General features: G+C 38.0%; 9 protein-coding genes across 13 annotated transcripts; 5 read left to right on the top strand and 4 right to left on the bottom strand.

Moving 5' to 3' along the window:
- The first annotated feature begins 10,624 nt into the window (after window positions 1-10,624).
- LOC134797566 (kelch domain-containing protein 3) lies at window positions 10,625-18,265 on the top strand. Its single transcript, XM_063769857.1, has 5 exons — window positions 10,625-10,997; window positions 12,353-12,818; window positions 13,162-13,357; window positions 17,130-17,306; window positions 17,993-18,265. The coding sequence occupies exons 1-5, from the start codon at window positions 10,755-10,757 to the stop codon at window positions 18,054-18,056; spliced, it is 1,146 nt and encodes a 381-aa protein (XP_063625927.1). The 5' UTR covers window positions 10,625-10,754; the 3' UTR covers window positions 18,057-18,265.
- A 2,438-nt stretch (window positions 18,266-20,703) lies between these two features.
- LOC134792206 (DDB1- and CUL4-associated factor 13) lies at window positions 20,704-23,329 on the bottom strand. Its single transcript, XM_063763454.1, has 5 exons — window positions 23,176-23,329; window positions 22,541-23,085; window positions 22,137-22,303; window positions 21,435-21,735; window positions 20,704-20,979 (listed from the first exon to the last, which is right to left on the bottom strand). The coding sequence occupies exons 1-5, from the start codon at window positions 23,252-23,254 to the stop codon at window positions 20,728-20,730; spliced, it is 1,344 nt and encodes a 447-aa protein (XP_063619524.1). The 5' UTR covers window positions 23,255-23,329; the 3' UTR covers window positions 20,704-20,727.
- Window positions 23,330-23,578: 249 nt separating this feature from the next.
- On the top strand, window positions 23,579-52,261 carry LOC134792197 (prolyl 4-hydroxylase subunit alpha-1). The gene is made up of 12 exons (XM_063763442.1): window positions 23,579-23,735; window positions 34,573-34,778; window positions 35,931-36,076; window positions 36,182-36,338; window positions 36,741-36,922; window positions 38,527-38,666; window positions 48,131-48,255; window positions 48,600-48,753; window positions 50,055-50,279; window positions 50,655-50,714; window positions 51,346-51,511; window positions 52,033-52,261. Exons 2-12 carry the CDS (start codon window positions 34,591-34,593, stop codon window positions 52,149-52,151), a joined length of 1,662 nt encoding a protein of 553 aa, XP_063619512.1. The 5' UTR covers window positions 23,579-23,735; window positions 34,573-34,590; the 3' UTR covers window positions 52,152-52,261.
- Window positions 52,262-77,407: 25,146 nt separating this feature from the next.
- Window positions 77,408-81,054, bottom strand: LOC134792170 (J domain-containing protein). The gene is made up of 3 exons (XM_063763411.1): window positions 80,706-81,054; window positions 79,241-79,342; window positions 77,408-78,768 (listed from the first exon to the last, which is right to left on the bottom strand). The coding sequence occupies exons 1-3, from the start codon at window positions 80,790-80,792 to the stop codon at window positions 78,460-78,462; spliced, it is 498 nt and encodes a 165-aa protein (XP_063619481.1). The 5' UTR covers window positions 80,793-81,054; the 3' UTR covers window positions 77,408-78,459.
- A 2,405-nt stretch (window positions 81,055-83,459) lies between these two features.
- Window positions 83,460-117,243, top strand: LOC134796939 (phosphoinositide 3-kinase adapter protein 1). 3 transcript variants are annotated; one of them, XM_063769142.1, is made up of 15 exons: window positions 83,460-83,880; window positions 99,621-99,921; window positions 100,014-100,258; window positions 110,874-110,991; window positions 111,511-111,737; window positions 111,999-112,165; window positions 112,867-113,011; window positions 113,136-113,287; window positions 113,378-113,510; window positions 113,874-114,064; window positions 114,301-115,132; window positions 115,309-115,377; window positions 115,472-115,569; window positions 116,222-116,364; window positions 116,940-117,243. In XM_063769142.1, the coding sequence occupies exons 1-15, from the start codon at window positions 83,877-83,879 to the stop codon at window positions 117,124-117,126; spliced, it is 3,012 nt and encodes a 1,003-aa protein (XP_063625212.1). In that variant the 5' UTR covers window positions 83,460-83,876; the 3' UTR covers window positions 117,127-117,243. The 3 variants fall into 3 exon arrangements, with proteins under 3 accessions (XP_063625212.1, XP_063625206.1, XP_063625220.1); XM_063769136.1 differs by lacking the exon at window positions 83,460-83,880 and adding an exon at window positions 95,414-95,524; XM_063769150.1 differs by lacking the exons at window positions 83,460-83,880; window positions 99,621-99,921; window positions 100,014-100,258 and adding an exon at window positions 101,012-101,291 and having other exon boundaries at window positions 116,940-117,232.
- A 2,556-nt stretch (window positions 117,244-119,799) lies between these two features.
- Window positions 119,800-141,041, bottom strand: LOC134796981 (non-lysosomal glucosylceramidase). Of its 2 annotated transcripts, XM_063769176.1 has the most exons (17): window positions 140,715-141,041; window positions 140,485-140,573; window positions 140,113-140,293; window positions 138,589-138,751; window positions 129,986-130,115; window positions 128,722-129,021; window positions 128,010-128,133; window positions 127,551-127,676; window positions 126,892-127,002; window positions 126,518-126,632; window positions 125,646-125,775; window positions 124,568-124,709; window positions 123,370-123,537; window positions 122,172-122,387; window positions 121,557-121,772; window positions 121,093-121,319; window positions 119,800-120,135 (listed from the first exon to the last, which is right to left on the bottom strand). In XM_063769176.1, the coding sequence occupies exons 1-17, from the start codon at window positions 140,864-140,866 to the stop codon at window positions 119,900-119,902; spliced, it is 2,826 nt and encodes a 941-aa protein (XP_063625246.1). In that variant the 5' UTR covers window positions 140,867-141,041; the 3' UTR covers window positions 119,800-119,899. The 2 variants fall into 2 exon arrangements, with proteins under 2 accessions (XP_063625246.1, XP_063625252.1); XM_063769182.1 differs by lacking the exon at window positions 123,370-123,537 and having other exon boundaries at window positions 140,715-141,040.
- Window positions 141,042-164,245: 23,204 nt separating this feature from the next.
- LOC134796962 (kinesin-like protein costa) lies at window positions 164,246-174,746 on the top strand. The gene is made up of 6 exons (XM_063769159.1): window positions 164,246-164,670; window positions 165,565-167,654; window positions 168,197-168,415; window positions 171,344-171,480; window positions 172,390-172,531; window positions 174,349-174,746. The coding sequence occupies exons 1-6, from the start codon at window positions 164,394-164,396 to the stop codon at window positions 174,463-174,465; spliced, it is 2,982 nt and encodes a 993-aa protein (XP_063625229.1). The 5' UTR covers window positions 164,246-164,393; the 3' UTR covers window positions 174,466-174,746.
- On the bottom strand, window positions 174,468-184,054 carry LOC134797419 (T-cell activation inhibitor, mitochondrial). The gene is made up of 13 exons (XM_063769647.1): window positions 183,920-184,054; window positions 183,573-183,696; window positions 183,374-183,491; window positions 182,460-182,598; window positions 182,267-182,371; window positions 181,913-182,030; window positions 181,353-181,455; window positions 180,881-180,972; window positions 180,290-180,390; window positions 177,835-177,981; window positions 177,275-177,406; window positions 176,653-176,797; window positions 174,468-176,059 (listed from the first exon to the last, which is right to left on the bottom strand). Exons 1-13 carry the CDS (start codon window positions 183,940-183,942, stop codon window positions 175,973-175,975), a joined length of 1,434 nt encoding a protein of 477 aa, XP_063625717.1. The 5' UTR covers window positions 183,943-184,054; the 3' UTR covers window positions 174,468-175,972.
- Window positions 184,055-217,208: 33,154 nt separating this feature from the next.
- On the top strand, window positions 217,209-244,027 carry LOC134797595 (protein decapentaplegic). Of its 2 annotated transcripts, none has more exons than XM_063769899.1 (2): window positions 217,209-217,495; window positions 242,730-244,027. In XM_063769899.1, exon 2 carries the CDS (start codon window positions 242,747-242,749, stop codon window positions 243,869-243,871), a length of 1,125 nt encoding a protein of 374 aa, XP_063625969.1. In that variant the 5' UTR covers window positions 217,209-217,495; window positions 242,730-242,746; the 3' UTR covers window positions 243,872-244,027. The 2 variants fall into 2 exon arrangements, with proteins under 2 accessions (XP_063625969.1, XP_063625959.1); XM_063769889.1 differs by lacking the exon at window positions 217,209-217,495 and adding an exon at window positions 236,132-236,372.
- The last annotated feature ends 5,548 nt before the right edge of the window (window positions 244,028-249,575 follow it).

Here is a 249,575-nt window from a genome sequence, read left to right as displayed (position 1 = left end):
GTTATAGTTCATTATTTTAGACGCCTGTATAAAATCGATTAGCAATGTTGAGCTACGTATTATTTGGTTGTAACGAAATAAATAAAGTTGCGTAGAGAGTAACGCCGTCTATTGGCGCATTGTTGAAATAAAGTTGCGTAGAGAGTAACGCCGTCTATTGGCGCATTGTTGAAATAAAGTCGCGTAGAGAGTAACGCCATCTATTGGCGTGTTGTTGAACTAAGATGACAGGTAGAAGGCTTTGGAACGTCGAGAGGTTTCTCTCGAGTGAGCGTAGGCACGAGTTGGTATTTTTGTCGGTATGTTGGTAGACTGGTCGAGCAGGTTTACCAACTTGACTGAGGCGGGAGCGGAGAGGCTCCGCCGCTGGTACTTCTTCTTGATCGGACCGCGCTAGAGATCGGACGTACTCGTTAGCGAACCTCGTGCCTAACTCGCTACGTTCCTGAAGGCTTATACCTAAAGGATTATTCTGATAGCTTATAAAATCCCGCGTTCTTTAACCATTTAGCTAAGTGTTTTATTTCAAGTGTTATTTTGATTTCTTATGTTTCATTAGAAGCTTACTTTTGTGAAATAAAGAAATGATGTGTTATGTGTTGTTTTAACTTGTTTTGAAAAGATTTGTCCCTCTGAGTTTGTTGCCGGTCCCATATAGGGCTAAATCTTCTCATGTTAGAGGCGTAGGGTTGGAGCCGGCCTAGTTTGACTTGAATAAAGATTTAAACGGTTTCTTTTTACTTTCATATCGCTCCCTTGAGTTAAACATAGCAATTAGTTCTTTTAAACATTTAGTACTGAAGTATAGTAGGCACTAGTATGGTTAACGAGTCCTAAGGTTTGTTTCATGCACTGGTAGCATGGTAGCATACTGGTTTAGCTGTGAAGTAATACATTATCGTACTACCCCACGCGCCCACCGCCTTTGAGACCATCCGTATTCGACATATACATATTATCTATGGTATGTATTTAGACATTTAGAGTGACACATAATTGGACGCGTACGAGGTTAGTGTTAATTTGAACAAGTAAGAAGGAGAACTTTGACTATTTCAACGTGTACTATCGATATTGGAGCAACCACGGCCCATGCAGTCCCTATCAACCGAGAGGCGTCAAAACGCACCGACCGCAACTATCAAAGTGAAATCTTTTCCGTGTATCAATAACGTCGCCTCGACAAGACACACTCTTTATGTGGTCGCCACAATATAGGTAGGTACCTCTGTTATGGATGCTGTATGAGAATATAGACGGCTGAGTTCAGAATGTGAGAAGGATTACGGTGGCATTTTTATCATATCAGATAGTAGCAGTATTTAACTATCTTCAGTACTCAGTACCTAATCAGGTTTTTTTCTATATTTTTAGGGAGGAATAGATCACAATCTCTAATTTATAACATATTTAGATTAGATACATATCTGTGCCTACATATCACATAGATTTTATTAATGAGAGTGAATTTATTAGTTCCTAGATAAGAATTCTGCACTCCAGTTAGTAGGTAGGTAGGAGAGTATACTTTTTACTGACTGCGATACGAGTAGTTTTGTGGAAAAATGTAAGTACAGTAGCAATCTTCAACATTGTATATATTTTGTTATTAGATATAAGTTTTCGTTTGGTTTTCAAATGCACCGCCTACAATCTTTTCTGCTTTGCCTTAAGGTTGACTGGTAGAGAACGCCTCATGGCATTAAGTTCGCCTTTTGTACATTAAGTTGTTCTTTTGTGTAATAAAGTTTAAATAAATAAATAAATCTAGTCGGTCAGACTCACGTAAATCATATAATAAAATTAAGATACAGGCCGCGTAGCCAAGATGCGAATCGCTTACGCTCCGTAGCGATCGAAACGCAACTGTCACTGTCACACTAATATGGAAGAGTGATAGAGAGACATAATGCTTTTCGTTGTCGAAGCGATAGCTATTGTAACCTTGGCTAGGCCGGCAGTACAGACCCATCTTCTTAGCGTTATGCAGCATGAAAGCCACTTGACATAAAAAAAAACCGGTCAAGTGCGAGTCGAACTCGCGTCCCAAGGGTTACGTACTGCACACATTTTCGAACGAGCGAGCAAAGCGAAGTTCATAATACATTCAACTGTTCATTCAATTTTTCCACACACGGCTGGCTATCTTTAATTTTGTTCGAAGTTCGCAAATTGCTGGCATCTCACTCTGGCACTCTAATTACGGTTCATTGGAGTAAAAGAGAAATCCCCGCAATTTGCGAACTTTGGTGTTCGTGGTAGACACTCTGATATACGGCAGTTCAGCCTTCTCATTTAGCTACTCGTACTTACCTAAACCAATTATTTGTTCTGTTTGAGCACTAACCTCCTAAAGCTCATCCTTCGACCTTGCGTGGAGGCGCACCTCTCTTGGATGCTTCCGGCCTTCGGCCCAACGCAAAGCTCGGCCTTTGACCTTCGCACTAGCTGTCCACACCACGTTTCACGTAAATCAATTGCGGTTGTGGCCCTGATAGAGCTTATCCGCAATTCTTATTCTTAAGTCCGGCTCACGCTTAATTGCAGACTTCTTATACGTTTTTCCAGTAATCTATAGGTATCGGGCCCAATCGCTTAACAAAAGATAGAACAAGATCGATGATCTCCTTTGCAGGAAGCATGCACATGTCGGAGGCTCCGGGCCTTCGACCTTCGCATTCAGACACCTGTACTATAATTGTTCTGTGTTTGAACACTAATCTCCCGCAACTCGGCCTTCGGCCGTGCGTTTCAAAAAGCTACTGGAGGATGCTTCGGGCCTTCGGCCCTACGCGTAGCTCGGACTTCGGCCTTCGCAAAAGCTGTCCACACCGAGTTTCACATAAACCATTACGGCTGTGTCCCTAAAACAGCCCAACCGCGTTTTTTTTCTCAAGTCCGACTCACGCTTGACTCTAGATTTCTAATAGGTTTTCCTGTCATCTAGAGGTAAAGAACTATTATGTGTATTTTTTTCAAAATTTTAGACCCAGTAAAAGCGGTGGTGGCCGAGTGGATATGACGTCCGACTTTCAATCCGGAGGTCGCGGGTTCAAATCCTGGCTCATACCAATGAGTTTTTCGGAACTTATGTACGCAATATCATTTGATATTTACCACTTGCTTTTCGGTGAAGGAAAACATCGTGAGGAAACCTGCATACATCCGCGAAGAAATTCAAAGGTGTATGTGAAGTCCCCAATCCGCATTGGGCCAGCGTGAGGACTATAGCCCAAGCCCTCTTGCGAGTGAGAGGAGGCCTGTGCCCAGCAGTGGGACGTATATAGGCTGAATTATTATTATTATTTGTATCTCCGTTACAAACTCTCGGGTTTTTAAGCCCGGTCATTTATAAGGCGTGCGTGGGGATATAGATCCAACACGTAGAGGCCGTTTGGAGAGCTTTGATGTCATGTAGAACGCCTGATGGAACCCATTCACGGGTACATAAATAGATACCCGTAAACCGGTTTCAGCAGGCATTGGGAGCTATTATAGAAAAATGGAAAGAGTCCTGGTCTATGGTTTAAATTTGGGTGGAAAATAAGTCTGGGCTATTGCTAAGAGTTCCGGACACCTGCCATAACATTGTGTTATACAGTGTTATCGAGGCAGGCGGTGACTTGCCACTCGTTAGATGGGCACCTGATGCGCCATCGTAAAGACGGCCAGGCGCAACACCGGCGTGAGCGGCTCAGGGGTGTCGAGAGGTGGTGCTGCGCTTTCTCCGAAGTTACTCGCGGCGTTATGCCCTTTAACACTTCCACTCCTGGAGCATATAGCTCTAGCGACTCCTCTCTGGACGGCCAATGAAGGCAAGCCAGAGCTGTGAGTCCTGCGGGTCCCCTTGGGGTCCACTCCGACCGACGAAGACACGCCGGAGACGGAGACCCTGACCGACTCTCGGGAGCACTCGGGTCCGTGGGGTCGTTACTCCCCAACAGCTCGCCACAAGCTGCCCTGCGGGCTTATTATTTTTATTATTATTCTCCTTATTTATTTCTCCTCTTAAGTTAGGTTATTTATAATATGAATATAAAAGTAAAATATAAAAACACTTACAAAACAATAAAAAATACATATAAACACATTATAAAAAACCTAACCCAGATTGCCGCCGGCAGCGGGGCTTGGCCCAAGCTGCCGGTGGTCAGGGCCGCAGAGTGAGGAACCGACGTACTATACGCGCCGTGTCCAAAATTACCGCCTTCTGCATCTGACCCTTGATCCAACCACCCAGCGAGAGTCTCTCTAGGTGTTGGTCGAGACTCTTCGCTATGAGACCGTTCGCTGACACAACTATCGGAACAATGATCGTCGAGTCAACATCCCACATGGCGGTAATCTCGTGAGCTAAGTGTAGGTACTTGCTGGACTTGTCCTTCTCGGCCTTCACGAGATTCTCATCATGGGGGATGGTGACGTCGGCGAGCACGGCCCGGCGCTGCGATCGGTCTATCAGCACGATGTCAGGCTTATAGGCGACAATAGTCCTGTCAGTGATGACAGATCGATCCCAATAGAGCGTGGCACGACCATTTTCGAGAACTGGTGCAGGTGAGTACTTGTAGTGCGGCACTTCACGGTCCACAAGGCCGTATAGAAGAGCAAGCTGCTGGTGAATAATTCTGGCTACGAGATTATGCCTGTGCAAGTACTCGCCGTTAGCAAGATGAGAACAACCGGAGATAATATGCCTGAGTGACTCTCCGGGACGGCGGCATGCCCGACAAATGTCGACCGTACCGTCCTTCAGGATATATCTCCGGTAGTTATTCGTCATGATAACTTCGTTTGCACAGGCAAAACCCTCGGTTTCTCCGGCGATGACTCGCCACTCGTTAGATGGGCACCTGATGCGCCATCGTAAAGACGGCCAGGCGCAACACCGGCGTGAGCGGCTCAGGGGTGTCGAGAGGTGGTGCTGCGCTTTCTCCGAAGTTACTCGCGGCGTTATGCCCTTTAACACTTCAACCCCTGGAGCATATAGCTCTAGCGACTCCTCTCTGGACGGCCAATGAAGGCAAGCCAGAGCTGAGAGTCCTGAGGGTCCCCTTGGGGTCCACTCCGACCGACGAAGACGCGCCGGAGACGGAGACCCTGACCGACTCTAGGGAGCACTCGGGTCCGTGGGGTCGTTACTCCCCAACAGCTCGCCACAAGCTGCCCTGCGGGCTTATTGTTATTATTATTATATATATTATTATTATATATTATATATATATATATATATATATATATATATATATATATATATATATATATATATATATATATATATTATATTATTATATATTAGACCCAGATATTGCACTAAATAGAGACGAGTGGAGGAAGAGGGGGGAGGCCTTTGCCCAGCAGTGGGACACAGTGGGCTCTGAATAATAATAATAATATTAGACCCAGTAGTAGGTATCGGAGTTAAGGGGGGGAATGGTCATTTTTTCCCTATTTTCTTAAATAACTTCTAAACTATTTCATATAAAATAATAATAAAAAAATATTTGAGATCCTCACAATAAGCCCTTTCATTTAATATGTAACACGATATGGTTTGCAAAACTTTGTTTTTTAATTTTCTCATATTCCCCCTAAAAGAGCCCCGTAAGCTTAAAATTCATTTGTTTTTAGGGTTCCGTACCCAAAGGGTAAAACGGGACCCTATTACTAAGACTCCGCTGTCCGTCCGTCCGTCCGTCCGTCCGTCTGTCTGTCACCAGGCTGTATCTCGTGATCTGTGATAGCTAGACAGCTGAAATATTCACAGATGATGTATTTCTGTTGCCGCTATAACAACAAATACTAAAAACAGAATAAAATAAAGATTTAAGTGGGGCTCCCATACAACAAACGTGATTTTTGACCGAAGTTAAGCAACGTCGGGCGGGGTCAATACTTGGATGGGTGACCGTTTTTATAGCTAATGGTACGGAACCCAACCCTTCGTGTGCGAGTTCGACTCGCACTTGGCCGGTTTTTCTATTAAGCCCCCTCCACACTCGTGCGCGAATCGCGGCGCGAAGCCGCGAACGCAAATGTGGCGTCGATTTTCGCAGACAGCGAAATCGACTCCATACTCGCGTTCGCGGCTTCGGCCGCGATTCACGCGCATAGTCTGGAGGGGGCTTTACATGTCCGTCTTTGGGTCACAGACTTCCATATGTGTACCAACTTTCAACTTAATTGGTCCAGTAGTTTTGGAGAAAATAGGCTGTGACAGACGGACAGACAGACGCACGAGTGATCCTATAAGATAAGGGTTCCGTTTTTTCCTTTTGAGTTACAGAACCCTAAAAATAGGGACTAAAGTCATTTTGTACAGGGAGCGTTATCAATTTTTGGCGAATTTGTTAGTTAATTACTATGAAACAGTTTTTAAGACCTATAATAAATAGGCCTATTTATGACAGAACTTTGGAACGGACTAAGTGGGTACATACTTTACAACCTTACTTGGATGAGCCGTCTTATTTTGTTTCAAAAGGTTCGATGACTTTGGATTTCTGGAAATGTCATTGTACCTATTACTTACCTAATTTTCACAATCAAATATATTATATAAATATTTTATATTACCACTACATCTTACAAAGTCCCCCGCCGCGTTTGTCTGTTTGTGTGTTTGTATGTTCGCGATAAACTCAAAAACTACTGAACGGATTTTCATGCGGTTTTCACCTATCACTTATCACTACACTACACTACACTATCACCTATCACCTTCTTGAGGAAGGTTTAGTTAGGTATAGGCATAACGTGCGAAGCCGGGGCGGGTCGCTAGTTCTTCCTGATAATGATGAAATATCCTGCAAGCGATACGTCACGAAAAGTTGGCACTTTTTTTAACAAATACCTAAGTAGACTGGTATAATGCCCATTTTAACGCTATTTGATCTCTAATTTTGCGCTCTGTACACAGAAGGTCATATGTATACGAGTATTTTAAAAACAGTTAAGTACTTTATTCATCAAATAATACGTATACATATATCTATTTTAATTAGTTACGCGAATGAGGGCGAGATCTTGGGCCACTCTTCGGTTGGGCACGCCATTGTAACATGGCCTCGGTGTGACTATAGGCGGCCAATTGGAAACAATAAATAAATGCCTGTATCAACTTCATTTGTTACTGATTAACTATAATACGAACATGACCGACTGACAGCATCTCGTGCGTACCTACCAATAACTACTCGCTAGAAAATTACATAGGTAAATAATGATGTTACTGGTGAAGTTAGTACATAGTTAATGGTGAAATTATTTTATGTTCATGAATACCAGGTTTGATACGAGTTTGCCTGAGCCTTCGACTCGCCTAATATGCTCTGTAAATAATTGGAATGACACCCCTGGTATGATGCCTTCTCAATGCGGTAAGGGCGTGAAATTATTTTCTTGGCGTATGCAGATTGGGGGAGGGTTTGGGGTCGGGGATTAGTTCCGGTTTACTTTTTATAGGATTGCGATGATAAATGTTGGCATTGGAGCTAACGGGTGGTGCGTGTAACGTATCCAAATAAGCTTTTTCATATCTATTGCTTATTCAAATAATCGAGCGGGTGAATCCCATTTTTGTAGCGGTAATAATATTTATCGATAATGCGCAAGAAAATGTAAATAGGTAAACCAACTAGGCAACAAAAGTTTTTACACTGTAAATTAATATACCTACATTCTAAAATAATATACTGGTAACTACATGCGTGCGTACCTACCATACTTGCACTAAAAAAACCTCGAAATCTTAAAAAGCGCACTAGTCTAGGTCTTATCTACATAAAATGTATACAGCTACATAAAAAAAAGTCTATTTCTTATCTTTTAAGGAAATGTGGAAGTACTTAGATATAAAATAGCTTAAGTAGCCCGTAGCCGACGACGGAAATGTTACATGGAACTTAGTAACAAATTCTTAAAAAATGTGTAGATAAAACCGTATCATTTATCAAGATGTAATGTATGAAAGCCTAACACATGTTGCCACCCTTCTATCACACACGTTAACGGTTTAGAAGTCAGACAAAAAACGAGGAAAGTCGCGGGGCAGACGGGTCGGACGATTGCTATGATTTATAGACGAGGACGTCATCGCCAATACGCTTTCTATACGTCAGGATGTGTCACTGGGGCGCGAATATTACGCACGAAATGTTATTAAGAATATGTACTTATGGAACCTCCAAACGGCATATTGGTATAAATATAAAACAAGTAAGTTTAAAAGTGAACAACTACTAGGTCTTGGCTAGTGATACTATTAGCAGTATTAGCCAAGACATATGTGGTTCTGATTATAATTAATAAATAGCTAGGTGCAGTGAGCTGCGAAATTGCATTGCTCTTTTGCGGCTGATGGTACATCAATTTACTTTTTTCAATAATTACTTAAATCTTTTTTTAATTTCTTATTAAGAAGAAGCTAGGGGGTGTATCTGGCTGGAGTGACCGAGCAAGCGTCAAAAGAAATCTCCGTGTCGTATATTATGAGAATATACAAGTGAGTAGGTACATATATACTTATAAAAAAATATGTAAGTACCTATACCTATTACACTTTTTTACATGTGACAATTCAAATAATCGTGTAGCTACACCTACAGTATGTATTGTAGGTACACTATGCTGCTACAGTACCTACCTACATTATGCAGAATCGAAACTCAGTTTCGTTTCCTTCTTGATTCGGGTTTGCATTTTATTCATGTTGCTATAAAAACATCGCGAAACAAGAGTCTAATAGATAAGTGATTGAAACACCAAAAAATGTTTCAGATATTGCCTTTTAGTAGTGCGTTTACCTACCTACCTAACGTATCTATAGATCCGAAAATGTTCAGTCTCCAACGCGGAACATTTGTATTGAATCGAACAACAATCAGTCATATTGTCAGTTACAATACAATTTGTTGGAAAACTCGGATGCGTGAGAGAAATAATAACAAATGATTGGAACCCTACGCCCGACGCCGCCTGGCGTTGAAAGATCACGCCTATTTACAACGTAGCTGATGAAAAAAATACATTAGGCAATGGCCTACGTACGTAGTACAGGCCCGAGGAAAACACGGATAGATAGGATGTGCTTACACTGTACGAAAATGGGCTGACATTTTACCGAAATCCGAAGTTTTTAAGTAACCTTACACATTACCTATATAAATTAAATGTAAGTAGGTGGTTATCGAAATATAGTAACGGGGGTCGAAAAAATGACTCGGACGGGTTTTAGGGATATTATACTACTCTTTGTTTTAGGGGTTCGTGTAAATATACACACTGCAGTATCGTACGGCTTTTTCTTGGAACTTGGCCGGACACACTGCCGTGCGTGTCTCGATACTCTCGATAGGCAAGTACCTATTACTACTATAACTTGATTACCCACATATACCTAAGGTGTATTTTCATGTGCCGACAAATTAAATTAGGTGCCCAAGTTAGTCTTAGACCAGCAGACTAATTTAACCGAAAATATGGCACAGTATTAAAATTGTACTTACCCCCATAATAAAGTAGTTCTCCCACCGTTTGCTACTAAAACCGCGGGTTATATTAATGTATTCTGTAACTAAAACTTACTTTATTCATAGCAGGCGTGCACACTAAAACCATATCAATTATGTAATTAAATATGTTTTATTTTTATTAATGCATTTGTCTCAGATCAGAAGGTACAGAAACTACAGAAATTCAAAATCACTCGCACTGACTGTCACTGTCAATACTCAATCAAATACAAGACAAGCCAGTCCACAATCCACACTGTCCACAGTCATAAAGCACTAACAGACGAGCGTATCGAACCACGTCTTTGAGATTTAAATAAAGCTAGAATTAAATGGTTTTCCCGCAAGGTAAATGCATTTAATACACCGACCGAGTAGCTCGCACCGATCGTCAAAATCGAAACGAACTGGGGATCTATATTTTAAAGTTTATTTATGTTATTTCTGTGTCAAATTTGTTCTCTGTTAAGGCCCCAGTATACAATGGGCCATCGCCGGCCACTCCAAGGGACGCAGCCATGCGGTAGAATGAGATAGCAACATCACTTGCTCCCTCTAACGCATAAATGCGTCCCTTGGAGTGGCCGGCGATGGCCCATTGTGTACTGGGGCCTTTAGGTGACGATAAATATATCCATATTTACAGTTAATTATCAACCTTTTCCTTATTTTTATTAAATGAAAAATGAAAAATTCATATCGATTTACTTCGACGACTAGAGTCGCACCAAACAAAGTCTACAGCGGATTTGATAGCCCACGCAATTTCATAGAACTTTGACGTTTAAAATGACACTTGCACTGCGTGGGCTATCAAAATCGCTGCAGACTTTTTACGGTCTGACTCTACCAATTCATAACGGTGGTGTTCGGCCAACCCCAAATTTAAAAAAAAAGACGTAGAACGTAAACGTTCGCAGTGCATTTGTCTTCCTTTGTAATTTCCATGTGCTAGACATTTTACGTTGTATTGCTGTTGTGAGTGACATGTGTCAAATAACGCAAATAAGAATGCACGGAGTATAGCAAAACTTGGCTTGCATAAGTTGCATAGGTATGCAAAGCATATGAACGCATCTTAAAGAAAATATCTCCCTTTCAATGTCATGTCATTGTCACTGTCAAGTGTCAGGTCAGCAGCAGTTTTGGCCGTAGGTATTAATTTACATAAAATTCTTAACTAAATCAATAGTACAATAGTAAACGAAGTGATTAAATCGGCAGTCGCTATTGGTAGCTAACATGAAATGGACGGCTCACATTGAAGGCGGGCCGCGGCGCGTTAACCATGCGGCGGTCTGCATAGGAGAAAAAATACTTTCCTTTGGTGGCTACTGTTCTACCGAGGAATATAAGGATTGGGACCCCATCCCTGTTCACGTCTTGAACACACAAACTCTACGGTGGTCAGCAGTTAACTATAAGAAAACAGATGTTGTACCTTTTCAGAGGTACGGACACACAACAGTTGCTTATGGAGAAAAGGTATGTGAGCTTTTTTTTTTCAATGTATACACACATTTTAGTTTTGCACATGCACTGTAAAGTTCCTGGTACTTTTATGGAAGCAATTGTTGTCACTCAACATGTTAATATTCCAATGATTATGTGAACTAGTAGTTTTTTTTTGTGTAATAGCTATCAATTGTTAACATAATCTAAAACGAAGCCCTGGGGCCATGGGGGCCTAGTGCGCGTCGCCTCTATAAGAAGTTAGCAAAGCGCCTTATAGAGGCCCCTTTGAAAAAGGGTCCCTTTATGTTTGCAAACTTATAAAACAGAACATCATTTGAGCTCTGTGTTTATACCCAATTTGCATATGTTGGTTACTAGGTGTTGTCTATGCAAATAACATTTTAGCATAACATTTACAATGCATATGTGGGTTTTATAAGATATTTTTTTATTTGTACGCACTTACATGAGTACTTAACTTTATTTGTCAGTTTTGAGTATTTATTCTTAAAGATGCTGCATTTATTATTGAGTGAATTCATACATGAATATGTTAAAAACATATACACAATGATTTTTAATTGGTGATCAGGAGTAGAAAAATATTAATATCTAGGCCAAATTAAACTTATTAGGCTAGGTCTCACGCAATTATATCATTGTTTAATTAATTAAAAGTTAAAATATCATTAAAACTAATAACCACTAAATACATGGTTATCCTACATGAAGTAACTATGATTCAAGTGCCATCGATATGGCGGGAAATTTGACGGATCTATGACTTTGTTTATGCATATGACAATGACAATGACAAGTTAGGTATTACTCATAAATTATCAATTGCCATTAAGTTTGTAAAGAGGCTATAACTCATAGATACCGATTAGTAGAGTGACAAGGATTTTATGATAAAATTGAGCTCAAAATTAAAATTATGATAAAAAAACAAGTTTGTTTCCATGTAATTATGACTTCAACGTGATCTACATCAAATACTGAGTTAGAAAAAAATGTTCCTGATCACCGATTAAAAATCATCATGTATAATATTAACAACTGAATATTAAACTTGGACTAAAGTTCTGTTTTTGTATCCCAGAGATACTAAAATGACAGTTCAGTCGGACAAATCATAGCTATCTATGAAACAAGTTCATTTTTAAAACTTATTTAATATGTATGTCTTTAAAAAGCCTTATTACGTTATTCTACACTACAGAAGTGCTTTATTATTCCTAGAGAAAATATATTACTTAAAATTTTAGTAATATTTTTAGTTATTATTTTTTCCAGTTGATTGAAATTAATTGTGTGAGATTGAAATTGTGTGCCACTTTTAATAGATTGCAGGAAGTTGTTATGTAACAATTGTTTTCTTGCAGGTGTTCATGTGGGGAGGCAGAAACAATGCAGTGGCTTGCGACATACTCACCGTTTTTGACACGAGAACACTGGAATGGAGCACGCCCACCGTCTCCGGGAGGATTCCATATGCTAAAGACGGGCACTCGGCTTGCATTATTAACAATAAGATGTACATATTTGGAGGTTTTGAATATCTTACTGATCAGTATTCACAAGAAGTGCACTGTTTAAACTTGGACACATTTGAATGGCAGTTTGTACAAGCAATAGGAACCCCACCATCCCATAGAGATTTTCATACAGCCGTGGCACATGGAGATAGAATGTATGTCTTTGGTGGGAGAGGTGACTTGAATAGCCCATACAATTCACAACAAGAAATATATTGTTCACAAATGTACTATTTAGACACGAAAACGGACACATGGGTGGCATTGAATCCTAATAAAATATGGCCGTGCGGCAGGCGCAGTCATTCTGCATGTAAGTATGTTTGGTATCTATGGAATAAACCCTCTTGCATAGTGAGGGGAGACCTATGCCCAGCAGTGGGATACATATTGCTATGTGCGAAGTTTGTGGTGGGGGAAATAAAAGCAACGCTAACACACTGTAAATTGTAAAGTGGCGAAAATATGAACTTTCATGGGACAACATCTTCATACTTCATATTTGGCAACACCCACTAGGGCGGGCCCACAGTCATGCACGGAGTGAATAGGCTGGTTATGATGAATACTAGTAAAGGATTCTTTATAAAAATCGTCCATTTTATCATAATAGCACATTATACAATCTTGTACTTAACCATTTTATTTTATTTTAGGGATACATGATGATTACATGTACATCTTTGGAGGATACAATGGCAACACAAAAATGCATTTCAATGATCTCTTCAGATATTCAATCAAGAAAAATCACTGGGAACTGGTCCATGTGAACGGGCAGGTCCCATGCAAGAGAAGGCGGCAGGCCTGCCTAATTCTTAAAGATAAAATGTACTTGTTTGGAGGCACCAGGTAACCTTTTTTGTATATGTATATGTAGGTATCTTATAAAAAAACAACGGGTTGCACTCCGGGAGTGCCGGCAGAAGTGAAAACTCAATGACATTGTAACAGTTTTTCGATCAGGTCACGTGTCCGTCTTACGCTGTCGCGAGTTTAACATTTTTCCCCGTCACAAAAAGTGCACAGCGCCGCTAAAGAAGTTTTCACTTCAAAAATATTATTTCTCGACGGAAAATAAAAAAGTCTCAAAATATAGCTGAGAACTATCTCGTAAGATAAGACTTTCGATTTAAAAAAACCCACTAATTGTCTCATCCGTTTGGAAGCTACGCTGCTGCCACAGATGAACACAGGTACAAACATTCAACTTAAACACCTTTTTTGCGTCAGGGGTAAAAATAAAAGAGGGCCATTGGCAATGGCTATAAGCACAGAGGGCCTACCGTCAACGTTGAAAAATCGAAAAACTTTATCTAGGGTCTGTGCGGAAAGAGAAGAGTTGTAGAATGTATGGGCTCCCCTACATTTCACGACTCTTCTCTTTCCGGACAGATTCTATCGAAAAATCTAAAAACGTTGTCTCCTTTTCGCTCGATAAGAGCAATAGAATAGCAGAAAACGTTTTCGATGTTGGCGGTAAGTCCTTAGGTTATACATATACTCGTACTAGATACTTGTAGGTAATAATTCCTAAACTGAACATCATAACTCAAGACCAAAAAAAGTAAGACAATGTTGCCACTTTTTACTAGCGCGTCTTGTATTTATGTAAAAGTAAGTAAATAAAAGTACTTTTTTAAATCGTAGGAGTAAAATTACCAATAAATAAATTATCTTAGCGTGTTTATTTATAAAGAGGAAATTACTATTTTACAAACAAATTATTGCAGTGGCAACATTGTCTTACTTTTTTTGGTCCTGAATTACTATTTTCAGTTTTTTTTATAGTTTTAATGCAACCGGGAAATACGATGTTTATATTAGGTACGATAGGTATTGACGTGTGTGATTGATCTTGAGGGTACCGACTAGGAAGTTAATGTGACGATAGACATTCGAGTACTTACGTAAAAAACTACGCTTGCGTGTAATGTTTACTATTAGTTAACGGTTGTATTTAAATGATTAAGCTAATCATTATGTAATTATGTGGATTGTGTACTGGCCTTGACTTAATTTATAGGAATATACTTATTATGTCGTTTATTGTGTTTAGTACGAGCAGAGATACATATAACTCCGTATAAGAGAAATAAAGTCTAAGAAAAAAACGTGCCTCGGACGGCCAAGAAAAAGTCATTCTCGAATAGATGGCGCCATTACTTTTGGCCTATTCTCAGCTAGATGGCGTTAACGACACCGCTTGGTATTTAACAGTTTTAACACATATCAGTGAAGGAACATGGGTCAGTATAGAACAATAAAAATTAAGAATCATTTATCCGTAAACATATTTTGATTATTTTATACATTTTCAATTTTATTTTAAGTTTTAATCGTGTGTCGATAGATGGCAGTAAATGTACCGTGACTACAAAATTGACAATGACAGGACCCCTCTATACTATCCATTCTTTTTGGTACGAGTATAGGTACTTACATGTATTTATGGGTTCTCATTTAACATTTGTAATCAAAATTAATTTTCTTATCTGATGAAAAAATAAACAAAGAGTACAGATAAACTTTGGTGACGTATTGAATACAGTAGTTATCGGTATCAACATGCAGATCTCAAAGTAAACATTTAGGTGCCTACTTCTTCAAAGAATAATACGCTGACATTAAATAAGTAACTATATAGGGACTAATTTTGTAATTGTTATGGGATGCACTGTGGCTGTAAATAATTTAAATGGCATTTTTTCTGTGTAGTCGGTTTTTTATTTATAAAATAGTACTAGAAATTATGAAAATCGTCCATGATAACAATTAGACAATAGAAAGTAAAGTGTAATTCTATGGAACTTGCTAAATAATTGCTAATATGTAACCGCCATATTGAAATCATAATTCAGTGACAATTTCAATATGGCGGTTTGTTTACATAGTTAGCAATAGGGATTGCAATCCGGTCCGGCGGATCCGGTAATCCGGCCGGATCCGGCACATTTTAGGTGCTACCGGATCCGGTTGAAATCACCGGATCCGGACCGGATCCGGGAAAATAGAAAAAAAGACCGCACACAGCACCCACTGCGCGTTTTAAGTGAGATAAAGGCGACGGATAGAAGAAAGAAGTTAAACAGAATAAAGAACGAATGAAAAAATTCAAATTTGGTAAAATAAGAAGATATTTAATATGACGATGATTGAGAACAGAAGAGGATTTCCTCTTCTTTCATGTTAGTGGCACGAATCGGCACGATACGACGATTACTTAAATAATTAGAAGTAAACATTAAAGGATGGAGATGCCTGGAAGGTATTTGTAACGACCGGTCTGGCCTAGTGAGTAGTGACCATTCAGTGACCCTGCCTATGAACTATGAAGCCGATGGTCCTGGGTTTGAATACCGGTAAGGGCATTTATTTGTGTGATGAACACAGATATTTGTTCCTGAGTTATGAGTGTTTTCTACTTATATAAGCATGTATTTATCAATATACTATACGTATATATATCGTCGCCAAGTAGTACTACCTAGAGCTAGCTAGTACCCATATTACAAGCTTTGCTTGGTTTGGGGCTACGAGTAGGTCGATCTGTATAAAATTGTCCCCAAACATTTATTCATGTATTATTTATTTATTTAGGCTATAAAACTATTTTCACGGATATAAAATGAAAGCAAGATAATATTAGAATGCATTTCATACAATTTTGGTTAAAAGTAAAATATCTTGTTACTAGAATGGATGTCAGCGTTACAAATAATTCCATCAAAGAACAGTTACGAAAACTTGTCCTTTCAAGGAGTTCCATTTCCCATCCCATAATTATCCCATTAACAGGCTTTGGAATCTAATCAAATTTATATTTTTATTGTAAACGTATAAATTTGAGCAGAATGTGAGTGATTAAATATAATAAAAATAATAAATCATATTTTATTTTTAAATTGAGATTGACTACGTGACACTTTTTAATACTTAGATTTATTTTATTGTTAAAAAGTTATTTCTTATTAACTTCAAATTGTTGTTTTATGAATACATTTGTAAAAATACCCTTTGTTTCTCATATAACGCATAAAACTTGAAAAATATGCCATTTAATTAACTTTAATATCCTTATACCTAACCGGATCCGGTCCGGCCGGATCCGGCCGGATTGAGGCCAAAATCCGGCCGGATCCGGCCGGATTGAAAATCAATCCGGTTTGCAATCCCTAGTTAGCAAGTTCCATAGAATGACACGGAATGTGGACCAGGCCTACCGTAAGTGCCAGTGGTGAAGAAATTATAGGTAGAGGCACAGTGTTAATAACCTTTGCCTTTATGAGACCTTTTAGAGTTGGCGAGGAAAGATTAGACGAGAAAAAATAATGTTGTACCTAATTATGTGACATAATATAACAATGGCTAGTCATTTGCATAGAAGCACGAACTTAACTCGCGTGACGCCTTCTCACGCGATCTTTTCGGCCTTAATAAATTAATGAACCGCACGTTTGAGTACAATTTTTTCCAATATAGACAATTTTTACCAATACCTTTCAATACAGTTCAGGGGTCGTGACCTGCACAAGAAGATTTGTGGGATTAATTGGAAATTATCCATAGTCGCATGACTCGATGTCTATGTTACCAATTTCAATCGAAGTTTATTTGTTTTCAGTCCGCAACCGGCGAAAAACGTTCCCCTCCGGCCTGTCTCCGAAGACGACAGCCTCGAGCTGCTACTGGACAACAACGACCTGCATATCCTAGACTACTCACCGACGCTCAAGACACTCTGTATACTCAAAGTTCTGGAACACAACCTGGACCAGAGCGTGTTACCACGCCACATTATGTAAGTATGACGCTAGTTTCAGACAAGGTCAGGCGTGGCTCACTCCGCGATTTCGTCGCTTTGCTACAGGTAGCTAAAAGTACATCCGTTCCACACCAATTTTGGTGGCTAGCCATAAGCCGCGCGTGGCGCTGTCGCCACCTAGCGGCCATATCTGTCCTGATCGTAACAGACGCGTTTTGTTAGAGAGTGAGTTTTCTGTACCTAGTACTATTATTTATTCTGTGACAAGGTCCATAATACTAATTCAAGTCAATTTTTTCTGTGGGCCTTAGAAGGCTTCTCCAATAAGCCAACTCATAAAGAAAGCTTTCAGCGATTTAATTCCTTAATACAGCCCTACATAATTAACATAAACACATGTAATAACAGGCTACTTATGTAACTCAGGGTGATCGGATGACGTTTTTCGCTTTTTTGTTTAACTTAGTGTTTTTTGGATTTTTTATATGAACTCTTATTATTAGGCGGACGAAGTTCTTGGAGTCGTAGAGGAGTCCCGCTTGACCCTCGCGTCCACACGCCCGGCAAGGCTTACACGACTCGCTTCCTCAACTTAAAATTCTTAAAAATTTGTGCGTCAATTGTATGGAACTCCATAAATAAATAATGGCAACTGCCATGTCAAAGAAATTTATACAGTTTGCGCCCACCAAATGATTGAAAATGATACAATTTCCTTTCAGTATGGACATCCGAAGCATGTCGCAGCCGAACCGCATCAGCAGATCCATCAACCAAGCGGGCTGAACTCGAAGCAGTGCATGTGCTTGCTGTTCAGCCAGTACATGCGCTGTGATAGCTGACGTTGCCGAATACTTCATAATAGGCGCATGTAGTGCAAGTGCAACTCTATCGTACTTATTTGTGTGTCTTTAATTAGTACTTTTGTCAAAGCTTTACCTGAACACACATGTAATATAAGTAGACTACGCAAACACCTAGAGTTGGATCAAGAAAAGTCTGCAACGATTTTGATAGCATACGCAGTGTAAGTGTTAATTACACGTCATAATTTCATAGAAGTTTGACGTTTTAAATAACACTTGCACTGCGTGTGCTATTAAAATCGTTGCAGTCTAACTCTACCTTGCATATAAAGTCTATTCACGTTATTCATATACCTGCTAAGACCTCAATAAGCTATTGTTTGTCTTAATCTGTCATTTTGACTTATGTATTTGTAAGAAAGGAATAAAACTTAAATTAACAAATTGAGTGTCTGTCTGCAGAGATTCAGATTCATTTTAAATGATGTTGCGGTTGATAAGATAATTTATACATTTGCGATGGTCCTATTAATTTTTTTATTGACGTTGATTGAAAAAATCGTTTTATAAAAAAATAGAATCAGGTAATATTGGCGCATTACTACAAAACTTTACAGTAGTTACAATCGCCGTCAGATATATCGAAGCGGCCAAGGTGCTCACAAATATCTGAACACGCCTCTATTGTCAAGGCGTTAGAGTGCGTGTTCAGATATTTTTTAGTACCTTGGCCGCTCCGATATATCTGATGGCGACATGTATCTACCTACGTCAATAGGGTATGAACGTGATAAAGTCGCAATGGGTATTTGCAGTGTCCATTTAGATTTATGTATGTTCTGTGTGTCTGAATTGTAATGTATTTATTAATCCAGAGCCTTGACATTACTATTATGCGAGCTTCATACTCAAGTCAGAGCCTAATGTTCGTAAACTTAAGTGTTTTACTTGTCATTCACGTCGTATTTGTTGAAAATAAAAAATAGGTATATTTACAATCTAGATAAATTAACAAAAAAAGCGATTATATTATGTACCTACACCGGAACTTAAGACATTTTTGTGGATCTTGAAGTTTGGTCTAATCTAGTCTTATCAGATGAATGCAAGTCACGCATTTACGTCAGGGCGTCCTCGGTCTAGTATAAAGTTTCCTGGCGTTATTTTATACTCACTCGTGCAATAGTAACTTTTTTCTAGTATGAGGCTACATAGTGTAGAACTGTTTAGTAATACTACATTTTGTAACTACAACTTCACTGCCTTAACAAATCGCAAAATAACCGTAACAGAACGACATTTCCTTCCTGTATTATATTAAAGATTATGAATATCTTTATCTAAATTATTATTTTATTTTTATTATTGATTTAAAGGATGATTGAATGACATGCGAGAGTTAGAATAGATGTTACTGCCTAAATTACGTCATAACGATCTATGTGTAGTAGATATTAGGTTTACTGATCCTAAATAAATAGCACCTATAACGAGAAATCGCGATTAGGGTGATCAAATTCACGAAAACCTGAGGAACATAAAATGAAGCCTTTTGTTTAATACAGACATATACGTGCTAAAGACTGTGCGGAATGACGAGAAGAATCGTAGAATGTATGGGTTCCCTTACATTTCAAGACTCTTCTCTTTCCGCACCGACTCTAATACAAATAGTAGGAAAACTGGGGTCAATAGAAACGTGGGTCATCACAAGCTCCCTAAGAGGAAAAAGGCGGTACAAGCTTACACGTGTTACATTTCCCTACATTTGGTTTTTACGAGCTTACGCGCGCGCTACTTTTCCCTTACATTTGGTCTTCTATATGAGCTTACACGCGCGTACGCCGCTCTTCAATAGGGACCGTGCGCGTTGGAGGGTCTACCATCTTGTGGCCTGAATTGGAAACATGTGTATATGTACATTGCCAAAGCAAGTGCATCTACCGTTCTCGTCGGTACGTTTCCTTGTGCGTCGTAGGTTCTGCCATCTTGTGGGCTATATCGGAAGCATAAACGACACATTTACGCCTCGCGCCAAAAATCTGATGGTGATGGCTCCTATGCTGCGCTATATTTGCCTATAGTTCATGCACGGGGCCTATACGCTCGTATAAAACGCTAGTCTGTAATCGCCCTAAATTGCGTACCTTCGAATTTACAAATCTGTCGCGGAAAGTAAAATCTTGTGATTTCAACCTTGCCAGCATTGGAATTAAGTCGAAAATTGACAAATCATTGCTTTCTTCAACTGCACACTAAATATGATTTGTTTTAGGTAGTATATACCTTATTATTTCAAAAGCAATAGATTGTATGAAAGATCTTTTATACCTACTCATTTGTCAATAAAATCGTATGTGACATTTTTAAGTTTTTTTTTTCTACTGTTTAACATGAACCATTGATGTTTTCCTGAGGTGTTTTGCTAGAGAGTGTATATTCTGTATACTGGTATGTACTATTAAATTTGCTATAGTGCAGTCAAGTAATTTAATTTCCGTACCATTTAGTACCTTGTCACAGTGACAATCAATATGAAATGGGTCTCATAAAATGACAGAAATTAAATTCCTTTCCCGTACTGTACCTACCTATTCTGTGCTCTAACTATAAATCAAACAAGAGAATCTGGAATTCATAAATACAGTATTTTATTCATCCTCCTTAACAATGTGTTTCTTGCGTTCTGGTACGTGCGGCACAGTCCCTGGCTTGCTGTGCGCGCGGCGGTTAGCCTCCTTCCTCTTGCCCTTCTCTCTAATAGTCTTGATCTCCTTCTGTGCGTTGAGGATGTGCTTCGGAACGTGCCTGTGGCGCGCTATACGCCGGATTTGGGGGTGGTTGGCGAATTTCTCTTTCAGAGCTTCCGAGTAGTTCAGGGCTGTACGCTCGCGGGGTTTCAACTGTAATTAAAATATTACAAATTATTAATTTTAAAAATACGATAGTCATAAATGTAAGCATGTGTGTAATTGATTTTACTCCAGATGAATAATTTTTGAAGTTACTTTTGGTGTGCAAAGATGCAGACAAAAACAGCCAAGAATTTTTAATTTTTTTTCATCACTTACATTAACTTCACTTTTGACTCAAGGCCTTGTTACTTAGTTCAAGATAGATACTTGTTTAAAAGAATATATTATTATGATAAACTAGCTTTAGCCCACAACTTTGTCTGTGTAGACTGTAGAATGATGATTTCCGTGATATAAACTAACTAAATCCTCTTCTGGGACTCCAACTACATACTATCTCCATATCAAATAGTATTCATATAAATTGGATCAGCCTTTGAAGCCCTATTTAACAAATTGACAGTGCTACTTTTGTATTTAAAATATTTGTAGAGATTACTTACAACACCAAGCTTTTCCGAAGCTCTAGCTTTCCACATCCTAATATTCATTTCGTCTGATCCAGTGAGCACATATTTGTCATCCAGGGACCACTTTACACAAGTCAGTCTCTGCATTCTCTTAGTGTGGTATACATCTCTAGAGTGACCCTTCAGACTTTCAAATATCCTCACAGTTTTGTCGTAACTGCCCGCAACAAATTCCCTGCCTGTCGGAGAATAGTCGACATCTACTACTGCTGAGGTGTGATCCATGTGGACATTTATGGGTTGTTTTAGTTTTCTGATGTCAAATGTGTACAAACTGAAAGATAATTATTAATTGTGGTAATCCTAACCCTGTCTAAACCTAGTTAACCGGTCTGTGATAACATAAGCAAAAGGGTGAGTTTGCAAAAAGGACCTTCAGAACCATGCAAAATTTATGAAAAGTAACAATTAGTCCGAGTTGTGGTGTCAAGTACATCAACAAGTTATAGTAAGTCAGTAGAAATAAGTTGTATGGTTACCATACTAATGGTATGGATTTATTATTTAAGTAATTACTTTTTACATAATATGATGGATTAGTTAAAAAATATTCTAAAATTATAATTAATGAACAGTAGTTTATGGATTGATATATCATGTATGGACACATTTCCAAATCCCTTGCTTGTATATAGACAGAAAAAGTTATATGAAAAATTAAGGGCATTGGCTTACTTATAATCTTCATTGGCGACAGTGAATATGAAGGCTTCCATGGGGTTCCAGGAGAGTGCATTAGGCCGCAGCTCCATCACCACCCTCCTCAGGGGCCCGGTTTCACGGCAGTCATACAAAATCACACTCCGGTCACTAGCACATGATGCTAAAATGTTTGTTTCTACCTGAAATAAATATCAATATAGATTGCTGTTTGTTGTGCAAAACGTAAATAAAAGGCCAGCAGGCTAATTATGGAATCACTACAACATGACCTACAAAATCAATATGTATGCATTAAAATTTTATTATATTTTAATTTTTTTTCGTGCATATATGATATTTAGTGCAATTAACCTGATATTAACAAAGTTACCAATAAATTATTATTTGTTTTTACTGTTGTACATGTAATTTCTTACCTGGTTGAATGCAACATGATGAAGACTGTCAACTCCCCATTTAAAGATTTTAATAGGCTCATTTCTAGTATTCTCCCATAGTTGACAATGCTCTCCACATGTTGCAAATATGGGTTTATGTCTGTGATGGGTTATTCCCGAAACAACTGAGGCACTCAAAAGTGTGTTGATAGGATCTTCATCATCCTCACCCAGGACTTCAGTTTTCCATGTCTTTATAGTTTTATCATCACCAACACTAGTAAAAGTTGTACCCTTTGGAGTGTAGCAAATACTTCTAACCCAACCTTCATGAGCAATAAAATTTCTTGTACATTTTCTAGTAGCTAAGTCCCAAACTCGTATTTCTCCGTCAAACGCGCCGCTGGCCAATACCGCGAGCCTACTGGGATGTTTGGCCATGCAAGATACTCCATCTCTATGACCGTCAAGACTCCCTATAAAGGGTTTGGCAAATACTCTATCTAGCTTTACTGCGTTCAAAGCTCGAACGTACTCGCGTGGTGCTTCTAGCGGATGTAATGCAGGATCATAGTTTCTTGGTACTGAAAATTATTACACAAAACGTATTTATTTACATCAAAGATTATCTTGCTGTGCACATAACATAACCTCCAAAAATAATAAATCCTTACATTTGTGGATATCTCTTTTAGTAGCTCGAAGGTAATCCTCGGGGTTTCGGCTAATAACTTTTATTTTAACTTTTGACATGTTAAGAATCCCTGCAGTTTAACTAAAAATAAAACAAATATAATCGTTTTTTTTACATCACCGACCAATGAGGACCAATGCGACACGCTTTTGCAATGAACTGTCAGTGTCATTAGTACATTAGTGTCATTCGATTTTTTTTTAATGGCATCGCGCTTCCGGCGATTTAGCCAAACGGGGAAACTTGTAAGGTCTGTAGAAGCCTTAACGATTATCTAGTGATGTATTGTTTGGCTGCACATTAAGGACTCTACTACTGTCAATGTCATATTCCCATAGGAAAAAAACGAAATGAAGACGTGAAAAAAAAAACATCAGTGAATGAATTATCGTCACCCGTAGTGTACGTACGTCGTCACTGTGTTTTTATATTATCGTGATCTACTACTTTAACTAGACTTTATGACGTTCCTCTGTTAATACTTAACTAAAGTTAACTGAGAAAACGAACGGGTTGTTATGGCATTTTAGTTTTATTCAGGTAAGTTATTACTTATGAGATAGATGGTAATAGTGAGTATAGTGACCCCCTTCCGTCTATATTCCGGTCAAGATAAACGTAGACGCAGAAGTTAAGCTCGTACCTACATTATTTTAACCAAAGTTCTCTAGATTACTAGGTATTCAAAATAATAGATTAGTCCTATTTTTATCTTGTATTTGTAAATCATTAAACCGGAATTGTTCATCTGTGTGGTAATGGGTAAATACACAAATTACTTATGTTATTACATATTGTAAAACATATTATATACTTAAGGTACTTAAAGCTTCCTAAGATATGGCATGGGCATGTGGGATGTGGGTGGATGTCAATGTACCTACTTAACACACTAACACAACTTTAGTTGTTAGTTGTGATATGTTTTATTTATTTATTTATGCTTTAGTGGAAGAAAGCATATCTTGTTATTAGCTTTGCCTAGAGATGTATGTTTTCTTGACAAATAATTTATATATAAAGGGCTCCTTTATTTGATGGGCTTAACATTGTTTAACTTAAAACATTTAAAAGCCCTAACCGGGGAACAATAAAAAATATTTTGCTCATAAAGAAATTTGTATGTAGGATTAATATGTCTGCATTCTCAGGATAATGTAAATAAATTTTGACGTAAATTCCGCATTTTTCTGTATATTATTGCATATAAAAAATGCACTTCTCAATGCCCCTCCTGACCTGGCAGTATGGAATTTCTGTGATAGTACCTACTGCTAGTTGAATCATCCAGATGCAGAAATAAATGTTACATACTCTAGACTGGTCTTATTTTTGTACAATTCGATTTCAACTGGCAAATCATATTACTTTTTGGCAACCGGGTTTTTTAACCTAATTAGACCCCGCTGAATCCGATTTTGCCGGTTGCTCAATCGAATTCTTGACTGGAAGTGAGATATTTGATATTAAAGGTCCCTTTTTTAAGTTTTTCGTAAATAACTCTTAAACGGTGGCTCATAGCCAAAAATGTTCTACTAGATTGAGACTGTCCGGACTGTCAGTGCTCTCTAAAAAAAGGTGGCGATAACACGGCCACTCCTGTACGAGGCCAGCAGACCGGCACCGGTACGTACCCCGACAGGACAATCACAGGCGTTTCGGATGAGGACTTAGCGTCGGAACCGGAAACCGGCTCACCTTTAACAAAGCTGGCTGAAGAGATATCCCTGCTTAGGCAAGACATCCATAGCATGCGTTCGGACCTGGATGTAGCGATTACAACCGTGCGTAAGTGTGAGCATAGACTCGAAAGCATTGGTGCGACCGTGTCCACACTTGAATCCCGCTTATTAAACGTCGAGGAAAAGGCGGAGGTAGTTGGAGAGCTAAAAATGATTACCGACAACCTGCAAGTACAGTTTTCTACTCACGTAAATACCCTCGCCACATACGACTCCCGGATAAAAGCGGTTGAAGATCAAGCTGCTATTGTATCGGAACTCAAAGCGGAAAATGAATTACTGCAGGAGCAGCTTAAATCACATTCCCAAGCTATGCTGAGAAACGACATTGAGATCCAAGGGCTAAGCGAAGTAACGGGAGAAAACCCGCACCATTCATTCCTAACATTGGCTGCGATGGCAGGCATGAAACTTTCGGACTCGGACATTGACTTCTTGTCCCGCGTAGGGCAACAACATAATGGCCCCAACAACCAACCTCGCCCGCTGGTGGTCAGATTTAGCCGACGCAACACTCGCGATCAATTCCTAAAGTTAGCGAAATCCAAGCGCTTAACTACTAAGGACATCAACCTTGAGGGACCTTTAAGAACCATCTACTTCAACGAACGGCTAACCCGTGAACAGAGAACTTTATTTCGTGAATGTCGGATACAATTTAAAGAAAAGGCTGGGTATAAGTTTTGCTGGACGACTGGGGGGAAAATTTTTGTCAAGAAGTGCGAAGGAAGAGGAAAAGGAGCAGCGGCCATTAATGTTAGAACTCATGCCGACATTACTCGCATCCTCAATGGACCAGGACCAACACCCACCATCCCCAGCAAGGAACCGAGCGAAGATCCTCAAAACACCCAGTTGGCTGATGGAATGGACATATAGAACACTAAATGTACAAACATTACTAGATATAAGTTTCATACACACATACATCTCTCTACACACACACATAACTAGTCCAGCATTCAACCTCTACTCGCATAGCATATCCAACTGCTCCTCGAAACGTCGAAGGCAAGTTAACGTTAACGTCGGAATAAAATCGCATATTAAAGTTTGTTTATTATATTTATAACGAGTAAGTCAGAAATTTTGCGTGACCTTGATTCGCAGGAACCAACTTGCCTTTCTGTAGAACTCCCAGAGCTCTGTAATACCGTTATAGATAGCCGTTTTAATGTCAAAATTATTACCTTAAACATTAGGAGTTTGCAGAAAAACTTTGATCAGTTTTTAGTTCTTTTACTAAGACTTAATATGACTATTGACGTAATAGTCCTAACGGAATGCTGGATTCACGATTGTTCAATCATACCACAAATAGATGGCTATCAATCTTTTAGGACTCAAAAAGTCACTAATAAAGCGGGAGGTGTTGTAGTCTATGTGCACAATAAATGGCCTGCGCAAGCAACAGAGCCAAAGGTTGATGAAGCTGATTGTCTGTTGGTGACAGTGAAGAATAATTTTAGTGTTGTTGCTATATACCGCTCTCCGTCCTTTCCTGACACTTCAGTCTTCATTAATTCGATTGCATCAGTAATCACATCCATCAAAACATCGCATTGTAAGATAGTAGCCGGGGACATAAATATCGATACTCTATCAGTAGACTCAAATCAACTTACTACTCGCACAAATTATCTGTGCTCACTCGCGGAACTCAATCTTATCCCGACTGTAAATGAACCTACTAGAGGTGCCGCTTGCTTAGACCACATCCACGTTTCATCTCGTTATCATGCTTCGTCGGTAGTATGTAAGTCAAACGTCACTGATCACGATATGGTGATTGCAGGAATAAAAACTAGAATAGCGCATCCGGTCCAAAAACGACGTCAGTCCAACAAAATAGATTTTGCCTCCGTTGAGGACGAACTAAAACGATTGGACTGGAGTCGCGTGACAAGTTCGATCTCTGTAATTGATTCGGTTCAAGCTTTTAATGAGTTGTTCTGCAGTGTCATTCACAAACACACTAAAGAGGTTACTGTTAGTCGTTCCAAATTCGCTATCAAACCATGGATGACTCCGGGTCTAATTAGATGTTCCAAGCACCGAGATCGTCTGCATGCAAAATGCCGTAACAACCCTAACGATGAAAGCCTAAAGATGATATATACTCGATACAAAAACTTTTATAATAATTTAATAAAGAAGTTAAAATACAAATACGAATCGCTAGAGCTGGAAAAAAGCAAAAATGACCCAAAAAAGCTTTGGAATACTATTAAAACTATTACGTATACCAGGAAAACTGCTAAAATACCTCTGGAACTCACACTCATTAAGAACTCAGTAACTGAATCTCTAGACCACTGCAATGAATACTTCTCGAGTGTGGGCCGATGTCTTGCTGGTAATATATTAACGTCACTCAATAGCACGCAGGAAAATTTAGCTAGTAAGACTTCGGTCCAGGTATCTTCTGCTCAATCTATATTCCTGTATCCTACCGACGTAGATGAAGTAAAATCCCTCATCAACGGTTTAAAAACAGACAGTGCACCGGGCATTGATGGGGTAACAAACCGCTTACTTAAGGTTCTCAAGAGTATAATAGCGGTACCTCTCACTCATATTTTTAATCTCAGCCTATCTGAAGGAGTTTTTCCTGAAGAGTGGAAGGTATCTGCTGTTGTTCCTATCCACAAATCAGGTGCTAAATCTAATCCTAGCAACTACAGACCGATCTCTTTGCTGGGAGCCTTTTCTAAAATCTTAGAGAAAGTGGTGAACAGGCGCTTAGTAAGTTACTTAGAAAAAAATAACATCCTTTCTGAACACCAATATGGATTCCGAGCAAAGAGGTCGACTGCTGACGCTGTAGAGCTCATGACCAAGCTCATCTCAGGATACTTAGATAACGGTAAGGCCTGCTTGGGAGTATTCTTGGACCTCGCGAAGGCGTTTGACGCGGTTTCGGTCCCTATACTTTTAAAAAAGCTGGAGCTATGTGGGGTAAGGGGAAACGCCCTAAGCTGGTTTCAGAGTTATTTGACCTGTCGGACCCAGAGACTAAAGATAGGCAAAGATGTGAGCGGCGCGGTAGAGTTAGATTTTGGTGTCCCGCAAGGCAGTATTTTGGGCCCCACACTCTTCATTTTATACGTGAATGACATAGCTAATGCAAACATTGAACAGGCAGACGTCATATGTTACGCAGATGACACTGCCATTCTATTTCATGAAGACACGTGGAGTAAAGTTGTCAAATCCGCCGAGAAAGGAATGGCAGTGGTGGCCAAAAGGCTTCAACACAACCTACTTACTTTAAATGTTGACAAGTCTAAGTTTGTATGCTTTCATAAATCTAAAGCTTCCGCGCCTGCTAGCTTGCCGGATATCGTGATACATAGATGCAGCCCATTCGGGTCGCAAATTCCAAACTGTAGTTGTGAGCATATCAGTCGGGCCAAAACGGTAAAATATCTTGGCGTTACATTTGACGAAAAGCTTGACTTTCAACAACACATACTACTCACTGCCAATCGTATACGTAAATTAATATATATATTTAAGAACCTGCGCAATTCCGCTGATAAAAAGCTTCTTAGCACTGTTTATGTTAGTATCTGCCAACCGATTTTGTCTTATTGCATAACTGCTTGGGGTGGGGCTGCTAAAACAGCTATGATTATGTTAGAAAGAGCTCAACGTGCGGTACTAAAAGTTATTCTTAAGAAGTCAGTCTTGTACCCAACCAAACAAGTGTATGGGGATATGGATGTACTAAACGTTCGTAGTTTGTTTATTATGCGGGTAGTGCTGAACGAACACGCTCGAGTTCTTGGATCATCAGATCTCTCAGCTATAATGCAAAAACGAAAGTATAAAATTCCCATCCCAACAGTTAAAACAGCATTCGCTAAGAGATTTATAGTATTTCTCCAACCTTACATCTACAACAAAGTTAGTGCAACAGTTAGTTTTAAAGATTGCTCAATCGCAGAACTAAAACGCAAACTCAAAACATGGCTCAATACGCTATCTTACGAGGAAATAGAAGAAATACCGAGGATAAACACATGGACTAGTTTATTTACTTATACACAAACATAACATACATACAAACAAACTCCCCCTTCACTTGCACACTCACGTATACATACACACCTGCATTTCGCTACAAATTACTAAGCTCAAACTGTAAATATAATATTTAACCTCGCAGCATGATAGGATAAATTGATTTATGTGTAAATTATTTAAATAAGCTTAGTTTTATAGTAATTATGACCTACAATAATCTATGTCTGATTGTGTTAACTATCGCGCTACTTGTCGTTTGAATACTCGTAACTGTGTCGGCTACCTACAGGACAGGCACTGCCTAGTGTAGGAACCATGTATAATCTACTCTTGGTTTATGTTATTCGAGTACCTGCTTACGCCTTATGTCTAATACTTATGCTCAATCTCATATATGTACTGAAATAAAGATTTACTTTACTTTACTTTACTTTAGATAAGTAATCTGCATAAAATTGCCTACAAGAAAAATTCCATACAATTTTTCGCTAGGAACAATATTTAAAGAGAAATTAACGCGGGAAAGTTAATTATAATCACTTCTAAGGTCCCTTTCTTTAGTTTTTCGTAAATAACTCGTAAACGGTAGCCAATATCAAAAAATGTTGTTAAAAGTTAATAATCTACACAACATTTTGTACAAAAAGGATTCAGTACACTTTTTCGCAGGGACCAATGTTTAAAAAGATAATAAAGAGGGAAAGTTAATTATAATAAATTTCTAAGGTTCCTTATTTTTATGTTTTCGTTACTAATTTGTAAAGTATGACTCATAGCAAAAATATCTTATACATAAATAATAAACATAAAATTTCCTATAAGAAACATGTAGAACACTTTTCGCTAGGATCAATATTTAAAAAGACAAAGCAGCGGGTAAGTTAATTATAATGAATTTTAAAGTCCCTTTTTAGTTTTTTGTAAATAACTCGTAAACGGTGTCCCAAAGCAAAATAGGTTTTTAAGAATAAATTATCTACATAAATTTTCCTCCATAAAACATCATAATATTGTTTTGCAACGGGCCACCGTTTACGAGTTATTTACGAAAAACTAAAAAAAAGTGACCTGTGAACTGATTGTAATTAACTTTCTTCCTTTAATATCGTTTTAAATATTGATCCTAGAGAAAAGTGTTCAGGATGTTATTTGGAGAAAATTTTATGTAGATAATTTACGTACACGGCGGGAAGAAGTTGATAACTCGAGATATTCTACTGAAGGAATTTGAGCTTAAAATAAAACTACATAAAGTTCAAATTTCTTCAATTTTCTCCCACCAGATATCAACTTCTTCCCGCCGTGTACGGATTTATTCTTAAAAACCTATTTTGCTATGGGTCACCGTTTACGAGTTATTTACAAAAAACTAAAAAGGGACTTTAAAATTGATTATAATGAACTTTCCCGCTGCTTTGTCTTTTTAAATATTGATCCTAGCGAAAAGTGTTCTACGTGTTTCTTGTAGGAAATTATATGTTTATAATTTATGTGCAAGATTTATTTTTGCTTTGAGTCATACTTTTCAAATTATTAACGTAAAAGTAAAAACAAGGAATCTTAGAATTTATTATAATTAACTTTCCATCTTTATTATCTTTTTAAATATTGATCCCTGCGAAAAGTGAACATAAAATTTTTTTTTGAAAATTTTGTGTAGATTATTAACGTTTGACAAGATTTTTTGATATTAGCCATCGTTTACGAGTTATTTACGAGTAACTAAAAAAGGGGCCTTAGAAGTGATTATAATTTAATTTCCTGCGTTAATATCTCTTTGAATATTGATCCTAGCGAAAAATTGTACGGAATCTTTCTTGTAGACAATTTTGTGCAGATTACTTATGTGTAAGAACATTTTTGGCTATGAGCCACCGTTTAAGAGTTATTTACGAAAAACTAAAAAAAGGGACCTTTAATATCAAATATATCTCACTTCTGGTCAAGAATTCGATCAAGCAACCGGCAAATTCAGATTCAGCGGGGTCTAATTAGGTTAAAAAACTCGGTTGCCAAAAAGTAATATGATTTGCCAGTCGCATCAAGAAGGAGAGCGATTTTGAATTTTTATGTCTAGTCTACTCTGTCAATACTGTACCTACCGTCAACAAAATCGCAATACTTAAACAAGGCCAATATTATGGATTATTGATGTTAATTTTAGTTCAAATTACCATCTACTTTACCGTCTCTCTACCTCCCCTCTTGCATGGTGGGGGTTAATCTGGATTATGTCAATTTATTTATTTACAATTAAGTATGTAATTAAATATTCAACAAACTATTGGCGCGCGCGACAACCTATGGGCGTTTAAATCAGCTGATTTATTCAAGTTTAACTTTTCGTACAGTCGCGCACATATCACAGTCGCAGGAAGCCCATTCCAGAAAAATCCCGATCGTAAACATAATTACGGCGCACGCCGGGCCGCGTCAGCACCGCCGCGACCAATCCGTTGCAGCCACTTGCCTACGAACCCATTCCATAGTGTTCCGCGCTCTTCTATATAGATAGAGTAATTATTAATATTTAAACGAGTCGCGACATTCATAAACATTTGTGATAAGGTCATCGGCTTGCCGCTAGTCGCCGGTAGTCATTTGTTCGTTGACCCGCAATCCCGCCGCCGCCGGTCAAATGCGGAAACAGAAATATTTACGTTACACGTGTGTTTAGAACTTGAACGGAGCTTTCAAGCTGTGTCGTAGACAGTAATGAAAAACTTAGTTAGTACATATTGGTTGCAGTTTCGTAGTGTAGGAGAGTGGTAAAATACTGATTGTTTGACCTGATTTAGTGCCGGCTATTACGAAAAACAAGGAAACCAACGAAACGAAAGGTAAAACATATACGCATATTATGCTTAGGTACAGTACAAACTTTTTAATTGTATTTTCTATTAGCCAGGGTAGCACAATCTCCTTTTTGTCTTAAGTAAGTGACACGAAGAATTATCAACAATCAGACATTTACTCATCTAACTCATCTGTCGTATAGGCACCTATATCTACCGTCTCTATTTTTGAGATCATAAGGATCCTCGTATGGTCTTAAAAAAATGAAAATGGCGTTCGCGTAAGCAGATCGTTAACTATATATGTTGTTTTACTACCTAACATCGTTTAGCTCTTCATTTTATTCATGACATCATACAAAAGTAACTGTTTCGCCTTGGACTAAGATCCCATCAGTACACCCACACTTATGCAAATCTTATACCTACCTTTAAACGAGTAATTCTTATATATATAAGTACATTTATATATTTCGCAGATCTCGGAAACGGCTCTAACGATTTTGATTTTGCTATGTGGGGGTTTTCGGGGGCGAAAAATCGATCTAGCTAGGTCTTATCTCTGGGAAAACGCACATTTTTGAGTTTTGAATGTTTTCCGAGCAAAGCTCGGTCTCCCAGATAATCCTCTTATTCCTCTTTCAAGAAAAACAAGAATGCCGCATTTAGCATTATGTAGTAACGATTCTACATATCATAAAGCTCTACACTACAGCAGAGTCTGAAAGTGAACACATCTGCTATAATCATTCCAGTGGGGACGCCGACAACAATTCTCTTCATTGAATGATTGATAACGAGAGTATGCCTACTCTACACGAGGAGGGCGTATGCTTAACGTGTCACGTATATTACATGTTATATCATCTAAAATAATCAACGATGTTACGCGATTTAGTTAGTGTTTTCGCGAGTCCTGGTTAAATTACGGACGGGCGTAAATTTCGTCAGGAACCGTGCTTCGGCAATTTCAGAAGCTACAGAACACCGAAAGTATAAAGCTTACACAAAGAGCAGATAGAGACTTGAATCAAAAGCAGCAGTTGTTTACTTTATGCGTATGCTTTTTAAATGTGGTATAGTTAGCTAGGTACCTACGTAATTAATTGATTAATAAGTAAGTCAGACTGTATTCCGTGGGTCAGACCGTGTACATATCGCATACGCATTTCAAAGGAAAGCACGTATTCTACTGCAAACCTCAAGTTATATTTGTGTATTGACCAATTGACCCAATTGATAATTAAATACCTAGCCTACCTACACAAAACTATTAACCTCGTCTTGCATAACTCGTCATCACTCACTCTTTATTATATGTTTCTACCTAATTTCTTAACACCCAAATTTATTAAGCACACGGCCTGTGAAATTATTAAACTACCAAAGTTCCATTTTCCCAAAGTCACCCCTTTTTACGGTACACGACAGGCTTTTTACTGAGCTGTTATCTTCACAAATAGTTACCAAAGTATAGTGGAAGTGGATGTGACTTCGACGTTCGTAAAAACTTGAACCATAACCGAAGATCTTATTTGAATAAGTTCGCCCGGCGATGCGCTTGTTAAGCTATCGAAGTAGGTGGGGATCGGGCAATTTTCAAGCCCATTGCTGTTTGTTTATACAGTGTGTAAATCCAATTATTCAATAGGCATATGTACCTACCTAATTCCAGTTGAACCTTACAAATGACCGGTGCATTATGCCGCATGCGTATTGATGCGGATATGTGGCGGTACAAAAGGCATGAACAACGTACCGTGACATACCTACAGTCAACGCCCTGTCCGTTCACATTGCAAAGAATTCAGAAATTTACCTTATCCTTGATTTGACCGGTTTGCCCAAAAAACGGTACTTTTCCGAATTATTCAAATGACCCCAGTCCAGTCCGATTAAATAAAATCGCATGTTTTCAACCACGAGCGATTTTGTTTTAGCGTTCTAAAGATATGAATATATCTATCCGAATTCGGTATCTATCCGAATGAGATTAGGTAGGTATGCAAACGTATTATATGGAAGAAATATAACTCAAACATTTGGAAAACACGTCGAAGTACGGTCAAGGAATTCAGGAAGAATGATATGAATATACGACGAAAACATGTGACTGGTGTACCACTTTAAAGACTGAAACCTTGGTTTGATGCAATGTTTTAAAATGAGTGATGACCACGTTTTTCCACAATGGAGGTTTTTGTTAGTTTACAGATATGTTCCATTGTTTCATTCATAATTAGGCGATAAAATCGACGCTTAAGGGTCTTAAGACGCTTCCTTGAAACAAAATGATGAATCATATAATATTTAAATTCATTCTACTGTATTTAATTTAAGTACCATTATCCTTATCTGTAAGCTACTTTTTAAAGTAAATATAAGAACTTGTAGGCACCAGCAGTATTATAAGCGATGCATTATGCTAATCAATGCAAATATGTATTCAAGACATCTTCTACAAAGGCATTTTGAACTTAGTTTCACCGGGCGACCCCAAACACATTTGTTCTTCAGTTTAACATGGGATATTCGTCAAATAAGTTGAAGGATTTGTGCAATTTAATTTAGCTCTTATAATATTAGCATTTTTGAAATACTGGCTTCTATCTTTTGTGGTTAAATGTCGGAAAAGTTCGGCTCCGAAGCAGGAGTTGTGACCGAGGGAAAGAAATTTAGAAATTGTTAATTAATTATAACTCCCATGATTTGGCGTTCAACCTCCACAGTACTCCGTACTGATGGGTAGTTACTACGTATCCGATTTGAAACTCGACCTGTACGTAACTTATGCACACCCGTTTCTTCCAGGTTAACAGTACGTCAAAAATGGTTCCTAAAATTTCGCACATAGCATGGCTAAGCTTCTTCCTTCTGCACCTGGAGTCATGGACTCACGCGGAACTGTTCACTGCCATAGCCGAGATGGAGCCACTGCTACAGACGCACAAGAGGATCATTGATGACTTAGACCATTATATTATTAAGGAAGAGGAAAGAATCGCTATATTGAAAAGGTAAGTTCAACGTTGTACTACAAAACCACGCCTGCGCATAGAAATGGATCTTTTCTTAAACATTAACCGTATTTGTTAATAAATGAAAACGGATTTTTTTTTACGAAATGGCCTGAATTGGATTCAATTAACCAATTACAAATTTAGTTTGTTGTGAAAGTTCTGACTATAATCGTAATTATGTGTTTTAAACTAATATACCAATACCTAATTAGCTAAAACTAACCTTTGCTTGACCGTCAAACAAAACCTAAGCAGCTTTCTTTGTATGTATAGAAGAGAATGAATTTATTCTTCCGACTCTAGTTTTGACTTCACTGTCGAATTACAAGGTTTAACAGAAAGTTTCATTTTAAACCTAAACTAAACTCTAATATAGGTAGGTACCATCGCACAATGTTTCAAATAGGCCGGCGTCGTCACCCACCGTTTGTTAGTTATTGTATTTAATGTACTCGCGGAGCAACGCTCTATAATTTGAACACCAATCTAAATTATTTAGTCACTGTCTGCCTGTTCTCAACTATACAGTACTTTTTTATTGCCTAAAGTCCTAAACAACCTTACTATGGAAATTAAAAAAAAAACGTAAACTATAACGATAACGATAGTGATTTGTGATGCCAATAAAATGTTTTTATAAAATCTGTATAAGAAGACTAATTTTATATACATTTCTTAATTTGAATAAAAAGTAATTTGCACTGGACGATGAAAGCAGACTAAATCGTAATGTACTTTTGCGTGCATCCGCGATTCGCAAACCATACGCGTAAGAGCGTTTTCACATTGTCCGATCACTTGTTGAAAACGTCCTGCGCCCGCTCAATGTATATCATACTACAGATGTCGTGCATATAATTGTTTTCCATCGTATTTTCTCAGAAACCTTCGTATTTGTCATACTACTTCAGTCAACCTCGGTACTTTTTGTACCGAAACTGACTGAAATAGCAAGACAGCACGTTCGTACGTTTCCGTGAAAATACAATGAAAAATAATTATGCACTAGATCCGTACGCGACGCGAGAGTTAGCGATCCTTTCGAAACGTGCAATTGCGGCGCATTTGCCAGATTTGAACACACCTACATCGACCGATTGAGATGAGATGGTACAACGATGAAATAAACTCATAACTCCCTTTTTCTAGGCACTTGGACCTGTACAAGCTCGAGCATGAAAAAGCTATGGAAGACATTCCCAACTATTTGGGAAATCCTATCAACGCATTTACCTTGATTAAAAGACTGACTACTGAATTAGATGATATAGAAGATAGTATAAAAATTGGCACAGGTTGGTACTCATATATTTTTTTGCTTTTTTTAATCTTACTAAACTTACGTGAAGACCATGGATTTGCCTTTAAAGGAGTTAAACACAGTCTTGTATCGATTGCAGATTACATAAAGAACATTACGATGAACCACGCGGACGTGAAGTACCCAACACTAGAAGACTTGGCGGGAGCGGCGCAAGCTCTTACGAGATTACAGACCACCTACCACTTAAATGTTCACGAGCTCGCCCAGGGCGTACTCAACGGAGTGAAGTACAGGTAAGTTTTCATTATTGAATACACATAGAATATGTTCAGTACTGGACGCGGAAGGACTTGAGAGGCAGATGATTCTCTGGGTATATTCTAAATACACTGGGAACGTGACAACACCCCGACGTAGTATCGACTACTGGAAAATTGATGTAAATTTTATCATAACCCTAAAATACAGCGCCTTAAAACTTCAATGCCATTTACAGAGATTTTTTCCCGTGACTGGGATAAAATCTCTGTAAATGCCCTATCTGAGGGTTGATTATCCTGCTTAAATTAGCCTCTTTTTTACCGCTTATGATCCCCCGAGAACGGCAATAGATCTTATAGACAGTAGATACAATATCGTTGGCCTTACTCGTACTTGCAAGTTGAGTACCACCAAGTAATTACCATGTTTCACAGCTTCCCCATGTCGGCGGCGGACTGCTACGAGCTCATGCGAGCGCTGTACAACATGAAAGACTACGAGAACGCACTGGCGTGGGCCATGGAGGCCCTCAGCAAGCTGCGTGAGGAGAGCGTCTCGCACGCCTTCACGGAGATAGACCTGCTCGAGTACATCAGCTTCTCGCATTACCTGAAGGGTGAGTCACCTGTCAATATTATACGTACAACATGACTAAGAGATCACTGGCGTGGGCCATGGAGGCGCTCAGCAAGCTGCGGGAGGAGAACGTCTCGCACGCCTTCACGGAGATAGACCTGCTCGAGTACATCAGCTTCTCGCATTACCTGAAGGGTGAGTCACCTGTCAATATTATACGTACAACATGACTAAGAGATCACTGGCGTGGGCCATGGTGGCGCTCAGCAAGCTGCGTGAGGAGAGCGTCTCGCACGCCTTCACGGAGATAGACCTGCTCGAGTACATCAGCTTCTCGCATTACCTGAAGGGTGAGTCACCTGTCAATATTATACGTACAACATGACTAAGAGATCACTGGCGTGGGCCATGGAGGCGCTCAGCAAGCTGCGGGAGGAGAACGTCTCGCACGCCTTCACGGAGATAGACCTGCTCGAGTACATCAGCTTCTCGCTTTACCTGACGGGTGAGTCACCTGTCAATATTATACGTACAACATGACTAAGAGATCACTGGCGTGGGCCATGGAGGCGCTCAGCAAGCTGCGGGAGGAGAGCGTCTCGCACGCCTTCACGGAGATAGACCTGCTCGAGTACATCAGCTTCTCGCATTACCTGAAGGGTGAGTCACCAGTCAATATTATACGTACAACACGACTAAGAGATCACTGGCGTGGGCCATGGAGGCGCTCAGCAGGCTGCGGGCGGAGAGCGTCTCGCACTCCTTCACGGAGATAGACCTGCTCGAGTACATCAGCTTCTCGCATTACCTGAAGGGTGAGTCACCTGTCAATATTATACGTACAACACGACTAAGAGATCACTGGCGTGGGCCATGGAGGCGCTCAGCAAGCTGCGGGAGGAGAGCGTCTCGCACGCCTTCACGGAGATAGACCTGCTCGAGTACCTACATCAGCTTCTCGCATTACCTGAAGGGTGGTCGCCTGTCAATATTATACGTACAACACGACTAAGAGATCACTGGCGTGGGCCATGGAGGCGCTCAGCAAGCTGCGGGAGGAGAGCGTCTCGCACGCCTTCACGGAGATAGACCTGCTCGAGTACCTACATCAGCTTCTCGCATTACCTGAAGGGTGGTCGCCTGTCAATATTATACGTACAACATGAACTACAAGAACGCTCTAGCGTGGGCCATGGAGGCGCTCAACAAGCTGCGGGAGGAGACCATCTCTCACTCCTTAACGGATATAAAGTTGCTCGATTATATCAGCTTCTCGCATTGTTTGAAGGACTCGCCTGTAAGTGAAGGTTGTAAGTTATAACCAAATTATTCGCTAAAAATAATTATAAATCTCTCTCTCCCTCTAAATAAAAGTAAAGATGAACATACTAGTCTGCTTTCTCTAGCTTACCTTAGCATTTAGAAATAATAAATATTGCACAAATCATTTATAACTACAGCTTATAATGACCCTATAAGCTGCAGTTATAAATTAGGCTACTACAAACCAGTATGCTTTATGCAGAATGCAGTATGCTTAGCTTAGGCTCTGTCGTCAGTGTCGTGTTTCTACCAACGTTTTTAAAACTTACAATGCGGATACGGTACAAACAGTCCCTTAAATGTGTATTTTTCATATTACAGGAGACGTGAAGAGTGCCCTAGAATGGACGGAAAAGCTGCTTGCCTTAGACCCTGAACATCCGCGGGCGCGGGGCAATGTGCCGCACTTCAAGAAAAATATCGCCGAGCAGGAAAAGGCCACACGGAGAAGGCAGCGAGGGGTTAGTAGATCGCAACCAATACACTAACACAACAATAAATAACACAACAAAGACATTGAGGTAAGTACATCATTCGAAGGCAAAAACATAATATTGATCGAAAATATGTACCTAAATACAATTTGCAATGATTTGACTGCTAGAATAGGTATTAGTCAGCAGCAGAAGTGAGATACTCAAAATTTACTGAGCAAAACTTTATTCTTATGAAAATCAGGATACCATCCGGTCAATTTGAGCACCTCCCTTTAGGTACTTCTGCCTGTACGAAAATTACACGTTCTAAAATAACATGCCTGATTACTAATTTATCAAAATAGGCCTGATGACAGTAACAAAGAATCATGGAAATAATGGTTTCAAAGAAACATATATGTTAATACGATTCTTAAAAATGGCCGAAGCTCAGTATAAACATTAGGATTATTAATATATTCAATAAAATAAAAGTGCAAAATTCTCCAATCGGCCATTATTACTGAAACGCCAAGCAGAAGCGATCTAAGAAGTGACGTCATCAATCCATTACATATTTCTTAGATCAACATAGACAACCTCATTGACCGTAATCCATACGTCCTCACCAAAGAGTTTGCAGGTTCAAAAAAATTATTATTTCGTCACTAAACATTTCTTACGTCCAAAAAATATTATTACTTACACGATATTAAGTAAATATATATTTATATTTGTTATTATCTAAATAAAATGCTAAATGATACGATATTTCACCAACAAACTTTTTTAATTATGTGGCTGAATGGAACTATCATTGCCATGTTGCCTGTCGTAACTAGAAAAAATAAAAAAGTAAAACCGGCGCTCAGTGATTTTCACTCAAAATCTACATCATCATCATCTCAGCCATAAGACGTCCACTGCTGAACATAGGCCTCCCCCTTGGACCTCCATACGTGCCGGTTGGAAGCGACCCGCATCCAGCGTCTTCCGGCGACCTTAACAAGATCGTCTGTCCATCTTGTGGGTGGACGTCCTACGCTGCGCTTGCTAGTCCGTGGCCTCCACTCGAGCACTTTTCGACCCCATCGGCCATCTTCTCTGCGTGCAATGTGGCCTGCCCATTGCCACTTCAGCTTGCTAATCCGGTGGGCTATGTCGGTGACTTTAGTTCGTCTACGGATCTCCTCATTTCTGATTCGATCACGTAGAGAAACTCCGAGCATAGCCCTCTCCATAGCTCGTTGAGCGACTTTGAGTTTTGAGATGAGGCCGATAGTGAAAGACCACGTTTCGGAGCCGTAAGTCATCACTGGTAACACACACTGATTAAAGACTTTCGTCTTGAGGCACTGAGGTATGTCGGACGAAAAGACATTACGTAGTTTCCCGAACGCTGCCCAACCGAGTTGGATTCGGCGGTTGACCTCTTTCTCGAAGTTGGACCTACCTAATTGGACTACTTGTCCTTGTAGATGTCATCATCATCATCATCATCTCAGCCATAAGACGTCCACTGCTGAACATAGGCCTCCCCCTTGGACCTCCATACGTGCCGGTTGGAAGCGACCCGCATCCAGCGTCTTCCGGCGACCTTAACAAGATCGTCTGTCCATCTTGTGGGTGGACGTCCTACGCTGCGCTTGCTAGTCCGTGGTCTCCACTCGAGCACTTTTCGACCCCATCGGCCATCTTCTCTGCGTGCAATGTGGCCTGCCCATTGCCACTTCAGCTTGCTAATCCGGTGGGCTATGTCGGTGACTTTAGTTCGTCTACGGATCTCCTCATTTCTGATTCGATCACGTAGAGAAACTCCGAGCATAGCCCTCTCCATAGCTCGTTGAGCGACTTTGAGTTTTGAGATGAGGCCGATAGTGAAAGACCACGTTTCGGAGCCGTAAGTCATCACTGGTAACACACATTGATTAAAGACTTTCGTCTTGAGGCACTGAGGTATGTCGGACGAAAAGACATTACGTAGTTTCCCGAACGCTGCCCAACCGAGTTGGATTCGGCGGTTGACCTCTTTCCCGAAGTTGGACCTACCTAATTGGACTACTTGTCCTAGGTAGATGTACGAGTCAACAACTTCGAGTACCGAGTTCCCAACAGAGACTGGGATGGGCACAACATTGGCATTTGACATAAGTTTCGTCTTGTCCATGTTCATTTTCAAGCCCACCCGTTGTGAAACTCGGTTGAGGTCATCGAGCATCATGCTGAGTTCCTCCATCGACTTTGCCATGACTACGATATCGTCGGCAAACCGAAGGTGAGTGATGTATTCGCCGTTGATGTTGATGCCAAGTCCTTCCCATTCCAGGAGCTTGAAGGCGTCTTCCATTACGGCAGTAAACAGTTTCGGAGAGATAACGTCTCCCTGCCTTACGCCTCTTCGCAATGGAATCGCCCTCGTGCTCTGCTCCTGTACTCGGACCGACATGGTGGCGTTACTATACAAACACTTCAACACTTCGATGTACCGATAGTCAATATGGCATCGCTGAAGAGACTCAAGCACCGCCCATGTTGCCACCGAATCGAAGGCTTTCTCATAGTCCACAAACGCTAAGCATAATGGCAAGTTATACTCTTCGGTCTTCTGTATAACTTGCCGCAGCGTATGGATGTGGTCTATGGTACTATAGCCTTTTCGGAAACCGGCTTGTTCGGGAGGCTGGAAGTCATCAAGTCTGTGTTCGAGACGGTTCGTGATGACCCTTGAAAACAGCTTATAGACATGGCTCAGAAGCGTGATGGGTCTGTAGTTCTTCAATAGGTTGTTATCACCTTTTTTGAAGAACAGCACCACCTCGCCTCTACTCCATGTTTCAGGCGTTATGCCCTCGGACAAGACGGAATTAAAGAGCTTCTGGAGGACTTTAAGTACCGGTGTTCCACCCGCTCTCAGAAGCTCTGAAGTGATTCCGTCTTTGCCCGGCGCCTTGTTGTTCTTAAGCTGCTTCAGGGCCATCCTAATCTCGTACAGACTGATGTCCGGGATATCTTCGGTATAATGTCGGGACAGCTTGGCTCTTGGATCTCCTACCAAGCTGTCAACGGGCTTTGCGATCGAAGTGTATAACTGTCCATAGAACCTCTCGATCTCACCTAAAACCTCCGCTTTGCTCGACGCTATGCTGCCATCTTCCCGTTTCAGCTTTGTCAGCTGGCTTTGCCCAATAGACTTGTCCTTTGCGAACACTTTGGAGCCTTGGTTTCGCTCAATAGTCTCTTTAATACGGTTAGTATTAAAGAGACGCAGATCATGTCGCAGGGACTTAGATATACGTCTATTGAGCTGCCTATATGACTCCGCGTCATCGGGAGACTGCAACTGTAGCGAGCGTCGTTCAGCCATGAGGTTCAAGGTTTGCTCGGTCAATTTCTGAGGTCTATCTTTACGGCGGGATCTAAAAAACTTAGACCCTACTGTGTGGACAGTTTCCACTAGCCCGTCGTTGATTTCGTCCACTGAAGCCAAGTTCTCTAGGCAAGCAAAACGGTTAGAGAGCTCGAGTTGAAAGCTTTCGGGGTTTTGAACATAGGCTCGAGTAGGTCGGAGCGTAGACTTCATCAGGCTGGACCTTTCAAGTTTAATATTGATATTCAGTGTGCCTCTTACGATTCGGTGATCACTACCGGTCTTTACCCTGTTGATCACAGAGACATCACTGAATATCCGTTTCTTGTCGGTCATGATGAAGTCTATCTCGTTTCTCGTGGAACCGTCAGGACTCATCCAGGTCCATTTCCTGTGAGGCGGCTTCTGGAAGAAAGAGTTCATCATGAAGAGTTCCTCTCTCTCCAGAAAGTCGGCCAGCCTCTGACCCCTAGGGTTCCGTTGCCCATACCCAAATTGCCCCACTCTCAACTCATCCCCGCTTCTCTTGCCCAACTTTGCGTTGAAGTCCCCCATAACAACAGTAAAGTAGGTTTTAGAAGTATGTATGGCCCTACTTACGTCCTCATACATAGCTTCTACTTCATCATCGGAGTGTGACGAGGTCGGTGCGTATACCTGAATGACCTTCAGCGAATATCTTTTGGATATTCTGAGTATTAGGTATACCACCCTGCTCGACACACTGTCGATGGTTATTATGTTGTTTACGAGGGACTTGTGAACGAGAAACCCGACACCACCTTGGGACTGTTGGTCGCCCTCCCGGTGGTAGAGCAAGTTACCAGACTTCAGGGTTGTCGTGTCCTCCCCCTCTCTACGGACTTCGCATAACCCTACAATGTCCCAGTGTAACCTGCTCAGTTCCTCTTCCAGCTCGCAGATCTTTTCGTCAGTCCTCATAGTGCGTATGTTGTGTGTTACCAGGGCCAGTCGTCGTCGGGGCGGGTAGCCGGATCTTTGCCGGAGATTCTTAGCACCCCTGACCCCGCTAATGCCCTGACCGCTACCATAGCCAGAGCACCGGGGGTCGCCGGAACCTCGGGGCCGTGGTTCTATTGTGCTCATCATGATGGGGGGTGAATGCCATAATCGCCACGCTTGGCAGGCGGGTTGGCGATCGCAGTCGAGTACACCGAATTTGAGGGACGCTGCTGCCCGTCCACCGGTGGTCTTGGACGTAGTTTAAGGACATACCCGGGTCCTTGTAGATGTACGAGTCAACAACTTCGAGTACCGAGTTCCCAACAGAGACTGGGATGGGCACAACATTGGCATTTGACATAAGTTTCGTCTTGTCCATGTTCATTTTCAAGCCCACCCGTTGTGAAACTCGGTTGAGGTCATCGAGCATCATGCTGAGTTCCTCCATCGACTTTGCCATGACTACGATATCGTCGGCAAACCGAAGGTGAGTGATGTATTCGCCGTTGATGTTGATGCCAAGTCCTTCCCATTCCAGGAGCTTGAAGGCGTCTTCCATTACGGCAGTAAACAGTTTCGGAGAGATAACGTCTCCCTGCCTTACGCCTCTTCGCAATGGAATCGCCCTCGTGCTCTGCTCCTGTACTCGGACCGACATGGTGGCGTTACTATACAAACACTTCAACACTTCGATGTACCGATAGTCAATATGGCATCGCTGAAGAGACTCAAGCACCGCCCATGTTTCCACCGAATCGAAGGCTTTCTCATAGTCCACAAACGCTAAGTGGATACCGCCTTTAGGAACATTACCGTTCAAATTCTCGGGCCAAATTAGCACACATACACAATTACGCCTACATTCAAATAAGACGACGCGTTTACGGAGCCTGTAATCAAAGCTCGTAAACAAAATAAGAGTCATCTTTATTACACTAATGGTACATAGCTAAGTCTAGATGAAATGCATATAATGTCAATAACTACCAATCAGCGACATTAATCAGCTAATAACCTTCTTGCTGTACGTACTGGCCGCTGAGAGTTCGCGGTTCATATTTGATTAGAATATGACTTGGACAGGGATAGGTTTATGCCATACAGTGAAGAACCAGTCAAATAATTCACGCATAATAATTTAATGCAGATTAAAAGATAACTAGTTAAAATGTTGTTATGACATGACAGACTAACTCAACATAAGTAAATATATCATTGTTGTATAAATGTATTCCGTTATAATAAGTATTTTGTATATTTTATTATCAATCTGCATGGCAGTGCGAAGTCACTTTCAGGTATAGTCTGTCCGTTTTTCTAAGATCAAGTACGCCATAGTAAATGTATGGCGAACTTGATCTTAGAAATCGGACTGGCTATACAGTCTGCAAAATTTACATAGGTACACGAATCGGGTCAAAAATATTTGAACAGGCGGAGTCACAATAAATCCCCACTTTCAGTTCGGAATATTTTATATGTATATAGCCGGTCAAGCAAGTTTGTCAGTAGAAAAAGGTGCAAAATTAAAATTTTGTATAGGACCACAGCCGTTCGCGCGCTTACATTTTCTAAATTTGCCGCTCTTATAATATTTTAAACTTTCGCGTTTTGAACACATATTAACTCACATTATACGAATCGAAACTGATTTACGTCGGTAAATCAAGGTAATTGAATATAATTCGCGTTAGACCCGTCTATAATGTGAGTTAATATGTTTGCCGCTCTTTTCTACTGACGGAAATGGCTTGAGAGAGAACCTACATATATGTGACAGTAGAGGGTGGATTCAAATGATCAACATTTTCAGATAAAAATTGTGTGTATTTGTTAAATTAATTCAGTGAAAGCATGATAGGAAAAATGTATCTACATATAGGAGACCGGGTATGATTATCTCACGGGTTATATCTCATGAATAGAACATATTCTAGATATCTTGCCAGGCATCCACTCAATTTCATGTCTCTCTAATTGGACAGCTTTTTTCCAGTTCTCTGCGAATAGCATCTTGTGGGAATCTGAATGGAAAGTAATGTAAAATGACAATACCAAATTTGATTATTAATTTGAAATAACTAGGTAGTTTTTTTATAGCTCCATCTCATGAAATAAAAAAGGAAAATACAAATCTGTAAGAAGGAATTTATTACTACATTTATAATTATATAGAAAGTACCTAAACCAAACACAAGTTAATAAAATAGTCTACTTCATTTAGCATAACACCATCCCTATTATCCTCGCAATTTAAAAAGTCGTATGTTGTTATGAAAGTCGTATGCAGTTGTTACGTTTTAGCTTAGCACGGTAGTATTGAAAACAAATCGTCATGTTTTTTCCAAATTCTACTGAAGTTATCTGTTTACTACAAGTGAAAAGTGATTCCACTGTCCTTGGTATGAACTAAAATAACTTCTGCACCACTTCACGACACATGAATATATTTTTAATTACAAAAAAACGTTGTTTTTATAAATCAATTTAGCCATTTGTCACTGACTGTCATCTCGGTGGTACTGAGATTGGCAATCGAGCAGTTTGTAAGTACCGCCTATCGCGGGGTAGTTTGCGTTGGGTCATAATTGAGCGGACAGAATACTTCCATGTATAGCATTTCGCTGCGCTAAGCATAATGGCAAGTTATACTCTTCGGTCTTCTGTATAACTTGCCGCAGCGTATGGATGTGGTCTATGGTACTATAGCCTTTTCGGAAACCGGCTTGTTCGGGAGGCTGGAAGTCATCAAGTCTGTGTTCGAGACGGTTCGTGATGACCCTTGAAAACAGCTTATAGACATGGCTCAGAAGCGTGATGGGTCTGTAGTTCTTCAATAGGTTGTTATCACCTTTTTTGAAGAACAGCACCACCTCGCCTCTATTCCATGTTTCAGGCGTTATGCCCTCGGACAAGACGGAATTAAAGAGCTTCTGGAGGACTTTAAGTACCGGTGTTCCACCCGCTCTCAGAAGCTCTGAAGTGATTCCGTCTTTGCCCGGCGCCTTGTTGTTCTTAAGCTGCTTCAGGGCCATCCTAATCTCGTACAGACTGATGTCCGGGATATCTTCGGTATAATGTCGGGACAGCTTGGCTCTTGGATCTCCTACCAAGCTGTCAACGGGCTTTGCGATCGAAGTGTATAACTGTCCATAGAACCTCTCGATCTCACCTAAAACCTCCGCTTTGCTCGACGCTATGCTGCCATCTTCCCGTTTCAGCTTTGTCAGCTGGCTTTGCCCAATAGACTTGTCCTTTGCGAACACTTTGGAGCCTTGGTTTCGCTCAATAGTCTCTTTAATACGGTTAGTATTAAAGAGACGCAGATCATGTCGCAAGGACTTAGATATACGTCTATTGAGCTGCCTATATGACTCCGCGTCATCGGGAGACTGCAACTGTAGCGAGCGTCGTTCAGCCATGAGGTTTAAGGTTTGCTCGGTCAATTTCTGAGGTCTATCTTTACGGCGGGGTCTAAAAAACTTAGACCCTACTGTGTGGACAGTTTCCACTAGCCCGTCGTTGATTTCGTCCACTGAAGCCAAGTTCTCTAGGCAAGCAAAGCGGTTAGAGAGCTCGAGTTGAAAGCTTTCGGGGTTTTGAACATGGGCTCGAGTAGGTCGGAGCGTAGACTTCATCAGGCTGGACCTTTCAAGTTTAATATTGATATTCAGTGTGCCTCTTACGATTCGGTGATCACTACCGGTCTTTACCCTGTTGATCACAGAGACATCACTGAATATCCGTTTCTTGTCGGTCATGATGAAGTCTATCTCGTTTCTCGTGGAACCGTCAGGACTCATCCAGGTCCATTTCCTGTGAGGCGGCTTCTGGAAGAAAGAGTTCATCATGAAGAGTTCCTCTCTCTCCAGAAAGTCGGCCAGCCTCTGACCCCTAGGGTTCCGTTGCCCATACCCAAATTGCCCCACTCTCAACTCATCCCCGCTTCTCTTGCCCAACTTTGCGTTGAAGTCCCCCATAACAACAGTAAAGTAGGTTTTAGAAGTATGTATGGCCCTACTTACGTCCTCATACATAGCTTCTACTTCATCATCGGAGTGTGACGAGGTCGGTGCGTACACCTGAATGACCTTCAGCGAATATCTTTTGGATATTCTGAGTATTAGGTATACCACCCTGCTCGACACACTATCGATGGTTATTATGTTGTTTACGAGGGACTTGTGAACGAGAAACCCGACACCACCTTGGGACTGTTGGTCGCCCTCCCGGTGGTAGAGCAAGTTACCAGACTTCAGGGTTGTCGTGTCCTCCCCCTCTCTACGGACTTCGCATAACCCTACAATGTCCCAGTGTAACCTGCTCAGTTCCTCTTCCAGCTCGCAGATCTTTTCGTCAGTCCTCATAGTGCGTATGTTGTGTGTTACCAGGGCCAGTCGTCGTCGGGGCGGGTAGCCGGATCTTTGCCGGAGATTCTTAGCACCCCTGACCCCGCTAATGCCCTGACCGCTACCATAGCCAGAGCACCGGGGGTCGCCGGAACCTCGGGGCCATGGTTTTATTGTGCTCATCATGATGGGGGGTGAATGCCATAATCGCCACGCTTGGCAGGCGGGTTGGCGATCGCAGTCGAGTACACCGAATTTGAGGGACGCTGCTGCCCGTCCACCGGTGGTCTTGGACGTAGTTTAAGGACATACCCGGGTCCCCAAAATCTACATGTATCTAAATAATTCATCTTAAATTGCAACCGTGTGAGAGTTTTTGTATAAAATGAGTTATTGTGATAAATTTTTGTAATGTATTTATCATCCCTAACCTAATATATGGTGCTGTATTTACAATATCATTCGGATTCGAGGGAAATTCGTAACTGTAAGTATGTAAACAATGTCTACCACCCTACCACCAACTAATTTATGACGTCACAAATGGCGCGAGGCGTTTTCGCGCGAGGTTTAAACTAGCTATAATAAAATGCAATTATTTATGCTAAATCTTATGAGTATAGCTGAAATATTGTGTTTTTCGGAACCAATACAAGTGTACCGACAATATTAAAAGGGATTTCAAAATTTGTCATCAGGCCTATTATCCGATTTTCCTTTCATTACTTTAAAATTATACGCCTCATGCTTTAACTCTAAATAAAGTCATGTACTGTCAAAACATATCCGTCAATATCTTCTGTTATCATGTATTGTATCCGTTGCGGCAGGAAACCGGCGAAGAGTCGTCGAAACCCGAGGTGTCCGACGAGATGAGAGATTACGCCATCGAGAGAAAAAAATATGAGGCGTTGTGCCGCGGCGAGATGGAAATATCTAGTGAAATTGCTAAAAGGTACTAATGATCAGATTTAGACTATTTTCCCTGGCCCCAATTCTGCTACATGCATTCATTCTGCCCCGCAAAATCTACATTATAAATTTTAAATTGATCATTTCGTTGATTCGGTGTAGCCTACACCGAATCAACGAAATGATCAAGGCAGGGCAAATGTGTAGGGTGTAGGTATAAATATTATCAGAAATAATCGCTACGGGAGTCGCAAAATATGTAACTTCTCTAATTTATGTATTTATGATGAACATGACACTTGGCACAAGTCAAAGCTTTTTTATACCTATTATATTCAAATTTCAAATGTGAAATGTTGTTGACAGACATAACCATTGTATTTTCAGACTGAAGTGCCGTTACTTGACGGAGAACCATCCTTTCCTGCGGCTCGCGCCGTTTAAGGTGGAGCAGGTGTACATCAGCCCGGACGTGTTCGTGTTCCATGATGTCATCAGCGACGCCGAGATCCAGCAAATCCAGGACATGGCCATGCCGAGGGTAAGTCAACATCATGACTATCATGAGAGGTATCTGTGGGCAAGTTGGAGTTAGTTTAGATTACTTTATTTTGAAACACAAGCATAATATATCTATCTTTTGTTTAGAAGGAGGTCCCAACCTATCACATAGTGGAGACAAAACTAACAGAAATAGAGTTTTATGAACGTCTCGCCATCGCTGGTTAGAATGGTTACATATTTGGTTGGCTAGTCGTCCTGAAGATAATTTAATGAATAGCAGTAGTTGGAAGATATTATATAATACAAACATTGTCAGCAAATTGACACATATGATCCCGTTTCTGTGACTGTTGAATCCAAAGCAAAAACTATAAAACGCACAATAAGTGTCGACCAGACATATTCATTTGTTTTACCTTGTCAGCTTTAGAACCGTTCTTGGAACAAATCCAGAATCGCATTCTCATAATCATTTTGGCAATGGAATAACGGTGTCGACCTGACTAATAATACCTTTTCACGCTGGCCACTGTTCGGAAATGTGGCAATAGATGGTCTAAAACCAAGCTGGACTACTACAATGTTTCATTGTTATCATCATCTGTCATTGGTGACGGTTCGCTACAGCAATGAGTATCATTTAAAACATAAAAATCAATAAAAGGTCTTTTTAGGCGCAACTTTTTCCTTCAAAAATAAAATAAGATTATTTATAGGACCAATTTCTTGTTTAAAAAAAAAGGAATGTCAAAACCATTCAGTTAATTTTTTTTTAACAATTAAATTATCCATTCAGTTCACGCTTAAGGCGTTTTTTTCTTTTGTAGCTGTTTGTGGTTTTTTTAGCAAAAACGCTTCTAAGTTTAGAGTCGGTTTGAAGCAAATAACAGAAAAACGCCTCTTGATAAACGCCTCTTGAAAAAGTGATAAAAAAAGTAAAAAGGCGGGATTTGAAAATACTTACTGAAATGGATAGTGTAAATTGTGTTTGACTAAAAAATACAAGAAACGCGTATATCTACGCTCGCTATAAAAATGAGTTCTTCTAGTGAAGAAAATGATATTCTTACACTGACGCCTACCGAAATTCAAGAGACAGCACAGGCAGTGGCTAGTAATTTGCTACCAGAGAAATCGCGGGCAAGTACTTATAGTTATGCAAATGTTTTCTTATTTCCTCGCAGTAGTCGTGAAAAGCACTATGTAATGCCTCGGCCGGAAACGCTAAAGATGGACTCGTATTATTTGAGGGCCTCCACTAACGTGTCGGCCCTCAAACGACACGTCCATCTTTTAGCGGTTTTCCATCCTCTCCTACAATGTACTATACCTTCCCAGTTCAAACGCGCCGTGGTTCACGACCCGAAGACGGGCGAGCTGGTGCCGGCGCACTACCGCATCAGCAAGTCGGCGTGGCTGCGCGACGCCGAGGCGGCCGTGGTGGCGCGCCTGACTCGCCGCGTGCAGCACATGACCGGCCTCGACGTGGGCTCGGCCGAGGAGCTGCAGGTCGTCAACTACGGCATCGGCGGACACTACGAGCCGCACTACGACTTCGCGAGGGTACTCCACCATTACTTGTAACCCGCTATCGTACAAAACACAACTGCTGGTGGCTGGGAGTAAAAGATGATTAACTTAGGGTCGGTTGCACTGACCACGATTGATGGACTGATCGACGTCAGACAGCAATGAATTATGAAACTTCCCATACAATAGAATTTAGCTAAGGTTCTAGCGGTTACAGACAGTTTGATGCAACAGACCCTTAATTGACAGTCTAAAGCGAAATAATCATAAGTTCATAACACATTATCTGAATATTTTCAATCGTATTCTAACGCGAACTCGATAAACAACTAAGTGTAACATAAAATATTTTCATTTTAATGGCTGCACTTGCAAGTACACTAACTTTAAGATGATGTTTATTTACAGAAATATGAAAACGCCTTCAACCATTTCGATGGCAACAGAATTGCCACCGTGCTGTTTTATGTAAGTAAATAAACTGTAATCCTACATTTCAAAATGTTGTACCTACTCATGTTTTGTATACCAAACTTCATGCTTGAAAAGTTACATATTTTGTTTCAAAATGAGCAAATACAATTGACGTGAATGCGAGCAAATATGAAATTTGCACGGAATATCCTACTTCGTTAAAACAGAACTTTTACGTAATAAAAATTAACAGTTCTGCTCTCATACTACATCAGCAACTTAGGAGCACCAATGTGTGGTGCCCTTAAATCGTATTAAATGCATCATCTAATAAGTAATTTATAATGCTTTGAAAGTGCCTCACTGTTTATCAAAGAAGCGGATTGAAAGTGATACGTTTTGGCCCTAGGGTATTACTTTCAAAGTACGTTTTTTTTACGATAAGTAATGAAAATTTGATTACATAATGGGGTTGACCGGTCGAAGTATTTAGCAGCTGGCGCCAGCATAGCTTCATTGCCCTGTCAATCCCTAGAAATGTGTCAAATTTATGTTTTTTATACTGGAATTTTATGCCCTGGATGCCAGCCCTTTATGCCAAATCTCATAGAAAAAAGGGGCAAGCTATTATGGCGCCATCTATGCAAACCTTTGATAGTTGCCAACCCCATTGTTACGTTAACAGATGTCGGAGGTGGCGCAGGGCGGCGCGACGGTGTTCACGGAGCTGGGGCTGAGCGTGTTCCCAGAGAAGAACGCGGCGCTGTTCTGGCTCAACCTGCACCCCTCCGGCGAGGGCGACATGGCCACGCGCCACGCCGCCTGCCCCGTGCTGCGCGGCTCCAAGTGGGGTCAGTACTCTCACCTACACACGTGCAAATTGCGGAAACTTTACGACAACCTGGAAAAGGACTAGGGAATTTTCACAGGAAACAAAGGCAACTTCATTATGAAAAAGGAAAATTTCGATTCCCATACAAAAATGTGAGAAGTTTCAAAATGTTTCCACGTTGAAATTATGTAATTTTGTCTGTCAGATCACATCGGTACTCACACCAACACTGACTGACTATGGGTGCACCTTATGTCTTTGAAATAACGCTTACAAATCGTCAGTCGACAGTGAGGACGATGGTAACTCACCCTTGGAAAATAATATCCTATAACTTACTCTTGATAGGTACGTGTAAATACCTAGTATGTCGCGCACCGTCCTTATTACCTAGGCAATAAAGATTAAAGAATTTTTTTTTTTTTCAAACTGTTTTCACATGCGCGAATCCGCGTTCTGGCCCATCAATGTTTAAGCTTTAATGCTAAGTTTAAGTAAAATTTGGTACAATTGTATTAATCTATTTGTATTTGTCCATAGTGTGCAACAAGTGGCTTCACCAGGGCGGGCAGGAGCTGCTGAAGCCGTGCAGCCTGGACTACCAGCAGGAAGGCATCCACAGGAAGATCCCGCGCGCGGTGCCCAAGTCATCCAGGTAGGCTGCTCCCACACGTCTGCTAGATATAGAACAAGGATCCATTGATCGTATTACATGTTTATGTGTATCTAAAGTTTAAGAGAAATTCGTGCGTCGATGTAAATAAAGCTCCGTATATTATGCGATAACCCTGATTGTCAAAAGTTTGACAGTTCAGTTGCCCCAAGACATGGCGCCGTACAACGCCATCTTCTGATATCCGGTTGAACTTCAAAATGGCGAAGTCGTCTCCAATTTTTATTTTGTTTATTTCCTAACTTAATGTCGTTTAAAGTGTAATATCGATAGCTTATTATACAGTGAACTAACGTGGAATTAATTAGGCTTGAAAGTTTAACCCTTCTTTAGTCAACACCCGGCAATCCATCGTGGCTATTATTTGTAAAGTCCTGCTACCGAACCACGTCATGCTCTACAATTACAGCACACTTTTGACATTAGCGATACTTATCATCATAAATTTGATGGAAGCTTTTTTTTTAAAGAAAAAGAACGCCATCTTCTTTACCCGACAAAATCTTGGACACGATTTTTTCTTACACTTTATACATCTTATGCAATCAATGAATCTTTGATTTGATATAAAACAAACTGAACTGAATACAAATTCTAGCAAAACTTAGGTTATTTTAATAGTAAATAAATTTATAAAACAGACATGTCTAATTAGTAAGCGGTTAGTTTTATATTGAGTTGACGCAACCGATGATGATTAAAATCAGCAGAACAAACATGTAGAATTGTAGAAGTATTTCAGATAGTATAATATTAATTGTGATTGTATTATTAATACTCAAAGAATAAACAATGAAACAACTAAGTGCCAATAGAATCACTCACGCACTTTGATAAAACTCTGTATAATATGACGAAGGTGAATTGATTCTTATTAGGCTATTATTAATTTACAATAAAGTCTTATTTTCATTTATTTTTACATCTTCGTTTATTTAACATGGGTCTTTACTCTTTAGGGTTTTACAGTGTGAGTATAAAAGTACAATATAAAACATCTTCCTTATTATTACTATTGGCAAGTCGCAAAGAAGCCCATATAAACTTTATTAGTATTTTTCAACTAAGAATCTCGAAATATATGAATAAGCCTAATATTATGTCTAATGCTAAAACCATAATTATTAATGATCAGTTACATTTTCTTGCCCCATATTTTATTTAACCATGACACTAATACAATATGATAGATCTAAGTACTTATAGGTAGAATAATTAATGTATAACAGTGGCAGGGCGTCCGTAGAACTCGCTCCACCGGCTTGCCTAATCTGGCCAAATACTTCGCTTTCCAAATGGGTATATTTGACGCGCCGCCACTGATTTGTACGATCACCCACACTTAACTTTCCATCGGTGGACCCCAACGAAGTGGTCATTAACAGGCGTTCCCCTCTGTCGAAAATTGGCGGCCAATGGTCAACGACATGTCAACCACATGTATGGACTGACGTTTATCTGACATGGCTATGTTTACGTTACGTATACATTTGATGTGCCCCTCCCCCGCAAAAAACGGCAGACTATTTTGTACCGAAAATTATAGACATGGCAGACGCCCCGTTGGTTATATCCTCTAAGGGTGGATGCCTTTTGTAATAAGGTCCACCGATGTACTGTTAGGAGTGTTGCTGTTTGTACATTATTTAATTAGCAGGACAGCAGCAGTTTCCAAATATAACGCAATGTAAGAGGCTGTATCTGGGCAATATGTACCTACAATAGCGATATCGAAATAATTACTTGCATCGAGTTACACAAGAAAAATAATGTGTAAACGGGGCACTGAGAGCAGCTACCAGATTACTATCTACCTTCATACAAAATGTATACATATAAAAAGACATTGTCTTTCATTTATGGCTTTTCTAGTGCCATAACCTAGGTTCATCTCTAAGAAGCTTATTCTAAATAAGTAGAAATGGAATCAATTGGCACCAAAAAATTTTTTGTCAAAATTTACGACTTTGTTGCTGAATTTTTTTTCCAAAATCTCGAAATGCCAATATGTACTTTTATTTTAAAAAGTTAGGGAAGGTCTGTTTAGACCGTTTTCGCTTAGCACCACGGGATCAGGTGGCCGCCTTTAGTGCCCCATTTAAAAATTTCATCCTGTATTTACATGTCAATGATAATAAAATAGTGATAACATGTTTTTACCTTAGTTTATAAGCAAACAAGTCAACGTTTATTATTGTACAACATGAAATTATGATGCCATACAAAATGCATTTATTTTTTTCAAAATCAGCGGCTATACAATACGACTATAAAATTTGTAGTAACATCATGGTATAATAATATACTCCGCCTGGTACTCTATTCCGAGATTCGCGTATGACCTAACTGACACGGGCCTACGTCATCATGCTTTTTACAGGTTCTCAAACTTTAAAATGTGGGAGAATTTTAACCAACGGTGAAAATTATTTTAACGGCATTAATTTTAAGTTCTTCATGTAGAAACATAGTAAAATAAAACAAATCTAATGATTAAACTAAACTTTATTTATCTATACAAGACAAACGTTTGAAAAACTAATTCACAGTTACACATTAATTACCAAGCTTACGACGTGAAAAGTTTGGAAAACACTGCGACTGCTGACACTGAGCGAGAAGGAAATAACAATTAACACGCGTTCGACAAGGATGACGGTCAGGGCATGAAGTTATCTAGATCCGAATTGTCAAATGTGACAGCGCTATCCTGTGTTGCCAGTAATGTAAACAGAATTACCCGAACGTCTGAAATTTCTTTCGTGAATCGGAAGATATTGCTAACAAATAATTAAAAATGACGTGTTATTGTAAAATTTAAGATAAAATACATATAAATGAAAATTATAAAATTATAAAGAAATATTTTAACTTATTAACCATAGGTATAATGTACCCATGTAACATGTTATGTTGAAATAAAGTGGCAATGTTATTGTGACGTAGGCCCGTGTCACTCTGGGAATAGAAGACCATGTTTTATTACACCATGTAGTAACATATGTACAGTCAGCTGCAAAGATAGTTGACTCCCCTACATACAGACTTTTATGAAGGTATCTCTGCAGCTGACTGTACATATATTATGTTACTAGAAATTTTACAAACGTAAAAACGAACGATCCATTAAATTATAGGCATATGTGACGTTCCACGGGTAAAGGTACCGTACGCTTATAGATAGCTTACGCTGTTATTAACGGCCCTCCAATAAAAACGCGGTGCTATGTGACGTGGAACGACACATATAAGGGGTTGTGCACAAATCACGCGAGGTTCGATAGGGGGAGGGGGGTCACGAAAAAATCACGATAGATCACGTTGGGGGAGGGGGGGTATAAGGAAACCTCACGTGTATTTTTCTACAGTGAACGAAACTAAGAAAAAAACCTAGAGTTAAGCCACGAAAAGTCTGCAGCGATTTTGATAGCCCTCGCAGTGCCAGTGTTAATATTTATACGTCATAATTTCATAGAAGTTTGACGTTTAAAATAATACTTGCACTGCGTGGGCTATCAAATCCGCTGCAGACTTTTCTTGGTCTGACTCTACCACAGGAGTAGATACTTTTTCTCGGTTTCGTTAAGCATAAATTTACACTCTGCACTTCAAAATAGCGAGTCTATTTAACGAAAATAGAAAAATAAACAAGATTTTCTATATACAATACTATTTATCTTAAAAATTGATCGAATGAAAAAAATTCAAAAAATACACGTGAGGTTGTGTCATCACCAAGGGGGAGGGGGGGTCAAAAAGTAGCCGAAAACACCTCGCGTGATTTGTGCACAACCCCTAACGTAGCGTAGAGCATTAGTTCAGCTCTTGAGAAATCAAACCTAGCCATTTGTAGATTCATTCTCATTACAATGTATTGTAAAACGTGAAACACTTAAATGAAAGTGAAAGTCTCAACCCCTTTTTCTACAGTGTACAAATATTAGAAGTATATTTTGTAGTTTATAATTACAATATGTGAAATATTACTTGATTAAATGTAGCCCAGTGAATGGAAACATTATGTTTTATTTTATTATGTATTTTATCTTTCAAGATGGCTTTATGCAAATTTATAAGGAACATTTTTATATATTTATTTTTATATTTTTACGTACAAACTGTACAAATCAAATAATACAATAATTATAAATAACATTAAGGACTGTAGTTTTCTTTTACACATTTTTATTTTTTTTGTTTTCAATAAACATTAGGTATTATTCGGAATAATTTAGGATATAAACACTTTGCCCCATACATCCCATACAACCATTTCCAGTCGCCGTTACGACGCGGTGTTGACACATCTTGTGTCGACACCGTCTGTTTCGGTCACAATTCCAGTCGCAGAGTCGTCGCCGTGTCGACACAGTTACCAGAAATGGGGAAGGGTCGACACATGACACAAAGTGACATAAAGTGTGGTCGCCGTGTGCACACATTGTTTCGGGTTTGCGACTACTTTATGCCAAAATCATTCGTTCATTCGTTCATTTTGTTCCTGTCAAATGGAAACTGTCAGATGGAAAAATACTTAAATAAAAATAAGTGACATTAATACGCCATCTCTAAAACGGATTACAAGACGTAATTATATATTGTTTGCATTTATATTACAATAGGACTTAAATTATTATGGGGAATTAAACTGCTCGAGTGATTTGATAAACAAAGTGTAATATAATCAACGCGCCACCACATTGTTTTAGTTTAGCCGGAAATGAAATTGTTTACTTCTCAGTGCCTGTGTTCATAACTATATTATTTGAAGCATTTTTAGTATTTCGATGCGTATACTATACTTAAATAACAGAAATAACGCTTTACATACTACGAAACTTGTTAATTATGATGTATAAATATGGTTTAAGGCTGAGAAATATTGCAGTCACAAAGTAGTTGCAATGTTTCGACTTTGTGTCGACTCTGTGTTGACACATGACACGCGCTGTCAAAAGTAATAACAAAGTTACTGGTATGTTACTGGATTTGCAAAATGGCTCCTTGTGTTGATTTGTTTTCAGATATTCTCAAAGTGTAAAAATGCCGTGGTCAGAGATGGGCATTAATCGATTAACTGTTTATTCGACTAATTAATGGAATAAAAAAAGTGAATTCTCAAATTTTAATCGCGATTAGTTTAGTCGACCTAACATAGATTGAAATTGAATTAATCTGAATATTAATCGAATAAATTATCGATTAAATCTCGATTGAAAGTTGACAGGGGGCCATTTTTGTACGTAAAAATAATAGAAATGTTTGCATGCAGATGGTAGCAAAACACTTTGTCATAAAAGTCGAGATGGGTGTCGATATAATAGGTTTTAGGGAGTGCCGATTTCGAAAATAATGACCATTTTGGAATTCGAAATGGCGGCCATTTACTGTGTCATAAAAGTCGTCATGGATGTCGTTTTATACGTTTTAGGGGGCCCCAATTTTGAAAATGATGACCATTTTGGAATCCAAAATGGCGGCCATGCACTATGCCATAAAAGTCGTCATGGGTGTCGTTTTATAGGTTTTAGGGGGCGCAGATTTCGAAAATGATAACCTTTTGGATTCCAAGATGGCGGCCATGCACTATGTCATAAAAGTCGTCATGGATGTCGTTTTATAGGTTTTAGGGGGCCCCGATTTAGAAAATGATGACCATTTTGAAATCCAAAATGGCGGCCATGCACTATGTCATAAAAGTCGTCATGGGTGTCGTTTTATAGGTTTTGGGGGGCGCAGATTTAGACAATGATAACCATTTTGGATTCCAAAATGGCGGCCATGCACTATGTCATAAAAGTCGTCATGGGTGTCGTTTTATAGGTTTTAGGGGGCGCAGATTTCGAAAATGATGACCATTTTGGATTCCAAGATGGCGGCCATGCACTATGTCATAAAAGTCGTCATGTATGTCGTTTTATAGGTTTTAGGGGGCCCCGCTTTCGAAAATGATGACCATTTTGGAATCCAAAATGGCGGCCATGCACTATGTCATAAAAGTCGTCATGGGTGTCGTTTCGCAGTCGTTTCTGGGTGGCGCAGATTTCGAAAATTATGACTATTTTGGATTCCACTTTTATGACAAAATACGTAGCCGCCATCTTGGATTATAAAATGATCATCGTTTTCGAATTCTGCACTCCCTAAAACCTATAAATCGACATCCGTGACGACGCAAGTTATCTTTATTTTCAGATCTAACAAATTGCTACAGAATACAAAGGACAAAAAAGAAGCGAGGAGGTAATGAAACAAGCAAAAATACAGATGATTCCTCGACGCAATTGGGTGATTCTTAAATTGTGTCCAGATTTTTTTTGTCATACAAGTTTATATTTTTCACATATTACTCTCACAAGTTCCGTGACATTTCGACCTTGTAATTTTTTAAGTAAATGTTTTTGTTTATCTATGAGGATCTCACTAGAATAGTATAATCAAGGTATGTTTATATTTAATTAATGAAATAGTAACGCAAAAAAAAATATATATTTGTGTCTTATATTCCTTCCGAAGACTTTTATTTTACCTTTTCCTTCTACACAAGTTTGGCCAAGTAATAAGAATTTAGGGCTCTCAATTTTATTTTGACTTCTACAACAGTAAAGCTACGAGGCCATGTTTGGTATCGTTTTCGTATAAATTCGCAGTACCAAATTTAGTTAAGGTATCACATTGACACCATTCCGAAGTAAAAACATATAAACTTATTAAAATACTTTCTTTTAAACTCCTCTTCACGCTTAAACTGCTGAACAGTTTTAATTTAAATTTGGTACACATATATTTTGAGTCCCGAGACAGGATATAATAAGTTATCTCAAAAATCATCCTTTAAAGGTGTGAAATGAGGTGTAGGGGGGAATTCAGAATTGACTTCTTGAAGTTAATACTGTTTAAGTTTAGGTTTGAAGTCATGTTTTTTCATCATTTTTAACTAAATCAAAGATGTAGACCATCCCAAATTTCATATAAATCGGTTCAGCAGTTATTGATTTCCCGTACAAATTTCCACGCCACTTTTCACACCTTCAAAAGATGATTTTGGTTATAAGATCTATCCTATGTCCTGTTCCGGGACGCAAACTATTTCTATACCAAATTTCAACGAAATCGGTTCAGCGGTTAAGCGTCAAGAAGAGTTTCAAAAAAACCGGCCAAGTGCGAGTCGGACTCGCGTATTAAGGGTTCCGTACATTAAGTCCGACTCGCGCTTGACTGCACATTTCTAATAGGGTTTCCTGTCATCTATAGGTAAAGAACTATTTTGTGTATTCAGACGGACATACATACAGACGCACGAGTGATCCTATAAGGGTTCCGTTTTTTCCTTTTGAGGTACGGAACCCTAAAAAGATTTATTTTTATTTTGTGGAATGGTGTCAATGTGATATCTTAAATGGATTCAGCACCCCAGATTTATACGAAAACGATACCAAACACGGCCTAGCACCTTCACTGATATAGATATATCAAGATAAAATTGAGAGCCCTAAATAAACTTTCAAGAGCGGATATCTCAAAAACTATTCAACATATCGAAAAAATTGACGGAATAAACTTGTAACAAATTAAATTAACTTTCATTTTGTATAAGTGGCCATGTCGCTGAGATGCATAGTTTCCGAGATATAATCGAAAAACGGGAAAATGGGACCTTCAAAGCCCCCTCTCTCCCCCCCGCTCAAGGGCTACGGCCGGGGACTTTTGATATGTTCACCTCCTAACTTGTCAAACCGAGTTACGGAGTCAAAAATTGTGTTCCGAGCATTTCCCTCTACAAATTTTGGAGCATTCGTTGCCTGACCTAAGTAGCTTATTGAATTTCTTTAAAAACTTTTCTGTAAAAGGTTGACGGGTGTTGGGTGTTTATATGGTTTCGGTCGATTATTATCATTTGCATTGCCCATGATGACTTACTAGAATTACGAGCACACGAGACACTAATAGTAGTTTGACAAACCTTGGTTTTCAAGAGGTATTTTATATTGACATTTGCTGTCACAAATTTGCTGTCAGATTTAGTCGCAAACCGCACGCAAAGTGCACACAAATGTGTCGACACCTTGTTACGGAAAAGTGTAGACACGGCGACGACACTTTGTTTCGAAACAATTCTAGACACATTGTGTGGACTCTGTTACGACACATCTGACATTTAGTTACCACTTTGTGATTCTGCGACTGGAATGGTTATATGGGATATTAGGTGTACTTTCCCCATACTTTCCTTTATTAATTTACTTTCACCTTACAATACAATTTGTTACATAAAACTAGAAAGGCTGAAATGACGTGGCGTCTTCGTGGCGTCCATTCCAGCATCGTGAATATTCTTTCTTCTTCATTGTAAGGCGGAGAGCAATTTAAGACAACAAAAACGTTACATATAGAATTATACGTATACTGTACATAACATTCCTGTTGTTTATACATTACCCTAATGCTTGTGACTCGTCGGTTCGCTGGGTTTCGGTCGAGTTCGGTGGCAGTGAGAATATTTCAGAACAAACAAAGTAAGTACATGCATGTATCAACTTTAGCATTGCACACTACTGTGTTTGCTGTGAAACCCTCTCATGTGGTTCATGTGGTCTCTTCTTGTGGTTGCTGAATGTTTGTAGAGCTTCATTAATGTATTAAGTTAACATTTGGCGACTGGTGGCTGAAATTGTTATGTCCACGGCAAAGGCGTTCTTGGTAAGTTACATAGGTAATTTTTGAACATGGGTATTATTATTTAATATAACTTTATTGTCAAACCTGTGTTACAATTGGGTCAACGTTCCAATACACATATTGTTTAGTTAATCCGGCAACCCACTGCATAAATGTCTAGAAAGTTAAGAGCCCATCAACGTCCTCACTAGCGCCAGCTAAATAATTGTAATAATTATTTATTAGGTGTATAACTTAATTTTTACAGATTTTTTCTTAGAGCTTAAAACTATATTTAAAACAGAAATATTTCGCGGTCTTTTGTGATTTTGTAAGGATCGTACACAAGAGTTTAGAACACCAAAACGACAAGTCTATACAAGTTACATAACCTCTCAGAATAGTAAAGTTTACGATGGCAACTGATAAACAGCACATTCGGCACTGCATCTTATACGAATTCCAACAAGGAAAAAATGCTCCTCAAGCACGGAAATCAATTTGTAGTGTTCTTCGTGACGACGTTGTATCTTGTGAAACATGTAATTATTGGTACAAACGTTTTAGAAGCGGTAATTTCGATCTTAGTGACCCGCCGCGCCCTGTGCAGCCTAGAAAGTTTGAAGATGCGGAATTACAAGCTTTACTAGATGAGGACTCAACGCAAACGCAAAAAGAGCTTGCAGCTCAATTAGGAGTCACCCAAACAGCTATTTCCAAGCGTTTGCACCAAATGGGAAAAATTCATAAACTTGGAAGATGGGTCCCACGTGTGTTGACCGAACACAACCTAGGTCAACGTATGAACACGTGTCTTTCACTGCTTGCCCGGCAACAAAAAAAGGACTTCTTGTGGAAAATTGTGACGGGTGATGAGAAGTACATTTTTTACGAGAATCCCAAACGTAAAAAGTCGTGGGTATATAGATCCCGGGCAACCCTCTACATCGACGCCGAAACCGAACAGAAACTTTAAGGAAGTTCTTCTGTGTATCTGGTGGGAAATGAAACATGAAGGGTGTGCTTTATTATGAACTTCTGGAAACTGGTCAGACGGTGACAGCGGAACGCTACAGTCGACAGTTGAACAAATTGAGCGAAGAGTTGGATCAGAAAAGGCCATTTACTGGACAAGGAAGCCGGCAAGTCATACTGCTGCATGACAACGCTCGACCTCACGTTGCTCGCGTGACTCAAAAGACCCTCTTGGATTTGGGATGGGAAGTTCTACCGCACGCGGCATATTCGCCAGACTTGGCCCCATCTGATTTTCATTTGTTCCGGTCAATGCAGCATGGCTTAGAGCGGCGGTCGGCAACCTGCGGCCCGCGGGCCGCATGCGGCTCGTGAAACTGTCACTTGCGGCCTGCGAGCTTCTCTGGGTATGTAATAGGGGGAAGCGGGGCAGCTTGATACACCTTTTTTTGGAATTGATTTTAGGCCCCAAAATGAACTCAACATACATTCGTTTTGTACTTAGTAGATGACAAATTTACTAAGGTATACAAAGTATATCTTTTTTTGTTAAATTTATGGCTAGTAAAAGAGATATATGGATTTTAACAAAACATGGGATTTGTTCAATTGTGCCCCACCTGCAGGGCACTTTGATACATTACATGGGACAGTTTGATACATCATTTTGGGGTACTTTGACACGTGAATCAAGTGCCCCGTAAGTGTTTCAAACTGCCCCGCAGAGCACACGTTACAGATCAACTCAGTTAGCTGACCAGTAGTAAACTTTTTAAACATTATAAAATGTCTTAATTAAGTGCGGTGCTATTAGAACATACTACAGTTATTAAGCAGGTGCACTAAAACTACAAAAAAAAGCTTTTAATGAAATCAGTGTCAGTTTTTGACAAAAAGCTACTTGAGTTGTTTTAACTTTTCTTTGTCAATTTTCTTTCTCATTGTACGTTCGCACTATTCACAAAAAAATATTTTTTATATTTTTCTTAATATAAAAACTGGCAGGGGCACTTAGATACACTAGAGGGGCACTTTGATATGTTCAAAACTGCCCCAATCTTTATTGTACCAAAGTACCCCAATGGTCAAATAAAATAAAAATCATTTATTAAAAATATACTATTAAGTATTACTTTAAAAACATAAGTTTTTAGTTAAGGAATTAGTGTGGGTGTTCAAAACTGCCCCTTGTGCCTATCTACCCCGCTTCCCCCTATTGAGAAACGACAATGTCTGATAAAGTCATAAATATTAACAAAGTGCGGCCCGCGTCAACTTACTCATCGTTAACTACCCTACTAAAACTACGCAAAAAAAGGTTGCCGACCGCTGGCTTAGAGGGTAAACAGTTCAAAACGCTGGATGATGTGCGTAAATTCGTCGATGATTTTATCGCCTCGAAGCCTGCAAGTTTCTTTCGCGACGGCATCCGTATGCTGCCTGATAGATGGCGCAAGGTCATAGAGCACGATGGACAATATTTTCAAGATTAAGTTCATTGTTCATTGTTCACTATTTTTTTATAATTAAAAAAAACTAATTAAGAATCTGTAAAAATTAAGTTATACACCTAATAAATTTAACGATAGACATCTAAAAAAGGGGGCCACTATCACACTATGTACTGTATTTTGTTTGTATTTAAGTACCTTTTGAATACATTTTAATAGTTCTAAGTTGCTGGATTCATCGATCTATGAACTCAAAACAAAAACGGCCGTTTTAACTTTGGACGCATAGTCGAATCCAGCAACGTTAAACTATTACAATGTATTAAAAAGGTACCTACTTAAATACAAAATTCAGTATAGCGGCCCCCTTTTTTAAATATCTATCGTTAAATTTAAATAATCGCAGTTATTTACCAGTGGCGCTATTAAGCACGTTGATGGGCTCTTAAGTAGAATTGTATTAAAATGAGAACAACATTTGGACTCATTGATGATTGCATTCGTGCGTAGCAATGTAGCATGCGCCACGGTGGTCCGCCAACTTTGCAGATAGCCAATTCGCTTACAAACTGCCCCTGTACAGAATTTCAACCAAGCAATACGTAGTCCTAGCTTGGAATTCATAAATATGTGTATTCGTAAAAGCACATATTTTCATTTTCTAAAACAAAATACCCAACCGCGCCCACCTATTCTATATCGGATTCACTGATATCAATCTCCACATCGCAAAATATGTATAACCTTCGGTGTTGCGTTGCCCCGTGTAAGAATAATAGCTCTTTGTTATGGGGTCAAGCGTGCGATGTTGGAAACGAGCTCTCCGGTTGCTTCAATGGATTCCCGATTCACGGAAACATATTGTCGAGTTCCTATGAGAATATTTCAGTTGTATTTATCTGCAATTTGAACCCTTATCGTCCGCTGTTTTTCTTTGTTTTAATCTTATTGACAGTGATAGTAGTAAAAAGTAGGCGTAAAACCCTCGGACTTGGGGATAGTCGTTCGTGGAACTCGAACGTTCAAGTTGTACGGTTAGTAGGTATAAAGCTGTCTTGTGGCAAAATATGGTGTTACTTGGGAGTCTGACATAAGAAAATGATACCTTAAATGCGTGTTACACGAGTCGCTAAGTGCAATATGAGTGGATTGCAATTTTACGTAATTAAGCGCAGTTAAGAAGCTGTGATTAGTCTTAACTTACTTGAGTCATTTGTGTTTCGAAAATTAACCATGTAAATTGTATTGTATTTATTGTTCTTAATTCATACACATATACATAAGTCTATAGCATACGCTTACACACTTTCATGCATATAACTTAAATAGAAATGGCTTAATTGTCGTATCGAATCAAATCAATTAACTTTAGACTAACTACAGGTCCTTAACCATATACAATTTTTTTGCAATTCACTCATATGATACTGATATATTATGCTATGCAAAGTGATGGTCTATTTCCAAAAGAGGCGAAAAGGATGAAGACGTGTAGGTATAAAACTTTTTCTAGTTTAAGTCTCTTCAACCCTTATCATTAGGTATCAAACAAAGCACAGGTAGGGTAATTCGCCAGTAACTGGCCGCCCTAAACTAAAAATGAATTCTATTCACCTATGAACAGAATTCATTTTAGTATAAGGTTTCAATAACTGGCCACCTTATACTAAAATGAATTCTATTTATATGTGAATATACTTCATTTTTGGTTTGGGGTGGCCAAGTTACTGGCGATTTACCCTAATTTAGTTCAATTTACAATGAGTAGGATTGACATTCGATTGGCATTTTTGAACTGTCAACCTGGATAAGAGTTGACCCATGGTTGACCCGGATGGAACGAAGACAGTATATTTAGGTACGTATATATTTAGGTTGAGAGTCTGTGTTAGTCTAGTGTCTATCATACTGTCCTCAACATTCAACTAAAAAATCGATAGCAGCATAAGTAGTTTACATTACTCGACTCCCAACGTAGATAAGTACCAGTGGCGGCGACTCCATACAACCCGATTCCCACCGGCTTGCCTAACATATCTTGCTAAACTTATTATCCATAACGAAAACACTACGTAGTACTAAAAATTAGTAATAGATTTTTCAACCAATCATAGCGGGCGCGCGAAGTGTAGCTTCTCGAGTCTAAACTTCACTATTCATTGATGAACCACCACCACAGATACGAAAATTCACGCACACACGCATAAACTCCGCTATGGTAATCCGCGTATAAGAGCTCAAAAATAACTCGGTCCTGCGTCGAGTTATTTATTTGAATAAAAACCTTAAATGTAAGGTAATAAGGTTTATATTGGAGTGTGTAGTGTTTTCCACAATTTTTTCATGCTTCATTTTAAATAAAAACCTTAATTCAAGTCAATAAGGTTTATATTGGAGTGTGTAATTTTCCACAATTTTGTGGAAATTGCTTCATTTGAAAATATAACCCATAATTCAAGGCAAAAGGTTAAAATTGAAGTGTGTAATGTTTTCCACAATTCTTAAATGTTGCCATATATAACATTAATTGAATGTTAATGTGCAAAATGTTATCGTATTTCGCGGCTATTAATATCATATTTTGTGGAAACCTTGAAAATACAGATAACTTTTATTACTGAGCCCAAGAATCTTATGTAGTTTCAAATTGAGTTATTTATTAACGGAGGTTTCTTCAAATAAAGTCCTATTTCTAGATCTAGCTTTTTTAATTCTTGGATGAAAAAGAATATCATGGCAACATTCATACGCCATTCCCGGTGTTTTACAAACACTTGATATTGGAAAATTATATGTGATTTAGTTACTTTTGTGCATAAATTGATATTTAAAACTTACTTAACCGGTGAAATTTAGTTTTGCTAGTATTTTGCGTGTAAGTAAGTGTTGTGTATTGTTCGCAGTGCAGGTGTATTTAAGGTCAGTTCGTGTTTTTTAAGAATAGGTATTTTTACGTAGCCCATTTTTTGATTGTTGTGTTGTAAATTGTTTGCTAAATGAGTTAACACGTTTACCACGCTATCTTTTGAGATTAATTAGTGATGACAAGTACGGCAAAGGTTATATTATATACTACTAGGGGCTACACTAACTGCAACTGTTCGCGTCCAAGGTCACATCTAGCGCAGATAGGGTTGCCAGATGGTCGGGATTTGGCGGGATTCTCCCGATTTTTAGTATGTGTTCCCGATTCCCGACAAAGTGAAAACTGTCCCGAAAAACAGCTTCACGTTATAAAACAATAATTTCAAGTTCCGAACTGTCGTCGAGCGTGCGAGCTGACGTAGTACCAATAATGTAAAATATCGTTGTTTTTAATACAATTAATTCAATTTGGATGTATTTTTATTTTCCCGACTTAAGTCCCAAAATCCCGAAAAATTGATATTGTTTCCCGATAATAGCGCCTTTCGATCTGGCAACCCTAAGCGCAGAAGAAGTAAGTACCTACCTAATGTTAGGTTAGGTAGGTGTTTTTTTTTTGCTACGGGTTACCTAGCAAAAATTCTCACGCGTCGCTACTGATAAGTACCTACATATATATCTAAGAAATTGATACATTTATATTTGCTTTGGCTAGCTCAGGTAAGTAGGTATCTGAGAATAAATAATTATTCGCTTAAATGGTCGTTTAAAATTCATTAAAAAAATCATTGAAATCAAATTTATATTTTATAGTGTTTCTTTTATTGCAGGTAGTTTAGTTCCCATCCCCTGTTTATACAGTAATTTAAATAAATAAAACTGCTTAGAATAATTGACTTACAGTCCGTCCGTCAGTCTGTCCATCCGCGGCTTATGTCGATGCCCCTAAGTACTAGACAGCTGTTATTTGGCTTACTTGGAAACTATCACGTCAACAATTACGTAAAAAGGTAAAATAAAATATCGAAAAAAAAGTAACTGTACTTTTATGAAAATAGTTCGTACTTACCACATCCGTAGGTAGGCTGGGCGCTTGCAAGAAGTTCGTTTTCATTAGATATTTGTCAAGGTAAACGCAGCGTGGTAAGGTCCTTAACAAATTGGACGGACGATCTACATGCGGCAGGTACACTAACAAAGTAACACCTGTCTTACTTTGTTATCATGTAAATCTACTTCAATTAGCGAAAGCAAATTTTTATTAACCTCTAAGGCCCAGCCATACAAATGAAAAGCCCAAAATTTGCCACTGGAATTTGAACTTATAGTGCAGGGAATAGAGTTGATTTATATTTGTTTGAAAATTTTGTGAAACAAAAAAAATGTAACTCTGTTCCAAGTTCCAATTGAATATGGTTTAAATTTCATCGAACTGAAGAAGGTAATAGGTCCTACCTTGGGCCTTAGGAGGTTAAATATTATTATTTAATTTCTATTAAAATCCATGTTTGTCATTTTTATTTCATTCGTTAATGATTCAGTTAGCTTTTGAATACCCAGATACAAGGTTGAGATATAAAACATTATAAAGTTGTAACTGGTTTGAATTTATTTAATTGCTGTAAATAAATCAGTAAGCGATTTATATTTATGCAAAATACTTCACACTCTCTACTCATGTAATAGAGTCGATACCCTATTGCACTGATTCGAGTCGGTTGCTAATTAAGATTATTATATGTATTTCAGTCAGCTACAGAGTTCGGATCACCCCTGTATACAAAATAAACAAAATTAGTAAAAAGTGTAGGGAAGGAAGGGGGGGGTCACTAGAGTAACTGACTGTACGTACCTACTTTTTTGTAACTGACTATCTAATACCCATCACCATTACAAAATTCAGTTACAGGACACCACTCTATGTTAGTTTGTAGGCATCTCAATTTAAATGCATTACACGTACCTATTTGCTATTTTTTTAACCGATTTCAAAAAAAAGGATGAGAAAATTGGATGAATGTTTTTTCTTAAAGTTTGTCTCAGAACTCCATAATTTTTAAACCTTTTTTTACCTGGTGCCTATTTTCACACGGGTCTTCTCACGAGTGTATTAAACACTGCAGGTAATACCACTGGAATCACTTTCACACTCCAGTGCTGGCAATAGACTGGTGGTGCTCGGGCCGGTCGTCGCCAGCTAACGATGCAACCGGACTCCGCCATTGTAAACATCCACCGAATGGAATCCTCGCAACGCGGGTAGTACAGGTCTCTCGATCACAACTCGTTTCATTCTCGAATCGATGTTCTTTATTGGGCCGATTTTTTTTCGTTAGATTTGAATAAAATTTGGCTGGTTCTCCTCATTTTGGACGGAATCACAAGCGGTGCTGTCCCGAAAAAAATCTATGTAATCAGGATAAGACCTTTTTAAGACATATGGTGAAATTGCGCTTATATTTTATAGAATAAGGATCTCTGTCTACCCACCAAATTTTATCGGATTTAACGAAAAATTCAATTTCTACAAAAAAATTAGCCCTTTTAGAATCTATAGACTCAGCAACATGTGGATAAAAATGATAATGGTTCAAGTCAGCGTTCCTCAAGGACCTGTTGAAGAAGCATCATGCTGCCCTAATTTCTAGCGAAGCCCTAGTCACTCGTCAGCTCCGAGTATAGACACATGATAATTTTCAGCGTACTTATTTGGAACCTTGTATTGATATACCCTCCCATATAACCATTCCAGTCGCAGAATCACAAAGTGGTAACTAAATGTCAGATGTGTCGTAACAGAGTCCACACAATGTGTCTAGAATTGTTTCGAAACAAAGTGTCGTCGCCGTGTCTACACTTTTCCGTAACAAGGTGTCGACACATTTGTGTGCACTTTGCGTGCGGTTTGCGACTAAATCTGACAGCAAATTTGTGACAGCAAATGTCAATATAAAATACCTCTTGAAAACCAAGGTTTGTCAAACTACTATTAGTGTCTCGTGTGCTCGTAATTCTAGTAAGTCATCATGGGCAATGCAAATGATAATAATCGACCGAAACCATATAAACACCCAACACCCGTCAACCTTTTACAGAAAAGTTTTTAAAGAAATGCAATAAGCTACTTAGGTCAGGCAACGAATGCTCCAAAAGTTGTAGAGGGAAATGCTCGGAACACAATTTTTGACTCCGTAACTCGGTTTGACAAGTTAGGAGGTGAACATATCAAAAGTCCCCGGCCGTAGCCCTTGAGCGGGGGGGAGAGAGGGGGCTTTGAAGGTCCCATTTTCCGGTTTTTCGATTATATCTCGGAAACTATGCATCTCAGCGACATGGCCACTTATACAAAATGAAAGTTAATTTAATTTGTTACAAGTTTATTCAGTCAATTTTTTCGATATGTTGAATAGTTTTTGAGATATCCGCTCTTGAAAGTTTATTTAGGGCTCTCAATTTTATCTTGATATATCTATATCAGTGAAGGTGCTAGGCCGTGTTTGGTATCGTTTTCGTATAAATCTGTGGTGCTGAATCCATTTAAGGTATCACATTGACACCATTCCACAAAATAAAAAAAAATCCACCTCAAAAGGAAAAAACGGAACCCTTATAGGATCACTCGTGCGTCTGTATGTATGTCCGTATGAATACACAAAATAGTTCTTTACCTATAGATGACAGGAAAACCTATTAGAAATGTGCAGTCAAGCGCGAGTCGGACTTAATGTACGGAACCCTTAATACGCGAGTCCGACTCGCACTTGGCCGGTTTTTTTGAAACTCCTCTTGACGCTTAACCGCTGAACCGATTTCGTTGAAATTTGGTATAGAAATAGTTTGCGTCCCGGAACAGGACATAGGATAGATCTTATAACCAAAATCATCTTTTGAAGGTGTGAAAAGTGGCGTGGAAATTTGTACGGGAAATCAATAACCGCTGAACCGATTTATATGAAATTTGGGATGGTCTACATCTTTGATTTAGTTAAAAATGATAAAAAAACATGACTTCAAACCTAAACTTAAACAGTATTAACTTCAAGAAGTCAATTCTGAATTCCCCCCTACACCTCATTTCACACCTTTAAAGGATGATTTTTGAGATAACTTATTATGTCCTGTCTCGGGACTCAAAATATATGTGTACCAAATTTAAATTAAAACTGTTCAGCAGTTTAAGCGTGAAGAGGAGTTTAATAGAAAGTATTTTAATATGTTTATATGTTTTTACTTCGGAATGGTGTCAATGTGATACCTTAACTAAATTTGGTACTGCGAATTTATACGAAAACGATACCAAACATGGCCTCGTAGCTTTACTGTTGTAGAAGTCAAAATAAAATTGAGAGCCCTAAATTCTTATTACTTGGCCAAACTTGTGTAGAAGGAAAAGGTAAAATAAAAGTCTTCGGCAGGAATATAAGACACAAATATATTTTTTTTTGCGTTACTATTTCAATCATCAAATATAAACATACCTTGATTATATTATTCTAGTGAGATCCTCATAGATAAACAAAAACATTTACTTAAAAAATTACAAGGTCGAAATGTCACGGAACTTGTGAGAGTAATATGTGAAAAATAAAAACTTTTATGACAAAAAAATCTGGACACAATTTAAGAATCACCCAATTGCGTCGAGGAATCATCTGTATTTTTGCTTGTTTCATTACCTCCTCGCTTCTTTTTTGTCCTTTGTATTCTGTAGCAATTTGTTAGATCTGAAAATAAAGATAACTTGCGTCGTCACGGATGTCGATTTATAGGTTTTAGGGAGTGCAGAATTCGAAAACGATGATCATTTTATAATCCAAGATGGCGGCTACGTATTTTGCCATAAAAGTCGTCATGAATATCGTTTTATAGGTTTTAGGAAGTGCCGATTTCGAAAATGATGACCAGTTTGGAATCCAAGATAACTGCCGTGCACTTTGTCATAAAAGTCGTCATGGATATCGTTTTATAGGTTTAAGGGAGTGCAGAATTCGAAAATGATGACCATTTTGGATTCCAAGATGTCTGCCGTGCACTTTGTCATATGACCCGTCATGGATGTTGATTTATAGGTGTTAGGAAGAGCAGAATTCGAAAATGATGACCATGACCAACGTGCACGGCAGACATCTGAGATTCTAAAACGGAATAAACATAATTTTCGAATTCTCCACTCCCTAATACCTATAAATCGAGATCCATGACGACTTTTATGACAAAGTGTACGGTAGACATCTTGGTTTCCAAAATGGTGTTCATTTTCGAATTCTGCACACCCTAAAACCTATACATATAGTAGTTCGCCCCGAACTGTGAACTCGCGGTTCGCCAAACAGATCAATTGAATGCAGTGCTACTTAGTCTGAGATGGGCATTTCGTAATTGATTCCTGATTCCACGATTACTTACTTGAAATTACTTTGTAATCTGATTACCGATTCCTAGATTACTTTGTAATCTAACAATACCGAATTACCAAGTACAATTCCATTTGAGTAATCAGGAATCAATTTTTCGAATACTACAATTACTAGTAATAGAAATCAATGTCGATTCTTCATTAGGTACAGGAATATATATTACTTGATTCCTTTCAGATTACATTTCGTACTACTACATAAGTACTATCAAAAGTACATTTCGATAGTAGATATAGATGTTGTTGACTTAGAGTCGGTTGCACCAAACTGTTCGTATCGTTAAAGAGTTCGCTAAATTTTTATGTATGGAAAGTTTCATAGTAAAGTGCCGGGGCGCGCCGGCTGACGTTGATCAGTCTGTCAAATGTGGTTGGTGCAACTGGCCCTTACTAGGATGCATCTACCGATACCTTATTTGAAACAGGTGTGCAGATTTCGAAATTGATGACCATGACCAATAAAACGACATCCATGACGACTTTTAACATAGTGCATGGCGGCCATCTTGGATTCCAAAATAGTTATTATTTTCGAAATCTGCGCCCCCTAAAACCTATAAAACGATATCCATGACGACTTTTATGACGTAGTGCATTGCCGCCATTTTGAAATTGAAAATGTTATCATTTTCGAAATCTGCGCCCCCCAAAACCTATAAAACGACATCCATGACGACTTTTATGACATAGTGCATGGCCGCCATTTTGGATTCCAAAATGGTTATCATTTTCGAAATCTGCGCCCCCTAAAACCTATAAAACGACATCCATGACGACTTTTATGACATAGTGCATGGCCGCCATCTTGGAATCCAAAATAGTCATCATTTTCGAAATCTGCGCCCCCTAAAACCTATAAAACGATATCCATGACGACTTTTATGACATAGTGCATTGCCGCCATTTTTAAATTGAAAATGTTATCATTTTCGAAATCTGCGCCCCCCAAAACCTATAAAGCGACACCCATGACGACTTTTATGACATAGTGCATGGCCGCCATTTTGGATTCCAAAATGGTCATCATTTTCGAAAGCGGGGCCCCCTAAAACCTATAAAACGACATCCATGACGACTTTTATGACATAGTGCATGGCCGCCATCTTGGAATCCAAAATGGTCATCATTTTCGAAATCTGCGCCCCCTAAAACCTATAAAACGACACCCACGACGACTTTTATGTCATAATGCATGGCCGCCATTTTGGAATCCAAAATGGTCATCATTTTCTAAATCTGCGCCCCCCAAAACCTATAAAACGACACCCATGAAGACTTTTATGACATAGTGCATGGCCGCCATTTTGGATTTCAAAATGGTCATCATTTTCAAAATTGGGGCCCCCTAAAACGTATAAAACGACATCCATGACGACTTTTATGACACAGTGCATGGCCGCCATTTCGGATTCCAAAATGGTCATTATTTTCGAAATCGGCACTCCCTAAAACCTATATATCGACACCCATCTCGACTTTTATGACAAAGTGTTTTGCTACCATCTGCATGCAAGACATTTCTATTATTTTTACGTACAAAAATGGCCCCCTGTCAACTTTCAATCGAGATTTAATCGATAATTTATTCGATTAATATTCAGATTAATTCAATTTCAATCTATGTTAGGTCGACTACACTAATCGCGATTAAAATTTGAGAATTAACTTTTTTTATTCCATTAATTAGTCGAATAAACAGTTAATCGATTAATGCCCATCTCTGACCACGGCATTTTTACACTTTGAGAATATCTGAAAACAAATCAACACAAGGAGCCATTTTGCAAATCCAGTAACATACCAGTAACTTTGTTATTACTTTTGACAGCGCGTGTCATGTGTCAACACAGAGTCGACACAAAGTCGAAACATTGCAACTACTTTGTGACTGCAATATTTCTCAGCCTTAAACCATATTTATACATCATAATTAACAAGTTTCGTAGTATGTAAAGCGTTATTTCCGTTATTTAAGTATAGTATACGCATCGAAGTACTAAAAATGCTTCAAATAATATAGTTATGAACACAGGCACTGAGAAGTAAACAATTTCATTTCCGGCTAAACTAAAACAATGTGGTGGCGCGTTGAATATATTACACTTAGTTTATCAAATCACTCGAGCAGTTTAATTCCCCATAATAATTTAAGTCCTATTGTAATATAAATGCAAACAATATATAATTACGTCTTGTAATCCGTTTTAGAGATGGCGTATTAATGTCACTTATTTTTATTTAAGTATTTTTCCATCTGACAGTTTCCATTTGACAGGAACAAAATGAACGAATGAACGAATGATTTTGGCATAAAGTAGTCGCAAACCCGAAACAATGTGTGCACACGGCGACCACACTTTATGTCACTTTGTGTCATGTGTCGACCCTTCCCCATTTCTGGTAACTGTGTCGACACGGCGACGACTCTGCGACTGGAATTGTGACCGAAACAGACGGTGTCGACACAAGATGTGTCAACACCGCGTCGTAACGGCGACTGGAAAATTGGAAATGGTTGTATGGGCTTTTACGCAAGTACCTCTACCTATTATTTTCTCCGTAAAATTTTTACCTGTGCGTGTGTGTGTGTGGTATTGTGGTTCCGTTCGTTCATGATTCATTTATTTTCCCTCCAAAGTCTAAATTACAAAACGTATACATAGGTACCTAATTAAGTATGCGTAATTCAATTAGGTACCATTACATTTCTACATTGGGAATCATGTGAAATATGTGAATCAATGAGAGAACATACCTACTTACTTATAAAACTTTGTGGCATTATATCAACAGTTAAGTCCCAGATATCAAGTGGGCGCCAAAGTCGGGCATTTATAGCCTTAGTCTAGCCGCCAAATTCGCGCATAGGTATAGCCTTAAGGCGTTATTCATCAACGCGCTAGAAGCCTCAAATTAGCTATTAATGGTTTTTCTTAATCTGTGATTAACATTTGTAAGAAAGGGATTAAGGAGATTGAAGACTTGAAGCGTGTAAAGTTTTATGAATAAGGGAGTTAGTATTTGGAGTGACTTACGAGTATACAATGGTAGCGGTTTGTATTGAGGTTCGCTCGTGCCGAATATACTTACAATGAATCATCTAACGTAAGTAATATAGGAGACTTATGCCATTTGGAGATAATACATCATGGGTATGCCCACTGCCCACCATGATCGTAGCGTACTAAAAGCTCTTGACCTATCCACAAAAGGTTAGGACAAATAAATCTCACCGGTTACGAAAACACCGTTCGGACCCACAAAACATCTTCTCCCTACAAACCCTACCCCATTTTCCTCTCGGCTGTGCCCGCTTGTTTGATTTTTTTTTTAAATTAGGTATTATAGGAGTAATTAGGAGCTTTTGAAAACAAAAAAAAACATAATAATAACAGCACACCTTCAGATCCACAGCGTAGGCTTCGTCATTATACAGAAAGCGCATCCACCTCAGGTTTCGTCAGGTTTTAAAAATGTGTTATACCTCATCACGATGATTTTTAATCGGAGATCAGGAACATTTTTTTCTAACTCAGTAATTGATGTAGATCACGTTGAAGTCGTAATTACATGGAAACAAACTTGTTTTTTTTATCATAATTTTAATTTTGAGATCAATTTTAATAATTCTATCCTAAAATCTTTGTCACTCTACTAATCGGTATAGTTATAGCCTCTTTACAAACTTAATGGCAATTGATAATTTATGAGTAATTACTAATTAATTATCATTGTCATTGTCATTATGCATAAACAAAGTCATAGATCCGTCAAATTTCCCGCCATATCGATGGCACTTGACGTATCGAAGTTACTTCATGTAGGATAACCATGTAGGTATTTAGTGGTTATTAGTTTTAATTATGTTTTAACTTTTAATTAATTAAACAATGAGATAATTTCGTCAGATAGCCTAATAAGTTTAATTTGGGCTAGATATTAATATTTTTCTACTCCTGATCACCGATTAAAAATCATCGTGTTCAACCTATGGTTGAAGAGAAAAAAACACATCCCCACTTTGCCTGTAGGGGAGGTACCTACCTTACCCTATTTTTTACTACATTACCACTTTCTGGCATGATTGATTTATACACACACAGACACATACGGACATGGCGAAACTAGAGCGAACGTAGGTAGAGCCAAGCTTCTAACTCTACAAGCCCTAACTTCACAAACTCTACACCTTAAGCGCCCTCCACACTCATGCGCGAATCGCGGCGAGAAGCCGCGAACACGAGTGTGGAGTTTTGAACGCAGACCTGCGAAGTCGACTCCATACTCGCGTTCGCGGCTTCGCGCCGCGATTCGCTCACGAGTGTGGAGCGGGCTTTAGGCAAAATATGTGTCTTCTGAAGACGCCGGTTCGTTTGTTTATATAATTTATATACATTTAAGTAGTAGTATGACTACTTAAAAACACAAATCAAAATCATTCATAAAAAAAATGATTTGTTTCCTCTAGTTGTCAAAATGACAAGGTTCTTATTAAGTTATTATGCTCACCATTATAGTTCGTTTTTTTTAGCATTAGAAAGAACTTGAAAGAAGGTAAGCGATTTTGACATGTCTTTTAATTGAAAAACGCTTTATAAAAATCAAAAACTATTAAGTACTTATGAAAGCAGAAGAATATAAATGATCGTATTAGATTCATAATTGTTACATATTTGCCGTAACTTATTTTTAAAATGTGTTTTTCAGTTAAAAGACACATAAAGATTGTTTACCTAATTTCTAATGCTAAAAAAACGAACTATAATGAGCCTATTAATTTTACCTACACAGAAATGGGCCAGCCATGATTTCTACCTACCTGCCTGCCATGGAATTGTAGGAATCCATAAACAGGACAGCTCTGTGAAAACAAGTTGTTTCTTTTCAGAGGCATTTAGTCGTCACGCGCCTCGGCTCGGCTTGTTTATAAATACTTTCTGTGAATTAAGTCCATTTAATAGCAATTGGAAAAGACGTATTCACTGCAAGATCTTAAAAATACCTACCAGCTACATACTTAGTGATATAAAATTGTTCATTCAGTTTACTATAAGAACTTAAGAAGATACTACGCACCTGTGTGGGTAAGCTGAGTTAAGTGATAGGGCTGTAGTTAATGTAGTTATAGTTACGCATACAGTCAGCAGCAGAAGTTGCTAGGCGAGGTGTTCGAAATTACCTAGACACGCTCTTATTCTCTTTACAATAAAGTCGCGTAAAGATCATTTTGAACACCTCGCCCGCCTAGCAACTTCTGCTGCTGACTGTAACTAAAAGCCGTATACCTAATATATATTAGGTAGGTACCTAATTGTTATCATTGGAAAATGATTTGATGGATTGATGAAATTTATTGCGCGTGAATACGGCTAACATTAATTAACCTAAATGAGTTTATCTACACACACATCATAAAACCCTCTATTATGATGCGTTCAAAAACCGCAAATAACCGTCAGCATAACTGTTTTATTAGAATCCTGAAACTTTCGGATAGAGGTCTTTAGCGTCCTTTGGTACTGGTCAGAGTTGTACCTACTTTAAGTACAATTACATAATATATCTTGCAAGCTTGGAAATGTGTACTACTGGACGGATAGTAGGTACCGTTTAACTGAGGCGTTTGGTAAAGCGGGCCACAGACCATCAGTTTTAACTGTTCAGTCAAACTGTATCTAATGAAATTTCGATTAGATCGTCAGTTCAACTGCACAGTTCAAAATTTGCCTACACACGTACGTTTTAACTGAACAGTTTGACTGAACAGTTAAAACTGATGGTCTGTGGCCCGCTTAAGAAGTTATTACCATGATCCTACTTCCCACGAGTGCTGGCCCAATGTCGCTTCGGAGCTTTCTCTATTCAAATAAAACACTCTTTTGTCCGGTAAACTTTATTGTGTCAAAGGTGATTTTACATCAAAAATAAAAACATCTTATACATTTGGCATTATTTTTAGATAGAGATTCTTATCCAGATTATCCAGATAAAACATTAAAATTTTTAAGTTCTACTACTATTTTAACATTCATTTATTAAACATTTAAAGTAAACTAGTAAAACATCAACATATATATCATTATATGATTTATTAAAAGTCTACACAACTCTAACATGGGAACACAACACCTATTTTAGGACAATTACGAATGTTATTCAACAAACAAATAAATTGATATGACGAAGTTCAACGCAAGTACAAACCATTGATAAGTAGGTAACAGAAGCGATCAGCCTGCCATCATTTACCCTGTACGTAATTATCTCACAACATTATCTTCACACACTCCCTCTCTTTAAAAGTAATTTAGTTCTTATACAGTAAGATAAATAGTCGTAAAAGAGGATCAAAAATATAAAATCTTCAAAATATTAGATTCTTTAGTAGACTAACATATTGTTCTACAGCAGAAATGTTTTTTTTTTTATATTCAGACTCATAAGTTTTTAGGAATGTGCATAGCTTAAAACTAAAGATATAGCTACGAGTGTCAGACACTATATAATCACTCTCGGTAGGGACGGGGTCCTAACGTCAACACGCTGCCTACTCGCAACAGAGTACATTTATTATCATGAAACACATCAAACATTTAATAATTCTCAGAAAAAGATATCGAGCCACATTCGAGTAACATTATTCAATGAGCTGACTTGATGAATATTGTGCCTTTTATATCTAATTTAATAATACTTAACATTACTCTTACTTTTATAATACGTCGAGTTACAACTTCAATAAAACTGGCAAGCGTTCAACAGCCTGGCTGAGTCAACAAACAACATAAAAGGTAAACTTGTGACTTGAGAAAACGTAAAAAATTAAGTACATTACTTTACCAAAAGTTCAAGAGATTAGGGCACAAATAATCTCTTGAAAGTTAAATAAATCGGCCCTCAGTGTTTTTTGTAAAAGGGTAGGCATTGGTTTAGATTTCATAGTTGCGGAACTTGGAGATGACCTCGGAGGGCGGTTCCTGGTTGCCTCCCCAGCGGCCCCACAGCGCGGCGCCGCCCTCGGAGGCGCGGCGCGCCGCGCCGCCGGCCGGCCCGAGGCTGGACGGGCCGGACGCGCCCTCCACCATGCGGTCCTTGGTGTTGGGCTTGGACCAGTGCATGGACTGCTGCACGTGTTCCTTCATGCCAAGCCACTGCTTGTAGCCCATGGCGATGCCGCTCTGCCTCCACTTGTCGTACAGTGCTCGCTTTGACGGGTCGCACAGTGTTTCCTTAGCTTCCTAACGACAATAATAAAAAATATTTTGATTACTGACCCTGCCTTATAGCAAAACGTTCACAGTAGTAGTCACATAGTTTGTCTTGGTAACTTAAAGTTATAATTTTTATAAGAATGTCGGTAGATCAATAGTTCAGGCTATTCGGTTTGGGTCTGTGAAACGATTTATTTATTTATTTAGTTTTGGCCTTATGTATGATCACCGCAACTGCTTAAGATAGTGTAAGTATAAGTTCTGATTCCATCAAAGAAGCCACCTCATCAAGTCAATTCCACTACCAAATCTTCAGGGTTGCAAAAGAAAGTGATCAGTGATCACAATCCTCGGCGAAATCATGAGAGAGGTACATATTTTTGAAAATATCAGCAAATGTGAGCTTCCTAACAATTTCAGAAGTATTCATAGAGAAGTGTTTCGTAGTCGTGAGCAACACTCTGTTAGGATATTCCAAATATAATTATGGTGTACTTACCTTCAGTTTCTGAAATTTGGCTTCTGCTTCTTTGTCCCCGTCATTCTTATCAGGATGGTGTTGCAGAGCGAGTATTTTGAACTCTGCGGTAATTTGCTCCGCCTGTTAAAACAAACAACAAAGCTGGTGTCAAGCTCCATGGAACAATAACAAACATTATCACTTCTGCATACATATTAAATTTTTAACATTACATTAAAAACATTAAAATTAAGTATTAACTACATTAAAACTAAACTAAACAAAGCCACAACTTAGTCAAACAACTCGTCCCGCACCCTTCCAGATGCAAAGGTGCCTATTAAGCTCGCCACATTGCCATGCTGAATCGTGAAAGACAGCCTCTGCGTCAGGAATGACCCGGAACGAGGGTCATGACCTCTCTCCCTTAAACTCTCTCTCGTCTTCTCTCTTTCCAAAGTAAAAGTTAGTAAATCTTAAATAGTAGTATACAATAGATAGATGAACAAGGGGCAATATTGAATATTTTGGTGGGACTATGAGTCCCACCTATTTAACATATTACCACATTTGAATCTCTTCATTTTAAAATTTTCTGTTGGTAAGAAGTAGCTATTACAAAAAGAATGTTTTCTAATGTAACTTCTAATCTCCGTTTGCTTATTTCTCCACTTTCATATTGTGCCACAATATCCCTACAAGCCAGCGGATACTGTTTTGTTATGATTATGAGTCAGTACAGTGTCCTAAACAAACACATATTAAAAGTGTACAAAATCACATCTAAAAACCTTAAACTAACACTTCTCCATACAAACACAATATCCATCCTCTCTGGACATTAACATTATGGAAAATATTTTTACACAATTTGATGTACAGTCAGCTACAGAGAGAGGTGACCCCCCTGCAAACAAACTTCTTTGGAGGGGGTGGGGGGTCACCTCTCTCTGCAGCTGACTGTACATATATTAAATTTTATTGAATTTTTAATATCTTCCAAAAATTTGTTTGCAAATTGTTTTTTGCTCCTAGCTCTTATAATAATTAAAATGTGACAATATTTATTGTATAGAGTGTTGTCTACTTTTCTCTTAATCACCTGCCCTACTGTTTCACGAAATAACAAAATATTCAGCCTTTATTAGGATTCAAACCCAACTTTGAAGCCAGGATTAAATGAACTATACAGTCTAGGCTAGGTCAATAGGTAATATTAAATATTTTCTTTGAGTAAGAATCAAACAATTCAATTCCCTTCTCTCAATTAGTTAAGAATCATAAAATTCAACAGGTGGTTTAGGATAGGCAAATATAAATATTAACAATAGTTTTTTGGATTTGAAAATAATAGAAAACCAATCCAATTTCAATTCAAATAAAACCAGCCAAAGATGTAGGTCAACAGTAACGACCTTGCAAAATAAGGTCAATAGTACAGGTTGATACAATCAATATATTTTTTAAGGGAACTAGATGAGCTAGATAAAGGAAAAGTACTCACGCTAGAGTTTTCGTCACAGCCCAACAACGCGTAGAAGTCGTCGTCAGGGCTCCTTTGGTAATTGAGTATTTCGTCCACGCCCGTCATCTTTGCAACCCTCCCTTACGGCTCCCCGGCGGGTACTAGAGCTGGCTAGGTCTCTTTTGCTCCGATTGCAGCTACTCTACGTTCACAAGCTTGCTTCAATCGCACACTAAGCTGAATGAACCAGCACGCATGCGCACGACCTTCGATCGATAGGTTCTTGGAAGCGGGGAGTTACCTATGAGATGAAGTTAGTAAAAACCCGCACCGTATATTAATTAGACGTAACAAAGTGAAGGGGACAACGTAAAGCGTAAACACTTGCAGAGTTGTTGCTCTACTAATGTCACTTTTGACAATTGTCGATTTGTTTACCAAAATATCAAGTAGATGCTAATAACGTATTAGGCCACTAAGCTACTACTTATACAAAAATGAACCTTATTCGTGTCATGTTAGTGCTTATTATATCATGATGATACTGACATTTAACATTTTGCAATAATGTGTGTGGGCAAAGGCCGGTGTAAAATTTGATAATTTATTGAACAAACTTTATCGATCGAGCGTAGCGAAAATCTTAAGGCCCCAGTACACAATAGGCCATCGCCGGCCACACCAAGGGACGCAGCCGTGCGGTAGAATGAGATAGCAATATCACTTGCTCCCTCTAACGCATAAATGCGTCCCTTGGAGTGGCCGGCGATGGCCCATTGTGTACTGGGGCCTTTACATTCAACTAGACCTGCTAGACCAAGCCCATAATACTACTGTTTGGCCAGGCCATCCGTGCCTAATGAAATTTGGTAGATAAGAATATCTTTTAAAGTACCTAATAATATGCCCAGCATCGATGAGAGAGGTTATTCCCACTATAGTTCGTTTTTTTTAGCATTAGAAAGAACTTGAAAGAAGGTAAGCGATTTTGACATGTCTTTTAATTGAAAAACGCTTTTTAAAAATCAAAAACTATTACTTATGAAAGCAGAAGAATATAAATGATCGTATTAGATTCATAATTGTTACATATTTGCCGTAACTTATTTTTAAAATGTGTTTTTCAATTAAAAGACACATAAAGATTGTTTACTTAATTTCTAATGCTAAAAAAAACGAACTATAGTTACCACCAAGTTCTTACCAGTGGTAATTACTGGGATTTTTTTTCCCAATTTTTACCACTGGTAACTACTACTGGGAAAAAAAAATTCCCAGTAGTTACCACCAAACCGAGTAATTTGTGGTGATGTTGATAATTGTATGGGAGAGTCCATTTTTTTCGCGATTTCGGTATTGGTTCCACAGTAAAACTTATTTAGTATGACCTACATATTCACCTCGTAAATTATAGCAGGTGACTATAAAAAAACACCCTGTACATATTTATACTGTTTTTATTAGTAATTGAACATGTATTGAACTGTAACAACATTTTGGTGGTAACTACTGGGAAGAAAATTCCCACCTTTTACCAGTGGTAACTACTGGGAATAAAAATTCCCAGTAGTTACCACCAACTCGGTTTGTAGTATATATAGTTACCACTGGTAAGAACTTGGTGGGAACTAGTGGGAATAACCCATGAGGGAGTTATGCAGTTAAGACGCCCAAAAATGGTTAGCGTGAGAGGTCTTGAAATACTGGTCAAAGGCGGTTGCGGTGGTTGCGGAAAGGTATGTGATCGAGTTTGGTATCAAGTGCATGGAGATGGCGCTGTTTCGACTGTTATAATAGTAAAAATCCTGCATACTGCTATAAACTGAAATATATGGCATACCTACATAAGGGTATCTACTAAATTTATCACAATAGTAAAAATATTTAATGAAATAATTTAATTTGTTCCCTAAATTGCTTGAATACTGTTACTAAGGGTTTTCCTGGATTAATGACCCCTATTATTCAGTATATAAAATTTGCTCTCATCGTTTCGCCATTGTGGCCGTGCTCCTGCCAGACAATAGAACAATATCAGTAACTGTGGTGTATTAGAATAGGTAAATATAAAAAAATTACGTAGCTTCTGTTCTCATTATATTGCTTAGTTCTTTTTTCCGCATTTTTTTATACATTCATACATTCTAAGCACCTGCATAAAATGGTAAACCCTTGTAAAACAATTTTGCTATTTAATTTGCTCAAGGGGCACCGCGAATGATGCCAGTGACGCCATCTACCTACATAGAGTGACATACACAGGTGGTTTGGCGGTTGGCCGAATCAAGGCTACCGTTGCTTGGGAATTGGTCACTGGAAAATATCAAGCAAGTAATCATCATTTATTTATTTATTATTATTTATTATTAAGATATCTACTACTACCTATCACTTACCTACAATACCATAGTTTAGTTTAGCGAGAGCTTACGGTGCAATCATCGCATTTGTGCCCAAGAATTATCTACCTACCAAATATGTAAAATTGCTAAATATCGTACCGTTTGTAGAGTTAAATATTATAGACTTTTACCTAACTACTTACAATTTTACGTATAATAGGCTTGGTAAACAAATAAATAAAGCGACTCTAGCTAGCTCTACCCTATTGCCCTATAGAAAATAAGTAAGGTGTATTCGGGTAATTCCGAATGTCGAAAACTGTCGGATAATACCGAAAAGAGACTTTTATTATGATGGAATTTTGGGTGATTTTCATCTGAATTTCGGAATTATCCGAATTTCGGAATTACCCGAGTAAACCTTAGTAGATCTTATTTAAGGAAATAGTTAGAAGGAAGGTTTAAGTAATTATGTTGTTGCTAACTGCTTAATAAGGACGACTACCGTTTGCAATGTAAGCAGGCACGTTCGAAGACGCGCAGGTGATTTACCCACACACGAGCCCAAGGCTGGCATTGCATATTCAATGCATGCTCTAGACATTGGCGTCCCATCGCTTTTGCATCAAAAATAGCTTCCCAAGACATGCCGTACGCAAGTTTACGCAGATCTCCGGCCGCTGCGGCCGTGCCGCGGTAAAATGAATAACCTTGTGTTGTGAATATCGATATAAATTTGTGCCGTGTCTGTGAATCTATTTAGGAAGAATCCCTTTATTTATTTATAATATCGGGGACGCTCGCGCTGTCAACGAACCAGCCCGATCTTCCATCTTTGGCGGCGGAAGTGGCGGCGGATGTCCCGGCAATGGGTGAGTGGAGTGGCATATGAATGTTTGACAACAATGCTCCCGAGTTGTGAGCTCTCACATTTTCTATGCGTCCCGTGTATGTGCCGAAAGTTTGTCAACCTTTATTTTTCATTTATAACTAAAACTGATTTGGTTCTTTATTACCCAACAGCTGGACAGTTATTATGGAGGTAGTAATATCAAAGCTGTAATAAATCCTATTCAACGTCGGAACAGGAGTGTCGCATAGAATTCCGACCTACAGAGGCTACATAAACTGTTACAATACATGGCTTTATTAAGGTCTGTATTAAACGGATGGATCCCGAATCCCCAGGTTCATACAACCGAACTGCCAAAGCCTCTTACTGGGATAGATATTGTTTGTATAGGTCGGAGAGTGAAGAGGAAGGACAACCGAAACGATCAAATAGAGTAGGTAAGTAGGTGATGGGAGTTTCAATTGTATATTGATTAGATACCGCTAAAACAAGAGCATGGAAAAAAACGGGTCACTTTGTATGGAAATTGACAATAGGTACCTACATTATTTATCATTTGAATAGTACCTAACCTATTGCCGGGACCTTTATAACAGTAACAAATATGTACTTAGATAGGTATTAGTAATTATAATTACACGTCTACTAGGTTAATTTTGTTATCACAAGCAAGTGGCTGAAAAACAACTGACTTGGAGGTCTGCCTGCGCATGACCTAGTTAACCCTTTGGTGGGTAACGGCAAGATATTTGCCGTCATACCACTCAGATATTTTTTTCGCAATGAACGTGTTGTTAGTTAATATAAATTTTGGTTCGCATAAGAGAATATACTCTTACCAATCTACGAAAAAAAGGAGAGCTGATAAACGTTATTCCATCTCTTGTTAAATGATGATTCTTAGGCCTGAACTTAGATTTTTAACTATTGCCTACATTTGAGCAAAAACAAATAATTTTTTTTTGCTGGACTTAATCCGATAGTCGCAATTCTCTAGTTTCAGAGACAAATGCGATATAAAGTTTAAAGAAAAAAAATATGTTATTTGATAATTTAAAAAAAATCGGGCAAGTGCGAGTCGGACTCGCGCACAAAGGGTTCCGTACCATATAAAAAAAAAAAACAAAAAAAAAGCAAAAAAAAAAAACGGTCACCCATCCAAGTACTGACCACTCCCGACGTTACTTAACTTTGGTCAAAACTCACGTTTGTTGTATGGGAGCCCCATTTAAATCTTTATTTTATTCTGTTTTTAGTATTTGTTGTTATAGCGGCAACAGAAATACATCATCTGTGAAAATTTCAACTGTCTAGCTATCACGGTTCGTGAGATACAGCCTGGTGACAGACGGACGGACGGACGGACGGACGGACGGACGGACGGACGGACAGCGAAGTCTTAGTAATAGGGTCCCGTTTTACCCTTTGGGTACGGAACCCTAAAAATGAAGACGGCAGTATATTTGCCACTATCCGTTAAGTGTCTGGTGTTTATTAAAGGAAAGGGTAGGTTAGGCTACTACTGTTATTGATTTATATATGTCGCAATATCTTAATTCAATACTTCAAATTATTACATGCTAGCAACCTATCCACAGTTTTGCTGGGATTACAATACCTACTTGGAAATAATATAAAATACCTACATATAATAGTATATATTAAAAATATTATAAATGGAATAAACAAATCTTTTTAAGTTACATAAAGGTTTTAATTATTTCTTATCATTCTATTGGTTTTTAATTTATTCATTTTAGATACTTCATGCCACCCGTAGTCATAGATACCGACTGGTACTTAAGCCTCTGACTGACTAATCTGACTTCAGATTCAAATTTTTGTACTATAAGTACCTATTACCTAATGTTCACAAAATAAGCAAATTTAAAAACGAGGAAATGTACCTAAATACTTATATCGTGATCAGTAAAAAGAAGTTTGCGGTTGTTGGATAGCAGCCAAAAATCAGTTTCACATCCACTATACGACTACCCAGGTGTTTCACGGAATACTATTTCTACTCCCGTTGTCGAGCAATCAGACTACTGACAGCTTTGTGTAGGAGTTTATTGCCAGTGAGTATGACCTCGTGATCTGTAATACGTTTTCTGTAACCGGGATCACCGTTATACTGGTTAATTGAAGGCAAAAGCACTCGGTAAGCTTAGACAATAAAAGTTTAGAGGCCCGACTATCTTACTACTTGTCCGTACTTTTCCCAACTACGTCTTGGTAGGTAGAGAGAGACCAGAGGAGCTCTACCGCGAAAATCGAAATTCGCAAATTGCGGGGATCTTTCTAAAAAAAAATAACGAAGTGAGAAAGTTTTAACTAAGTATTCGAATGTTTACAGTTGCTGTTTTTATAGTTGGTTGCTGTCGCGCGTACCTAGGGCCCTTATCGTTTACTTAACTGGAGTAAGTGTCAATTTTCGCAATTAAATTCAAGAAGGACAGTGTGTAAGTATTGTAAATATATTAATAATACACGTGGGAAAAATGTAGCAAAAAGTAAATTTGTTAGGTACACCGTTACACGTGTAAAGGGCCATAATTAATGTAAACCCTTTAATCAACAGAAACCTTTCAACAATGAAGAGAACAAAACAAAATCACCCACCAATTAAACGTCAATTAATAATTCAGGCAGCTTAATCAGCTGTGTACACTGGACGAAGTTCCATTTGGAAATTAACTGTTCCGGTCGCCATTCTCGTTGAGTAGGCAATGCAAACAAAGACAGGCTAATTAAACTTTAAATTGATGCCAGCCTAGTCACAGTACACATATATTATTATAAGTATAATAGGCTCCAGGCCTATTCGGATTTCGAGATAATCACACGATCTTGAGACGACTTAGAGATCAACTAGATCTACATTAGATATCGACTAGATGTGACTTGGATATCTAAGTCATAACTTGTCGAAATCGTTCAAGAGGACCTCCAGAATCGCGGAAACGTCAAATTTGACATATCTATCTTACAAAATAAATATCTTTAAATTATCCGTATAGACTGGTTTTATTTTTCATAAAATCGATTTCGACTGGCAAATCATATTACTTTTTGGCAACCGGGTTTTTTAACCTAATTAGACCCCGCTGAATCCGAATTTGGCGGTTGCTTAATCGAAATCTTGACTGGAAGTGAGATATTTGACATTAAAGGTTTTTTTAGTTTTTCGTAAATAACTCTTAAACGGTGGCGCATAGCAAAAAATGTTCTATTACATAAGTAATCTGCATAAAATTGCCTACAAGAAAGATTCAGTACAAATTTTCGCTAGGATCAATATTCAAAGAGATATTAACGCGGGAAATTTAATTATAATCACTTCTAAGGTCCCTTTTTATAGTTTTTCGTAAATAACTCATAAACCGTGGCCAACATCAAAAAAATTTGTTAAACGATAATAATCTACACAAAATTTTGAACAAAAGAGATTCAGTACACTTTTCGCAGGGATCAATATTTAAAAAGATAATAAAGAGGGAAAGTTCTAGTATAATAAATTCTAAGTTTCGTTGTTGTTATTTATTCGTTAATAATTTGAAAAGTGTGACTCATAGCAAAAAATATCTTATACATAAATAATAAACATAACATTTCCTACAAGAAACATGCAGAACACTTTTCGCTAGGATCAATATTTAAAAAGACAGAGCAGCGGGTAAGTTATAAATAATCAATTTTAAAGTCCCTTTTTAGGTTTTTGTAAATAACTCGTAAACGGTGTCCCATAGCAAAATAGGTTTTTAAGAATAAATTATCTACATAAAATTTCCTCCAAAAAAATATCGAATACTTTTCTCTAGGATCAATATTTAAAGCGATATTAAAGGAAGAAAGTTGATTACAATCAGTTCACAGGTCACTTTTTTTTAGTTTTTCGTAAATAAGTCGTAAACGGTGGCCCGTTGCAAAACAATATTATACATAAACATTAATCATCGAATCAAGAAGGAGAGCGATTTTGAATTTTTATGTCTAGTCTAGTATCGTAACTTGTTGAAGTCTTAGTAGAAATCTAATTCATTTTCCGAATCGAGCCGTAATACGTGTGATACCTCGTTGGATTCGGAATGATATCTAGAAAAATGTATTCGAAGCGTTTTAAGAAAAAAATGCAACAGTTATAATTAAAATTACAAACAATTAAACATTAAAAAAACAAGTTATTAACTTGCGACAGTTGCGACCCCGTTGTCACCTTATTTATTACGGTAACTAGGTAGGTAAGGCTACCAGTAATGGGGTAAATGTTTGTGGGTACTGGAACTAAAATAGCCGTTTGCGTACTGTTTCTGTTAGTTGTATTACGCCACGCCGTAGCGCCGCGCCGTTACCTCCTTGCCACCTTGCGACCCTATTGTCACCGCATTCATTACGGTAACTAGGTAAGCTTGCCAGGAATGGGGTAAGTGAGTATGAATAATTTGCCCTGCGTAATCGTTTGCATCTTGAATGCAGATTCTATTTGAGTACCTACACTGCTGGATTCTTGTCTATGCGACAGAGCAAATCGGTATCTATCTTTTTAGGGTTGCGTACCCAAAGGGTAAATCGGGACCCTATTACTAAGACTCCGCTGTCCGTCCGTCCGTCCGTCTGTCACCAGGCTGTATCTCATGAACCGTGACAGCTAGACAGTTGAAATTTTTACAGATGATGTATTTCTGTTGCCGCTATAACAACAAATACTCAAAACAGAATAAAATAAAGATTTAAGTGGGGCTAGCTCCCATACAACAAACGTGATTCGCACTTGGCCAATTTTTTAGGGCATTGTGGGGGTTCTATTCTTATCCATAGTAGAACCTGTAAGGGCTGTAAGTACAACAACTGCCTACTTGGGATATTTACTAGGTAGTGGTTAAGGTTTACGTCGTAATATTAATCTACTTGCTTAGATCTACAGTACCAAATTTTCATTCTTTGTTCTCTTCAGTAGCAATTAGCTTAGCCTATATTTTTCATACCGAAGTTATTGTTGGTACCTACCTATTGGTACGTATCTACGTACACATATTGTTCTAAATAATGTCCAGCGTTGATACTTGATACGCGACTGTAGTTGCGTTAATGACACTATATAAACTGTATTGATACAATAAAGTAGTTAAGTGTTAGTCATGTTATTACTTATTAGTTTACTTATTAATTTTATCAATTCATTTTGGTCCTTCTATATACCTACGGGTATAGATGGATAGTAGTGGGTACACTGGGTACTTGTAATACCAGACAACACATGTTTTTCTCTACCATTAAAGCCTTTTTTTATGTTCAATGCATATTTCTCGTCGCTTACCTACTGTAAGGGGGAAACTAACGTATAGTCTGTCTTTCCAACCTCCATTCATAAGATCCATTTTTATGTTCCTCTTCTGAGAGCTTACATTAACTTGCTCGCACGATAGCCTAAAATTAACCCAGATTAAAGAAACACCAATATCTGGACAAGGTTAACAGCCACGATGTTTGTGAGAGAAATCATCTGCGGTCATGTGGTGTTCGCCCACCGGAGTCGATGACCTGCAAGTTTAACAATCAGATCAGTTGGATAATCAGAAGTAACATTAAGATGAGAATGTAGCTCTTACTAAACAACTCTTATTATTGGAAATAGTATACGCTGTAACTCGTAAGCATGACCTGAAAATAACATCCTGCATACATACATACATACCACTCATAAGTTTAATAAGTCACAAACAACGTTATTTTTAATAATGTGTAAATTGTTATTTAATAATTTGCCATAGAGCTGCGTCATTCAATAATAGCACCATCTACGAAGGCATTTGCGTTAGTTTTAAATTATAATCGCGAGAATTGGCGTATAGTTGGGTGGTTTCACGGTACCTACAAAACATTAGTCACATCCAAAACAAATGAACATATACCTTACTCACAAACACTCGTATCTTGCAACTCTCAAGACCTCGGATGAAAATAGCTCATAAGCAATAAAAAGCAACTTTGTATTCTTGTGGCGCGTCTCCACGATAATCCGTGGCTGTTTGGGAACAGTTTGCTGGGCGGAAGTAGCCAATTGTAGCTGTCGAGTGGACCCGGCGGCCGGCAACAGGCATTGTCTATAATGTCTATTGACCCGTATTATGCATGCTCGTGCGGTTCCCCGGACAGATCTATTCTGCTAATGGTAAACTAATACGTTAATAATGCCAGAAGTAGTTATTGATAACAGTACTTGGTATTTAAAAGGGAGCTTTTTGTTAAAGTTTTTAATACATACACGGGGAGCGACGCGTAATTTGCTTGCTACTTATGCAAAAAAATCGTTCCCGACTCCGAATCCCGACTACTTATAAGTATGTAGGTAAACAGTCGTTGCAGTTTTGAATCTTCTAGCTGTAATAGCAAAGTCGTAATGTAAAGGTATATTATTATTTGGTATTACTATGAGAGCTTATTACTTTTGTCACCGCTTGCTGCACGATGAGAAAAATCTTAAGCCTTTATGTATTCAAAAACGTAATACAGTGAAATCTCGGTAATCCGGCACTTTATGGTCCGGTATACCCAGTAATCCGGCACTAAAATTGGGATACAAATGATCATTCTATGTCCTAAGTTACTATGTTCGCTAACATTTTTGCCCTTCAAACTCTTTATAAATGGCTAAGTTCCAGATAAGAGTAGATTTATTTTTAAATTTAGTATTTTTGTAAAATGTATTTCTACGACATACTAAAAATCACATAAATTATATGCAGATTTGCTCTAACTTCCAGTAAACCGAATTTTCCCAATAATAATAATAAATTTTTCAGTAAGCCGAATCCGGCACTAATGCTGGCTCAAGAGAGCCGGATTAGTGAGATTGTTCTGTATAAATGTCAATTAAAATACCTAAATATAAAAATGAGCACGTCTTGTCCCTGAGCCAGGCGTGTGCGAACGCATGCGTGATTGCGTTTTTGACAATACGACGTATAATACGTATAATAAAGTGATAAAATGTCGTTGAATTTGGAGTATATCTCGGCTCGGGCCCTAATCTGTTAAACAAAAGCCTTTGATTCTTTATACTCGTACCTACTTACGGTACTATGTAAGACCGTACATGGGTTTCTCCTCAAGAAAATACAAAAGAAAATGCCGGTTTTGAAGGTAACAGAAACTAAGAAGGGTATCGTCCCATCCGGTTTGTCTATTCTCGTCCCAATATAGGTACCTATACAGCAAGGTCTTTCCACTACCCATATATCTGACATTCAAGTGTTGACATTTTCACTCCCTATTTTTCCCGTCATCAGTGTTCTTGTAGAAAATAGATTTTATTATCTCAGATATTTTATACATAGATCAGATATAGATACACTTTTTTAAGAAGAAATGTCAGTAAGAAATCAGGGCTCCTATTTGGCTAGAGAAATTTACAGGTTTACAGGGTCAATACGGTTATATTAAGGCTAGTTTTGTCATAAGTAAAATAGTTTTGCATGTCGCTTTTATTATCTACAACCAATGACCTTTTATTTATGTAGACGTGTGACGTTCATAGTTGACAAAACTAAAATTTGATCCAACGATTTTGACAACTTGACAGGTTGGCGTCACTCATACGATTAACTTTAAAGGTTCCGTAACCTATATTTAATGGCTCACGATCGTGCGCCTGGTACCATATCTACCTCAATTTACTTACATCTATGTCTACAACCTATTGTTAGGATTACTAAACACTCTACATTCAATAAATATTCGAGAGTTTGGCTGATCTGATCTGAGGAATTAGTTTTTATTTTAGGCATGAGACAAAATTTGTGATACAATAATAGGTACGTGTAGGCAGATATAAAGTTATAAACCATTTATATAAAATGCGCGTCCCTTCAGTGCACCTGCGCTAACGTCTAAATAATCTCATTGCAGTTTGTATTTGTACCTACTATTGTTGTAGGTACCATTTTATCTATGTATTTGTGAACTTAAAGGTTGATCACAGGAAAAAGAAGCGTTTGAACGTATGTACCTCGGCTATTGAAATTGAGAGATTGATTAAACTTACAGAAATAGGTGCCAAGGAGCGGAACATGTGAAAAGTATTTTATTTCAAACTGGGGCCCTGTGTCAAGCTGCGCTCTATCACAGGCCGCGCAGCCCTAAAATATTAACTGCAAAAATGTCAGAAGGAATATCACACCCGTAGCTCTTTATTAACATTCAGTAGGCCTTTGCATACCTATCTCTCGGGGAATGCAGTCGTGACTCTGGCATTGTTTTAAATCTAACAAAGAATCTTATTGAGCTTGCGGCGGTTTCTGAAAGTTTAATACCTAATTATCATAAAGGCGTTTAAGGATACCTACATATTTATTTATATAAAGTTTATTGCCCAAAATAACAAAAGAAATACAATAGCGGAAGGTGTTTACAAATATACATCTCTACTCCTTGGTGGAGGGAGGACAAAACGGACCAAATTTTACACGAGCAAAGTTGCGGGTACAGCTGGTAGTTAGGTGGATCTACTAGATATACATAATCTAATTACAGCACCTTATAGTATCCTATCAGTTTTAGGAGTGCTGCTGAATCGGTTTTATACGAAAATTAAAAATAATACATAAGTAATACCGAAATAAAAAGCGGTTTACTTAGGTACCTATATCATAGATGCTAAATAAGTCTTACACATATTGGGCTTATCGAATTTGCCCAGGCAGGACCCAGGACCAACGGATACTTAAGTCATTCGGTGTCGAATTAAATTCAAAACATTCAAATTTGAATAGACAGGGTTAAAATCGTGCGTTTACTATAGTCGATGCAGCACTGCAATATCGTTCCTTTATTTACGGATGTCACTGGTGTGGATAAAATAATTAAAAATGACTGTACACGGTTGCGGATGACTAATGGAAGAGTTTTAATTACAGAGCAGCCAATGTGCGCGCGGTGAAAATAAATCAAAGTGCATTCCACAAAACCGCAAGGCTCACATTTAGGTAACAAGTTGGGCCGAAAAAACATAAATCTAATTTTTTGTACTAATTGTACAAACAAGTTCATAAAAAAAGAAAACACGCATGACATATGTAGGTAAATACAATTCTAAACATTGGGTACAGGTGCGTATCATCAGAGATGCTCCCGGCCATCAAAGGCATTTTCCGACAATTTAAGAGCTTTTTCTTTTTACGAACCGCCAGTCGAGTGGAAATTCTGCACTAATAGATTCTTCGCCTGAGAACTCAAATTTAATTTATTTTGATGAGACCTAGAAATCACCTAGACTTATTTGATGGAGCAATTTGAGATGCAGACAGCCAGTTAATTGACGATGAAACTTCATTGTGGATCTACATTGTGTTTATGAATTTGTTGATCCAAATGACCCGCCGGTGGCGGCGGTAGGTACGCGCCTACAGGCCGCGTTGTTTTACAGCAGATGGAAGTAAACACAGCCGACCCAACATCTGGCATATTTTTTTTACTTCCATCGTCGAAGTTAGGTACCTACGTTGCTTTAAGAATCAAGCCGTAACCGAAAGGTCGGTCCAGTCCAGTTACATTTTTATTTTGGTGGATTCAGCATCAAATCTATTTTTGGGTCAAATAGGTAACTTAAATTTCCAATGTTGTTGTTTTTAACTTTCGGGTACTTAAAAAAAGACAATGAACTAAGTTCTTTTTAGGGTTCCGTACCTCAAAAGGAAAAAACGGGACCCTTATAACTAGGATCACTTTGTTGTCCTTCCGTCTGTCTGTCAAGACCCTTTATCCCGGAAACGTGTGAAGGTATCGAGTTGAAATTAAAACCATATTATATATAGGTACTCAGGTCTACAGTTCCTTGAAACTGTAAAAAAAATTGACTTAAAAAAAAGATACAGCCGTTAACGCCGCAAATAACGTATATTTCGACACTCTGCAGGGAATCAAAATGTACCTATAGGCTACTTCCCGTTGACCTAAAACTATAAAATTTGGCAAATATCCCCTTACACAACAAGTACCTACAGGGAAAAATCTAAAAACTATAATGAAAAAAAAACTAAAATTAAATAAAAAAATGTACAGATCCTTTGGTGGGCGAGTCGACTCGCACTTGTCCGGTTTTTTATTTATAACCTGCTTGTTCCTACTGTAACGTAACAACTGACTTCACTTTTGTTGTTGGGGCCACTCGTCTGCGTCACCTTTCTAGCACGGGACCCTAAAAATTAATTCTTGATTATTTCTATGAATTATATTTTCAACATTGTAAAGATATGTGATCACAATTACATAACTACATTATTTGTTAAACTTACTTGATATATTCCAAAAATAGCTTATTTTTCAGTTTTATTTGCCACATTTGAGCTTGGGACATTAGCCATGCACGATTGCTCGTGAGTATCAGCTTTGGCTTTGCTGATGAGGTTTTTAACCTCCGAACTTGAGATCCTGAAGGTCCTTTCAAGTTTAATATCCAATAAAGGCAAGAGAGTAAAAAGTCGTGAAAACTTAGGTACTTAGGTACTTATAAGTAAAGTAGCTAAAGAAACAGTTTCGTGATCACTGGTTTAATAATTAATAATGCATTGGAGAAAAATATCTACTGTAAGTAGGTACTTAGGTAGGTACCTATGTTATTAATAAGAACAAAAAAAGAAATATGTAATAACCTAGGAGGAGTAGGAGGTGAACTTCTTAACATACCAGTCAACCATTAGGTCAAATAAAAAATTATTACATATGTATTTCCGTTTTCCGGTGAAAAGTTTATTAGTTCCATGCCATAAAATATCTATATTTAGAAAAACGGGCCTATGAGCTCCAAATATGAATGGGTTTCAACATCAACACTGTATATGGTATATTTACAAACATTGACGCCCAGCGTGTGCTACCGAAATGCACAGCACGCTCCAACACATTAATACTTAAATTAAATCTGGGCTGGCTCCCCTGTTCGCTCGACGCAGCGTAGTAGGTACTTACATGCGCGGTTTTCAGGGATCCATATAGCTGGATTTGTCCGAAAGAAAACTCACTGACCCGTTTTTAATTTAGCGGTTTCTATAGATTAGCCCAATATATATTATATCTTTTTGCGGTTGGTACTTATGCTAAAGATTGAGATTATCTACCTATGCTCAATATTCTTAAAGCGTAAAACATGTTTGTTATGTTTTTCGATTCATTTCATTTGGCTGGATGCCCAGGGGCGTGTCCAAGTATTTGGTGCATATTATATTAGAAACGTTAATCTGGTTAGGTGGTTAGACACTTTCGTAGTTTCGTAAAGTCAGATTTAAAATCGGAAGCATTGCAATAATACAATATTCCTTCCTTCCGTTCCCACGAGCTAGAGAGCGGATAAACGAACATATGTAATAGGTAAAAAGACGAGCCACCTGCCTCACTCGAACATACTGTACCTAGTATGAAATAAGGAACCCTCCAAATCACAGCCAGTACAAACTTCCTAAAGCTCGGCTGCGGGTTACGACGGGCGCTTCCGCTCGTGCTAAGAAAGCTCGCTTCCTCATGAAAGCGGCGCACGTGTGCCGTCACCTGCGGCTGCGCCAGCGCACAGAGCCCGCCAAGCGCTCGCCGGGATGTGTCGTGCTTAGTGATGCGAGCGTAGATACCAGTGAAAATGGGACCCCAATTTGACTACTGTTTACGCGCTACCAGTGAGTGTTAAATTTGATTTATACATTTTTATTATTTATCCGTCTTTATAGGTCTCTGAGGTGTTCCGGAAGTTTAGGTATACCACAATTTATTTGTGATATAAATAAAAACAACATCCCATTATTTGAAAACACTAGAAGCAGGATAGAGTTGCACATAATCTAAGCGGTCATTTTAGGTGTTCGTTGACGTTGAACGGAAAAATGATGAAACTTTTCTAATTTCCCGCGCCTTTGTGTAAGAATCTGCTAAGTTATTTGAACGTTGTTCACGAGTTTAAAGATCATAATTGTTTTCATAGAGCGTGCGGGAGCGACCAATGAGCCCCAGGACACTTTAGCTGAGATGAAAAATTATATTCATCTTATTCGTACCTACCTATATTTTACAACTTTTACAAGTAGGTATATCTATCGTAACGTAAATAAGGTGAAATGAGTATGTAGGTACAGTTCACACATCGGATTTAAGTTAGGTACCTATATAATATTAAATAATCTGTTATCTTACTTCTGTCAGTAACTTAATTAAGATAAAAACGTAAATGCGGGAAGTTACACTGTTGTAACATGCCGCCTTCGTTCAAAACACATTCAGCCAAAATACCGCGAACGCCAAAATTAGTCATTAGGATGAAACATCTTAAACAAATTATGTTTGTAACGTATTTAGAGATTCCTTTCATGCCTTCTGGGAATAATGATTAATTCATCAGAGCCTCGAGCGTTGTATGCTTTATTGCTTCTTACAGCATGCTAATCTATCAACGAAATAATTAATCCTTCGAAGATTTTTTGACTGTTTAAATCCGGTTTTAAAAATATTATACGTATTATATTAATAGCCTTAAATGTTAAGTACCTACCTTAATATTGAATATGCAAACATGTTACCTGTTAGCGAGATTTGTTATTCAAATCAAAACAATGTTTCCCGTTCAAATTGTTATTTAAACAAACAAATGCTTGTTTAATTTCAGCAAACCTTAATTGAAGTAAAATTGGGTAGGGTACACTTCAAGTTTTCTCGTCGTGTGTAGATTTAGTACTCTACCAATGTGATATAAATGATAAAAAGTAAATACATATTTAGGTAACTTTAAAATGTATTCATATTTCGAAGATCATTTATCTACTTCAAGAGTTTCACCACTTAATACTTAGAAATCTATCACTTTTATTAGGTATTAGGTAGCCCTAATGATATTATTATTAGTAATTAGTAGTAGTTGATATTTTCTTTATTTATTTCTCTTCATAATAAAGAAAATATCAACTACTACTTATTAGTAGTAGTTGATATTATTATTAGTATTAGCATTAGTAATGGTTACTAGACAAAAGACGTACGCTTTAAATATATTTATTCCTTTTTTATATTGTCTTTAATCAAAGCATTTATAAACATTTTACTAACAACAGTATATCGTAGGTCTATTCGTACATAATAATCGGGAGAGAGCATTAAATCTCCAGAAATGATCATTAAAATTTGTGTCACAACACAATAGCCTTTAATATCATTACATGTTAGGTGATGTTAGGTAATAGCCGTCATTTATTTTCAATCTGTGTCCCAAACTCCGTGGAACTGGCATTGTTTGTGACTTGTTGCCCGCCACATGTTCTCAGGGCTTTCATTCCCATGTAGCACCGAGCGCATCGTCAGAGGCCTACCAGTATAAGTGTGACCCGTAAAACAGTAATCGCTATGAGTAATCGGAGATTAAATCAATTTTGGTACGCCCGAGGAGATGCGCTTGGGCAGGGCTGAGAACAGTCCTGGGCCTCTTTTGTCCCGCCCTCGCCAGAGCAAACCTAATACACATGCGGGCTAAGAAAAAACCCCATTAAAGCAAGAGATTTTATGTATAAGTTACTATTTCGAGAGTTTTATTAGCTACAGAGATAAATTAAACCGAAATGGAGATTAAGCACGTTTGATCCTTAGTTTGTACTACGATAACCATTGTGTTTATTTAATTAGGATCAAACCGAAAGAAAAATAAATAATGATAAGCTTATTTGAGATGAATATTATTATGTACTTGAGTATATGACCTACCCTGAAGCTTAATTATACTTTGCCTATTGCCATTATGCTAAATAGTAAATATGTATGGTCTAATTACAATGCCCTAACAATATTCTAAACACACAAATGTATCTGTTTGATGAGATCATTCAACTTTGACGTGACTTTTGACCTGGGAACAAATCATCTATAAGATATATCATGATTCACGATTCCGTAGAAATTGAGAAAAGTGTACACACGCGCCCAAATAGTACTACTTACTTAGTACTATCTATAGTCTTTTTTTTTATCAAACATTTTTTTACAGAATCCTTGTAATAAGTATACGACTATATGTAGGTATGTAAATACCTATTATTAGTTATTATTACTTACCTACTATAAGTTATAGAGATATTAATAAATCTCAGTCGCCTTTTACGCGCAAGGAATAAGCCTTAAATTTTATCCCGTTACTATAATAAGCTCCGAAGCCCGGCCACCCCTGCAAAAGGGTGGGGCTGCTCTAGTGCACAGTCGTGCTCGAAGCGTCTGTGCCGATAATACCCTTACTTAGGCAGTACTTAACTACATACTTATGTGGCTCTGTACGTAATGCCCGAGATAAGCTGGGTAAATCTAAGCAAACTTGCGGGTGTCTTGATACTAGATAGAGATGTAGTATACATAAATATAGCTAAAATATGTTATTTTAAATCTACAGAGTCTAAGTAGTACCTAAACAAAATTAACAATCGTTATAGATAAACTGTAAGTTGCTTTTTCAGCTGTCACTGTATTTTAATTTTTACACATAGGTATGAGTCATCAACCAAAGCTTTCCACCCCTAATAGTGAATTTAAGACAATCGTCTATTCGGTACACTTTTTAGGGTTCCGTACCTCAAAAGAAAAAAACGAAACCCTTATAGGATCACTCGTGCGTCTGTCTGTCTGTCCGTCTGTCACAGCCCATTTTCTCCGAAACTACTGGACCCATTAGGTTGAAATTTGGTACATATATGTAAGTTTGTGACCCAAAGACGGACATGTAAACGTAAACAAATGAATTTTAAACATGGGGGCCACTTTTGGGGGTTAAATGTGAAAATTAAAAATTAAAGTTTTTCAAATTATATCGTGTTAGTTGTTACATATCAAATAAAAGAGCTCATTGTGAGAATCTCAAATATTTTTTTTTATAATTTTAGAATAAACAGTTTAGAAGTAATTCAATAAAATAGGCATAAATGACGACCCCCTCTACCCCTTTATCACCGAAACTACTGGATCTAAAATTTTGAAAAAAAAAATCATAAAATAGTTAATTACCTATGGATGACAGGAAAACCTATTAGAAATGTGCAGTCAAGCGTGAGTCGGACTTAATTACTTCGTTTTTGATCCGACCCCTACGGATTTTATAAAGACATTTCACTCACGTTTCACATAAAAAAATACATTGTTAAAAATTGTGTAATGTATGGAACCCTTGAAACGCGAGTCCGACTCGCACTTGGCTGGTTTTTTTCTATAAACGCAACACCTACTTATCTAATATTATCAAAAGCAGTATAAGTCGGAGCAAGTTGTACAAATGGAAAGTATTGCACTTGTAAGCACTTCTGAGTTACCGCTTTTGGATGTGATCAGATTATTTTCTGCCTTCACAATCCTCTTAACCGAACTAAAATTGAAACCTAACTAACATTAAACGAGATATCAGATTAGATGCATCTCTATAATACCTAAGCTACCCAAAAATAGCATCTTTAGTATTAGGCATCGCCCTACACCACATTGCCTATTGTCTACGCCAGTCTTAGGCGGGCTACGAACGGAGATTACGTTCAATTCGCATTTTCCGGCTCACAAAAGTAGGTTGCTCCACTCGCCCGCACTGGACGTAATGGAGAGCCGTTAGTTCATTGGCGTTATTGAATAATTCCAGCGAGCCACAGTCGCCGAGTGCCAGGCACGGGACATCGCCGTACACTATGATCGTTGGTAAATGTTGACAGAATTAATTGACGATCTTTGTCTTAAGATTGGATAATAACTACATGACATTTGTTACAGATAACCCGTCATATTTTGCGCTTCCCAACGCCGATGTTCTGGACAGCGCAGAATCAAATCAAACGACCGCGGAGCTATGCTCCCGCTCGGCACCGGGTCGCGTCTGGTCCGATGCCAGATCTCTGGGCTCTCCGCGACGAAGGGAGCCAGACAGCCCCCGAAGAAGGGAATTCCGTGCACTATTGCGGTCTTTGTCGGCCAAGGAGCCGGAGCAGGCAGAGGCATTTCTGCGAGGGCAGCCCAGACCGGGGGATGTCGCGCCGGGCGACATGAGGCACAGTTCCACAGCACCACGGATAAAGTAAGTTGTTGAATCATTACAAGCATTTTCATAGTATGTTAATTGTCTGTTAAAGCCAGTCTTTATATGTATGTATATTATGTTTGTCGCAGAAAAGGAAAAATCAGCACGACCGTGGTTACACCTGATGGCCCTCAGGAGCGTGAAGAGGTGTTTTACACCATCCCCCTTCAGGGTCGTAGAAGGCACTCCGTGGGGGGTTACTTGGCGGCGGGCGCGTCGGGCGCCGGAGAAGTTACCTCAGTGCCCAGTGAAGTTCCTAAAATGCCACCGCCGCGGTTCGGACCAAAAGAAGAAGAAGTCAAACGTAGAAGACCTAAGAACTTTCCCTTTAAAGGTAAGATGTTTTGCAAACATTTACCTGTAATCTCTTGGTCAAAATTATCGATATCTTATCTCAGCTTGTCTGTTAAACGTAGTTTGTGGTAGAAAATGGATATCTGCATAAGAAAAATACAAAAACAACGTTAAATATTTGTTCCGGTATATCAAAAAATAATGTTATCTCGTCTTTAAATTTATTTATTTGGGTGGGAGAATGCTCGTACCTAGACACAAAACGAACAATAAAGGAAACTTACGCAGTAAAATCTATTATTAAGTAATAGCACTGATAAGCGTGTATATGATTAAGATGATGATAGATGGTCATAAACATGTCAGTGGAGACGTCGGGCAGATACCAAAGTACGTTGCACCCGCTGCGCCCTTCTGCGGCCCCAATCGATACGAGCGCCGCCCGGCGATGCACCGCGGTACACCCGAAACGGGCGGCGCTTTGAAGCCTCTATCAAATTGACCTTTAACCATTTGGCTATCTCAAACAATAGAGAACTACATTATTATTGTGTTATGCAATTATCATACAATCGATACCTTATGTACCATACACGCACCTAATAAAATAAATACGTAACTGTAGTACATTGCATCGTTAAGATTGCAACTATTGCAAGCCATCTTCCATAATTTAATATTTATATTCGTCCCTTGTGTCGCTACTTAAGCTTATCAGTTTCGAGAAACCATAATGTCTGCTTAAGCGTAGGAAACGCGGCTCGCATATTTATCTTCGGGGTTGTATTTGGCAATCGATAACGTTAGGGGAATATAGAGTCGAGTCCGGAGTGTTTGGTTAGGTTGTCGGGCAGCCGGGGTGTGCGATTCGATTATCGTCGCGTCGCGGTTTAGTATGCGAAGTGCGTGCGCTCGCGCCGCTTGACGCCAGTCGGGGCCTGCGCGCGCGGCATTATATCGCGAACCGCTCTCGGTCACTTCGCAGGACTCGCGCGCTCGATTTCACTGCAGTTCGGTGCAATGACAGTTTGTTTGGTGCAGCTTTGAGTTTGTGGTGACAATGGAAGCCGAAAGTGAGTTTTATTTGTATATTGTATTTTTCACTTTTGCTAAACAAAGCCTTAGGTACTTATAGTTTTCTCATACAAGGGTAAGTGTGGTGCAAAAGTATTAAATATATATTAAACATAATTGTATTATAAATAAACAATAGATACGGTTGCGGTACAAAGAAAATATTGTATGTGGTTGAAAACTTTCGGCGTAGGTTTTGTTATGTGGCAAACAAGCGTTGGTCCCCTTGGTGGAAAGCGGTTATTACCATAGCCTACTTAACGTAGATTAATAATATTATTTATTACCAGTAATTATGTATTCTAAGACGCATTGTGTGTAAGCTTTTGTTCCGCTTTATGACTTAAATTCTGTAAAATGCCTGTACGTCGTCTAAGTTAAAAGTAAATTGTAAAATTCTATCCGCCTTTGTCAGCCCTCCTGCGACTACTTACTCGGCCTAGAGAGCCCATCATGTCGGAAAAGTGTGTAAATTTTGTAGTTCGAAGGTGTACCGGACCGACCCAAAATCATTGTCAAAGAGACACTGTATTGTCTTCACCAAATTATCTTAACTTATGTTCACTCATCTTTACCCTCACAACTTTAGACTCTACGCCTTCGCCATAAAGGTGACTATTGCCTGTTGTGGGAACTAATTTATATTAGTTACACGGTACACATTACCTTTGCAGGGTTGTAGCATGGCTGAATAAACATAGGTTAATTTACATGCATCGAAGCTCCTCCCGTAATGTACGTGCGTAGTGAATTTCAATGTTCTGAGGAACAAGAGTTAAAGGTACATGCAGAATCGCTACCACCGAGTTAGTATTTAAATATCCTACCTACATACATCTTAAATACTTAATTTATTTTACTGTGAAGCTTTACTTTTCTTTCCAAACAAAAGCCCTTTAGATACGTCCATCTAAAGATAAAGTATCACCACTTGTGAAGATTTTTACGCAGATCAATTTTACTCGTCGTCTGAGCATTCAAAAGCATTCTGAGCAAAATAATTTGCAATTTAGATAAGATCATTAAATAAATTTCTCTCAGAGGGGACGAGAAAAAGTATTGGAAGATTTATTCAAATATAATTCGAACTCTGCTTTTGAAATGAAGCAAATTTGTCAAATGACTCATTAATTTAACAAATCGAGAGTTAGAAGTCTCGATATTTTCACTACGCAAACATCCTACCCTAGCCTAGCCTAGGCTCTTAGCCCTCTTAGGTACTCAAGTCTAATGTCCTATGGTTCTATTGTTATTCGACGACGAGTGACGACATTATCGCGTTAGATAGAATATTAAATTATTACTACCGATTGTGATCCTGGCGCCGCGGGGTTGACACTTATTATCGCTTTTGACCGCATTCAAGGCTGATTTGTACACATAAGTGTATTTATTGACTTCCTATTTACTAATAGGTATGTAGGTACCTAAGAGTGCTACTATAGGTATTATGTAGACAAATATTTCACGCGTAAGTTAAATGTTTATGTTTTTGTTTACCAGAAAGATCGTTGTGACTATGTTTAACCTTTTGAACGCCAAACGGCGCATCCATTTGCCGTGCCACTGACGCCACGGGGGTAAAATTTAGTTTTGTGAATAAATAATGCCAACCTAAAAGTGGGGTGTTTTTCAGTAGATTTTCATCAAAAAATTATCGACGTCAAATGCCGTCTTTGGCGTCGTTGTCACGATTTTACGTTGACGTCAATTGCCGTCTGTGGCGTTCAAAAGGTTAATTATAGGCTGTTATATTTTCCTTGATGTCGTAAAGAGGTATTTTAACACTAGGTTTCAATTTTACGCCTTCAATTGTAGTAAAGCACTAAAATGTTTCAAAATCAAGCGTTAACTAATTTACCTACTTATACATACTAGTTACTAGTTAGACCCATGTGTTGTTTATTAATAGGTAAGTAGGTAGGTCCCCACTTGGACATGGCCGTCTTAATTACTGGGAACACTTCGCTAATTAACTCGGTTGTCAGCATTAAAAATAGCGCGGGATCCGATGTAAACATACGCGTACTTTCAATAAGCTCCGAGGTTGCTTCATTTGTGGTAAGCAAGCGCTGCTGATTGCAATCTTACCACTAAGCGGTTTGCGTGGTGGTTTTCTGGTATTAGGTAGCTATTAAGACAATTAATTATATTTTTTTTATCAATCGCCCACAGGCAAACTTTTTAGCCACACCGCCGTGGTAAATCATAAATTATGATTCATAATATACCTATAAAATAACTTCTCACCAGCCGCCTGAGTAAATCGATAGAGTGGACAGTGGACAGGAGTAACTAAATTGCATTCCGCCAAAACATTTATTTTTAGATTAACTAGCACGTGAAGCTTTTACTCGGGAAAATGGTATCAGATCTCGTAGTACGAGTAGCTAACCTTTAACTCTACCTAACACTAACCTATTACCTTTACAAGCTCTAATTCTAGAATTTAACCTTATACATCTTGGTCAAGCAGTATGGTTTGACCGTTTCATGAAACTGTAAAAAAGTTACGATATGTGACGTTCCACGGGAAATGGTACCTTATGGCGGTCGGCGTTTACGTCACGTAGCACCGCATAAGGTACTTTTACCCTGGAAACGTCACAAATTATTTCGTACCTACTATACATACACTACTAAGATAATTTGCATATTTGACATAGACATGCACAATTATTAAGTCCAGAGCAAATTGTGAAAACTGTATGCATTACATTTTTATTATTTTCGGTAATTAGTGAACATGCTTCTAAAAAAGATACCTAACTCCTTAAGTCTCTAACATTAAAAACCGGCCAAGTGCGAGTCGGAATCGCGCACAAAGGGTTCCGTACCATTACGCAAAAAAACGGCAAAAAAAATCACGTTTGTTGTATGGGATCCCCACTTAAATATTTATTTTATTTAGTTTTTGTTGTAATAGCGGCAACAGAAATACATCATCTGTGAAAATTTAAACTGTCCAGCTATCACGGTTCATGAGTTACAGCTTGTGGTGACAGACAGACGGACAGCGGAGTCTTAAAAGGGGCCCACTGATTAACAGTCCACCGGACGGTATCGGCCTGTCAGTTGTTCGGAACTGTCAAAATTTTGTTCTAACTGACAGGCCGATACCGTCCGGCGGACAGTTAATCAGTGGGCCCCTTTTAGTAATAAAAGGTCCCGTTTTTACCCTTTGGGTACTGAACCCTAAAACGTGACCCAAATAATTCGTGAAATCATAATGAATCATTATTCCGTACACTGCGGCGCCAGATCGTGCGATTTAGCACGCTCGGCTACAGTAACCAGGGAAAGAAGGGATGTTTATTTTGATGTCGTGAATCATCACATTAATCACGCGGATGCGCACTCAATACTTGCTGTTTGTTATCACACGTTTCTTTACCACTAACGAGGCAGATTGCATATTAATTTGTTCGGCCTAAATATGAACAACAGTCGCTACCTTATGAAAACTTCCTGGAAATATTCCCGAATAATCGCTTTTATGTGCGACATAAGGTTCTCTCTTATCTTCGCGTTCTGTGTATTAGCACAGAGTTAAATAGTAACAGTGGTCCGACGGTTCTGATGTGTACCGAGCTACTAACAATGGCGATGACAGCGATGTATACAGCTCGGGTGCGCGCGACGTCACGGGTGGTCTTAGCTTCGGCCCCTGGGTCCGCTAAAGCCCAACAGACTTGAAAATCTACTAGTCGCATGCGTTAGGTAAACACGGTCGTGTCCCCAGTTCTGAGGGCCTATCACTAACATCGAAAATCGTTAGGTACCTGCCTCTCTATCGCTCTTGCATATTCGAGCGATAGAGAAGCAGATAACGATTATCAAGTTTATGTTGTTCTCGGTACCGGTAAGCCCCCTGGTTTCACATATTATAAACTGACCCTAAACTACATCCTGTCTTAAAGCGTCAACAGTAAATAACTATTAACTACCATAATAAATACTTAATGTATAAAGAATTTCCTAATAAATGCAATTAGGTACCTACTTAACGAGCGAAACTGTAAAGAGGATAACATAAAGTTTTACTCGGGTTCTATGAGCTGCTTCCTCCCTGTTCCTAGAACCTCATCAACTTAAATGGGTCACATCCTAATGCTTAATAAATACGTACATTGTTTTAAGCGTAGCTATGTCACCTAATGCGCGTTTACTGTTTTAGTGAGTATGTGACTGTGAATCAGTGTTGCCAGATGGTCACAAAAGTCACATTTTTCGTGACTTTTCGCCTTCTCGTGTGACATGTGCGTGACTTACGATCTTGAGGCAATTTTTGTGACTTTTTAAGCTAGTCGAATTTTGGACAAGTTTAGTTCTGCAATTCGTATTATTTAGGAACGCGGTGAACGCACCCAAGTTGACACTTGCACTGACACCTTGACGTTACATCCACCATCATGTTTATTATAATAGTCGTGGCAAGATGAGACTTGTTACCTTGATGACATGACGGTGTCATTTATAATGGGCAGACGACGGATGCAATATACGTCTTATTTAAACCAAATTACGTATATCGTTTGACATGATTTTGACGTATATTGCATCCGTCGTCCGCCCGTTGGTCATTTAGTTTGATAGTAGTAGTTATTTTTTTAGTGTAATGATTCATTTCTTTTAGCCTCATATCTCGAATATCTGTACGAATAGCATTACAATTACTTCGGACAAAAGTTTCATCACAAAATTTTCTACAAATTTGGTTATGTTCATTTTTACTTTGCGATCAATACTTTAGGAGCTACATGCTGTTAAAGTTTAATAAGAGATAAAAAATAGACGGTTTAAGAAAACGTTTTTTCGTAATTGTTCATAATAAATTAAAAAAAATAGTTTAGAATAAGCAAGCTAAGCGACCTGCTGATATAATATAAGAAAAAAACCGACCAAGAGCATGTCGGGCCATGCTCAGTGTAGGGTTCCGTAGTTACCCGTCCATCAAAATAGACTATTTGCAAAAACTCAAAAACTGCTAAACCGATTAGGTTCGCTATATTTTTCCTTGAAAGTCTTTACTAAGTTTTACTTTCACGATTTTTTAAATATTTTTTGGACCCAAGTTAAAATGTTAGGGGAACTAAAGTGGAAAACACAAGTCTTTTTCTTTCAGATCGATTATTTCCGAAAATATTAATTTGATCAAAAAATGGTCCTTAAAGACCCTTATTCATTTTAAAAGACCTATCCAAGACACCCCACATAATGTATAGGAGCCATCCTAAAAAAATACTATTTCTAATTTATATTTTACGACTTTGTCAGTGTAACTAATTTATATATTCGTGCCAAATTGAATAATAGAAACTAGAAAAAATATTTTTTATGGTGTCTGCCCTACATTAAAGTGGGGATGTTATTTTTTTTCGCTTCCACCCTATACAGACCCTAGATAGGTCTTTTAAAACGAATACGGGTCTTCAAGAACCATTTTTTGATCAACTTAATATTTTCGGAAATAATCGATATGAAAGAAAAAAAAAGTTGTGTTTTCCCCTTTAGTACCCCTAACTTTTGAACCATGGGTCCAAAAAATTAGAAATAAATCATAAAAACATAGCTTAGTAAAGACTTTCAAGGAAAAATATAGCAAACCTAATCGGTATAGCTGTTTTTGAGTTTTTGCGAATAGTCTGTTTTGACAGACGGGTAACTACGGAACCCTATACTGAGCATGGCCCGACATGCTCTTGGCCGGTTTCTTTTTATATTTTATCAGCAGGTCACTTAGCTTGCTTACTCCAAACTAAAATTTTTATTTATGACGAACAATTACGAAAAAACGACGTTTTCTTAAATCGTCTATTTTTTATCTCTAATTTAACTTTAACAGCCTGAAGCTCCTAAAGTATTGATCGTAGAGTAAAAATAAAGATAACCAAATTTGTAGGAAATTTTATGTTAAAACTTTTGTCCGAAGTAATTATAACGCTATTTGTACAGATATTTGAGATATGAGCAAAAATATGAAAAAAGGTACCTTCACCCCCCGCCTGCACCCCCAGCACACCCCCGACCCTCGAGGACTTTTAGTATGTTTATCTGGACACCACAAGATATACCTGTATCAATTTTCAAAACTACTCGAATTATTTCCGCATATATTTCTAATTTGCTTGGGTTATTGAATAACTTAATTTTTTAACTTTCTCACTGACCCCCCAAAAGTAGCCCCCATGCTTAAAATTCATTTGTTTACGTTACATGACTTACATGTCCGTCTTTGGGTCACTAATTTACATATGTGTACCAAATTTCAACTTAATTGGTCCAGTAGTTTCCGTGAAAATAGGCTGAGACAGACGGACAGACAGACGCACGAGTGATCCTATAAGGGTTCCGTTTTTTCCTTTTGAGGAACGGAACCCTAAAAATCATATAAGGTTAGTAGATTTTTTGTGAAATATATTATTTTCTGAATTTCTTCTAACAAAATCGATTTACCTACCCATACAATACAATAATATAAAAATGTGACTTGAGCAGCAAAAACGTGACTTTTAGGGAAACGAAACGTAACTTATGACTCCAGAGCCCTGGCAACACTGCTGTGAATATCGACTCCATAAAGAGTACAAATGAAAATTATCTGTGTACCTATGTGTGATTCAAAACAATCGGAAGTAAGATGGTAGTGCAATAAGTACTTCTATATAGGTAGCTACTCTAGTCTCGTAAGTTTTTAACTTTAAGTAAGACACGCATCTCAGGGAGTATTTATTCGTACCTAATTCACTTTTGTACCTGCGATGCGTTAGTTTGTATTAAACTAGATACAAATGAAAATTTTGTTAACATTTAGAGAAACGAAACCGTAAATAAAAGTGAAAATACACCTACATGGCTTGTATTTCAAACACTTGTGAAAACATTAGATCAAAAAGCTACCTGCCACATGAAAACAGTTATTAGGAAACTGCAATATTTCACTTCACACATCAAACGTAGCAGCCACTGAGCTGGAAGTTTAAGCCACAACAGATTTTATGCCCGAAATGGTACAGCCCCTGTACCTTTGCTCTGCTCTACTTTGAAGAGCTTTGCGCAATATCCTTCTTGCCGAGTGCGGGTAAAAATAATCTGAAGTGCACCTAATGTAGCACGGTGCAATGAGGTTTTAGTTCAGAACATTAAGAGTTAATATTTCATACCAGCGAAGCGTATGAACTGTTCATACGCTTGCCTTGTATGAAATATTAGACTTTTATTGTTTCTGGAAATTCAACTAGCTACCTACCCTTTTCTCAAATTTCGTTCAGTATTTTTCATAAGTAGCTCTTAAGTGTTGGATGTATTTATTTAAGCACCTACATATATGTCTTTCAAATAATGCACAAATTTAACATTTATTGAAGAGCTAAAGACCCCTTCCCACCCCTTAACTATTTATTTATTTTAGTTAATTATTTTAGTTAAGTACGTATTTTAATTAATCCATTTTAATTGTACCGGGCAAAGCTCCAAAGAGCTTTTGGGATGTGCGTTAGCCACAAATCGATAATTATGATAATGGGTGCATTCACAACTACGACTATCCCCGCATTCCAACAGAAGCGAAGCGATTTCGCCACGTGTTTCAAGTTATCCAGGCTTGTTCGCATGTCGGGCATCGCGCGTTAGTTATTCCGGGCGACGCTGATAGACGTTTGTCTATTTAGGAAACGGATATTACATTTAGTCTCGTCTGCATTTGGCGGCAGAGGTGGGCAAGTATAAATCCGAATGGGTTTCCGGCGCGCGCGGTGCATAGCATATTTTGTAAGCAGTCGATGCGTATGCGCGGAGCTTGGATGCAATAAAAATGTTAACGGCCAACGTATGTTTTCATTCATGCAGGGATATGGGAGTGTGTTTTTAGGACAATGCCTTATAAGTAGAAGTAGTTGCAGGTGCTTTTTACACCAATAAAACTTGTTACGGATAAGTAACGGACCTACCTAGTATTGTACATACCTAGTTTTGTTACGACAACAATGTTATTTTTTATAGTTCTTTTATGTCTACTGTGAACCAAGCGCATTCAATCTTGCACGCGGAGATAGGGGAAATGTATTGATGCCATTATGCTAATGAATCGATGCTTCTGTTCAATTAATTGATTTCAAGTGGGTCATTGAGTTGCTGTAAGTATTGATTATTTTACGTAGGTATGCCAAACGTTTGTTTAAACTCCTTGAATACATAGGATAGTTTTTATTAGAGATGCCCCGAATAGTGGTTTTGGCCAAATACCGAATATTCGTCCCCTCTCTCGGCCGAAGCGCCGAATATTCGGTTGCCGAATGACATGCGAACACATTTGAGTTACAATTGTTATGAAAACTCTTCGCTAAGAACGCACAACGTTTGCTAAGATATATTTTTTGTTGAACAGAATTAATTAATGTAGTTAGAGTCATGAAATTAGACCCATTATAAAAATAAAATATTTTGTTGTCAACAAATGCTCAAAAAGGGTCTTGTAGGTATTTAACAGCTTTCCAAGAATACATTTTAAATATTAAATATACCTTGTAACCAAACCAACCCAAACAAAAAACAAAGGTTATTTTTATTGTGTAATTTTTATTTTTAGGTAGGTGCAACAGATATTCGGTATTCGGACGAATAGTATACAACTTTTGGCCGAATACCGAATATTCGGCAGTGGCCGAATAAGCCGAATACTGAATAGTTGCCGAATATTCGTGGCATCTCTAGTTTTTATCAATCATTTAATCATCAGCATTCCACACAGACATTTCGGGTAGAAGCTAATAGGTACTAAGCCAGTCGTACGTACTATTATATACGGTAATAGTAGGTTGATATGTAATGAATTATATTGTATCGATTGTGTTTTCCAAGTTTAAATCCCTATCCCTACTAAAACTATAAATGCGAAAGTAACTGTCTTGTCTGTCTGTTACCTATTCCCGCTTAAACCGCTGAATCGATTTGGATGAAATAGTTTGAGGCCCGGAGAAGGACACAGGGTAATTTTTATCAATAATTATCATCAGTCCACACAGGCAAAGGGGCGGACAATAGCTAGTAAATATTTAATAAAAAGCTAGTTCTACGTAAATATTTATGGCCAATAATATCAAACGAAATGTTTAAATGGAGTTAATTTCGGTGACTTGAACTTGGTGCTGTGACCCGGCGATACGGAGTGAACGACTCCGTTCATATTCATTATCCCCATACAACACTTCCTTTCAGCCTTATTTTATTCCAATTTTACCAAGACGTTATTGAGTTACGACAGTTCAATCGTCAGATTGTGGCGGGAAATATGATATTCCAACATGGACCCTATAAGTGCACATTTACATATGTGGCAACAGGATATATTGCAGCCTGTTTTATTGAATAAATATATAGTTATATATACTAAATAAGTACCTAACTACCTATTCGTACGAGTAGGTAAACATGAATATAAATAAATTAGGTTCATCACGGAGAAGATTTTTTCGATAATTTCAAAAATTAATCGTGACTTGATTGATTTTCTTTATGTCATGGTAAAAATGCAGAAATGCCGTGTTTTGTTTGAAATGGTATTCATATTAAAAATGTTGCAGAGATGGAAGACATCGCGATTCTGTGGAGTTCGGGTTCGCCTGAGAGCGCCCTCTGGTCAGACTACCTCGTAGCAAGCTTCGACAAGATCATGTCACAGAGGGCCCGCCATCACTACAGGTGGGTACACTTTTGATTTACCTTTCGATTGATTTATAATACAACCCGCCCGGGGGCTACTTCTATACCCTTCCCCCCTTCCCTCCCTGTGAAACTACAAATAATATAGGTACGAGTACAATTGGTACACGCCAAATCATTCGCCCTCAAATGTTGTAAACGAGCCAAAGAGTCCCTAATAAACTTTATGTGAATGTCGTTTAATGTTTCTTCATCCTTTGTTTTCATTGTAGGGTTAGGATTTTCTTGCTAAACAAGTTATCTTGAAAAGCTTCTACTAAAGTTCGCAAAAGCTCTACAATGTAATTTCGTCGATCTTTCTCGCGGCACTCAGCTTAAAGCACCTAAGGGATAGATAATAAATATACTTTGAAGTATTTTTTAAATATAAAAACCTATTTGTTCATATTGTTGACTCTACCTAATATTCTACTCTATTTAATATGCCAAGGCATATACATAGTAATTACGTAAAAACGTTGAGTTACCTACAGGTTATATTTTTTGTTTACATTTTAGAGTGACGCCTATAACTGTGGAGGAGCTAATGGCCAGCGACTCACAAGAGAAAATAGAAAAGCTTTCAAAATCTCAGCTTCAGATAGTAATCCTGTGTCCGAACCTCGCCACCAAGATGTCGGACCTGAAGGCTGAGAGCAACATGGAGGCGCTGTTCAAAGTCGACAAGGTGCTGGTAATGCTGCTGGGCGTCGAAAAGAATCAAGTTATTGTGAACAACTGTGAAGGTAAGAAACTGACAATCGAAATCCAAACGTTCCAAACGTTTCGTTCGTAGTAAACCGTTATCAACTGTAGGTAGGATTGCAATCCCACAACGGTGGATGCTTAAATATTAGATACTTCATCACTTTTGCATAATGTCAATGTGGCCTACCCATGGTCGGTGGTAAAATAGTATGATAAAGAAGAACCTCGCTATACAACTACTTGAAATGATTATAAGCTGAATCTTTACAAAACCATTCAAATTATTGATTATTGCGCAGACTACCCCACGATAGACCAGTGGCAGATGATGTCGGTGCGCGAGAAAGACACGTCCTTCGTGGACACGTTCCTAACGGCCGCCGTGGGCATCCTGCGCACTAAGGACTGCAAGGACACCGCCACCGACCGCACCAGCTTCTCAATCGTGCCGAAGAAAGTCAAAATTGTAAGCGTATTATTAAACGTTATTGGAGGGTATTGATGTATGATACCTATAACACTAATCAAATAAGTTTTTGGCATTAATTTCATTTTTGGTACAAGCTTTTATCGCTGACTGTACTTTCCTTACGACAGACAACTAATACTCATCGAGACAATTCTAAAAACCCCTAACACAATTAGGTTGCGTTGTTTCATCACAGAGTTCCTATGGCCACCTCCTGTCTCCATCATCAGATCAGCTCGATGGTGCCATAATATTGCATTGTCATCCGATTTATACATGCATGCAAAATTTCCGCTCAATCGGAAACCGGGAAGTGGATCAAATTTAACTTGCAAGATTTGATTACAGACAGACAGACAACGGTCAGGTGAAACTAAATAAAAGCTTGTAAAAAGAAAACGTGCTAAGAATACAGCAGTTCTCAGAGCACTCGGTCATACCAACTACTCGTAAATAGCTACTCGTAGATATACGGGCTATTGGGCGCTCTGATGAATTTATACGTACAGTGTAGTAGGACTAAGAAAAGAGCTTTTATAAAACTCTTATTTTAAGAATTCGATCAAAACTGCATCAATAATTGGCGTTTACAAAATACGTAACGTGGAACGTTTTAAATAGGTAATTTTTCCACACCTACACCACACATATACCTACATTTTCAAAGAACACTACAATAACTCAATTTCTTTATTTAGGGACATAGTCGGGTCATAGCACTACTCAACGATCCAATCAGAGAAGAGGACAGTATCAAGATAATCGTGGACAAGAAAGGGGAAGCCATCCACATACCGACGTTTAAGAAGCGGAATCCTTACACGCTACAATTTGATATTCCAGGTAAGTACTAACAATTAAAATATAACACAATAACATCAAAAAGTAATAAAAAAATAAACCGCAATTTCTAACAATTCACACTTGAAACTATTTTCAATGTAATAATCTCGTCGATTGCTTACAGAATCGTGCCTGGATGTATCTATGCTCGTATGGGTTAGAGTCAGCAAAAACGGCCAGCCGTTGGGAAGGAGGCAAATCAAATGCGAAAGTCGACTTAGAGAGTTGGACCAGCTATTGAGGGCTTCAGACCATCCTTTGGAATTTATGTGCCAGGTAACACAATATCTAAGTTAAATATCAGTTTGCCTACCTAAATGTTTTATTAGAGATCTTTTGTAATCTCAATTTACCTTTTTATTTCAGACTTTAGGTTTTAAAACAACGAGTAAAGAGCAACTCGACAGTTGGATGCTCAGCGCATTCCAGAAGAACATTCCTCCACACTTCAACTTGCTCGTTTCTAATGAGCAGTTTAACCCAAAGGCTGATGTATCAAGTAAGTATCTATACTCATAATAAATAATTTTAAAGTATTCAAAATAAGGTAACGATCCACGTAACTAACTAACGTAACTTATACTTTACCATGAACGTCCACGGTAACGGCACGTTTTACCATTCTGATAAAGCAGATGACCTAAACGTAGGAAATCCTACGCGGTCGCTTTTAAATTTCCGTGCACGTTGACGGCCTCAATATGCCGTTACCGACCATTCGTTAAAATTAACTGAACGGCTGCACTCAATTAGTTTTATCTGTCAGATAATTGCCGGTTTCATGAAAAGAACGCGAGTTTCTCATTTTCAAGAGATGTTCCAAAAATGATTCCCTCCCTACAAAACACGAATTTGTCGTCAGGCGGCGAAGAATACCCCACCCTACTGCACTGGGCGGCGCGCTTCGGGCTGGAGCGGCTGTGCTGGCAGCTGCTGGAGTGCCCGGGCGGCGGCGCGGCCGTGGCGCTGCGCAACGTGCGCCAGCGCACGCCCGCCGACCTGGCGCGCGACTACCACCACACTAGGCTAGCCGAAGTGCTGGCTGACCATATGGTAACACCCACATTCCTCGACATTTTTATTTAAATATTTTCCGTTGCTCGTTGTCGTGATTATATCACAAGATATAATTTTTCGTCCTATTTTTAATATCCATCTACCAACTACGATAGTTAATATTCAACCAAATAACTACCGAAACTAAATTGATAATTAATGATTACTTTTTTTACAATTTATTTAAAATGTGTAATGGACGTAATAGTCTAATGTTAATGCATTTGTTTTAGAAAATAAACGAGTTCTCCAATATGTATTACTATTTGAAAAATATGACTGAAAGCGACAAAGACGAAGACCAAAAGGAAATCAAACCCGATGAAGAGTTACGAATTGTAGAAACGTGCGACACTGTCGACTCTCCCACGAGCCCCGAAGCGAAAGCTGTGGAGGAGCCGGTTACCGACCCCTTCAGCGAGGCATGCACTCAAACCCTGGAGGACAATTTAGACAAACTTAACGAAAGCAAAAAGAAACGACCCGTCCTGAAAATACCAAAGATGAAAGAGCAACTTTACCAAAACGACATTCCTTTCCACGATGACACCGCCGGCAGGATCCAGCAGGCGATAGAGCACGACTACCTCGTTCAGCCGTCCAACATCAAAGTGGAGAGCCCTAAATTTAGACCTAACAACTTGTATGCCAACAGCTCCCGGCTCATGCCTCAGCAGTCCGACGTTTTTCTTTACTCACCCACCGAAGAATCCAAAAACTTTCACATAGAAACACCCACCAGTGACATAAGCCAAATAAACTTGAATGCCAAAGATAGGTGTAGCGCTAAATCAGGGAAAGAAATGTTCCCGTTAAATGGACAAGACGAGTTAGCGGAAATTATAAACGATTTCAAGAACAATGTATTCTCTATTTCTGAAGTCGAAAAACTGGTTATGGAATGGAAGAACCGGAATGAGACGCAGCAATCCTTAAAAGAGAAACAGGAGCAGCTAAACAAAATGCGTGAAGAGTACGACAAGATCCAACAAAGAATTAAGGACCATTTGAAAAGGCCAACCCCGTTCGAGAGGGTAAAGAAAATTTTCTCCAAAGGCAAAAAACGTAAGTTGCTAAATAAATGTACTCACTTTGAGATCTTTATTTTTTTGTCTTCTTATTCTAATTAATTATAATATAAGGGGATAAGTTCGCCTTTGTACTTCCATTACTGTAATTTATTTTTGTAAACCTGTATTGTGTACAATAAAGTGATTACTACTACTAAGTATTTTTTACAGATCACGACCAAAATGGATCCGTTGAAAAAAGGAAAGGAAATACGCGCCCCAACAGCAGCTTAAGCGACAGTGAGTTGGTTTTATGACTTATATCTTATACGAAATATTTTTTCTGAATATCTCCTGAGGTCCTTACTAAATATTGTTTTATGTTTTTGTGAAGGTTCATCATCATCTGGGCGCCTGAGCACCGTCAGCGGAGGTAGTGTGGCGGAGACCAACAGTGTTCAGTCAGAACATGATGACAAAGCGAGATCTATTGTAAGTTCATTTTTAGGGTTCCGTACCCAAAGGGTAAAACGGGACCCTATTACTAAGACTTCGCTGTCCGTCCGTCCGTCCGTCTGTCACCAGGCTGTATCTCACGAACCGTGATAGCTAGACAGTTGAAATTTTCACAGATGATGTATTTCTGTTGCCGCTATAACAACAAATACTAAAAACAGAATAAAATAAAGATTTAAATGGGGCTCCCATACAACAAACGTGATTTTTGACCAAAGTTAAGCAACGTCGGGAGTGGTCAGTACTTGGATGGGTGACCGTTTTTTTTTGCTTTTTTTTCGTTTTTTTTTTTTTGCATTATGGTACGGAACCCTTCGTGCGCGAGTCCGACTCGCACTTGCCCGGTTTTTATATCATAATATGTAATCACAATGTACATCTAAAATTCTAAATCCGTAAATGTGGCTAGTTCTAGACGTTCTAGTACCAACTTACCAATTGTGAAGTATTGTGCATTATCCACGGATTAGCCGTTGTAGTGGTTTAACAGTAAGAACATTATTGGGTTTGTTTTAGCTACGTATAGCTTAATAAAAAAAAACATATTTAAGTAATAATAAGTTCCTAAGAAGAATGATGAATTGATTGTAGAATAAAGAACTTACCCATATAACTTGGACTTGTCCAGATTTCGGCCAGTACTCTGACGATGCACTCGGCGAGCGAGCACGACAGCCGGCTCGACGACTACCTGATCCCGCCGCCGCCGCGCCCGCTCAACGGCTGCCCGCAGTTCACCACCTTCGGCCACCCTAAACACGATCAGACCAGGTACGTTACTTGGTTGCATTAAAGTTTTGGTCAAGTACCGTAACGATAACGACGCTTGGATGAGTCAAAACATAATTTCAAGTATATAATAAAATCTTGGATTCTAGATTAGAAAATTAGATTTAGGTATGACATAATGTTTTTGTTAAGTGCATTAGTGATAATGATTAATGACGTATCGCTTGATTCCTAGTGCAAATAAACATTAATTTCCAATTGCATTATAAGTGAGTTCGGCCTCGGCAGACTCGCAGAAATTAGCTTTCATAGTGCTACAGAAGGTTGAAGCCTCGAGTATTTACGACTCGACATTAATTCGCAACACTAATCCATACTAATCTTATAAATGCAAAAGTATAATGTCCGTGTCTGTTACCTCTTCACGCTTAAACCGCTGAACCGATTTAGATGAAATTTGGAATGGAGATTGTTTGAGGCCCGGGAAAGGACATAATTTAGTTTTTTATCAACGATCGTCATTATTCCACGGAGATAAAGGCGCAGGCAGAAGCTAGTTAATTATAAATACATCAATTAAAGTACTGTCGATACTGAAGTAACATCTTACCTTTCAGAGGCCACATGGCAACAATAGTGGAGCGCGAAACCTCAGCGTCCCGGGAGCGCCTGGACTGCGACTCGGACACCAGCAGCACGCACCTCCGCATGAACTTCCCGCGCGACCGCCCCGCCCCCGCCGGCCGCTGCGACGACCGCGACGGCGCGCACATGTACATGAACATATCCGCGACGCACACGTAGTGTGGCGGATGACACGAGGCTGTGGTGTACTTTACAATTTGGAGGGTACCCCGCCCCATAGCCGCCTAAAACATACCAACCCATTGAGACCATTTTGGCCCTAACACGGGATGCTGCGCGGGTACCTACGCGAATTACTTTGTACTGATGCTTCGCTTTAGGAATACCAAATTTTTGTTTTATAGTTTCCATACTTAGCACGTCATAGAGGCTTATTTGCACCACATTGTTACAAATCAAAATCTGTCCTGTACAGCAAGATGATTGGTTGATTCAAACGTCCACCTTGTAGAGACGATTATGTTCACTAATTGTGCAGGTATGAAGCTCCCACACAATCGTTTTTGGTCGTCGTTACGTAACGCGTGTCGACACATTTTGCGTCGACACCTTGTTTTTCCAACTCTTTACTAAATATGCATATTGTATTTACAAAAATACTTACTAGCTCATATAAATAAGCTAAATATTGTGTAGTAGTTACATTCCAAGTGTTTCGACAACCAACTAGAATACATATTACAGACATATTATCATCTGATTGCCTTCTAAAATATAGATTAATGGATTCAGTTGAAATTCACTACAATCAGAACGCCTAGACTTCATAATTATGATAGCACCTACATTGAACTCGAAATAAATACAGTTGGGCGCCCACATAATTCGATTTCTAATAACTTGCCTATTTTGTGTCAATCAAGCAGAAAATATAATTATGTTTTGTTAGAGTATGTAGTATGAGGTATGTTTGACTCCCCGCCACTGATCACGTAGAAAGGTAGGTACTTGTATTGTAAAAACTAAAGACTCGAATGAGAATTAACTGTTTCTAATTTCAATGTGCTCTACTAAATAGATTGTTCCAGGATTGTTCACTTTGTTGTTGTTGGGCAAATATGCCACTTTCAACGAATTTTGAAGACTGAAAAGTTAACGTAATTTTATGTAAATATTGTGTAAATAAAATATACCTACTGTTTGGATTAGATTTATAGTTTTCTATTTATTATCTAAAGTAATGCATTCGTGTTAAATATTATTATATGTAGTATAAAATATATTCTTTAGTTTATAGTTCGTACAACATTCGTACAAATTACATATGCAGCATCAATAGAATTAAAAACTACGACGGATAGTGACAATATTCTTTGTAAAACATGTTTTCTTCTATACTAACCATAATCTATTGTTGCTACAAATGCTTAGAAAATGGGAATCTCAATAGAAACGAATGTTTTTTATACGTAATTTTGTATTAATGTGACCGAAATCGCATTTATTTTTACCTATATAATATAATCTTTGAAATATAAAGTAAAAAAATAAGATAAATGGTATTTATTATTTCACCAAGCCCTATATAAGACCAACATTTGGTTTTCGAATATAAGTTTTAAGTACAAAATTCATTAATAATCGGCATATAAACTTTAATAATACGCCCATAATTTCCTACTTAAGTACATTAGTCATGTTTAATAATTAAGACAAAAAATTATAACTACATTGTGTTAAATAAATTATTAAAATTGAATACAAAATACAATACTCTCGTTGCAATTTCATTGGTTTAAACGTTAACTATTGGTTAAATAATTAGGTAATTACATTAAATAAATGCATGAATAAATAATTATAAGTATATCAAAAACAAACTTTTTCAAAAAGTTGCTTCACCATTAGCATAATATCATATACAATATCACATTGATTTAAGTATGTTGAATTTCCATCCTAGTTAAATGATCAGATGATAATTGATAAGTAACCCAAGCATTTCGTAAATAAACAACGGTCGTCGACATAAATACAAAAAAAAACTAAAACATCTGAATATTTGTGTGGTTCGGTTTGACTTTAAACATCACAATATCACATACCTACAAGTAAATAAAGCAAGTTGAAAACGATCGTTTCACCAAAAATATTATATAAATATCACACATACGTAGTGTATAATAGGTATCTACATCAACACTATTTAAATAATTGAATTTAGCAAAATGCACTTGATTCGTATACGGTCGACTCTTTAGCTACTTAAATCTACGTAGTGATTTAGAAATGGAGCTTAAGGAGCAATTGTGTGCAAAATTATATTGACTTGTTTAGGTATAAATGATATTATTTATAATCGGCTGTTAAAATACATTGTCATGTATAATTTAATTTAAGATAGGTAGTTATATTTTATTTCGGTTTAGAAGAACGAAGTATAGGAACTCAAATATCGGCACTACTTTGAAAAAACTTGTATCTTGTTCTGTCAATCAAAAGAAAAATGAGGTATCTATGTATGGGATGCATACAGAGGATACAGAGTACTGCCTTTCAACTTTGAGTAGCAGTGTGAGATACGAGATTTTTTCAAAGTTGTGACGATATGTATTCTCAACATGAATTTTAAAGTCATCGGTATCAAATCGTACAATCTCGTCAATTAATAACAATTTTAACACTTTTCTCATACAAATATATTTAATAACACGACAAACAGACTAGGGAGCGGCTAAAACAGCAAAGGACCAAGTCAACTAATGTCACTAAAATAACAAAACATTGTTTTTTAAAATGCAGTCCCTAACTTTATCTTATCACTTATCATCCAGTCAATTAGGTTTCATTGTGAATTAATTTGATCTTCTTTAATCCTTTGCTGTGATAATCAACTCCTATATCCAAAACGTCATCTAAACAAACCCAACTTCAATACGTACACTATAAATTTTTGAAACAACACAACCTTTTTTCGGAAACGTATTTTTGACTATAATCCATTGACATGATTCTCTTTGGTAACTTGTCCGTTGGCCATGGGAGTATGGACCGGCGGTGTGGTTATTATGGCTTGGTACATACCCCATATAGCAAGGGGCCGCATGTAGGCGATGGAGCGATGGTTGCCGTTCTCGTAGAGAGCCTCCGGGGTTTCGAACGAGAGCCCCATTTGAGTCAGCGTGTTATAGAGACCACCGGCCGTTTTGAACGCCTCTTCGTGCATACCTAAGACAAACGAAATATGTAGTTATTATTCTATAGTTACTGCAACACGTCAAAGTGAGCATTGGTAGACCTGATGCAATAGAATTTACAAATGGCCTGACATGTTTATTATTTGTAAAATATAAGAATATTAAATCTAACTCAAAATAAGATGTGAATAACATTGCTGAACGAGCCGGAGGAGACATCAAAGCGTCAACATCTTTTCTATTTCATCATTTAATGTTGTAGAAAGTATGTATGCTGCCCTGGTAAGCCAAAGAGCGCTATCGCAAAAGAAAATTCATTGCTAACAAGATAGCATTCGGCAAGACGCTGCCGCGGCCCGGCGGCCGCGACCGGCCGTCGCCGCCGAACGTGACAGCTGGGCAGCGCCGCCGTAAGCATTCGGATAGGCGCGACCGGGCGGCGACTGCCGACTGCCACGTGCTGTAGTCACACAGGACTCAGTGCTATCAGTTGTGCGATTCGGTTGCGTATTATATAAAATAACGATGTCTGACAATTTAAATATACGAAAACTTGTGGAGCAACTGCTTCAGGACGAAGAAGAAGATGACGAAATAATGATGATTTTACTTTCATCAAAGAGGAATAGAATCGATTCATTGTATACGTCCAGAGCTGATGAAGGCAGTTATCAGATCCTGATAAAACGGCTCCACTAAATACTCGTCGTTTTCTTCGCAAGACGCCATTTTTGCGACCGACAGCGCTGCCATACCGCTACGGGAGCGGCTCGGCGGCGCGACCGAGGTCGCGCGTAGGCCACGCCCCCCGGCCGCGCCACTCTGCCGCCTGCATCGGATGGTGTGTCATACAAATCCCTATAAAGCAGTGCGGCGACTGCCGGGCAGCCTCTTGCCGACGCTTACCTACTTTAGTTTCTATTACTGAGAATTCAAAATCATTTGTTTTTGAGATAGCGCTATTGGGCTTAGGAGGGCAGAATGTTACCTTCATAGATCATGGTGGCGGCCAGGCCGGACACCACGCCGACCCACACCTCGCCGCTCTGCAGCGCGGTGGCGTCGGCGCGGCCGCGGTCGAGCGAGAACCCGTTCACGGCGCCCATCTTGCCGTCCATGAACTTGAGCACGTTGTTCTCGTAGATGGAGGACAGTGCCTTGCGAACGTGCGCTTCGGGGAATACGGTCTCCGTGGAGCCCGAAGCACGGAGGAACCTAAAATAACAGTTAGAAATCGATAACAGTATCTAATGTGTTTCAATTCAAACTACTATAACGAGTTATTCGGGAGTGATAATCTAGAAAACCCAATAACCGGCAAGGTGGACATGGTGGAGGATGGTAAGCAACCAAGGGGACCTCTTGTTAGGACAAGGCTTTCCATCAAGCTAAAGGATTTAAAAAGTGACTCAAGGTAATGTCTTCAATTTGAAAAATTTATGTAATATTTACCAATGCCCGGCAAGTTGATCAGACATGACGACGCGTTCGTTGACCGGCTTCGTGTCGAACCGGTAGTAGGAGCCGTTCCACAGCTTCTCCTCGAAGGCGGCCTTCGCCCGCTCGAGAAGCTTCGTGAACTCTGCCGCGTCCTCTTCTAGAGAGAGCGTCCGAGCCATGCTGAGCACGCCGGCCACTGCGGCCAGCCACAGCCCGCCGCAGTAGGCGCTGCACCACAAATAAATAAGATTATTTCTAGCCATTCTTTACAAAAATACGTTTCCGAAACAAGGTTGTGTTCTTTCACAAATTTATAATTAGAAATTAGAAAAAACGTACCTAGTCCGATATGATACGAATACGAAATAAAATCTAATTCATTAGGTATAGAAACCAGATTCGCTCTTTTGTTTAAGCAATTTGCGGTGATAATAAAATTACAGTGACAATAATTGATCGAAATACATAACTAGTTTACCTTAACAATTACTTATAAAAACTTTTTCTAACGCAACAAGGTTGCTGTTAGTCTTTATATTAAACATTTGTAAACAACAAATTAATTCTAACTCCTAACCCATTGCCACTTTGGATATTCAAATAAAAACACAAAATAATCGAACGTACCTCGGTCCAGACATGACCCAAGCGTCATAAGTCTGATCAGGGAACCCTCCATTCTCAATGAGTCCATCTCCGTCCTTGTCCCAGGCCGCGGCCGCCCGGCGCACGAGCGCGGCGCACGCCGGGTACATGTCCGTGACGTACTGCCGCGCGTCCCACACCGTCGCCCCGAGCTCGGGGGCCTCCGCCTCCTCCAGCTCCTCGGGCTCCTCCACCGTCCTGGACAGAGGAGCACGCTTTCCAACTGGTAGTGATACTGGCTGGTAGCAGATGGCCAGTGTTATGGATCGATGTGAACTTTATAGCTTTGTTATAAGGTGTGAATTGTGTTGGTCAATGAAAAGCGATTGAAATAAATCCATAAATGAGACATGAAGCGTTACATAAGCAATTGGAAAATAACAATAAATGGAATAAATAAATATTTTAGTAACACTAATAAAATGTGTAGGTATGCCGGAAAAGCTAAGTGAGATGGACATAATTCATAAATGAAACTAAATAATTAATACTGTGTCGTTACCAATTTATGATTATTTATTCAAATTTAAAAATAATAATAGACCAAAACATAATTAATTAATTGCAAAAAGTAACTAAGTGACTTGCGCTAGCAAACTGGGTATTTACTTAATAATGAATGCAATTCGTACTCCGTCACCCGCTATTGGTATAAAGTTTCTCTAATATTGATACAAAAGGAATGTATACTTCTCTAATATTGTTACAAAAGCAACATGTTAGGGGCTATAATTAGCCTATAATTTCCAATGTTATAGTTTCGTAATAGCCGTCTTGTCCGTCCGTTTTTCTTGAGAGTGTGTTACAAAGTATAGACCGTTTAAGCGAGGCCAATAACCAGGGGCGTAACTACAATACCAAGGCTCATGGCAAATGGGGGGCAATGGAAGCCATCAAATAGGGACCAACCCTAATTGGATCCCTATAGTTACGCCACTGTCAATAATTAAGACAATGCTTAAAGGAATTTAGTCATTAGAATTAAAATAGTTATGTTTAAATGGATCGCCTCGATCAATAACACTCATGACTAAGAAGATACCAATGTTGGATTGTCGATCGGGATTGTCGATCGGGATTGTCAATGGGCATAACACATTTCAAAAAGCTTTGCTAGAGCGACCGAAGTCCGAACCGCACCCTATCCATTCCACTTAGCACCGGCCACCCGCTAGCCCACCTGTAGAGCAGGTCGAGAATGTCTTTAGGCCTGGCAGGCGCGGGCGGGTTGGGCGCGGCGGTGACGGCGGCGGGCTCGCCGGCGCCGGCCGCCTGCCCCGTGGCGCGCGCGTACAGGTCGTCCTCCGTGCCCGCGCGCACGTCGTCGATGTACGCCATCGACCGGTACCTGGCCCCAGGGTTGCCAACGACCATCACTTATCGCGGTACAAGAGCTTATTAGGATCCTCATGAAATGATAGATGGGGCATATACGAAAAGCGTTATCTGCCTTCCTATCGCTTTTTGCATATTCGAGCGATAGAGGTATATAACGATTTTCGATTTTTGGAAATTGAGGGTTCCATTTAGTCCGTGACTCAGATTAATGAAACATCGTGAAATCGACCAAGTGGCATTTACTTAGGATTATTAGGATCCATCTTTTGGCTTACCATCGTTATGTATGACACAGGAAAATATATGTACATTCAGCAGCAATAGTTGCTAAGCGGGTGAGGTGTTCGAAATGATATTGACGCGACTTTATTGTTAAAAGAATAAGAGCGCGTCAAGGTTATTTTTCTCAAAAATGGACGGCAAAGTCGACTTTGCCGTTTAAAAAATAGGTTGCGAAGCGCGTAGTTTATGGTCAGTCAAAAATTAAAAAGTTAAAAACATTGCAGTCTCGATTTTGGGACTGCAATGTTGCATACAAATTCCATTATTTGTCGAGTTCCAAACTTTTTAAAAGTTGAAATGGCCATATCAAATGAAGGCACAGGCCCATTAAACAGCCAAACAGATGATTAGTACCGCGACTATTTAGCTGTCTCAAATAGGTTGGCGTATTTTCGGCAGAAAAATACACTTCTATTTTTTTATTAAAAAAATAAAAAGGCGGCAAAGCTAATTTTTTCAATTGTTTCTACTTTTTTCAGTGAAAATATATACTTAAGAAAGTTGCTTTTGTAAAATATTTCTATGATATTTATATTTCTTGCACCATTTTTGAGAAAAGCACTATATATGACTCGGCTGGAAGGCTACTTGCTGGCTTCGGATTCAATTAAACGGACTCCCAAGGTCGTCCGTTTAAAACGAATCCTCAGCCTGCAAGTAGCTACTTCCGAGCCTTGACAATAATGTACTATTGAACACCTCGCCCGCTTAGCAACTTCTGCTGCTGATTGTATATGTACATGTATATTAGTATGTACCTGTCGGTGTTGAAGGGCGCGCTGTAGGCCCGCAGCAGGCGGTGGTCGCGGGCGACTTGCAGAACGAACTTGATGTTCAGGTCGCGCCACTCGCTCACGTCGTGGATGTTGTACGCGTTGATGTTCGAGAACGGCGCGTCCGCTGTACAGGACATTTATCATTTTTGTTACAGCCTTTTTACTATAGAGTAGCGCTCAAATCAAACGTGTACTTATCATGTACAATTTCGCTTTCTTAAAACAAAGTATACAAGACCTTATTATCATTTATAAGTGTCGTGTATACAGGGTGGTCGTGGTATTTTTTTTTTCGCGATTTCGGGGTTGGTCCCATAGTGAAAGTTGCTCAGTAAAATCCCAAAACCTCCCTGGCAACGGGAATGCAGTTATTTTTTAGCCACCCTGTATTACTTAATGTTTTGGCAAATTCGTCCTTTACAAATCATTTGTAACTGACTGTTTATAGACCTTATTGCTACGAAATAAAGTCTACGAGCACGGAAGGTCCAAGTTCGCTCGGTAAGTACCTACAAGATACTCAAACACCTAAACCTTATGAAAGCCAGCGTACAACATAAATACTTTATTTAAGAAATGTTTGTAATACACACTACATAAAGAGATCTGACATACCTACTTCTGTACGTACATATGAGTTGCTTAACACATTCAACACCAAGAACCCGACTGTCGGGTACACTGTTCGTAGCGACTACGCGCTACATACGACGAAACCGTGGCTACGCGCTACGAGCGTAACCCGTAGCACTTAGTGGTATTGAATGTGTTAACTTCAAACTCGGGTAAATCCATCTGTCAGATTATGCGATTTTGGTATTAAGAAAAGGTAATAGGGTAGATATTTGCTGAGAGGGTCGAATGGATTTACCCGAGTTTGAAGCTAAGCAACACATATGTACGTTATAATCTAGGTTAAAATTTTAGGCCAACCCAGACTGAGGGTGGAGTCAAACACAAGGAAACAGTCACGCACAAAAGCCTGTGTATCAAAGTATGTACTAAAACGGAAAATATATACATACATGTATATTTTAATAATTACAAGTAAAAATCTTACCTGGATCTCCCAAATCGTGCGGTATGGAATCTTTTATTTTGAACTTGACGCTTTTACCGTCGTATAGCGAGGTCCTACACTTTTCGGTCTCCAGTGCTATGGTGTCGCGGAACATATATTGCAATACTACCTGTAAATAGGTATATGAAAATATTAAAAGATTAATTTGAATTATCGTAATTAGCAGACATAGATCACATGGAAGTTTTTGTGTAAAAATGAAGTGATTGACAAAATGAATGACATGTCAGTTATCGATGTTACCTAATTAACGTTATACTTAGATAGAGTCTGTGCGGAAAGAGATGAGTCGTGGCATGTATGGGGCCCATACATTCCACGACTCTTCTCCTTCCGAACAGACTATTTATTATTTATTACATTTTATTAGAAGATACTGATATAAGAAGCTACCTCTCTTTGGATATATTGGTAGTTTTCTATTCTTTTGGCACTGTATAGTATACTACAGTTTACGTTTTAATTTTTAAGTGCTAATTACATGTAATAAAGAAATTACCTATGTACCTACCGCTTTGTAATTTATTTGCATTATTGAAATTTTTCGGTAACTTACCTACAGCAAGTAAAAATTACATATTTTAAATAAATATGAATATAATATCGATAACAGATTTATCGCTGTTTCACTCAATGACTCGAGAACTCGAGAAATAAATCTCTTGTTATAGGTAATAAAAAAAACACGCGTATAACACGTGATGTGTCTAAAGTGTATTTCTTTAGGTAGCCAAAATAAAGTATTTTTTTCTTTCTTGCTACGACAATACTAGTAGAAAAGAGAACCTAGGTCGTCGCTTTACTTATTTAAATATAAATAGTACTTAAATAAAACAGATACAATAGCTTACTTGTAAATTAGGCCACAGCTGTGCTAAAGCGAACGAGGCATAGAAGTGTACGTCATACGTATTATACATTCTATACTCGTGCCCCTCTAAATAACCAAAAAGACCGAAGTCGTGTCTGAAACAAAACATAACAAATAGTACCTCGTTGCTACGACTAACTTAAAACACCAAAAAGTGAACCGTTTGAGTCTGTGGTATACATAACTCATTAAAAACAAACAGATTCCAAGTTAAGAGATAGGTTTTAGATGTCACAAACCCCAAACGCTTTTTTTGTCATTAAAATGCGCCTTGTCCACAAAAAGTATTTACCACTTGACAAAATGTACTTAAATTTAATCCTTATCATAACGGAATAAAGTCGATAATCTCACCTAGGATCGCCTTCGGGGAATTCCTCAGCAACATCGAACCAAATAGTCCCGCCGTCGGCGATATAGTAAAGCTCGTTCATTAAGGCACCTTTTAACCAGTCTGGTATATTACTGAAAACAATAGAAGTCACAGAAGACAACTAATTTATTAAGTACTAGTAACCAAGGGTTTTTCAGCAAATAAACAAATTTTCAAATTTTACTCGTTACCCATTAGATGATTGATTTGCAAGTTCAGTCTCCACAGAGGATTCAATAACCATGAAAAATGCATATATTTTAAAATGCACTCTAAGGCCTAGAGAAAAAGTAGTGATCAGTTATTTGTGAGTAGTTTGGTCGTTTCGATCATAACAATTAACTGTGTACTAACAAAACAACTGACTCAGTTTGTCTGTAAACAGAACGCAGTAAATGTTGAAATAAAAAAACCGGACAAGTGCGAGTCGGACTCGCCCACCGAGGGTTCCGTACTTTTTAGTATTTGTTGTTATAGCTCCAACAGAAATTTCAACTGTCTAGCTACCACAGTTCATGAGATACAGCCTAGTGACAAACAGATGGACGGACAGCGGAGTCTTAGTAATATGGTCCCGTTTTACCCTTTGGGTACGGAACCCTAAAAAGTGTAATTGCGCAAGAAATAGGATATTAAATACCTATTAGTGAGAATGGGATCCTGCCACTCTACGAGTTGCTTCTCCCAGTTCTTATAATTCTTAAGCGCGTAGGCGGCGATGCTGGCGCCGGCTATGCCGTCGCTGCCAAAGTATTTTGTGTAATATCTGTGGATACAATATTGCTTTAATCCAATTGATTTGTTCAAACTCCTATAGCCAATGTGAAAAGGTAAGGTACAGATGTAGTGCATAATCCTTTGCCATCATATTTTCTCGGACACGTTCGTATTTGTCATGCTACTTCAGTCAACCTCAGTACTTTTTGTACTGAGGCTGACTGTAATAGCATGACACGTTCGCGCGTTTCCGTGAAAATATGATGGTAAATATACTAAATATACTTGGTGTTCTCGCATCATGCTGCCCCCTTTAAAGTCAGTAAAGTATAATTTTATAAATAACAAAGCGCTGCGAACTTAAACGTATTCTAAATATTACCTTCTATGAATTTTCTTGTCTTTCTTATATTTAATAATAGGCATGTCCCAGGCGAGACAGAACTCCGTCGCTGCCGTCCCTCCTGGGTCCAGGGATATGACGCTCGATAGTCCTATGGAATCACCTGTAAAAATACGCTTACCTATTCATTATATTGATAATAAATTATGCATAATACAAATGCCTAGCGGCTCTTGCATTTAAAATAAGATTCCGACCATTCAAGATGCATTTTGAAAAAAATTAAAACCTAATGTGTGCGTGAGAATAAACGTTACCTACTTACGGTCACGGTTACGGTTACGGTTACGGTGAAAGAGAAGAGGATGATATTGAACACCGTCAACAACAGACGGGGAAAAATTATTGGACATTTGTTACGGCACGACAACTTCTTTAAAACCATCATAGAAGGCAAGATAGAAGGAAAGAGAGGCAGGGGCAGACCACGTAGCTATGAAGACCAAATAAAAGAAAAAGCTGGTGTCGTGTCGTATCAAGAGGTCAAGGCTATGGCTTATGAGAGGGAGAAATGGAAAATACTCCACCGACAAGAGGATACCTCTTAAATTGAAGAAGAAGAAGACTTACGGTCACTCCGATCTTTTGATAAGGCCAATCAGGTTTAGTCACCCGTCTCAATAAAACGTTTTTATAATATCTTGTGCCTAACGATAATTAAAAGATATATGATGTATTGGCCAGTACTCACACTTATAAATCTTTTTAAGCTTTTCCTTCTTTTCTTCAACTTTTCCTTCCGACTTATCCGGGACCGTTGGCGGCGGCGGCGTGAGACTCGGGTCCGGCCCGAGCTTGCCATGCTTCTTAAGGCACTCCCATACATAGCTAGACGTCTTGGCCGCGTTCCATAGACAATAGCCCTCGTGAATAGTCTCCTTTTCGTCTTTTTTCTTCGCCACAGTGAATGTACACGATGTTTCGCCGACTTTTTGCTCTAATGATACGCCACACGTGTGTTCTTCTGAATACCTCTCCATTTCTAATTTTGCTGTCGATTTAAAAGATAATACAAGATGTTAGATAGAATTAGGCCTCATTTAGACGGTGCGAGAACTCGTATGTGAGTTTCATTATATTGCGTTATTTGATCGGTCGGCTGAATTGATGTAACCTCAATGGTCCGCAATGTAACTAACATCGCATGCGAGTTCGCGCGCCGTCTAAATGAGCCATTAGTGATTCTGGAAACCAAAGATTATGGAACAACTCCCTCAGGTTTGGTTACTCAAAACAATCCAAAATTCATGGTCACCTTTATCACGCGATAAGGACAGGATAAAGCATTTTTTCATCTTTACGTTATCATTATCACCCGATTAAACTACACGACATTGAAGATAGCTCGAATATCTCGTTCGATTTTATTGTAATTTTTCAACGGCAGTCTTTGTGAATAATGATGATTGACAAGGTTATTCTCTTAATTTATTTGAGTCGATCTAAAAAACCACTTTGATGGTTGCCAATAGCTAAGGTGTCACCAGACGCCACGTGGCATAAATGCAAATATTACGTGATAAGGTAAGCGTGCCTATACTTAACAACTGTGATATAATAATCTACTTAATATTGAGCTAAATCAGTGATAATGTTATCAGATATCATATCCGTATACCCCATATCGTTCATTTGATGATAAGTAAATTTGACACCTGCATTAACAAATCTGCTTTATTAGTAGGTATAAATAAACATGCATTTTGTAGCTGCCACTTCATATTTTAATACTGAAATCCTTAAAAAATATGATTCTAAATATTTTATTACATTTATGTAGGCGGTAATTTTTTTATGGAAGTATGTAGTTGTTTACCTAAACAAGATTTTTCAGTAAGTACACATATATCGATAGACATCATCATCATCATTATCTTCCCGGCGTTATCTCGGCATAAAGCTGGCAAGTTTGAGGAGCCTGGAGTACATTGATAAACATATTGTGCAATACTGACCTAAATGCTTCTTCTTCTTATTCGCCTTGAGCGGTATTTCGGTCCAGGTTTGCGTGATGCTGACATGTCGGTGCTCTTCACTCACGTTGGTCGCGGTGAATACGAACACTGCACACGGTAGGCTACTGTCCTGCAATTTAGAAAACGCTATTTATCACATAGGTATTTATAAACTTTTTCCGCACTTCGGCCGATCAGAACTTAATTTCCAACTTTAACAAACTTCCATCCGTCCACCGTCACAAAAGCGCGCTATGACAAGATATGTAGGGTAGGGCGATCATTTTTGCCGTATTATATCTAAGAGTGCACTTTGGGTTGGCCCCGGATGTCCCTGGTTAATAATTTGGCAATACCTGTGACATAGCCTCCTAAGGCCCAAGGTCCTACCTTTAGTACTTATTCAGTTCGATGAAATTTAAATCATATTCAATTGGAATAGAGTCGCATTTGTTTTTTTTTTGTTCAAGTTTCAAACTAAACGAGAATCAACTCTATTCCCTGCACTATAGGTTCAAATTTCAGTGACAAATTCTGGATTTTTCATTTGACTGGGCCTTAGGAGGATAGGGGAGGACAGGAGAGACTGGAATTCCAGTTGACCAGTGACACGAGGAAACCATAAGAGTTTCGACAGAAATATCAAACCAGAACCATTATAAATCTTGGTAAGTGGCGATACTGCGTACCAAATCATTGCAGCTATAAACCCACCGTTTACGTAAGGCTCATTGTGTCGTTGAAAAAATGTAAACGTGGTAACATTTGACGTGCTGCTATAATTTCATAAGGATTTAATTGGAAAGAGTGGACATCAAGTGCATCAGAAGGTACTCGTATCTTTGTTACCACTCGACCAAACCTGTAGCGTTTAATGACGTCCATTAATATTATCTTATCTTCCTTATTTAGGTACTAGATATACAGTAAAAAAAATCATAGATAAGTAATAATTTTGGGAAGGAAATACGAATTGATTTGTTTTTTCCGGCCATTTTTACGCTCGATATGTAATAAAACCGTACGTTGTATTATCTTTATGTAGCGGCTATAAATATTACGAGTATAGGTACAACTGTGGCTCTTCTACTTTCAAAAAAATAATCATAAGGACTAACTATACAGAGCCACAGTAGGCACTACGTCGGAAATGTTTGCCAACCCCTGCAGTATACAAACAAAAAACACAAGTACGGGTCGGACTCGCCCACCGAGGGTTCCGTACAAATTTAACTTATTTATTAAGTATTTAATTTATTACAAATTTATAGTATTGAGATTTTTCCCTGTATTTCTAGTGTAAGAAGATATTACTTGCCAAATTTCATAGTTCTAGGTCAACGGGAAGTACAACCCTACGAATTTTGATTCCCTCGAGTCTCAAATTACCTACTTATACGTTTTTTGCGGCATAAACGGCCGTATTTTGTTTTTACATAAACTTAGAATTTAGATTTTTTCATAGCTCCAAGGGATTGTAGACCTGAGTATATGATTTTAATTTCAACTCGATACCTCCACGCGTTCCCGAGATAAAGGGTCTTGGCCGACAGACGGACGGACGGACAACAAAGTGATCCTATAAGTGTTCCGTTTTTTCCTTTGAGGTACGGAACCCTAAAAAGATAAATTAGATTGAGCGACATCATTCTCATTGAACTGAAAAACTGCAAATATATATATATATATATATATATATATATATATATATATATATATATATATATATATACTAGATGAAAACCCGGCTTCGCTCGGGTAAAATAAATAATAGTAATAGGTAATACTCATTTTGAATTAAGTAATTATTTACTTTTAGACTTCATACCTTCATCAAGGCGGTTACAGACCTATCTCATCTCAGAAAACTTTAAATCCGTAACATACAATCATAACTCGAAAAATTTACTATTCCGATATATCTAAAAACAAATATGTAATTAAAAAAACCTAATCCGCTTTTCTGGTAGCAGTTCGGTTCTGTAAGGGTCGCAGTTCTAACCTAACTTACTTCTGGTTGCAGTTTGGTTCCATAAGGATCACAGTTCTAACCTGACCCACTTTTCTGGTCGCAGATCGTTCTGTGAAGGCCGCATTTATAACCTAGCCCACTTTCCAATCTCAAAAGAGGGAACCCTTTTGTACCTACCCTTCATGGCACTAAAGTGAAAGTATGGAAATTATCACTACTATTTCATTCTTTAATATTAATGCCTATCCGTTAATATTAAATTCGTTTACAAAAAAAAAACTGAATAAGTGCGAGTCGGACTCACCCATCAAGAACGGAACACTTTTTAATATTTGTTGTTATAGCGGCAACAGAAATACATCATGTGTGAAAATTTCAACTGTCTAGCTATCACGGTTCATGAGATACAGAGGAACAGTGGAGTAAACTGAAATAAAGGTTCCGTCACACCGGCGCGATTTCAGAGCCGGGCCTGAGCGTTTTATATGAAAAAGCGGCGCGCCCCGCTCACGCGCCGCACGCGAAACGCGCCTGTGTGACGGAGCCTGAAATGTCAAACCGGGCAAGTGCTCGCGCACGAAGGGTTCCATACTTTTTAGTATTTGTTGTTATAGCGGTAACAGAAATACATCATTTGTGAAAATTTCAACTGCCTAGGCCTATCACGGTTCATGAGATACAGCCTGGTGATAGACAGACATACAGACAGACAGACGGACAATGAAGTAAAACTGAAATAAATGTCATATACCTACTAAGAAAAACCGGCCAAGTGCGAGTCGGAATCGCTAATAGGTTCCCGTTTTTTAGTTACCCTTCAGGTACGGAACCCTAGTATGAGTGTAATAGATTTGTAACCGGTTAGCAATGTGAGTCCCTTGGAGAAGCAGAGGTCTAGTCTAAACCCCCACTTACCATCGGCATTAACAGCCTTGTATTCTTGTTTGCCACCAACATGTCATATTAAAACATATTAATAAAAATTTACTCGGTCAACAATGTGAGTCCCTTGGAGAAGCAGAGGTCTAATCTAAACTCCCACTTACCATCGGCATTAACAGCCTTGTATTCTTGTTTGCCACCAACATGTCATATTAAAACATATTAATAAAAATTTACTCGGTCAACAATGTGAGTCCCTTGGAGAATCAGAGGTCTAGTCTAAACTCCCACTTACCATCGGCATTAACAGCCTTGTATGAGTTGTATGCTTGTTTGCCACCAACATGCCATGTTAAAACATATTAATAAAAATTTACTCGGTCAGCAATGTGAGTCCCTTGGAGAAGCAGAGGTCTAGTCTAAACTCCCACTTACCATCGGCATTAACAGCCTTGGATGCTTGTTTGCCACCAACATGTCATATTAAAACATATTAATAAAAATTCACTAATTTCATCAGTCATATCCAGCCTAGCATTGCATTGGCCCCGCTTAAATATTTCTTTAATTTGTTTTTAGTATTTGTTGTTATAGCGGCAACAGAAATACATCATTTGTGAAAATTGAAACTGTCTAGTTAATCTAGTTATCACGGTTCATGAGATCTTGAGATACAGCCTGGTGACAGACAGACGGACAGCAGAGTCTTAATATTTAATAGGGTCCCGTTTTTACCCTATGGGTACGCAACCCTAAAAAGTGACCAAGGCCTCCAGTGCCCTAGGCTGGAATCAAAGCAGCGTCCTCTGCTATTGCAGCAGGTGCCTGTGCCATTCTGCCACCGGGCCACCCACGGCGGCATAGGTCGAATTTTTCCAAGTATACTTATGCACTACTTACTGAAGGCTTATGGAGCCTCGCCATCCCTAAGCCTAAATTAAATATTTTCTGAAAATAATTTGTTTTGATCTAATAACATATTGGAGTCCTCGTAATAGGGGTCCCGTTTTTACCCTTTGGCTACAGAACCCTAAAAATCAACCTTGTTTTGGTACTATGTACTACGCTTCACTATGACTCTGAAATTTTAGCAGGAATTAATATTTTTTTTGTTGCACCTGTCAAATTAGAATAGAATAGAATAGAATAGCCTTTATTGACCAAAAAATTAAATTTCAGCACATATTACATTTAAATAAATTCACATTTCATTTATATCAATTAGTTTCAATATTTTTTCCTTAGTAACTTTATTAAATAATTTTTATGTCATTGCTTTTTAATAATTATTTCAGTCTGCCTTCTTGGCATAGGCCTCCCCCAGCTCTCTCCACAGCTCTCTATCCCTTGCCGTCCCTATCCAATTAGGTCCCGCATGCTTCTTTATGTCATCCGACCACCTCATTATTGGTCTCCCTTCTCTCCTTTTTCCATCTCTAGGATACCATTCCGCTTCCTCTCTATCCCACTTATCTTTACCTTCCCTTGCCATATGTCCAGCCCAACCTGTTGCAGTCAAAAGTGTGAACTGGCCAAAGAACTTTTAACCGACAAAAACAGGCAAAACTGCTTTTGACTGAGCATGTTGGTCAAAAGTAGTTTTACCTGAAAATCATACCTATTTCTGGCAGCAGTTTCGTTTTTAGGGCGTAGCAAAAAAAAATAACCCTAACCTACCTATCTCTGGGAACAGTTTCGTTTTTTGGGCGTAGCAAAAAAATAACCCTAACCTACCTATCTCTGCGAGTACTTTTGACTGATAGTAACAGTCACAATACAATTACTATTAACCAATGATTTTCAGGTAAAACTACTTTTGACCAACATGCTCAGTCAAAAGCAGTTTTGCCTGTTTTTGTCGGTTAAAAGTTCTTTTGACCAGTTCACACTTTTGACTGCGACATATATACTATCTATATATCTTATTATATTTAATCTTATATTCAACTTACATTGACTCCGGAGATAACTTATTAGCTTTATGCAGTTGACTTTCCAATTCACCGATACACCTCAAATTTGATTCATAGTCTAAAGCACAGTTATTAAATATGTCCACAATACACTGTAGCTTTTTGCACTGTTTCACACTGGCAATGTACTTAATTAGAGTGAGTTACAGTCAGCTGGCACTTAACTCAAAGTTTCTTTGAACAACGTCATTTTCATCTCGCTCACTTATTAGTTTATCACAGCTGCTTCAAGGTTGCTTTCACTTGCATTTCCAGGTAGCTAGTAGTGCCTTGACATGTAAGAATATTTGGAATCATTCTAAAATATTAAAATACAACTGAGAGACCGATGTTTATACTAAACACAATACACCCATGGAACGCTTTGAAGTTCAAATCTCGTTACGTTACGATGGCGTTTGCACTTTGCACTATGTTCGGTGACTATTTTTTATTGTTAACACACACAATACACTATTTAACAGGTTTTTATCACGTCTGGAGTACCGGATAAAGTATTTTCGAATAACAGCCGTCGTTGACGTCTAGGCAGTGTTGCTATCGTCTTAAAAGCCGTAACAGACTATCGCACGTTCTGGCTTAAAAACAAATTTATGTAATAATTATACCGGTATACATACTCAATACTCAATACATTTATTGCACATAATGGTTACAGAGGTGGTATATACATTTTATAATTACAGATCACATTATGTACCCTGTTGGGCGCAGCAAAAAATAAGGAGGGAGGCACTTATATAATTAATACAATGATAAAAATACCTATAGATTTCACTTAATACTAATGTTACTGTCTTCTAAATATTCATTTAAGGAATAATAACATTTCTCAATCAGTAATTGTTTCAGCTTGCGGATAAATGCTGTTTCAGTTGTTTCCGATTTTAATTCTTCTGGCAATTTGTTGTAGATTTTTATTGACATTACAAAAGGCCCAGTTGAAAGCATCTTAAGTCGGGAGGCTGGTAGTAAAAGTTTGTTTTTGTAGCGCATTGTACGATTTTTTATGATATACGATTTACGATATCCATATGAAACGAAACTTAATGCAAATAATAACCATTATACATACCGGAAAGTCATCAAATAAACAGTAATATTCGTCTTGCTTTTTATTAAAAAAAAAAGACCAACCTAACTTGTAAGCATGTTTGCAGTTTCTAAACGCAACGCATAGCTGTCAAATGTCAACCAACAAATTGAACCTTTAGCATTGTTTGTCGAAATTTTTTCACTTTTAAATGCAAAATACGCGACAATACGAATTTTGCGGATATATGTTGTCGATTCAAAACTGTTGTTTTTTTACGCTCTTTCGTTTAAGTATAATTTCATTTTGTTTTACCGTCAGAGCCGCTCGGTTTTATATATAAAGATATATATGTAGTAGGCCAATGTCTGGCCTACAACTAGAAAAAATAGTTAGAGGTGTCACTACTTCACCACGACATTAAAAATGTTTTATGTTTATTTTTAACTTTTTTTTTCTTTTTTTTTTATATGACAACTGGTATTCGTTTTTTGAGTATAGATGCATACCTAAGTATAGAACACTATTTAAAAAAAAATAAGCAAATCGCTTGAATACATCCCGATAAACAATACATTAAAGAAATAAAATTAAAAAATCATAAGTCAAAAACTGTCACTAGTAGGATGTTGATACTCAGCAAAAATATCCTTCACCATAAGAGGTACTCACAAAAAAAACCCGAATCAAATTGGTTTAAGGGCCAACTTACTATAGAAAACCGACTATGGCCTTTGTGATTTTTTGGTAGGCCTTTTATCATCACGGCATCACGTAAAACATTAAACCCTGATCATCTTGAATATGCGTCAGACTTTGGTCTAGAGAAAAAAGCGTAAAACTAATTAGCATTATGTTTTGCATTAGTGCTAAATGTAGGTACCTATACAAAAACCTAATTGAATTGATTCACAATAACATACAGACTTGTTAAATGAAACACAGCTACCTCAGTGTTACTACAATATTGGTTATTAACGCTTTAATTAACTTCTTAAACAGAAGAGGCTTTGATACGAAATATCCTTGGCATAATAGACTTTTGCCAGATTGCCCAGATTCCTACAACATTATGTACAGTGGCGTAGCTAAGCGTTGCCGAAGTGCCTCGGCCTCGCGCGAGGCCCCTGCGGGCACAGTGAAAGAAAAGGGCCTCGCAGATGCGATTTCGCCCACGGCTAGATTAGTTCACGCTACGCCACTGATTATGTATCTTGTATTATGGCATGGCAGTGGCAGGGCGTTAGACAATCCCGATCCCGAATTTGTTCTGGGTTTTATTTAACCCTGTAGTCTTGCTTGATGAATTCTGTGATTCACTAGTCAAATTTTAAATCACTATAAATCTACATGCACCAAATTAAAATAGAGTTTAACACAATAAAAAACTACTTGTTTGGGATGTTTGTTTACAGAATTCAAGTGAACGACCGCGCGAGAACTTTCCATACAAACATAGTCCTCATTTTCCTCTCTGGGCATTAACATTATATGTAGAACATATTTTTGCACATCTAGATGTGAATTAACCACAGCTATGCCCCTTCGTTTGGCACTTTTAAAAAAATATAGAAAATTTTCCATAATGTTAATATCCAGAGAGGAAGATGGGGTTTATATTTCATGATTGTTGTCTAATAACTGTTTTAAATAATAACATTTACGAGTTATTTAAAAAAAGATCTGTATTCATGTTTTGAATTTGAATAGTTAATACAAGCCTACTTCATAGAGATATTGCGAGGGGCCAAAGTAATTAGTATGTGGGGCACCTACATTGAGTAAGAACACAGAACCAATTAAGATGATTGGAGCAATATGATACACATATACAACATGATGCACAAAGCACTGCTTCTTTCTTGGTTATAAAATTTTGTTACTGTCTATATTTATATTTAAATGGTTGGTTAGACTCATACATTTATATAACTATATTCGTTTTTATATAATATTTTTCTTGTCTTTAATCTGCCTGGTCTGTCAGTATTGAACTCTTGTAAATTAACTTGACCTATTTTTGGTTTCAATTGAGTAAAAAAAATTACATAGCAATTTTCCAACACATTCTTGTGTCAGGGAACATACATATTTAAACATGGAGTCACAAATTGGATTAGAAATTTTCTAAAAATTTAAACTGAGCTTGAGCTCATTTCGATTGACTTGCTCTACTCAAGTCAGGCCCATCTTAGACTATGTGGGGGGCCCTTGGGCACATAAGAATTTGGGGCCCTTTTTGAAAGTAAATAAAGCGAATTAAACTAACATTTTTCTACTATGATCTTCTATTTATTATGGGTAATCAAATATACTGTTATTGTCTGTCCTTCGGGGCCCCTGTGGATGGGGGCCCTGGGCACGGGCCCCGTGTGCCCTTATGGTAAAGACGGTACTGAGTATAGTATAATCTGCAATTATAGATTAAGGATGTCATCAATTTCATGCTTAAAGACTTGTTTTAAATCTAAATGGAGCATTCCACGGGCTGTCCCGTACAAACACGTTTATTTCCTGTTGCGACTTTTTTTTCGGCATTTAAAGCAGGCGATTATTTTTCTGTGCATTATTTAAACCATTTGTCATAGAAAACTCTTATAGCTGCAAATCTTCAGAAAAGCGGGTTTGTACGGGACAAACGGTAGACAATTTCATGGAATGCTCCAAATGATCAATTTAAGTTATTCTACAACTGTAGAATGAAAATCACTACAGTTTCATAAAGCATTTAACAGCAACTTACTTTATAGTTGTGTGGTATCACTGGAGATATTTGTCGACACACCAGTTTAACCCCATACTTGCTGAGGTTGTAGGTGGTCCATGCTCGGGGATAAAGTGCTGTGTACTGACAATCTGCTCCATTTAAATTCCATTCCCATGATGATGGAGCTTTCTTTGGTTTGCTAGAGATAATTAGAATGTCAGAGTCAGTGTCATAAATACACATCGGTAACTCATGGCATTTAGGTAGCACTTAAAAGATTAGTGATGAGCACATATCGGTAACGGTTACATATCAGAATACCGAAAATCGATTTACCTAATGTTGAATCACCTATGCTCTTTTCACCTATTTTTTTAAATACCTAATGATCAATTAACCTAAGCTCATAACATCTAATGAACGAATTACCTATTGCACGTTTCACCTACAATTGGTTTACCTAAGCTCAGAATACCTACGGTCGATTTACCTAAAGTTGAAACACCTGATACTCGAAATACTCGTTCAGGAGGTATATCAACTTTAGGTATTTCGTGCGATAGGTTTAACAGTTTTAGGTATTTCGTCCATTAGGTAAATCAAGTTTAGGTACATCGTTCATTAGGTATATCAGCTTTAGGTGTATCGTCCATTAGGTATATCAGCTATAGGTGATTCGTGCATTACGTATAATAGCTTTAGGTGAAACGTGCAGTAGGTAAAACGTGCATTAAGTATATCGTGCATTAGGTGTTTCGTCCATTAGGTTATTTGAGCTTAGGTATTATAAACTTAGGTCGGTCAATGTTTAGGTAAAATGATCGATAGGTAATTTAAAAATAGGTGAATCAAGCATAGGTGATTCAACATTAGGTAAATCAGTTTTCGGTATTCTGATATGTAACCTCGGTAACTCGTGGCACTTGACAGTTTCTAACAGACTAGTGATGTGACAATGTTCTTCCTATACTAGTCGAGAAAAAGAAACCACAAAAAAACGAATTAATTAAACTAATCTTTTAAGTACTACCTAAATGCCACGAGTTACCGATGTGTAGTCATAAACGTGAAAAAATACAATAACTGTAAGATGAATAGAAACAGGACCAAGCTAAGTTGGCAGCGATTTTGATGGCACAGACTGTTAAGTGTTATTTTAAACATCAAACTTCTATGAAATAATGATGTTCACTTAACACTTGCAAGGCCTTTGCCGACAGGCAAACTGAACTAAGAGACTTCATATAAACATTCAAAACTAAATTACTATCAAAAATCAACAAACATGTTGATTCTCTATAAATAAATAAAATAACACTTGCTAAGTCTGTGCTATCAATCTGACTCTATTGCTTATTATAGTACTTGTATTCAATTTAAACATAAGGGACCAACCAATATAGGACCAATTTAGTTACCATTGAAAGTATACAATTAATGAAAATGTTAAATGGGTGGCAATATCTCTGTTCAGTGTTTTTTCTAGTTGGAATACTAAATAAGTAATAAGTAGATAAGATTAACAACATCAATCAAATTAATACTAAACATTCAACTTACTTGTAAGTAGATAAAACCGACTGGAATATTGTTTCGTTGTTGGCATTCCTTATATTAACGATAAATTGGCATTCAGGCACAGTGATATGGTTATAAATGCCAGGGTAGAGCTGGAATCGACAAAACTCTCCCTTGTACCCTCTTCCAATAGTGCCACCGCCAATACCTCCTATTGGGCAGCCTAATAAATAAAATAAAAATTATTTAAAAACAGTTAAATGTGGTTTTATACCAAAATCAAAAATTTTGTAGGTTACAAATTTACACCAAATTTATACACATGTACATCTAAACTGTGAAATATATTAACAAGTAAAACTAAATTTATCTATGAACCTATAGAAAAAAATTGCACTTTTTAACAAGACTTACCATACATTCTTTGAGCAGATATCATGTGAATATAATCCATAATCGGCTTCTTCTTGCTTAATTTTTTACCAACATAATACTTTAAATATCTGTAATGTAACCAATGTAATAACATAAATATTTTAATTTTCTTTAGTGATCTAGAGCAATAAATAAGTCTATCGAACATAGTCTACAACAAAATTTAAATGTTGATTACAATAGCCACAATAGGTATAAATTTTACTCACCTAGTCGTAAGAGGCATCATATCAAACATTTGCTTAGCACTTGGTATAATAATTTGTTTGCTTTGCAAAGGATATTCATGATTTAAAGCCAATTTCAGGCCGTATTTGGACACTTGGTCCTTTTCTTGATCGCCGATTGTATCCATTTCCATTTTATAAAAAGATCACTGGATGTTAGCTATTCTCTATAAAATCAGAACAACAAGAGCTTAGACAAATTTTGATTGTATGCGTTATTCAGGAAGACGCGTCTACCTTAACAGTAGTACACAAGATAAGTAAAAAAATTAGGAGATTCCTTTCCCTTGCTAGCTTGGCTGACACTTGGCTCAGCCTGACTGAAGTTGAAGTCCACTGACTGAAGTCTGTCAAATCAAAGTAATTCACTCAAGAATACATACATGGTTATCCATTTGTGTCATTCAAAAAAGCGTTTGAATGACACAAATGGATAACCATGTATGTATTCACACGATAGCGGTGGCGCTTTTTATCAAGCGTTGTTGGATTTTCGACTTTAACCCTTGGTCGTTAAGTCGAATTTAGAGCTTGGACAGATTCAAGCGCTTTTTTAACGCGCGTTGAAAAAGCTGTCGTGCGAATGGGGGCTCGTAATTAAACTGCATAGAGGTACAATAATCTAGAGATGACACGGGGGAGGAGCCAAACGACCGAACGAGATGCACTTATGGAAATTTCAGTAGGAGTAGCAGAGAAAGCGGTATTATTGCTTGTCCTTGTCACAGTCTCACTTTTTGTTTGTTCCCCAACAAAAATTTAGTATGGTTTATGGTGGGCAACAAATAACCCGACCGAATTACGTAGATTGTTTTTGGTATGTTGTCAGGAATGTTAAAACGTGTTTTTAATATTGTCGCTTTGCGCATGTTTTGTCCCTCACGGAGGCACGCGTACAGCTCATCTATGTAATACTAGATCTATGTCACTGTCACTCAAAGCTTGCGACGGCCGGGCTGAGGATTTTCGTATGGTTTCATGGCTCCTCGACACTTATGCATTAGAGGGAGCAAGTGATATTACTATCTCAGTCTACCGCATGGCTGCGTCCCTTGGATTGGCCGGCGTTGGCCATTCGTGTAGAGGAGCCATCACGAAGTCGAACATCGTTAAAGCTATAGTAGACGAGCGTACCGGACTGCAACCTTATAGTGGTAACACACTATCGCAACGCACCAAGGTCTTTGTGGGACGCACCGATAAGTAAGAGCGGGAAAGAGATATCGCTTTCTCGCTCTTACTTATGGGTGCGTCGCACAATGGCCTTGGTGCGGTGCGATAGTGTGTTACCAATTTTAGTCCGGTCAGCATATCTCTTTCTCGCTCTTACTTATAGCTGCGACCAAATGTAACCAAGGCATTGGACCAAGGTCGCGGTCTGGAACGCTCGTTTGTTTAGCCCCCTCCAGACTATGCGCGTGAATCGCGGGCAAGGCCTGTTCACTTCCTAAGAAAGTTATGTCCCCAAATAATTGCGCATGTGTGCGCCTTAATCTTCTATGTGTGCGTTGGCCTCCGGGAAAAAGTTGCGAGTAATAAAAATAAAAACATTTTTCTACAGCAACATTGCTCCCAACTCTGATTTAAATTATCACGAATTTTAAAGCGTTAACAGACTATCGCACCGCACCGCGACCTTGGTGCGGTGCGGAGCATTTATCGATAGTGTGTTAGCTTCCATCGCACATAATTATTATTAATAGCGGTGCGGTGGGCATGCACGTCGCACCAACTGACAGTTAATAATAATACTGGTGCGCTCCGCACCAATTTCCCTAGTGTGTAAGCTGCATCGCACCGTTTGACAGCTGTCATTTTCAAATTATGACAGAGGAATAATAATACTGGTGCGCTCCGTACCAATTTCCCTAGTGTGTAAGCTCCATCGCACCGATTGACAGCTGTCATTTTCAAATTATGACAGTGGACGGCAATGTAGCCAGCCGATGAAATAACAAAAATGCGGAAGCAGTGCTTTAAAAAGACACACACTTTTTAAGATTTTCATGGAAAAAGGTGCATTATATTACCTCACGCCCTTCATCTACCTCTAAAAAAGCGGAACCACATTAATTGAAATTCAATCTTAAAGGATTCCATTGCAAAAATTCATTGAAAAACACGGAAACATGGGACACTTGGCAACACTGGCGCACGTGTGCGGCAGTCTGTAAGCTAGGATCGCACCGTTTTGACGGTTCGGTGCTATAGTGTGGAAGCCCACGCCAGTACGAGCTATTCCTAGAACCTCTCCAAGGTCGCGGTGCGGTGCGATAGTCTGTTAACGCTTTTATACAATATTGATCATAAAACGGGACTTAAAACGCTTAAAACTTAATTACATGCGATTAAGTTTTATAATGAATATTTGCTTCCAACTGTCTTTATCAATGTTCATAAAATATATGGAGGGTAGGTACGTCTACCCACCATAATAAAAAATATATTTGTCAATGACTCTGTCCAACTGCTGTGGTTAAAGTTCATAACGAAAATTTTATTTATTAACTCTTTAAATAATACATACAACGTGTACCGCTACGTACCACTTAAGACTGTAAGTCTGTACCTACATGGATTACAGCAATGCACATAGAAAATGTGCTAAATGCGGAGCAACGGCTGTTGAAGCAGCCAGAGTGAAATTTACAACTTTAGTGGGTTCAGAAGGAACCGAGTCATAACGCATCTGGAAAGCGTATTAATTAACCGTGAAGAAATGTATGAATACAAGTTGGAAATCTGTGTAAAATGCCGTATGTAAAGTGTAGTGTATCTGTGTGTAAAGTGTAATAGGTAGGCATGCCTAATGTTATTTGTATAAAAGGTACTGAAAACTTTGTGAATGCGCTTTATTAATGTCTATTTTTTTATTAAGTTGCCAGTTGCCAGTTTTCAGTGTATATTTTTATATGTAAAACATTTTTTAATAAATAATATATATAATGTTATAAACATAAACATGCCTTTTATTTAAATCAATTGATAATACCACAAACAAGGGGTAATATTTGCATCTTGCATATATTTCGTGATATGAAGATAACAAATATGTTTATCAACAGAATTACTACCTACCAATACCCGCCAGGCCAAACCGGTTGTCAACTTTAGTTCCATTGGTACACAAAGACGGCGCCACTAGTATCTATATTAATAAACGCGAGCCGCTTTGACGGAAAAACCAAAAGAAATTATGCTCAATCGAAAGAGCTTGAAAAAATATCACTTTTGAATCGAGAACATATATCCGCAAAATTCGTATTGTCGCGTATTTTGCATTTAAAAGTGAAAAAATTTCGACAAACAATACTAAAGGCTCAATTTGTTGGTTGACATTTGACAGCTATGCGTTGCGTTTAGAAACTGCAAACATGCTTACAAGTTAGGTTGGTCGTTTTTTTTTTTAATAAAAAGCAAGACGAATATTACTGTTTATTTGATGACTTTCCGGTATGTATAATGGTTATTATTTGCATTAAGTTTCGTTTCATATGGATATGTATACCGGTATAATTATTACATAAATTTGTTTATAAGCCAGAACGTGCTATAGTCTGTTACGGCTTTTAAGACGATAGCAACACTGCCTAGACGTCAACGACGGCTGTTATTCGAAAATACTTTATCCGGTACTCCAGACAGTCCAGACGTGATAAAAACCTGTTAAATAGTGTATTGTGTGTGTTAACAATAAAAAATAGTCACCGAACATAGTGCAAAGTGCAAACGCCATCGTAACGTAACGAGATTTGAACTTCAAAGCGTTCCATGGGTGTATTGTGTTTAGTATAAACATCGGTCTCTCAGTTGTATTTTAATATTTCAGAATGATTCCAAATATTCTTACATGTCAAGGCACTACTAGCTACCTGGAAATGCAAGTGAAAGCAACCTTGAAGCAGCTGTGATAAACTAATAAGTGAGCGAGATGAAAATGACGTTGTTCAAAGAAACTTTGAGTTAAGTACCAGCTGACTGTAACTCACTCTAATTAAGTACATTGCCAGTGTGAAACAGTGCAAAAAGCTACAGTGTATTGTGGACATATTTAATAACTGAGCTTTAGACTATGAATCAAATTTGAAGTGTATCGGTGAATTCGAAAGTCAACTGCATAAAGCTAATAAGTTATCTCCGGAGTCAATGTAAGTTGAATATAAGATTAAATATAATAAGATATATAGATAGTATATATGTCGCAGTCAAAAGTGTGAACTGGTCAAAAGAACTTTTAACCGACAAAAACAGGCAAAACTGCTTTTGACTGAGCATGTTGGTCAAAAGTAGTTTTACCTGAAAATCATTGGTTAATAGTAATTGTGTTGTGACTGTTACTATCAGTCAAAAAAAAGTACTCGCAGAGATAGGTAGGTTAGGGTTATTTTTTTGCTACGCCCAAAAAACTAAACTGTTCCCAGAGATAGGTAGGTTAGGGTTATTTTTTTTTTGCTACGCCCTAAAAACGAAACTGCTGCCAGAAATAGGTATGATTTTCAGGTAAAACTACTTTTGACCAACATGCTCAGTCAAAAGCAGTTTTGCCTGTTTTTGTCGGTTAAAAGTTCTTTGGCCAGTTCACACTTTTGACTGCAACAGGTTGGGCTGGACATATGGCAAGGGAAGGTAAAGATAAGTGGGATAGAGAGGAAGCGGAATGGTATCCTAGAGATGGAAAAAGGAGAGAAGGGAGACCAATAATGAGGTGGTCGGATGACATAAAGAAGCATGCGGGACCTAATTGGATAGGGACGGCTAGGGATAGAGAGCTGTGGAGAGAGCTGGGGGAGGCCTATGCCAGGGGTGCGAAACTCCTGACTTCGGTCAAACTCGGCTCCGCTCGGCTCAGCATTGCTCCGAGCAATTATTAGGGTTGGCACCACTTGACTTCCTTTTGCGTGCACGACCACAGATAAGATAATCACTTGATTTTTGAGAACCCTAAATAGCCGAAAGGGATAGTGCCATATATTAGAAAGGGACAGCATGATTCGACCCTGAACCGCTGTCAAACTTCGTTTTTGTAGGAAGTTTCCTTTCTGTACGGTAGTACTATTAATTATTCTGTGCCTATGCCAAGAAGGCAGACTGAAATAATTATTAAAAAGCAATGACATAAAAATTATTTAATAAAGTTACTAAGGAAAAAATATTGAAACTAATTGATATAAATGAAATGTGAATTTATTTAAATGTAATATGTGCTGAAATTTAATTTTTTGGTCAATAAAGGCTATTCTATTCTAATTTGACAGGTGACAACAAAAAAAATATTAATTCCTGCTAAAATTTCAGAGTCATAGTGAAGCGTAGTACCAAAACAAGGTTGATTTTTAGGGTTCTGTAGCCAAAGGGTAAAAACGGGACCCCTATTACGAGGACTCCAATATGTTATTAGATCAAAACAAATTATTTTCAGAAAATATTTAATTTAGGCTTAGGGATGGCGAGGCTCCATAAGCCTTCAGTAAGTAGTGCATAAGTATACTTGGAAAAATTCGACCTATGCCGCCGTGGGTGGCCCGGTGGCAGAATGGCACAGGCACCTGCTGCAATAGCAGAGGACGCTGCTTTGATTCCAGCCTAGGGCACTGGAGGCCTTGGTCACTTTTTAGGGTTGCGTACCCATAGGGTAAAAACGGGACCCTATTAAATATTAAGACTCTGCTGTCCGTCTGTCTGTCACCAGGCTGTATCTCAAGATCTCATGAACCGTGATAACTAGATTAACTAGACAGTTTCAATTTTCACAAATGATGTATTTCTGTTGCCGCTATAACAACAAATACTAAAAACAAATTAAAGAAATTGTCGTAAATAGCTATTAGGGTTCATGTATGTGTTAAATTAGTCTTTACGTTTAGGTTACTATTTTTACTTTTGTATATCATGTTTTACTTTGTGCTCGTATATTATGTCAAATGAATTGCGTGGAATGTTTTATATCTAGTTATAAGTCTAGGATTCATGCTCCTTTCATACGTGCTTAATATTGTACCTATTTATAAGTCTAGGATTCGTGCTCTTTTCATACGTGCTTATAATTAACGAGATTGGCAAAAATATACATTACTGACTCTGCATGATACACCCACTAGTTGAAGAAGGTACCAAACGGCCTTGTGTGTTACTATATAAGCCAGAGCCGTTTTGTGGCTTATTCAGAGATATCAGAGACATCAAGAGAGCTTCACTCATACCAGCCTGAACACTCTCCAAGTAAATAAATCAAATATATGTGTTTTCATTTCACACAACACATATACCGGTAAATGGAGGTATAGCGGACTTCGAGACAGCACAGCGGCCAGCGCGTTCCAGCGGCGAGTTTCTACGCTTCTCCCAACGAACCCCCATCACGAAAAGCTACAGTCTACACTCCACAGTTTGGTCCTTTTGAAGCCGGATGAAGATAGAAAAACGTACGCGCTGAGTTTCAAGCGACATAGCTTAACTCAGACATCAAGATAGAAAAACGTACGCGCTGAGTTTCAAGCGACATTGCTTAACTCAGACAGCAAGAAGGAAACAAGTACGCGCTGAGTTTTAAGCGAACGTTGCTTGACTCAGACGGCAAGAAAGAATAAAGGACGCGCTGAGCCTAGAAGTTCGCTTCGGTTTAGACCCAAACCCTATACCTTTCCGTAACCCATTTACCGGCTTGCCGGACGGACCGTGCAGCGTTGTAGGTTTACCTCCGCTCACGTGTCCTGGCAACTTTCGTTGCAAGTGTCACATGGTTGTGTGACACGGCACTTTGCATGTATAATTCAGTTTAACGTTTTTAGGTTTGTCTCAAATATAGTATAGTTTTGTTTAATGGCAAGGAAGTCATTGATGTAGCAACAAAACAAATGACAACCATTAGGCCAATTAGAAACTAATTAAATCTGATGGTGTTGCTACTTCAAATTAAATCCTAAATTGATGGAATAGTATTTATTAAATATTTAAATCAAAACTTAATTTTTAAATACAAAAAAGGTGGAAATATGTTTAGATAATTAAATATGATTTATTTCTACATGTTGGACTTACATACAAAAATTATTCCAAGAATTTCATTAGTACTGTTATTTTGATTGTGTTATCCCAGGGACAGTTAGGTTGAGATCATTTCCTGGTTGGCTTTTGCCCTGGATGGGCATCTTTTAATTTAGAAAGTGAAGCTAAATACATCATGCTCTGGTAGCATCGATCCGAGTCTTGGTTAGGCAGCAGCCGCTGCATCCATGAGCTAGGAAGCTCATGCAGAAGTTATTTTGCCACAGACAGTAAGTAGAATATGATAATATATAATTGTCTTCAGGTTTGACTCCTTGTTGAATCTTTGTCCCTGCTTATTTGACCATTCGTTTTGTTTCCAGTCTGCTGGCGAAACAATGTGGTGGGATGGGTATCAGAGCTGTGAGATGAGTCCACTGTAGGAATTTCCAGCTGGTGAGAAACTTAGATCACATAATGTCTCTTAGGTTAGCAGAGCACATGCTTCTAGTTATTAATCTTGAATTGTTTCTTTCAGCTGACGGGGTTTTTTTTCGTTTTTATGCTACTACGTATGTGAAATCAGTTCGCATATCAGAGTATGGAAGTCTGTCCATATTCCTAAAACTTCAAGTGTGTCTGGTGAGCAGTTCGCCATAAGAATTTCGCTCTTCTGCTGGATGGAGGTGACGTCACCTTCAAACTGAGACCTTAGTCCTTCGGTGTTGCTCTGCGGTGTCGGGTCAGATTCCCGCTGCAGCAGATCAGCTCCGGCACAGCGGAGGATCACACGTCGGGCTTGAACTGGTGGAACATTGTTATGAGGTTGGTGTACGCTTTCCTTCCGTCCTAGAAGCATTTCCAAATTTAAAGTTAAAGAATTTAGTAGAATCATATGTGATGGCAAATGATAAATTAGGTACTAACAAATTTAGATAGGTCTGCTTGTAAATCATTGTAGAACCATTTTGGCACGACCCGGCTCTATCGTCTGACATTATGGAATAAGGTGCGTAATGCTAGCTTAATAAATGATTTACTTGTAGAACAACTTCCTCAGTGTGAGAATAGAAATAAATTATGTGTCACAGAACTAACATTTCATTTTGACATCCTTTAGAAACCCCTGAATAGTTGATGGAAATAAGTGTAAGCACCTGCTTGAGTTTTTGGTTAAGATTTAGATTGGTTAATTTAGTAACCTTAATTGTCCGTGAGTTTCCTCTGGGCAAAGCCCCAGCCGGGCTAGGAATACACCACCGTGACAATTTGGCGCCCAACGTGGGGCTTTGCCCAGAGGAAACTCACGGCATTTTAGTTAGTGGCTTGCTTTCACTGTTATCAATAGCTTTGATACAAATTTTGTTTATATGAAATATGTAAGATACTTACACAGAGCTAAAAAGGGTTCATTGTAGTAAAAAACACAATAAATTTAGCATTGTTTATTATAAATAGCAATGATACAATAGTGCCACATCAATTTGTAAGTCTTTTGCCATCATATTTCAATATTTTGAGTTAAACTTATTATACAACGGCGGTTTCAGTACACTTTTAATGTTTAATGCCCGTTGAATTTATTTATGAAGGTGGATCAAATCTGAGGCGTCGCTGGCAGTAGTTGTAAGTTTGCAGGAACGGCAGAGAAGTGGAAATGTTTGAGTGTCCGGCAGCAACAAGGTTGATAGTCGCTGGCAAGTGACTTTCTGTTGTGTTCCTGATTAGGAAATGATTTTGATTTGTGAAGATATAATTCTTCAGCGCACTGCCAGTGCCTATGTTCTCATGATTTAACATTGTTTGATTTTCAAAGTTGCAAATTCCTGTAGTCCGGTGTCCAGTTATAGGCATAGCTGGATATCTATTGCTTTTATGGTGGTCTGTTGTTCAAATTTAGCACAGTTTTATAGTAATCTGTAACAATATCATTAAAATTAGAGTTGAATATACATACTAGTTTGATTAGTTTATAAAATACAGGGAACGTTACAGAGATTTTGCGTTCAGTTTAGAGTGTGAGAACGAAAGTCGACTCCGTTTCTCATTATTTGGTAGATTACCTGTGTTTATTAGTAGATTTAATTCCATTCCAAGTCGCATTTTGACAAACTAAATATTGAAGTTCTAAGTATTGTGCGAGGTTTGATAACCCTCGTATTTGGTTTTCCAATTTGTTGTACTTTAAAGTGGCTAAAATATAGATAAATCTAGTAATAAATGATAAATGCGGCGAAAATTTTTGTAGGTAAGGTTATAATTCGCAAAATATCTCAGTGACATTTAACTTTTTAAAAGCATAGACGCTATACCATAGAGTAAATAAATAAGTTCAACAAAGGGTGCGTTCAGAAACATGATATTTTTAGGGTCCAAACTTAAGTCGTAACGTGTCAGCGTTTAATAAACGCTCGTTTTTTTTGAAGTTATTGAGTAACTTGGTTTATCATTACGGTGTTTCAAAACATTCCATTTAATGATGTAACGTTACGATGATGTTTTTTAGCACCAAGTTTAAGTTAAATTGAAGTTTTTTGGACAATTTAGGTTCATTTCAGGATGGTGCTAGTTTGAAGTGTCGTTTTGGATTTTGGACGTTGAGTTGTTTCGTGGCGTATTAAGGATTCGGACACAAGGTTTTGGTAGGTTTTGGAGGTGGTTGTTTTCTCTGGACGCAAGGTCCCGGTTTTTTAGCTTTCACCTTGCCGCCAGAGTAAACGCCCTCGCTTACGCCATAACGTTTCGTTCTACGGTTGTTTCGTTCGGAGTGTTGGATATTGTGGTAAAAATATTCAATCACGACTGTATGTGCGGAACGTGGTGAGCAGCAATGTCTGTTTTCACTACTATTTTTTTGTTTTGTGTGATGAATGAAAGGGTTCTTGGAACAGTTCTCTAAATGCGTGGAGTATGAAAGGGGCGTTACAATCTAGCTCATTTTTTAAGTTTTGGAGCGATCCTTAATACGGCCAGGGGTTTTTTTTTGTGAGAAGTTTTGGGTGCTTACCACACCCGAGCGCCGTGTTGGTGCGTTGGTGTTTTGGGTCGACAGGGGTCCACACCCAGGAGATTTTGTGAGGTATGGCGGGGCGCGCACTGCATACCACGGACGTTTTGCGTTCTTTTTGTGTACTCCGATGGGTTCTTGCTCTTTTCAGGCGTCGACTTGGTACTCGCTGGTGGGTATCTTTTTGTGTACGTGTTGCCCATAAGTCCAAGCCATAGAGGCATTGGTGAGGCACACGATTTTTTGTGTTCGCGCTGCCGATACAATGAGAAATAGTTTGTAGGCGAAGATGCGACACGCGGTATCGCCGCCAATCATGCCTGGCGTGCGATACTTGTTTCAGTACTCAACCTCAATGGTTGAGATTTTTGGGCATGTTGCAACCTCAGAGTTGTGTAAGGTTTTGGTCGGTTTGTTTTGTGATCCGGAGAGTTGGGGGATAGGTTACTCTCACCAACTCGAAGGGCCCAGATGTTTTGGTATGGTTTGGTTAGTTTTGTTTAATGGAAGAGTTGGCACAGTTAAGATGTGTCCAAGTCAACCGTTTGTTGTTGGTTTTTTTTTGAGGATTGGTATTTTGTCTGTTTGGGTTTGTTGTTGTTGTCAACCTGAAGGGTTGAGACAATTATTGGTGTCCTCAACCTGTAGGGTTGCGACATTTTAGGATTAGTATGGAAATTTCGGAATTGCGAATTATATTTTATTTAGCTTCTCAAGTTTATAAAGTAAACTTCGAAGTAGGAATTATTTCGGACTTTTATTTTGCCCGGTCTAGCAGAGACGAATTTAGGAATGCTGATCATCAGTCCTGGCAGTTGGTTTGGTTTTTCCAGCGCAACGATGCAATGTTGTGCTGGTAGAACCAAGGGATGGTTTACTGGATAGTTGGCGATTGCGGTGTGGATTTTTCCGTCTGTTCGGATACCACATTATTTTTTTTAGTATTTAGTGTTACGTGGGTTCGAGAATTGGTAGTTTCAAAAATTATTGGTATAGCGGTTTTGTTGTGCATGGAGAATGAGTAATTGTATCCTTGGCTTTTCTTTTCTGGATAGGGATCTCGAAACCTGCGGCAATCATTTTGGTTGTGTTTTTTTTAGGTGCTCCCATACTAGGTATGGTCGAGGTAGTTTCGTATTGTTTTGTTTACTTTTCTTTGTGACACATGTTTTGGATTTAGGATAGTCGCTGAGGACAGCGAGCGTTTTACCCTTGGTAAAACGCAACAGCGGGGAGAGGGGTATTGTGACACGGCACTTTGCATGTATAATTCAGTTTAACGTTTTTAGGTTTGTCTCAAATATAGTATAGTTTTGTTTAATGGCAAGGAAGTCATTGATGTAGCAACAAAACAAATGACAACCATTAGCCCCCATTCGCACGACAGCTTTTTCAACGCGCGTTAAAAAAGCGCTTGAATCTATCCGCACTCTAAATTCGATTTAACGACCAAGGCTTAAAGTCGAAAATCCAACAACGCTTGATAAAAAGCGTCACCGCTGTCGTGTGAATACATACATGGTTATCCATTTGTGTCATTCTAACGCTTTTTTAACGCGCGTTGAAAAAGCTGCCGTGCGAATGGGGCCTTAGGCCAATTAGAAACTAATTAAATCTGATGGTGTTGCTACTTCAAATTAAATCCTAAATTGATGGAATAGTATTTATTAAATATTTAAATCAAAACTTAATTTTTAAATACAAAAAAGGTGGAAATATGTTTAGATAATTAAATATGATTTATTTCTACATGTTGGACTTACATACAAAAATTATTCCAAGAATTTCATTAGTACTGTTATTTTGATTGTGTTATCCCAGGGACAGTTAGGTTGAGATCATTTCCTGGTTGGCTTTTGCCCTGGATGGGCATCTTTTAATTTAGAAAGTGAAGCTAAATACATCATGCTCTGGTAGCATCGATCCGAGTCTTGGTTAGGCAGCAGCCGCTGCATCCATGAGCTAGGAAGCTCATGCAGAAGTTATTTTGCCACAGACAGTAAGTAGAATATGATAATATATAATTGTCTTCAGGTTTGACTCCTTGTTGAATCTTTGTCCCTGCTTATTTGACCATTCGTTTTGTTTCCAGTCTGCTGGCGAAACAATGTGGTGGGATGGGTATCAGAGCTGTGAGATGAGTCCACTGTAGGAATTTCCAGCTGGTGAGAAACTTAGATCACATAATGTCTCTTAGGTTAGCAGAGCACATGCTTCTAGTTATTAATCTTGAATTGTTTCTTTCAGCTGACGGGGTTTTTTTCGTTTTTATGCTACTACGTATGTGAAATCAGTTCGCATATCAGAGTATGGAAGTCTGTCCATATTCCTAAAACTTCAAGTGTGTCTGGTGAGCAGTTCGCCATAAGAATTTCGCTCTTCTGCTGGATGGAGGTGACGTCACCTTCAAACTGAGACCTTAGTCCTTCGGTGTTGCTCTGCGGTGTCGGGTCAGATTCCCGCTGCAGCAGATCAGCTCCGGCACAGCGGAGGATCACACGTCGGGCTTGAACTGGTGGAACATTGTTATGAGGTTGGTGTACGCTTTCCTTCCGTCCTAGAAGCATTTCCAAATTTAAAGTTAAAGAATTTAGTAGAATCATATGTGATGGCAAATGATAAATTAGGTACTAACAAATTTAGATAGGTCTGCTTGTAAATCATTGTAGAACCATTTTGGCACGACCCGGCTCTATCGTCTGACATTATGGAATAAGGTGCGTAATGCTAGCTTAATAAATGATTTACTTGTAGAACAACTTCCTCAGTGTGAGAATAGAAATAAATTATGTGTCACAGAACTAACATTTCATTTTGACATCCTTTAGAAACCCCTGAATAGTTGATGGAAATAAGTGTAAGCACCTGCTTGAGTTTTTGGTTAAGATTTAGATTGGTTAATTTAGTAACCTTAATTGTCCGTGAGTTTCCTCTGGGCAAAGCCCCAGCCGGGCTAGGAATACACCACCGTGACAGTTGATACCCACACACTGCTTTCGAACGTTCTAGGCATTGCACTTTGCCATTGCGGGAGATTCAGTGCCACGAGGGATCCACGCTTAGGGCACTGACGTTGCGCACGGCAACGGTCAGTCATAGGCATAGGCAGGTCAAGTTAGGGACCCCCCGCGTGTGTAAAGTGAAGTGGTTCCAGCCAGAAAGATGTCCGAAAAGGAAGCAAGGAGCCTTCGCCCACGCACCAAGGGCCCGCCTGCGCCCGCACCGAACATGGATACCCCTACCCCCTCGTCTGGTAAGACTACGTCCAACGAGACTAATACGTGGAGCAAGGGCACCAGTGGCAACCCGAATGCTACCGGTGGAACCGAGTCGGTACACTCGGAGACGTTAGATGCCACCGTAGTAAATCGTAGTAGGTCAGGTACGCTAGTGAATAAAGACGCCAATGCGCCGCCGTCGCCGCCGCGGGCGCCGTCTAATCGCGATTCACACAGGAGTCGCAAATCGGTTAGGGAACGCGATAATCAATTGGCCGTGCTAATGGCCGAGCTCGAGGTTCATAAAGCCCGTCTAGTCGTTGCTAAGACAGAGTCCGACACTGCACATTTACGGCTGCAGGTTGCGCAACTGAAGGCGCAATCTGTCGGCAGCAGTGACGCGACCGTCGAAGAACGTACTAGAAGTTGGGTAGAACGACAAGCGAGGTTACAGCACGAGATCGCACAGGAAAACGTTAAAATCCCGCCGCCGAAACAGACCGCGCCACCGCCGCCGCGAGCAGTTGTCGGACTAGCAAACCAACCCCGCACATTTTAGAGGTACCGCACGGTACCTACGCGCCAATGTACCATAAACCGCCGGAATTACCTGCATTCGGCGGAGATATCACCGAGTGGATATCATTTAGGGCAGAGTTCGAAGATACGTCGCCCATGTTTAGTGCCGTCAATAACGTCAGTCGGATTAGGCGCGCACTTAAGGGCGAAGCTCGGACGGCCGTAAAATCAATAATGTACACAGTTCAGGATCCGTACGAGATAATGGAAGCGCTGGAACGGCAGTTCGGCGACCCTGAGGAGATTGTTCTTACGGAAATTCATAACGTTAAACGCATGCCGCGTTTATCCGAAGACAATTCTAATATAACCCCATTCGCCGCGCATGTAGCGAATGCCGTCGCCACCATTAGATCCTTGCGTCAAGAGAAATACTTGCACGCGCCTGAGCTCGTGAATAAAATCGTGGATAAATTGAATCTGATAGTGCGCTATGAATGGGCCAAATACAGGCAGTCTAACGTAGAATCACCCGGGTTAGTAGCAATATCCGAGTTTCTTAACGAAATTAGCACTGCGGCCAAGCGCGTAAACCGACATAAGCCGTCTAACCGATCACGGAATGCAGTGAATGCGGTTTCCTCTGTGCACGAACCGAGAAGATCGAGCCAAGCTCTCTCTGGGTCTCGTGCCCCCGCGTTCTACCGTGATACGTCTAATAGATCGCGAAACGCGGTAAACGCTGTGCGCGAACCCAGTCGATTGAGCAACGCTCTCGCTAGGTCCGGCGCCCCCGCGTACTCTCGCGACGTTAGTTCGGATTCGGAGTCAGATTACCACGAAACGTACACGCGTGATACGTCTAATAGATCGCGAAACGCGGTAAACGCTGTGCGCGAACCCAGTCGATTGAGCAACGCTCTCGCTAGGTCCGGCGCCCCCGCGTACTCTCGCGACGTTAGTTCTGATTCGGAGTCAGATTGCCACGAAAGGTACACGCGTGATACGTCTAACGGATCACGGAATGCAGTGAGCGCGGTTTCCTCTGCGCGCGAACCCAGAAGATCGAGCCAAGCTCTCTCTAGGTCTCGCGACCCCGCGTTCTACCGTGATACGTATGATAGATCGCGAAATGAACGAAACGCGGTTTCCTCTGTGCGCGAGCCCAGTCGATCGAGCCACGCTCTCGCTAGGTCCCGCGCCCCCGCGTCCCTTCGCGACTATAGTTCGGATTCGGAGTCAGATTCCCGCGAGTCATACACACGTGATACGGGAAATAGATCGCGTACTAGTAAATCAACTATAGCTCAAGTAAAGCGCCGCGATGGTAATTTAAAAAAGCCAGCGTCAACCGGAGCTAAGCCCCAGCGGGAGATATCGTCTGTCTCTGTCTCGCGCGATGCGTGCGCCATATGTAAGAACGGCAAAGAACACAAAGTTAGCGAGTGTTCGAAATTTCTAGCCGCGACTATATCTGAGCGATGGGACTTAGTGAAGGGTACTAGATTGTGCTATAGATGTTTAGGCGCGAGTCACCGTGCGCGTTTTAAATGTAAATATGTCGCGTGTGGCATGTGTCAGTGCGAAGCCGGACATAATAAACTATTACACGGATTAAGCGCGGCCGCATCCGCGAACGGTAATAGTGTCCCGGCGGCACCTGCAGTACTCAATGTTAGGCTGCCGCAGACGTGTCTCAAAGTCATTCCTGAAGAGGTGTCGGAACCGTTAGGTACCGTCCAAACCCTCGCGCTATTTGACGAAGGCGCGGCAATGGCTTTGACGATACACGAAACTGCGGACAGCATCGCACCTGCGGTACAATTTGTTGGGCACGCAAAGCCTAATACCGCGGAAGACGAGGCCTTACAACTTGCGAAACGACATTCTGAGACAGAATCATTAGGCGTTTCGCAGAAGGTACCTCGGGCCGACCCCGGCCAACGTGCGCTAGATTTGTTAGAAGCCACCTGCGAGAAGATACCGGGGGAGCAAAGGTATCACTCGGGCTTACTGTGGCGATCAGATGACGAGAAACTCCCCGATAACCGAGCGCAAGCATTGCAACGGCCGTACAGTCTAGAACGAAAGCTAGACCGCGATACGAAACTTAAAGCCGAATACGCGAAGCATATGTTGCTTGACAAAGGTTACGCGGAGAAAATGGACTCGCCGCCGCCCCCCGAGGCACCCCGGATGTGGCCTCTGGCGCACTTCCCAACTTTTCAGCCGCAAAGCGGGAAACGCGATTAGTTTGGGACACGGCAGCCACAGCTTACGGACGTTCGTTTAACAGCGCGCTGTTGGCTGGCCCCGACCTGTTAGAGTCTTTACAGATCGAAATAATTGAGCAAGATCGCGATACGTTACGTTTCGTTTGGTGGACAGGGATCGATTGGGACTCGCCTATACCCGTCTCACTCGCACCCGCGTGGCGATCGTTCATTATTAATAACGTACGATTAGTTCGCGCCACCGCTAGTATTCTGGTTGCCGCCGAGGTTTTCAAAGCCGCATTGTTCGCTAAGAAAACAGATATAGAGATAAATAAGGGGCATTTAGATTTAGCAGAGATATTGCTAATCCGACGGAGTCAACATGCTGCATTTCCGGAGGAAATCAAGCTTCTGGAAACTGGGCGGCCACTCCTGAAGAAATCTCCGCTATACAAAATCGCTGTACAACTTGACAAAAACGGAATCATCGTACTAAATACTAGAATCGATAAAAACACGCACATGCCTGTTTTACATGCGAAAGAAGATTTCGTCAAGTTATTAGTACAGCATTTTCATGCACTCTACAATCACGGCAACCACGCGACCGTCATCAACGAGTTGAAACAAAGGTACTACATTATCGGGCTGCGCGGTAGCATTCGCTATATAACGCATAAATGCCAATGGTGCAGAACCTATAGGGGAACGCCAATCAAAGTTCCCATAGGTGACTTGCCGCTAAAAGCGAATCAGCCGCCGTTCACCGCTGCAGCCGTAGACCTGTTTGGCCCCATGCACATAACTATAGGCCGCCGCCGCGAGAAAAGGTGGGGTGTACTATACACATGCCTCACGACTCGCGCTGTACATCTGGAGCTTGCCGCCTCACTTTCGGCATCCTCCATGATACTGTCGCTACGCCGAATGATAGCGCGACGCGGCACGCCTACAGTTCTCTATTCCGACAACGCCACCAACTTCCACGGCGCGGAAAGAGAACTGGCAGAGGCGAAAAACACGCTGCCCGACAGTCTCAAGCCCTTCTTGACCGAGCGAGCCATAAAATGGAAGAAAATTCCACCCGGCAACCCCTCCGCTGGCGGTGCCTGGGAACGGCTCGTGGGCAGCGTTAAAACCGCATTAAAAGTAGTACTGAAAGAAAGAGCACCCCACGAAGAAGTTCTACATACTTTACTGCTAGAATCAGAGCACATAGTCAATTCCAGACCGTTGACACCAGTGAATCCAGATTTAGACATCGAAGCCCTGACGCCGAATCACTTTCTTATCGGTCGATCAAGTGCCATGTCGCCACTGGGTGTCTTCACAGACGCAATTATGTCGCTCTCTTCGTGGAAAACAGCGCAAACGCTAGCCGACCAATTTTGGAGGCGCTGGCAGCGGGAATACCGACCCAGCCTCCTCCCCAGGCCCGGTGCTCATCAAAACGTGAGAAAACTGCATGAAGGTGACGTAGTCATCATTGCGGATAGCTCCATGCCACGAGGAACGTGGCCCAGAGGCGTAATCGCCCAGCTATTTCCTGGCCCAGATGGTCATGTGAGAGTGGCCATTGTTCGCACACGCGCAGGTGACGTCCGCCGCCCAGTTTCTAGACTTATCCCCATTTACTCCGCGCATGAAGACGGTGTTGACACACGTGGGGGAGACTGTCGTAAATAGCTATTAGGGTTCATGTATGTGTTAAATTAGTCTTTACGTTTAGGTTACTATTTTTACTTTTGTATATCATGTTTTACTTTGTGCTCGTATATTATGTCAAATGAATTGCGTGGAATGTTTTATATCTAGTTATAAGTCTAGGATTCATGCTCCTTTCATACGTGCTTAATATTGTACCTATTTATAAGTCTAGGATTCGTGCTCTTTTCATACGTGCTTATAATTAACGAGATTGGCAAAAATATACATTACTGACTCTGCATGATACACCCACTACTTGAAGAAGGTACCAAACGGCCTTGTGTTTTACTATATAAGCCAGAGCCGTTTTGTGGCTTATTCAGAGATATCAGAGACATCAAGAGAGCTTCACTCATACCAGCCTGAACACTCTCCAAGTAAATAAATCAAATATATGTGTTTTCATTTCACACAACACATATACCGGTAAATGGAGGTATAGCGGACTTCGAGACAGCACAGCGGCCAGCGCGTTCCAGCGGCGAGTTTCTACGCTTCTCCCAACGAACCCCCATCACGAAAAGCTACAGTCTACACTCCACAGAAATATTTAAGCGGGGCCAATGCAATGCTAGGCTGGATATGACTGATGAAATGAGTAAATTTTTATTAATATGTTTTAATATGACATGTTGGTGGCAAACAAGCATACAAGGCTGTTAATGCCGATGGTAAGTGGGAGTTTAGACTAGACCTCTGCTTCTCCAAGGGACTCACATTGCTGACCAAGTAAATTTTTATTAATATGTTTTAACATGGCATGTTGGTGGCAAACAAGCATACAACTCATACAAGGCTGTTAATGCCGATGGTAAGTGGGAGTTTAGACTAGACCTCTGCTTCTCCAAGGGACACATTGCTGACCGAGTAAATTTTTATTAATATGTTTTAATATGACATGTTGGTGGCAAACAAGCATACAAGGCTGTTAATGCCAATGGTAAGTGGGAGTTTAGACAAGACCTCTGCTTCTCCAAGGGACTCACATTGCTGACCGAGTAAATTTTTATTAATATGTTTTAATATGACATGTTGGTGGCAAACAAGCATACAAGGCTGTTAATGCCGATGGTAAGTGGGAGTTTAGACTAGACCTCTGCTTCTCCAAGGGACTCACATTGCTGACCAAGTAAATTTTTATTAATATGTTTTAACATGGCATGTTGGTGGCAAACAAGCATACAACTCATACAAGGCTGTTAATGCCGATGGTAAGTGGGAGTTTAGACTAGACCTCTGATTCTCCAAGGGACTCACATTGTTGACCGAGTAAATTTTTATTAATATGTTTTAATATGACATGTTGGTGGCAAACAAGAATACAAGGCTGTTAATGCCGATGGTAAGTGGGAGTTTAGATTAGTCCTCTGCTTCTCCAAGGGACTCACATTGTTGACCGAGTAATTTTTTATTAATATGTTTTAATATGACATGTTGGTGGCAAACAAGAATACAAGGCTGTTAATGCCGATGGTAAGTGGGGGTTCAGACTAGACCTCTGCTTCTCCAAGGGACTCACATTGCTGACCGGTTACAAATCTATTACACTCATACTAGGGTTCCGTACCTGAAGGGTAACTAAAAAACGGGAACCTATTAGCGATTCCGACTCGCACTTGGCCGGTTTTTCTTAGTAGGTATATGACATTTATTTCAGTTTTACTTCATTGTCCGTCTGTCTGTCTGTCTGTCTGTCTGTCACCAGACTGTATCTCATGAACCGTGATAGGCCTAGGCAGTTGAAATTTTCACAGATGATGTATTTCTGTTACCGCTATAACAACAAATACTAAAAAATATGGAACCCTTCGTGCGCGAGCACTTGCCCGGTTTGACATTTCAGGCTCCGTCACACAGGCGCGTTTCGCGTGCGGCGCTTGAGCGGGGCGCGCCGCTTTTTCATATAAAACGCTCAGGCCCGGCTCTGATATCGCGCTGGTGTGACGGAACCTTTATTTCAGTTTACTCCACTGTCCCTCTGTCACCAGGCTGTATCTCATGAACCGTGATAGCTAGACAGTTGAAATTTTCACACATGATGTATTTCTGTTGCCGCTATAACAACAAATATTAAAAAGTGTTCCGTTCTTGATGGGTGAGTCCGACTCGCACTTATTCTGTTTTTTTTTGTAAACGAATTTAATATTACCGGATAGGCATTAATATTAAAGAATGAAATAGTAGTGATAATTTCCATACTTTCACTTTAGTGCCATGAAGGGTAGGTACAAAAGGGTTCCCTCTTTTGAGATTGGAAAGTGGGCTAGGTTATAAATGCGGCCTTCACAGAACCGATCTGCGACCAGAAAAGTGGGTCAGGTTAGAACTGTGATCCTTATAGAACCAAACTGCAACCAGAAGTAAGTTAGGTTAGAACTGCGACCCTTACAGAACCGAACTGCTACCAGAAAAGCGGATTAGGTTTTTTTAATTACATATTTGTTTTTAGATATATCGGAATAGTAAATTTTTCGAGTTATGATTGTATGTTACGGATTTAAAGTTTTCTGAGATGAGATAGGTTTGTAACCGCCTTGATGAAGGTATGAAGTCTAAGCCCCCATTCGCACGACAGCTTTTTCAACGCGCGTTAAAAAAGCGCTTGAATCTGTCCAAGCTCTAACTTCGACTTAACGACCAAGGGTTAAAGTCGAAAATCCAACAACGCTTGATAAAAAGCGCCACCGCTATCGTGTGAATACATACATGGTTATCCATTTGTGTCATTCAAACGCTTTTTTAACGCGCGTTGAAAAAGCTGCCGTGCGAACGGGGCCTAAAAGTAAATAATTACTTAATTCAAAATGAGTATTACCTATTACTATTATTAATTTTACCCGAGCGAAGCCGGGTTTTCATCTAGTAAACGTATAAACGGTTGGGGACATTTTTTTGTATGGAGTTACCGTTCTTCTCCTAGTGAGTATTATATTCTTTGATCGCGGGCGAAGCCGCGAACGCGAGTGTGGAGTCGATTTCGCTATCTGCGAAAATCGACACCACACTCGCGTTCGCGGCTTCGCGCCGCGATTCGCGCACGAGTGTGGAGGGGGCTTTACAGGTTACAGTAAGGCCCCGTTCGCACGGCAGCTTTTTCAACGCGCGTTAAAAAAGCGTTTGAATGACACAAATGGATAACCATGTATGTATTCACACGAAGGCGGTTTTTAAGCGCGGCGCTTTTTTATCGAGCACTGTTCGATTTTCGGCGTTGAGCGTTGGCGTCAAATTGAATAGACCATACGGAAATCCGTGTATCTGTTTTCACAAGCGTTGAAAAAGCGCCGGCGCTGCTGTCAGTTGGCTGTCAAGTGTCAATTTTTGGTGTCAATCGTCAAGATTATTATTAGTTTCACCTTAAAAATGTCAACTTATGCTTACAAATTCCTGAAATATTCAAGCTATATTCAAATAATACGTCGTAATAGCAAATAAAGTATGGCTTTGCTGAGATGCGTACTTGGCAGTACGACTCACAAGTGATTTTTAAGCGTTCATATGAACACAAATATTGGAAACGGTAAAAAAGCGCCAACGTCGGGTTTTAACGCAACGCTTTTTAAGCTGTCGTGCGAATGGGGCCTAAACGTGCCCCTAATCGCATATACTAGCATCGAAAATTAGCATTCTTGCGTTCGCATCTATACTTGGACAAGCAGATCTTGTCAGTAGAAAAAAGCGGCAAATTTGAAAAATGTAGGGATATCGTCCCATATAAAATTTGAATTTCGCGCCTTTTTTTAGTGACAAGATTTGCTTGACCAGCTATATAAAGGCCCATGTACATATTGGGCCAACGCAGGCTAGTCCAAGGGACGCAGCCATGCGGTAGAATGAGATAGCAATATCACTTGCTCCCTCTAACGTATAAATGCATCCCCCAGACTGGCCACGCGGGCCCAATATGTACAGCGGCCTTAAGGTATCTCCATTTGATCGGCCAAAATCTTAAAATTAAATCAAGTGAGATCGGCGAGCCAATTTCATTTTCACTATAGTCAGACCGTAAAAAGTCTGCAGCGATTTTGATAGCCCAGTTGCGTGGGCTATCAAATCCGCTGCAGACTTTGATTGGTGCGACTTATACCTGTTTTGATCAGGCGATTTAATAATTTAAAGAACCTATAGTCGCACCAATAAAAGTCTGCAGCGGATTTGATAGCCCACGCAGTGTAAGTGTTATTTATACGTCATAATTTCATAGAAGTTTGACGTTTAAAATGACACTTGCACTGCGTAGGCTATCAGAATCGCTGCAGACTTTTTACGGTCTAACTTTAGTAGTATTTGCGTAGTGACAGCAAAATTTGTTTGTGCAGCAACATTCATAAATTTCATAATATTTCACACGGCTAGACGGCTTTCTTGCATAAGCCCGCTCCACACTCGTGCGCGAATCGCGGCGCGAAGCCGCGAACGCGAGTGTGGAGTCCAAGTGGAGTCCTGAACGCAGACCTGCGAAATCGACTCCACACTCGCGTTCGCGGCTTCGCCCGCGATTCACGCGCATAGTCTGGAGGGGTCTTAAGAGTAATTTTAAACTTCAAACTTCTATGAAATTATGACGTATAAATAACACTTCCACTGCGTGGGCTATCAAATCCGCTGTAGACTTTTATTGGTGCGACTATAGTCCATTTCGCAGATCTGCGACACACTCTCCACACTCGTGTTCGCTGCTTCGCGCCGCCACACCGTGTGAACGCTTTTGAACGTTGCTATACAAATTTTGCTGTCACTACGGTATTCGTTAAGCCCCCTCCAGACGCGGGAACGCGAGTGTGGTGTCGATTTCGCTGTCTACGAAAATCGACTCCACACTTGCGTTCGCGGCTTCGCCCGCGATTCACGCGCATAGTCTTGAGGGGGATTTAAAATCCCGGATACAACATAGATTTATAATATACAGAGATACCTTCCAAGCGAGCTGTCAGTGGGACTTTTGTTTAGTGTACGATTAACAATGTGGCCCACCTTACTGGAGCCATGTCGATAAAGTCATATCGATAAACTATCGACATTTCTTGCAATTTTAATTTTACTTCAAAGGTTTAACGATACCTAAAATGAGCAAAAACGCTTTTATTCTTTATTGTGGTTATCAGATCACAATTTTATAGTCACGCCCCACCAGGGAACCAAGGGAAAGTTCAGATATTTAATTAAAATACATAAATACCTACTAAAATAGGTGTTCCGCAATAATTGAATTATTTTATTATATTATAATATATTCATTATCCATTACTAATGGACCATTAGCATTTCAATTATATTTATGTTTAACGAAGATATTGAAGCTTCAATTAATCGCTATTTCGTTCCGCTGTGTAGCGTTTATCGATATGTAACATGATTAAAATCGATTTTTTACATCCCTAAAAGAGCACACATATACGTTTATACGCACACATACACAACCTGGGTCTACCTAAAAAGGGGACACCTGGATTTGAAGTCCATCTTGTCAACAGTATGGTTGTCCTTTTTTGACAAACGGCATTTTTAAAAGAGCAAGGAGAGAGAAATGATACTAGTTTCTGCGCCGTCAAAGAGAACAGACAGCGTTGGGGCCTTGGGAAAAAATAACGCCGTGTGAACCTAGCCTTAAGATTTAATTTCTAATCAAATTGGCAGTTTGATTGTTCCGCCTGAACGGATTTTGATAATGTCCGACCAGTCCGACCTAGCAATCAAGCAATCAACGTGTAAAAAAATGTATGCGGGCCAAACTATGCGGGCTGTCTAGCTGTATATAGTTTAGCTGTGCATTAGAAAAAAAACGTAAAAAACCTTTTTTTCTGTACTGTACGTTTCGTTTTGTGATTTATTTAAAAAAAAAGTGAATTTGTCAATTTTGTGTCACCTCAATTTGTGTACAATTTGGTGTGGATTGTGTTATTTTTCGAGGTATAGAAGATTTTTCACGAAATTCATTAGTTACCGCACACTTGTGTAGACAAAATGTGATCTTGGGATAACTATAAATTAGCTCCTCCAAGGAGTCACCATGGAGATCCCAGTGCAAATCGCTGTGCGGTTGAAGCCTCCGAGCCTAGTGGACTCCTCACAATGCATATTCAGTAATCCAGTGACTCAAATCGTGATAACAGAAAGTGGGCAAACTTTTCACGTCAACAGGGCTTTGCCAGTGGACTGTACTCAAGCACATCTCTTCAATTCGTTTATGATACCGCAAATAAATTGTTTCCTAGATGGGTGTGATACTTCAGTGGTTGTCTTTGGGCAGCCTAAGACTGGGAAGACCTACACATTGTTTGGGCCAGGTATGTTTAATATAAATTTGTTGAAAATGGTCAAAATGGGATTAGTCTTAATGAACGGTTGTCACTTGTATGATCAACCCAACCAATATTGGCTAATATTTTTTTTAGTTTTGTGTTGGTTGATATGAGGTAGGTCTCCCTATTGTAAATTGTAAACATTAAAATAGATAATATTTCTCTCTTTTTGTATGTTTGTTTATCTGCTAATATTGTTATTTTTAGGGTTCCGTACCTCAAAAGGAAAAAATGGAACCCTTATAGGATCACTCGTGCGTCTGTCTGTCCGTCCGTCTGTCACAGCCTATTTGCTCCGAAACGACTGGACCAATTAAGTTGAAATTTGGTACACATATGTAAGTCTATGACCCAAAGACGGACAAGAGCCAGAAACCTTTTTGCATATCCAAATGTTTGCACCTATCACGGTTCAAACGCACCCACGTACCGAGCAATAGAATTACTAAATAACTTCATAGCTACAGTCCAAAACGCAGACATATTCGCAGACAAGTGGCCGTCCCTACAATGTAGTCTCAGGATTTTTTTAAACTCTACCTATGTCATTTAATATCAGATTATTTTTTTTATCTCTATGTAACTTAGTATGTATGTTCAATTATAAAGATAAGTGTGTTAATACAATAAGTGTACCTACTAATTTTATGATACTGACTGATACTGACAACATATGTACCTATTAACAGTATAAGTGCCTTGGCTGGAGCTGTAAACTTATACATAGTGTTTACCTGAATAAAGAATGTCACGTCAACAAATGAATTTTAAATATGACATTTATTTTGTTTAAAGATTTTATCATGCCAATTTTTTTATTGAAAACTGCAATTATTATGTATGTTAAACCCCTTTATTGATTTTTATTACATTTTTCAGGTTTTGAATGTATTCATAGCGAGTGTGACCAAGGAATTGTACCCAGGTTCCTGACTGAGATATTTCATAAACTGAATCAAATGCCTGAGAGGGAGTACATTTTACACATAACATGGATGCAAGTTGTGAACAACAATATATTTGATGTATTGGGAGCCGGTTTAGTCAGATGCTGTAATGTTGAGGAAGCATTTCAGTATTTGCAGTTAGGTTGGCGGCAGCGTTGCCAGGGTAACAACCATACAGTCTTTACAGTCAGTATGGAACAAAAATGGGTTGGCACAAATGGAGTCCTCAATCACAGAATGTCAACAGCTAGCTTTTGTGATCTAGCGGCATATCCAGAACCTGGACTTTTTGCTTTAGAAAATATAATAAAGGAACTGTTAGCTGGCAATCCACCCAAACAAATAAATTATGATCAATGTATTCTCACTGCTATGCTCCGAGACTCATTTGGGGGTCGCGCATTTACTTGGGTGATAGGCTGTACCAGCACGGAACCTGAAGATTATCAAGATACATTGAAAATACTGAATTTGTGTTTATGCTGCAGAGGAATTAAGAATTTTGTGACAGTCAATTTATTTGCGGATAACAATACGCCCGTATACAGCGAAAAATCGATGGCACCACCAGTTGATAACAATTTCAATTTGCAATTTGCTACTGCTCAGTGGATCAAATTAGTATCTAATGCAGAAGGACTATTTAATAAAATATTGCAATCTAAATCTTTATCAGAAACAGATGTCAACCAAGTGAGTGAATGGTTGTTCTTGAAAGCTGAATGTGATGAATGTCTCAATACAGATGTGGTAGAAAATAAAGACGTAGGCCCAAGGCATGGCTTGCCAAGAATTGCAGAAGACACTGAACCCAGTGATGAGCCCAGTGAATCTGATGTAGAGTCTGAATCAGAAGATAGTGACTCTGACACAGTCTTCCAAGACAAACTAGATAAATTCATGGAATATTTTAGAGAAAAGAATGATCAACTATTTGCAGATAGATGTGAGGAATATCTGAACCATGCAGACTCTGATGATATCACTATATCTGAAACTAGTGGATCACAATCTTTGCCCATTATGACTTCACAATCAAACTCTGGGCGTAGAAGAACCATTCAACCAGGCGAAAGTTTATCTGGACCAGAACTTGACTTACTAAGAAAAGTGGCAGCAAAAGCAATATCACCTGAATCTCAAAGAATTCTTATTGAATCTCACAAAAATGATCTAGATCCTGAACCAAAGCTGATTGAGCGAGAGCTTCTTAAAATGATTGACTCTCCAAAGAATGTAGAGTTATGTAAAAAGTATAAAATGACTAAAGAAAAGTATGCACAGAAACAAGTGTTAGCTAGGAAACTATCTAAAGAAATTGGGAACAGCCAATCACAACTCAAAGAATTGATAAATCTTTGTATTGCCAAAGAAAGACTGATAGATGACCTCTCGCGAGCAATGAATCACAATTCACAAAATAAACCTTATGCTGACAAAGTAGCCACGAAGAACCAGTATAATAAAGCCAAGGCAGACTTTGCAGCTACACATTCAAAGTTAGCCATAGACAAGAATAATGTCAAATTATTACACCATTTGCAACAATGTAAGTCTATAATAGAGAAATATGAAAAACAACTAGAAGACAGTGAAGAGTCCAGCGCAATAGACCAAGACAATATAAAAGAGATAAGAAAGCATGAAACTAGTCTGAAAACATATAAAAAACAAATAGATCAAATAAAGCGGCAAATAAAAAAAGACGAAAAACGTAAAAACACATTAGATGTAGAACTAGTTAAGGACAAAATGAAATTAGATGAACTATCTGAATCTTCAGTTGAAGTAAAAGATAAAAAGGTGCATTCTTTAAAACACTTTACACATAGAATATCTCATATAGACAGTATACTTAAAGAAAAGACAAATGATTTGGAGAATTTAGAACTATCAAAAGAAAAGGAATTTATGTTAAGGAAAGAAATTAAAAACTTGAGGAAGACCAGGGAATGTTTGCATGAACAAAGATGTAGTTTAGGTCACAAAAGAAAAATATACAAATCCTTATCAGATTCTGAGGTAAGTAAACCTATATGTGGATCCAAAATTATGTCCTCTTGAGGAATGACCAGTTAAGTTAAGGTTAAGTTAGTTAGTGAGTAGTTATGAATGTAACCAGTTAAGTTAGCTAATGTGAAGCATACAGGAGGGCTGCTACTTGTTGAGATGATTTAGACCCACTTTGTTTAACACATTCTTCATTATTTTCATATGTGAATCTAGATTAGAATCCATTCCTCATCATCATCATTGTCAATATTGTCATGATATATTTAAAAGTTTAGACTTTTGTCGGTGGAGCGCCTGCTTGACAGCCTGATACGACGCGACGTTGAGTTTTCCTTAACTTGACCTTGATGTATGTGTTGGTTGCTTAAACTCTCCCTTCTATGATGTTTTTGATAAACTAGTCGTGTCGTAAGAGGTGTCCAAGCATCTTACATCTTCTATTATCTATGGTTCTCAACAAACTTATTTTTTTCTCCTATACACACATACATAATACTTTTCGTTGAATTTTTTTATCACCATTCCTACATTAAGAATTTTTCATGTCCTAGGAGCGCAAATTGCTTGAATGTGAAGAGGCTATAGAAGCCATAGACACCGCCATAGAGTACAAGAACAACCTAATATGCGGTCGATCGCCGTCCGCCTCTTTGTCGGATTGCGCCGACAATCGCGACTCCAAGAGCCGGGGAGAGCAGATGCTGATGGCGAGGCTTGATAAACTGCCACATGATGAAATGAAGACCCTTCTCTATAGATATTTCCAAAAGGTATGTTTCGGTTTCTGATAGTGGAAAATGATGTTCTTTCTTTCCGAGTTTCCCTAAATGATAACCTAGGTAAATTATCATATCCTCTTTCGAATTGCTAACTTTAACTAACTCATACCGCGCTCCTTTCCATCTCGCAACATGAGGGGGTCATGGGCGGCAGTTGCACTTGTCAAACCTTAGGTTGGACCACAAGAACAATTGTAAAACAGGTGTCTAAAGTTGGCGACTGACTTGTAACATTTCGATGTAATGTAACACGATACAACCCGAGCATTACAGCAGTCAGTAAGGGTTAGCGAGCGCGCGTCTCGGGTCTCAGGTATTTTGAATATGGAGCACAAGTGAGCAGAGCGTTCGAGACGAGCGGGCGCGGCGTAGCTGTAATGTTACTAAAATGTGACATGTTCGCCGTGAACGTTACATTACACCGAAATGTTACAAGTCAGTCGCCACCTTAACACATTCACTACCAGCGACCCGTTAGGCTGGTTCTCTGCTTGTAGGCGCTCTTCGCTACAAAGCGGATAAACCACCTTGAAAAACAGTAAAATTTTCTTAAATTGATACATTTATCCATTTGTGCTATTCCCGAAATTTTCAGTGCAACCCTCGTACGGGAAGACATTGTTAGCCTTGACGCCAGTAGGCAGCGGGGCGGCGAGCGGTCTACCTCTCAAAGTCTATATGTCGTAGTCAGATCGTATAATCCGCCGTATTACATTACGGCTAGCCGTTTTCAAAAACAGGGGCGTTTTGAAATGCGGCTGTTCGACGATTAGGCGGATTGTCATTGCGATACGTTCTTAAATAAGGCGGCCTACGTTTAGCCGCATCGTACTACTATTTAGATTGTAGAGTGACCAGTTCTTTCGGTCGCCTACGTAACCGGAGTTTGACAATGTTTGCAATAAAATTTTTTTTTACCATGATCCCACGCACTACATGTGTTTCTTTTCCAAAACATTTCCTTCACAACTTAAATAGACGGAGACCCGCTTTGCGGGGCTCCTATTTCTGGGCGGTTTGCCCTTCGGGCATCTGAAGCTACCTAACGAACCTAACCTACGCTTTTTTCCCCCAAAGTGTAATGTTTTCACGGACGTCTCACTAAATCAATAGGTACTTAGGTTCGTTAGGTAGCTTCAGATGCCCGAAGGACAAACCGCTCCGAAATAGCTCGTCTAGTTAAGTTGCGAAGGAAATGTGTTTTGAAAAGAAACAGTCCGACGAACTCCAGATTTGATGGACACCCCAGCGTTTTTCATAGTTTGTTGTTGTTATGTCAGGCAGCGCTACGAGTGTTAAAAATGGGACCTAAAAACTGTCAAAGCGGCGGCTAATGACTCGCTGTATTACATTACGGCTAGCCGTGTTGAAGAACGTATGGCGTCGAATACATTCCGGCGGATTCTCATTCAGCCGCATTCAATCCGGCTAATCGTGGAACCGCCGCATTTCAAAACGCCCCTGTTTTTGAAAACGGCTAGCCGTAATGTAATACGGCGGATTATACGATCCGACTGCAACATATACATTAGATTTCAAATCTGGAACCTGTTGCACAAAATTTCAAATTACACTGTGGTATATACAGGATGATCAATCCAAATGGGTCAGTATGGAGAAGTCAGAAACTATAAGAGATAGCGAAATCTGTTCTTAGGAACCATGGCGTCGATTTTACATTAATTAATAATGGCCTAAATTTTTTTTAAATCTATCATACATAACCGGGATTCGGACCTGGTCAATATTCTTTATGTAATCGCGTGTAGTATTTGTTTGTATGGCAACTTTTAAACGATGCGTGATAGGTGGGGGGTGCTCGACCAAGTATCAAAGAGGGCCCCGAGAAAACACAAACTACATTAAAAAAATATCAAAATGGCCGACTTTTATTTTTAATTTTTTCAAATTGGTCCGAATGCGCTGAGATTTGGCATGCGGCGAGCCTGGGGGTCCAAGATTACCTAGTCAAAAAATTTTTTTGGAAAAATCCAAAATGGCGGACACGGGCAAAGTCAAATTTCCAAGTAGGGTAAGCGAGCCCGAAATGCGAGCTTCAGGCCGGGAGGCCGAAGGCCGACCCCGGCGGAGGGCCGAAGGCCCGGAGCCTCCACCCCGACTCCCAATAGGAAAAGTGTTGGGTCGTGTTTAAGCTCCAACTTCCCCCTCTCGTGTGACGCTTCGGGCCTTCGGCCCTACGCGGAGCTCGGCCTTCGGCCTTCGCAAGCCTCGACATTTCGCCGTCGGGCATTCGGCCCGCCGGCTTCGCTCATCAAGACAGTTGACTTGGTAGAACGCTTAGAAGCACCGCATTCACGCAGCTCGGCCTTCGGCCTCGCGTTTTGGGAGTCGGGGTGGTGCCTTCGACCTCCCGGCCTGAAGCTCGCCCTTTGGGCTCGCTTAACCTACTTGGAAATTTGACTTTGCCCGTGTCCGCCGCCATTTTGGATATTTCCAATTTTTTTTTGACATGCTAATGTTGGGTCCCCAAACTCGCCGCATGCCAAATCTCAGCGCGCTCGGACCAACTTGAAAAAAAAAGTCGGCCATTTTGAATTGTTTTAAATGTAGTTTGTTTTGTCTCGGGGCCCTCTATGATATTTGGTCGAGCACCCCCCACCTATCACGCATCGTTTAAAATTTGCCATACAAACAAATACTACACGCGATTACATAAAGAATATTGACCAGGTTCGAATCCCGGTTATGTATGATAGATTTAAAAAAAATTTAATGCCATTATTATTAAATCTAAAATCGAAGCCATGGTTCCTAAGAACAGATTTCGCTATCTCTCATAGTTTCTGACTTCTCCATACTGACCCATTTGGATTGATCACCCTGTATACTCAAAATTATAGGAAGGGTCTCAGGAGGTTTTAATGATACAGGTCCAAAAGCATGAGTATTGTGTTGCAGGTGGTGGACCTGCGCAGCGCGTGCGCGGCGCTGGAGGCGGGCGCGGCGGCGGCGGCCGAGGACGCGGCGGCGTGGCGCGCGCGCGCCGCCGCCGCCTGGCGCCTCGCGCAGCGCGCCCGCCACCACGCGCAGACCAGGTGTGCTTCCAGCCGATATTACGTCGTAGTTACCTTTCCTTAGGGCCACGCACGCTGGACGCAGTCGCCGACCGCAATAGATAGCATAGTTTTATTTAACCAACCATCCAGGGGAAAACATCTCGGATCTCCCCGAGGTCCTACTAAACATCAATGTCAAACAGACTCTCAAGGTCTTTAATTTAAAATTTATCTTTGCCTGAAATTGCTTTCTACAATGCAAGATGCAAAAGTCACTTTGTCACTGGAGCATAGACAGAGAGAATCATACTGTATTATCACCCAAAACAAAAGGAATGAGTACATATAGGGCCAGTTACACCAACCACATTTGACTGACTGATCAACGTCAGCCGGCGCGCCCCGGCGCTTTACTATGAAACTTTGTTGTTTTGTATTCTGCTGCTGTTGACAAAATGCCAGTTTGCCAGTCTGTAATTATCAGTTAACATAAAAAGAAGAAAAAAACCTGTTTTTTTAGGGTTCTGTACCCAAAGGGTAAAACGGGACCCTATTACTAAGACTCCGCTGTCCGTCCGTCCGTCCGTCCGTCCGTCCGTCCGTCCGTCCGTCCGTCCGTCCGTCCGTCCGTCCGTCTGTCACCAGGCTGTATCTCACGAACCGTGATAGCTAGACAGTTGAAATTTTCACAGATGATGCCGCTATAACAACAAATACTAAAAACAGAATAAAATAAAGATTTAAGTGGGGCTCCCATACAACAAACGTGATTTTTGACCGAAGTTAAGCAACGTCGGGCGGGGTCAGTACTTGGATGGGTGACCGTTTTTATAGATAATGGTACGGAACCCTTCGTGTGCGAGTCCGACTCGCACTTGGCCGGTTTTTTTGTAATGTCGTAACACGAAATTGACATTTCCAAGCCCTAATTTACCTAATCAATTTCAGACAATACCAATCGGTGCACCGGTTCCTAGAGGGCGGCAACCCCGAGCGAGCGCTGTCCCTCGGCATGACGACGGACACCGACACGTCCGACGACGCCATGCGCCTCGTCGACCGGATGAAGCAGCTGGCCAGATGTCCGCCGGTGAGTGGCGAATATGCTGTGGTACCGTCAACCGGGCTGAATAGGGGTGAAATACTACTCACAGAAATGCGATTGACAATAATAGTAGATTAGGTGTGCATGATATTATTTGTAGGGCTAGTTTTTAACCTTTTGAACGCCACAGCCGGCAATTGACGTCAACGCAAAATCGTGACAATGACGCCAAAGACGGCATTTGACGTCGATCCTTTTTTGATGAAAATCTACTGAAAAACACCCCACTTATAGGTTGGCATTATTTATTAACAAAACTTAATTTTACCCCCGTGGCGTCAGTGGCACGGCAAATGGATGCGCCGTTAGGCATTCAAAAGGTTAACACTTTCGCAACCAGGCAAAATTTCAAACAATACCCCAGAAACCGACAATACTCGCTAGTCGGGCAACGACGTGCAACTCAATGCCGCACGCCGCGAACCCGCTAGTCGGGCAAGCGGCGGACGCTCAGGGCTGTGACAAGTAACTTTCGTATAAGTACGTGGATAAAATTAAATCTGCTGTCTCATCTGTTTAGGCTCCCCGTTTTGTTCTTCTCCTAATTCTAACTCCTATTGATACATACCCGTGTATGCAATTTCACGTAACCAACTAATAAGAATTTTTATTTTGTAATCGCATTAGGTAAAGTAAATAAAAATACAAAGTGAAGTAATAAAATATAATAATCAACTGTACCAACTTTTCGACCACATAATAATCAGAAGACTTACATTTTTTTCTGTTAGTGGCAGTGGCAGCCCTGAGGTAGTGAAGATGCAATGCTTGCCCGCCTGTCGGGCACTTCGGCGTCGCGTGTAGGTTTATAGCTCTTGCCCGACTAGCGGGTATGCCGGCATCTGAGTAAAGTTTACGAGTGCCCGAGAGTCGGGTACGCGGTGTCGAATGTGTTAAGAAATTATCAGGTACATGACCTTTCCAGTTTTTATCCCTATTCGGCCCGGTTGATGGTCACGTTAAATATTGCAGGTTAATTTTCACGATTTGTGTTTCACTCGGGATCAAAGTTTGTTTACCTCTGGGTCTTTGAAACCCTCGCAACTCTCAAGATTTCACGTTTTGAATCACTCTGAACTCTGATTTACTGAACTACTGGACTAATGATGACAAATAATTTCAAACACGTTTTAAAATGGCTGACAACATACTGCATATTAACATTATTAACTATGTACGTGACCGATCAGAGGATCGGCATTTGTTGTTGCGAAACTGGATTACTAGGCTAGTCCGTTGAGACGTAGTAACGAATTGACGTCACACTGATTTTGCATCGCTTTCTGCGGGGTAATTCTATTGAAAATATATCAACAGTTGCTAAAGCTGCTTTCAGGAGTATCACTTGGAGAATGAGGGTAGGGGTATCAGCAGCATCGACTGCACGAGCAGCGGTCGTGAATCGTGGTAGGGTAATTCGCCAGTAACTGGCCAGTTTTAGTAACTGGCCGCCCTAAACTAAAACTGAATTCTATTCACCTATAAACAGAATTCATTTTAGTATAAGGTTTCAATAACTGGCCATGGCCACCTTATACTAAAATGAATTCTATTTATATGTGAATAGAATTTTGGTTTCGGGTGGCCAGTTACTGGCGAATTACCCTACTACAGCTTTATATGACGAAATTGTTGTGGCCTGGCGCGGATGTCTTGTTTACCTGGTTGGCAATGAATGTGTTAAGAATCGTTTTGACTGCATAGACACCAAAACTATTTCCATAGCATGCCCTACCAGTGGGATTAAACGTTTGTTAAGTCTATTACTGCACTGCATGCGTTAACCGAGTTGTGTGTTGCAGGCGCCGTTGATCCCGAGCCAGAACCTGCGGCAGCTGATGCCGGCCACGGCGGCGCCCGCGGCGCGCGTCACCAAGGAGAGGAACAAGCTCGTCATCGTGCAACACAAGAAACACTGATATTTACTAGTAGCTTTATTTCTGACTTTACATATATTTATCATATTCGCTTTTTACAAAATATTACAATACATTTATCCATGATTTTATACATCTCTGTTTAAAACTTTTTACTAGTAACTAATATTAAAATTAATGTAAATTCGAAACGATTTCATATTCTATTGTAAAAATAATGTAAGCGTTATAATTTTCTAAAGTTGTGATCCATTGTGGCACCGATTCTAAGCATTAAAAGCATATTACAAAATCCAACGTGATAAACTGCAATCATAAAATTATCAATACCTACTATTTAAAAAACTTGTTATTTTTGATTAAAGATTAGATGATAATCGCAGGCTTCGTTTTAACCACTCGCTTGATATTGTTGACCACAGCTAATAAAACAAAAGCGGACAAGATACTGTCACGGAGCACGACACTAAGATTCACTCCTTTATTATTTTTAAGTGGTATCCAGACGGGACAAATCATCATCATCATCGGATCAAATCAACCGATTTGATCAGAAATGAATGGTATTTGCATCCGCACCTCCTGATTCGATCAGGAAATTGAATCAAATTGGCGAAAAATTGACTAATCTGGATACGCCTTTATACTGACTGAAATAAAGGTAACATCACATAGTTTCGACTAATTCGTATTCTTGATGAACTTTGTTTCACGAAATAAAGAAATGCTAAATGCTTTATGTATTTATATTTTACTATTTGAAACGAGAGTTTTAAAAGTATCACTCCAAGGAAAAATTGGCATGCAATAAAAGATATAACTATACCTACTGTAACAGTTGGCGAGTACTTACATACTTAAAAATTAAACTATTTAACCAGGTACTATTTTTTCAGCTATTTATAAACGTTACAGGGCTCCATTAGCTGTCAATTGTTTGTCTTAATATGTCATTTTGACTCATGTATATGTATTTGTAAGAAAGGGATAATACATAAATTAACTAATTCTGGCCTGTAAAGTGTTATGAATCAGGGAGTAAATAAATACGAGGATAACACTAAGTTTTTAGAATCGCTCAAACAACATGTATACGTATTTGTTGTGTCATGTTGGCTCTTAGGCTTTCAGACTCGAAAATTTGCTGATATGCAGCTATTTTGGTAGTCGCTATAATGATAATAAGAGAAGTACGAAATAGATAAAATTGTATTAAAAGATAGAAACAGTAATTCATTATTAAAATTTCCTATTTTCATCGTCATCACATCTTTAAGAAGTTAACTGGGGCCACAAGAAATTATAACACAAGATTTTAAATTTCCAATCCTAAAAAAAACAAACGACAACCGAATGGAAAGTATCTGAAAAAACTAAATAATATTTTTTTTAATAAAAAAAAATATAAAGCGTAAAGCGTAGTGGAGTGCATTATAAAAATGGTTTATATTAACTGTATTATCTCAAAATGGTCTACTCTAAAACTTTCAGCGTGACCTATGTACAATATTTAAATTCTTTACGTTGTAGGTATAAGTGTGCAAAGGTCTCATTTGAAGTTCCAAGGTATGCATAAAACGCCCTCCGTTAGTACCGAGTAGTAATGTGTGACGTATACAATATTTCCTTGTAATTTCTGCAACAAAAAGAATTTTTTTTTTAAATATTATAGTCCTAGATTAATAAATGCTCTATGTGATCTCCAGTTTTGGTGTAGTTAATACTTTTTAATATTGACATTGATATTATAATATTAAAACTTGATTAAAAATCTTAATAAAATTTTAAATGTTACATAAAAAAAAAGTAACAGGTTTTATGATTTAATTTTAAAATTTCAATATGCCTATGTGTATATATTAGTATGTAATATTTTTCATGACAATTGTGAAGAAAAAGATATATTATAAGTGTGGCTTACGAACGCGGCTTTTTAAATTTTATTGACTTGACTATTTAACAGTAAAAATCAAATCTCGGCTTACTGTCATTTTCAGAAAAATAGTACATACCTACCCCTTTGACATATTTCTTTAATTCACTATACTGCCATGAATATTAAACGAGAATCACCAATGGGGTTGGCAACTGTCAAAGGTTTGTAAGATGGCGCCAGCATATGTTTTACCGATTTGTTATATGAGATTAAGCTTTCCCAAAATCCACCATGCTGGCGCCATCTGTAAAATACTTCGACGGCCAACATTATAACTGGTAAACATGTGTTACCGTGTCAATATTGTCGATGCGCGTGAGCAGCCGCTGGCAGCACAGGATCATGAGCGCCGGCGTGATGCTGTCGTCTTTGTGTAGCTCCAAGAGGCCGAACCGCTCTTTCACTTCTTTGTAAAGTGCCTTTTCCACGTGCTTGTTGCTGAATAAAACGAATTGTTCAATGGAACTTTTGTCCTTTCATTATCAATTTTCCTTATTAATATTTTCATAGAAATAAGAATAGGCCATCCAAGAAGGTGCACCAAGCTACTTTTGTTTACGTTCATGTTTTGTTAATTCATATCAATAATTGTTGCTTTAACATTAGTAGGTATACGTATGCTCTTGGAATATATTTTCTTTAATCTGTAGATTGTGAAATCCTAAAACCTAATCTGAACACGTTTGTTCTTGGAAGTTTAGTTCTATAAATAATTGAGTACCATATGAATAGTAGGTACCATAGAATAATACTTAGTGAAAAGTGTGTTTCGGTCTCATTTTATTATTCTAAACGTCTTCGAGAACATGCTTCATGCAGAAATCTGCTATTAGGTACACATTGGTAAATGTTTGAACAAATGTTTCTGTAAGCAGGTACGGTACGGTAATTCGAGAAGTGTGATTGAAAACTTACATGCTGTACTCAGTGAGGAGCATCATGGCTTCGTCCAGGTGGTTGCTGATGAAGTAGATGAGCTCGTCGGCAGGACAGGAGGACGGCGTGATGAACTGGCCCGTGGGGGACAGCATCAGGGGACCGGCCTCCCTGTAAGTAAAGGCTACCATTTAGACACAGACAAATAATATTTTCCAAACTAGCGACCCGCCCCGGCTCGGGTTACACAAAACCTTTTCTAAAGCCTTCCTCTAGAATAAATCTATTGACAGGTGAAAACCGTATGAAAATCCGTTGAGAAGTTTTTGAATTTTTCGCGAACATACAGACAGACGCGGCAGGGGAATTTGTTTGATAAGGTGTATTGATATTCCCAAAACCACCTATTTTCCTTGCCTTCGAACACGATCGGTTTTGCTATTTTGATTATACTTCAAAGGCACAAAATTTAAAGTTGCTCCCTCTACTTGACCCAATGGCGCGACCAGGATTTTTTTTTGTCTATACCTAAAATTACGAATCTAAACATATTAAGTAAGTATGTGTTTTGCTAACACATGAAGACAATTCGAACTTACGGCTCAACCACAATCTGGTATTTGCTAAGCGATTCCGGCACCGAGGCAGGGATCTTCTTCCCGCGCCCGTAAAAGTCCCCGATGGATGTGATGAGCTGTCTCAAGTGGCTGCAGTACTGGTGAGCTGACACTTTTGGCATGAATTTCCTATAGAAAATGTGTATTTGATGTATTTCTTAGAAACGACTGGCACATAATTTGTTTTATCCTCTAGATATAGGCTAGATTATTCTGATATGGTTGAGTTTTTAGGGTTCCGTACCCAAAGGGTAAAACGGGACCCTATTACTAAGACTTCGCTGTCCGTCCGTCCGTCCGTCCGTCCGTCCGTCCGTCCGTCCGTCCGTCCGTCCGTCTGTCACCAGGCTGTATCTCACGAACCGTGATAGCTAGACAGTTGAAATTTTCACAGATGATGTATTTCTGTTGCCGCTATAACAACAAATACTAAAAACAGAATAAAATAAAGATTTAAATGGGGCTCCCATACAACAAACGTGATTTTTGACCAAAGTTAAGCAACGTCGGGAGTGGTCAGTACTTGGATGGGTGACCGTTTTTTTTTGCTTTTTTTTCGTTTTTTTTGCATTATGGTACGGAACCCTTCGTGCGCGAGTCCGACTCGCACTTGCCCGGTTTTTTTGATACGGAGCGGAGGTCTTTTTACCATCTTCCGACTGCATACTCTATTACTAGATCAGATCCATACACAGAACACCGCCTCTAGAAACCTAATATTGGCCATTTTGTTCCCGACGCAAATCACCAAACTGTGAGGTGCGGGAGGGGTGCTCACGGCGTTGCGATTGGTCGATTCAAACATGGCGCGCTGACACGTGCAAGCGTAGGGATGGGACATGTTCATTACTGGTAGTGGGTACTGCTACCAGTGATACCGAAATGTATTGTGGTAAAATTGTTACCAATTTAGTATACTTAGAGTAAACTTACTTAATAATTATATTGATTAATTTAATATTTCATTAAGTAATTTAACAATGTACCTGAAATTTTTACTTAACATATTAGGGCATTTCTGCTTAAAGTACCCAGAACATGAATTTTAAAGTTTAGAATTTTTATATTATTTCCACTCAGAATCGCAATCTCTTTTGATACGAGGTAAAAGCGTCGCCGAAATCTCATACAATTATTTTCTTTTGTCCGTTTTATTAAGGTCATAGAAGGTTGTATTGAAAACATATTCAAATGGACCAATAACATATGCCTATTACAAATCAACTCCGAGTTCTCTCGCACTTATTTGAAGTTCATCATCAGGTCCATCTCGAGACATGAGACCTAACTGCTCACCTACAGGATTCTAAAAAACCCATACAACATATGTCTATCACAAACCAACACCGAGTTCCCTCGCACTTCTTTGAAGTTCATCATCAGGTCCATCTCGTGACATGAGACCTAACTGCTCACCTAGAGGATTCTAAAAAACTCATACAACATATGTCTATCACAAACCAACACCGAGTTCCCTCGCACTTCTTTGGAGTTCATCATCAGGTCCATCTCGTGACATGAGAGCTAACTGCTCACCTAGAGGATTCTAAAAAACCCATACAACATATGTCTATCACAAACCAACACCGAGTGCCCTCGCACTTCTTTGAAGTTCATCATCAGGTCCATCTCGTGACATGCGGCCTAACTGCTCCGCTGGCCTAGAGGATTCTAAAAAACTTACACAACATATTACCTATATATTATGTCTAAAATGGTACAATACGGTATGACGAAGCACGAAGTTTCCGCAACTGAAAAACCATCATCGTCACATCACTAGTCGAAAGGGAAAGGGATAGCGCATTGCATTTTCAAGTTGACGAAAAGGGACGGACATACTTCGCCTCTGCTTACTGACCAGTATAAAATGAACCCCGCGGACAAGAAACATTATTCAATGAAATAATGAATTTGACTTTCCTGTGGGATGTTATTCCATCTGTTTCGTAAGTAGATGTCTTAGATGACTTGCCACACCATTTTACGCTGCAATATCCCATGATTTCCCAATGAATTCAATAGTTTACGATTTATTTTCTTAGACTCGTGCACACTGCTAACAGGTCGTTACGTTGGGCGCAACTGATCGGAGCGGCGCGCGAACAATCTTATATTTGACCTATACACCATACGGGCGGTGACCGCGAGTCGTCCTATAAGGTCGGTCTATAGGGGTTGGTCTGTGGATCCATATTAGCACATTATTGCATTGCCACTGAAATTACGGGATTGCACAAATATTTCAGGCCAATCGTATACCAAGAAGTGTTGCAAATATGATTCAGATAAAAGTAAAGGTGTTAAAACTTGGAAGTTTAAAGACTGCCTTTGTCTTTTGCTTTTCGTTTTTTTGAATGGTTAATAATTTAATATTATTTTGGAATATCAAAACAAAATAGCATTGTTTAACAGTAAAACGAAAATAAAATATTACCGTCTACAAATGTGTATATTCCTTAGTATACTGGACAAAGCCTCTTCATAGTGAGGTATTTGTGTCAGAGCGCTATCTTCTTGGCTAACCTTTTTAATAAGCTGAAATATATAAAACACATTCCTTAATGCAATTAAATATCTAGGAACTGAATATAGCACTTACTACATAGCAAATGTAATATAACTATTAGTAATATATAAATAAAATAAATAAATAAATATTATAGGATGTTCTTACACAGATTGACTAAGTCCCACAGTAAGCTCAAGAAGGCTTGTATTGTGGGTACTCAGACAACGATATATATAATATATAAAACTTAAATACATAGAAAACAACCATCACTCAGGAACAAATATCTGTGTCATCACACAAATAAATGCCCTTACTGGGATTCGAACCTAGGACCATCGGCTTCACAGGCAGGGTCACTACCCACTAGGCCAGACCGGTCGTAAGGTCGGTAAGTATTACTTGGTATTACATAATATTACATATAAAGTACATGATCATTAATATCAATTCATGATATACTATTGACTTGAATATAAACATTATCTACAATTATTCTCAATCGTATTAACTTACCGAGAGCCATTCGTTTCTTACGTCAATAATATTCAGGAAAACATCGCCATCTAAGCTTACGCCAGTAAATTGTCCTAAGGCAATGTTTCTACCTGAAACAAAACAATGATACCTAGTTTAAAATGGTCATTGATCAGAGGTTTGAACAGTGTGCATGGGTGTGAGCCACATGCTATTTGTTACACGCATTTATAGTGTGACGTGTGCACCGCAGAGCACTTCTGCTCTTGTTAAAGTTCATCACATAGGAATGTGACGATGATCGGTCAGAGAACATTTTGTATGGGATGTTTAAAACGGCTATATAGAGAGCCTCGAGCTACCCATACAACTAACTGTCTTTTCCCGCCCAGAGAAAATCACGATGCATCTACAGTGATTTTTAGGATATTTTGATATTGTCATGGGTTAATTAATGTGGAAAACATTGTTATATCTGCAGCTGATTGTACACAAGCACTTTCGAACTTACCTGTTAAATTACTCATATGTTGCGAATGTTGCGTGGCTAGCGCAACCAGACTTTGTAGCGCACCTCTGATATGGCTAATATTCCAACCACCATCATATTTTACCTGCAAGCACATTGTATGAGAACAAACAAATGCGTCTCAGCAGACTTATGTGCCTGATGTTTGCAGTAAGGTAAAACAGACAGTAGAACACATCATAAATGATGATAAGTATATATATGAATTTGGCATGGATATTCAAGTAACATATATTTATGTCTGATAGTAGTTTTAGTTGCGTCTCGTAATTAATACAGAGAGAGCTAGTAAATGTTTTACATACAAATCTTTTACTGGATCTATTTTAGTTGTATTACAATATTTAGCAATAGCAACAAAAACTAGTACCAGACATATGTTACTTAAATGTTCATGTCAATTTTCATGTTATTTATACTTCGACTGTATGAAAGCATCTTTTTGGCGGCAGGTCCCTGAGACACTTAAAGAGAGGATACGGATTATAAAATACAGATTTACAATAATAACAAGTATTGACTTAATATTTTATTTTACGAACTTCTTTTATACCATAAGTACTGCATAGGTGGTCCATTAAGCTCTTCACTTGGTCCCTGGTTGCACTTGTTGCTTCATATTTACTCCGTGCTGTTGCACTATTGTCGTAGATCCACTCTCTATAATAATAAAAATGATTATTGTAGAAATTAAATGTGGCAATAGACTGCAGAAGATATAGGATTTTGCAGAACAGTTGCATTGAGGCAATCCAAAATTAAGAATCTGACCAAATAAACTAAATAATGAGGACTGCTAAAGCAAAATTATAGTCTGTCAAAATGTTGATATAATAAATTTTCTTTCCTTATGAATATGGTAATCAAATCATCACATAATAAAAGTACCTACTTACATGAGATTTTCAACTGCTTTCTTTTCCTGAACTTTTCTCTTCATTCGAGCAACTTTCTCAAATTCAACACTGTATTCTTTATAAGCTTTTGTAAAGTTTTCCTTACTGCAAACAATTATTTCATTTAATATTATTCTGACTTATTTCTACTTTATCAACTTTTAAAAGGTAGCTTAAATTTTTTATTGTTTACCTAAAAGTATTGTTCTTCTGTGGACTTTTTGGTATCTTATCAATATATTTTGTAGATATATCACATGCACTTAAAACTTTTACAACTGTTTCCCTAACATCACTGCTGTTCAACTGGATTCTGACTAGTTTGAATTCACCTGAAAGTATTAAAAAACATGAAATTACATTTTCACATCCTAAACCCGGGGTAGGCAAACAGCAGCTACAAGCCAAGTGGCTCTTTGGATTTGCAATAATAGCTCTTCAAGATACCCAAACAAATAACAATTAGAGAATTTAGACCAATCAAATCAACTTTTGCGGCTCTTTGACATACTTAAAACTGATGATTTCTATTGTGATTGGCTTTTCTCTTCAAAAGTTTGCTGACCCCTAGTGAGTTGCCTTCAGGGTAGATTATGATGGAACTTGCATTAATTCTAATTCAAGATCACATCAATTTACCATATTCTGACAAATAAATACATTTCAATGAGCTAGAAACTACTATTATTACCTACTATTATCAGTTCTAATGGCATTCACAATATACATATGATACAGTAAGCAGCAATAGTTGTTAAGCGGGCGAGGTGTTCAAAATTACCTTGATGCACTCTAATTCTCTTAATAATAAAGTTGCGTCAAGATCATTTTGAACACCTCGCCCACTGAGCAACTATTGCTACTGACTGTAAATCTGATTTTACTTTGTATTATCAACAGCAATTCATTTGCAAAAGTATATTATCAGATACTAATAATTTATGAAAGTAGTGGTATTTTTTTCAATCAAGAGAATATTATACTCAAAGGTTGGCGGGGCTGAGCTATTTACCTTATAATTTGACATGTCTTACGTCATATTATAATGCAAATAGCTCACCCCTGCCCGATCTCTGATTATAATATATGATCAATGAGGTGACATACCTTCTGCCATATCCTTTTGCCTTAAGTAAAATGATAGTGGAGGTATAGACATTCTTTGACTAGATTGCTGTGCCTCTATTAGAGCACTTAATTGTTGTAATGAGTTTTCATTTATCTTCTGCAATAAGACATAACTTTTAAATTCAATACACAATTCAGAAATCAGAGTAACAGATGAAAGTACAAAGCAATAACTTACTCTCTGTTCTGGGTATTTTCCAAACAAGTCTGGATGTACACTGAAGTAAAAAGGCCGCAGCGCCGTCGATATTTCGGCTGAACTCAAATATCTGCACAGAACTCCTCCAGCACATTGGCAACAGCTGAACACAGTGAATGTACTTAGTTATTAGGATTTTTTAACAACCCATTTGTGCCCTATTTCTGGGCAAACAAACGATCTTTTCCTCGCATCGAATTAATTTTTTTAAATTAAATAACACAGAAGTTAGTGAATTCAACAACTTGTAAACAGGTTAATCTAATTGACCATGAACATACAGGGTTTTGTGAATTGTAATTAAATATAAACAAAACGTCTAATACCTTATTTTTATCCTGGAATACATTATTTAAAGCCTGATCAGCCTGAGTGCTGGTAAACGGAAAAACGTTTATTTTGCGCACTTAAACCTACTTTGATATTAATTACTATAAGCTTGCTTTTGGTTATATCATGACATTAGGTTGACACTGACAGTAACTAAAGTAACTAAACTAATTATGACAGAAGGCTGACGGCTGCGGCCAAAGAGTAAAGTAAGTAATATAGGTAGCTGCGGCCATGACACTGTTCTGCGACTGACACTTGGTGCGTTTCGTTTCGATGTACCTACGTTATGATTTGGTTAGGGCTTGGTTAGGGCTTATTTATATGCACGAGCGCTTTTACAACGTGGGATAAAAAAGCTTTTGAATGACACAAATGGATACATGTGTATTTATTCACACGATGGCGGTGGCGATTTTTATCAAGCGTTGTTGGATTTTCAACTAGCGATTAGCGTTGGTTGTTAAATCAAATTAAGCGTGTGGTGTGGACGGATTCAAGCGCGTTTTTAATGCGCGCTGCTCGTTAGAAGGAGGCCTTATGATAATTATGTATATGTAGCTCAATGTAGCTGGTCAAGCAAATCTTGTTAATAAAAACTTTTTACAAAAAAAAGCAAACCGACTTCAAAAAGGATGAAATAAAATATTATCCTTTTTGAAGTCTATGCGTTACCAACTGATATGTTTGAAGTCGGTGCCATGCCAAGTAGTAACAATATCAGTCAAAAATAATCAGCTTTATGTAAGTAGCTGTTCGAGCATTTGTAAGAAATGCTCTTTAAAAAATACGACGGAAAAAAATGCATTTCACAGAATCATCGATCTGTAGAAAAGTCACTTCTTATAAATACGGTTCACCAAAATTTAATATACAGAATAGTCATTTAGTCGAATTTTATTTATTTAGTCGTTAATTTAACGCAATCTGCTTCTCTGGAAGGAGTTCGTTTTCTTGGGGGTCGCAGTTCTAACCTAACCTAACCCACTTTTCTGGCAACATTTCGTTTTCTTAGGGGTCGCAGTTCTAACCTAACCTAATCCACTTTTATGGATAAAGTTCGTTTTTATGGGGGTCGCAGTTCTAACCTAACCTAACCCACTTTTCTGGCAACAGTTCGTTTTCTTGGGGGTCGCAGTTCTAACCTAACCTAACCCACTTTTCTGGCAACCGTTCGTTTTCTTGGGGGTCGCAGTTCTAACCTAACCTAACCCACTTTTCCAGCAAGGGTTCGTTTTCTTAGAAGTTGCAGCTCTAAAGTAACCTAATCTCCTTTTTTAGCAATTTCAATGAATACTACCAGTATGTGAAAGGTAATTTTGTAAAATAATAATTGTTAAAATTAATATTCTGTGAACTGTAGTGTCGCACAAATAATATTCAATGAATAATAATTCTACAGTCAGTCTTTTATTTTATTTAAAAATCTTTGAATAAATATTCCGAATTTTAATCAAGTTACAAAATATGTTTCTTTGAAATGAATAATCGAAGAAACAGAATTAAGGCGAGGTATGCCCGAGGAAAATTTTCAGATTCTGTCAAATTACCCCATTTCACACACAAGCACACTTCACGCACACTACCTCAGTTTACTGGGACAGGTCAGTGACCCATCCTGTTTTTTTAAAGATGCAAATGAGAGTATTTTGAGTTTCGTGTTAACCACTAGCCTCCTTTGAGGAAGAGAAACTCTAAAAAAGTTCCATTGAAAGAAGGAAGAGAAACAATATATTTTATCTTACTCTCCTTGTCTGTTCATGTCACATGTGACGTATTTACATGTAAATTAACTAAAATCGAATTCATTAGATACGCGTACTAAATAAACCGAATAAATACAGAAGTCGTCAGATGAAAAACGTTATTTAGGTACTACTCTATTCAATAGGGCTTTCTATAAGGCGCAAAATTAATTCAATGACAATTTAATTGAAATCATATGTGTATTCCGATGATGTTATTATTATATAACTTACTTACGTTAGCTTAGCTTCAATCTGTATATATTTAGTTGTAGTACCTAGCTAATAAGAAAATTTTGCATGCTTTTTCAAGTGAAATGTAGGGGAGAGCGGGGACAAACATAACGGCGGGTGGAAAGGAAAGTAACTATTGCTCTGTAGGTTTATCTAATAGTCAAAACACCACTCCGCTGCACCTCTGTGAACTTGGCACCCGACCTTGACCAATTTTTTATTTATATTTTTTTTCTTATAGTATTTTGTTTGTAGTTAATTGTAGTTAAAAGGATTTTATTTGTAGTTGTCCCAAAAAAAAGTTATGGGGGTGAAAAAAATCCCAGCACCCCACTTTTGAAATCTTATACTTTTATTGTTGATACTGGCTTAGAATCGTTTGTAGTTGATTGTAGTTCCTTTATTTTCATTTGTAGTAGCCAAAAAACCCCAAAAAATAAAAAAAAATAAAAACGCCTTAAGAGCCCGTCGATGTCTTTTCCCGATAAAGAGCTTTTTCATGAAATTAAAGACGAGAGCGCGTTCATGTCAAGTAACGACCAAGCCGTAGTACTACTGTTTGACCAAGATGTTGGCTTTATACAGTTAGAGCTTATAAAGTTAGGACTTACAGAGTAAAAGCTTTGGTACTTACTACGGGATCTGATAACTTTTTAGTATAAAAGATTTACGCGCCTAGTCTTGGCAACACTTTACTTTTATGATCGATTCTGGTACAGAATCGTTTGTAGTTGATTGTAGTTCTTTCCTTTTCATTAAGAAAAGCCTTACAACGGAAGAAAAATTTATTTCACTAAGAGAGCGCGTTGATGCCTTTTACAAGAAATGGACTAAATGAAATAAAAACTTAATCAATCCTTCACTTACTTGATTGATAATTGCTCAGAATCGTTTGTAGTTATTTGTAGTTCTTTTCATTTCTTTCGTAGCTGCCAAATAACCCCAAACAAATGATTTGATTTCACTACGAAAGCTTTTTCCATGACATTTCAATAATAAGTGAATATTTTGGAAAATTCGACACTTTAATGATTGATTCTTGTTCAGAATCGTTTGTAGTTATTTGTAGTTCTTTTCTTTTCGTTTGTAATTGCCAAACTACCCCAAAATAATAAATGATATTTAAGTGCCAAAGCTCTCTCATAAAAAAAAAATTTGAAAATCTTGGAAAATTCGACATTTTCATAATTGAGTCTGGTACAGAATCGTTTGTATTTGATTGTAGTTCTTTACTTTTTCTCAATACAAGCCTAATAACGAGAGAAAAAATAATTTCATTACGAGAGCGCGTTGATGTCTTTTACAAGGAATGGACTTAGAGAACAAAAAACTTGATCAATCCTACACTTCCTTGATTGATTCTTGTTCAGAATCGTTTGTAGTTATTTGTAGTTCTTTTCATTTCTTTCGTAGTTGCGTGATAACTCAAAAAAAAAATATTTGATTTCACTATGAGAGCTTTTTCCATGACAATTGAATAAAACGAGAAAATTTTGGAAAATTCGACACTTTAATGATTGATTCTTGTTCAGAATCGTTTGTAGTTATTTGTAGTTCTTTTCATTTCTTTCGTAGTTGCCAAATTACCCCAAAAAATTTGATTTGATTTCACTACGAAAGCTTTTTTCATGACAATTCAATAATAAGTGAAAATTTTGGAAAATTCGACTTTTAAATGATTGATTCTTGTTCAGAATCGTTTGTAGTTATTTGAAGTTCTTTTCATTTCTTTCGTAGTTGCCAAATGACCCCAAAAAAATTGATTTGATTTCACTACGAAAGCTTTTTCCATGACAATACAATAATAAGTGAAAATTTTGGAAAATTCGACTTTTAAATGATTGATTCTTGTTCAGAATCGTTTGTAGTTATTTGTAGTTCTTTTAATTTCTTTCGTAGTTGCCAAATGACCCCAAAAAATTTGATTTGATTTCACTACGAAAGCTTTTTCCATGACAATACAATAATAAGTGAAAATTTTGGGAAATTCGACAATGTCATGATTGATTCTTGTTCAGAATCGTTTGTAGTTATTTGTAGTTCTTTTGTTTTCGTTTGTAGTTTCCAGATAACCCCAAAAAATTGATTTGATTTCACTACGAGAGTTTTTTCCATGACATTTCAATAATAAGTGAATATTTTGGAAAATTCGACACTTTAATGATTGATTCTTGTTCAGAATCGTTTGTAGTTATTTGTAGTTCTTTTCTTTTCGTTTGTAATTGCCAAACTACCCCAAAATAATAAATAATATTTAAGTGCCAAAGCTCTCTCATAAAAAAAAAAGTGAAAATCTTGGAAAATTCGACATTTTCATAATTGAGTCTGGTACAGAATCGTTTGTATTTGATTGTAGTTCTTTACTTTTTCTTAATACAAGCCTAATAACGAGAGAAAAAATAATTTGATTACGAGAGCGCGTTGATGTCTTTTACAAGGAATGGACTTAGAGAAAAAAAAACTGGATAAATCCTACACTTCCTTGATTGATTCTTGTTCAGAATCGTTTGTAGTTATTTGTAGTTCTTTTCATTTCTTTCGTAGTTGCGTGATAACCCCAAAAAAAATTATTTGATTTCACTATGAGAGCTTTTTCCATGACAATTGAATAAAACGAGAAAGTTTTGGAAAATTCGACACTTTAATGATTGATTCTTGTTCAGAATCGTTTGTAGTTATTTGTAGTTCTTTTCATTTCTTTCGTAACTGCCAAATTACCCCAAAAAATTTGATTTGATTTCACTACGAAAGCTTTTTCCATGACAATTCAATAATAAGTGATAAATTTGGAAAATTCAACACTTTAATGTTTGATTATTGTTCAGAATCGTTTGTAGTTATTTGTAGTTCTTTTCATTTCTTTCGTAGCTATCAAATAACCCCAAAAAAATTGATTTGATTTCACTACGAGAGCTTTTTCCATGACAATTCAATAATAAGTGAAAATTTTGGAAAATTCGACAATGTCATGATTGATTCTTGTTCAGAATCGTTTGTAGTTATTTGTAGTTCTTTTGTTTTCGTTTGTAGTTTCCAGATAACCCCAAAAAATTGATTTGATTTCACTACGAGAGCTTTTTCCATGACAATTCAATAATAAGTGAAAATTTTGGTAAATTCGACACTTTAATGATTGATTCTTGTTCAGAATCGTTTGTAGTTATTTGTAGTTCTTTTCATTTCTTTCGTAGTTGCCAAATAACCCCAAAAAATTTGATTTCATTTCACTACGAGAGCTTTTTCCATGACATTTCAATAATAAGTGAATATTTTTGAAAATTCGACACTTTTTGTTCAGAATCGTTTGTAGTTATTTGTAGTTCTTTTCTTTTCGTTTGTAATTGCCAAACTACCCCAAAATAATAAATAATATTTAAGTGCCAAAGCTCTCTCATAAAAAAAAAATTTGAAAATCTTGGAAAATTCGACATTTTCATAATTGAGTCTGGTACAGAATCGTTTGTATTTGATTGTAGTTCTTTACTTTTTCTCAATACAAGCCTAATAACGAGAGAAAAAATAATTTCATTACGAGAGCGCGTTGATGTCTTTTACAAGGGGCTATTCATAAATTACGTCATTTCAAATTAGGGGGGGGGGGGGGTCTGGACATCGGATGACGGTAGCATGAAGTAGGAGGAAATGGGGTCATTTGATGCATGATTTTTGGATGATTATAGGGGGGGGGTCCAAAATCGTCAAAAATCGATGACGTAATTTATGGACAGCCCCCAAGGAATGGACTTAGAGAACAAGAAACTTGATCAATCCTACACTTCCTTGATTGATTCTTGTTCAGAATCGTTTGTAGTTATTTGTAGTTCTTTTCATTTCTTTCGTAGTTGCGTGATAACCCAAAAAAAAATTATTTGATTTCACTATGAGAGCTTTTTCCATGACAATTGAATAAAACGAGAAAATTTTGGAAAATTCGACACTTTAATGATTGATTCTTGTTCAGAATCGTTTGTAGTTATTTGTAGTTCTTTTCATTTCTTTCGTAGTTGCCAAATTACCCCATAAAATTTGATTTGATTTCACTACGAAAGCTTTTTCCATGACAATTCAATAATAAGTGAAAATTTTGGAAAATTCGACTTTTAAATGATTGATTCTTGTTCAGAATCGTTTGTAATTATTTGTAGTTCTTTTCATTTCTTTCGTAGTTGCCAAATGACCCCAAAAAAATTGATTTGATTTCACTACGAAAGCTTTTTCCATGACAATACAATAATAAGTGAAAATTTTGGGAAATTCGACAATGTCATGATTGATTCTTGTTCAGAATCGTTTGTAGTTATTTGTAGTTCTTTTCATTTCTTTCGTAGTTGCCAAATTACCCCAAAAAATTTGATTTGATTTCACTACGAAAGCTTTTTCCATGACAATTCAATAATAAGTGAAAATTTTGGAAAATTCGACTTTTAAATGATTGATTCTTGTACGGTCTACATACCGCACATTGCCATCTCAGCGAAATTACTTACAATTGCGTAAAGCAATAAAATACGAGTCAGTACACGTTCAACATTAGAACCTATCACGCGTGTCCTCATTAGCACTATCATTCATAATATCGCGCTTTTATAGATAGTATTTTCCTATCAATAAAGTGTTTATTTTCGGCAATATTGTGAGTTATCATTATGTCAAGCAACCAACAAAATATAATTGATGTATGTGACACTAGCAGCCCATACATCAATTTGGTCCTTCGAGTAGTTTAGTGTTTTTCGAGTGTCTAAAGTGTAGTATCGAATCGGTTTGACTGGCCTCCCACAAGCGGGTCCCACCAGTCAGATTGAGAAGGCGTCTACACTACACCGGAGATACGGCGGGAACACTGTTTGACCAGCATAGCGGCACTAGCAGCTGCATCACAGGACAACAACAGCAGAGCTTTACAGCCCTTCATCAGAACAGCATAAAATCAACAGCATAGCATAGCAAAGCAGTAAGCATATTTTAGCAAAATGGGGTCTATACAGGAATTGTTGGATACCCAATCACAGCTTATGGATGCTATGAAAAAGTTTCTTGAAAACTTTAAAAAGGACGGACCGGACCGCAAGACGCCGGAGAGGATCCCAAGAAGGTTACAAATTCTTGACCAGTATTGGGCCGAATTTCTAGCAAACCATAAGAAACTTTGTGAAGACAAAGACATTGAGCATCCTTACTTCTCGGAAGATCAATATGGAGTCACGGAGCAATTTTATCAAACCACCAGGCAGTACGTTAGCACCTTCTTGAAGGCAGAACGTAAGTCAGCAGATATATTATCAGAAGCAACAACATCAAAAAGGGGAATATCACCCCAACCAAGTCGTCGTGATAGAGCGGATCCGCTCCGGCCGCCGCCGGTAGAGCAACCACAGGTACCAATTATGAACCCGGCGGGAACTGCTCGCGTTAATGACTTCGCCCCCATCAATCCAGAACCAACCGATACAGCATCGCGTGGATCTCTCAGCAAAACAGATGAGATGTTACGTAAGCAAGCCAGCAACTTTAGAGCATTCGTCAGAACTGTATCTAACACTACCTTAGAGCATCTCAATGAAAAATGGGAATTTGAGGATGCTCTCAAGACTCTTCAAGCACGGTGGACCGCCATAGATACCCTTCACTGGGAAATTGACAGCATTTTAGAATCAAGAAATCTAACATATGAGATGAACTACAACACTTACGAGATGCAGTTTAACAAAATGAAGAAAGAAATAAACACCAAAATGTGGTCGGTCTCACACAGAGAAAAGTCAACACCTAAGATGGAAATTCCTGTCTTCAGTGGCAGCTATCAACACTGGACCTCGTTCAAGGACTTATTTACTGAAACAATCCATGCTAATCCATCGATTCCGAACGCCCAGAAAATGCAATTTCTGAAAAGCAAAGTAAAAGGGGAAGCAGAAAAACTAATTCAGCATTTACTTATCAGTTCAGACAACTATCAAACATGTTGGGATATTTTAAATCATAGATATAACAATAAGAAGATGATTTTTTCATCTCATCTCAACGTTTTGCTAAGCCTCCCCAACACACAACAGCATTCAGCAGCATCAATCAAGAAAATCCACGACACTACTAATGAATGTCTACACGCCATCAAAAACCTTGGAGTAGACATATCAACGTGGGACCCTATCATAGTCCACCTCCTTTCGCAAAAATTGGACGTGGAAACGCACAATGATTACGTAGAGTCACTGAAAACGCCGCGTGAATTACCTACGCTGAGCGACTTTTTAGACTTCTTAGAAAACAAATTCACATCATTGGAGTCATCTCGTCGCAGATCTGACCAGCCTAAATCATATCAGCAGCATCAACAGCAAAATGAACCTTCAACAAGTAACAAGAAGTATCATTATTATAAAGCATATAACACAAATCAAAACAACAACTCCAATTCATATCAATATAACTCATTTAAAAAGACATCAAACAATGTAAATGAATATTATAAATGTCCACATTGTCAGAATGACCACAAGTTATTCGCTTGCAAGGCATTTCTCGGATTACAAGCAAACAACAAACGGGAAGTCATTGCGAAACACAATTTATGTAAAAATTGTTTATTCGATCATAAAGACAAAGAGTGTCATTCGTACAAAAGATGCCGCGTTTGTAATGGAAATCATAACACATTACTTCACGATGCCTACGGAAACCCGAGTCCAAGTACATCGGGTCACAAAGCAAGTACCGCCGAAAGCAAAAAACCTTACATAGGCAACAGCAACCACGTGTCTCAAGAAGAATGTCCAGAAACACTCTTAGGAACAGCACTAGTCAAGGTCATGACAAAGGAAAATACCATGGTGGTTTTAAGAGCTCTAATTGATCCGGGAGCTCAGCCAAACCTTATTTCTGAGAGAGCAGTACAAATTTTGGGATTACCACGTGAACAATACAAAGGAGTCATCTTTGGCGTCTGCCAACAAGAAAACAATTGCAGAGGCGTCTTGAACATAACATGCGCTTCACTACACAATGACTACACCTTTAATGCAGATGTTTACATTATGCATAAAGTTGCAAATAATTTGCCCAACGAATCATTCAAGAAACCAACATGGGATTTCTTAGAAGAAATTCATCTAGCTGACCCAGACTTTAACATCAGTCGTCAGATAGACATAATATTCGGAGCAGTCGTTTATGCAGATATCATGCAAGAAGGTATCATCAGACGCGAAAAAAGCCATCCATTAGCACAAGCCACGCTATTAGGTTGGATTTTTAGCGGTAATGTACAGCCACAGAGATGCCACGTTGTTTGCAACAACATTGATGACATACACAAATTTTGGTCAGTAGAAGATATATCAGAAACATCAAATATGTCTCAAGAGGATCTCGATTGCCTTCATCATTATCAAAACACAACAAAACGCAACGATGAAGGTCGTTACATCGTGAGCATACCTTTTAAGCCAGAATTTGAAGAAAAGTTAGGAGCCTCAAAACCGATGGCTGTGGCCCAATTTCGACAACTCGAAAACAAATTTAGCAGAAACCCGAAATTAGCAGAAGCATACAAAGAATTTATCAATGAATATTTATCATTAAATCATATGCTTGTCAATGATATCACATCAGCATGTATCGGCCCAGAATATGTTATGTTCGCGGACGATACATGCATCATAGTTAATGCAGATAATTTATTAGACTTAAAATCCAAACTGAGAGAAGTTATGAAACTAATATCTCGATGGTTCACAGTCAATGGTATGTGTCTAAACGTAGACAAAACCAATATAATTCATTTTCAGCTGCGCAAAACTAACAACAGTATGCTCGATATAAGTTTGAATGATGTACTTGTGCCGCAAGTTGATAGCGTAAAATACCTAGGATTTGTAATTGACGAGGGGCTATCGTGGGCATCACACATAGATGAAACTTGTAATAAGCTGTCTTCAGCGTCCTATGCATTATCGAGGTTGGCTCCCAGTCTGTCTATAGATAATTTAAAAAAAGCATACTATGGATACTTTAATTCCATTCTAACCTACGGAATTGATTTGTGGTGTACCGCAGCCGATCGTGACAGGATATTCAAAATCCAAAAACGTGCCATCCGGGTTATTGCTAAAAAACCTGTTGAATACCCGGCACAAGAACTATTTAAAAAACACAAAATCTTAACTTTGCATAGCATTTACATCCTTGAGGCTTGCAAATACGTCAGACTGAATCTAAGCTCATACATGACCACCGCGCAGCGTCTCGGCTGCGACGCGCGCCGCCGCCCGCACCTGCTGCTCGTGCCGCGCGCCCGCCTAGCCAAAACTCGCAAGTCGCTCGCTGTGTTTGGCGTTAAAATCTATAATGCTCTTCCAGCATATATTAAAAATTCACCAAACGATGCAATCTTTCTTAAAAAAATAAAAGAATATCTTCTAGGCATGGCCTTTTATAGCATTGATGATTTTTTCGAATCATAGAATATCATCACTAATCCAAAAAATATAGGTAAAATTTGTCAGTAAATAAGAACAAAAAACTACACTCATCCTTTTCTTTTGGGTGCTAGTACTAGTGTAAGACAAAGATAATTTAATATGATTATCTCTGACAATGTTTAAAATGAGACAATTAAATGCAAAAATTAATGTAAATATATAATATTCAGATAATATTAATATCAATATGTAATAATAATTAATCAGCAAATACCTGAAATGTAAAATAACAGTTGGATATTGTACATATATTTATTGACTTGTAAAATGATTGCCTTTTACCAATAAAACATCTGAATCTGAATCTGAATCTGAATATGGCTGAGTGTACTAGCAACGAGAAACCCAGTTGCTACCTACCTCACCACTGTGTCGAGCGGGAATCTACAACGTCAGCATTAAGAGTTGTTTATAATGCGTCAGCAAAAATGTCTACTGGCTACACATTGAATGATTTAATGTATCGAGGCCCGAATTTACAACAAGATCTATTAAGCCTTATTTTGAAATGGAGACAATATCAATACGCATATACAGCAGACATAGCAAAAATGTTCAGACAAGTGTTAATGAACCCTGAGCATCAGCAATTTCAAAAAATAATTTGGCGGTCATCTCCAAATGAGCCGTTGCGAGAATTCAAATTATTAACAATCACTTATGGAACAAAATGTGCCCCATTTCTAGCAATGATGACCTTGCGACAGTTAGCAACAGACGAAGGTCACAAATACCCGAATAGCAGAGCTGCAAAAGCATTACAAGAGGAGTTTTACATGGACGACCTTGTCAGCGGAAGCTTCACTTTAGAATCAGCAAAGCAATTACAATCAGATTTAATACAGCTACTCAAATCAGGAGGTTTTCTTCTGCGAAAATGGTCTTCCAATAAGGCCGAACTTTTAGAAGATGTCAGTAAAGCACAAAATAATGAAGAAGAGTTCAACTTCAAGCATTTACAATCCACAACAAAAACACTCGGTCTCAAATGGAACCCAATTGAAGATCACTTTACATTTCAAATGAAAAAAGATATCACAGAGACGTCAAAAAGGCTAACCAAAAGAGCATTGCTCTCAGAAATTTCGAAAATATTTGATCCAGTAGGCTGGTACGCACCTTTAACAACCAAATTCAAACTCTTGTTCAAGCAAGTTTGGCTTAGCAATATACAATGGGATGATGAGCTACCCGACAACATCAGAGATGAATCGGAGAAAACTCGACTTGATCTCCAATATATCAACGATTTCAAGATCCCAAGATGGTACCAGACCTGCGAGTCCGACCATATAGAACTACACGGATTCTGTGATGCGTCAATGAAAGCATTTGCCTGCGTCGTATATTGTAAAGTGAACAACAAAGTAACACTTGTCGCAGCTAAATCAAGATTAACCCCTGAGAACAAGAACCTCACCCTGCCGCGACTCGAATTATCAGGAGGGCTATTATTGTCCAAACTCATGAACAAAATACAACAAGCATTAGCAGGTCATCATATCAAGGTTTTTGGGTGGACAGACTCAACCGCGGTCCTTGGATGGCTTCAAGGAGATTGCGGAAGATGGAAGCCATTCGTAGCCAACCGAGTCGAGCAGATAAAACAAATTCTACCGTCCAGCAACTGGCGATATGTAAAATCAGCTGAAAACCCAGCTGATTGTGCTAGCCGAGGGATTTCCGGAGAGCAATTACAACAACATTTATTATGGTGGGAAGGACCCACTTTCCTCTCGACTTTCAACGAAGAACAAAATATGGATCACCCGGCTTACATCACAGATCAAGAAGTCCGCACAACAAAACAAATCAACGTCACAATACGTCACAGCGATGATGACGTAATAAAATACATATTAAACAAATTCAGCAAGATGACGCGAGCAGTGCGCGTACTCGCTTGGATATTACGAGTGATAACGCGCAAAACAGATCAAGCGCCCTATCTGACTACAACGGAGTTAGATCGAGCAAGACAAAAAATCATTAAATACGTGCAAGAATGTGAATTTAATGAAGAGATCAACAATTTAAAGACACAGAAAAATATACACAAAAGCAGCAAGATTTTAGATCTCAACCCATTTCTTGACGAACATGGATTATTAAGAGTTGGCGGTAGAATCAAGCACGCACATATAAGCAAAGACAAAAAACATCCCTACATAATTCCACATCAAGGCCGCTTAACCGAGCTTATCATAGATCACGCACATCAGACTATGTTGCACGGAGGCGCGCGACTAACCTTGTCAGAAACCCGAAACCACTTCTGGATAATAGGCGGAAACAGAGCAGTAAAAAAGCAGTTACTGCCTTGCGTAATATGCAAAAAGATTAAAGCAAAACGGCTGCATCAACTTATGGGAGATTTACCAGAAGCCAGAATCAACCCGTCGCGACCCTTTGATCACACCGGCGTCGACTTTACAGGGTATGTCGACATAAAGCTCAACAAAGGTCGTGGAGTGAACACTACGAAAGGGTATGTTGCTGTTTTCGTCTGCATGGCTACCAAGGCCGTGCATTTCGAATTGGTGTCAGATTTGAGCACATCCGCTTTTATAGCAGCGTTAAAGAGGATGTCTGCCCGTCGTGGAAAGCCTAGCCACATGTACAGTGATAATGGCACGAATCTGACAGGAGCAAACAACGTACTCCAACAAGAATTAGCAGAAATACAGCAAATCTTCAATAACGACTTACTCGCTGAAGTAAGTGAGATGTCTATACAATGGCATTTCAACGCTCCCGCCTGGCCCAGCGCTGGAGGAGAGTGGGAAGCCCAAGTGAAAGGGCTTAAGTATCATTTACGTCGTGTGATCGGCGAGCAGAAACTCACATATGAAGAGTTTTATACGGTTTTAGCTAATATAGAAGGATGCATGAACAGCAGACCACTCTGCGCAATATCCGAAGATCCAGATGATTTAGACTACCTGACACCATCACACTTCCTTAGCAGTGGCCCTGTGCTAACTGTATTAGATACGGAACAGGACGAGCGAACAAGATGGCACAGAACACAAAAGATACATCAAGACCTGTGGAAGCGTTGGCAATCAGAGTACCTTTGTCAATTGTCGGTCAGAAGCAAATGGAAACAACAACAAGAAAACCTTAAAATCAACGACATAGTCATCATACATGAACCCAATCTTCCATCTGGAAAATGGGCTATGGGCAGAGTGGTACAGTTACACCCGGGGAACGATGGCCTCGTCCGCGTTGTAACTCTAAAAACAAAAAGCGGTATTATCAAACGGCCGGTCGTAAAATTGGCGTTACTATCAACAGATACGTCCTTAAGCACAGCATATAAATCAATGACGTCATCGACACCTCACCAAGCAAGCAGTGATGACGAAGCCGACAAACAACAAGCACAGCAATTAAACGTCAAGCCCGCCGTGGAAAAGAAAAATTATACTTCGAGAAAAGGTTCAAGGAAATCAATCTTCGCATCAATGGCCTTATCGCTATTTTTATTTATGACAGTAATCACGACCGGACACTGTTACTACAACATAACGAAATTGAGCAAATCGCTTTATTTGGATAAAGTATCAAACATGCAAGTAATACGCGATGAGTGGAAACTAGTCGTATATTACGACATGGACCCCTACTGGGACGGTACAGCAACATATGAAAAATATCTGAAACAAATTGACAATGTTTGTACCAAAACAAAAATAAAACATCTATGTGACATTATAATGTTACAATTACATCACAGTGACAGCGAGTTACAATATTATAACAACATGCTACTTAGTCAGCGTTTTGAATTTAATTATTATTGAATTGTCATGGAAAAAGCTTTCGTAGTGAAATCAAATCAAATTTTTTGGGGTAATTTGGCAGTTACGAAAGAAATGAAAAGAACTACAAATAACTACAAACGATTCTGAACAAGAATCAATCATTAAAGTGTCGAATTTTCCAAAACTTTCTCGTTTTATTCAATTGTCATGGAAAAAGCTCTCATAGTGAAATCAAATAATTTTTTTTGGGGTTATCACGCAACTACGAAAGAAATGAAAAGAACTACAAATAACTACAAACGATTCTGAACAAGAATCAATCATGACATTGTCGAATTTCCCAAAATTTTCACTTATTATTGTATTGTCATGGAAAAAGCTTTCGTAGTGAAATCAAATCAATTTTTTTGGGGTCATTTGGCAACTACGAAAGGAATGAAAAGAACTACAAATAACTACAAACGATTCTGAACAAGAATCAATCATTTAAAAGTCGAATTTTCCAAAATTTTCACTTATTATTGAATTGTCATGGAAAAAGCTTTCGTAGTGAAATTAAATCAAATTTTTTGGGGTCATTTGGCAACTACGAAAGAAATGAAAAGAACTACAAATAACTACAAACGATTCTGAACAAGAATCAATCATGACATTGTCGAATTTCCCAAAATTTTCACTTATTATTGTATTGTCATGGAAAAAGCTTTCGTAGTGAAATCAAATCAATTTTTTTGGGGTTATTTGGTAGCTACGAAAGAAATGAAAAGAACTACAAATAACTACAAACGATTCTGAACAAGAATCAATCAAGGAAGTGTAGGATTGATCCAGTTTTTTTTTCTCTAAGTCCATTCCTTGTAAAAGACATCAACGCGCTCTCGTAATCAAATTATTTTTTCTCTCGTTATTAGGCTTGTATTAAGAAAAAGTAAAGAACTACAATCAAATACAAACGATTCTGTACCAGACTCAATTATGAAAATGTCGAATTTTCCAAAATTTTCAATTTTTTTTTTATGAGAGAGCTTTGGCACTTAAATATTATTTATTATTTTGGGGTAGTTTGGCAATTACAAACGAAAAGAAAAGAACTACAAATAACTACAAACGATTCTGAACAAGAATCAATCATTAAAGTGTCGAATTTTCCAAAATATTTACTTATTATTGAAATGTCATGGAAAAAACTCTCGTAGTGAAATCAAATCAATTTTTTGGGGTTATCTGGAAACTACAAACGAAAAGAAAAGAACTACAAATAACTACAAACGATTCTGAACAAGAATCAATCATGACATTGTCGAATTTCCCAAAATTTTCACTTATTATTGTATTGTCATGGAAAAAGCTTTCGTAGTGAAATCAAATCAAATTTTTTGGGGTCATTTGGCAACTACGAAAGAAATTAAAAGAACTACAAATAACTACAAACGATTCTGAACAAGAATCAATCATTTAAAAGTCGAATTTTCCAAAATTTTCACTTATTATTGAATTGTCATGGAAAAAGCTCTCGTAGTGAAATCAAATCAATTTTTTTGGGGTTATTTGGTAGCTGCGAAAGAAATGAAAAGAACTACAAATAACTACAAACGATTCTGAACAATAATCAAACATTAAAGTGTTGAATTTTCCAAATTTATCACTTATTATTGAATTGTCATGGAAAAAGCTTTCGTAGTGAAATCAAATCAAATTTTTTGGGGTAATTTGGCAGTTACGAAAGAAATGAAAAGAACTACAAATAACTACAAACGATTCTGAACAAGAATCAATCATTAAAGTGTCGAATTTTCCAAAATTTTCTCGTTTTATTCAATTGTCATGGAAAAAGCTCTCATAGTGAAATCAAATAATTTTTTTTTGGGTTATCACGCAACTACGAAAGAAATGAAAAGAACTACAAATAACTATAAACGATTCTGAACAAGAATCAATCATTTAAAAGTCGAATTTTCCAAAATTTTCACTTATTATTGAATTGTCATGGAAAAAGCTTTCGTAGTGAAATCAAATCAAATTTTTTGGGGTAATTTGGCAACTACGAAAGAAATGAAAAGAACTACAAATAACTACAAACGATTCTGAACAAGAATCAATCATGACATTGTCGAATTTCCCAAAATTTTCACTTATTATTGTATTGTCATGGAAAAAGCTTTCGTAGTGAAATCAAATCAAATTTTTTGGGGTCATTTGGCAACTACGAAAGAAATGAAAAGAACTACAAATAACTACAAACGATTCTGAACAAGAATCAATCATTTAAAAGTCGAATTTTCCAAAATTTTCACTTATTATTGAATTGTCATGGAAAAAGCTTTCGTAGTGAAATCAAATCAAATTTTTTGGGGTCATTTGGCAACTACGAAAGAAATCAAAAGAACTACAAATAACTACAAACGATTCTGAACAAGAATCAATCATGACATTGTCGAATTTCCCAAAATTTTCACTTATTATTGTATTGTCATGGAAAAAGCTTTCGTAGTGAAATCAAATCATTTTTTTTGGGGTCATTTGGCAACTACGAAAGAAATGAAAAGAACTACAAATAACTACAAACGATTCTGAACAAGAATCAATCATTTAAAAGTCGAATTTTCCAAAATTTTCACTTATTATTGTATTGTCATGGAAAAAGCTTTCGTAGTGAAATCAAATCAAATTTTTTGGGGTCATTTGGCAACTACGAAAGAAATTAAAAGAACTACAAATAACTACAAACGATTCTGAACAAGAATCAATCATGACATTGTCGAATTTCCCAAAATTTTCACTTATTATTGTATTGTCATGGAAAAAGCTTTCGTAAGTGAAATCAAATCAATTTTTTTGGGGTCATTTGGCAACTACGAAAGAAATGAAAAGAACTACAAATAACTACAAACGATTCTGAACAAGAATCAATCATTTAAAAGTCGAATTTTCCAAAATTTTCACTTATTATTGAATTGTCATGGAAAAAGCTTTCGTAGTGAAATCAAATCAAATTTTTTGGGGTAATTTGGCAACTACGAAAGAAATGAAAAGAACTATAAATAACTACAAACGATTCTGAACAAGAATCAATCATTAAAGTGTCGAATTTTCCAAAATTTTCTCGTTTTATTCAATTGTCATGGAAAAAGCTCTCATAGTGAAATCAAATAATTTTTTTTTGGGTTATCACGCAACTACGAAAGAAATGAAAAGAACTACAAATAACTACAAACGATTCTGAACAAGAATCAATCAAGGAAGTGTAGGATTGATCAAGTTTTTTGTTCTCTAAGTCCATTCCTTGTAAAAGACATCAACGCGCTCTCGTAATGAAATTATTTTTTCTCTCGTTATTAGGCTTGTATTGAGAAATAGTAAAGAACTACAATCAAATACAAACGATTCTGTACCAGACTCAATTATGAAAATGTCGAATTTTCCAAGATTTTCAATTTTTTTTTTTATGAGAGAGCTTTGGCACTTAAATATTATTTATAATTTTGGGGTAGTTTGGCAATTACAAACGAAAAGAAAAGAACTACAAATAACTACAAACGATTCTGAACAAGAATCAATCAATAAAGTGTCGAATTTTCAAAAATATTCACTTATTATTGAAATGTCATGGAAAAAGCTCTCGTAGTGAAATGAAATCAAATTTTTTGGGGTTATTTGGCAACTACGAAAGAAATGAAAAGAACTACAAATAACTACAAACGATTCTGAACAAGAATCAATCATTTAAAAGTCGAATTTTCCAAAATTTTCACTTATTATTGAATTGTCATGGAAAAAGCTTTCGTAGTGAAATCAAATCAAATTTTTTGGGGTAATTTGGCAACTACGAAAGAAATGAAAAGAACTATAAATAACTACAAACGATTCTGAACAAGAATCAATCATTAAAGTGTCGAATTTTCCAAAATTTTCTCGTTTTATTCAATTGTCATGGAAAAAGCTCTCATAGTGAAATCAAATAATTTTTTTTTGGGTTATCACGCAACTACGAAAGAAATGAAAAGAACTACAAATAACTACAAACGATTCTGAACAAGAATCAATCAAGGAAGTGTAGGATTGATCCAATTTTTTTTTCTCTAAGTCCATTCCTTGTAAAAGACATCAACGCGCTCTCGTAATCAAATAATTTTTTCTCTCGTTATTAGGCTTGTATTAAGAAAAAGTAAAGAACTACAATCAAATACAAACGATTCTGTACCAGACTCAATTATGAAAATGTCGAATTTTCCAAGATTTTCAATTTTTTTTTTTATGAGAGAGCTTTGGCACTTAAATATTATTTATTATTTTGGGGTAGTTTGGCAATTACAAACGAAAAGAAAAGAACTACAAATAACTACAAACGATTCTGAACAAGAATCAATCATTAAAGTGTCGAATTTTCCAAAATATTTACTTATTATTGAAATGTCATGGAAAAAACTCTCGTAGTGAAATCAAATCAATTTTTTGGGGTTATCTGGAAACTACAAACGAAAAGAAAAGAACTACAAATAACTACAAACGATTCTGAACAAGAATCAATCATGACATTGTCGAATTTCCCAAAATTTTCACTTATTATTGTATTGTCATGGAAAAAGCTTTCGTAGTGAAATCAAATCAAATTTTTTGGGGTCATTTGGCAACTACGAAAGAAATTAAAAGAACTACAAATAACTACAAACGATTCTGAACAAGAATCAATCATTTAAAAGTCGAATTTTCCAAAATTTTCACTTATTATTGAATTGTCATGGAAAAAGCTCTCGTAGTGAAATCAAATCAATTTTTTTGGGGTTATTTGGTAGCTGCGAAAGAAATGAAAAGAACTACAAATAACTACAAACGATTCTGAACAATAATCAAACATTAAAGTGTTGAATTTTCCAAATTTATCACTTATTATTGAATTGTCATGGAAAAAGCTTTCGTAGTGAAATCAAATCAAATTTTTTGGGGTAATTTGGCAGTTACGAAAGAAATGAAAAGAACTACAAATAACTACAAACGATTCTGAACAAGAATCAATCATTAAAGTGTCGAATTTTCCAAAATTTTCTCGTTTTATTCAATTGTCATGGAAAAAGCTCTCATAGTGAAATCAAATAATTTTTTTTTGGGTTATCACGCAACTACGAAAGAAATGAAAAGAACTACAAATAACTATAAACGATTCTGAACAAGAATCAATCATTTAAAAGTCGAATTTTCCAAAATTTTCACTTATTATTGAATTGTCATGGAAAAAGCTTTCGTAGTGAAATCAAATCAAATTTTTTGGGGTAATTTGGCAACTACGAAAGAAATGAAAAGAACTACAAATAACTACAAACGATTCTGAACAAGAATCAATCATGACATTGTCGAATTTCCCAAAATTTTCACTTATTATTGTATTGTCATGGAAAAAGCTTTCGTAGTGAAATCAAATCAAATTTTTTGGGGTCATTTGGCAACTACGAAAGAAATGAAAAGAACTACAAATAACTACAAACGATTCTGAACAAGAATCAATCATTTAAAAGTCGAATTTTCCAAAATTTTCACTTATTATTGAATTGTCATGGAAAAAGCTTTCGTAGTGAAATCAAATCAAATTTTTTGGGGTCATTTGGCAACTACGAAAGAAATCAAAAGAACTACAAATAACTACAAACGATTCTGAACAAGAATCAATCATGACATTGTCGAATTTCCCAAAATTTTCACTTATTATTGTATTGTAATGGAAAAAGCTTTCGTAGTGAAATCAAATCATTTTTTTTGGGGTCATTTGGCAACTACGAAAGAAATGAAAAGAACTACAAATAACTACAAACGATTCTGAACAAGAATCAATCATTTAAAAGTCGAATTTTCCAAAATTTTCACTTATTATTGAATTGTCATGGAAAAAGCTCTCGTAGTGAAATCAAATCAATTTTTTTGGGGTTATTTGGTAGCTACGAAAGAAATGAAAAGAACTACAAATAACTACAAACGATTCTGAACAATAATCAATCATTAAAGTGTTGAATTTTCCAAATTTATCACTTATTATTGAATTGTCATGGAAAAAGCTTTCGTAGTGAAATCAAATCAATTTTTTTGGGGTAATTTGGCAGTTACGAAAGAAATGAAAAGAAATACAAATAACTACAAACGATTCTGAACAAGAATCAATCATTAAAGTGTCGAATTTTCCAAAACTTTCTCGTTTTATTCAATTGTCATGGAAAAAGCTCTCATAGTGAAATCAAATAATTTTTTTTGGGGTTATCACGCAACTACGAAAGAAATGAAAAGAACTACAAATAACTACAAACGATTCTGAACAAGAATCAATCAAGGAAGTGTAGGATTGATCCAATTTTTTTTTCTCTAAGTCCATTCCTTGTAAAAGACATCAACGCGCTCTCGTAATCAAATAATTTTTTCTCTCGTTATTAGGCTTGTATTAAGAAAAAGTAAAGAACTACAATCAAATACAAACGATTCTGTACCAGACTCAATTATGAAAATGTCGAATTTTCCAAGATTTTCAATTTTTTTTTTTATGAGAGAGCTTTGGCACTTAAATATTATTTATTATTTTGGGGTAGTTTGGTAATTACAAACGAAAAGAAAAGAACTACAAATAACTACAAACGATTCTGAACAAGAATCAATCATTAAAGTGTCGAAATTTCCAAAATATTCACTTATTATTGAAATGTCATGGAAAAAACTCTCGTAGTGAAATCAAATCAATTTTTTGGGGTTATCTGGAAACTACAAACGAAAAGAAAAGAACTACAAATAACTACAAACGATTCTGAACAAGAATCAATCATGACATTGTCGAATTTCCCAAAATTTTCACTTATTATTGTATTGTCATGGAAAAAGCTTTCGTGGTGAAATCAAATCAATTTTTTTGGGGTCATTTGGCAACTACGAAAGAAATGAAAAGAACTACAAATAACTACAAACAATTCTGAACAAGAATCAATCATGACATTGTCGAATTTCCCAAAATTTTCACTTATTATTGTATTGTCATGGAAAAAGCTTTCGTAGTGAAATCAAATCAAATTTTTTGGGGTCATTTGGCAACTACGAAAGAAATTAAAAGAACTACAAATAACTACAAACGATTCTGAACAAGAATCAATCATTTAAAAGTCGAATTTTCCAAAATTTTCACTTATTATTGTATTGTCATGGAAAAAGCTTTCGTAGTGAAATCAAATCAAATTTTTTGGGGTCATTTGGCAACTACGAAAGAAATTAAAAGAACTACAAATAACTACAAACGATTCTGAACAAGAATCAATCATGACATTGTCGAATTTCCCAAAATTTTCACTTATTATTGTATTGTCATGGAAAAAGCTTTCGTAGTGAAATCAAATCAATTTTTTTGGGGTCATTTGGCAACTACGAAAGAAATGAAAAGAACTACAAATAACTACAAACGATTCTGAACAAGAATCAATCATTTAAAAGTCGAATTTTCCAAAATTTTCACTTATTATTGAATTGTCATGGAAAAAGCTTTCGTAGTGAAATCAAATCAAATTTTTTGGGGTAATTTGGCAACTACGAAAGAAATGAAAAGAACTACAAACGATTCTGAACAAGAATCAATCATTAAAGTGTAGAATTTTCCAAAATTTTCTCGTTTTATTCAATTGTCATGGAAAAAGCTCTCATAGTGAAATCAAATAATTTTTTTTTGGGTTATCACGCAACTACGAAAGAAATGAAAAGAACTACAAATAACTACAAACGATTCTGAACAAGAATCAATCAAGGAAGTGTAGGATTGATCAAGTTTTTTGTTCTCTAAGTCCATTCCTTGTAAAAGACATCAACGCGCTCTCGTAATGAAATTATTTTTTCTCTCGTTATTAGGCTTGTATTGAGAAAAAGTAAAGAACTACAATCAAATACAAACGATTCTGTACCAGACTCAATTATGAAAATGTCGAATTTTCCAAGATTTTCAAATTTTTTTTTTATGAGAGAGCTTTGGCACTTAAATATTATTTATTATTTTGGGGTAGTTTGGTAATTACAAACGAAAAGAAAAGAACTACAAATAACTACAAACGATTCTGAACAAGAATCAATCAATAAAGTGTCGAATTTTCAAAAATATTCACTTATTATTGAAATGTCATGGAAAAAGCTCTCGTAGTGAAATGAAATCAAATTTTTTGGGGTTATTTGGCAACTACGAAAGAAATGAAAAGAACTACAAATAACTACAAACGATTCTGAACAAGAATCAATCATTAAAGTGTCGAATTTACCAAAATTTTCACTTATTATTGAATTGTCATGGAAAAAGCTCTCGTAGTGAAATCAAATCAATTTTTTGGGGTTATCTGGAAACTACAAACGAAAACAAAAGAACTACAAATAACTACAAACGATTCTGAACAAGAATCAATCATGACATTGTCGAATTTCCCAAAATTTTCACTTATTATTGTATTGTCATGGAAAAAGCTTTCGTGGTGAAATCAAATCAATTTTTTTGGGGTCATTTGGCAACTACGAAAGAAATGAAAAGAACTACAAATAACTACAAACAATTCTGAACAAGAATCAATCATTTAAAAGTCGAATTTTCCAAAATTTTCACTTATTATTGAATTGTCATGGAAAAAGCTCTCGTAGTGAAATCAAATCAATTTTTTTGGGGTTATTTGGTAGCTACGAAAGAAATGAAAAGAACTACAAATAACTACAAACGATTCTGAACAATAATCAATCATTAAAGTGTTGAATTTTCCAAATTTATCACTTATTATTGAATTGTCATGGAAAAAGCTTTCGTAGTGAAATCAAATCAATTTTTTTGGGGTAATTTGGCAGTTACGAAAGAAATGAAAAGAAATACAAATAACTACAAACGATTCTGAACAAGAATCAATCATTAAAGTGTCGAATTTTCCAAAACTTTCTCGTTTTATTCAATTGTCATGGAAAAAGCTCTCATAGTGAAATCAAATAATTTTTTTTGGGGTTATCACGCAACTACGAAAGAAATGAAAAGAACTACAAATAACTACAAACGATTCTGAACAAGAATCAATCAAGGAAGTGTAGGATTGATCCAATTTTTTTTTCTCTAAGTCCATTCCTTGTAAAAGTCATCAACGCGCTCTCGTAATCAAATAATTTTTTCTCTCGTTATTAGGCTTGTATTAAGAAAAAGTAAAGAACTACAATCAAATACAAACGATTCTGTACCAGACTCAATTATGAAAATGTCGAATTTTCCAAGATTTTCAATTTTTTTTTTTATGAGAGAGCTTTGGCACTTAAATATTATTTATTATTTTGGGGTAGTTTGGTAATTACAAACGAAAAGAAAAGAACTACAAATAACTACAAACGATTCTGAACAAGAATCAATCATTAAAGTGTCGAAATTTCCAAAATATTCACTTATTATTGAAATGTCATGGAAAAAACTCTCGTAGTGAAATCAAATCAATTTTTTGGGGTTATCTGGAAACTACAAACGAAAAGAAAAGAACTACAAATAACTACAAACGATTCTGAACAAGAATCAATCATGACATTGTCGAATTTCCCAAAATTTTCACTTATTATTGTATTGTCATGGAAAAAGCTTTCGTAGTGAAATCAAATCAAATTTTTTGGGGTCATTTGGCAACTACGAAAGAAATTAAAAGAACTACAAATAACTACAAACGATTCTGAACAAGAATCAATCATTTAAAAGTCGAATTTTCCAAAATTTTCACTTATTATTGTATTGTCATGGAAAAAGCTTTCGTAGTGAAATCAAATCAAATTTTTTGGGGTCATTTGGCAACTACGAAAGAAATTAAAAGAACTACAAATAACTACAAACGATTCTGAACAAGAATCAATCATGACATTGTCGAATTTCCCAAAATTTTCACTTATTATTGTATTGTCATGGAAAAAGCTTTCGTAGTGAAATCAAATCAATTTTTTTGGGGTTATTTGGCAACTACGAAAGAAATGAAAAGAACTACAAATAACTACAAACGATTCTGAACAAGAATCAATCATTTAAAAGTCGAATTTTCCAAAATTTTCACTTATTATTGAATTGTCATGGAAAAAGCTTTCGTAGTGAAATCAAATCAAATTTTTTGGGGTAATTTGGCAACTACGAAAGAAATGAAAAGAACTACAAACGATTCTGAACAAGAATCAATCATTAAAGTGTAGAATTTTCCAAAATTTTCTCGTTTTATTCAATTGTCATGGAAAAAGCTCTCATAGTGAAATCGAATAATTTTTTTTTGGGTTATCACGCAACTACGAAAGAAATGAAAAGAACTACAAATAACTACAAACGATTCTGAACAAGAATCAATCAAGGAAGTGTAGGATTGATCAAGTTTTTTGTTCTCTAAGTCCATTCCTTGTAAAAGACATCAACGCGCTCTCGTAATCAAATAATTTTTTCTCTCGTTATTAGGCTTGTATTAAGAAAAAGTAAAGAACTACAATCAAATACAAACGATTCTGTACCAGACTCAATTATGAAAATGTCGAATTTTCCAAGATTTTCAATTTTTTTTTTTTTATGAGAGAGCTTTGGCACTTAAATATTATTTATTATTTTGGGGTAGTTTGGTAATTACAAACGAAAAGAAAAGAACTACAAATAACTACAAACGATTCTGAACAAGAATCAATCATTAAAGTGTCGAAATTTCCAAAATATTCACTTATTATTGAAATGTCATGGAAAAAACTCTCGTAGTGAAATCAAATCAATTTTTTGGGGTTATCTGGAAACTACAAACGAAAAGAAAAGAACTACAAATAACTACAAACGATTCTGAACAAGAATCAATCATGACATTGTCGAATTTCCCAAAATTTTCACTTATTATTGTATTGTCATGGAAAAAGCTTTCGTAGTGAAATCAAATCAAATTTTTTGGGGTCATTTGGCAACTACGAAAGAAATTAAAAGAACTACAAATAACTACAAACGATTCTGAACAAGAATCAATCATTTAAAAGTCGAATTTTCCAAAATTTTCACTTATTATTGTATTGTCATGGAAAAAGCTTTCGTAGTGAAATCAAATCAATTTTTTTGGGGTCATTTGGCAACTACGAAAGAAATTAAAAGAACTACAAATAACTAAAAACGATTCTGAACAAGAATCAATCATGACATTGTCGAATTTCCCAAAATTTTCACTTATTATTGTATTGTCATGGAAAAAGCTTTCGTAGTGAAATCAAATCAATTTTTTTGGGGTCATTTGGCAACTACGAAAGAAATGAAAAGAACTACAAATAACTACAAACGATTCTGAACAAGAATCAATCATTTAAAAGTCGAATTTTCCAAAATTTTCACTTATTATTGAATTGTCATGGAAAAAGCTTTCGTAGTGAAATCAAATCAAATTTTTTGGGGTAATTTGGCAACTACGAAAGAAATGAAAAGAACTACAAACGATTCTGAACAAGAATCAATCATTAAAGTGTAGAATTTTCCAAAATTTTCTCGTTTTATTCAATTGTCATGGAAAAAGCTCTCATAGTGAAATCAAATAATTTTTTTTTGGGTTATCACGCAACTACGAAAGAAATGAAAAGAACTACAAATAACTACAAACGATTCTGAACAAGAATCAATCAAGGAAGTGTAGGATTGATCAAGTTTTTTGTTCTCTAAGTCCATTCCTTGTAAAAGACATCAACGCGCTCTCGTAATGAAAATATTTTTTCTCTCGTTATTAGGCTTGTATTGAGAAAAAGTAAAGAACTACAATCAAATACAAACGATTCTGTACCAGACTCAATTATGAAAATGTCGAATTTTCCAAGATTTTCAAATTTTTTTTTTATGAGAGAGCTTTGGCACTTAAATATCATTTATTATTTTGGGGTAGTTTGGCAATTACAAACGAAAAGAAAAGAACTACAAATAACTACAAACGATTCTGAACAAGAATCAATCATTAAAGTGTCGAATTTTCCAAAATATTCACTTATTATTGAAATGTCATGGAAAAAGCTTTCGTAGTGAAATCAAATCATTTGTTTGGGGTTATTTGGCAGCTTCGAAAGAAATGAAAAGAACTACAAATAACTACAAACGATTCTGAGCAATTATCAATCAAGTAAGTGAAGGATTGATTAAGTTTTTATTTCATTTAGTCCATTTCTTGTAAAAGGCATCAACGCGCTCTCTTAGTGAAATAATTTTTTCTTCCGTTGTAAGGCTTTTATTAATGAAAAGGAAAGAACTACAATCAACTACAAACGATTCTGTACCAGAATCGATCATAAAAGTAAAGTGTTGCCAAGACTAGGCGCGTAAATCTTTTATACTAAAAAGTTATCAGATCCCGTAGTAAGTACCAAAGCTTTTACTCTGTAAGTCCTAACTTTATAAGCTCTAACTGTATAAAGCCAACATCTTGGTCAAACAGTAGTACTACGGCTTGGTCGTTACTTGACATGAACGCGCTCTCGTCTTTAATTTCATGAAAAAGCTCTTTATCGGGAAAAGACATCAACGGGCTCTTAAGGCGTTTTTATTTTTTTTTATTTTTTGGGGTTTTTTGGCTACTACAAATGAAAATAAAGGAACTACAATCAACTACAAACGATTCTAAGCCAGTATCAACAATAAAAGTATAAGATTTCAAAAGTGGGGTGCTGGGATTTTTTTCACCCCCATAACTTTTTTTTGGGGCAACTACAAATAAAATCCTTTTAACTACAATTAACTACAAACAAAATACTATAAGAAAAAAAATATAAATAAAAAATTGGTCAAGGTCGGGTGCCAAGTTCACAGAGGTCTCCGCTGCTATTAGGTGATAGACAGTGGCGCCCCCTTCACTTGCATTCAGTCGAAACGGGCACCACGTGCTATTAGGTTGTGTGAGAAAACGCAACGTGATTTTTCTAATCAAAAGTACGTTTTTCGACTTTTAGTTATTTGATGTTTACGTTGTATTAAAATAGATACATTTTCTGAATAATTGCATATCCCCTAGAGTGGCATTGTCCGGCTCCCGGTCTCTATGGTGGCGGGGAGCCGGGAGACGGACAGACATAACAAGCCGTTGAATGGCGGCGCCTCAGATTTAACGGTAGGTTGAAGTAGAGTGGCGCGGCCATTTTGGAAAAATATACGTCAAGAGGCGGGGCCTCCAGGGTGGTCATCGCGAATTTGGCGCGTGTTAGAAATACGACCATTTCTCAAAAAATATGTATGAATGATATATATTAACTATGTATTATTGAATTCAGCATAAAGTGGTTTATTTGATTGTATACCAATTACATTATATTTTATGTGAATTATGCTGGACTTGATCAAATCTCATATTATTACCAAATTTTTTCTACTTTCATGTATAAAAATACGTATAATTAGGAAATAAAACAATTGATTGTAGAAAAAGCAGTTTTTATGACAAAACAATACATTTAATATGATTCACACAGTTCTAACAAACTTTATTTTACGCGGGAATTCGACCGTTAAGGAATACTATCCTTAATTGTTTATTGACGAATGCATCTTGCAAGAGTGAGCAAGCAAGGCATAGGGTTAACGGTTTTATTTTAGGCGCGAAATACGATGTCGCACAGAGGCCGGGAGACGGTCTCTGCCACTCACGGGCTTGTTATAACGGAACCGTCTCCCGGTTCGCCGCCAATTAGGGAAGTGTCCGGCTCCCGGCCTCTGCCAAGCAGGGGCATATTTAAAAAAATGGCCGCGTCATTTTTCCTACCCTTCAACCGGAGGCCATGCCACCCGAAGGGATATTGATTATTGATTAGATTGATTGCAATTTATTTTCTCGAACACGTTCCGTTTCAAAGATATCTTTCATGTTTTCAGAAAAATGCGGTCGGGTACAAAAGTAACATTTACATCCCATACAATATATACCTATTGAATCTAATATGGGGTCACATGCTTAATGCGTCAATGATGATTTAAACGATGTATGCCATATTTATGAGTGAAGAAACTCTGACCCTGAATTATCTGAGTAGGAAACATGTTTATAACAGAATAATTGATCTCATCACTTGAAATAAAAACAATTTCTAACGAGGACTTAATATTGATTTGTTTTCTTAAAATGCTAATGTTTATGTAGTCAAAACGCAAATATTAAAGTGTGTGATCAATAATAATTTACATAGTTATATAGTACTTTTTTGATTTGATATGTCATATTATATTAATTACAGCCCACTGTGTCTTGTTACTTTTGACCTACATGTGTTACTTTCTGCACGCCAACGGGGTCATAAGTAACAACAGACGATTTTTTAGTCACTCTAGTACTTACATACAAAATACACTATTATAAGGTTAATCAAGATGTTAATGTACAGAACATGCAATGAAGTTATATATGACTACATTAATTTCATCAAAATAATAACGGTTAGCCAGAAACTAAGGTCAAAGTACAAAGTGTTGCGTTTCTCCCCGCTCTCCCCTACGCATCCAAAATTACTGTCCACCTATGTTCATCACTACATTTTTGCAAATAAACATATCGTTATCTTTATCAATAAATAAAGTCCTGGCAGGGTGGAAATTTAATTTTGGCGGATTGTTTTTCTCTGCATCTGACTGTACAGCTACGCCAAATTTTTGGTAAACTTACGGTTATATGTTCAGAATCTGAATCTGTGTAGTTATATAGTACGAAAAATAAACGAAAATACTTAAGATATATGGACATTCCTCTGGTCCTTGAACTACGTCCAAAAGAGAGGTATGGCCACTGTGAATTACATCTCGCTTTGTGTGGTAGGACACAGCACAGCAGATGTCATTCCAGATCTAGAGCAGAGCTCAACCTTACAGAAATCTGCAGCCAAATAACACTAGATCCTACTCATAGTATTGTTCCTGCCGGTGAGTATGGTTGCCAGTTATCAACGAGGGTGCGGAGGGTTAGGCACGGCAACGCGCATGTACCTAACACCTCTGGAGTTGCAGGCTATATCAATAGGCTACGGAGACTGCTTACCATCAGACGGGTCGTATGCTTGTTTGTCATCGACGAGGTATAAAAAATAAAATTATATATGCACAGAATATAATTGGACTAAAAACTTTGTTTTATTTTATAGTAAATTTGGATAACAATCGATACATAGACAATTCCAGTAAACCAGTCCGTAGCCTGTAAGCCTCGTAGGCAAGTATATCTCGGCCTCACAAACCGCAAAAACTCGCTAGGACTGAGGCTAGACCATAGTCGTTTATTTATTCTTGATTTCATGAAGGTTTGCAGAACAGCACGTAACCGCATTATACATCTAGGCGGACCTCACAACAACAAAATAGGTGTACCGCTTCAAGATTTTCAAGTAGTACACGAAATATTTACATATCGTTCCGTATTAATAGGTAATATTTGAAGATCAAAAGTTCTCTAACATAAATACAAGATCACAAAATTGTCATCACAATCAGTTCATTGACGTTAACGTACAGAAGTCACATGGGTACGTTTTTAAAATGACGCAATATTAGGTAATACCAGCATAATGAAAATTAACTCCAATCAGTAAGTATGAGTTTTCAAACTTTTTTAATTTTAAGCGGGGTTTCAAGGAGCAAATTACTTAAATGATTTTGGAACCGTATTGTTTTAAGATAGTTTACTGCGTTTTTTAATAAGTATGCCCCGTAAACAACAACAAATCAAATTTAAGATGAGACTCGAGCTCTATGTGATGATAATTTAATTACCCTATTTTTTTAAATACAATTTGTCTACTGGTATACTTTTTCGTATACGTATATGATTTAATGTCAAAATAATTGCAAAAATCAACTGTCAGTTTAGTGCGCCCCGCGATAGGACCGCCTTCGTTCAAGCCCAGCGGGCATCTGATCAAAGAAGTTGCGTGCACGGGACCGCTGATATCATGTTTTTGAACTTATTTATTTAATATTAAATTAAAAAAAAAAGTAATCGCGGAATTCGCTCAAGCATAAAATTGCGCGTTATTAGAAGCAGTTTTCATATTTTTATCTTTTGTGCACAAATTGTTACGAATCTTTAAAGTCCGTTTTAGACCTATGTTCGTGATCGTTTTCTATCGAGCAAAAGTCAAAAACTTAGGATTCGAATCGCGGAAGTCACTAGAAAAAGCTCTCAAGATTGCTAATTGAATGTATGGCAGCCGTATTGTGATCCAAAAAAGAGCTACGGTTTTTTAAAAACTTCGTTTTCTGAACCCACTGCACCTTAATTGTAACAAAAATGTGCGATTCGATTATTCTATGAATAATTTTCTGTATAACAAAATTCTGCAAAAAATTTGGCGATAAAATAAGGGTACACCTTTTATTTCATCCTTTTTGAAGTCGGTTTGCTTTTTTTTGTAAAAAGTTTTTATTTTTCCATTTTTAGTTTTAACGCATTGTTAAGAGGGCGACGCATGAATGAAAAACAAGATCATGTTTAACACTAAATTCGTGTACCTATTACTTTAATAAATATGTAATCAGGAATTTTCTCGAGTCCGTCTGGGAAATTATAATTTATGTCACTACTACACTAAATCCATCCTCCGCCCCGCCACTGACCCAATCCCTCAACGCCCCGATCACTCAACCTCATAGCGCATCAACCCCTGATCCAGGAACCCCTCGATCCTGAACCAGCAACCCTTCAACCGCCATTCCCCGACCCCTTAATCCCTGACCCCTTAACTCCTAACCCTAACCCCCGATCAGTAGCCTTACCAGCTTACCACGAGTTTGACATTGATATATTCGCTAGTATGTGTGTAACTTACTTCCTATGCATCTCGCTCGTACTAACCTTAGTGTGAGCGAGATGCATAAAAAGTTACATTTAGATGCATAAGACGTTAGCGAATATGTCAATGTCAAACTCGTGGTAAGGCTACAGTTGCAGTACCTACATCAAATTGGTGGTTTTCGGAAGCAAATGCTCGAGTTACTTTAGAAAACCCCGAAATCACTTAACATGTGCCTTTAAAAATTGAGGAGTTCCCTCAATTCCTCATGGATTCCATCATCAGACCAGAACCAAAAATAATACGGAAACACCTTGGAGGTAACTTCTTCCAAACAAAAAAGAATTACTCAAATCGGATCACAGGTGCCGGAGTAATCGCTGACCATACTTACATTTAAAGAAATCATCATCATTATCATCAAAATAATCATCATAATCAGGTCTACTTCATCAAATTGGTGGTTTTCGGGAGAAAATGCTCGAGTTGCTTAAGAAAACGCCCCAAACACCATGCATGTGCCTTTAAAAATTGAGGAGTTCCCTCAATTCCTCATGGATCCCATCATCAGAACAGAACCAAATTAAAATGGGACCAACTCGTAGGTAGCTCCTTTCAAACAAAAAAAGAATTACTCAAATCGGACTACGGATGTCGGAGTAATCGGTGAACGTACATAGAAAAAAAAAAAAAAAGAAAATAGCCACAACCGAATACAGAACCTCCTCCTTCTATGAAATTGAAGTCGGTTAAAAAAGCGAAATTCAAATTTTCTATGGAGCAATAACCCTTCGCGCCTACATTTTTTAAATTTGCCGCCTTTTTCTACTGACAAGATTTGCTTCTCTAGTATATTAAAGTTTGGCCCAGGAACAACTTTATCAAGGCATCGATGTACAATTATTGAGGAAATACGTAGTAATTTGGTCTAGCTTATCTATTGTAAAGTTTTGAAGTTATAGACGGTCAAGCAAATCTTGTCAGTAAAAAAAGGCGCGAAATTCAAATTTTCTATGGGACGATATCTATTCGCGCCTACATTTTTCAATTTGCCGCCTTTTTCTACTGACAAGGTCTGCTTGACCAAGTATACTTGAAAATATCCGTTGTAATATTTATATGTCAACGGAAAATGTCAAACAACAAACGAAAAGGACGCACTTATGCGGCAGAAGGAGATGGCTGATAGATGTTTTCGTCATATGTTGCTCGACTTGCCCGTATAGACCAAACCAATAGAGACGCTTTCGATATCTTGTCGCTCTACTGTACTAAACACGTTACTTACCAAAAAAGCTTATTTTTCCTGAATGGCTACATTTAATTAGGAATATCCAATGATATTCCGTACATAAGTTCCGAAAAACTCATTGGTACGAGCCAGGATTTGAACCCACGACCTCCAGATTGAAAGTCGGACGTCAGATCCACTCGGCCACCACCGCTTTACGGTAATAGTACTATTATTTATTCTGTGGCGGTAGGCCCTCTGAGGTCTCCCTCGTGCCTCTCGCTCAGCATGTTTTTCTGCTGCCTCCTTACCAAGCGAAATTAAATTTTAAAGTCAGAAAAAAAGTACATTTGATTATTGACTTTTTCACAACTTGCTCCCCTTGTATGAAACTTCCTTGAATTACCTATGTAGGTAGTCCTAGGTAGGTGGATCTTCCAACCTAGATTATGGCGAGTTGAGTAGGAACAAAAACCAGGAGGCCCAAACCAGAAATGTCATTTAATTAAGACTCGTTTGTGATTATTAAAACTTACGTAATAAAAGCTCCGAAGCGAAGTGAACTTGTTCCAGAATACACAAGATAACGTAGGTACCCGTGCCATCTGAACAAGTAGGCATGAACTGTTTACATTATAAATAACATAACAGTTGTTGTAAGGTCATAAGTTAAAGCTTATCAAGTGGTATCTGTCATGTAAACATGTAGGTAGGTAGCTGCGTTTATATGTTCTATTTACAGTTTACTATGAATAAACATCGGCACATACCACGGAAACAAAGGCAGGAAGATATTTATGAGATACTAGTACAAGTTGGAGGTTAATGTTCAAAATGAATAACAGGTGAGCATCGGATTAGTTAGTGGTTTACATAGATTAACATCTGAAGGCCTGCGCTGGCGTCGCGGCGGCCGGCAGGCGCGCTGGCGCGTGACGCAACGTGCGGCGCAGACGCGGTAGCGCCTCTCAGCTCCTGCCGGAGCCGTGTTGCGTTGCGAGCTGTTCCATAATTGTTGCACAGACGAGTTCAATAATTAAGTGATAAATATACCAGCGGTGCTGCGGCGAGAGGGCGGCGGCGGCAGTCGAGCAGCGGCCGCGTCGCGCACCACACCGCGTCAAGTGATGGACTCGGCATTTTTCTATCGGCAGACAGCGTAGGAATCTCGCCGGACTGGTTCCCGCGCTGCGTTAGTGCGCCGCTCTGGTGAACCCTTTCGCTTGTAAATGTGCCGATATTTACATATGCGCGCTCGATCTCACATCGAACTTTCGTTCAGAGCCCGCGCCCCCGGTGTGCCCGAGCCGGGCCCGGCGACGCCGCCGCCCCGGCGCACTCACCACGACGTGCCATGAGCAACGTATGTCTTTACATTTACCTACCTACTACGCAGCCTCTCCTTCGCCCCCTCCTATAACCTGTTATGAGACCTGAACTAACTTGTACATGTGCTTACAAAACTAGGAATTGTTACTTAAGTATTTCAAATAAAAGCTTTCTTGAATGTCTAGATGTGAATATTTAATTTGACACAGTACCTATATAACAGTAGGTACTTATAGGGACATGTTCGCCTTTGTAGAGTCTGCGGAAAGAGAAGAGTCGGAATGTATTGGATCCTATACATTTCACGACTCTTCTCTTTCCGCAGACTCTACCTCAATTTTTGTAAATTTTATGTGAACCTATTTTTGTAAAATAAAGTCATTACTACTAATATCCAAAATGCAAATCTAAAAATACTCGTATTAGATGAAATTACTCTAAACAAAGATCGAATACAAATAAAATATCGAGGCAGTTGCATTTGAACCAACAACGCCAGCCACCGGGGCGGACGCTTTCCTAATTAAAGCTACGAGGCCTACGAGTATACCTAAGTCTACTTGCGAATTGCGAAGCTAACGAATTGAACTGGACATTAATAGGTATAATTATCAATTATTTTTGTTAATCGTATTTTCAACTGGAGAACGCTAGGAGTATTCCACTTTAACTTTAGCACATAGGTATTAAACACAGGAAATTTTGGTAACTTTATACCTAGGTAACTAGTAACACGTGGGTACCTAACACTAAAAAATACATCCATAGTCTTTAATAATTATCAAGATGTTAAGTCATTTCACGAAATATACAACAAAAAAGCACAAAATTGATGAGCATTTGACCATCAATCAAGGGCCGGATTTGACAATCGAATACTAAAAGTAACTATAAAAATGAAATTAAGTACAGTCGCCATCAGATATATCGGAGCGGCCAAGGTGCTCACAAATATCGGAACACGCCTCTATTGTCAGGGCGTTAGAGCGCGTGTTCAGATATTGTGAACACCTTGGCCGCTCCGATATATCTGATGGCGACTGTACCTATCTATCCCATGGATATACTTTCTAGTATACTTTTCTAGTATAGTATAGATACTTGGAATTTGTATACGTGCGTGGTGGGGGCAGATTGGCGTTTAGGTACTCTGTGGACAACATTGGATTAGTTCTAAGTAGATACGACATTTAAATTTATACCTATCTAGATTAGTTGAATTTGTTTATACAGGATGTTGCCTAGGTATAATAGGAGCAATAAATTAAACTGTAGGCTGTAGTTTTCAAACAGACCAACATTTGTTCAGCGACTTTTAAAAATATCTTATGTTTTGATTTTTATTACACTTTAAAGTTTATTCTAAGACGCAATGTATTGCAAATTCTGTTATGGTAAAAGCGTGACAGGCAACGTCAAAGACAAGTATTACAATTACAGCGTACATTGAAGATAAATAAGATAATATTTGATTTGTATGGAAAATCTAAAATCGAAAGATTTCATCATTTTTAAAAGTTGTCAGTCAAAAGTTGTATCGTATGAGGAATAGGTACAATACATGGTTTACCCGGTATATAACGCTCGGTATAAGACTCTTACTACAGAATTCTCTTACACAGCAACTACACCACAAGAAATATTATCAGTATTATCACCCACAAATAGCATATAAACAAACTAATTTCTTTTAGTCAAACGTTTACTTTCCTTAAATTTCAAATAGGCCAATCAAATCAGACCTAAAGAAGCGTTGAAGCGTTAGTTAGTAAATAATAAGTTTTTACAAAATGCTCATGTAGGAACTACATTTCTGTACAATTAGGTATCGGTATAGAGTTTGGTAACGCAGTCGAGAATCGAACAAATATTCCAGGTATGCCTGCGATTGGACGTTACCGGAGCATGACAAACCTGAGGCCTTCGTTAGTCAAATGCATGTAGCTCACGGTCTGCTGGGCAGTAGGGGCCGCCCTCCTGGCCATGTCCAATAGTAGTTGTGCATTTATTTAGTAAATAGTTTGGTAAATAGGTACATAACCTACCACAACTTTCTGCGCGTATGTTGCGCGAAATGTTGTAACGGTAATACCTCTCTCTTGTCGCAGCTTTTTTTGCTCTGGTAGCTGCGCTGGTCAAACAGTGTAAGAAAACATAGCGAATTGGCACGGACTTCTACAAAGCTTATCTTCCTTCGCATTATTTATGTCATATATATACGATTATGATACCAGTCCCTTTCTGGGTCTGATCTGATTTTTGACCTACCTACCTACCTACCTATTGTACTTCTGTCTTTTTCTTTATATTTTGTAGGTTTACTTTCTAATTCATAACTTATACTTACCACAGAACTTATAAAAGCGGCCAAGTGCGAGTCGGACTCGCCCATGAAGGGTTCCGTAGCAGCAAGTAACACATATAATAAAATTGCGTTTTACGATTTATGACGTATTAAAAAAACTACTTACTAATCTCGTTCAAACCAATTTTCGGTGGAAGTTTGCATGGTAATGTACATCATATATTTTTTTTAGTTTTATCATTCTCTTATTTTAAAGGTTACAGGGGGGGGGGGGGGGCACACATTTTACCACTTTGGAAGTGTCTTTCGCGCAAACTATTCAGTTTAGAAAAAAATATGATATTGGAAACCTCAATATCATTTTTGAAGACCTATCCATAGATACCCCACACGTATGGGTTTGATGAAAAAACAATTTTAGAGTTCTAAGTATGGCGAACCCCCAAAAGGATCATGCCGAATTTGGCCTACGATTCGATAAGCATGCTATATATACGATAAATTTAATCATATTTCTTACAATCTCATACATATATTAGATTCCAACAGACACTTCTTAGTAAAGAAAATAAGTTAAAGAGTAATTAAACCAAATCAACACATCCCGCGCCATTACATAGAATCAATGACATTTCATAAATGGCCGTCCAGAGCCAAACAAAAAAGTATGGCAGCAAAATACTTTCCTACGATGTTCCTGTTGATGCTAATAACGCTCACTTCAAAGAAAACCAGTCATACCACTAACGACATACTGTTTTAAGCACTGAGTATCAAAATTGCAAAAAAAAACTGCGATACAGTAAAAAGTTTTTATTCCAATGACTTTAATTGTAACATACCCAAATGACTTACGTCAAAAGTGAATAGGATTGTGTTTTCATATTAATTATTACATATTTGTTTGATAGTATTGTATGAAATCTAGAAGACCACCAATTTACAATTAGTTTTCACCGGCTTTCCCCACTGAAGTCGTTTTTTACTTCTTTAAAATTGATTAACTTTTTTAATAAAACCTTATTTGATATCAGGGTATGAATAATACGAAAATAGGTTAAAACTTAAAAATACATTAAAATAAAGGGAAAAAAATCTAACTTTTTTTATAAATTACCCATATGATAAACCTCCAAATAGGAATTCTAACTTCTTTGAAATAAATTAAGTTTATTATTAAGTGCCTTTTAGGCAAACATTTGCTTTAATTGAAACATTCTTGTTTGGAATGAGTTACTTATCGAATTCATTATAACAATCCCGTGATTGTTAGGTACTGTATTTCTTCTCTCTCTGGAATTGAAGTAAATATGTTTACTTAAGTAATTGGTTTTACATTTGATGCTATAACATTTTTTAACTATAAAACAGCCCTAGTTATTATTGTCTATTCCGCTTCGTATGCTACGTCTTATTCATTTAAGAAAGTCGTATTAAATATATTATTTTATAAAAAAAAATGTATTAACCTAATACCAACTCATTCGATTTTTGTTCCTTGACAGCCTTTAAACGCCCAATATCATCGATATGTTTACACTATTTACGGCACCTTATTTCCTTGTAATAATAATATTTAACATGGCCCGATACAAGGCAGAATTCCTAACCTCAAAATCGTAGAGAAATTCCGCTTTTATAATGTTCTGTGAAGTGTCCGTGAATTTCTAATAACTATCGGGACTTTCATTTCATGTTTGGAGCCTAACAATATACCACCCATGTTTAGCGAGTGTTGGGCCAAACTTGTATGGGCGCAAACATCATCCTTTTATTTTTTTCTATTTTTGTACGAGTCTTAATGCGGTTCACAGAATACATCTACTTACCAAGTTTCAACAGTATAGTTCTTATAGTTTCGGAAAAAAGTGGCTGTGACATAAAGACGGACAGACAGACAGACATGACGAATCCATAAGGGTTCCGTTTTTTGCCATTTGGCTACGGAACCCTAAAAAGGGAAATTTAATTAGTAAGTACCTACCTACCTAGTAACCCCGCAATTTTACCACTGTAACATGCCTTTGTGATTGACAAATAGAAGCGCAAGATTGATTAATAGCTTGTTGTTTTTTTAACGTAACATAGTATTTAAACGTAGTAATAATTCGTAGGTAGTTGACTACCAAAAATTGTACGCGTAACGAAAACAGCTAATAGCACGTCGTACATTTCGTACAATGCCCAGTGAAGGAAGGTGTTTCGGAAACTCAAAAACGGCTCGACCAATCAAGTTTAAACTAGTTATCATTATAACTCTTTATTGTACACACAGAATACACTAGACTAGAGAGATGACACATTTTTGTAGATATGTAAAACTATCAGAGGGTGGCAGAACTAGCAGATACTGTTGGCGCGTTGTTCTATCCGCTACCTACTATCATTATACGCATGTCGGGTGAAGCATGTGCATGGACCGGTTCGATAGCAAGCTAACTAACCACATCGTTGAGTAGAATAGCTGCTATTTTATACAGGTTGTGTTTTTTATAGCTAGGACAATGTGGGGAAATCTGAAACTATACAACAATACTTAGAGGGGTTGTAAGTTGTAAGGTGCAGTAATGTAAACGTACCTACTGGTGCTCGACGCGGTCCCAGTGCATGTCATCTTGAAATTTAATTTATTGTGAATAGAGCTGACAGGAAGGTGTAATCTGTTGGGCATTAGCATGTCGAGCACTAGTACGTTTACCTTATGTTCAGCTACCAGAGTTGTTACAAAATCGTAGTGCTTTTTTAAATCACGATACGGTTGCCAAAAAAACTAATTAGCAAGCAATTTTTTTAATTCAAATTATTTTTAATTTTATAGTCAATTAAAAATAACACTTTCATTGCGTTTGGGTTAGCCTTGTTGTTCATTAAGCGTAAGTTCTCGATATATTTATATTTACCTAATACCTGTGGGCTCAGCACGGTTCCATTTTTATCGACTATCACTATGCACGTCCCTTTCGCACTTACATACTTGTTAGAACGTGACAGGCATGGTGACAAGGAATAAAAACGCGACCGTGCTAAGCCGCCTGGTCTACATATAAAGGTGACTTTTTACCTTTTTGGTACGGAACCTAAAAACGTGTCATTAATCCCGGACGTAGCCTCCTCGGCTTTAATTAATGCAAACAACTAGAGACAATGGACAATGTGTACCATCACAAACCGCGCTTGTTTAGCCACTTAGGGTCCTAGCTTAATTGGTTGTTCGATACTTATGCTATGGATTGTCCAATTTAGCTAGAAACCTAAATGGCTGAACAACCGCAGTTCGTGCCTGTACATCGCCAGTTTCCACGTTAAATTATTACTTTATTAGGTACCTACCGATATTAAAAGCACAATCAAAAGTTTAAAGTTTAATATACATATATAGTGGTTTAAAAAGAATTCCTAATCATATTAAATTGGTATACTTATAGAATTGCCGTGTGCTTTTTTCCTTCATCGCCAGTAGGTACCAGGTCATAGTTAGCTAGTTTATTAATTGCTCGGGCCAAGAGGAACAGTGAGAAGTCCCTAGGTCCCTACATAAGTTTACTTTTGACCCATTCAAGTGTATCTCTTACCCTATCTAATCTTACTAGAATAGCAACATATCGATGAAAAATGAAAATGTTTTTCCAAGTGACATTTTCGCGTACAGATTTTTGGTACTAATACGCATGAAGGATTTTCGCGGGAGTGATCAATAACACTAACGCCACAAATAGAAGACCCTGAAGGGGATGAAAAAATCGAAAACCAAGTTGGTTGAAGTGAAGACTCGTTCTGCTCGGCAGAATACATAATAACAATAACGATTGCCTATTTAAATCGCAACACACAAAAACGCTGTCCATCTTCTAAATTGCCTACACGTAGCATTACTGGTTTCGACAAAAGCCATTGACAATATGAAAAAATAAACTACGCAGCAGATTATTTCGTTGATTTAATACAATCATTATACTCTGCCATAGGCTCGTTGTGAATACTGCATCCAAACTATGCATTGCGAATACACACGTGGGGTGTCAAAATGAAAGCAGATTAAATATTATATACTCGTATGTAGTTCAGACACTGTGTTCCAAAATAACTACAGTTTAAGAGCTGAGTAAGTATTCACAAAGAAAACAAAAGCCTGTAAAAATATGGTTATTTGGGTTTTGCAACCATTGGTTTGGTTGTAAGAAGAGAGAGATGATGAAAGAGGTATTGGAATAGGAGTAGGTAGTGTAGACGTCGCGAACTACTCTTGACGAAAGTAAAATATGTATATAAAAAAAACCGGGCAAGTGCGAGTCGGACTCGCGCACGAAGGGTTCCGTACCATAATGCAAAAAAAAACGAAAAAAAAAGCAAAAAAAACGGTCACCCATCCAAGTACTGACCACTCCCGACGTTGCTTAACTTTGGTCAAAAATCACGTTTGTTGTATGGGAGCCCCATTTAAATCTTTATTTTATTCTGTTTTTAGTATTTGTTATTATAGCGGCAACAGAAATACATCATCTGTGAAAATTTCAACTGTCTAGCTGTATATCTATCACGGTTCGTGAGATACAGCCTGGTGACAGACAGACGGACGGACGGACGGACGGACAGCGAAGTCTTAGTAATAGGGTCCCGTTTTACCCTTTGGGTACGGAACCCTAAAAATATTATGGGTCAATTTTATATATGTAATCGACTTATTAAGCTAAATACCTAAGGCTTGTGGTGACTTAATAAGGGTCTGTATATCAATAAATGTTTTAGATACATACATAGAAAATGTCCACTCAGAAATGTAGAAACAACCGTTCGATGCTTATCACATAAATAAATGCCCTAACCGGGATTCGAACTCAGGACTTCCAGCTTCGGGTCAATTCAATACCGACTAGGCTACGGAGCGGAGGCCGATAAACATTAAATGCAGCCGCATTCACGCATGATCTTGAGCCACACCTTCCGGAATTAGTCAACGACCTTCAATGTGACGCCGCTTGATAACAATCAGCACAATCATATAGGTAGCTGCACTTCTGCCAATGCAATTGGAACCTTTCCATGCATTTCTGAACTGCCAGCCTAATTTCAACCGTATCATATAATTATTTAGGTTTTTATTCTTATGACAGAAAGCTAAGGCATTACTCCTAATTAAAGGGAACTGAAATTGAGTCCTTGTTCAGTGAATATGAAAGCAAAGATGATAACATTACTCGTTATTAGTATAAGCAAGTAAATAAGCCTGACCATAATTAACCAGTACGTTACAAATTAGGCATAGGCACGTGTCTGGATTCTTAGGTATATGTAGTAGAATTCTTTATGACATGCTGACACTGATTCAATATATGGCTTCAGTAGGCACGCAGAGTGGAAACAAGAGAGGAAAATTTAATTTGACGTAGGTAATTACCAACTGGGAACTTCACCTAAACATATTTTTATGTTATTGATGAGTTGACATACTCTAATTGAATACTTGACTGATTAATCTCAGTTGCTAAGAAGTCAGTTGAAAGAGATCCCTTAATAAGAAGATAAATTCGCCTTTGTAACTTTTAATTTTATGGTCTCTATTACAGTTCCTGCAAGTCTGTTTTGATGTGTGGGCTTAATTTATAAAATAATTGGTCATGTGTTTTTACCAATGTCTTTCCCACCACGGTACAATGGTGTTCCGGACCTTTGGGAAGCGTGCGCGGAGCCGAAGCCAACACGTAGAGACTCTATCCCTTAATACGAAGACAAACACCAAAAGTGGTAAAAAAACCCCTGCGCGTAAATTGTAAATTATTTAGATCTCATTCTATTTACATCACAACGAGCGCAGAGATAATTTCCTGTTGTAATGTGACCCGCATATAACGTACGAGGCACTGGAGTAGGTACGTATGTTGCATTCGGACTGCGAGATAACAAGATCAGCTTCTGTATAAATGAAGTTCCTAGAAATCAGATTCCATAGGTTCTAGACAAAGTATATTTATTTCAAACGTTACAGAGGGTTGTTAGAGGTACAATAGTGTAAACGCAGAATATAAAGAAGAAGATTGACGTCCTAGATGACGTTGTGATACTAGACTGGAGGATTGCTGGGTTTATCAATAATGGATCAGTCCATTCCGTATCTTCTTCACAAATGTATGAACTCGCAAATCTCGTAATCATTTTACTATTTATTGTCTATTTTAGTCTGGTTTCCTTAATTTCTTTGGCCACGTATGCAAGCGGGAGATGTAACTATTTATTGCAAAATTGACAAATAAATGTATAACTACTGCTGCTATTTATATGAAGGTACTAAATAAACTACTTGATCATGTAGTTTAAAATAATATAAATATTTTAATAATTCAAAACACCTAAATTCAGAGGAATTTAAAAAAAAACTTAAGAGTCAACAAGTCAGCCAAGACAAAGTTGGTTATTTTGTTCCACTGCCGAGGATATAGGAGGAGGCTAAAGACATTTGAAATTCACCCCGGGAAATAAGATATATATATAGTAGTAACCTACTTAATTATTATAAGAAAAAAAATGGGTTCGCTATTTATTGTAGCCCATCAGAGTATATGTACAATAGTTCGTATTAAAACATTTGAATTTCATGTGCCTGGAATCGTAGCAAATAGAAATTGGGAAAAAGTTTGAAAATAATGCTTTTATCCAAACTGAACATGGGGAACTGTCAATTGCGGACATTTTATCCCGAGTATCATTGAAGCCAACACGGGACGTAATCTTCCCGACGGTCGTTGATCTAATTGAGCATTTGAGCGCTGCGTGCGTGCTAATGGTCTAATTACGGGTATGAGACGTGAATTGGTGAGTCAGCGGGCAGGACGCGGCCGCCCGTGGGAGGCAGACGGCTTGGCTCCACCGCTGCCCAACTACTCATATCGTGAAATCCCTAATTAGGCAACATGGAGAAAATGGGTTTTTATACTTTTTATCCGAATTAAGAAATCGGAGATTTTTCAGTGTAAGTATATTTAATTAAAATTTTGACACAAATAAATATGTAGATTAGGTTTATCAATTTATCAAGAAATTATTTTTCTGTATTTTTAAGGACTTAAGTACATATAGTTAAGATTCTTAATAATTCTAATTTACATCACTTAGGTACATCAGTGTTCTTCAAGCATCAACCAGGAGGATCAAAGCCTCTTAAAAGGGAGTCGCAGAAGGCCCCAAAACTCTGGTAAAAATACAGGTTACAAATAGCGGTTTATCGCTTGCGAATAATAAATTTTCATACATAATGTTATGCGTCATAAAATAACACTGATGTACACCAATTGTTGGTATTTAGACATATTTAATTGGGAAAGTTATAGTCCATTTAAAAAACGGACGTGTTTATTTAGGAACGGAGTTATATACCACGATAGTTTGGTTTTGTCGAGTGCTTACCTATATGTCGCACCCATTACTAGTCACTGATCCCTAGAATACTATGCTATGTATGTATGTATGTATGCTAGGTTTAAGGTATTTATGTATGGGCCACTAGTTGCCTGAAATAAAAAAATTCATTCATACATTCATATACCCACTTCTTAAAATTATTGTGTAATACTTTTGTTAGACAAGTAGGTAAGTAAGAAGCAAGTAGATAGATACATAGATAGATATATTTATTTATTTCATAATACAGATTAAGTACATTATAAATTGCAGGCATGTCAATCTACAAGAATTCATATTACGAATATTATTAGTATTACGATTATCTGATTTTATCTTTATTTCTTTACCTACCTTTAAATTTTAATATTCCAGTCGCTCCTCGTACCTATTACATATAATTATTAACTACCCGGATACAAGTACTGAGTGATCAAAATTCTAGAACCTCAAAAAACTGGTATAAATAAAGTGGTGAGCGGCTTCTAACTTTCGCTGGCTTGAGCTGGCATAACGGCGCGTGAGCGACACGCGCCAAAAATGAAGAAAAACAAGAACACCCGTCAACTCGGACTCTGCGCAACAGCGAAAACTCAAGCTGCGATATTACTATCTTTCTCTAACCGAACAATTCAGTAAAGGACGGTATGTTTACTTCGTATGGTTTGTCAGGTGTCGAGACTGAATTGGTTCGTTATTTGCGCGTAACTGCTTCGGTAGCCCCGTATCTGCATACGGTAGCAATCTCACTCATCTCAACTTGACGAACGCGTGCTTAAAGTAATTAGTTTTGTATTTACTACGCAGATGGATACCATTAAGTTTTTGTAACGCATTACTAAACTTGATAGACACTTATTATTATTATGGTATGCTGTAGGTACCTACACCTAACTTAATTTATAAAAAAATATAAGGAATATAGTTGTATTGTTTGTTAATTTAATATTTCGATTTTGGTAAATTCTATGATGGCGGGAGATTCCGTAGCGTAGCGTATTGTAGTCATCTCTCTCTATCACTCTTACATACCTACTAGTGCAACACTGACAGTTGCGTTTCGTTCGCTGCGAAGCGTTAACGATAGCACGTTGGCTACGTGCCCAGTCATTGGCACTACATCATACGAGTAGGTACATTAAGTAACTATGAAAACTTGACTATACCATTTATTATACAGGTTGCATTTTAATTTCAAGATTGCCTAACTTACCTACCTACATAATATATTCGGGATATTAGCGTGCAGCGTGCTATACACAAACTACCATTAATTCCGGCTTCAAATAGTCATATATCTATCTACATTATTTGGCACCCATTTAGAGTGTAATGAACTTGCTCCCTTTTTTACTATTATGGTGTTGATGGGATTTACTATTTGTAGACACCATACATACCGGGTGTGGCCTGTAACACGAGCAAATAATTAAAACATAGATTGTAGTCCTCAAACGATGACAATTTTGTTCAACAACTTTTAAAAATTATGAAGTATTTAGACTTCCTATTTTTCATACAAAATAAATATTATCTTCAATGGACGCCATCGCCATGTCATAAATCATAATATATCTTTTGTGATTGACGTTGCTTGTCATGCCTTAAACATAACAAAATTCGCAATACATTGCGTCTTAGAATAAACTCAAGTTATTTTTAAAAGTTGCTGAACAAATGTTGGTCAGTATGAGGAGTACAGCCGACAGTTAAATTTTTTGCTCGTATTACAGGCCATACCCGGTATAATTAGGCTGCATTCCGAATATTTTAGGTTTTGATCAGGCGACCCGTTACTCAGACATAAATACCTACTTATTAAAATGCAACACCTCTAAATAGGTAGATATATGAAATGAAATGAAAATCTTTATTTCAGGCAACTACATGTGAGTGGATACACAAATACCTTTAAACTAGCATATGTACATAAATTATAAAAGTATATAAGCCGAATGCCCTAATATGAACGCCAGGGTTGCCTCGTTTACCCTAACTGGGTTACTTCGGCCTCCTCTTAGACTAAGAGATAAATTTTCATGTTTAAGATGTACCAAAACGAAGAGTTTATAAGTTTACCACCATGCTGATAACGTGGAATCTTGAGCGTTGCAAGGGTTTCAAGGCACGAGAGGTGAACAAACTTTGTTGTCAAGAGAAAAATGTTCACTACAGGCACGCGATCTGAGAACGATATTAATTAATATTACTGGTAAATATTTATCGTCTAATTCATAGCTTAAAGTATATCCTGCTACCTAACTTAATTAAACAACTCAAAATTAGGACAATCGCAGCCTTACATACCTTTGTATTATGATTTTAAATGTTGTAGTACTTTAGCCCCGAACCGGAACCGGAACCGGCACACCACAAAATCGCTTTAGGTATGTACGAGACGAGTATGTGTTGCACTCTCCACGCATTCCTGCTGTAAATTAGGCTTATTCGTTATTAATTCAAAACTGAAACATTTTAAGGCCGAGGTTTGTTAATTAGTATAATTTTTAGGGTTCCGTACCCTAGGGTAAAACGGGACCCTATTACTAAGACTTCGCTGTCCGTCCGTCCGCCGTCGGTCTGTCACCAGGCTGTATCTCACGAACCGTGTTAGCTAGACAGTTGAAATTTTCACAGATGATGTATTTCTGTTGCCGCTATAACAACAAATACTAAAAACAGAATAAAATAAAGATTTAAGAGGGGCTCCCATACAACAAACGTGATTTTTGACCGAAGTTAAGCAACGTCGGGCGGGGTCAGTACTTGGATGGGTGAGCGTTTTTTTTTGGTCGTTTTTTGCATTATGGTACGGAACCAACCCTTCGTGCGCGAGTCCGACTCGCACTTGCCCAGTTTTTTTGTTATATCGTGTGACTGGTGGCTAGTGGCTGGAGTCATTGAACACATTCGCCGACGGCTATTCGTTTATGCATAAGAAATAACATAACAGGCGTCAAGGCGCTAAATAATGGATCAATGTTGCTTTTTAGGAGTTTTTATTCAGTCCGAACAAATGGGAAGTAGTTGGACTTGCGCAGGCGCAGGGTTCCATATACATTACTAGATGACATACAATTTTAAATGTACCTAGTCACCATAACTATGTTGTAAGATTAAAAGGTGTCACTAACGAGATTGATCCCTTCATTGGTCTTAAATAAATGAAATTTAATTAAATATAACTGTTAGCTTGGCACTTGGCACCCCTGCATATATAACTACCTATTAGTACCTATAAGTATGAGACTGACGACCGCGATGATTAGTATTGTTGTTTGTTGTCAGTAGGTAGGTACTTCTGCTTTCTAGACATCCATAGTCTAACTAAGAAATCTCAACACGACACTACTTGTAAATCTTGTTTATCGAGCTCGAACTGAATGAGTTTTTATTTTATGTTGTTATACCGTATCCTATATGAATAATCAAGATTGAATTGAAGTAGATTCATACCTAGGTATGTATCAATTTCGTTTACGGTTATTTTAAAACAATATATGTAGGTACCTAATTATACCTACCTATAGCAAAATGTAACTAACACCGCAATTATTATATTAAGACAAAAACCATACATACAATGGGGACATTATTTATTTATATTTAATTAAGTTCAAGTCAGAAGAAGCGGCGACAATAATAATCTAACGTTCCATAACATAAGCAAGTTCATAGCAAGTCCAACAGACGTATGCGGACACTGGACAGGCGGTAGTAAAATAAACTGCGGAACGAACAGTATAATTATTTGTATTAATTGAAGCTACCTACGGATAGAGCCTAATTATAACAAGACTTGATAATACTTAATTACCTACATGATAATGTTGCTAATGGTGCGATTTTTGCCTACATAAATAGTACATTATTGTCGAGGCTCGGAAGCAGCTACTTGCAGGCTGAGGATTCGTTTTAAACGGACGACCTTGGGAGTCCGTTTAATTAAATCCGAAGCCAGCAAGTAGCCTTCCAGCCGAGTCATATATAGTGTTTTTCTCAAAAATGGTGCAAGAAATATAAATATTATAGAAATATTTTACAAAAGCAACGTTCTTACGTATATATTTTCACAGAAAAAAGTAGAAATAATTGAAAAAATTAGCTTTGCCGCCTCTTTATTTTTTTAATAAAAATATAGAAGTGTATTTTTCTGCCGAAAATACGCCAACCTATTTGAGACAGCTAAATAGTCGCGGTACTAATCATCTGTTTGGCTGTTTAATGGGCCTGTGGCCTGTGCCTTCATTTGATATGGCCATTTCAACTTTTAAAAAGTTTGGAACTCGACAAATAATGGAATTTGTATGCAACATTGCAGTCCCAAAATCGAGACTGCAATGTTTTTAATTTTTGACTGACCATAAACTACGCGCTTCGCGACCTATTTTTTAAACGGCAAAGTCGACTTTGCCGTCCATTTTTGAGAAAAATAACTTTGCATACTTTTTTAGAGCGCCGTACAAAAGTTTGTTGACGGAGGTTTTAGGGGATCACTTCGGTCTTGAAAATTGGTTAAATGCGTTTTTGTTAAATGTAAGTAATCCAATTTTGTTACAACTAAGGTCAGCAGGTGACGTTGAAACTAAACATTGCTGTGCAGATGTGCGTGTTTTATCTTAAGTGAAAATAAAATCCTTGCACCTGATCGAAACTTGAAATTCATTGTTCACGGCAAGTCATCGCGCAGGCGCGCGCTGCGTAACCATAAGCATTTATCTCAGCAATATTTACTTTGAATAACTCTTTATTGTTATAACTTTGGTGTCAGGTGCGTACAACCGAGGAAACAGGGATAAAAACAAGTGTAGGTACGTGTGTTTTTTATCTTAAAAACGTGGAAAAAAGTAACGACCAAAACATTAAAAGAAACTTCCCATTTGTGTCCGAAATTATTGCGATAGCTGTTTGTTATCTTATCGGTGCGGTGATGAGTAATAGGAAATACTTAACGAATAACACCCCAAGGTTTTGAAAGTAGTAGTAGGGTGGGATCTTAAAAGTGTAGGTAACATATTGATATCAATATTTTTTATTTACTTAGGTATGTGATTTAAATTAAAAGAAACTATATTTTCTTTAGATAATCTTTTAAATTTTGCGTCAATGGCGGTTGGCTGGTCGAAGTTTTTCCGGGTGGCGCCAGCATAGATTTTCCCTGTTTATCCTAGGAATAACGTCAAATTCGTTTTTTTGAAATATTAGGTATAGCCTTAATGCTTTTTAAGCCAAACCCCATTGAACATAACTAAAGACAGGGGAAACCTTTGCTGGCGCCGTCTATAAAAATCTTTGATAGTTTCGATCATCATTGCTAAATTAATACAGATGTACTCATTGGTGATTGCCGTTTTAAAATTATACAATGGTTACATTTTCATTTACCACTAAAATAATTGCTTTGCAAAAAGAGACATGTCCTTTCGAACGGGAATTGTAGAAATAAATCGCTATATATTTGGAACAAGTATTAGATGATGGCTGATACATATGGCGCGTTGTTCTATCGGCTATTTACAATCGATACTGACAGTACTATTACATATTCTGTGTCCTCGTAACAACGTAACAGTACCTACATTAAGTGATGTTATTTTTAATTAACTTTCGGAGCTAGGTGTTGTTATGTTGGCCTACAAATCAAGGTGAATGACTGCACGTACTTACATTCCGCATTTGCGTTGTCCGGTGTTAGTCTGCGCGCTGGCCCACGCCCACGCCCGAGAGCTTCCTGCGGGATCTACTTCTATGTGAACACATTCATCAACGGCCGCTGAGAGTTAAACGGAATCCCTCAATTTTACCGTACAACGACTACAACGTGTACATAGACACACTATTAGTCTGTTCGAGAAACTGAAAACAGTAAAAAAATAGAGCTACTACTCCTAAAAATACGTGTGATACCTCATTAGATTCGGCCTATAAAAATGTATTCGAAGCGTGTATTAGCACACAAAAAATATCAAAATTTATAAACAAATCAGGGGGATAAAGTAGATAATTTTTATTTCCCCAATATCTCAAAAAGTATTATATGTCATTGTGTCCTAACAGTGGCTCTCTAAACTGACCAGTGGTAGAAGTTCAGTCGTTGCAATAAGCTTTACAAGTAATCAGTAGTTAAGAGGAAAGGGAGCTAAGTCATGTTACCGCTTCGCCATTAGGGTGTTTCAAAAAACCTTTTTTTTATTTTCGGACCGGGCATCCCCTTATTTTGTTACATTTATTATGATGGGAACATACACCAAGTTTTGTGACTTACCAACTATGTACCCAATCTTAAAAAAAATAAAAATTTTAGATTCTTATTTTGTATCTGTTTTCATACTATTTGTACCTACATGTGATTTATCAGTTTTTAAGTAGACAAACATTTTTGTTTCTATACATTTTCAGAAGTTTTTTTTTAATTTCACTTTAAAAATGCAGAAAAGATTGGAATAAAAATATTTTTTACTTAATAAGAATAACTTATATTTTTTAAATAATTTGACAACAACTGCTTAAATATAAATCCAAATAATATTTTTTTTTTTGGATTTCATACAGCGTTGAAATATTTCAAACTGGTTGAGCACCCCCTTGTAGTTGAGATAAAGTTACAAAACTTGGCGTATTTTATCAACAATAATTATAAGTGTAACAAAATAAGGGGGTGCCGCTTTTTCTAGCTAGTTTGAATTTTTCCATACAAACGTGAATCACCTTATTTTCCATATAAACGTAATCCCCATTTTCCTACCTGGATATTGACATTATAGAAAATAATATGTTAACGTAATTAGATGTAGGTATATAAAACACAGCTATAGGGTTCCGTACCTTTTCCTCCCTGGATATTGACTCTGTGGAAAATATTTTTTCACCTCAGCAGCTCGAACAAGGGTACTTTGCTTCTTAAAAACAGTGAGCAAAATGCGATTTTGCTCACTGTTTGAGACAAAATGACATAATTCAAGTGACCTTTATAGTCAAATGTAATTTCAACATACAAGTTCGAAATACTTGGGTTCTATTATCTCTGTCCCTTTCACACTGTTAGCAAAAAGAAACAGACGAAAAAAAGTTCAAACGACATTCAACGGTATATTGACTTAACGCATCGTTGCAAACCACGTACGAGCTCCGTACGAGTATGATTTCTTAATTTCTTAATAATTATTTAATTAAAATAAAATTTAAGATTTGATAAAAACTGATAAGAATACTATATTTTAGGTATTTTATTGTACAATTAAAACAACGAACTCAAAAAATACACAGATTATCACGCAAAATTAATTATTTTACTTTTAAGAATTTCTACTATAGTTGACAAATAGTACGTATCCGCAATTCGGACCGTATCTTACAAAGTTTTTTTTTACAAAAAAAAGTTGTCGATTGAAGTGTCAGTTGATGTTCGTTATTTCCATATTATTTTACTGAAAGTTATTATTACGTTTTGTTTTTGTTTTCGATTGCGGTAATTAAACTTAATTGTTTGTATATCTTAAGAAAACATGAGTGCATAGGTATTAAGTGACGAAGAAGGATTACATTTTTCAAGTTGTCTAATAGGTATGTTCTCACTGCTAAGGTGAAAAAAATTGTGTACTACACGAGATCAAAGTTATTTACATCTCGTGCGCTTTTGAGTCCCTTACTACGCTCAAGATTCTAAATTATAGAATCTTTCGCTTGCACGGGACTCAAAATAAGCACTCGAAGAAATATCAAACTTTGATCTCTTGTTGTACAAATAACTATTACACAATTTATTGTATAAGAATGAATGTCCCTTATTTAATATGCAGTTACAGCAATAATATTGATGTCTAACCTAACTATGGAGGACATAGCTAAGAAATGGCAAGATAGGCCATTCAAATTAGATTTTTTCGAAGAATTAATTCCCAGCAAGCTGGAAATCGTTTTGATACCTCCATTTGGTCATAAATGCGTGTAATCCGAGTTTGCGCAATCCCAGGAAGTGTGCATAAATTTTTGCCCTTTTTCAGTTTTTTGCTAGTAGCTCGAATTAAAACGGTACGTCCGACGGAAAATTTGCTCTAATCATGATGAAAATTTATATCTGGGGATCCGAAAGGTACCTCAATATGAATTCGTAGTCAAAATTTTATTGTAATAAATAGCCGCCATTTTGAATTTGTTTATTTTTGGTATTTATTTTTGATCATGCTACAATCCGAAAATGCCATTTCACTAGTGTTATTGATCCACCAAACGTTGCTGGTAGTGCTATTGCAATTGAGGGTACTTACTACTTCTACATTGAGTAGTTTGTCAATCCAAGGAAAAAAGTAGGTATCTCCTGGCGCCCAAAATTTATGCACGCCTCCTAAAAATGCGCAAACTCGGATTACACGCATTTAGGATCAAATGAAGGTATTAAAACGATTTCCAGCTTGCTGGGAATGAATTCCTCAAAACGCTTTTTTTGTCTAATTTGATTGGCCTAAGATTCTTTTAAACATCTCTAAGTCTCATCTCTCCGAAGTAACTGTTGTCAATATTACAGGAGTTTTGATATTATTACCCAAAAATGGTTTCTCGTCCTTTTCCATGGCGTTTACCTTTGACATTTTAGTTGAGGACGAGTGAGTAATAAATCTATTTTACTGCACAGAATTGGTAGGTACCCACTTAATAAACAAAAATACCTGACAGTAGATAAGTTTTATTCATATTTATTGAATCAACATATGTACCTACTTAAATATAAGTCGACGTTCAAAGTCAACCTGTACGCCCGATGATTTACGATCTGACTGTATGTAGCACAGATGATAAGGTGTACATGCATATAACATCATATTTATGTGATATGGCTGACACGAAATTGCTTCTTTACGCCAAATCACGTTCCTGTCTCAAATAGTGAGCGGGCAGGGGGTCGGGGTGTCGCGTTGTTGACAGGAGCGGGAGGGATCAGAGGGTGCGTGGGAGTGTCGGCGTGGGGTGCGGGGCGGGGCCGGCGCGCGGAGGGGCGCCGACGCCGGCGCGTCTGGAGCCGTCACAACGCCCGCGAGCCCCGCGCCGCGCACACGCCATGCCGCGCAGCCGCCTCCGCGCCCGCGACCGCGCGCGACCGATCAGTGATGCCAATAAACCGCCCTACTGTCGTGTGCCACGCTCGTGAAGCCTCTCCCGACTGTGTGTGACTTTCCGGATTTATCCCAAGAGACGTTGGATGAGTTAAAATTTTCGGGTGAGTGAGAGAGCGGTCTGACCGCATTATTTTCGAAATACGTACTCCGTGACCCGGCCGCCCGCGCGAGCGATCAAAATATTATAGCAACAAAATAAATAGGCATTCGGCAACAACCTGTTCTCGCTTGTTATTGGATAACGTTTTAGCGTAGACCGACATACCTTCATTCTGCCGACCCGACCGCTAAATTTTCCTAGTCCGTAAGTAGGTATCATATAAATACACACGTTAATGTTTACTAAAGTTTCCGTTATATCTTACAACCTGCTAACTCGTCAATTTACTAAATTCATTACTTTCGCTACTAGCACTTTCCCTATACCACCGCTTGCGGAGGTAAAATTAATCAGTGACGAAATTATGGTCAACTTATAAAAAATTGATATACCGTCTCCAACTAAAGAAAAAGTCGTAATGCTAAAATAATAAGCACGAAATGGATATCAGTAAAGTAGTTTGAAGACTTTTATGAACACTTAACATGTATTGGTTTTACGAGAGCCGTAAAAATTGGAAAGAAGAAACGTGCGAGAAGCGAACTCGCGGCCGCTCGTTGATGTCTTTTACTCGAGCCGTTTCCAGAGCGTTATTTTGTAGGTTTAATTACAATACGGACCCCGGGCCGGGAATTACATGCCCCTTTTTTAATCAATCTCGATCATCTTTATATTAATGTAATAAACAACTACATACTTTATAATTTGTATGTTCAGTTTATTATTGCGTTAGATTAAAGTTAACAGCACAGTAAGTGTTTTACATCAGTACCATTTGAAGATTAAAGTTTATCTACTTAACTAAACTCCTAACCTAAGCGACGGACCAAACAAAAATTACAGGTATTATTCGAAATGTTTATTTCAGACTAAAATGCCCATAAAATATAAAAAATAACAAAAAACATATCTAATTAAGTAAATACCTACGTAATTATCAAATACAAAATAAAGAGTAAGTACATACCTAGTCTGTTTACACTATAAGTTCGTTTTTTTTAGCATTAGAAAGAACTTGAAAGAAGGTAAGCGATCTTGACATGTCTTTTAATTGAAAAACGCTTTTTAAAAATCAGTAACTATTACTTATGAAAGCAGAAGAATATAAATGATCGTATTAGATTCATAATTGTTACATATTTGCCGTAACTTATTTTTAAAATGTGTTTTTCAATTAAAATACACGTCAAGATTGTTTACCTTATTTCTAATGGTAAAAAAACGAAGTATATAATTATGTAGCCACTCAAAATATATGTTGAAACGCTGGCTGTCTTTTAGGTACCTACCTACAACCACTTCAATCCTTAAATAGGTATATTGTTTAGTACTTTTAATTAGGTATATCTGTTTTGGAAGTGATGCAGCCCATATTTTATTGAATTATATTTAATTATGTAGGTAAGTAATTGATGAATACAAGTTATATTTTAATTTGCTCAGATTTACCTAATATCTTACTCAGTCTAAATGTTACTGTCTATAGTTCGTTTTTTTTAGCGTTAGAAAGAACTTCGCAGAAGTAAGCTTGTGGTTCCAAATCCGGCACTTTTAGCGGTAATAATTTGAAGTAAATTATATGTATTGACCATGCTACATTAGATAATTCAATAATTTTCAACAATTAAAGAGCCTGATAAAAACTGCACGCTTGCTTCTGTGGAGTTCTTTCTAATGCTAAAAAAAACGAACTTTAGTTCTAAGATATTTTTTTATATAAAACCCTGTGCTACCTAAAATATGTAGGTATTACAAGACAAAATTATCAAAAATTAATTGCTTGTATAGTTTGTATTTTTTTGCATTAGAAAAAAGGTAAACAATCTTGACGTGTCTTTTTATTGAAAAACACTTTTGAAAAATACTTAAATCACGGCAAATATGTACCTAATACTGATTTTTAAAAAGCGTTTTTCAATTATAAGACACGTCAAGATCGCGTAGTCTTTTTCTAATGCTAAAAAAACGAACTATAGTTAAAGTAATACATAAGGTAAAAAGTACTAGTGCTCGACATGCTAATGACTTAAGTTTCAAGATGACATGTACTGGGACCGCGTCGAGCACCAGTACGTTTACCTTATATAGGTAAATAAGCGTAGACCACATAAAAATATGTTTAATTTAATACTAAGTAACTGCTATTAAAAATCCGCGAATTGGTTTATTTTTATATAAAAATTGGGGTGTTCTGGTACTGGGAAAATGCACAGTAAAAATTAAAAATAGCGCCTCTTGTTAAAATAAGAACGTTTGCTTATTTGTACCGTCTGTTGGTACCTACATAATACCTAATTCGTTTATAGAAAAATGTCCAGAGGTATTGGTATTATAGATAAAAAGATGTGAATACAAATGACATTTTTTTCTGGGACAAGCTTTAACTTGACATTATTAATAAGGTCAGGAAGGTAGGTCGTTTTTTAGGCCAGAAGAATGACTTGACATTTTATTAACATCCTAATGCCCACTAATTAAAACACTAAGTAAAAAATGTACTTGTAAAGTAGTAACTTGCAACTAAGGGCCTCCACACACTAGCGTCTTTTGAGCGTCGGCGTAAAGTCGGCGCTAATGAAAATGACGTCGCTGCGCAGTTGCGCCAACGTTGCGTCGAACAGCAGCCATAGAGTTGACTATAGTTCGTTTTTTTTAGCATTAGAAATAAGGTAAACAATCTTGACGTGTCTTTTAATTGAAAAACACATTTTAAAAATAAGTTACGGCAAATATGTAACAATTATGAATCTAATACGATCATTTATATTCTTCTGCTTTCATAAGTAATAGTTACTGATTTTTAAAAAGCGTTTTTCAATTAAAAGACATGTCAAGATCGCTTACCTTCTTTCAAGTTCTTTCTAATGCTAAAAAAAACGAACTATAGTGTGGGTGGCTCTAACCGGCTTGCAATTTTCTAATGTTACCGGTAGCGGCATTATCTCGATTCAATACCGCGATATTTTTTAATTTATTTATTAGAAATTGATAAAACTTATAAACTATTATTAAAATTAAGTATAAACGAAATAAATTAAAACTAATAAAATAAATAAATAAATAAATCTTACCCACCTATCCTAGGTCCCCCAGATCTGTCCCCTGCGGAAGGGTGCCCATAAGGCTGGCTACATTTCCACGCTGAATAGCTATGCCTATTCTTTGGCCTAGGAATGAGCCAGCCCTAGGGTCACCCGTGGTTTCAAAGTCTTTTTTTAGGCCCTGATAAAGATTCTGAGGGTCACGACTCCACGGCCCCAGGGTCTCTACTCTTTTCTTAGATATTTTTTCTTGTTGTCAAAAACGATAGAGTTTAAAATATTACCAATTTATTTGACCCGAATGTGGTCACATAAATTGTTACTAGATATAAAACTACTGAAACTCTAACCTACTATGGAAAGCTTCACAATTCATTTAATCAATGATAAGAATTTTTATAGGTGCCTAACAAATACTAAGGTATTCAAAATTTATGGAGCAATATGACATTACTAGCTTTTGCCCGCGACTTCGTCTACGTGGAATCAGTAAAAGAAGCTAAAGTATAGCGCCTGGATAAAGTGTAGTAGCAATCATTCAATTTGATAAGCTTAATTGCCTACATCAATTATCAGTCAATTTATTAACTCTCCCAATTCCACCCCCCTTTTCACTCTCTTTAGGGATGATTACCGACATGAAAACTATCCAATGTCCTTCCCCGGGACTCAAGCTATCTCTATGCCAAATTTATACTAAATCCGTTCAGCGGTTTAAGTGTGAAGAGGTAACAGACAGACAGACACTTTTGCATTTATAATATTAGTATGGATTTTAGACACACCTGAAATGATGTATTCCACCATTTGAATATAGTGTTGGTCTGTTGGTTGGTATATATGCAACTATCATTACATAAGTATATATTGAGAAGTCAGGCTGCCGGGCGATTAGTTTTGGGGATGCCGTGAACTAGGACGGACCTAACCACAGACACTCGTCTTTTCTAGTCACATTCTAGTTATTAATAGTATGGTTCATTGATAATATTTTTAGTTTTATGTTTAATATTTCGTAATTAATTATAATATTTATTTTAAAAGTTATTAGTTACATTCAAGTGGTGCGTCCGCATTGACAGTGGAAATACTTTGAACAGTGTCAATTATTCATTGTTGCCGACCAACAATCTACCGGATTAAATGTTTTGTGAAATTTTATAAACTGCGTACTGGATTTCAGTGTTTTTGACGAATACATTAGTATTAAGGTACAGTATTTGAATGATACTCCTTGCCTAGCCTTGTAGGTACAATGTTTTAAAGGTTATAGGTACTCAAGCTGAATATAACTTATCACTTAACAATTTTTTTTAATAATCGTTCCTTTAATAACAATACACATACAATAACAATACATACACACACACAAACAGACAGACGCGGCGGGGGACTTTGTTTTAATAATAATAAATAAATAATAAATTCTTTATTTGGCAGGCAAGAAACCCAAAAAAATAAATACAATACAATATAATAAAATGTGTAAAAGTAAATATAAAATACAGTAAAAAAAAGTAAAACTTACAACCTAAAACAATGAAATAAAACATTTACAAACTTAGGTGTAGTGACGTTTTATTAGGTGTAGTGATGTATCTAATCAAATAGAAAAAGTAAACCGAAATTTGTTGACGACTTTGTTGTTTTTGCTAGCGGATAATTGGTTGTTCAAATTTGTAACATTTTTATTAATTCTGGATGTAACTGTAGTTAGTTGTGCTTTACACCAACATTAGTGCACCGACTGCACGAGAATAAATTACTTAAACACTGTGCAATTTGTAAGTATTCGTTAGAAATGTACAGATAAGCGCACTACCGGTCGGCCACACTGGCTCTTTGTTGCAACTGCATCACATATTCTAACAATGATAATTTAAAACGACCTTATCACAATCCGGTAATAACTATAATTGAATAGTCTGCTGGTTCGATTATACTAGTAGTCGTATAAATGATATAAGTAGTTTAGGGACTTCTGGAAATTAACAACACCCAGAAGCCATAGTATTAATTAATTGGAAGCAAACAATAATAGACTGCTGTAACCAATTAGCCTAATGACGTTATTAAGAGATGAATCAAATTGGCGAAAGGGTATACACGTACCTACTACCTACGTGATACTCTGAGCAGGTATTTAGGTACTAATTGTTTCGGTAATCAATAATTACTCTAATGTTTACAATAGAGATGTAAATAATTTGCAAACTCGTATATTAAAAATGAGTGTCAGACAACTACCTACTTATAATTTGCCGAAAATGATTATTTAATTGACGGCAATCACTAAGAAGTAAGTCATACCAGTCAGTAGCAATGGTTAATTTGAATTTTTATATCATAGGTATATTATAGTACGTGCCATGGATAAGTACCTAGTAGTGATTCAGATGTCATAAAGTTTAGCCAAGCCTTAATATTATTAACGATAAAGTCGCCCGAATCGATCGAATAATTGCCGAAATAATCCTTTTTCACAACCACCGCAGGAGTTTAGAATCATAGAAGGTGGTTGATCGTTGAATTTTGTTATCGTTGTTAAATCGAAAAAGACCAAGAGCCGCGGGCGCGCGGCCTTTGAACGATATCTGCGAGCACTATGTATACATCTATAGATGCGCAATAAAATAGAATACAAGACATTTACAAAAACTTTCATCATAATTTGACAACAGAATTATCAGTATACATATAACATTTGGAGTCCGTAGGTACGTTTAGGATTTGAAAACAAGAATCGCAAATAAGAAACTAAGTAGTTCAGTTCGATAGTTTTTAAAGCTGATTGAAATCAAAATTCAAACGTTTATTCTGTGAGTGTGCCTCAACCGGGGTTCTTTTACACATCAATAAATGATTGATAGTGGCGTTAGTGATATGTAATTATGTACCTACCTAACAAAATTAATAAATACAATACAAACAACAAATACAATAAAGCCAATACCTTGGTTAACATTACAATAAAAAAAATTACATTACAATAATCTTCAAAATAAATTAACTTACACGTGCAGAAATATGTTGTTACAGTAAAATATAGAAAAGTATTTTTGATGCATAAAATATTTTCGTTAAACCCCTTTTATTTACAAAACTCTAGTTCTTGTTAGATAATTTAACCATTCAAAAGATGTGAATTTAAAAGTTCGTTTAAATTAAATGACTTAACTTTTTGTTCGTTGTTAGGTATTAGATATAAATACATTAGGTACTTACTCATGGTGATAACAAATCTATTGGACTGTTGAATGTTGTTTTTATCAATATTTTTTTCCTACGTATCTCAGAAAGAGTTTCTATCTTTACAGGTGGGTCGAGGAGAATTATGCGTGGGGCGTGCGCATGCGCTGTGGTGTGCGCACTGGTCGCGCTGTGCGCAGCCGAGTCGAGCTCACCACGCGCCGCGCTGGACGAGGCCACACGCGCCGCCGCCGAGCGACAGCTGCTGGCGCTGCTGGGGCTGCCGCGCAAACCCACGCCGCCGGCGCCCGCGCCGCCAGTACCCAAAGCGTTGCGCGTGCTCTATGACGAGCGCGGCGCGCTGCCCGCGACCGCTGCCAATACCGCCCGTTCCTTCCACCATACGCCTACGCGGCTCGACGATCGGTTTCCGCACGAGCATCGCTTTCGTCTGTACTTCAACGTGACCGGTGTGCCCGCGGACGAGGTGGCGCGCGGCGCCGATCTCACGTTTCATCGCGCCGACGGCGCGACTACCGCTCAACGGTTGCTATTATACGACGTAGTCAAGCCTGGGCGTCGCGGCCGCACGGAACCCATCCTGCGGCTTCTCGATTCTGTGCCGCTGCGGCCCGGCGCCGAAATTGTACGGGTCGATGCCGTCGGCGCAGCGCGCCGTTGGCTTACCGAGCCAACAGAGAATCATGGACTGTTAGTGCGTGTTATCGAGCAGAATGAGAACGGCACGGACGCGAGACAGCCGCACGTGCGAGTACGGCGACGAGCCGATGAAAGCTCCGAGCAATGGCACGGGTTGCAGCCGCTGTTGCTATTATACACTGAAGATGAGCGTGCCAGGGCGGCTCGCGAGCGCGGTGAGACAATACTCACGCGCAGCAAGCGCGGCGCTGCGAGACGCGGCCACAGAGCGCATCACCGCCGCAAAGAGGCGCGCGAAATTTGCCAGCGGCGGCCGCTGTTCGTGGACTTCGCCGACGTCGGTTGGAGTAATTGGATCGTCGCGCCGCACGGTTACGACGCGTACTATTGCCAGGGCGATTGCCCATTCCCGCTGGCGGACCACTTGAACGGCACGAACCACGCGATCGTGCAGACTCTAGTGAACTCAGTGAACCCGGCCGCCGTGCCGAAGGCGTGCTGCGTGCCGACGCAGCTCTCGTCCATCTCTATGCTATATTTGGACGAACAGAACAATGTGGTGCTCAAAAATTATCAGGACATGATGGTGATGGGTTGCGGTTGCCGATGACGAAGGCGCCGGCCCCGTGCGGACCTAGTGATACTCGTGGACCCAGTGTACATATAGTAGTAGTGGCCTCGATTTGTACATATCTATCTGTGTATATATACGTGTAATTATTATTTTATTGAAATGAAGATGTAATAAAACATTAATTTTATACAACATTGTATTTAATTATGTACCTTTCCATCTACATCTAAATTTGTAAAAAAAAAATCAATAATCATTAACTTCAACATGCGAATGAGTCGAAGCATAGTGGCCTAGTAAACGGACTATTGATAGGGTTTATTATGTCGAAGTGGAACGAAAACACTCTTTTCTACCCCTTGATAGGTATGGGACAATTCTTTGCACAATTCGACCTAGCCCCACAGTAAGTTCAAAAAGGCTTGTAGTTGAGTGTGCTCAGAGCATAAAAAGGTCAACCACGGCGTTGCATTAACAAGAGATTTCCTTTGGCAGGATTGGTCCTTGGGACCCGAGGATAGATTTAAGAAGTGGAGCCACCCAGATTTTTGATGCAGGTGGGGTGAGGGGGTTTTTAAGCGTCTGCGACGTCTGAGGTTAATAATTCTTTGAGTTTAGGTTCTAAGTCAAGTTTAGTATCATTTTCAACTAAATCAAAGATGTAGACATAGATTTCATCCAAATCGGTTCAGCGTTTATTGATTTCCCATACAATCCTACACCTTACCTTTCATTTTTAAGGGATTTTTTTGGAATAAAAACTATCCTATGATCTTCCCCGGGACTCAAACTATCTCTATACCAAATTTTATCTAAATCGGTTCAGCGGTTATTGAATCCCTATACAAATTTCCACCTCCCTTTTTACACCCTTTGGGGATTATTTTTGACATTAAAAGTATCCTATGTTCTTCCCTGGGACCCATACCATCTCAATACCAAATTTCAACTAAATTGGTTCAGCAGTTTAAGAGTGAAGAGGAATTTAAAAAAAAGTATTTTTTTCATATTTTATGTGTTTTTACTTCGGAATGGTGCCGGAATGATATCATGAATGAATTCGGCATCCCCGATTTATACGAAAACGATACCAAACTTGGCCTAGTAACTAAAATGATATAGATATCAAGATAAAGTTGAGAGCCCCCCCTAAAAATTTACATCAAAAATCTCGGTGGCTCCACTTCTTAAATCCATCCTTGGGTCTTAAGGACCAATCCTGCCAAAGGAAATCTTTTGTTCATGCAACGCCGTCGTTTAGGGCTTCCACCCTCGACTATTGCGTTGCGGGTACTAGACGACAATTATATACATAGAAAAATACTTAAATACATAGAAAACATCCATAACACAGGAATACATATTCAAACACACAAATAAATGTTTTCCCCTGATGATTTGACCCGTGACCTCGCTTGGTAGGCAGGGTCACTAACTCACTATAGGTATACCGACTAAGCTAGGAGGCCGTACAATATACAGGTTGGAACATTTCTAGACACTGAGCTGAAAGGATAGTGTTATCTAAGTGATCTACAATCGTGTAATTATAATCGTAAAGCTGAATTTAAAAGTAAAACAAAATCATTCAAATGAAATATTTTTATATCTGTGACAACCCTACTAAGTTATTTACATTTTAATTTGACACATGGTACAATAATATACTCCGCCTGGTACTCCATTCCGAGATTCACGTATGACCTAACTGACACGCGCCTACGGCATCATGCTGTTTACAGGTTCTCAAACTTTGAAATGTGGGAGAATTTTAACCAACGGTGAAAATTATTTTAACGGCATTAATTTTAAGTTATTCATGTAGAACCATAGTAAAATAAAATAAATCTAATGTATTAAATTAAACTTTATTTATCTATACAAGACAAACGTTTGAAAAACTAATTCACAGTTACACATTAATTACCAAGCTTACGGCGTGAAAAGTTTGGAAAACACTGCGACTGCTGACACTGAGCGAGAAGGAAATAACAATTAACACGCGTTCGACAAGGATGACGGTCAGGGCATGAAGTTATCTAGATCCGAATTGTCAAATGTGCACAGCGCTATCCTGTGTTGCCAGTAGTATAAACAGAATTACCCGAAAGTCTGAAATTTCTTTCGTGAATCGGAAGATATTGCTAACGAGTAATTAAAAATGACGTGTTATTGTAAAATTTAAGCTAAAATACATATAAATGAAAATTATAAAGAAATATTTTAACTTATTAACCATAGGTATAATGTACCCATGTAACATGTTATGTTGAAATAAAGTGGCAATGTTATTGTGACGTAGGCCCGTGTCACTCTGGGAATGGAAGACCATGTTTTATTAGACCATGATTTGACACATGTCATGTCATTCAATAGGATCTACTTGCTAGGGTTGAAACTTGAAACATACAGATTTTCGCACGAATGTTTAACAAACTGTATCTCAAAAACGGTTAGAAATTTTAACGTGATTAATAAGTGAAAAATAAAGTACGTAGCCTGAACAATTCCCAGTTTCTATTTTACCTACCAGTACCTTTTCATGCATTCACATATACCTAACATAAGTGGGGCGAATTTTATTTTTATTATTATTTATTTATTTAACTAGCAGTTCGCCCCGAAAGCCGCCTTGCGATTTGCCAAAAAGATCAATTGAATGCAGTGCTACTTAGTCGTCAAAGGATCGAAAACCGTTTGCGATTTATTGCAAGATCTGTGGAGTACTTAATTGATAAAAATTTAAGTCACCTTAGAGATTAAAATAAACTGTATCTGTGGTAAGCGTAATCTTTCTTGTCAAATGCTAATATTATGTATCTTTTATTTCGTTTTGTTCTTGCTAATTATTATAAAATCTTAAATTAAGAAACAATATTATAAATGTGTAAACCGAGCACTTTCATTTGATACCAAACTCGATCATACTTTCTTGCAATTAAAATGACCAGAATAGTAAGACTCCTCACAAATAGCTTTTTAGCATTTTAAGCTCTTCTAGTTCAATAACCTCTTGTTCGAGCTTCTCAAAATTTAATGACTAAAATATAATGCCATCAACTGTACGTTCACCCAATTTAATTTAAATTAGAATAAATTTACTTAAGTTATTGTGTATCAAACTATCCTCTAATAGTTCAGCTTAAAAACATCGAAATGCCGGGACGCGCCCCTAGCCAGCCGTGTGTTCCAAGTTGAATGTAAGAACTTCACTTCGCTTCGCTCGCTCTCGATAAAGTACAGAGTTATTCTTAAGAATAGTCACAGGCCCGCAAAACTCAACAATGAGTTTGACTGTAGGGTCATCAGTCTCTAGTTATTAATCGAACGAGCGAGCGAAGCGAACGAAGTTCTTACATTCAACTTTGAACATGCGGCTGGCTAGCGGCACGTCCCGGCATTTCGATGTTTTTAAGCTGAACTGTCAGAAGATAGTTTGAAACTCAATAACTAAAGTAAATTTGTTCTAATTTAAATGAAATTGGGTAAACATGTAGTCGAGGGCATTATATTTTAGTCATTAAATTATGAGCAGGCTCGATCAAGAGGTTATTGAGCTAGAAAAGCTTAGAAGGCCAAAAAGCTGTTTGTGAGGTGGCTTGCTATTCTGGTCATTTTATTTGCCAGAAAGTATGTTCGAGTTTGGTATCAAATGAAAGTGCTCGGCTTACACTACTATAATAATATTGTTTTTAAATTTACCATTTTGAAATAATTAGCAAGATGAAAATAAACATAATATAGGTATTTGACATTTGACAGTAAATATTTCGGCTTACCATAGATACAGTTTATTTTAATCTATATGGTGACTTAAATCTATCAGTTAAGGGCTCCACATACCTTGCAATAAATCCTCGCGATTTTTGATCCAATGCAGCCTATAGTGCGACATAAAATAGTAGAAATTAAATAAAATGGAATTCAAAAATGTCCATACAAAATTGTTGCCATGTGTAAGCATTTTACGTCCAAAATGTGACAGTTACGTAGAAAGTGGCGCCCTCATTTATTAACCGACTTCCAAATCTCAAGAGGAGGAGTAGGATTGATAATTCGATTGTGTGTTTTTAGGGGTCTGTACCTCAAAAGGAAAAAAAACGAAACCCTTATAGGATCACTCGTGCGTTTGTCTGTCTGTCCGTCTGTCACAGCCCATTTTCTCCAAAAGTACTGGACCAATTAAGTTAAAATTTGGTACACATATGTAAATTCGTGACCCAAAGACGAATATCTTACGTAAACAAATGAATTTTAATCATGGAGGCCACTTTTGGGGGGTAAATGAGTAAATTAAAAAAATAAACTATATCGTGTTTACATATCAAATGAAAGAGCTCATTTTGATAATGTCAAATATATATTTTTTGTAATTTTAAAATAAATAGTTTAGAAGTTATTTAAGAAAATAGCCAAAAAATTACCATTCCCTCCCCCCCTTTATCTCCGAAACTACTGGGTCTAAAATTAAAAAAAATATATACAAAATAGTTCTTTACCTATAGACTTAGAGAATATAACCAAACGGAGTGGCCATTAAAAGGCGTTCCCCTCTGTCGAAAATAGGCGGCCAATGGTCAACGACATGTCAACCACATGTATGGACTGACGTTTATCTGACATGGCTATGTTTACGTTACGTATACATTTGATGTGCCCCTCCCCCCGCAAAAAACGGCAGACTATGTTGTACCGAAAATTATAGACATGGCGTCTCCGTTGGTTATATCCTCTAAGCCTATAGATGACAGGAAAACCTATTAGAAATGTGCAGTCAAGCGTGAGTCGGACTAATTACTTAGTTTTTGATCTGACTCCTACGGGTTTTTTTTAAAGGCAATTCACTCGCGTTTCACATATAAAAAATACATTGTTAAAAATTGGGTAATGTACGGAACCCTTGGAACGCGAGTCCGACTCGCACTTAACCGGTTTTTTTTAAATGTTTGTTACTCCATATCCCCGTCATTACTGGACCGATTTTGAAAATTCGTTTTTTGATTGTATGTATATACATACAGATTGGTCCCGTTTTTGTCAAAACCCAGTTCCGATGATGGGATCCATGAGGAATCGAGGGAAATCCTCAAATCTTAAAGGCATACATATAGTGATTTATTTATTTTTATCAACAAATCAAGCATATACATTAAAAAAAGTGACATTTGATGAAGTGGAACTGCTGATGATGAGCAGAACGGAATTCTTCAACGTCGCATAGTTCACGTTTGGCGATTTGTCCTCTTCGTTATGTTTGTTAAGCAAGTTTTTAAGCCACATTTTTGTCAAGCTCGAGTTCTGATGATGGGATCCATGAGGAATCGAGGGAACTCCTCAAATCTTAAAGGCATGCGTATAGAGATTTTTGTACTTATTTTAATCAGAAAATCAAGAATTTTTATTAAAAACTGTCGCATTTGATGAAGTGGAACTGCTGATGATGATCAGAACGGAACTCTTCAACGACGCACGTTTGGCGATTTCGAATTTCGATTTTGACGGAACTGGCCCTGGACCCAGACCTGGACCTGGATCCGGGCTCTTATCTGGACCTGAAGCCGGACCTGGACCTGGACTTGGACCTGGACCAAGACCTAGACCTGGACCTGGTCCTGGACCCGGAACTGGACCCGGACCCGGACTCGGACCCCGACTCGGACCTTGACCCGGAAACCACTGATACCTAAACTAAATAAACCACTATGATTACCTACCTACCATAAAATATAGGTACTTATAA

This window comes from Cydia splendana, chromosome 1 (genome assembly GCF_910591565.1).
Source record: "Cydia splendana chromosome 1, ilCydSple1.2, whole genome shotgun sequence".
NCBI classification, from domain to species: domain Eukaryota; kingdom Metazoa; phylum Arthropoda; class Insecta; order Lepidoptera; family Tortricidae; genus Cydia; species Cydia splendana.
Note: the sequence above shows the minus strand (reverse complement) of the source record. Positions and strands in the feature narration are given on the sequence as shown.

Excerpts from the sequence above, each read along its gene's own strand:
- LOC134797595 (XM_063769899.1), top strand. The coding sequence starts at position 242,747 with ATGCGTGGGGCGTGCGCATGCGCTGTGGTGTGCGCACTGGTCGCGCTG.
- LOC134792206 (XM_063763454.1), bottom strand. The coding sequence starts at position 23,254 with ATGTCAAAAGTTAAAATAAAAGTTATTAGCCGAAACCCCGAGGATTAC. Across the intron at positions 22,304-22,540 it reads ATCATGTTGCATTCAACCAG|GTAGAAACAAACATTTTAGC; the intron begins GTAAGAAATTAC and ends TATTTATTTCAG. Across the intron at positions 20,980-21,434 it reads CTTCGGAAAAGCTTGGTGTT|TTGAAACCCCGCGAGCGTAC; the intron begins GTAAGTAATCTC and ends TTTTAATTACAG.
- LOC134797566 (XM_063769857.1), top strand. The coding sequence starts at position 10,755 with ATGAAATGGACGGCTCACATTGAAGGCGGGCCGCGGCGCGTTAACCAT. Across the intron at positions 12,819-13,161 it reads CAGGCGCAGTCATTCTGCAT|GGATACATGATGATTACATG; the intron begins GTAAGTATGTTT and ends ATTTTATTTTAG. Across the intron at positions 17,307-17,992 it reads GTGTTACCACGCCACATTAT|TATGGACATCCGAAGCATGT; the intron begins GTAAGTATGACG and ends ATTTCCTTTCAG.
- LOC134792170 (XM_063763411.1), bottom strand. The coding sequence starts at position 80,792 with ATGACGGGCGTGGACGAAATACTCAATTACCAAAGGAGCCCTGACGAC. Across the intron at positions 79,343-80,705 it reads GCTGTGACGAAAACTCTAGC|GCGGAGCAAATTACCGCAGA; the intron begins GTGAGTACTTTT and ends TTGTTTTAACAG. Across the intron at positions 78,769-79,240 it reads CCAAATTTCAGAAACTGAAG|GAAGCTAAGGAAACACTGTG; the intron begins GTAAGTACACCA and ends TATTGTCGTTAG.
- LOC134797419 (XM_063769647.1), bottom strand. The coding sequence starts at position 183,942 with ATGTATTCCAGGATAAAAATAAG. Across the intron at positions 177,982-180,289 it reads AATATACACATTTGTAGACG|GAAATTCATGCCAAAAGTGT; the intron begins GTAATATTTTAT and ends CATTTTCTATAG. Across the intron at positions 176,798-177,274 it reads CTCCTCACTGAGTACAGCAT|CAACAAGCACGTGGAAAAGG; the intron begins GTAAGTTTTCAA and ends CGTTTTATTCAG.
- LOC134796939 (XM_063769136.1), top strand. The coding sequence starts at position 95,488 with ATGGGACCCCAATTTGACTACTGTTTACGCGCTACCA. Across the intron at positions 111,738-111,998 it reads TATTGTGAACAACTGTGAAG|ACTACCCCACGATAGACCAG; the intron begins GTAAGAAACTGA and ends ATTATTGCGCAG. Across the intron at positions 115,378-115,471 it reads CAACAGCAGCTTAAGCGACA|GTTCATCATCATCTGGGCGC; the intron begins GTGAGTTGGTTT and ends GTTTTTGTGAAG.
- LOC134792197 (XM_063763442.1), top strand. The coding sequence starts at position 34,591 with ATGGTTCCTAAAATTTCGCACATAGCATGGCTAAGCTTCTTCCTTCTG. Across the intron at positions 48,256-48,599 it reads TCTAGTGAAATTGCTAAAAG|ACTGAAGTGCCGTTACTTGA; the intron begins GTACTAATGATC and ends TTGTATTTTCAG. Across the intron at positions 50,280-50,654 it reads CGCACTACGACTTCGCGAGG|AAATATGAAAACGCCTTCAA; the intron begins GTACTCCACCAT and ends GTTTATTTACAG.
- LOC134796981 (XM_063769176.1), bottom strand. The coding sequence starts at position 140,866 with ATGGAAATGGATACAATCGGCGATCAAGAAAAGGACCAAGTGTCCAAA. Across the intron at positions 140,294-140,484 it reads ATCTGCTCAAAGAATGTATG|GCTGCCCAATAGGAGGTATT; the intron begins GTAAGTCTTGTT and ends TTTATTTATTAG. Across the intron at positions 123,538-124,567 it reads GCGCCCTTCAACACCGACAG|GTACCGGTCGATGGCGTACA; the intron begins GTACATACTAAT and ends CCCTGGGGCCAG.
- LOC134796962 (XM_063769159.1), top strand. The coding sequence starts at position 164,394 with ATGGAGATCCCAGTGCAAATCGCTGTGCGGTTGAAGCCTCCGAGCCTA. Across the intron at positions 164,671-165,564 it reads CTACACATTGTTTGGGCCAG|GTTTTGAATGTATTCATAGC; the intron begins GTATGTTTAATA and ends TACATTTTTCAG. Across the intron at positions 167,655-168,196 it reads AATCCTTATCAGATTCTGAG|GAGCGCAAATTGCTTGAATG; the intron begins GTAAGTAAACCT and ends TTCATGTCCTAG.